The 288,358-nt window shown below is 40.1% G+C and overlaps 3 protein-coding genes across 10 annotated transcripts; 1 reads left to right on the top strand and 2 right to left on the bottom strand.

The window, feature by feature from the left end:
- Positions 1-17,609: 17,609 nt before the first annotated feature.
- Positions 17,610-43,191, bottom strand: ARL6IP6 (ARF like GTPase 6 interacting protein 6). Its single transcript, XM_083350489.1, has 5 exons — positions 43,015-43,191; positions 42,804-42,918; positions 24,532-24,582; positions 22,649-22,781; positions 17,610-18,010 (listed from the first exon to the last, which is right to left on the bottom strand). The coding sequence occupies exons 1-5, from the start codon at positions 43,039-43,041 to the stop codon at positions 17,917-17,919; spliced, it is 420 nt and encodes a 139-aa protein (XP_083206615.1). The 5' UTR covers positions 43,042-43,191; the 3' UTR covers positions 17,610-17,916.
- Positions 43,192-43,826: 635 nt separating this feature from the next.
- PRPF40A (pre-mRNA processing factor 40 homolog A) lies at positions 43,827-77,931 on the top strand. Of its 5 annotated transcripts, none has more exons than XM_083350440.1 (27): positions 43,846-44,510; positions 47,671-47,808; positions 50,609-50,689; positions 53,884-53,914; positions 55,313-55,335; positions 58,104-58,181; positions 58,266-58,376; positions 58,697-58,817; positions 60,602-60,623; positions 61,931-62,230; positions 63,173-63,281; positions 63,973-64,037; positions 64,137-64,301; positions 65,551-65,659; positions 66,327-66,477; positions 67,773-67,906; positions 68,291-68,405; positions 68,530-68,642; positions 68,793-68,909; positions 70,722-70,859; positions 71,560-71,655; positions 72,965-73,051; positions 73,147-73,243; positions 73,352-73,413; positions 74,371-74,499; positions 74,977-75,039; positions 76,596-77,931. In XM_083350440.1, exons 1-27 carry the CDS (start codon positions 44,082-44,084, stop codon positions 76,686-76,688), a joined length of 3,177 nt encoding a protein of 1,058 aa, XP_083206566.1. In that variant the 5' UTR covers positions 43,846-44,081; the 3' UTR covers positions 76,689-77,931. The 5 variants fall into 5 exon arrangements, with proteins under 5 accessions (XP_083206565.1, XP_083206566.1, XP_083206567.1 ...); XM_083350441.1 differs by having other exon boundaries at positions 43,848-44,510; positions 68,551-68,642; XM_083350439.1 differs by having other exon boundaries at positions 43,827-44,510; positions 73,147-73,413.
- A 13,005-nt stretch (positions 77,932-90,936) lies between these two features.
- On the bottom strand, positions 90,937-286,070 carry FMNL2 (formin like 2). Of its 4 annotated transcripts, none has more exons than XM_083350445.1 (27): positions 285,411-286,070; positions 169,559-169,642; positions 152,878-152,958; positions 150,220-150,296; positions 145,281-145,364; positions 142,962-143,114; positions 135,467-135,575; positions 134,143-134,219; positions 133,667-133,760; positions 127,811-127,885; positions 125,387-125,497; positions 119,749-119,898; positions 117,619-117,720; positions 116,527-116,818; positions 115,094-115,288; positions 108,343-108,467; positions 107,611-107,810; positions 106,448-106,682; positions 105,460-105,528; positions 105,263-105,343; positions 103,992-104,121; positions 102,286-102,449; positions 100,973-101,074; positions 99,652-99,750; positions 96,817-96,940; positions 93,300-93,393; positions 90,937-91,241 (listed from the first exon to the last, which is right to left on the bottom strand). In XM_083350445.1, coding segments are annotated over exons 1-27 (3,225 nt in total). In that variant the 5' UTR covers positions 285,528-286,070; the 3' UTR covers positions 90,937-91,240. The 4 variants fall into 4 exon arrangements, with proteins under 4 accessions (XP_083206571.1, XP_083206572.1, XP_083206570.1 ...); XM_083350446.1 differs by having other exon boundaries at positions 93,347-93,393; XM_083350444.1 differs by lacking the exon at positions 93,300-93,393.
- Between the last annotated feature and the right edge of the window lie 2,288 nt (positions 286,071-288,358).

Genomic DNA, 288,358 nt, shown 5'->3' with positions numbered 1-288,358 from the left:
AGGAAGATAGACTTAAGATACAGGAGGATCTGGACAGACTCGAACACTGGGCGCTATCTAACAAAATGTAATTCAATGTCAAGTGAGGGTCTTGTGATGGGTCAGGTGTGAGCAGGGCTTTTTTTCTCATAGAACGCTCAGAACAGAGTTCCGGCACCTTTTTTGGATGGAACCTTGTAGGTTTGGCAAGGCAGGTTGTATGACGTGTGTGAGTTCCGGCACCTTTTTCTTTTACAAAAAAAGCACTGGGTGTGAGTCATCAGTGAGAGGCTTGTGATGGGTCTTGTGATGGGGAGGTTACATCAGGTCAGGATCATTGGGAGGTGAACAGCTGGTGGGTGGGGGAGGGGGCTTGTGTGGGTTGGTTGCGGGTCGGTGTTGCCTCTGGCTGGCTGTGCAGTTGATTTGGATTCTGAGGGGTTTGTAGGCTGGTTGTAGGTCAATGTGTCTGTTGGTGGAATTGCTTGTGGAGTGCCAGGCTTCGATGAACTCACAAGGATGACAGGTGGTAGTGTGGCCGATGATTTTTGTATTGTTCCAATCGAATTGGTGTTGTTTGGTGTCAGTGTGGGTAGTGATTAAAGATTTGGGATCGTGGCATTTGACTGCCAGCCGGTGTTTGTGGATCCTGGTTTTTAATTGACATGATGTTTGCCCCACGTAGAATTGGCTGCTACATATAGTAGAGGAGTTCAGTCAACATCTGTCAGACAAAATCACTCGGATTCGGACCGGTTTGGACTCCGACTGGGCAGAGTCTGACGATCAGGACACGGGTGGTCTTGTCAATGTTATCTGGGAGGAGTTCGATCCTGTGGCTCTGGAGGAAGTGGACAGGATTATGGGGAGGCTGAGCTCCACCACGTGTTTATTGGACCCGTGCCCTTCCTGGCTGGTTTATGCGGCCCGGGAGGGGACACGAGGCTGGTTCCAGGCAGTTATATCTGCATCTTTGAGTGAAGGTAGTTTCCCCGCCGTCTTAAAGGAGGCGGTGGTGAGACCTCTCCTCAAGAAGCCTGCCTTGGACCCAGCTGTGTTAAATAACTTTCGTCCGGTCTCCAACCTTCGCTTTCTTGCGAAGGTTGTTGAGAGTGTGGTGGCGCACCAGCTCCCTCTGGTTCTGGATGAAGCGGATTAACTAGACCCGTACCAATCGGGCTTCAGGCCCGGATACAGCACGGAGACGGCATTGGTTGCTCTGGTGAATGATCTCTGGAGGGCTCGGGACAGGGGATATTCCTCTGTCCTAGTCCTATTAGACCTCTCAGCGGCTTTTGATACGATCGACCATGGTATCCTGCTGCGGCGTCTCAGGGGATTGGGAGTGGGAGGCACGGTTCTTCAGTGGTTCTCCTCCTACCTTCTGGGACATTCACAGTCGGTGTTGGCAGGGGGACAGAGGTCGACCTCGAGGCCTCTCGTTTGTGGAGTTCCTCAGGGGTCGGTCCTCTCGCCTCTCCTGTTCAACATCGATATGAAGCCACTGGGTGAGATCATTCGTGGTTTTGGAGTTGGGTATCATCAGTATGCTGATGACACCCAACTTTTCATTTCGACCCCAAACCACCCCAGTGATGCCCTTGAAGTGATGTCCCGTTGCCTGGAGGCGGTTTGGGTCTGGATGGGAACAGGCTTCGACTCAACCCTGACAAGACTGAGTGGCTGTGCGTACCAGCATCTCGGGATATTCAGAATATTCCATCTCTTTCTATGGGGGATGAGTTATTACCCCCCGTAGATAGGGCTCGCAACTTTGGAGTCCTCCTAGATTCACAGCTTTCTTTAGAAGACCATATAGCAAATGTGACTAGGGGGGGCCTTCGCCCAGGTTCGCCTGGTGCGCCAGTTGCGGCCCTATCTAGACCGGGAGGCCTTGTGCATGGTCACTCATGCGCTCGTGACCTCTCGTTTGGACTACTGCAACGCTCTCTACATGGGGCTGCCCTTGAGGACCACTCGGAGGCTCCAACTGGTACAGAATGCAGCCGCGAGAGTTGTGTTGGGAGTTTCCTGATACTCCCATGTTACACCCTTGCTCCGCGAGCTACATTGGCTCCCAGTTGTCTTCCGTGTGAGATTCAAGGTGCTGGTAATGACCTACAAAGGCCTTCATGGCATGGGTCCGGAATACCTCAGGGAGCACCTGTGGCCGGCATCAACTTCCCTCCGCCCAGTGCGCTCCCACAGAGAGGGCCTCCTCAGGGTGCCACCGGTCAAAGAATGTCGACTGGTGGCCCCCAGGGAGAGGGCGTTCTCTGTGGGTGCGCCGGATTTATGGAACCATCTTCCAGTTGAGCTCCGGATGGCACCCGACCTTCGCTCCTTCCGGCGCAATCTAAAGACCTACCTGTTTGAACAAGCTGGCCTGGCCTGATGGGTGTTGGGTTTGGGTTTTATTGCTTTTTATGTATTTTAACTTATTGTTATAGTTTTTGGGCATCTTGTTTAATCTCTTAATTTTTGTATTCTTGTCTTTTAACATGTATTGCCCTGTTCACCGCCCTGAGTCCTGTGGGAGAAGGGCGGTATACAAATAAAATTATTATTATTATTATTATTATATACTATATACTGCTAAAACGTTCACAAATGTATAGCTGCTGCAGCATCACCACAGTTAGCCATGTTCAAGTGATTGTGCTTCTGAATATTCTTCTCAGAAAACCATAGGTTGCATGAAGAAAGGAAAGGTAGGAGGGGTGTATCCCCACCCTCTTTCCATATTGGAGGCCTGGCACAGGGGGGGAAGGGGGGAAGAGGGGATGATTTGGGGGAAGGGGCATGCATGCATGCGTGTGCACAGTTTCATTTGTGTGAGTGTGATTCTGCACAAGTGTGGCTGAAGCACAAGCACACACACCCTGCTCGCGCAAGTCGGACTGTGTGCACAGGCCAGCCTGCCACTCAAAAAGCCCAGTTGCAAATAGGCCATGATCCAGTATGGCCTACAGGTTGGGGACCCCTGCCCTAGAGGGCAGAAATTCATAATGAAAAAGCACATGCTTTGCTGCCTGTTTAAGCTTTGGATATTGGGAAAAGATCATTTCCAAGGGCAATCCAGAACGTGCATTTATATGGGTAAAAATCACATTTCCTACAGAGTAAATTCATTGCTGTTAGTTTGTACCAGCATAGAAGCATATTTAAACCTGCATTTTCTTTCTTTGAGAAGAATAGTGAATGATTGCCTCAAAATAGTCCCAAGCTAGAATGACAGTTGGAATGAAAAAGACAACAAAAACAACACTTATTCTCATTTAATTTGCAAAATGTGCCACACAAAGCAATGGAAACTGTCAAAATATACCATTTATTCTACTTTCCAAGCTTTCCAAGACAATTAGCATGTGTTCACATGTGTGCGATTACTAAAATGCAAATTAAAAGTAGTAACACTGTTTGAAATCCAAATAAGGTTAAAGTTGCATTATCTAATTCTTATCTCAACAAAAATAATACAAAGAATAGCAATTCCTTAAAAGTTTAATCAGTGTACCACACTGCCTCCTATGTTGTTTTAATGTTTTAAATGTCTACTGACAAAATCAAATTAAAAGTTTGCATGTAAATTGATTTTCTTTGTTAACAGAACGTAATTAAATTCATCCACCACTGTAAGTTTATATCAACTTTTTTTCCAGATGTTTACATACTGTATATCAGATTTCTAGGCAAACACAACATAGTAATTATCCCAGTCCTCAGAGTATCTGCAAATCAAAGTATGAAAACAGATTTCGTTAAGATTCTAAATTATATTATATATCCCTTAAGGTGCGAACAGTCTGCATTTAATTAACATTTTCTATTTAAGGAAAGGTAATATGTTATCATAAAGAGTGATATACTTCTTAAACCTTTAAGGGATTGCTATTCTTTGTATTATTTTTGTTGAGATAAGAATTCAGTAATGCAACTTTAACCTTATTTGGATTTCAAACAGTGTTACTACTTTTTATTTGCATTTCAGTGATCGCACACATGTGAGCACATGCTAATTGTCTTGGAAAGCTTGGAAACTGTCTGAAGTGGAATAAATTGGCATCTATGAAAAGAACTGAGATGGTTTTAATTTTTCCTGAAAAAAAATAGAAGGGCAGTTTGCCCTGTCAGACATTTCTGATTTAGGGTATTTTGAAAGAGCCAGGGTGATCACAATAAGCATGGCAAACAGTCAAAAATATACATGCTGAAGTTCAAGCAAATGTAATAGTAGTAATACAGTGCCAAAGGTGCTTTTCCAAAAGGCATTGCACTTTCTTGGGTTTTTTTCCCTTGAAAACGTTTTGCTTCTCATCCAAGAAACCTCTTTAGTTCTAACTTTAGAACTTGAGAAGTGAAACGCTTTCAAGGAAAAAACCAAGAAAATCCAGTTTCCTTTTGGGAAAGCACCTTTGGGACAACCATGACTGGGGTGATTGAGAAACTCCATAGATATAGTAGTACTCAGGGCTTTTTTTTTTCATAGAATGCTCAGAATGGAGTTCCGACACCTTTTTTGGATGGAACCTTGTAGGGTAAGCAAGGCGGGTTGTATGACATGTGTGAGTTCCGGCACCTTTTTCTTTTACAAAAAAAAAGCACTGGTAGTACTAGTAATAATCAATATAATATAATTTCAATATAATTTTCTTTTGCTTTCTTTAAATTGCAGAGAGCAACACCTAGCACTACAAGATGTGTAAGAGATGAGACAGGCACAGATAAGCAATTGGGAAATAAACGCCAATCTGTATACTTGGCTAACCAATTCTTTTTCATTAGTATTTTATTTAACAGAACTGCTATGCAAACTAAAGCCACACAGCAATATTCATTTTCTGCTAGCTTTAAAGAAATCCCCAGAATATTGAAAATGTGCTAGCTTTGGCTATTTTAAACTACAGGATCATAAGAAAAGGTCTACTGTATCAGCTAAGGCTACTCAGAGTATACATCACATATTAAAAAAATACTCCTTTATCTTTCTTACATGGTAATTTTGGAATATGAAGACTCAGTTGCATGTAGTGGTTAAAGGTACCGGCTAGAAATTGCAAGACTATGAGTTCTAGTCCTACCTTAGGCACAAAGCCAGCTAGGTGATCTTGGGCCAGTCCCTCTCTGGCAACCCACTTCTTAACTGTGCAGTCAATAATGGTCAAAACTGATTTAAAGGCCCAAAGAAAAAAGCAAGAAGCCTCATTTAGAGACTATTTGCACATGAGATAATCTAATTTAGATTTTATGTGATGGTTCTTATAAACAAAGCATTCTGTAGGTGCCTTATACATAATACTTCCATAAAGTCAGTTTGTACATTCATGCATCAATTTGTATAAAACACAGGGTTTATGTGTGAAGTTGTGATGAATGAGGCCAACACCACTTTATCAATCTGTACAGAAATTTTATGTCAGTAAAAACTAAACACATGCCTGTCTTTAAAATAATATTATATTGGCAATCTTCTCCAGCTTTTGTGGGGCGGGGTGGGGTGGAGAGATAATTCTTTTTATACTGCATGATAGGTTTATTTTTTCCTCATACAATATATTATCACTCCCCACCCCTTTTAAAAGTTTATATGAGATAATCACTTAAATTGTGGCTCCACTGATAACAGTCTAGCTCAGGAGTGTCAAATTGCCGGCCCACTGGCCGGTTGCATCATAATATAATAATAATAATAAAGTTGGAAGGGACCTTGGAGGTCATCTAGTCCAACCCCTTGCTCAGGCAGGAAACCCTATACCATTTCAGACAAATGGCTGTCCAGTCTCTTCTTAAAAACTTCCAGTGTTGGAGCATTCACACCTTCTGGAGGCAGGTTGTTCCACTGGTTAATTGTTCTAAGTGTCAGGAAGTTTCTCCTTAGTTCTAGGTTGCTTTTCTCCTTGATTAGTTTCCATCTGTTGCTTCTTGTCCTGCCTTCAGGTGCTTTGGAGAATAGCTTGACTTCCTCTTCATGCAGGGGCCGTGCCCACCCCAGCTCCAGTATGAAGGTTAGCATTAGTTATGCGTCTTGAAATGTGGAAAAGAAACTAGAATGTCCAATTGTGGAAGACCAATGGCTCAAATTTTAAAAAAAAAGTCAAATATTCTTACTAGGATTTTACATGAAGTTAATTCTTTAGGATAAAGATGTTTAATGTTAATTGGATTCTACAAAAATACCTTTTTAAAAGGAATATTAGATTTTTTTTTCTGTTAGAGGTGTTAGAAATCTGAGGACTTTTTTACTCAGGATTTGATTTTGTGCAGCTGTAGTTCTATTTTGGTTTCAAGTTACAGCATATTCTATGTTAAAACAATCTTGAGAGGTATAACAGAGATATGTGATGGCAATTGTTATTTGATAAAGAACTTTGGTTTTATCAACTTTAGAGAACAGTGAAGAAGATAATTTTATATAAATTAGTTTCCCGATGTGAACGAAGAGATTCAGTATATTAGTTGGTTACTAATTTTGGATGTTTCTTTATATTCCAGAAATTAAAATATACAGAAAAATGGATCCTATTTTTTTTCATTTTTCTTTTTATGATTATTAGTTATGTGTTTTAAATCCTATAATGTAGGATTATTTTTAATTATACAAATAACTAGTACAGATTGTTGCTCTGGTTTGTTAAACTTCACCATTTTTTTAAAAAAGATGACTTATTAATTATACCTTATCAATGTGGGGTTTTTTTATAAAGTTTTAATTTTTAGTGTCTTCAGACAACATTGTTTATTGTATAGATTGGAAAAATAACAACTAGATAGCTTATGTAAACAGACATAAAATACTGATGCAAGATACAGGTAGTCCTCATCTTACAACCACAACTGAGGCCAAAATTTCTGTTGCTAAGCAGGACGGTTGACCTTCGCCCCATTTTACAAAATTTCTTGCCACAATTGTTAAATGAATCACTGCAGTTGTTAAATTAGTAATATGGTTAAGTGAATCTGGCTTTGCTTATCAGAAAGTTAAGAATGGAATGGACTAGACTAGACTAGACTAGACTAGAACAGAACAGAACAGAACAGAACAGAACAGAAGCTGGAAGCGACCTTGGAGGTCATCTAGTCCAATCCCCTGCTTAGGCAGGAAACCCTATACCATTTCAGACAAATGGCTGTCCAGTTTCTTCTTAAAAACTTCCAGTGTTGGAACATTCACACCTTCTGGAGGCAGTTTGTTCCACTGCTTAATTGTTCTATCAGGAAATTTCTTCTTACTTCTAGGTTGATTCTCTCCTTGATTAGTTTCCATCCGTTGCTTCTTGTCCTGCCTTCAGGTGCTTTGGAGAGTAGCTTGACTCCCTCTTCTTTGTGGCAACCCCTGAGATATTGGAACACTGCTGTCATGTCTCCCCTAGTCCTTCTTTTCATTAAATGAGGCATACCCAATTTCACCACCGTTCTTTATACGTTTTAGTCTCCAGTCCCGATTATCTCTGCACTCTTTCCAGTTTCAACATCTTTTTTACATCATGGTGACCGAAACTGCATGAAGTATTTTTTTTATTGAAAAAGTTTTTCAATACATTTTATCTTTAACCATCCCTCCCCCCCACCCCCCACCCAACCCTTCCTAACCCTCCCTAACCCTCCACCCTCCCCTTCCCCCCTCCCCCCTCCCCCCTCCCCGACTTCCCAGAGCTAAATACAAGGTATAAATGTAAAAACAATCATAAACAACCATATGTTAACAACAATAAGCTATTAAGTCTATCGCATTCTAGCTCATGTAAAATGACTACAAGCAATACTAATATCACATCAAAACTTATACAAATGCTAAATGAAACTTTTTAGTCCCATATTTATTCTGGATGTAATCAATCCACTTTTTCCACTCCATAATATAACGTTGTTGCGAATGGTCTTTCAAATAAGCCGATATCTTTGCCATTTCCGCCAGGTCAGAAACTTTTAAAGTCCATTCTTCTATAGTCGGCAGTTCCTCCTTCTTCCAATATTGACCTACTAAAAGTCTTGCTGCCGTAATCAAATTCAACATCAACTTAATGTCCACAACAGTAGTATCCGTGATTATGCCCAATAAAAACAATTGCGGACAAAACTTTATCCTTTGCTTAAATATCTTCTGCATATTCCACCAGATTTTAATCCAAAAAGCTTTAACCTTTTTGCAGGTCCACCATATATGAAAGTACGTTGCGTCTTCGCCACCACACCTCCAACATTTAGGTTGATAATTCGGATACATACTTGCGAGCTTTTTAGGATCTAAATGCCACCTATAAAACATTTTATAGAAGTTCTCTCTTAAGTTTTGGGCTTGCGTAAATTTTACGTTCCTCACCCAGATCTTTTCCCAAGTGTCCATTGTAATAACTTCTTGAATATTCTGAGCCCATTTTATCATACAATCTTTAACAAGTTCTGTTTCTGCATGAAGTATTCCAAGTGTGGCCTTACCAAGTCATTGTAAAATGGTATTAACACTTCACGTAATCTTGATTCTATCTCTCTGTTAATGCAGCCTAGCACTGTGTTGGCTTTTTTGGCAGCTGCAGCACACTGCTGGCTCATAACTGATTGTCCACTAGGATTCCAAGATCCCTCTCGCAGTTACTACTATTGAGTGAGGTACCACCTACTGTATACTGTACCTGTGCATTTGGTTTTTCTTGCCTAAATGTAGGTTGCAAAAGGTGATCACATGGCCCCAGGACATTACAACCATCATAAATATGACTCATTTGCCAAGCGTCTGAATTTTGATCACATGACTGTGAGGATGCTGCAATGATCATAAGTATGAAAAAGTTATAAATCCCTTTTTTCAGTGCCATTGTAAGTTCAAACACTAAATGAACTGTTGTAAGTCAAGGACTACCTGTATTCAAAGCCTTATTTCACTGATTATGTTATATCACACTTTGGCTCCAAGTCTAGTACACACCCCATCCCACTTGACTCTTGCCACTCCCCTATGAAACAGCTAAAGCTAAATGGCATGAGTTCAAGTCCCACCTTAGCCATGAAAGCTGGCTGGGTGACCTTGGGCCAGTCCCTCCCTTTCCACCCAACTTACCTCAGGTTTGTTGTGGGTATATCCAAGATGTGTTGAACACGTTCACCACCTTGAGTTATTTGTGAAAAATAATAAAGATGGGATATAAATTTTAAAATTAATAAGATTTCTAGTTTGAGGCCTTATACTACAACTGGGAAGATTCAATCTGAAATACACCTTTCCTTATGAAAGATCGCCAAGTGACTTTGGTCCAATCATCCTCTCTCAATCCTACCTTACAGGGATGTGACATTAAGCCTGGAGGGGGAAGTACTATACATGCTGATTTGGTCCCTTGGATGAAATTCAGAATATAAATTTAAGGAGAAGAGAGAAGCTGGCTTTCCTTTGTCCAAGTCTGACACTGAACACTATTACGATATCTTTCAGAGCAGGCTGTCATGGTTTTGATAGATGAGACCAGTAAAAGCAGAACTTCAAGGCAAGAGGTTTCCTTAAAGAACATGTTTATTGGCTACAAAGTATTGGCACTGTCAAAAGTGAAACCAAGTCTGGAGTTCCCTCACAAGCGTTACAATGTTAAAAAGTTGAACTTCCCACCCCAGCACTATGTAATTATCCATGTTCCCCAACAGAATACTTTGGTGGACTTTCTAACTGAAGGCTTAGCTTACCAAATGTCACGCAGCAATGACCTTGGTTCCCACAGGACAAATTATTGTTTAGTCTAACATTAAAATCACCCATCTCCCCTCCCAGTACTGTGGCAACCAGAAACGAAGCACAAATGGCTTCAGCCAAGATCGTTGCAGTGTTGACCCAGGCATTTCAAGAGCATGGATAAAAATTCTGCCTAGTTCTCCAATCGCAGAGGACTATTTTTCTCCAAGCAATGGCTCAGAACAGTGCGTCACACCAACTTTGGCAGTCTTTCTCTTTCTTTGAATATATCGCAAGCATAGATTATTGAGGAATCCATATAGGCAGCATGGGACCATATAGCTGATCCTAGTACCTGAGTACTAGGCAAAAGACTGATGTTCTACCTCGGGTCCCCTTAGGAATAAACATTTGGGTGACACAAGATTATGCTGCCATGAATGCTGCGTCAAGTATACCTCTTAGGTAAAATCTTACCGAAAGGAACAGACCCCAATAACTTTAGTGGTAATTATGTCACTTTTGCCTTTAAGCTTTTTTTTTTAGCTGCTTTTGCTTTTTCTTCCTTTTTCATAATCCAACACTTTGCCCCTTATAAGTTCTTCATCCCAGTGAAGAAACAAAAAGCACTCTGAGCACAAATGTTGTACTGCCGCAAACAAAATTGAAGGGAAGAGCAGATAAATCATAGCTTAGAATCTAATTTCTATCACAGGCTTCACTCCAGTAAAGTGGTGTGCTCTCAAGATAAGCCATTTTGCAAATCTGAGTGGGGGAAAAAACATTTTAGAAAGCAAGAACTTTAATGATTATCTTCAACCAGAATCCCAAAGCTACATTAGCCAAATGGCATATGCTACAGAAAAAAAAAATACTAAGCAATGAACCCTTCTCTCAGGTCACAAGCATTTTGCACAAGTCTTTGGTTAAACATGCTTATCACTAACATGACGGAGGAAGTGCTTGTTTTAGAAAGAGGACAATGGAATAGATGTCTTTTAATCTTTGCTTTATAAAATAAATCATATTTTTTTTAAAAAAAACATTTCCACTTCTTTTCTTCTCTAAGGAAACAGGAAGCAAACTGATGTGCTCCAAAAAATTTTTTGGCATCATCAAAATATCTACAGAATACATGCCTACCTTTGTTTTATAGTATGGATGCAGCCAGCAACTTGCAGATCTCACATACGACCCCCCAACCATTTAATGCAGCATTTAATTTGCAGACCTCTAGCACGCTAAGATTATGAAACTATTTTGGAAACAAAATGCCTAATTTTCAAGTCTGCTATAAATTACGTTAGCCATAATACTGAATATTTTTCGGCAAAAAATTATTCTGCAAAGTTAAAGTCACCTGTTCAAAACATGTAAACCCCATTGTTTAGATTCTACATGTGCCCTTGTAAATGTCCTTTGCATTAACAAAAGTAAGAGATTGAGAATGGTTAGAACTTTATGAAAGCATTGATTTTACTTTATTTATATTCCTTCCTTTCATTCAGGAGTTCCAGGTGGTGTATAAAATAATCCCTATTTTTTACTCCAACAATCCTGAGTGGTTGAGCTAAGACATTGTAACTGGCCCAAAGTCACCTACCAAGTATGCTTCTGTGGCCAAGTCTACACTAAAACCTAGGCTTCCCTGCTCCTAGTCCACGGGTCAGCAACCCGTGGCTCTGGAGCTGCATGTGGCTCTTTCAGCCTTCTACTGCAGCTCCCAGTCCTCCTCCGCCATTTGCAGAGAGACAGAGACAGACACTTGCGCTTCCCTTTTCTCTCTCTCTCCAATCTTCTGCTCAGCTGGCCTCATGCTGTTCTCCGACAAGCTGACAAGCTTATTGGGCAGGCTTCAGCTCTCTCTCTCGCTCTCTCACACACACACTTTTACTTACTTAGTGTGGGAAGAGCACTGGCAGACCAAGGGCAGGAGAGCCAGCTCAATAAGAATGTGTGTTAGCTTGTCAGAGAACAGCGTGAGGCCAGCTGAGCAGAAGACTGGAGAGAGAGAGGAAAGAGAGAGAGAGAATATGAATATATGTTGTCCCTTACTGGACTTTTAGTAAAGAACGTTTAATGAAATATTTTGATTTTTTTTAAAATTAAGAGATGAGGCATGGGGATAATCATGCTGTACTTAAAGATGGTAGATAAGCTACTAAAATTGTTTTTACCTGTTGGAATGAAGGAGAAAGGTTTTTTTCACCTTCTTTCTCCGGCATAAAAATTCGTTTTCTTTGTAGCAGTTCATTGATTTCATAAATGCAACACACTAGTTTTTCATACATAGCATAAAGGTAAAAAAGGATATATGCAGTGTTATCTTCGTTTTAGATGTCAAAAGGGTTTTGTGTCTCCCAATGTTTTCTTTTCTGTGAGAAACGGGTCCAAGTGGCTCTTTGAGTGTTTAAGGTTGCCGACCCCTGTCCTAGTCCAACACCTTAGCCACAAACACATGCTGGTTCTGAAATGGCTTGGACTCTGGATTAATGCAAAGAACAATTTTCTGCAATCTTCTTTTAAATGCAGGTTAATTTGCTTCTACCTTGTTCACCAGAGACTCCCTCCCCGGCAGCAGCAAAGGAGAAATAATATTAAGAGCAAAAATGCTGCCAAGTTCTCTTCTGCAACCTGTCAGATATTTTGAGACCTAAGGGAATGACAGCCAGGTTTAAATAGTTTGAGATCCTGAAGGCCAAAGGAAACCAGCCATCAATCTTAGAATTTATGTTTGAAGACCGATGCACAACCCAATTGGTATAATGATAAAATGCCAAATTAAGTCCTAGCATTATGCAAAACTGCTACTCAACATGTAAACATAAATTAATAATGCCATATGGTTTTATGAGGTCAGGGGATGTGGGACTGGGAGGTGAAGAGGTTTGCCTTCCAGCCGATCTTGATTCCTGTGACTACAAGGACATTTCCATGCAGTTTTCTTGAACTGAATATTTTTCAGATGTGGTTTGCTATGGACTTCTTCCTAAGACTGAGGGAGAATGATTGTCCTGGTCAATCCGTTGGCTTTGTGCCTAAGGTAGGACTAGAATTCCCAGTTGCCACATTTTTAGCCTGGTATTTTAAACTATTTAAACCAGTACAATACACCACACTGGCTCTCAAAAGCCACAGGTACTATGGTATTAATATATTGTAACATATGTTTATTATTATCATGTTTATTAAGTTATTCACTCAGACTCACTATTTAAATATAAAATAGCTTCTATATGGACAATTATTCAGTTTAATGTTTCTAGGTCAATAAAGTAACATAAAAGCCAGAACAAAGCTCAATTGTATTTCCTAGGAAAGCAATTATCTACAAGGTTGTAATTATGTTTTAGTGTATGCTTTGGTACACATCCAAAAGAATTCATGCAAGCATATAATTTGAATATTTTTTAAAAATAATTACAAATACTTTAAAATAAAAGATTTTTTCTCAAAGCAGATACATATGCCTAAAAACTGAGATATAAAGTACATCAAAAATCCTGGTAAAAAACAGTAATAAATCTATAGAAAACATTTCTAACATGTGTTTTGTTGGGAATAGGAATAATGGATTCATGAAAATTATTTTATTAAGATGTTAACTATATAGCCATAGTAGCTACTTTATACACATAGGCCACATAAATGCCTTTTCTTTTCTCATGTGCATTTATTCAAAAATAGGAATAAACTGCTCTAAACCTAGCTTATTTCAAACATTTCTTTATCACATTCACAGCCATAAAAAACACATCTGTAGTGGCGTAGATACAAATGGCTAATGTAACATAGAAAATATCAAGTAGCATATTAACACAGAGACACATTTGAGGTCCAAAGAGAAATTTGAAACATACATAAAAGCATATTAAAAATTCTCATATTTGGACTTCATATTTTTAAGGAAGTGCAGGTTAATGAGCTTTAAAACCTTTAGGATTCCTACTAATTGAGGAAGGACCAGCCTGAAAGTCTTGCATATTTGCTCTTTTATATCCATCCAAGGACAGTCCTACATCTCTTCTTCTCTATTCCCTCAGGCCACTACACAAAATTTGGGTACATTTCTTTATGTTTCTTTGGTTACTGGCAAAGTGTCCAGATAACCCTAAAAGGGTTTCAGAAGCAGATGGTATGAATTGCCCTTCATACAACATAAAATATTCTTTAACATTCTTCATGGAATCTGTTACCATTAATTATCTATCCACATCGTAATTGCTTAAATCTCCCAATTCCTGTCATTGCAATTCCCTTTTCTTCATGCAACATGGATAGGGAAAATGAAGAGCTGCACAACTAATTACCCTGGCTTTTCCAATAATTAATCACACTTGTATACCTTTCCACAATCAATTCAATGTGGTGTTCAGGGTTCCTTCTCCTCCAACAGCTGTATTATCCTCTTAAGAATTATCTACAGCTCTTCTGGGAGGTAATCCACATTCTCACTGACAACATGCAACTGTTTCTACACATATTGGATTCCACAAAAGCAGGGCCCTGCTTTGTGTGGAAGCCGAACTGCTTTCCAGCAAATAAGAAGTTCCTGCTGAATTTGCAAGTGCTGCAAGGAAGCAAACGTCATGAGAACTATGAGGATGAGAATCTGGATATGCAAGTTCTGACCACTCCAGCTTGACGGTGCTTGAACAAGGCAGCTCATCCCTGTTCCAAAACTACACAGAAAGATTCAAGGTTGTGCTGACAGACAATTTGGTGCAGGGGTTAAGGGGCCAGGCTAGAAACCAAGAGATTGAGTTCTAGTGCAGCCTTAGGCATGAAAGCCAGCTGAGTGATTTTGGACCAGTCACTGCTTTCCCTCAGAGGGATAAGGATGCATCCAAAAGAGAATGTAATTTCACAATGAGCTGTGATGAAATTTAATCAAAGAATTTAAATAAACAACTTATGTATACTTTGTAATGGAAGAAAATATTGCATAAACAAAATGAGAGAGAGAGACAGAGAAAGAGAGAGAGGTTTAATAATCCAGGAAATACAAAAGTCCAATTGTAGGTTGACTACATTCCAAGATTGCACTGCTAAGACTAAGTGGCAAAATGGTCAAATTTTGGAAGCATAATTTCTAGCTACAGAACTAGGAAATTCCTGGGATGGAAAGCACGCCCATTTTTACCTAATACCTAATCCCAAATTAGGCTACTGAAGTTTGATTCCTACAGCATAATTAGGACCATTTTGATGAGAACATTAGAGTGCTTTTGAAAGAATAGAAATGGGAAATGGCTTCATTTGCCATTCCTACATTTAACCTCCAAAGCATTAAATAACCTGGCCAAAATATTCATCCATGTCTCTTTCTGAGCCCACAACTAGTCCTGCAGCTGTAAGAGGAAAAATTGAATTAGAACAGTTTACACTAATTCAATTATTTGCTCATTGTGGACACCAGAAAATTAAAATACTTGATACATATTACAATTGTGCTTTGCTATATATCAAATGAATTATTATCCTGTCTTCTCAATACGTTTTTGCATGCTGTCTCTTACCATTTTTATAGAGAAAAACATACCAACAAACAAGTATAAGACAAAGGATTTTTTGAAATTTTTTACTGCATATTCAAAATAGAATGATATCATATGACATTGCTTAAGAACCAGAAAGAAATTAAGCTAACATTTTAGATCCAAGCTTATCTTCCACTGATGCAAGAAAAATTGATAAGTGGTGAGCCTCTCAGTTCCTGCAGCCACAGATATGTTTCTGTAGCCACTTAAATTTTATTCCTGATAGCTGATGAATCTCTAGCACAGACTTTTGGTGAGTTCAAGGTATAAGGGGAAAATACTCTTAATCACTCATTAAGTTTTCCTGTTGTTCTAATGTGCAACATGATCTTTCTCCATAGTATTTTAGAAATACAGAATCATATTTCAAAAAATACATGATTTGTTCTGTGTCAACATACAGGGAGTGCAGAATTATTAGGCAAATGAGTATTTTGACCACATCATCCTCTTTATGCATGTTGTCTTACTCCAAGCTGTATAGGCTCGAAAGCCTACTACCAATTAAGCATATTAGGTGATGTGCATCTCTGTAATGAGAAGGGGTGTGGTCTAATGACATCAACACCCTGTATCAGGTGTGCATAATTATTAGGCAACTTCCTTTCCTTTGGCAAAATGGGTCAAAAGAAGGACTTGACAGGCTCAGAAAAGTCAAAAATAGTGAGATATCTTGCAGAGGGATGCAGCACTCTTAAAATTGCAAAGCTTCTGAAGCGTGATCATCGAACAATCAAGCGTTTCATTCAAAATAGTCAACAGGGTCGCAAGAAGCGTGTGGAGAAACCAAGGCGCAAAATAACTGCCCATGAACTGAGAAAAGTCAAGCGTGCAGCTGCCAAGATGCCACTTGCCACCAGTTTGGCCATATTTCAGAGCTGCAACATCACTGGAGTGCCCAAAAGCACAAGGTGTGCAATACTCAGAGACATGGCCAAGGTACGAAAGGCTGAAAGACGACCACCACTGAACAAGACACACAAGCTGAAACGTCAAGACTGGGCCAAGAAATATCTCAAGACTGATTTTCCCTAAGGTTTTATGGACTGATGAAATGAGAGTGAGTCTTGATGGGCCAGATGGATGGGCCCGTGGCTGGATTGGTAAAGGGCAGAGAGCTCCAGTCCGACTCAGACGCCAGCAAGGTGGAGGTGGAGTACTGGTTTGGGCTGGTATCATCAAAGATGAGCTTGTGGGGCCTTTTCGGGTTGAGGATGGAGTCAAGCTCAACTCCCAGTCCTACTGCCAGTTTCTGGAAGACACCTTCTTCAAGCAGTGGTACAGGAAGAAGTCTGCATCCTTCAAGAAAAACATGATTTTCATGCAGGACAATGCTCCATCACACGCGTCCAAGTACTCCACAGCGTGGCTGGCAAGAAAGGGTATAAAAGAAGGAAATCTAATGACATGGCCTCCTTGTTCACCTGATCTGAACCCCATTGAGAACCTGTGGTCCATCATCAAATGTGAGATTTACAAGGAGGGAAAACAGTACACCTCTCTGAACAGTGTCTGGGAGGCTGTGGTTGCTGCTGCACGCAATGTTGATGGTGAAGAGATCAAAACACTGACAGAATCCATGGATGGCAGGCTTTTGAGTGTCCTTGCAAAGAAAGGTGGCTATATTGGTCACTGATTTGTTTTTGTTATGTTTTTGAATGTCAGAAATGTATATTTGTGAATGTTGAGATGTTATATTGGTTTCACTGGTAAAAATAAATAATTGAAATGGGTATATATTTGTTTTTTGTTAAGTTGCCTAATAATTATGCACAGTAATAGTCACCTGCACACACAGATATCCCCCTAAAATAGCTATAACTAAAAACAAACTAAAAACTACTTCCAAAAATATTCAGCTTTGATATTAATGAGTTTTTTGGGTTCATTGAGAACATGGTTGTTGTTCAATAATAAAATTAATCCTCAAAAATACAACTTGCCTAATAATTCTGCACTCCCTGTATTTTAATAAGAACGTGTACATTTTTACTTATTACAAATAATGTAGATTTCCATCTTTTTCATTTTGCCTAATCAACTGTAAATACCTTAATTTTTAAATAGTTGCAAATACTGTAAAATACCAATTTAGCAATATTTATCCAAGAACATCATGCTATTTAGATAATTGTTTCCAGTAATTTCTAGTCCATGGGGTTCTAGAAATGAGTCTGCTATTATACAGAGCATCTGAGGCGTAAAGACTGGGAAGGCAGAAGGGTTAATATTGCATATTTAATACATGCATGGGCAAACATCACTTTAAATCATTGGATCAATTAAAAAAACCTTTAAAAGCAATTTAAGATCGATAAATGACCCCTGTTAATCAATAACATATAAAAAAATCAAATTCCAGTAAATAAAACACTTTGAATTACTTAGTATAAAGAACAAATTCCATAAATTGTTCCTATTTATGAGACATATCAAGATAAGAACTTATTTTAAATTTATTTAATGGTATACAAAAAACGACTGTAGGAAGGTCTTCAGAATTAAACATCATTCTTAGATGAGGTTGTCAAGTGGAATCTGAAAGTGGCAATGGTTCCTTAAACGCATGGGTTGACTTTTCATGTCAAATTGCATCAGTTCATGTGTTTTAATATTTCTCCCCTCAGCAACATTATACAAAACAAACAAGAGAAGTGTGGCAAATATCATATTGTATAAAAATGGCTATCTGATTTGGTTTCAAGGGCTATATTCTGAAAAAACAGATTTAAAAGCAGATTATAAAAGATACCAGGCTATAGTGAAAGCTGCCACGATTCCATTCAATATAGCCATACTATAGCCCATGTGAAAAGAATGTCCTGTCAGTCGCCTGAAAAGAAAAGAAGATCAATTAGTGGACTAACAGATTAGAGAGGACAGATATTTCAAGCCATGAAACATTTCACATAGATAAGCTGCTCTCACTTTAAGGCTTAAGGTAAAGGTAAAGGTTCCCCTGCACATGCGTGCTAGTCATTTCCGACTCTAGGGGCCGGTGCTCATCTCCGTTTCAAAGCCGAAGAGCCAGCGCTTGTCCGAGGACGTCTCCATGGTCATGTGGCCGGCATGACTAGACACCAAAGGCGCACGGAACGCTGTTACCTTCCCACCGTAGTGGTCCCTATTTTTCTACTTGCATTTTTACGTGCTTTCAAACTGCTAGTTTGGCAGAAGCTGGGACGAGTAACAGGCGCTCACTCTGTTACGCGGCACTTGGGATTCGACCCGCCAAACTGCCAACCTTCTGATTGACAAGCTCAGCGTCCTAACCCACTGAGCCACTGCGTCCCTTTTCTTTTCTTTAAGGCTTACTATATGCTAATATCTATCTGCCTCTGAACACAGTAATAACACCTAGTGAGCTGTCCTTTTCAGTGTTCAAAAACTTTAATTCCTGCTCGGTATTTTAAATTTGTATACAAACTTTTGCATTTAGTCATCACCTAAGATTTGCAGCAATGTCCTATATGGACACCAGCCAGCCTTATAAACCATTATGGCAAAAATTGCCAATAACTTTCTTGTGTAGTCTTAAAAATGTTTGTGTTTTTATACCCATGAAACAATGTAAGAATTCTTCTTGGGTGACACATGCTACCATATCCCAATCAAACAGGATTTGGATAAAAAGGAATTGTGGAGTGCTATGCTCACAATAAATTTTAAGGCCATCCAACTGATTTTTAGGCATATGTCTGTGCCAACACAGACCAGCCACTAGCCTAAAGACGCTTTCTTCGTTATTTTAAACTATCACTACACAATATAGTCAGTGTATGAAAACACTAATGAATATTATTTAACCTGACACGTTTAGACTTACTGTATATCTGTCTATTCATATGTACCAACATATACCATAAAAACTACACATAAAAATATGCTAATCTTGGGAGAAGTACATACACTGTTTGCCAGAGCCTTCTTTTGGAATATGCAAAACACATGAAAGCCCACTTGGAGTTTGCAAAATAAAGCACTTGAAGGACTCTCAGACTGTAAGGAACAAGATTCTCTGGTCTGATGAAACGAAGATTGAACTGTTTGGCCTCAATTCTAAATTTTATGTCTAGAGGAAACCAGGCACCGCTCATCACCTGCCCAATATCATCTCAACAGTGAAGCATAGTGGTGGCAGCCTCATGCTATGGGGCTGTTTTTCACCTAGACTGGCTAGGGTTGAGGGAAAGCTAAATGGAGCAAGGTGCAGGGATATTCTCAATGAAAACCTGTTCCACAGCGCTCAGGACCTCAGACTGGGCTGAAGGTCCACTTTCCAACATGACAATGATCCTAAGCACAAGGCAACACAAGAATGGCTTGAATCCTATTGAACATCTCCAGAAGGACCTGAAAATGGCTGTCCGCTGACGGTCACCATCCAACCTGACTGAGCTTGAGCGGATTTGCAAGGAAGAATGGCAGAAAAATCCCCCAATCCAGGTGTGCAAAGCTTGTTGCGTCATACCCCAAAAGACTCAAGGCTGTAACTGCCACCGAAGGTGCTTCAACAAAATTGAAGCGAAGGGTCAGAATAGTTATGCCAATGTGATATTTCAGGGTTTTTTTCTTTTTAATAAATTTACAGAGATTTCTAAAGTCTCTTTTCACTTTGTCATTATGGGATACTGAGTGTAGATTAATGAGAAAAGAAATGAATTGTATCAACTGGAGAATCAGCCTGCAGAATAACAAAATTGACAAAAGTGCAGGGGGTCTGAATACTTTCTGAATGCACTGTATATTTTTTAATTCTTAGTCTAGCCTACAATCTGGCACACATCAAAGTGGTCTCCCATTTTGGTTGTAACCAAGCCTGGCTCTGTTTAACATCCAAGGTCAACGAAGTCTCTAGCTGTAAGTTATGTATCATATTCTGATAGTAAGAATAACATTGAACCCAAACACAACTGACTGAATTCTGATTGGCCAATCAAGACCTATTATATATGAATTTTACATCTTTTTTACAATATGCTTATATTTTCTGGAATTCTCAAGGAAAAAAATGAATTTTATACTTTGGGTTGTAAAAAATTATGCTACAACACACTCTGCTGGCCAACTCCTGAAACTGCTTAATTTGTTGCCTTAGTATACAAATGTGAACATTGCTTCTAATAGAAAAATCAACAAAAGGCAATTTCTATTAGATAAAAGCAAATTATTGAACCCATTTAAAAGTAAATTTGTGGTTCATTCATTCTTGATCCTTATTTTCTTGCTTTACCACACTGTTAAGTACTTTACCGTTCTCACAATAGCCATTTTCATTTCTTTTGACAAATACAGTTCCTCACAATATACTACACACACGTTTTTCTGCCATCATTTCCACTTAAAATTTTTCCATCCAGTTTCCCTTCTTTAAGACACACAAATTAATCTACTTATTCTGTTGTTCTTTTTTGCAATTTATGTTTAAATTACAGCCATTTTCTTATCAAATACAATTGTGTGGCCTTCAATAAATTTATTTTTAAGTAAGTATATATACTTACAAATACAGTCACGATACAGAAAAGACAAAAAAAGAACCAGGGATAAAATTAGAGCATACACAATTAGATAAAATTCTTCCAGGAACAGAAGATCAAATGATAAAAAGATATATCAATATTTATTAGAACAGGATTTGTTAGAAGAACAAGTAAAAGAAACAATGTTAACCTGGAGTAAAAATTTTGGTTATAGTACTGACCTAGATAATTGGCAATCACTATGGGATAGAAATAGGAGGTTAACTCTAGCCACCTCCTATAAAGAGAACTTGTACAAGATTTTATAGATGGCACCTTCCCCCTGCAAGGTTAGCAAAAATAGATTAAAAAATCTCACCAACGTGCTGGAAATGCAGAAGGCTTCCAGGGACTTACTATCATATGTGGTAGGAATGTTCAAAAGCGCAAAATTTTTGGCAGTGGATAAAAAATTGGTTGAAAGAAATATTACTACAAAAAATTGATTTAAAACCAGAAACCTTCTTATTAGGGATTATTAACGAGAAACTCAGCAAACCACCTTTCTACTTATTAGAGCATATTTTAACCGCAGCAAGATTGGCATATGCCCAAAAATGGAAAATAAAGGAAACACCCACTGAAGAAGAAATAATAGATAAAATTTTATCCTGCGACGAAATGGACAGGTTAACCCTAGAGATCAAACATAAGACTGAAACGGAGTAATATGAAATTTGGCAAAATTTGTATAATTGGTTAGATATAAGGAGGATCGCTGAGATGACTATTGGTTGATTGGTTGATAATGTAAGGATTTCTTATCAGCACCTATATCAGGACACAACTGAAAGATATGTAAATATAACGCTGATGACTGAAAGACAGTTTACTAAAAAATGTACAGATGTTATATGTACAGTTTGTATACTCTGTCCTGTCATAGAATGTATTTTAATTTTTTTGTTATTTCTTTCTGTAACATAAGGTAATATTAATAGTAGTGTTGTAGCTAGGGAAGTTGAATCACGTCCACTTTTGTTTTTAAATGTACATTTAATAAAATTTTCTAAAAATTTTTTAAAACAAATAAATTTATTTTTAGATTCATATTTCTTTTTTAAAAATAGTTAAGTTTCAAAGAAAAAATAAAGTATAAAATAAAAATTAGAAAAAAGGAATCAAGAAGAGGCGAGAAAAGAAAAAAAAGAAAAAAGAGTTCCAACTTTCTTCAGTACAGATATAAATAAATAACAGGTAATCATCTCTTATTCTGTTAACCATAATATAACCAATATCTAACCCTAATAGCATTTATAATATTTTTACAATATTAAACAAATGTAATTACCCAGTCATTAATTCAAATATACTTATTTATAATCAGTAATTTAAAAATAAATCTAAACAAAATCTTAAAATAACCAAATAGTTAATTTTTACGTCTACATCAAATCCAAATCCACTCTTTAGTCACAAATTCTGTTTCTTTCATCTCTGGGTATTATAGTTCCTCACTGATGTAATCCTAACAAAAAACTAAGTCCCACATTTCCTCCACTCTATTCATCCGTCATTGCAAAAAAATTTCTAATCTCAATAACACATCCGTCTCTACATTGTTACAAAAATGTCATTAAACTTCAAGATTCAGATTTCATGATGTTGCATACAATCTAAGCTACACTACAAATCATTAGCCTAGGACAGGGGTAGGCAACCTTGGCTCTTTTATGACTCGTGGACTTCAATTCCCAGAATTCCTGAGCCAGCATGGCTAAGCTTGGAAACCTCTCCCTTTCCCCTCAGCATAGCTGGCTCAGGAATTCTGGGAGTTGAAGTACACGAGTCATAAAAGAGCCAAGGTTGCCTACCCCTGGCCTAGGAAACTCCTCAGTAATACAGGTGGCCATGTGAAAACACAGTATGCATATTGTATCAATTTCTTTATGGCAAATTTCCAAGCCCAATATCTGTTCACACTGGATTCTCTCTAAAACGATACTTACTTAAATCGTGCAGGTGAGAGTGGAGTTGGAGGAAACATTCCTGGTTCAAATGAATCAAAATAGATAACTGTCCAGGAAAAACTGCAACACGACAGCCCGGTCATCATGGCTAGAATAAGAAGACTCCAAAATCCTTATGGAAGAAAAAGTCAAATGTAAATAAGGAAGGCTAGAAAGTTTTGGGTGTAAATTCATACACTGATTCAGAGAATCTTAAAGATTAATATGCAGTTGAAACAAGAAGGTCGTTCTTGAGCCTTGGTGGAGCAGTGGGCTAACGCCTCCTTAAGTAACACCAGCTGCCTGCAATTAGTGCAGGTTCGAGTCCCACCAGGCTCAAGGTTGACTCAGCCTTCCATCCTTCCGAGGTAGGTAAAATGAGGACCCAGATTGTTGGAGGCAATAAGCTGACTTTGTAATAATGCCGCTTGGGAGGGGGAAAAGCCCTAATAAGCAGCCATATACACAGAATAAAGGCTATTGCTAAGCACATTGATTTGTGCTTTAGATTGTAAGCCGCCCTGAGTCTTCGGAGAAGGGCGGGATATAAATGGGATAAAAAAAATGGACAAGCATACTGTTTTTATACAGTATAACTGAAGTGAGATTATTATGGGCACAAAGGTGGGAAGATTTGGCACCATCCTCAATGAAAGAACAGTTGGTAATGATGATGGAACTTGCAGAAATGGCTAAATTTATTTCCTTGAGTAGAGAAAAGACAGTATCTATGTTTGTTGTTGAATGGAAACCCCTGATAGTCTTTTTGCATGAAACAGAAAAAAAATGAACCGATGACTAATGTTTTTGATAAGAAAAATAGATTGCAGAAAAAAAGAGATTTTTGGTAGTTATAGCAGGTAATTTTGTATTTGTACTTATAATTGCTGTAAAGAAAATAAGAAACTACTAATTCTTTTTATTCATTCTTTTTGCATGTTTAGCTTTTTCTTTTTTTTCCCTTTTCTTCTCCCTGTTCTTTATATTAGCTCTTGTTACCATTTAACTCCTTTTTGAATTAAAAAAAATTATGTAAATAATGAAATCTCAAAATTATAACTTCAGCATTAATATACGATATGCAAAATGTTGAATTCAAAATGCCCCATTTTAAGTTAGAAACAGCTGGTCCAGTATGTCTGGAAGTGCACAACCTCACAACTTTCCTGTTTCAAAACGTGGTCATTTTGACCTTGAACACACTTCTGATACAATTAGTATACATTTCAAATTTGCATATCCCTAACAAAAATGTCCCAATTCTACCATCAAGAAATGTTAACAAGTATCTGGAATAAATCAAAAAGTTAATAGACTTACATCATGTCCAAGGAAAAAGCACAACATAACTCAAAATATATTTAGCTAGTCCCTTAATTATAAAGGACCAGCCTCCATTTAACTGTTTTCAGAATAGCAGTCATGGTTATTGTTTGCACTTTTATTTTTTCATCTTATTTATCTATCGAAAGTGATCATCCATTTAAACAGAGAAATGGAGTGGGTAGAATAGATAACAGATAAAACTCTGAAATTCTTAGCACTGGCATACTCTGTGGGTATTACACAATTTGATACAATTTGAAATTTAAATGTTTTTTGTATGAGGAACACCATAAAAATTATTACTAGATACAGACCAATAATATGTTTTGTTTTTTAAATAATTCTTATTAAAGATTACAATTAGAAAACAAAAAGTAACTACAAAAATTCAAACTTATAGGTAAGAAAACAGATCTGTTATAGGTATTTTAATGATACAGCAGCATACATTCATTTATGAATGAAATGAAAAATGTTCTATTTCTATTAAAAAGGATTCCCATCAAATATAAGGAAATTGCCACAATTCCAAAATGAACTTAGAAAATAAGCCTCACCTAAAATGCTGGTTTCTAGACTAGCCATTTTCTCTTTTTCATGTCCTGGATCTGTAAATAAAAATACTTTTATTTTTTCTTTAATAATTTTTGATTATTATAATTACAATTAGAAAACAAACACTAACTACAAAAAATTTAAAAATAAAAAATGTAGAAATAAAAAAGGTAAAAGGAAAATATATAAAAAAGTAACTTCTTGCCTCTTCTCAAGTATAAAAAAAATTAGTAACTGGTCACCATCTCTTAACATACAGCAAATAGTCTATTCATCCTGTATTTCATCTCTTAAGTATAAAGAAAACCTAAAAGTCTTATCAATCCTTATTAGCAAAAGTTCATTAAGGGATACCAGAAATAAAAACAAATCTATTTTAATCTTGATCAAATAAGCCAAATCTATATCCCTTTCCTATATTTTTACCTTATATTTAATCTCCTCAAATGGGTCTAGGACAATTTGCCGCACCCACATTGCCACTCCCACTTCATCCAGGGCCTCCCACCAAAATTTAATTTACCACAGGTGGACCTCAGTCAAGATTTAAAAACATGTCAACAACGATTTCTAGAGGTTTTTGAAGGAAAGGAAACTTGACACCTTTTCATTTGGACTTCTTTGGAGAGAACAGTATAATACATGGGAAAATCCCATTGCCAATGAAAATGAATTTAGGGTTAGGGTTAGGGTTACATCTCCTTGCTGTCATAGCTAAAAACTAATACTAGTGATGGATTTCTAGAGGTTTTTGAAGGAAAGGAAAGTTGACAACTTTTCATTTAGCTTGTTTGTGGAGAACAGTAAAATACACGGCAAAATCCAATTGCAAATGAAAATGAATTTAGGGTTATGGTTAGCGTTAGGGTTAGGTCTCCTTGGAGTCATAGCCAAAAACTAATACTAGTGATGGATTTCCAGAGGTTTTTGAAGGAAAGGAAAGTTGACAGCTTTTCATTTGGAAATGTTTGTGGATAACAGTAAAATACATGGGGAAAATCCCATTGCCAAAGAAAATTAATTTAGGGTTAGGGCATGGGTCAGCAACCCGCGGCTCCGGAGCCGCATACGGCTTTTTCAGCCGTATCCTGCAGCTCCCAGTCCTCTGCCATGTGCAGTCTAAAAAAAAAGTGGGACTAAAAAAGTTCAACCAATCAATTCAAACTTCTCATGGGAAAAAAAACTTGCGAAGCTTAAATTGATTGGTTGAAGTTCTTTGGTTTGTGGGACTTCCCACAAGCTATTTGTGGGACTGCCCACAAACCTCTTTTCTTCCTCGGATTGCACATGGCAGCAGCGGAGGAAGAGATGGGAGGACTGCTGGAAAGGTGAGTGGGTTGGTCAGATGGGGCGTGCCGGGGAGGGAGAGTTCTGTGTGTGTGTGTGTGTGTACACACGCACGCGCCTCCAAATCCGTTCATTGGCAAGGAGCTGGAGCGTCTTTGGCAGCAGGAGTGGCAACACCTGCCTGCCAGGCGGAAAAAACAGAAAGGTTGGCAGCAGCGGCAGTTGCTTTTCAGGCAGCTTAGTGCCCTTGTCGAGATATGGAGGTGCTCCAGGCCCGCGCTTTGCTCCTCTCCACTGTTGGTGACTCTGAACAGCTGGCCCCAACCTCCACCAACTGAAGCCCGTCGGCGGAGGTCGGGGCCAGTGGAACAGAGTCGTCAGCTGATCAGCGGCCCTGTGTATGCATCCTCCCGGGCCCACGGGAGCTCTGGCAACTCCGTAAGGCCAGCCCCAAACTTCACAACTGGAAATCGAGGGAGTTTGCCAAGAACACGAGATAGGTGTTTCTCAGCCCACGCTGATCTCACGCTCCTTACAGTCTCCCTTTGTTTCAGTTTGCTTTCTGCATTTGGGACGAAGACTCGAGATTCGGCATTCATGACTGACCACCCAACCAAGAAGAAAATGTGGATGACATTTTGTACAAGCAATCTGTAATTCATCCAAAGTGATATGAAATAAGAGCTCCTTACAGTCTCCCTCTCTTTGTTTCAGCTTGCTTTCTGCATTTGGGACGAAGACTCGAGATTCGGTGTTTCTCTGCGCCCGCTGATCAGCACGCATGGAGAAACGCCTATTCCCTCTGCTGAGCCGTCCCAGTTGCTTGCGTTGCAGAAGGCAGGTATTTGGGACGAAGACTCGAGATTCGGTGTTTCTCAGCCTGCACTGATCTCGCCTTCCTTACAGTCTCCCTCTCTCGAGTCTCAAGTCTTCGTCCCAAATGCACAAAGCAAGCTAAAACAAAGAGAGGGAGACTGTAAGGAGGGCGAGATCAGCGCTTTCTGCATTTGGGACGAAGACTCGAGATTCTTTGTTTCTCAGCTTTCTGCATTTGGGATGAAGACTTCAGACTCGAGAGAGTGAGACTGTAAGGAGGGCGAGATCAGTGTGGGCTGAGAAACGCCGAATCTCGAGTCTTCGTCCCAAATTCAGAAAGCTGAGAAACGCCGAATCTCGAGTCTTCATCCCAAATACCCTTCTGCAACGCAAGCAACTGGGACAACTCAGCAGAGGGAATGGGCGTTTCTCCACGCGTGCTGATCAGCGGGCGCGGAGAAACGCTGAATCTCGAGTCTTCGTCCCAAATGCAGAAAGCAAGCTGAAACAAAGAGAGGGAGACTGTAAGGAGCTCTTATTTCATATCACTTTGGATGAATTACAGATTGCTTGTACAAAATGTCATCCACATTTTCTTCTTGGTTGGGTGATCAGTCATGAACGCTGAATCTCGAGTCTTCATCCCAAATGCAGAAAGCAAACTGAAAGAGAGGGAGAGTGTAAGGAGCGCGAGATCGGCGCGGGCTGAGAAACGCTGATCTCCTGTTCCTGGCAATCTCCCTCAATTTCCACTTGTGAAGTTCGGGGCTGGCCATACGGAGTCACCAGAGCTCCCGTGGGCCCGGGAGGATGCATACACAGGGCCGCTGATCAGCTGACGACTCTGTTCCACTGGCCCTGACCTCCACCGATGGGCTCCAGTTGGCAGAGGTCGGGGCCAGCTGTTCAGAGTCACCAACAGTGGAGAGGAGTGGAGCACGGGCCTGGAGCACCTCCATATCTCAGCAAGGGCACTAAGCTGCCTGAAAAGCAACCGCTGCTGCTGCCACTGCCAACCGGTTTTTTCCACCCGGAAGGCAGGCGTTGCTACTCCTGCCGCCAAAGACACTCCAGCCCCAACAGCAGCTGCTGCTGGCGGAGCGATTGCCTGCTCCTTGGGGCTCGCTGCTGCCATGGGGGCCGGCACGGATTTGTTTCTGCGGGGGAAGCGGAGGCTGACGGAGATGCGGCAGACCTCCAGCATCGCCGCCACCTCCACCACTACTGTTGTTGACTTTCGCTACGGCCGAACCTGGGCAGCCTCCTCCACCCCCAGCAGTGGCATCCGGGGATTCTCAGGTTAAATCGGAATCAAGCAGCAAGTGAAAAAGTTAGCAGCAGTAGCAGGAGTGGTTTTAATTGCCAAGCGTCCCCATGGAAGTCAATGGAGGTGCTGCGGCTGGCTTTTTGAGTTGGTGAGTGAGTGAGAGCGAGAGAGAAACGTTTTTTGAGCAGTGTGAGTGAATGAGAGCATGAAAGAGGCTTTTTAGAGCAAAAGTGAGGGAATGAGAGAGCAAGAGAGAAGCTTTTGCAAACAAAACATGAATAAATGAGAGCCAGAGAGAAGCTTTTCCAAGCAAAGGCGAGTGAATGAGAGCTGAGGGGGCAGGGCGGCTGCATGTGTCCCCTTAGGCTCCACTGTTCTGTCAAGCCTCTTGTTTTGCACATGCACACGCGTGCACATCCTTTTTTGTGGCTCCCAGTTTTCCCTTTTGTGAGGGAACCGGTTCTGAGTGGCTCTTTCACTGTTTCAGGTTGCCGACCCCTGGGTTAGAGTTAGGGTTGGGGTTAGGGTTAGATCTCCTTGGTGTCATAGGGAAGAACTAATACAGGTGAGGATTTTCTAGAGGTTTTTGAAGGAAAGGAAAGTTGAAACCTTTTCTTTCGGAGTTCTTTGTGGAGAACAGTAAAATACATGGGAAAATCTTATTGCCAATGAAAATGAATTTAGGGTTAGCGTTAGGGTTAGATCTCCTTGGTGTCATAGCCAAACACTAATACTAGTGATGGATTTCTAGAGGTTTTTGAAGGAAAGGAAAGTTGACAGTTTTTCGTTTGGGCTTATTTGTGAAGAATAGGAAAATACATGGGAAAATCCCATTGCCAATGAAAATGAATTTAGGGTTAGGGTCAGGCCTCCTTGGTGTTATAGGGAAAAACTAATACTAGTGATGGATTTCTAAAGGTTTTTGAAAGAAAGGAAAGATGACAGCTTTTCATTTGGGCTTATTTATGGAGAACAGTAAAATAAATGGGAAAATCCCATTGCCAATGAAAATGAATTTAGGGTTAGGGTTAGGATTGGAGTTAGAGTTAGGGATCTCCAGGGTGTCATAGCCAAAAGCTAATACTAGTGATGGATTTCTACAGGTTTTATAAGGAAAGTTGACAGCTTTTCTTTCGGAGTTGTTTATGAAGAAAAAATATATGGGAAAATCCCATTGCCAATGAAAATGAATTTAGGGTTAGGGTTGGGGTTGGGGCTAGGGTTACATCTCCTTGGTGTCATAGCCAAAAACCAATACTAGTGATGGATTTGTAGAAGTTTTTGAAGGAATGGAAATTTGACAGCTTTTCACTTGGACTTCTTTGGAGAGAACAGTATAATACATGGGAAAATCCCATTGCCAATAAAAATGAATGTACAGGTGAAACTCGAAAAATTAGAATATCGTGCAAAAGTTCATTTATTTCAGTAATGTAACTTAAAAGGGGAAACTAATATATGAGATAGACTCATTACATGCAAAGCAAGATAGTTCAAGCCGTGATTTGTCATAATTGTGATGATTATGGCGTACAGCTCATGAAAACCCCAAATCCACAATCTCAGAAAATTAGAATATTGTGAAAAGGTGCAATATTCTAGGCTCAAAGTGTCCCACTCTAATCAGCTAATTAAGCCATAACACCTGCAAAGAGTTCCTGAGCCTTTAAATGGTCTCTCAGTCTGGTTCAGTAGGAATCACAATCATGGGGAAGACTGCTGACCTGACAGTTGTGCAGAAAACCATCATTGACACCCTCCATAAGGAGGGAAAGCCTCAAAAGGTAATTGCAAAAGAAGTTGGATGTTCCCAAAGTGCTGTATCAAAGCACATTAATAGAAAGTTATGTGGAAGGGAGAAGTGTGGAAGAAAAAGGTGCACAAGCAGCAGGGATGACCGCAGCCTGGAGATGATTGTTAGGAAAAGGCCATTCAAAAGTGTTGGGGACTTTCACAAGGTGTGGACTGAGGCTGGAGTCAGTGCATCAAGAGCCACCACACACAGATGGATCCTGGACATGGGCTTCAAATGTCGTATTCCTCTTGTTAAGCTGCTCCTGAACAACAAACAACGTCAGAAGCATCTTACCTGGGCTAAAGAAAAACAGACCTGGTCTGTTCCTCAGTGGTCCAAAGTCCTCTTTTCTGATGAAAGCAACTTTTGCATCTCATTTGGAAACCAAGGACCCAGTCTGGAGGAAGAATGGAGAGGCACACACTGCAAGATGCTTGAAGTCCAGTGTGAAGTTTCCACAGTCTGTTGATTTGGGAGCCATGTCATCTGCTGGTATTGGTCCACTGTGCTTCATTAAGTCCAGGGTCAACGCAGCTGTCTACCAGGAGATTTTGGAGCACTTCACGCTTCTTTCCGCAGACGAGCTTTATGGGGATGCTGACTTCATTTTCCAGCAGGACTTGGCACCTGCCCACACTGCCAAAAGCACCAGCACCTGGTTCAATGACCGTGGGATTACTGTGCTTAATTGGCCAGCAAACTCGCCTGACCTGAACCCTAGAGAATCTATGGGGCATTGCCAAGAGAAAGATGAGAGACATGAGACCGAACAATGCAGAAGAGCTGAAGGCTGCTATTGAAGCATCCTGGTCTTCCATAATACCTCAGCAGTGCCACAGGCTGATAACATCCATGCCATGCCGCATTGAGGCAGTAATTGCTGCAAAAGGGGCCCAAACCAAGTACTGAGTACATATGCATGCTTATACTTTTCAGAGGTCCGATATTGTTTTATGTACACTCCTTGTTTTATTGATTGCATGTAATATTCTAATTTTCTGAGATTGTGGATTTGGGGTTTTCATGAGCTGTACGCCATAATCATCACAATTATGACAAATCAGGGCTTGAACTATCTTGCTTTGCATGTAATGAGTCTATCTCATATACCGTATTTTCCGGCGTATAAGACGACTTTTGAACCCCTGAAAATCTTCTCAAAAGTTGGGGGGTCGTCTTATATGCCCAGTCGCCTTATATGCCGGAAAATCAGTGGGTGGCGTCTGGCGGGAGCCGGCAGGGCAGTCCTGCGCACGCGCGCACTCCCCGGCTGCTCCTTAGCAGCTGGGGAGTTCGCGCGTGTGCAGGACTGCCCTGCCGACTCCCGTCCGACGCTTTTCGCTCTTGAGGCAGCTGCTGCCTCAAGAGGGAAGAGCCGGCTCGCTCTTCCCTCTCGAGGCAGCAGCTGCCTCAAGAGCGAAGAGCGTGGAGCCGGCAGGGAAGTCCTGCGTGCGCGTCCTTTTGCAGGACTTCCCTGCCGGCTCACTCTTCCCTAAGAGCATTGGACGGGAGCCGGCAGGGAAGCCCTGCTCCCGTCCGATGCTGCGCTTCCGCCGGGTGGTGCTGGCCGAGACGAGCCAGCAGGCAGCCGCCGTGAGCGCGGCGCTGAGGGGCAGTAGCCCCATGCGCAGCAGCAGCCGCCGGCTCAGCAACAGGTCCGAGCGCAGGAGCCGTACCGCCAGGTTGCCCAGGAAAAGCAGCCACACCGAGAGGCTGCACGCCCAGTCCAGCTCCATGAGGGGCAGGGCGGGAAGCCGGGCGGGAAGAGGGACCGGGAGCCCGGGCCAAGCGCGCCTCGGCCGACGGTGAGAGGGAAGTGGCACATGAAAAAGAGCCTGCGGGCGGAGCTGCCCCGCCCTGCGCCAAATGGGAGAAGTTCAAGGTCTGGGGGGGGAAAGCAGGAGGGGTGCTGGCCGTGGCGGGTGGCGGCTGCCCTCCGGCGCTGCCTGCCGCCCGTAAACGCTGCGTCCCGGGGGCCAGCAGAAGCGCGAGAGCAGTGGGAGGGCCGGCGGGGCCAGTCGGGCCTTCGCCTCCTCAGCGACGGACAGGGAGGGCAGGACATGTAAGTATTTTCCGGCGTATAAGACAAAAAACCTTGAAAAACTTCTTAAAAGTAGGGGGTCGTCTTATACGCCGGGTCGTCTTATACGCCGGAAAATACGTTATTAGTTTCCCCTTTTAAGTTTCATTACGGAAATAAATGAACTTTTGCACGATATTCTAATTTTTCGAGTTTCACCTGTAGGGTTTAGGGTTAGTTAGGGTTAGGTCTCCTTGGTGTCATAGAAAAAAAACTAACAGTAGTGATGGATTTGTAGGGATTTTTGAAGGAAAGTTTGAAACACTGTCAACTTTCCATCAAAAATGTCTACAAATACATCCCTAATATTAGTTTTTAGCTATGACACCATGGATCAGGTGTTGTTGATTTTTGATGAAAAACTGATGAAGAAATTGTATAATGTTTTATTGAATTTGAAAATGGAGGATGAACAAAGAAAGAAAATATGAACTGACAATGGAAACTTCATATAAAGAAAACCTATATAAAATGTTTTATAGATGTAATAGTAGTAGTAGTAGTAGTAAAAGTTGGAAGGGATCTTGAAGGTCATCTATTCCACCCCCCTGCTCAGGCAGGAAACCCTATACCATTTCAGACAAATGGCTGTCCAGTCTCTTCTTAAAAACTTCCAGTGTTGGAGCATTCACCACTTCTGGAGGCAGGTTGTTCCACTGATTAATTGCTCTAACTGTCAGGAAGTTTCTCCTTAGTTCTAGGTTGCTTCTTTCCTTGATTAGTTTCCATCCGTTGCTTCTTGTCCTGCCTTCAGGAGCTTTGGAGAATAGCTTGACTCCCTCTTCTTTGTGGCAGCCCGAGATATTGGAACACTGCAATCATGTCACCCCTAGTCCTTCTCTTCATTAAACTAGACATACCCAATTCCAGCAGCCGTACTTATATGTTTTAGCCTCCAGTCCCCTAATCATCTTTGTTGCCTCTTCTCTGTACTTTCTAGAGCATGGATTTTCAACTTTTTCACCCACTGTACCACTTTTAGGATATGGCAGCATCCAAGTACCACCAGTCACCCAGCAAGGTGTCAAAAACTTGATGACCAAAAAAAAAAAAAAAGGAAAAAAGTGATGAAGTACAAGTAGTCCTTGACTTACAACAGTTCACTTAGTGACTGTTTGAAGTTACAATGGCACTGAAAAAAGTGCCCCAAGCCACAGCCGAGCAAGACACCTGCCTGCCTGCCTGGCAGTGCTCTTCCTCCTATCCGAGGTTTACACTGTTGTGAGCATCTCTGTTGAGGATTGGCAGCAGGGGTGGGGTGGGGTTTGGTTTTTATTTCCCCTGTCTGGTGGGTGGTTACAGCAGGTTTTGGTCACTTCACATGACCCTGGGACACTGTGACCATCATAAATATGAATCAGTTGCCAAGCATCTGAATGTAAATCACAAGACCCTGGAGATGCTGCAACAATCCAGCTGATCGGCGCTTCCTCTGGGCTTAGCAGAAGTGCCGGGATCAGCACTGAGCTTCAGCTGGAGCCTGGCGCTGATCCTGGCGCTTCCGCTGAGCCCTGACAGCCCTGAAGAAGCGCTGATCCTGGTGCTTCCGCTGAGCCCTGACAGCCCTGCAGCTCCAGCCGTCTCTCGCTCAGGTTGTGCGGTGCTGCCACCGGTTCAGCTCATTCCCCTCCCCCACTACTTATTTATTTAGTTACATTTATATACCGCCCTATTCCCTGAGGACTCAGGGCGGTTTACAGGGAATTAAAAAATCCACCATACAAAAGTTAAAAAACCAAATTAAAAAATATTAAATTGATCCTGTATACTTAAAACCCCAATTAAAAATTTCTCCTCAGCCTGGGCCTGAGAGCTCAAAGAGCCAGGTCTTCAGGCCCCGGCGGAATGATCGGAGGTCGGGGGCAGTCCTCAGCTCCACCGGCAGCTGGTTCCAGAGGGCAGGCGCTCCCACTGAGAAGGCCCTATCCCTGGGTGTCACCCGCCGGCAATCTCTCACCGGCGGCACCCTGAGCAGACCCTCCCTGTGGGAGCGCACTGGGCGAAGGGCGTTTGATGCCGGCAGCAGGTGTTCCCTCAAATAGCCCGGACCCAGGCCATGTAAGGCTTTATAGGTAATAACCAGCACCTTGAATTTCACCCGGAGGGCAACCGGAAGCCAATGCAGCTCGCGGAGTAGAGGTGTTACATGGGAGTATCGGGAGACCCCCATTACAACTCACGCGGCCGCATTCTGCACCAGTTGAAGCCTCCGAGTGGTCTTCAAGGGCAGCCCCATGTAGAGAGCGTTACAGTAGTCCAAACGGGAGGTAACAAGCGCATGAGTAACTGTGCGTAGGGCGTCTCGGTCCAGATAGGGACGCAACTGGCGCACCAGGCGAACCTGTGCAAAAGCCCCCCTGGTCACGGCTCCTATGTGGTCTTCTAGGATGGTCGTGTACCACCTGCCAGGTGCCAATGTACCACAGGTGGTACCCGTACCACTGGTTGAAAAGCCCTATTCTAGAGTCTCAACATCTTTTTTACATCGTGGTGACCAAAACTGGATGCTGTATTCCAAGTGTGGCCTTACCAAGGCATTGTAAAGTGGTATTAATACTCCATGTGATTTTGATTCTATCCCTCTGTTAATGAACCCTAGCACTGTGTTGGCTTTTTTGGCAGCTGCACCACACTGCTGGCTCATATTTAAGTGATTGTCCACTAAGACTCCAGGATCCCTCTCACAGTTACTACTATTGATGTCATCTTCCACCTGTCAGATTAGCAAAAATGTTTATAAATATATAGTTATAGTTATAGTTATAGTTTATTTGATTTATATACCGCCCTTCTCCTTGGTAGGGACTCAGGGCGGTTCACAGGGCATATATAAAAGAAAGACAATACAAAAATTAAAAAAAGGATTAAACCCATGCCCAATTAAAAACAGTAATACAAATTTAAAAAACAATTAAAAACCCATAATCCCCCATCAGGCCAGACCAGCTAATTCGAACATGTGGGTCTTCAGGCCCCGACGGAAAGTTCGGAGGTCTGGTGCCATCCGGAGCTCCACCGGCAGTTGATTCCATAATGCCGGAGCACCCACAGAGAAGGCCCTCCCCCTGGGGGCCACCAGTCGACATTCCCTGACTGGCGGCACCCTGAGGAGGCCCTCTCTGTGGGAACGCACAGGGCGGAGGGGAGTCGATGCCGGCAGCAGGTGGTCCCTGAGGTATCCCAGACCCATGCCATGTAGGGCCTTAAAGATCGTAACCAACACCTTGAACCTCACCCGAAAGACAACTGGTAACCAATGCAGCTCGCGGAGCAAAGGTGTAACATGGGAGTACCGGGAAAAAATATCTAGTGAATGCTGGAAATGTAACCAATATCCTGGTATATGTTTGACAAAAGCAAAAAAAAAGTTTGACAAAAATACATACTTGGTTAAAAAAGATGTTAGGAAACACGTATGTATGGAAACATTAATAAATTTTATTTAAAAAACCCATTACATGTATTAACAGCAGCGAGGATTGTATTTGCTCAGCACTAGAAAAATGAAAAAACACCATTGGATGAAGAGATAATCAAGAAAATACTAGACTGTGCTGAAATGGTTAGACTTACATTGAGAATCAAAGAAAAAAGAAGACAGAATATTTTCACACATGGAACCTATTGTATCAATGGCTGGAAAAACAGGATAGAGTGTAAGAACGTAACTTGTATTACTAAGCAAAACAAATCAACCCAGAAAACACGTTATTCATTAAGCACTAATGAATTGTAATAATAGAAAATTAATAAAAGATTATAAAAAAAACCTTTCCTTTCCTTCAAAAACCTCTAGAAATCCATCACTAGTAATAGTTTTTGGCTATGACTCCAAGAGACCTAACCCTACCCCAAGCCTAAATTCATTTTCTTTGGCAATGAGATTTTTCCATCTATTTTATCGGTGTCCACAAAGAACTCCAAATGAAAAGCTGTCATCTTTCCTTTCCTTCAAAAACCTCTGGAATCTATCTTTAGCATTTGGTTTGCACTATGACACCAAGGAGACCTAATCCGAATCCCAACCCTAACCCTAAGTTCATTTTCATTTGCAATGGGACTTTTCCATGTATTTCAATGTGGTTGACAAACAACTCCAAATTGAAAGAATCTATCCCTTGTATTAGTTTTTCGTCATGACTCCAGGTAGACATAACCCTAATCATAATCCTAGCTCTATATTCACTTTCATTGGCAATGTGATTTTCACATGAATTTTACTGTGGTCCAGCTCTGAAGGATGTCAATGTCACTTTCCTTAGAAAACCGCTAAGAATCTATTCCTATCCTTAGTTTTCAGTTATTACCCCATGTAAACCTAACCCTAATCCAACTCTAGATTGATTTTTATTGCCTTAGTATTCTTCCATGCATTTTACTGTGGTCCACAAAGAAGTTCAAACTTGGCGCTTGAAAAATTTACTTGATTAAGGAGTTTTTTAGATTTTTACTCGAAATTATATTCTAGAGAAAACATACAAGTTTTAGATATAGATAAGTATTTACAGGAAGCTCATTTTCCGAGACTTTCAAAAGAGCAACAACTTGAGTTGAATTGCTCAGTAACATCAGAAGAAATCTCTTTAGCTATTAAACAGCTGAAACTGGGCAAGGCTCCGGGAACAGATGGATTAACAGCAATTTACTATAAAAAGTTGTTGCCTGAAATGATTGAACCCTTAAAGATTTTGTTTAATGAAATTCAGACTGGAGGTGCAGTTCCTCCATCATGGAGGACAGCTTTTGTATCACTGATTCCAAAGGAGGATCAAGACCTTACTCAACCTAAAAATTATAGACCTATATCGCTTTTGAATACAGATTATAAGGTTTTTGCTAAAGTATTGGCTAATAGATTAATGCAAGTTTTGAAACAAATGATTCATAGTGATCAATTGGGATTTATATCTGGAAGGTATATGAAATATAATGTAAGACATGTGTGTGAAAGCCCTAACAAGCAGGCATATACATAGAATGAAGGCTACTGCTAAGCTTGTAAGCCGCCCTGAGTCTTTGGAGAAGGGCGGGATATAAATGGAATTTAAAAAAAAAATGTAAACTTGCTTGAATACTTGGATAAGAACAACCAAGTCCCTGCAGCATTGATATTTTTGTATGCAGAGAAAGCCTTTGACCAATTGAATTGGCAATTTTTATTGAGAGTTGTTGAGGAGATGAATTTTGGAGAAGGTTTTCTATATTCTATTAAAGCTATATATCAACAACAAACTGCACAAATTATAATTAATGGGGGGCTAACAGAGACGTTTAAAATTGAAAAAGGTACAAGACAGGGATGCCCCCTATCACCATTATTGTTTGTTTTAACATTAGAGATTTTATTAATTAAAATTCGAGAGTCCTCTATGATAAAGGGAATTAAAATAAAACAGAATGATTATAGATTGAGAGCTTTTGCTGATGACTTGGTTGTGACAGTATCTCAACCGTTACAGTCGGTTATAGATTTGATCAAAATTATAACTCAGTATGGTAAAGTTTCTGGGTTCAAGGTGAATAGTAATAAGACTAAGATATTATCTAAGAATTTATCTATGAGTGAAAGGGATATGTTAACTAAATTAACAGGTTCTGAAATAGTGAAGGTTAAATATTTAGGAGTGTATATTGCAGCCTCAAATGTAAAATTATATAAGAATAATTATGAAACACTATGGTTGAAGGTACAAAGGGATTTAAATAATTGGAAAAAAACTACAATTATCTTTATTGGGAAGAATTGCAGTTGTTAAAATGAATGTTCTGCCAAAGTTTCTTTTTTTGTTTCAAATGATACCTATATTGAAAAAGGATGCCAACCTTGATCAATGGCAGAAGGGTATTAATAAATTTATTTGGATGGAGAAAAAACCAAGAGTTAAATTTAAGATTTTACAAGATGCTAGGAAAAGAGGGGGACAAGGCGCCGAATTTGAAATTGTATTAAGATGCGGTGGCCTTGACGTGGGTTAGTGACTGGCTTAATTTAACTAATAAGAGAATACTTCATCTTGAGGGTTGGGATTTGGTATATGGATGGCATGCATATTTGCTTTATGATAAGAAGGTGGATAGGGCTTTTAAATCTCATATCCTTAGAAGTGCTTTGTTGCGTGTCTGGAAAAAGTATTATTATAAGTTAAATTATAAAATACCGATCTGGGCACGCGATAGAGGGTGAATCTATGGGAGTGAGTTTGGATATGGTTTCCTATAACGAATTACTTAGACTGGAAGGGAATGATTGGCAACTTAAATCATTAGAGGAGTTAAGACAAGAAAATATAAGTTTACTCTTGGTTTCAATATACTCAATTGAAAGCTAGGTGGAAGTCAGATGAAAAGGTTGGCATCACAATTACAGATCAAAATTTAGTAAAACAAATTAGAGATTTAAATTGTGCACATATAAAGAGGATATATAATGTTTTAATTGAATTGGACTCGGAAACGGAATTAGTTAAAGATTGTATGATAAAGTGGGCACAAGATATTCAGGAACCAATTCCGCTGGATACTTGGGAGATAATTTGGGTCAGAAATGTTAAATTTACTCAGGCTCAAAATTTAAGAGAAAATTTTTATAAAATGTTTTATAGATGGCATCTGGATCCCAAGAAGTTGTCTAACATGTATCCTAACTTACAGTCTAAATGTTGGAGATGTGGTAGTTTAGAAGCCACCTATTTTCATATGTGGTGGACTTGTAGAAATATAAAAGCTTTTTGGATTAAAATTTGGTGGAACATTCAAAAGATTTTAAAGAGAAAGATAAAGTTTTCTCCGCAATTGTTTTTATTGGGTATTGTTGTAGATTGCGATGTTAAAGAAATCAATTTGATGTTGAATATGATAACAGTAGCACGGTTACTGGTGGGACAATATTGGAAGAAGGATAGTTTGCCTACTATAGAAGAATGGGTGTTTAAAGTTTCGAATCTTGCAGAAATGTCTAAGATTTCTGCCTATTTGAAAGATCATTCACAGGAAAGATATATTTCAGTTTGGAGGAGATGGATAGATTATATTCAGAATAAATATGGGACCATTTAGCTTATGAGTAGATTTTAGAGGGATATTGTTATTGATTTTAGTCTTAGTACTTTGTATGTATCTATGTTAAAGGGGAGTTAAAGCACATTATGAACTTGGTTAATTTTATATTATGGATAATCCTTATTTAGAATATGATTATTATAACTATAACCCTGTATTTAGCTCTGGGAAGTGGGGGGGGGGAGAGTGGGGTGGTTTGGGGAGGGGGGAATTTGGGGATGTATTTTAAAATTTTGTTTCTGTAAAACTCTTTAATAAAAAAAAGAAAAATTTACTTTCCTAACACGTTTCTTTTAAAGAAAAACACACCCTGAGCAGTGTAATGCCTGATAAAATGATCGGCTCAGTCATCATCTAACGTCTGACCTGCTTAAAAAGGTGATTTTTTTTTTAAAAAAAAGGTTTAACGCTTGAAGAGATCAAGTTTGTTCTCACTTTGAAATCATAAAAGAATGTTTTAAACCATACCGGCTGAATTCACACAATTATGCTAACAAGAATGCCTTATTTCTTTGTTGTTTGTACTGGGACACACGTTTCATCTTATATTTGATTTTCCATTATGCCTAAAGAAAGCTTAACTTAAACACCCAGACATAATGAGCAATGTGATATATGCAGTACAATGCAGTGAGACATGTACATTGGAGAAACAAAAAAAACTACTTCACAAATGCATGGCACAACACAGTAGAACAAACCCATCAGGACAACATTCAGACCATCTGCATTTGAAAGACAAAGGTCACTCTTTTGAAGACAGCAAAGTCTTATTTATATTATCACAGCCACTTCTCCTGACATGATGATAATGTATTGGTGAGTTCAGGTGAAACTGGATTAATATTAATGTGTTCCAAAGTCCAGTACCAGTAATAAATATAGGTACAGGAAAAACAAATCATATGGTACTTATTTTTAAGCTCTTTTATAGTACTAATACTTGTATATGTGCATATGCATTATGGAGTTTATTATGGCCTGCACAAGGATCAATATCAAACATATTATGTTTAAGACTTTTTGCAATGGTGTGTAATGCTATGTATATATGTATAACATATGTATACATACATACGCATAATCTACAAAGCTAAAAACTTTACTCAAGAAGTTTAGGAAATGAAATGCTGTTCATCATAAAAATTACCTGTTTAGCCCCCCAGAATTTAAGGCAACAGTATTTCCACTAGAGTTGATAAACCCTAATAAAATTAGAGCCATTTTGTGATTTTGTTTCTCTGAAACATACATCGACTTCCTGTGGTCTCTAGGGTGAGCTACACATCCCTAAGCAGGACAGTGTTTAGACAGACAACAGCTGGATGTTGGATCCTGGCTAGTGCAATCTCTCCAAAGAAAGGTGAGATTGTGAGATAGCCATGCACACTCTGGACAGCTGTGTAATAGGCTATAGGAACTGAGGTTCTGAGTTCAGCTTATATGAGTAGAGCAATTGGGAATTAAAGGAAACCATATAAGCTTACAGTTGTAATTCAACCTTTGTGGACAAAAAGCTTGGCTGTGCTTAATTTCTTGATGATGGTTGAAATAGTTTTTTACTGGTTTAAAACAACTTTTTTGCATTCAGTGAGTGAGACTCTTAAAAGAATTTAAAGACTTTAAAAATCCTTCACATGGGAAGCTGTTTAGGGTTTTTTGGAAGAAAAACATAAGATAGGACTTTGAAGGTTGGATATAGACGAAACTAAAAGGAAATAAAGTGCCATTAAAGAATACTTAAATTGAAGTTGTTAATAAAGAATGAAATAAGCTACTCTCGTTACATATTTGAGGGATATTTTTGAACAATTGACTCAAAAATTAATTTTAAGAATATAAGACTCCATAAAGAGATGGTGTATTGATGTCACAGAAGAATAAACTCAATAGGATGAGATTGAAATTGATCTGAATTTGAATGTGGATTTAAATATGACAAGTTACAAGTATAGTGGGTCTTATTCAAGACGACAATGAGGGTGCTTACCACAAGTACAGGCTTTGGTGAACTGGTGTAACAAAAACAGCCTCGTTTTAAACGAAGGAAAAACTAGAGAGATCATTGTCAATTTCAGAAATGGTAGGCAAAACCACAGATCTCTGAGTATTAATGATTCTTCTGTGGAGGTGGTTAGCAGCATCAGGTTTCTGGGTGTGCAGCTAACGAGTAGACTAGTTTGGTCATTCAACAGAGAAACACTGGTTAAGTCGGCACAAGAGTGCCTGCATTTTCTGCGTCGCATGAGAAAAGCACATCTTCATTCCCCTCTGTCCTTTCTACAGAGGGACAATCAAGAGCATCCTCTCGTATTCCATTACTGTCTGGTTTGGAAGCATCACTGCTTCAGACAGGAAGGCGGTACAGAGAGCAGTAAGGATGGCAAAAAGTTCACTACCTTTTATCCAGGACATAGCACATAAGTGATAAGTGGGCAAGGTTCATAGGATTGTCTGGGGCGCTACACATCCTTTGCATGACCTGTTTTCCTTGTTACCTTTTGGAGGGGGCTTCATGGTATCCTAAGCAGAACATTCAGATTCAGTCAGTTTTGTTCCATATAGCATTACCCTTAACTCTCAAGTTTCCTTTTTCCGCTATGTATTCAAAATGGACAGTTATTCATATATGTGTCTGTGTGTATGCATATGGGTATATACTTTTTTTAAAGAGCAGACAACATAATTTCATTTTTAATGTGGGCTTGTGTGCTCATAGTAAAAAAATTGTCCTGGCAGTCAACCCAGAAGCCAAGGGATGGGACTCTACCTTCGCACTGGACAGGTGCAGAGCAGGGATAGGCAGGGCTTTTCAACCTTTTCACCCATTGTACCACTTTTAGAATATGGTAACATCTGAGTACCACTAATCACCTAGCAAGACTTGATGAACACACACACAAAAAGGAAAAAAGTGATGAAGTACAGGTAGTCCTTCAGCTGGAGCCTGGCGCTGATCCTGGCGCTTCTGCTAAGCCCTGACAGCCCCTAAGAAGCGCTGATCCTGGCACTTCCGCTGAGCCCTGACAGCCCTGCAGCACCAGCCATCTCTCCCTCAGGCTTGTGCGGTGCTGCCACCTGTTCAGCTCATTCCCCTCCCCCGCTACCACTTTTCTAGGATGGTTGCGTACCACCTGCCAGGTGCCAATGTACTACTGGTTGAAAAGCCCTGTTCTAAGGGAAACAACATTGACAGTTTCTCCTTTGAGGTTTTTTGTAAACCACAGTAAAATACATGGGAAAATCCCATTGCCAAGAAAATGAAACTAGGTTTAGGTTAAGGTTAGATCAACCTCCCATCTCCTGTTCGCTCCTACAGGGAGGGCCTCCTCAGGGTGCCGCCGGTCAGGGAGTGCCGGCGGGCGATCCACAGGGGGAGGGCATTCTCTGTGGGTGCGCCTGCCCTATGGAATCAACTGCCAACAGAACTCCGGACTGCCCCTGACCTTCGTTCGTTTCGCCAGGACCTAAAAACCTGGCTCTTTGAGCTATCTGGTCTGGACTGAGGGGTTTTAATGTTTTTAAATTGTGATTTTAATTTTTTGTGGCTAGACTTAATTTAATTTTAATTTTATATTGTATTTTTTTTTAAAAAAAAATTTGCCTTGTAAACCGCTCTGAGTCCTTTGGGAAAAGGGCGGAGAAAGAAAGAAAGAAAGAAAGAAAGAAAGAAAGAAAGAAAGAAAGAAAGAAAGAAAGAAAGAAAGAAAGAAAGAAAGAAAGAAAGAAAGAAAGAAAGAAAGACTTGGAGTCGTGGCCAAAAATTAATGTTAGGGATAGATCCTTGAGAGTTTTTTTTAAAAAAAAAAAGAAAAGCAACATGGACAGCTTCGCTTTTCAAGTAGTTTTTGGACCACCGTAAAATTCATGGGAAAATCCCATTGCCAATGAAAATGACTTTTAAGATTAAGGTTAGGTCTTCTTCGCCCAGTTTCGAGAAGGGGGACCGCTCTCTCCCTCCTTGCCTCACCTCGCAGCGCCAGGCAAGCGACGGCTATCAGGAGCGCCAGCAAGGCGACCACCGCAAGGCAACAGAGCACCGAACAGGCCCTGCTCGGCCACTTACTCCCGACGGCTTCGGGCCCCTGCAACGAAAATCAATTCACGAAAATGAAGCCTTAGTAAACTCGGCCTGACGTCCCCATCAACCAGCAGCCCCCTTCACCTCGGCCGCAACTAACCGCAACAACTGCGCGACGCGCCTCCATGGCAGCGGAACATTCGCTTTCAAGGAGGCGGGAAAGAGGGGGAGGGGAAAAAGCCCTCCAAATAGCCCTTGACAAAAAAATTCCCCACCGGGAAGAAACCTAGCGAACTAGCTAAAAATAGCAGCAGCAACCGCAGAACGGAAGTCCCGCTTGGTCTTCCGAGCGCCGCTTTTCGAATAGCCACGCCCGGCGTCCGAGGTCAAAACGCTCCCGTGCTGCCCCGGTTCCATCTGAGGAAACTCTTGCGCAGGGGGTCTTCAAACTTGGCCCTTTTATGACTTTTATGACTTCTGGCCTCTTGGCCTCATTTGAAGGTGTGGAGGGAGTCTAGTTACCCCAGGGGTCTTCAAACTTGGCCCTTTTATGACTTGTGGACTTCAACTCCCAGGATTCCTCAGCCAGCAAAGCTGGCTGAGGAATTCTGGGAGTTGAAGTCCACAAGTCATAAAAGGGCCAAGTTTGAAGACCCCCTGCGGTCTTGCGTATCCGCGTGGGTCGGCTCTACCTTCCCTTCGCCTCCACGTTCCTTTTATTTTTTTTCCCCGCCTTGGTTGTTGGTTTTTTTGTTTGTTTTTTTATACGCCCAGAAATGGTCCCTCTTGGCTTCCGTAGCTCCGCCTTTCAACCTCCGCCGCTCGGAGCGAGCTGCTTTTCCCGGCGTCCTCTGCGCTCCGCGCGTTTCTCCTTCCCCCTCCTCACCTCCATTCCGGCTCCTACCCTTTTCCCCCCCCCTCCCAACTCGCGCTCGGGTCTTGGACGCTGGCCCGCCTTTTCCCCTTCGGCGAGAGGAGAAGCGGCAGCCCCTCCCCCTACCGGCGCGAGGTTTTTGTTCTTTCCTCCTCAAAGCCGCGTGCGCCGTGATTTCCCCACCCCCCTCGCAGACTTCCGACGAGTCTTAACCCTACGGAGCTCCCACCCCCCCCGTGTCCGGTCTTCCTTCTCCTCTTCTCTCTTCGGTTTCCGGCTAACGGTCTCCCTCGGATCCCGGCGGAAGTAAGCAGGGCCGGCTCGGCGGAGCCAGGCCTGCGCCCGGGAAAGCCATGTCAGGCGGAGACTCGGCGGCCGCCGCGGCCTCTCCTCAGCCGTTGCCCTTCTCGCTGCCCAAGCCGCCTCCCCTCATGCAGCTCAACCCCGGCGAAGGCGTCCGCCCTGTGGGAGCCCCCGGCCCGGAGCAGTCGCCGAAGAGCGCCCGCATGGGAGGCCGGCCGGACTGGCCCGCCGGGAAGCCCGTCAGCCTCCTGGCACCTCTCCTTCCGCCGCGCGGGGAACCCGAACCGCTCCTTCCCTTCGGACCGTCCTCTCGCCAGCCTCTCCGGGGCAGACTCCTAGGCAGGGGTGGCGGCGGCGGCGGCGGAGGAGGAGGAGGAGGCGGCGGTGCGGGTAGCGGCAGCCTCCTCAACCCTGCGATGAGGCTGGGCGCCGGCGGGGCAGGAAGCGGCGGCGGCGGCATGGGCCGAGAGTCCGTTATGGTAGGTGGGCAGCGGACGATTTGTTTTGTGGGGGAGGGAGAGGCGCAAAAGTAAGTTGCCTTTTTCCTTCGGGTTTTCAGCTCCCGTTTCCAAATTTCGTAGCCGTGAAGTAAAAAAAGCTCTTCTGGCCTCTTGGCCTCATTTGAAGGTGTGGAGGGAGTCTAGTTACCCCAGGGGTCTTCAAACTTGGCCTTTTTATGACTTGTGGACTTCAACTCCCAGAATTCCTCAGCCAGAAGCTGGCTGAGGAATTCTGGGAGTTGAAGTCCACAAGTCATAAAAGGGCCAAGTTTGAAGACCCCTGCGCAAGAGTTTCCTCAGATGGAACAGAGGCAGCACGGGAGCGTTTTGACCTCGGACGCTGGGCGTGGCTATTCGAAAGCAAAGCTGGCTGAGGAATTCTGGGAGTTGAAGTCCACAAGTCATAAAAGGGCCAAGTTTGAAGACCCCTGAGTTACCCTGACTAGTCTTCTTCAGTGACTTTGAGTTAAGTCTGCCCGCATTTTCGCTCCGAGTCTGTGCCTGTCATGTTAACGGTGACGGTATGCTAGTGCTTTTTCGGCACGGGTGGGTTTTTTTTTTTAAGATTTATTTAGCATTCTAGCCGGTATGAGATTTTAGCTAATGCCTGAATGCTGGATGAAAATTTAACTTGTTGCTTGGCATCTGTGGAGATTCTCAGTCATCCTTGTCCCATGAAGCAACTGGACTTTCTTTGTTTTTCTTTGAAGACGTTTCGCTTCTCCTCCAAGAAGCTTCTTCAGCTCAGATCTGGAGAAGCTTCTTGAATGAGATGCAAAACGTGAAAAAGCACCTTTGGGGTTGTTGCTTGGCATTCTTTTCCCTGTACCTAGAAAGGTATATTGGAAAGGCCTGGTAAGTGCATATTTTTTTTTCCACCATTCCAAAGAATGGTGAGACTTAAATCTTTGCAGCAGTGCATGTGGTAGGGAATCAACAGAAATATGAATATTAACATTTGAAAAACGGCCCAATCAGCATTGTTGATTGTGTGCCATCACGTTGTTTTCAACTTCTAGCGATCCGCATTGATTCTTTGATCGATCCGCATTGATTCTTTGATCGTCTAACCTGGTCTTTCAGGTTTTCTAGTGCCAGTGTTATTGGGGCCCTCCACCTTGCTGCTGCTGCTGCTCTTCATCCTCTTTTTCCTTCTAACTTTCCCACCGTTACAGCCTTTTTCAGAGAAAGACACTCAGATTTGCTAGTTTTATACTAATTATAAATAGAATTTGACAAATTGAAATTATTTGGCATGATCATTTGGAACACTAAGCCAGAATTCTGGAGGACTAGCTTAGGATGAATTTATATTGATTTATAAATATTGGTTAATTTTATTCATTTATTGTGCCAAGCAATGCATTCACTTTCGTTTCACTTTTTTACTGTTCACCTGCAACTCCTGGTTTTTCCTCTGCATTGTAAATTACAAAAAACCCTGTAGTTTTTGATACTGGCTTAAAAGGGGACAGTAAGCCAAGAACCTTGATTTGAGTTGCAAAACAAACAAATCCTTTCTATTTCGTGCTGTAGTTACAAAAGGAAAAGTAAGAGCTTTCAATGACAAGTCAACATTCATTATTATTGTTCCATGTGAATGTTACTAATATATGTGAAGCATTTGAACAGTTGTAACTTGAGTTACAAGTCTTATAACTATTTTCAAACAAGTAGGTCAATGCCAATATTATTTACAGGAATATTTAATGAAATTGTACCATTAATAGTGCTTAATTCTTAAGAAAGTTTATACCACTTATACCCAAACCTGCCTAATATACATGTTATTTCTTCTTTGAAGACTTGCTGTCCAAGTCTTTACTGTTTGAAGATTTGCTAACCAAAATATTTCTTTACAAAATTAAGAATATAATGAAGGTAACCTAAACTTTTCAGAGCAGATTATGAAATATACACGTTAATGAGTTTTATTCATTTTACAATCTAAAGATAGTTGAAAACAAAAACACAATTCTACCCCCTTCCAAAATGTGATTAAAATTTTAAAATAGCAAAATAACATCTGCTTAATAAAAAGTATTTCCATTTGATTGCAGAACAAAGTTAGTGACTTGAAATACATAGTTTCCTAAATGTAGCACTTGAAAAAGCCCACTTTTGCAGATTACCCTAATAATGATTGAAGAAAATAATACAAAAAAGGTGTTTTAGGTGATCTTTAATCAGGATTATGCACAAGGAGATAGCTAAATGCTATTTTGTTTTGGGTCTAAAAGCCATAAATCACTAACAAGCTAGTTGCTAGTGTATGTGGTTTAATTTATTTTTAGTAAAACTCATGTCTGCCTCAGTATTTGCACTGAACAGTCTATGTTAGCTGATAGATAAATTCATACAGCTATTTTTTAATTTTATATAAGTAAAATCTAAGAAACATACAAGCAGGTTTCTTTTTTCAATTTCCATATTTTAACTTTTACTGGTTTAATGATTTAAACCAATAAATTTAAATTAATTAAAGGTTTAATTGCTTTAGACTGTCAGAGTGCAAATCTGAATGGCCATAAATAATTGGATGTTTTATTTAAATGGTTTAACTTTATAGCTATCCAATTCAGTGGACAGTGACCTGCTCTATGCATGTTTCAACTACCATTTTCTCAGAAAATAGGATCAGCGTTTACAGTTCTGATTTTCTCTGAATGTTTTCTGACTTTCTCATCTGGCAAACAATATATCCAAGACTGGATCATTTGAAATCTGATGTACAATGTTTCAATCACAGAAGGTCTTGTTCAAACACAAAACAATAGTGTTTGAGTGCAAAATGAGCTGTTGTAACATTCTAAAGTGCTTCAAACTCAGAACAGCCCATTACATGATGGAAATGTTTTGTACATCCCTAATACTCATTTGTTATACTTTTTTTTCTTGAGGACTACTCATATAATAGATACAAATAGTAATTGCAATAATAAAATAGCAAGTTTTTAAACTATCGTCAGTTGTAATATCCACAAAGGGAAAAGTATAAAATATTTATGTATTGACAGCATTGATAATATTGTAGCAGTTACAAAAAACTAGCTGATTGTGAGTCCTAATTAACCATATTTGGAACTTAGCTGGTTTCTGTTTTGCTTGTATTCCTAAAATCCTGAACTGTGTTTTTCAGATGGGACATCCAGGCATGCCTCACTATCCACCCATGGGAATGCATCCTATGGGCCAAAGGCCCCCCAACATGCCTCCAGTATCTCATGGGATGATGCCTCAAATGATGCCTCCAATGGGAGGACCACAAATGGGACAGGTAAATGGGCTTCTGTGATTTTGTTATGTATACTACTTTAAAATGAAACAGTGCTATAATTTCAATCTTTTAAAAACTTTCCATAGGTCGTTAGGAATTGGCACTGATTCATATCAGTACAGTCTTCCTAATCTCTTTTTCTCATTATTCCTGACTTAAATGAATCAGAAGATTTTTTTTTCTTGAAACAGGTCAGTTACTTTTCTGCATAACATTTGGGATAGGAAAGTATTTCGGCCTTACGCTGCTTACTATTTGGTTGAATCCTTACTTCTCCGCAATATATTTCTCCTGTATGTCAATAAGTACCGGTAGTTTAGTTTTTTCAGATCTGGGCTTTCATTTTCCCTTTTTGTAGTGTCCTTAGTTCTTTGTGTTCAGTGTGATATAGCAGAATTTAAAAAAAACCCTTTACTGTCCATACTTACACTAGTTCAAACCTTGAATTTTAAAGTAACTCATAGTGTTAGTCCTGCACTAATGAAAAAAAGTTTTCATCTTTTTGGTGAATAAAGGTCATTCTGTCCGCATATGGCATTAAAAATCATGTAAGTCCTTTGCATTCTGGACACTACCAAAATTTGTTAGTGCAGGTGCATGTATTTTAAACAAGGATAAATGGTGAATAGGAGACATGAAAAGTAATTTGAGCAGTTCAGCTATTTATCTTATTATCTGTTAATTGCAAAGCCTCTAATTATCAGACGATTTAACATAGCTGATCAAATTCCCTAGGCCATTGCTTTGAATTAAATTGTTGTTCTGCTCACATTACTGTGCCCTGGCATATTTTATTGCTTGGCCATCGTGGAAATCATAGAACACAAATGGGTGATCATCTTGCACATATTACTAGAAATGAATTCCAAGAAATGTAAGGCAAGCTGTATATGTGTTTGCCACTTAAAATATGGACAGTTATGTCTTGGATACGAGACTATTGTCCCATTCATTTCAACAACCCATGTTCTTTCTTCAAGGGATATTATTTTTCTGTCTAAGGAAAAAAACTAACAAATCTTTAGAAACTCTTTTTTTATTGCTTTTGGGGGCTACTGTGTTCCACTATTCCAGTTTATTTTATCATATTTCACAGTTTATTCTTATTTAAATAACATTTTTCCCTATTGATATTGGTATTTCCTTTCTCCAGGCACTGATTTATAGATAATCCTGAGTTGTGAATCAAGTGATATGTCAAAAAAGTAAGGCTGTCTCCAAGCACTTAAAGCAGGACTGCCGTTCAGAGACAGTGGGTTATAAACCCATGTGTCGAGAGCCACCGCATAGCTGTGTAGCTTTGTGGCTTTCCTAAAACCTGGATTTGTCAAGCACAAATGTTTTTATTTTTTATGGGGCTAGAATATAATTGGTGGCCTGTATTCTGAAAGTGTTTCTAAAACTATTTGGATGGAGATGTCTAGGGAGCAACTCTTGGTTGGAACACACTTATTTGGAAGCAGCAGTGGGGCAAGACTCCTTTCTTCTCCTGCTTCTACAGGATGGTGGGGAATGGGAGGGCCACTCCCGTTCTTTCTTCTCTTCCTCACGCTTCCAAGAAAACCTTGTGGATTGAGGGTGGAGCAGTAGCCCTACCAAATACCTCTCCCTCCACACAAGATGGAAGGTAAGAGGGAGCAATAACCTGATGCTCCCTGAAGATACATGGGAATGGGGTTATTTGGCCAACCCTTCAGGGATTGTCGTCACATATTTGGGGGTTGATTTCCCTAGAACTATTTGCGGGATCTGCCAACAAAATTGGCTGAATGCGGCCAATTAACTATATTATGTATTGCCATCCTCTTAGTCCCCACTGAGGACTGATGAAAATTTCACAAAACCTCTGCCTCTCTTTTCAGAAATTTTTTTTCTGGTTAACCTCCATGTGCATACACAAGCAAATTAGTTCTATATGAATAAATGCCTTGGGTCTTTGACTGAGCTGGCTTGTAGTAGACCCTTGTGTGTATTGTCTTGCGGAATCACTGTCAGAGTAGAATTATCCCTCCCTAAATTTACTCTGATTTAAGGACTAAGGAAAATGATGCGGTTTTAATTGGTTACGGTAGTTTGCATCCTTGTTGCATGCCTTTCTCCGCTTTTTAACAGTTCATGTTTTTGAACCCTGCAGTCATAATTCTTAAACTTTATAGTTCTCTTCATCTTGGAACATCTTTGCAGCATAACTCTTACTCCAGCCCTGTGAGACAAGTTCTTCAGGTATTATCCTCTGTTCATAGATGAGGTAAATAAGCCCTCAAGATTAATAGAGTTTACGTAGGTCACAGGGAATTGGTTTGGGAATTAGAATTGGAAGTTTTAGAGTTTTAAATGGATTGGGCCCCATACCTTCAATGACTTGCAAGTAGTCTAATGTTTGGGTTTTTTAAAAATAAGACACAAGCATATGGGCCCATATTCTTGTTTATCTTTCTGCTATCCCTCCATACCAGTCTGCTTCTTTCTTCACATTTTGTCTTTGGTTCCCTTTCGAAAGACAATCAAAAGTAGATGAACAATTGTGTCCTTATTTGTTGGCCCTCAGCAATTAATATCTTGCCTACTTTAATGCTTCTGGTCATTTAGCGCTTTAATACTATATATATGGAATATCATTAGACAATTGCTGGATTCCTTTGTTAAACTTAGATACCCTTTTATAACTATACTCCTTTTGTTATGCCCCAAGTTACCTATTTGGGAACAGGGTTAAACTGTATCCTCCCATCAACCAAAAATAGTTGCAGGTGTAGCGTTCTAGTTGTAAACAAATACAATAATCATATTTTGATTGTAGATGCCTGGAATGATGCAGTCAGTGATGCCCGGAATGATGGCACCTCATATGTCTCATGGCCCCATGCAGCCAACAGGACCGGTAAATACTCTGTTTACAATTTTAAAAGTATTTGCTCTCTGCTGTACTGATTTCTGTGTCTTTTTCCTAGTATACAATTCAGTATCTTTTTTATATCAGAACAAGTTCTGAACTTGAGCCACTTTATTGCTAATTATTTCAAACTTATATAATAAACAAATGCTAATAGCTCAGATTTTTTTTCTTAGAGTCACAATATGATTACCTCATGTTTCATTATAAGGTAGCCTGAGGTGTTTAATAGACTACATAACTATAAAATTCATAGATATTTGAATTGAATTGTTTTATCTTTTTTGGTCAGGAAATGACTATCACTAATAATTTCATTTTCTCCACATGCATCATCTGTTCTACAGATGCTGTAGAGAAAACCTTTATTAGCTCATAGAGTATGAGTAACTTTATTTTGGGTGAGATAGACTAAATCTGGAAGGATTTGAGAAAAAGTATCTATGTTGCAAGTAGGAGCTAGGGACCAGCAATCCCTTTGTCATGTAAATTCTATGTCCCAACCTCTGCTTTATATGTGTACATGAAAAATGCACAACTGATTATTTTGCTTTATTACAGGAGTGTCAAACTCAATTTAATTGAGGGCCGCATCAGCATTGCGGTTGCCCTCAGGGGGCCGGGTGGGCGTGGCCTGGGGTGGGCGTGGCTAGAGTGTGTATGGCCTACTGGGTGGGCGTGGCCAGCTCTACATCGTTCACATCAAGGGTGCCTATGGGGGCCTGGGCAGGAGTGGGACAGATCTGAGGGTCTCTGGCAGGAGGAGGGTCTCTGGGCCAGGGCCAAGGCAGTGGGGGCCGTTCCCTCACTGTTTCCAGGATGGCTTCGCGGGCCACATGAAACCACTTCGCGGGCCGGATCCGGCCCCCGGGCCTTGTGTTTGACATGTCTGCTTTATTAGAATGACTGGTTTAGCTTTAATAATTATCTGTTGTTTATCAGTAACTTGCTTCAGTTCATGATGATTTAATAGTAGATGTACATTTCCCTAATGGTCTCTCATCCAAGTATTAACCCAAGCAAACTCTACTTAACTTGAGAAGGTCAAATCTGTTACAGTCTCAAAACCAAAATGATGCCAAGTTCATGGTTTGGACAGAGGCTGAAATTGGGTGTGGAGTTTGTGTGGCAAATAACTAAAAAAAGAATTACAGATAATATTTGTAGAATATACTTCCTGATTATGCTGCATTACAATTTCACTTAATGTTTTAGATTGTTCTATGTTGTCTGATAGCTCACACAATATTCCTGTTGCAAGATGTTTCTCTTCAGCTTTCTTTCTCTCAAATCTTTTAGGGTTCAGGGTGGTTGTTTTTTTTAACCTATTCTCTATATATTGCCACTTTTCATTGTGTTATTCACTTATTTTTGCTATTTGCCTGATCATTAATAATCTTGATTTCACATGGCGAAATAAGTAGACTACATTATATTAATTTCTGTACTAGCTAGTGAGAAAAGGAAATTTCCGCTTTTACAGACAGTAAAAAATACAGTGAACCAATGAAGGATGAATCAAAGCATTTTCTGTAGAATCTTTTTTTTCTTTGTCTAGTTTCCATCATCTTATCCAATTTAAATATCATCCTAGAAAAGAATCAAAATTGAATTGCTTGCATTTTCTTCCTATATGCTTCCTCACTTGTTTTTCACTTTTATTGACAGTAGCCTGTGATTCTTTAAGATATGCAAGCATTTCTTTTCTTTCTCTTGGTCTCCATTTTCAGTTAATTATGAAATAATGCTAATTCTCCACGAACAGCATTACAAAACTCTATGCATTCTTTTTTGTTCTATATAGTGAAATGTACATTAATATCCTGTAATTTTCATACTTTTTTGTTATAATTTTCTGATCTTTAATATCTTAACTGTACTTTTCAAAAGCTGGATTTTTACCTGAGAGGTCTCATTCAAAAATTCAAAAAAAGAGAAGCAGATAGTAGATGATTGCTAAGAGAAAGTAGTAATTTATTAAATTTACAGTATATGCTGCCCAACTCTGGATTGATCACAAGTTGTTTGAAACTTTAAAACAAGAAAAAAAAACCAAGATTTTTTTTAAAAAAGGATGACAAAACCAGATGAGAACAAAGGAAAACAACCCACGTAGTCTGAAGAAAGCTTCCCTAAAGCAACTAAGCCCCATGCCATGCAGGGCTTTATAGGTAATAACTATATCTTGAATCGAATAATGCATTCTGGACCAGTGTAAACTTTCAGGGTGGTCTTCAATGCTCTCCATGTAGAACACATTGCAGTAGTCAAGCCATGAGGTGACCAGGACATGGATGAATAGAAGTTGCTGACCAAACTTTCATCCTGTTCCATTATGTAACTATTTGTAATCTTGTATGATTGCACACAAAACACATTCCTAAGATCCAAATATGAGGAGTCTGCATGAAGTGGTAGCAACTGTTTACTGCCCCAAAATAAATTAATACTTAACATGGTGTTTTTTTCTTAAAAAAAAATACTCTCCTTTGAGTTGAACTCCACCGCTGGTGACTATAGATGTATCAGTGTAGTTTTTTTTCACAGTACAAATAGTCCTCACTTAAAGACCATTCGTTTGGCAAACATTCGACATTAACAATGGCTCTGGGAAAACGGGCTTACAACCCATCCTTGGACTTAAGAACCCGCCCCACAGTCATGTGATCATAATTTGAGAGCTTGGCAATTGCTGCACTCTTATGACAATCACATTTTCCTGTAGTCCTGTGTGATTGCCAGCTTCTGCAAAAGCAAAGTCAGCAGAGAAGCTGGAAATGAGTTGCAAATCACAGAAAAGGTTGTAAAATTGGGTTCAGTCACACTACGCCTTTCTTAATGATCACCCCGCTTAACAAAAAAACATTCTAGTCTCATTGTTGTAAATTGAGGTCTATCAGTAGTTTTCTTTCTTCCTAGCCAGTAATGTCTGATTTTGAAAAGCTAAGCAAGATTGGGTCTGGTCAGTACTTGGCCAGGAAATAATCAGAAAATACAAGCACAAAAGACTGGAAGGGGGAGTTAAAAGAAGAAGCAAGGATAAACCACTTCCATGTTATTAACTCAAAAAAAAATATATATAAACAAGTCTGTGTTGTTATCTCAAGCTTTTATGAGATCGCTTTTATCTACAGCATGAAATATAGGTGTATTTTTTGTTTGTTTGTTTGTTTGTTTTACAGCCAGGAGTGAACAGCATGGACTCACAAATTGGTATGTATAAATAATCAGCTCTTTGTTAAGTAATTTTAAGATGTTATAAGAAATATTATTTTTTTCTAATTAAAAATAAGTTAAATTTTGCCATTAATTTAACTATCAAAGGAAAATTTGAAAATTCCAGTTTTTATAGTGAAACAAACAGACTTTATGGTCTTTAGAAATAATATTTTTCAGATTAAAAGTGCAGCCAGAAAAATACTCCATTGCAAGAGCAAATACTAAGCATCGTTAGGGGGAAAAATTCTAACAGTGGTCAGGATTCTGTCAGCTCACCAGCTATATTTTTTATTTATTTATATTTTCATTCATCACATTTCTATACTACCCATCTCACCTAAGTGACTGAGTGGTTGTATTAAAAACACGTCACAAAATATCAAAGCATAAGTAAGAATTTATTTGTACCCTCCCTGGCCTCTGTGGAGCCTCTTGCACATCCCTGTGCACCTTCCCCAGCCAGCACCTCTCACGTACCTCCTTGCATCTTTGCCATGCTGCATACCTGACCCAATTAGTATCTTTTACACACCCTTTCATACCCTCCCTGACCCTCTTGCATGCCTGCATCATCCTCTCATGCATTCTCCCCTGTGCACTCTCTTGCTCCTTCCCCCACCAAGCAGCAGCCACTTACCTGCCTGTGGGCCATGGCATCCACAATTTTCTGCTGGCCTTCCCGTGGGCTTTGGTTGTGGGAAACTGATAGGTTATTACTTGCTTAATAACTATGGAATTCTGTTTCAACATCAACTGGGGCTGCAGGAATTACCTTCCTTAAGCAATATGTCCACATTTTATGGCCATATTGCTTAGCAATGGAAATTCCAGTCTCAGTTGCTGTCATAAGTCAAGGACTCCCTGTATTATCTTTTGAATAAACCACAATTTTTGCTAAAAAAATACAAAGGTATTTGTAGAGCCCTTTGGGTAAATTCACACAACATGCTAAAGTGAATCCAGCCCATTATGACTTTGTATCGTACATGATATCGTACATGATCGCTGCTCTGGCAGAGAAGTACTTGGAATATTGGCATGAATAATGCTTTCTACGAAATTAGGTAGTTAAAATGTCATGTGGCTGATTGCATGTAATACATAGCTAATATCCGAACACCTGTGATCTGCCTTTTTATTTTTTATTATTTCTGACTCTCTTTTTAAGTGTAAGCTGCCCAGAGTCTAAATTGTATTAGTCAAATTTTGGCTCTGCTAAAATGCACATCCATGACATTCTGCCTGAAATAGTTACTGACAGGTAAGCTGTTCAATATAGGACTTGTGGGCCAAATTTATTTTAATAAACTTGAACGCTTTTTGAATCACATTAAGTAAATCGGGAAAGGTTTATTATAGTATTTACATAAAATTATTTTTTTTTCTGCATAGGTTTAGCTCCTCCTGGGACTCAGGTAAGAAAGGACATTTTGTAATTCAGTCATTTCTAGCCAATTTCCCTGTTACTCCCTGTCTTTCTCCCTCTTATGTTAAAGCAAGTATTTTGTTGAGTGCTTAACTTTGCCAAAGTCTTAGATTACATTCATACCTTGATATAAACTGTGAATAGGATAAATAATGCAGGTAAAGTACAATAACTTGGCTTCAGAACCAAGTTATAAAGTTATCCGTTGTGCAATTTTGAACTAGATGTGATCTTTGTGAGCATTCATTTTATTCAAAAGTTTGCATTAAATTACATTTAAAATATAAACATTTTCTCTTGATGGGATTCATTCAGAAGTGCTTAATTATGGCAGGATCATGACTGATGTTTCAGCTAGTTCTGTTTTGTTATATCCATTAATCCATTAATAATTTAGACTATTAAAGTCTACATGTTGTGTTAAAATGCAAGCCTTGCACGTACATGTTACACAAATTGGGCAGGGCTTGGATCCCAATGCTGTGCCTGCAATTTTGTAGATTTTTGAGCCTCTCCCCTGATATGTAGATACCTCTCTTCTCAACTAATGGTACTTTGTTGTTGATTTTATTAATAGTTTTATGCCACACGTCTTCCAGAGACTCTTGTCATAAAAAGAGAATGAAATGCTTCTTAATCTGTTGTAGCTATTCTGGAACAAGAATGAGAAGCAAGTCTCGTAAACTTGAGGCTTGGTCAGAACTTGATTAAATTAAGCTACATTTCCTCAGTTTGCAAGTTCCTAATAGCTAATATAGTAATGATCAGGAATTTACTTGCCAGAGCATGTAAGAACATAGTATATTTAGCTCCAGACAGGGTGTTATGAATATATTGGAAAATATTTTTATAATCCAAATATGCACAGAAACAGATTTTTCAGTTATAAAATATTTTTGCTACTTATTGAACCCTCAAGAATTTTCATGGATATGAATATACAGTAATCCTCGACTTATGACCAAAGTTGGGACTGGAATTTTGGTTGCTAAGCAGTGCAATCCTTAATGGGTCATCATGTGGCTGGACCCCATTTTATAACCAGTTTACTGTAGTCATTAAGTGAATCGTCCACTTCCGCGAATCCAGCTTCCCCAATTAACTTTGCTTGACAAAGCAAGCTGGGAAGGCCGCTAATCATGATTACATGAGCACAGGATATTTGCAAGCATTGGACTGCAGGGATGGTACAGCAGTTGTGACTTTGAGGACAGGTTGTAAGTCACTCGTTCCAAGGCCATCATAACCTGGAACTGCCATTAAACAAATGGTCATAAGTCGAGAACTACCTGTAACCATTTTCATTACCAATTTTCCTTACAAGGAAAGTATATACCAGTTAAGGAAAATAATAGTGTCCCTACAGTGAGCTTGATTTCTTGTAATCATATTGACATATTGATGGATTATTTTGGCTTTATTGTGGAAGCGATTTCTTCTTGGATGTATTTTTCAACTTCATTTCCTGTGGCCCACAGATCTAACTCTGATAAGGTTTCTGACATTAGAATTGGTTAGGTGCTGCCCTCTGCTGTAGAGGTGTGTGGCTCACATCTGAAAAGTATCCACCTTTAGTATAAATTTATTTTCCCATGTCTCCTTTACTTTTTTTGAGGATTTTTTTTTAATTTCAAACAGACTATTTGCATATAGCTATGCAACCACCTGTTACAAAATAATTAAGATCGTATTCTGTTCACTTCTCCACTATTAGCACATTTGAGACTAGGTTTGATCACTGCAATCGGTGATTTCATTTCTATATAATGCAGATTTACTTAAAAACAGATTAAACTAGTTACTTAAGCTAGGCTATTCTGGTAAGCATCATTACATTTAATGGAAGCAGGAGTTTCCTATTCACCATCGTTGTAACCTAAGTAGTTTTCATTTCTGAATAACTGCCATTTTGTAGATTGGGTTATATTTCATTATGCATAGATATAGCTTCACACTTACAATCTCGTCTATAGGTTTGGATCAGAAACAAGATAGCTCATTAAAACATGATTAGCAGTAGGGTTGGCAATACCCTCTTATGATCTTAAAATGACAGGTTCCTTCATTTATATCGAACATGTCAAAGAATGTTCAGTAAGGCTTGGTTCCAATTGCTTTGCTTTTTGAAATCCAACTGAGAAGTTGGACCATTAACTTACAAGGTTTGGTCTTGTCCAATTGGCACAAACTGCCATCATCAATGTATTAATACAACTGGGTAAATAACTTTGTAATAAACAAACATGCATCCCTCTTGATTATATCCCTAGCATTTAGAATCTGTCAAGACAACCAGATTGTGAACTTCTCAGCCATTGGGACTATCTAAAGCAGAGGTCCCCAACCTTTTGGGCATCAGGGACCGGTTACATGGAGAGAGGTTTTTTTCTGTGGACCAGAGGGGGCGTGGTTTATGTGCTCCCTGCATCCCGCAGATGGCGCTTTGCTTCTTTGTGCGGCCCGGTTGCTGGCATACCGCAGCCCAGTACTGGTCCACAGTCCAGATTTGGGGAGCCCTGATCTAAAGGCATATATAACACTGAAAGCAATACATTGGCTTATAGTGACATATTGTTTTGGGGTTTTTTTGTTAACAATAAAGGCTTAAAAAAGGCTTAAAAAGCAATACGATCAAAATCTTTGCTTTCTAAAGTACAGAAATAAAATTAAGGAACAATGTTATCCCTTTTATCTCTTGAATAAAAACATAGTTGCGTTTCACTGGATTAAAATTTAATTAATATTTTCTTTATTTAGCCTACACCTCCAGTTGTTTGCGCAGTGCAACAAGCCACTCCAACCAATAACTCTACTAATGAAGAGCCCTCAAAACAGGTATTTTTCTCCCAAGGTTTTGTCATGCTCTTATCTTAAAATCTCAAGATAGAAGTTTTCTATAGAATGTTCTATTTTCCATAGAAATCTACGTGGTCGGAGCATAAGTCACCAGATGGAAGAACATACTATTACAATACTGAGACCAAACAGTCTACCTGGGAAAAGCCAGATGATCTTAAAACCCCTGCAGAGGTAAAAGAAGCAATTGAGAGTATAATTATTTAGCTACCCATGCCTCACTAAATTAAAAAGAAATATTTACTATTAAGAAAAATGTTCCTTTCGAGGTGCAGTGCTGCATGCTATTTTTAATCTCACTGTAAAACTCTAGTCATATAAACGCTGCAGTAGGCAGAGACTATCCAAAGAGTTTTATTTCATGAAAGGAATTATGTGTAATTTGTATATTTGCAATTTTGCATCTTAATCAGAAGATTTTTGAAAGCATTTTACTACATTCATTTCTGTATTATAGAATGGTTTTGGATGTTGTGTTTTTTCTTCTTCCTTAGCAATTGTTGTCAAAATGTCCATGGAAAGAATACAAATCTGATTCTGGAAAGCCTTATTACTACAACTCTCAAACAAAAGAGTCACGTTGGGCAAAACCCAAAGAACTTGAAGATCTTGAAGGTAATTATCATAAGGTTTTATCTTCAACATAAGCTGCTTCATAGATAGCAGTGACAATTCCAGTTAGTGAAGGAAATTCAGACCGTATACTAAAATCTATGCTATTTTAAATGTTTTGGTTAGAGAAACAATTGGATAAATTATCGTTGACAAGACATAATAGGATATAGTCATCCTTTTAGCATTTGGGACTGGACTTGGCAGGAAGTTCCAAAATTGTACCAAAATTAGTACTGATTTAGAGTCTGGCTCATACATCATTGTTAAGATGAAAAGATCCAAGAAGTACATTCTTTAACTATAATCTTCATTAAGAATTTTAATTACAAGAGTAAAAACTAATACAAACTAAACTTAGAGAAAAGAAAAAGAATGAAAAGTGCTGGGGGGAAAAAGAAGGAAAAGAAAGAATATAATGAAACAGAAAAGAAATCTATAAAGAAGTGACTTCCAACATTCCTCACAACAGTATAAACAACTTTACTAATTATTCACCCCTGTGAGGTTACAAATATCTCTATCCATCCCATCCTTTATGTGTGCAGATTCATAAAACATCCATTTTTCAATGCTGGTCTCAACAGCAACTAAGGATTGCTTAGATCTTTGCAAAACTAAGTCTTATTTTAACCTTAATCAGATGATAAACCATTTTGAGTGGCATGGTGGCCTAGAGGTGGAGCTCTCACCTCACTCTCGGGAGGTGGTGAGTTCAGTTCGAGGTAGCAGCAGATATTTCTCTGGGTGGAAAGAGAAAATGTCTGCTCTGAGCTCCATGTAGGCATCGGGAAGGGCATCCGGCCACTCAGCTCCATTCAGTCACCCCGACTCCACCCCGATGCAAGGGATTGCAGGGTCCTTAAAAGAAGAAAACAAATCAGACCATTTTACATTCCTTCCTTCTACTTCCAACGGTCTTCATCTTTAATCCGATCAAATGTGGTAGGGCTTGATTTGTCTTAATCTTTGCTATGAATTACAACAGCCAAGATAGCCAAAATAAGTCTGTTTCTGATCAGCTGTTTTTATAGTTAATTCCAAAATCTGATGGTGAAAGTCAGTATTCCAAATTCGTTAAATTCCTTAATTTGCACTAACTTTAATATATCAAAATCTTTCTTAGCTTTTTGCTGTTTATTTCAAATTATTTAATTCCTTAAATTTTTATTTCTTTTTTTTTATTCAGAACTAAAGATAAATTCACCCAATGACTTTTAAATGTTGTTCCAAAAGAGCTTTTAAGATACTAGATAATTTTCAAAAGTGATTAGACAGCCAGGCTTTCAAACATAGGGTCTCATTATACTGCTTGGCTTTAGTTGTGAACAAAATGGTTGATCCCTTTGTCCCCTGGCATTCAGACCTGTTGGAAATCAATCTCCTGTGGTCTCCTTGCGAGGAGCAGCTGTCCAGAACACATGTGAGCGATCTCTCATCTTCTCCTTATCTGATGAGGTTCCAGGATACTGGTTTACTCACTGGTTCTTTGCTTTTTGCCAGGATCATTGGCTTTGTGTTTTTGCAGAGATGTCTTCAGTTCGCCAAAGCTCCCCCAGAAGTCTGAAGTCCCTGTATTTTTTAAACTATATTTTGTGTTCTGTGGTCTGAAAAAGTTATTCGTTTGTTCACAAAACACTTTGGAAATATAGGCTATGCCATTTTCACTTAAGCTAAATTCTCATGTGATTTTTCACATGTAAAATGTCTATCTGTAAAATGATATACAATATCTTAAATATATATATATATATATATATGTATATAGTCTTTTCTCTTTTTTACAGCAATGATTAAAGCAGAAGAAAGGTATGTTTACAAACTTTTCTTAAAGGTATTGTGTTTCTGTGTAAACAAATGCAGACAAAACTGATGAAAAGATTTATTTCATTTTTGAAATCCTTTTGGGAAGTAGAAAAAGTAGAGATTAAATATAATATTTTAGAAAGTACTTTGTAGTTATGTATAGCATCAAGATTGAAACCAGCATTTTGAATTACATTCAGAAAACAACTCACAATCTTAACAGGGTTTGAAACAATGCTAGTACCATATCATTCATCATCCATTCAGCCCTGCTGCTGAATTTTACACAGTTTTAGCTTCTCAACATGCTGAATTAAGTGCATCGGTGTTACTGGATATCCATTTCTAAGGAACTAATTGTTATTTCCCTAGGAAACGATTCAGCCTTTTTGTAAAATTAGCTAAAATGAATATATGTTGACAGCAAATTACAGTATTGTGATCTCTTAATTTGGGGGAAGGGAGCAGTCACAATCTGAGGTTTTCCTACTGTTGTTTTCCTTAAAGCTTTAAACAAAAAAGTAGAATGTTTCTGAAATTTGAGTTGTGAGATTTACCTCCTGCCAAAAACACCTTTGCATGAGGCTGCAAGGAAAACCATGATTGATAATGGAATGTCAGCTATATAAATTTTAATTTAGAAATCATTTAAATATGCACAAATAATGTATGTTAGCAACTAATTTTTGTGATTTGGAAGGAAGATGCTTGCCTCTCAGTCTTATATATAAAACCATTTTTTTAAAAACAACTGTGGAAAGTTGTAAGCTTGAATGTATAGGAAGACTTTGCCCTGTCTTAACGAGTAACTTTAAGTATATCCAGTGAAATTGATGAGCAGGTTAGGAATAATAAAAGCACATTTTATTTCAGGTGTAATTATTAGTCATGATTTGCACAGAATGTGATTCTCATATCTTTTGAAGTGTTAAGTATGTTAAGTGGCAGCTCTATTAATAATAACCATGTTTACTAAATTGAGTGTCCAGTGTTGATATTTTATTTATAACTGCAGATACCTGAAATTATATACAGTATAATAGAACTGCTGCTTGCTAAGAAGAATTCTGTATTGGCCTGTATTTCATTAGACTTTTAGTAGAACTTTTTGAGGCATTAATGCTGTCAAGCACTCTGGCTTTCCTATTCCGAAAGCGATGCAGAAAGGTAGAGGCTTTCTGCCATCCCTGTTTTTGTAAATCAAGCCTTTTCCTGGGGGAAAGTTATTTACAGATGAGCAGTGGAAAATAGGATCTTCGTGACATTGGCAGGTTTTTTTAAAAAACGAAAAATGATTTCTATTTCTATAGCGGCAAATCGGAAGAATCTGCTCCAGTTTCCTCTGCTCCGGTTGCGCCAGGGGTTCCAGCTGCTGCCGCCAGCATCCCTGAAGCACCAGTACCTGCCCCATCAGCCCCTGTTGCCCCTGCTGTGGCCTCGGCTCTGGAAACAGAGCCTTCTGCCCTGGCTCCAGTTACAGAAAATGATACTGGAGTAGCCCCTTCAGCACACGAGCAGGTAGAGCCAGTGGCTCCTCCCGTGGTACAAGATCAGAGCATGGAAGTTATCACAAATTCTGTGGAAGAAACTCCAAAGCAAGAATCCTCGGAGTAAGTAATAGTTCTTAGTGACCTCTTCTGCTGTTAAAGCTCAAGAGAATCTTTCATAGCTTGGGAGAAAAATTGGGTATAAAAAAAATGGGAGAAGGAAAGACAAGAAAAGTACTAGTATTCTTTCAGTTGTTATTAATGTCTAGTACCTTTAAGGCCTTGTCATCTTAAATTGCGCAGTAGGAAAAGACGGCCACAATGGAGGCTTGGTTAAATGGGATATCTTTAAAAAAAAAATCCCATTTCCCCTAGCAAAGATAAGATGGGGAAAGTTTCCAGAATATCTTTCACTTATTTTTCCTGTTAGAGAACTTTCTTGTGAAACCGGGAATCTGTTTCCTATAGGTTTATTTTTCCAACTCTGGGTGTTGTACATGGTATTTCTTTATATTGCAATTTCTGTCGCAAACTTCATCTCATTTCTGATAAGATTGCATGATAGGTATATCCAATGAGCAGAGAGTAATGTGCTGGGCATGTTCCATTTTGCAGTAGTCTGAAAAATTGGTCAGACTTTGTTTATAATGAATTAAAGGATTAAATCTTGAATAATGAATTGTTATGACCAGAATAGGTGTAACTTGGGTTGCCTTGGGGGCCACTTTGAGCTTTGCATAAGATTGAGAATTGCATTCCAAAGGTGGGAGGAGCCAAAATTCAAAGGGGGCTGATTTTGGAGGATAGACTTAAGGGACACTCTAACTTTCTTAAGAGTGTCCATTTTAAGGGGTATTTAGTGTATCACTTGTCTAAGTGAATGATGCGCATGGAATGTATTAACATATTTGGAAATCAGCCTAAGATGGTTAGCTAGGGCCCTGCTTATCCTGTTACTTTTGAACAGGCATCAGCCTAATATTTATGATTACTCCCTCAGTAGGTATTCCATTTAATTAATGCTGCTATTGGTCAAAGTAACCAACTTTTTTTTTAAATTGATAGTGTTGTACCCAAAAAGGAAGAAGAGGAAGCCCAACCAGTTAAAAAAACTTACACTTGGAATACGAAAGAAGAAGCCAAACAAGCGTTTAAAGAACTATTGAGAGAAAAGGTTTTTATACTCAGCCAATTATTCTTTTAAATTTCAAGAATCACAAATATAATTGTTAGAAAAGTTACTGCTTTTGTAAGAACCTGAGTAACATTTATGCAAAAGTAAATACCAAATACTTTTATCTAAATGAATGGATTTTATGAGGTATCCTATAAAAATCCATGGGAAAAGGGTTTTTTAATATGGATTTTTCAGTTTATAGCCAAGACACTTATGTTTTGAAAGTTTTAAGCAGATAAGTTGGGTTAGGGAAGAGGGTTAGGTGTGGTTAAAATTTTGAATATTATCTTAATAATTGTGACTTTATTCTTGGTGATTGCTGAAACATAACTGCTGAATCAAAATATTTTTTCTAAGTGATAGTTTAATACCTTTAAAAAACAGGAATTGGGAAATCAGTATTTTTGGACTTTTTCTAGAAATAAGAAGGATGCTGTGACATCACAGTGATAGAAGTATGTTATACATGAAACTTTTCATTACTATTATAGAGCTTTTTCTGGGAAAATGTATTAACTATATTGGGTAAAAATGTATTATCCTGATTGTAAAATATCAAGCCAGACAACTTAATTTCCTTCAGATACCAGAAAATTACATAAGATGAAGCAGTTCTTTTTCAGCTCCTCACTTGTGAAAATAAAATTCCAGTTCCAGAACTTATGTGATTTATCTTATATCTTCACAGCGTGTGCCATCCACTGCCTCTTGGGAACAAGCTATGAAAATGATAATTAATGATCCAAGATACAGGTATCACTAGATTATTTTAAAAGATTCATTACAAAAATGACTGTTTTTTCAATAACCAATAAAAGGGCTAATTTTAGTTGATGTTTCTTCAATTTGTAGTGCTTTAGCAAAATTAAATGACAAGAAGCAAGCCTTTAATGTTTACAAAGTTCAGACAGAGAAAGAAGAAAAAGAAGAAGCAAGATTAAAATACAAAGAAGCAAAAGAGTCTTTTCAGCGTTTCCTTGAAAATCATGAAAAAATGACATCCACAACCAGATACAAGTAAGATTACCTAATATGCACCCCAGTGCTAAAATCTTAGTATCATGGCTGAGGTCTTTCGTTGGAAACTCTTATGTCTGCACACAGATTGCAATAAATATGTAAGATAGGCTGGTGGAAATGACAGTACAGGTAGTCCTTGGATTACTATGGCAACGGGGACCAAGGTTTGCATCACTTGTGAATCAGGTCATCACATGTCTCCATTGCTTAGCAGTTGAAATTCTGGTATGCCTAGTTGCTCTCTGGGACCGCATGATTTATTAAATGAAGACCTCTTGTGATCATGAGAGGCAGGAGGCGCAGGCAGGCTGTCGGACGAGGGCTACAGGGGACGGGGGGAGGGCGCAGATGCCATGGATGGGTGCTAGGGAGCATGGGGCTTGCTGTTGCATACAACTAGAGATGGCAGACCTTAGCAATCGCAGCCTTCAGCAGTCTTAGCCCACTGCTGCTGCCCCCAGACCTTGATTTCAGGCCAAGCAATGGGCAGATTGCTATCTCAAGTCCTGCACAGGGACAGCGCCCACACCAGCAAGCCCCAGCAGCGCTGGCCTGTGTCAGCCCCCAAGCAGTGGCCTCCGGTCACAGGGCCGTCGCGCCTTAAAACCCCAGCATTGCCAGGCAGCCTCAAGCCCAAGTGCCGCGATAAATCCTGCAATCTGTAGCGCCCACCCGTTATACTTGCTACCGTGGCCTGAGCTCTGGCCCACTGGCCTCCTTTCCTGGGATTCCCACCTGTTCCCAGGCAAAAAAACCAACAGTAGGCAGCAGTTAAGACGGATAGTGGCAGTAGAAGTAGTTGTGAATGAGGGCTGGACTGAATTTTGATCATGCAACCACAGGGATGCTGCAGTGGTGAAAATTTTTCAGTGCCATTGCAATTTTGATATAACTCGAGGACTATCTGTATGCCCTTTGGATTGCTTTCCTATTGGTGACTAAAATATTTTCAGTATTAGTTGCCAAGGAAATTGAAGGAAGAATCTTGGGTTGAATTAGAAGTAGAGAAATTTGGGAGGAACATTAATATAGATATTAGTGGTTGATGTTCAGAATACTTTTCAGATCTGTGTTCACCGCACATTGGTTCCTTTTTCTGTTCTTATCAAGAAGGGGGAAAATAACTAGTTTAGATACTACAGGTAATAGAACGAATAAGATGCCAGTAGTTATCAAGGGAGAAGGAAGTCAAAAGAAGATAAATTTTAATAGGTTAATTTTATAACTTCTGTATTCCTGTATGTAGAAAAGCTGAACAAATGTTTGGAGAGCTGGAAGTCTGGAATGCAATTTCTGAACGTGATCATCTTGAGATTTATGAAGATGTTCTATTCTTTCTGTCAAAAAAAGAAAAGGTAATTCATTTTCTTTTAATCAAAAAAAATATCTGTGTTGTACTCCAGGATAATAATGTCTACTGTTTAACACAATATATTTGAGCTTTGGAATGTAAATTTTTGTCATGGTTGCCATAAAAATGTGTAATGTGTCAAGTAATTGTTAACTGATAGAATTTGTTTCTTAAATTATTAACAAAAGAATAAGTAGAAAAATTATGAGCTAGTGTTGGATTTTTCTAGAAAGCAGTCAGATTAAAAAGTCTGATAGTTGTTTGCTAAGATTAACACCTATTATCTTTCCCTACAAAGAGTGGTTTTTATTAAATTGAAAGTTCAGGCCAGAAAACATGGTTGCCATAAAAATGTGTAATGTGTCAAGTAATTGTTAACTGATAGAATTTGTTTCTTAAATTATTAACAAAAGAATAAGTAGAAAAATTATGAGCTACAGTAGTGTTGGATTTTTCTAGAAAGCAGTCAGATTAAAAAGTCTGATACTTTTTTGCTAAGATTTACACCTATTATCTTTCCCTACAAAGAGTGGTTTTTATTAAATTGAAAGTTCAGGCCAGAAAACTGAAATTGGTGCAGTTCAATATTTGTGCATTTCTGTCATATCAGTTATGGGCAGTACTGCATTTTAGGAAAGCATCAATGCACTTTATATGTCTGTCTTTTTCAGGAACAAGCCAAACAGCTAAGAAAGAGGAACTGGGAGGCATTAAAAAATATTCTGGACAATATGGCTAATGTTACTTATTCTACAACATGGTCAGAGGCTCAGCAGTATCTGATGGACAATCCTACATTTGCAGAAGATGAAGAACTTCAGAGTAAGGATAAATGTGTTTTACCTTTCTGTAAAAAAAATCTACTTTTGAGTGTAATTGATAATAGCGACTCATCTATTAAAACTGTTAAATCAGAGAGATGATTGAAGGCTTCTGCCATTCCAGAATAAGTTTACTTTTCCATTACAACCACCCTCTCCAGTCACACACTCAAAATCCTTTCCAAAGAGTTGGGATCTATCCACCATGCATTTGAGCATTGTGGTAGGATTTTGTACAGAACTGCATAAATATTTCCCCAAAGCTGCCTCTTTCAGCAAAGAGGTGATGGAGTTATATATTTGAAATCCACCTATAGAGATACAGTTTTAAACTTACATCATGAATAAACACATTTATTTGTACTAAAAATTATTTTGCTCTGAATTTAAAAAAAATAGCATCGGGTGAGCATAGAAATAAATATTTGTGTTCACTTTCAAAAAGGAATCATGAATAAATCTTACCAGTACGTATGAATTAAGACAACTAGGTAGGCATTTTCAGTACATTGTCATTTAGTTTTTAGAACCTTTGTGTCATATCATTTTTGCCTTCATAATTGTATAAAATAAAAGGATTTGTTTTTTTTTTCATTACCATCCTAAAAAAAGATCCCTAAGTTGAGAACATAGGATTTGGGTTATAAATGAGGTTATAGAATAAATTGCATGTTTATAATTTTGGAATGTCACTTTTAATCCTGAAGCCAGTTGTTAAAGGATCCAAGTCCTCAAGTTTAAGGCTGAAAGCTATTTTTTTTTATGCCTCTTAACTGTGCTTTCCAACTAAAATTGCTTCTGGTGTGTTTTTTTGCTAAAATTATTATATTCTGAAATCAGCTTGTAAAGTAGTGACCACCTGTTTGTTTGTTTGTTTGCATAAGACATTTCTTTTAAGGTGGCTGTTCTGGACAAATTGGTTTACTTCAGATACAGAGACACAATAAACATGAACTATGCCACTTTGATACAGATCCTTCTGTATTTATCTGCCTTTGCAAGTCCATGAATCAAAACTTAAAAGACTATTTTATATTATATCAGATGGTCTGGCTGTTGTACATGTGCCATTTTAAAATTAGGCCACTTTGGGGGCACCTGGAATTATCAATGTCGGGGTTTCAGCACCCTATTTAGTGTGACATGATATTAACTAGCTGAATATTTACAAGCATGAACAGGAAGAAAAACTGCTTACGCCTATGCTTGGGGAAGGATCTCAAACCAAAAGGACGTGTATTTTTAAGTGGCATATTATTTAATTCCATAAAAATATATTCCTGTTATTTTTTTTAGATATGGATAAGGAGGATGCCTTGATCTGTTTTGAAGAACACATAAGAGCCCTAGAAAAAGAAGAGGAGGAGGAGAAACAGAAAGGCTTACTCAGAGAAAGGCGACGACAGCGAAAAAACAGAGAATCTTTTCAGGTTACCGAGAAAATCTTAACTTCTACTTAGTACCAGCTGGAGAGCTTTCAGCTATTTTAAGTTATTGGCTGGATTTTAAAAAAAATCAGCAACTGTTCTAGTTCTGAGTGCAGAAACTAATCTCCCCGAGTCTTGTGCGATGTCTAAACATTATGAACATTTCAGTGATCTCCCTTCTTTGTGTGGAAAATTTCTTCCAAGATTAAAAGCTGGAGGAAGAAGGTTGGGCAAGAGAAATTTTAGTAGATTGGAAGAGCTGTCTTGATTTGCCTTTCACGTTAAGAAGTTCTTTATGCTTCTTTGGGATTGTAAAAAAAGGGACATTGTCTGGCTTTTTTAAAAAAATTTAATTACAAGATTCCCCATTTTCCACTTTTCCCCCAGATATTTTTGGATGAGTTGCATGAACATGGCCAGCTGCACTCAATGTCATCGTGGATGGAATTATATCCAACTATTAGTTCTGATATTAGGTTTACTAACATGCTTGGTCAGCCTGGTAAGTATACCCTCTCTTGCTTGGACTAAGTAATGTTTGGATAACGTGTGTGAATATTTTTGGTCACTACTTATATTGCTAAGAAAAGGAGCTCTTTGAATAAAGAGCTCTTGACCCATATAAGGTTTTTTTTTCCCCGTTGTAGGTTCAACAGCACTGGATCTTTTCAAGTTTTATGTTGAAGATTTAAAAGCCCGCTACCATGATGAAAAGAAGATAATAAAAGACATCTTAAAGGTGAGGTAACATAAATTATTGAATTAGGGGGACATCAGAGTTTCTAATTCAGATTTATTGCAGTTTTTTTTTTAAATAGTAGGATTGCATAAAAAAAAATTCTGTGGGATGCCTATATTTTCCAGTATTATCAAAGCCATTGTGTTGCAGGATAAAGGATTTGTAGTTGAAGTGACAACTCCTTTTGAAGACTTTGTAACGGTCATCAGCTCAACGAAGAGAGCTACCACATTAGATGCTGGAAATATCAAACTGGCTTTCAATAGCGTAAGTTTAATTTAAAAAGTCAATAATTGTTAGCACCGTTTGATATGAAGTATGTCCAATGTTATAAATTGTTACTAGTTTCCAGTTGTTATTGTTGAATCCAAAGTATAACTTGTTCCTCAGTGATGAAATATGTGCTCAGTATAGTCTAGGCCAGGGGTCAGGAACCTGAAACAGTGAAAGAGCCACTCGGAACCGGTTCCCTCACAAAAGGAAAAACTGGGAGCCGCAAAAAAATGTGTGCACATGCACGTACATGCGCACATGCGCAGAACAGGGTTTGACTGAAGAGTAGAGCCAAGGCGAGATATGCACCTACCCTGCATATTTGAATTGATTGGTTGAACTTTTTTAGTCCCACTTTTTTTTTTTTTTTTTTTTTTTGGACTGCACATGGCAAAGGACTGGGAGCCGCAGGAGATGGCTGAAAGAGCCGCATGCGGCTCCGGAGCCGCGGGTTGCAGACCTGTGGTCTAGGCAATGCCAGATCTTGGTGTAACATTGAAATTCTAATTCCAATGCATTTCAGATACAGGTAGTCCTCGACTTACGGCAACAATTGAGCCCATCATTTCTGTTGCTAAGTGAGACATTTGTTAAGTGACTTTTGGCCCATTTTATGACTTTTCTAACCACAGTTGTTAATGAATCACCTCAGTTGTTAAGTTAGTAGCACGGTTGTTAAGTGAATCTGGCTTTTCCCCCCATTGACTTTGCTTGTCCGAAGGTCACAAAAGTGGATCCCACGACCCTGGGACAGTGCAACGGTTATAAATATAAGTCAGTTGCCGTGACAGAATTTTGATCACGTGACCTTGGAGATGCATTGGTTATAAGTGTGGGAAACGGTCACGATTTACTTTTTTCAGAGCCTTTGTAACTTCAGTCACCAAATGAACTGTTGTAAGTCGAGGACCGCCTGTACTAGTCTAGCAGAAGAACAAGCCAGCGGCCCCTGTTTTGTCTGAACAGCTAAATGAAAGTTTGCACAGACCTCTCAGGCCAGAATTTAATCTGAGACTTATTCTTACAATGTCAGTCCATTGTTTTGTAGATACAGTAGTGGCCAAAATTGTGGACACCTTTCGGGAAAAGTATTTTTGAGTTTGATGGCTAATAACACAACTTTTTTTTAGTAGTACCATAAAATTATATATCAGTGGAAAGATAATTTAATCAAGAATGTAATGCAACATAGTTTGTTCAATTATCAGTTATAGCCAAATAACCAGAAAAAGGAAGCACAACTTGCTTAGGTTGATATCAGGTAGCTTTCCTTTATCTGATTGTAGCCAATGAGCGTGAGTGTTTAGAGAGCCAATCAGGTGTCATCTTGTTTTGGCAATGAGACAATCAGATCACAGTAGGCTTCAGTTATTGTTGTGGTGTGTTGAAGCTGAGGAGGACATTTGTCGGTGTGTTATGTGATGGGTATCAAGTTGGTTGGGGCTTTTTTTCCTTTCATTTAGTGAGCTTGTAAACCGTAATAAAATTAAAGTAATGGTGCAAAAGAATTGGCTAGTTGCCCAGAAAGCGATGTAAAATAGTATTATTAGGTGAACAAGGCTACAGTTATAAAGAAATTAGAAGAAAAATTGGTGGAAACTTAACCAAAGGTGGCATATGTATTGTACACTTTTCCCAATTTCCACAATTTTGGCCATTACAGTATATGTGAACAACGTCTACGTATGGCAAATGGTAAGAAAAGTGCTTTGCAGTGACGTTGCATTACGGCTCTCTTCCCCCCCTCCCCTTTTTCTCCTGCAATGTTCCCTTTCATTTAATGCCTCCCTTGAATCCATGATGCAGCTGTTAGAAAAAGCAGAAGCCCGGGAACGCGAGAGAGAGAAAGAAGAAGCTCGCAAAATGAAACGAAAAGAGTCTGCTTTTAAAAGCATGTTAAAACAAGCAACACCTCCCATTGAATTAGATGCAGTCTGGGAAGATGTAAGTAAGCTCTTTTTTTTCTTTTATTTAAAAAATTAAAACTTTTTTTGCAACTATTTTAACAATTAAACCTATTACTGGAAGACGACCTTCAAGAAATGTGTTGCGATCAGTATCAGATCTTTTCCAAAGTAATAGAGGAATGATAATCGAAATAGTGTCAAGGAATGTACCGTAAGTGTTTTAAAGAATAATACAGAGAAACAATAATGAAATGGATAAATTCTCAGTGCAGCTCATATAAAAGGCTGACAGATGTGTTTATGAAGTACAGATTTTTTTTATGGTCATAGGTTTAATATTCATAGAATAATATTGTTACTGCTATTATTGCTGGAAACAAAAATTTTTTTGCTGATGGAATAGTTAATGCCACTTTATGAATTGCTATCCAAATTCTTAACCTGAATTAATGTCATACAAATGAATTCATGCTTCCATTTTCACCAAGGAATCCTTGTGTAAGACGCACATACAGTAATAAAAAAAATCACTAGCTGCAGGAAGATTTATGATTACCTTATAATGTTCCAATAAAAAAATGAAAGACAAGCTCTGGATGTATGTAAACAAATTCCTGTGAAATGTGGATTAATTAACAATTTCTTTGGTGACATGTTTTAAAAAACAAAGCGTTTTCTTTTTAGGAATACATTGCTTCATAGATTTGAGTTACTGATATCATTCCTTTTTGATACAGATTCGGGAGAGGTTTGTAAAAGAGCTAGCATTTGAAGACATCACTTTAGAATCAGAGAGAAAACGGATATTTAAGGATTTCATTTATTTACTGGAGGTAACATCTGGCATATCAGTTAAACACAATATTTTCTAATAGATTTTTACAAATTCTCAAAAGAATGGGTTACTTTAATGTTCACCGAAGAGTATTGTAGCTATGTTGATACAGCTGAAACTGGTGGGCGTGAGAAAGATCTTCAAAGGGCAGCTGTGGGTATGTGCCCAGAAAAATGGGGGGATAAAGGGAAGGAAAAGATGGGCCTGCCAACTTCAGCCAAGGTGTTGCTCAATGGTGGCAGGAAACCATAGAACATGTTCTAGGACGGGCAGGGAACCTTGGCCTTTTTATGACTTGTAGACTTCAATACCCAGAATTCCTGAACCAGCCATGCTGACTCAGGAATTCTGGGAATTGAAGTCCACAAGTCATAAAAGAACCAAGGTTCCCTGCTGCCCCTGTTCTAGGAATACACCAATCCTTTAGTCTCGTGCACAATTTTTTCCTTACACATTAGTGATACTTTATATTTTTTACAATAACATTGCCACATGCCAAATAATGACTGGGGTCATTTTAAACCTTAGGAATATATGTCACTTTGAGCATACTACTGATGATAGATACTTGTCTTCATGAGCTGTAGGGGTTGTGCAAATTCTTTATATATAAAAAAAGGTGTTTCAGAATTCACTTGGGGCACCTGTTCTTCAGTCATTAAAACAACTGTATCTTTTTCTGCACTGGCACAACTATCTCAGAAACCGCTCTTGGGAATTCTTGGTCGTGCACAATCACTTCCCCACCATCAACCTCCCCCGCCCCAAAATAAAGAAAGATTGTAAGAGGATATCAGCTAGATTTATTCCTCATCCTCCAGAGATTGCTGAGGAAAGGGACTTGGGAAAGGTTTCTGGCAGGCTGTGGCAATATAATAGTGCGGAAATTTCTTCCAGCAGAATAGCTGTTGTCCTGTCTCTCTCCTAGTAGATTTGCTGAGACTTCGTGTGCGCATGTGTATATATGTATAAGATTGGAATAAGGTCTGTGTAGACCAGGGGTAGGCAACCTGGGCTCTTTTATGACTCGTGGACTTCAACTCCCAGAATTCCTGAGCCAGCATGGCCCAGCATGGAAACCTCTCCCTTTCCCCTCAACATAGCTGACTCAGGAATTCTGGGAGTTGAAGTCCACGAGTCATAAAAGAGCCGAGGTTGCCTACCCCTGGTGTAGACCAAGGGATGTTTTCGATAGCCTCTGTTACTGCCTCTGTGTGACTGAGGCGTGTACTATAAGAAAGCAGCACTTTTGATTAACAGATGTTTGCTGTTTCAGAGTAACAATTCTGATTCTTTCGATGTTGCAGCATGAGTGTCAGCATCATCATTCAAAGAACAAGAAGCATTCTAAAAAATCAAAAAAGCACCACAGAAAGAGGTCTCGCTCTCGTTCGGTAAGGTCTTTGATAACATGCTGCTGGGAACGTATCTCAAAAGTTATCTTTAAAAGCTTCCGTGTGTTAAGCATACTTTCTTTATTCCTTTGAAGGGCTCAGAATCCGAAGACGACGATAGCCATTCGAAGAAAAAGAGACAACGCTCAGACTCACGCTCAGTTTCTGAACGCTCTTCCAGTGCAGAATCTGGTATTTTTTTTTTTTTCTTTATATCTTCCCCAGGGGGAAAAAAAAGTAGTGCTAAATTTCAGCCGCCTGATTTCCATTTCATTTCCTTCATTTGTTTTGTATTAATAGAGAGGAGCTACAAGAAGTCCAAGAAACACAAAAAGAAAAGCAAAAAGAGGAGACACAAGTCTGTGAGTATTTCTGCTTTGCATCTTTCAGTATGGTAAGGATTTCCAGCATCTTCAGTCTTTTTGAGTTGTAAATAGCAGTTGTTAATGCATCTGTCTCAGAGCTTGTTAGTGTGATCAGCAAATGTATGTATTTGTTTATACATTTGCAATTTATATAACTGCCTGTGCCGCTGAGGTAGTGCTAAGCAGCGTGCAAAGATGAAAAGCAAAAAAAATCATGACATTAATAGTAAAATCAATATTTTAAAAACATGCATGCATCACGTGCCTGAGTTGGAAGAACCACCGGGCCATCCCACAAGGGCAGCCACAGCAACAGTTGAAGGGATGACAGGGTCTGGAATATGCCAACTCTGCTCCTTCTGGTGGGGGAACAGAGATAGGCGGCCTGATGCTCTAATGGTTTATACTGCACCAAGGATTAGTTGTTGTTGTTTTCTTTAAAAAAAACGAGAACTTGGATTCAATTCAGTCTTGTAGACCTATTATTGCATATTTAGGTTGGTTGTCACCTATTTCAGCTTACACATTAGTGACATAGAGGACTAAGCAGTATCATTTTTATAATGGTGGGCCAACGTCAGCCTTGCATTTTTTTTTCCTCCTCCTCTTGTGAATTAGAATTTCAGTGAGCCAGTGCTTAATAGGCCAAGTTACTGAGCAAAGAGGAAAAGCCAAAATTCATACTCTGGTTGGCTTGACTTGGTATCTACTGTGAAGATAAACTTCAGGATTTTGATGTAATTTTGAAGAATTAGTGGAAGGTTTAATCCAACACAGTTTTACATTATTAGTTTGGAGCACATGAAAATTGTTTAGACAGATGGATTCAGAGTACATTGCTAGAGAGTTCACATTTTAGAAGAATCTTGGGGTAATGCGCTGGAACCTGCAGTAGATTGCAAATTGTAATTTATTGTTTTTTAAAATTTATATTCTTTGTTTTACTTTCCACAGGATTCTCCGGAATCGGATGCAGATCGAGAAAGAGACAAGAAAGAGAGAGAAAATGAAAAAGAAAGAAGTAGACAAAGATCTGAATCTAAGCATAAATCACCACCTAAGAAGCGACCTAACAAAGATTCTGTAAGTTTATTTTATCTTACCAAGTTCAGTATATTAATGGTTGCAACATTTCTGAATTATACATGGTTTATGGAATTCCGTCTATTTCCATTCCACAACCACAGTTTACTTTGATCATATATAAGCATCCCATACAACCTTTGAACACTCCTTGGTATGGCTTGCTGCATGTGCCCTGCTTAGAGGATGTGGGTGCACGCACAAACACATAGAGTTTATTTCCAGCAAATTGAAGAAAATATATGAATGATGTTAGGGAGGAAGCTTGCAGGAATTGGCCTGCTTGCTGCTCTCTGCAGGCAAATCCCTCTCAACTACCAGATAACTGTTTAGAAGACTCTGATAATGCAGTTGGTAACACGGCACACGCCCTCTGCAAAATCCCTTTTCCACAAAACACATCATCACCCTGTTTGATGGGCTGGATAAAGTGCAATTTGCATGAAAAAGGGTCATTCTGGCATGTTTTCTTCCCAGCACAATCCTGCACCAAACAGCGTTCGAGTACAAGAGACATCAGAAGAAGCGGATCAGATTCGGGTAAGTCCAGATACGTTGCATCTGGGGTGTGGTGTGGATGGGGGCAGGACACGAGAACAAGAAGAAGTGAAGTTCGCACATCCTTTTTTTAGAATGCAATTTTTGAAAAAAAAAATCTCAGAATGTTTAGTTCAGTAGGTTTGAACTGTCCCTATTTGGAGACTCAACGAACTCTGTTCAAATCAGAGATTTAATCAAGAAGAGGAGCAGATTAGATCCTCAGTTTACACAGGCATTTGCCAAAAATGAAATTACTGTAATATTTTTATGACAACATGTATTAAAGGAGATTCATCTGAATAATGGTTGAGATGTTTGTTACAACCTTTTAATTAATATATTTTTGACATTCAGAAGGGCACCTGAAAATAGCAAATAATAATAATAGTCAGGTTACAAATGACCTAGATGAATCATGACCTAGCTGAAAACCTGACACGAAAGTTTTGCATAGCCTGTTGTATATCTAATTATCAGAAACAGTGTTTGCTTGAACAGAGGAATACCTTTCTGAGGTTAACTTAGATTAATAGTTTGGGATGTGGGAAGGAGTTTGCAGTGAAAGTTATTTGTGAGAGATTCATTTAAAAAAAAAGCTGTCAGAACCTGGATAAGTAACAGCCCCCAGCTGATCTTAAGTTGATTTTGATAGGCTCAGTCTTAATTCGTGCATAAATAGGAGTTCATCTGAAGACTCTTAAGTTTAAATTGAAAATTCTAATTCTCAGTTTTTCCAATTGATCGTTTTAATTTTCCTTACCTCTTGGGTTAAGGATTCAAAGATCACCTGATCTGTTTCATCTGGCTGTGAAGTGTTGAAAAACTTGATAAACTTTGATTTAAATGACTGATTGAGAATTAAGCGGGTTGTATTTTTAATATTTAAAATTGACATTTAATAATAAAAGATCATGAATCTTCATCTGAGACAACATAATGATTTAGCGTTATGCCAGCAACCATTCCTGATGGAGTATTTGTATGACCTGCCTTGGGGAACACACAAGGAATATCATTATTATTATTATTTTAAAAAACGAGTATTGGGTTGGATGTCTGACAGTGTCAGTCTGCTTAATGGAATGGATTCTTCTGTTACTGTATCACAGACTGATTTTGAGTGCCAATTTGGGGTAGGTGCATTTGAAGGTGAGTAGGAAAATAGCATCAGACTGCTCACAGTGTTAGATGCAGCCTTCAAACTGCTTCATAAGTTCTGTGTGTAGCCAGATCACCCCTCGATATTCTCCATTCACATAGCAGGAAAATATATTTAGTTTTATCACAGGATTTTATAGAAATAATTTTGCAGTGGATCTGTTGTTGTTTTTTTACTGTCAGGTATGAAATCTGCATTGCCTGTTGGTAACCAAATTTCATTTCTTAATAAGGAATTTAGCCCAATGAAATCAACCCCAGGAGATGAGAGTTACGGGCTGGGCTGGGCTGGGCTGGGCTGGGCTGGGCAAGAAAGGCTGCTGGTTCCTGGTGTGAAGGAATTGAATTCCTGACTGTATTCAAAGGTGAACCAAACATTTGTGATTATCTGTTTGCAGGGTAATTGGGACACCTCTGGTAGTGAATTAAGTGAAGGTGAACTTGAAAAGCAAAGGAGGACCCTCTTGGAACAACTGGATGAAGATCAATAAATATTTATACCAAATATGTTTACAAATTTGATTGAATAAAGATACAGATGACTAATTTCAGGAAGTGGATTCCAATGTTCTGACTTACAGTGGCATAATGGTGGCTCTTCGATTCTCTTGCATAACTAAATAGCTGAAATAATTGACACAGGTAGCCGTTTGGCAAAAGACGGTGAACATTCAGGATTCAACCTGAAGTCCTATTTCTTACCATCTAGATAACCTGTATATATTCCCTCTCTCTCCCCCCCCCCCCGCCCACCCATGTACCTTTTCATTCTTCAGACAGCACATTAGGATGAGCAGAAAAGCTTTTTTTTTTTAACCCTTTAAAATAGCGGCTTGGGAAAAGTATTTTAAGCCTTTCGGCCCTCTCATCTCTAAAATGGCTCACGCTTGAAAGTCGTTAACTTCTTTTCCTGGACAAAGAAGGTCTAAGCGCAGGGAGCTGGTGGGCACCTGCTCCTCCTGGAAAGAAGCTTGGCAATTTTCTTGCGGTTCCACTTTTGTTGAGTTGTTACTACTTTTTCAAAGGAGAGGAAAGGAAGAGGGAAGGTGAGGTTTGTTTTTGTTTCTTTCTTTCTTTCTTGTTTTGGTTTACGGTAATCGAGGAACCAGTGTTGGGTTTTTGAGAGTTATCCTTCTGGCCACATTGATGATGGTGATTTCTACTGAAGACTGACTAGGTTGCAATGTATACAAGAGTTTTTACTCAGAGCTTAATTTTTAGCGTTAAGTTTTAAAACTGTGAAAGCTAGATGATTGATGGAAATCCCATTAGGCCCTTAATTACAAATCCGCTAAAATATGCTTACAGAATATCATAGCTATCGCTTTTATTAGGGGAGAAAAATCTGGAATATTTAAAAATAAAATTGGCAGAGGGCATCGTTTCAGCAAATCACAAAATCAGACTGTAAATTAATTGCAACATGTTGCCTTAAGGACTTTCCGAAGAATGTACCACCAAATTTTGAAAAGCAGTTGCAATACTCTTGTTTAGAAAATCAATGTTGATGTAATATTTTTCTTTTAAGATATGTTGATCTGATGTTTAAAACTTTTCCTTTCATCCTGTTCTCTTCCTTTGTACTAAATAACTTCTATCTGACGACGATTTGATTAAGTACTATCTACCTATTCATTCAGGAGTATTGACTACTGTGGTACAGACTAAAATCTTTCTGATTTGAATATTTTTGTACATTTTTATCACTTATTAAACCTTGTCTTCTAGTGTGTACTAGTATTTTTCTGTTTTATAAAAACTTATGTAAAGTTGACACATACCAATTTTACATTCTCTCACTTGTTACTTTGAAGATTGCATGTTAGAAATACAGTTCTCTAGTATAATTGTTCTAACGTATGTTTAATCATAGCAACAGAAAAGGCCCTCTTCGGGATCTATCATAGCATTAACATGGAATATTTTATGTGATTATTTAATATAATGGATGTTACTTCAAAGTTGATTTTTCACTAGAGTAATTATAAGTCGTGATATTTCTTCAACTTCCTAAGAAATAAGATTTTTCAAATAAGTTACATAAAGTCAGTCATTCTGATTACATATATTAAGTAAAAGTATGGTATTTTGAACCAGTGGTCACATGAAAGGTAAAAAAAAAATGTCAACCAGGCACTTCTGTAACAGCCTCCTTCAAGACAATGTGAGATGTGAATGAAAACAAAATCTTCCCCTTTTCAGCAGATGTATCTCCTGCAGTTCAGTTGCTTCAATAACTGTTCATGATATACTCCAAACTCATCTTTGCTGATCATTTAGTGACAAATTATATATTTTTTTTTCTCATCCATTGCTTCAGATAAAATCATAATATCATATTCAGAAAGGGACAGAGGACTGGGAAATATATTGTTGCATAATGATGCTATCTTGATTCTAGTGATAAGTTGTAATTATTCTCCAGGTTCTGGATCGTTGATGTAGAACATAATGGAATTATAATATATATTTTGCTAAACTTGTTAAAAACTATTTTGAAAAACTGTTAAGTGTTGTTAGCTAGTTTAAAATTCCATAGTAGTAGCAAACGAGACAAAGAAAACCCCCCCATTATACTAGATGGTGCATTGTGATTAATACTCAGGTTTATATAGAGATTAGAATTCTATCCCAGGAAAACAGGTCAGAGTTTCTCCCTCCCCCACCCCCATGCAGTAGTATTTATGTAAAATACTTTTATTACTTTGCATAATTTACATGGAAGGAACATGTTTCTAAGTAAATATTAATTTTTAAAGCATTGTCTTTATTTTTCCATTAAAAATAAAATGCTATAAATATAATACTGTTTCCTAATATTTCTCCATATCTATGCAGATTACATGATAACTCAAATTTCCAGTTTACGGAGACATGTAGAAACGTTTTTTTGGGGTTTCCATTTGTAAAATGTCTTCTAATCTTTCAAAAGAGATGAGCCGAATTTTCCCTTTCTCACATGGAAGTTCTCCTGTTGCGGCTCAAGGATATTCTTAACGGATTATTCCTCCCACTGCCTGCCAGGCAGGATCACTTATGGCAAAATCAGCTTGCCGGTATTTTGCTATCCTGCTTCTACCCACAAATTCCTAGAAAAAACATTTGATATTATTATTATTATTTTTTTTTTTTTACTTTTCTCGCAACTTTCTTCTCTCTGTGATGCCTGTAATCAGGAAGTTCTATACTCTCCCTGGACACGTCAAGGAAAGTTGGTGACTGGGTTTGCCATTCCTGGACATGGTTCTTTAAGAGAAGCAAAGACTTGCTGGAGCAGATTGCTCTCCTACTTGCCCAAAAGGCCATATTTCACAACTGCACAATAGATAAGAGGTTAGGTTTCTTGCATCAATAGGATTCCCAGGAGTCAGTCTCTGGGAATCAAGGAACTCAAAAGATTGAAGGAAACCGAAACATTCCTTACAGCACCACAACAGGGCCTGGCATCCAGGTTTCTATAATAGTTTAGGCAAAGAGCCATTCCTGTGCTGTCCCCTTGGATCCCAGTGCGCCCTCAATGTTCTGAGGCCCTACAAGATGACTAGCCATTCAAGGAACCTGGCTGCATGGTCAAGGCCATGGTGGCCACCATCTTGAAGATATCGGAGAGAGGGAATGGCTTTTTGCTCTTCAGCACTTGGCAACAAGCTAATTTGATAAGAGAAAAACAATTGACTCCTAGAATGCTGAGCATAGATCCTTGAGTATAAAGTCAGGCTTTTATAATCCAGAAGGGAAAGCTATTGCAGGAGATATGGAGGTATGTAAGAAACTCAAGTCTCAAAAGAGCCCAATCTATTGTTCATTGGCCCACTTTCAGATTCTGGGTAGCCCCAGTATTTCTTGGAGTACTACATACAGCACTTTGATCCCAGAAATATTGAGCCAGCAAAGTAAAAAAATATATTCTGCTGCATGTTGAAGTCTGGTAGATGCCCCAATAGCCTTGTGATGTCACTGATTGCAAGAGAACATCCATGCAGTGGGTGTAATAGCATTCTTTGAGAAAGCTCATGAGACCAATATTTTGACAATCGAAGTGAAGGTCACATTGTATCTAGCCAAAAAAAATTTTTGAAGATGCCTTCCAAAGAACTAGTGACATGCTGCCAAGGCAAATTGCCCAAGATTGGAATCTCCATCACTATCCTAGTGCAGTGCCAGTTCTACAAAGTTCTCCATGCCAGGAGACGTATATTTTAAAATCTGGAACAAGGCTGAATCCCACTCAATTTGCCTCTAAGGGCACCAATGTCAAAAAGAATATGTTTGTCCTTCTGTCTCAAATGGAAAGGTGGGCAACATATTAGCTCCTTTTCCCATTCTCATCACCCCCTTTTTATCCCCTGTTTAAAATCAGCTGCAAAGTCATCTGGCCCCTACCTTAGTAACCTACCAGCTGTTTTCTTAATTACAGGTATCCATGTGACTGAGCAAGAATAAGGTGCATCACCACCATTCAAATAAAGTGGTGATGTTCTAGTACACAGGTGTCAAACTTGTGTCACGTGAGTTGTCGCGATGTATTGTGACTGCATTGCCGGAGCTGGGGTGGGTGTGGCCTCCATATGATGCAACCGCCCGTGGGCAGACGGTATATTACCCATGTTCTAGTGGGTTTCTGTGCTCTAACACCGTGGTGGGGATCCTATGACATTTGTCACAGACAACGCCACATTTTCAGTGATATCAGCATTCACCAACATCAGACTATTCTTGAAAACATCTTGTGGTTTTTTTTAGAAGCTGTGCAAGAATTGGATGTGCTCTCACATGGCCTCTGGCCCCTACAGAAGGTACATGAGAGGGCCTTTGAAAATTATGTGAGAATGGTGTGCGCTTTTGGATTGTTTCTGGAGGCTGCACAGAAGAGCATTCTCCAAAGCTCCTTCTAGAAAGAAGAGCTGATGCAGCCTTGGATAGGCTGCAGGGGCCTATCAACAAAAAGAATACCACATGAAGGTAAGCAGTGTGTGGCAAATCATGGGGTGTATGTGTGTAGGGGGGGGGCAATTGCACAATTCCCCAAGACACACACAACTTGAGAAATAGCGAAGGTTGTTGAGAGTGTGGTGGTGCATCAGCTGGATGAAGTGGACTATTTGGACCCGTACCAGTCCAGTTTCAGACCCGGCTACAGCATGGAAACGGCACTGGTCACACTGGTGGATGATCTCTGGTGGGCCCAGGACAGGGGCTGTTCCTCTGTCCTGGTTCTACTTGACCTCTCAGCGGCTTTTGATACCATCGACCATGGTATCCTGCGACGGTTCGAGGGGTTGGGAGTGGGAGGCACTGTTTTACGGTGGTTCTCCTCCTACCTCTCGGGTCGCTTGCAGTTTGTATTGGCAGGGGGACAGAGATCTACCCTGAGGCCCCTCACTTGTGGGGTGCCTCAGGAGTCGGTTCTCTCCCCCCTCCTGTTTAACATCTATATGAAGCTGCTGGGTGAGATCATCCGTGGCTTTGGGGTGAGGTATCACCAATATGTGGATGATACCCAGTTGTTTATCTCCACCCTGAGCCAACCCAGTGATGCCCTTGACGTGATGTCCCGGTGCCTGAAGGCGGTGCGGGTCTGGATGGGAAGGAACAGGCTCAGGCTTAACCCCTCCAAGACTGAGTGGCTGTGGATACTGGCATCTCGTATTGTCCAACAAGTTCCATCTCTTTTGATGGGGGGAGGTATTGCCCCCCTCAGAAAGGGCTCGCAACTTGGGTGCCCCCCTGGATTCACGGTTTAATTTGGAAGATCATCTAATGGCTGTGACCAGGGGGCCCTTTGCATAGGTTCGCCTAGTGCGCCAGTTGCGCCCCTTTTGGGACCGAGATGCCCTATGCACGGTTATCCACGCCCTCGTCACTTCTCGCCTGGATTACTGCAATGCTCTTTACATGGGGCTGCCCTTGAAGAGCACCCGGAGGCTTCAACTGGTGCAAAATGCAGCCACGCGGGTGCTTATGGGAGTATCTCGGTACTCCCATGTTACACCACTCCTGCGCGAGCTGCATTGGCTTCCGGTTACCCTCTGGGTGCGATTCAAGGTGCTGGTAATAACCTTTAAAGCCCTACATGGCTTAGGCCCGGGGTACTTGTGAGAACACCTGCTGCCATTGTCAACCTCCCATCGCCCGGTTCACTCCCATAGAGTCGGCCTCCTCAGGATGCCATCGGCCAAGCAATGCTGGCTGGCGATCCCCAGGGGGAGAGCCTTCTCTGTGGGCATGCCGACCCTCTGGAATGAACTACCCCCAGAGCTGCAGATGGCCCCTGACCTTCAGTCCTTCCGCCATGACCTGAAGACCTGGTTGTTCCAACAAGCGGGCCTGGACTGACTACATTTTTTAATTAGGCTTTTTACTGGGTTAAATTGTCTTGTATTTATTGCATCTATTGTTAAATTCTTTTTTAAATTTTTTACTTTATGTTTTTTAATTTTTATGGTTGTGAGCCACCCTGAGTCCTCAGGGAGAAGGGCGGCATATAAATTTAATCAAATCAAATCAAATCAAATAGTACAAAGTGGACTTTGTGAGTGGCAGTGGGGACACAAGGGTTGAAGCTGAGACCTAAACTGCTACTTCAGGCATAGCCTCAGTGATGCTACTGTTGAAAGAAAAGTCTTCATCAGGGTCCAGTCTAAGCCGGGAATAAACAAAATGGAGACTGCTTTAGAAAGGTTATAGTTTATTGAAGAGCAGAGCCAGACAGAAATGTGGCTCTGTGAAAGCTGACTACATGTTACTGGGAGTGGTGAGTTTTTATACCTTCTTGGGCTTTTGTGTTTGGAGTTGTTCTTGTTCCTGTGCCATGAACTTTGACCTGAGGTTCTGTGTGCCCTTTTTGTATTCTGATAACGGTGGTTTAATCCTATTATGTCCTAAAGGTCATGTTCTGCTTCTCTGTGGCTGTGGCTGATGGCTTACTTCCTGTGTTGGATTTCTTGTGCGAGGGGTTGCTGGTTCTAAGGATTTTTGTCTTTCTAATCCCATCAGCTCCAACCTTTCTGAATAGGATTATCAAATCTGCATTTCTAAAAGCTGGCTTGGTTGGTTTCTGCTTGGGGGAGGGAAAATTCGGGCTGTTTTTGCCTAAGACTTTTCATTATTCCTTTTCGGAAATATAATATTCTGTTCCATTTAATATCCCCCCAAAATATTTCCTTTTCTAGGAGGGTGGGTGGGTGCTGACTTCCAACACTACCAAATGCCACTATTCTATGTGGGCTAGACTGGGGGATGGAAGAGAGAATTGTTTCTCTTTGGGGGCACGTGGATGACACTTCAAGAGAGTCAAGTTAGATAGACATAGTCCCAATTTTTGACATGCCAAGCCAAAAGATTTGCAATCCATGTTCTAGCACAGGGGTCCCCAACCTATGTCCGAGGCCCGGTACCGGAATAGCTGGCAAGCCCTGCCCCACTCACGATAGCACTGTGCAGGCACTATCGGCCCCATTTGCACATGAGTGCACAGGGCCACGCGCTTGCACATTTCCATTCTGCTCCCTTTCCTTCCAGGCCACCAAGCCGGAAATGTGGGGAACTGTGTTCTAGCTGCACATCATGCCTATAGAAATGACTAACATTAACAAACATAACTGGGAGATTGCTGGAAGAGTCCAGAAGAAGGCAAGACAGAGACCAGCTGACAGAGACACAACCACAAGAGGAACAACAGTCTACTACTGCTTATACTGCTAAGAAATGTTATTCTTGTGGGGCTAAAGGGCATATTGCTAGATTTTGTAAGAAGGGCAAGAAACAGAATGCAGGAGAATAAGAAAAGATGTTGGTTTAGCTGTTTTTGGTTCTCCAACACCCTCAAACCATGATTTGTGGGTGGTTGATAGTGGAGCTTCTCAGTGTATAACCAAGACTAAAGAGAGGTTTGCCAACATGATTAAGAGTAAAGAATATGTGTCTTTAGCAAATGGCTGGAGGATGAAAGCCTCTGGTGAAGGTAGTGCATACTGTCCACATATTAATGAACATTTATCAATGTTATATGTGCCTAAACTAAAGTTTAATTTGTTATCTGTGAAGGCATTGGTACAGGCTGGGTTTGTGGTGACTTTTAGGGGAGATAAATGCATTATCGAAAAGAACAGTACCAGAGCTACCGCTACCCTGAAGAACGATTTATTTGTTCTCACTGACAACCCAGGAATCATGGCTAATGCTAGTTCTGTCTATGAGAACCAAAAACCACATGATAACTGTATCCATCTTCTTCATAGACGTTTAGGGCATGTGAATTTCAATACACTACGGAAGACTGTTGAATTGGCTAAAGCAGGGGTAGGCAAACCCAGCTCTTTTATGACTCATGGACTTCAACTCCCAGAATTCCTGAGTCAGCATAGCTGACTCAGGAATTCTGGGAGTTGAAGTCCATGAGTCATAAAAGAGCCGAGGTTGCCTACCCCTGGGCTAAAGGGATAAAACTGAAACCGTGTCAGATGTATTTAAACTGTAACGCGTGTAGTCAGGAGAAAAGCAAGGTAACCCCTGCAATCAGGGCTAATGGTTTTAAGACCACAGTACCTTTAGAGGTAGTATTTGCTGATATCATTGGCTCTATGAAACCAAGTATTGGTGGAGCATGCTATATCCTGAGTATCATGGACCATTATTCACGTTATGGTTTCTGTTTCCTAATGAAAACAAAAGCAGACACGTTTCAGCATTTCTCAAACTGGCTTACCGTATTTACCAGCGTATAAGGCGACCCGGCGTATAAGACGACCCCCTACTTTTCATGTTAAATTATAGGGTTTGGGCTAATAACTCAATATTTCACTTCCTGGCACACAATCTGCATATTAACAACTCGTTTAGCGTTAGTACCCTTTTTTATAAGTGCCACGATGTTGCTAAAATAAAAGAGGTAAACTTCGTGACCCTCCCAGCCCGTGCATAAAACAGAAATGAAAAGGCTTAAGCCTTTCCGTTCGCAAATACCAAGGTTTCCCCCGAGTTTTGCGCGGTTAAACAAACGGCATTTGCGTATTAATGTTTCTCCACGGAGCACAAAATTCGCCTGAATTAAGGAAAGTGGGGAGCTAAAGAATCTGGGGCTACAGGGAATACCTCTGGCACGACAGGCAACCCTGGGAAACATGAGGACTGTAGCGGCACGCTCAGTTTGCACAATCCGATCCAGAAAGCACCCGGAGGCTCCTTCGTTACTTCTAACTGCAGAACGTCTCCACGTCCTGCCCGCCTTGCCTTTTAAACCCCGCCCCCTTTCCCCCTGTAACGTTTCTCTGCTCCGCCTGCTCTGTGATTTGCTCAGCTTTGCTCCTTCCCCGCCAAATGGGCACCTCGCCTTCTTTTCTCTGAGCTCTCTCGCCTGGTGCGCTGCTGCTCTCAGTTCCACACTCCGTGACCGGGCAAGCAATTCTTCTGGTCGGCGCGAGTCAGGCGGTGCCTCGGTGGGAGCAAAGGTGCTCCCTTCCTATGGTCGAGCGGGGCGCCTCTGGGGACTGCCTGCCCCTCCTCTCATCGGGGACCTGACAGCCAGCATTGGAGGAACTAGCATGGCCAGTCCTAGAGAGAGCAACGGCGGCAGCTGCAGTAGCCGCCCCAGAAGCTAACGAGAGTTTGCCCTCCATCACCCATTCGCCGTTCGCCGTCAGCCGCTTTACCATGGGTCGCCATGCCTACCTCCATTCACCCAGCAATCCCGCCGCCCAGCAGAAAAGAGAAAAGATCCGAGAGGTATTTTTCCGGCGTATAAGACGACTCGGCGTATAAGACGACCCCCCAACTTTTGAGGTGATTTTCATGGGTTAAAAAGTCATCTTATACGCCGGAAAATATGGTAAGTTTGTAGAGAGGAAAGCAAAATGAAAGGTTCAGTGCGTCGTAACAGATAATGACACTGAGTTCACTAATAAGCAGTTTGTAGCCAAGTTGCAATCAGCCGGTATTGAACTCTCGCTGTTTTTTCACTGTTAGTTACTCTGTTACTGCTATTGTTGGTTTGCTACTGTGTTAAACCTGAACAATTGTGTTTTGACCTTTGGACCGGTAAGATTTTGTATTTGGAATACTCCTTGGACTGTTACTATCGTTTATCTGTTCTTTACACGTGTATGACCTGGACTGTTTATTTTTGACTATGCTTTGTATTACACCACAAAGTAAAGTATTCTGTTTTTCACACCTCAGTGTATCTATGTGGTTACTGTGTGAACTTTGCTGCTCTCAGTACCTTGTTTATCTGTGCAACTTCTTGTTAGCTCAAGGAGATCTCTGCACAATTCCTGACATTACATTTTTTTTTTCTTCTAGTCATGTCCAATTCTTGGAGACTACCAGGACTGCAGTTTTCTTGGCAAGGTGTTTCAGAAATGGCTTGCTATTGTCTCCTTCTTAGAGAAAGTGACTGGCCCAAGATCACCCAACTAACTTCATGTCCAAGGTGGGACTAGAACTCAAGGCCTCCCGGTTAGTAGTCTGATGCCTTAACCACTGCACCAAACTGATATTTGGTGCCACCAATGATATTAGGCACTGCACCTAATATCCCACAGTAGCACCCATCTCTTTGTTCTTTTTGTCAGTGCCCCATTCCTCTGGCAAAATCAGTTTTGACAAGCAATATTTGGACTTCTGAGCAGCCAACAGAGGCTGTATCCTGTAAATTAGGTCATCCGTCGTTTCTTACTACTCAAGACTACACCAATAGATGATTTCTAGTCATTAGCCTCTTGTTCACACAGTTCTAAAATGGCTTCTCGTGTCACCTAGTCTAGAAATCCCTTTCAAGGAATATCTAATTTCATGTCTGTGTGTATGCAAATGTATCAGATGAGGTGTCACTTGGCTATCTTAGCCTAATGGACAGAGAAAAGTGGTTCCTACTTATGCCTTCAGACTTAATTGTAATGAAAAGGGTCCAACCTCATTTAAAAAGTAACTTCTGCCCTCTGCTGAGATGGACATTTCTCAGGCTTTTTGGTGTTTCTTACTAGTGGAACCTGGAAGAGATAGCCCTAGTCATCAGAACTAAAGCTTTGGAGGGAATTAAAAATCACTGACCTTTCTTTTTCTCTGGCAGCAGGGAGGTTTATCTATCTTGTGTTCAAATCATTTGCTTTGTAGATTCTTTACAAATTTGTGAAACAATGCAGTCCCCCCCCTGTTGTAATCCCTAAATTGAATTCCACCACTTCTCATTTATCTAATTGATTTACACAATTGAGAAATCTGGGCACACACAGAGGGATGCAGACCATTGCTGGTTGCAACTGATGTTTGTGTGCATGTTATCTGGATCTAGTTTCCATTCTTCACGTTGCAAGGTTTCTGATGCAATGTAGGTGTAAGTTGGTTGCGACTTTATTAAGTGAAGATACTTTGAACTTGAAGGTAGAGGTTCTTTAGTTTTTCCTATATAGAGAACTGCTAAGACCACCAGAAAGCAATGCTTTAACAAATGAACAAAGTGCTCAGTTTCAACAGTCCTCCAGTTCACCATCGCATTAGGATTTATACTTGAAGATTATCACTGGGTATCTTGCATCTTTGATCTAAATTCAAGTACTCTAAAGGAAGAAATGATACACATTTCAGAAGTTCAGTTCTTTGTGGGGTATATTACGGGATGTTTAACTCACTGCTTCTGAAACTATTTAAATATAGTAGGTTGGCTTACTGCTTATCGCTCTTCAATGAAGCTCCATCCCTGCCTGGAGAATGCTACAGTTCATTCTACACAGATGATCCTCCTCTTTTATTTTATATTTTTAAATCCCGCCTTTATTATTTTTATAAATAACTCAAGGTAGAGAATATTGCAAGGGACGCGGTGGCTCAGTGGGTTAGGACGCTGAGCTTATCAATCAGGTGGTTGGCAGTTTGGCGGGTCGAATCCCGAGTGCCGCGTAACAGAGTGAGCGCCTGTTACTCGTCCCAGCTTCTGCCAACCCAGCAGTTTGAAAGCACGTAAAAAATGCAAGTAGAAAAATAGGGACCACTACGGTGGGAAGGTAACAGCGTTCCGTGCGCCTTTGGCGTCTAGTCATGCCAGCCACATGACCACAGAGACGTCCTCGGACAAGCACTGGCTCTTCGGCTTTGAAACGGAGATGAGCACTGGCCCCTAGAGTTGGAAACGACTAGCACGCATGTGCGGGGAAACCTAGAGAACATACCTGATACTTCCTCCTCCTCCTATTTTCTCCATAACCATTCTGTCAAGTGAGTTGGGCTGAGAGTGACTGGCCCAAAGTCACCTAGTTGGCTTTCATGTCTAAGGCCAGGACTAGAACTCACCATCTCCTGGTTTCTAGCCCAGATGATGCACTAAGCTTTCTAGTGCGATCCATAAATGTAACTGTATCTATCTCAGTTCATCTATCTGTTCTCACGGCTTACTGCATTAGAAGTACAATTGTCTTTTGCTCTTATTGGGTTTTCAACTGCCAGCAAGAGGGAAACTCTCTACTATACTTGTTGGGTCATATTGTGGAAGTTGAACCACCTACGAAAAGGCAATGTAGTTGTGTAAATAGTTTATTCAGTCATATGCCATGAACAGATCAGAAAAGTAACATGAATTGCTTTTATAAAACACCTATAATATTGCTAAGAAGCAGATCTATCTACTAGATAAACGATCCAAGAGAACATGCCAACATTACAGCCTATTTCGTCATACTGAAGTACTGCAGTATGTTATGAATTCTCTCGCAGCTGTTTATGGGACCTCAAATAATATTGCTGAGCTGGATATTACTTAAATCAAACATATTAATCTTTCATAATGGAAAAGGTGTAATCATGGCATGTTCTCTTTTGCATGTCAAATATACATTGCTGGATTCTGTCAGCTTGTTGGCAATGGTTTAAAATAAATTTTCTGTAAAGAGACAAGCAAAGGTTAATGAAACAACTTTTGAGCCCCAAACTGTCCATTTAGTTAAATATAAAAACAAAAAAACCTATAAGTTAAGAACATTCAGATTGTATAGCACAGGTTGATGCATTTTAAACAATATTTACAGTATTACCCGAGACTAGAGTGGGAATTAAAGAGAAGTGTAAAAACCATAAAAAAGCACCAATTTTGTAGCAAAATATCTGTACATTTAAAAACATTATCATATAACTACACATTATCAAAGGAATATGGGACCTTGACCAGTCGTTCACAGAAGCACAATATAAAAAAAAAGAATTAAGTGGTTAAATACTATACAATAAATTTTACAATTAACATAATGATGCAGTGCTACCAGCAATGGGAAGGATGTAGGTAAGATGATTATCTTATCTTCCAGTTTTTTCACTTTGGAGAGAAAAAAATTCAAGGGTCCTACTTTGAAGCAATATTGATAAATAAGACGGTAAAATTAGCTTAAAGCTTAACGTATGAGCATCCCAATCCAAAAGGAGGATATCTAAGCATTAATAGTCTGAACTTTCCAAGTATATCTAGGAGAAGGCGTGGTAGAACCTAGGGTGGAGTTAAAAGAGGAACCAGTCTAGAATCCATACGTAAGCCACAAGTGAACTAAGTCCAACTTCTTGAATTCTGTTGATCCTTATCTAACTCCAAGCAGGTGCTAACCATTAGCTAAGCATATTCCTGTGCATGGGCATTAGTAGTAATGAATCAATTGAACTGGACCTGATCTTTTGTGCCTGACAGTATCCAGCTGCACTGCATTGCATTCAACACTTTGTATAACCTGAATGTTAACTGAAGGCAATCCAGTGCAGAAACATTGAAAATGGATTGGTGCAAAGAATAAATGGAAGTGAACTACGCAATTTCCTTTGTACAGAATCCCACAGCATTCCTGCAGTGTTACCCTAACCTTGTTAGTAGGGCACTGCCTTTTCACCATGTTGAGAATTGAGCAGTTTGTGATCCTTATGAATTCTAATACTGATTATTGAGAAGTTAATACCTTAGTGCTAATTAATAAATAACATTGTTACCCCAGGTTTAGGGTTAAGGTTATGTTTGCCACTATTGAAAAAAACCCACAATAACTGTGTGCAGTGTGCCCATCTTCTGCAGCTATATCCCCTAGTTTTACCTTTACCATCCACTGGTGTGTACTAGGTAGAAGTTAAAAACAGGCAAGTGTGTATTTAATCTAAATCCCATATTATTCCCACATTGTATTTACAGCAGAAATCCCTCTAGCTAAACCAATTAGCTTTAAATCTTGTCAACTGTATTCATATCTCCCTTAACATTTGCTTTATGGATATTTTCCCCCCAGCCTTAGAGTGAACCTAAAGGGTCCAAGTTATTTTAATATCTTTTGCTCCTTTATATATGATAAAGTCCTTCTCCATGCATACAGGTACACGTATGTGTGTGCATATATACACCCACATGTATATAAACACACACATACACATCTATATAATGCTAGTAAGTGCAGCTGAAGCTCAAAGTTAACTCTTCAAAAGTGTTCAGGAATGTACTGAAAAATATTAAAAAAAAATCTACAGCAGCTCTTATCAGAATATTCCCTATTTACAACCTGTTTATGAAATTAAAAAAGTCCACTGAAGGCTACTTACTAAACTGTATGTAACAATAACAAAAAAAATACAGTATGTATTTTACATTTTGGTTAAGAACACTGAAGAAATTTTATTGGTGTAAAAAGTTACCCAATCAAAAAAAAAGAGTCCTATTGCTTTCAATAATTTGAGTAGGTCCTTGAAATTTAGGCACTTGGTAGCTACAGTTGTATGGCCAGCCCATTTTTTTTTTGCTTTAAATTTTTTATTTTTCATTCCTATGCATTTTCAGTCCTGACTTGAGCCCTTCAGAAGACTAGTTAAAGGGATTCCGAACAAGGCCATAATTAAAATGGCAAGATAAACAGAGTCCGCGTGGTGAGGAAGCGATCAAGGGCACTTTCTACTGGTTGACTGGCGCGGTTTCTCCTGTTCGGCTCACATAGCCAGTTCAGCACCATTGAGAGCACGTAGGTTCTGATCGTCCACACGCCGCCGGGTGCTTCTCCTCACCGCATCGGCTCGTCGGTAGGGTTGGTTTCTAAGATCTGTGGGAAAACAGTGGAGGAGTCAGAAGCCGACCACCCCCTGCTTTTGGATCCAGAGAGGGAGGGTCCTGCTGGCAGCCCATCAAAGCAGCTTGAAGCCAAGGAGAAAAGGGACCACTTAGATTCACAGAGAACTGAGCAAAGAGCATAGAGGGGCCTAACTTCACCTTTTGCTAAAAGAAAGGCAAAGATAAATTTTCTTTCTTTCTTTCTTTCTTTCTTTCTTTCTTTCTTTCTTTCTTTCTTTCTTTCTTTCCTTTTCTTTCTCTCTCTCTTTCTTTCTTTTTTTTCTTTCTCTTCCTTCCTTCCTTCCTTCCTTCCTTCCTTCCTTTTCTTTCTCTCTCTCTCTCTCTCTCCTTCCTCCCATCCTTTTTTGCAAGCCTATGCTGGGGACCGAAGCTTCTGATCCCCTGATGGCTGTTTATGAAGCAGCTGTAGGAACTGTTTCTCCTTCCACCCTTGCCTCTCCTTCCTGAATATCTCCACCACTTGAAGGCTTTCCTCAGCTCTTTCCTTACAGAGTCAATCACTCTCTGGAAGAAAGATCTTCCATCACAGGCTCAGCCATGGGACATCAACCCGAATCTTCACTCCATGATCTTGCTTAGAAAGAAGGAAGACAAGGGAGGATTTATCCCACAATCCCAGAAGGGAGAGGAGAAAGGAAAGATGCTAGTAGGGACAGCTGTGACTCAGTGTTAACCTCCACTGAAATCTGGGAGTCTGCTGAGTTCTTCAAAAAATTCCTCCTCCTCCTCTTCCTCCTCCTCCCATTTTCTATTTCTCAAAGGAGGGCATCTCCCATGCTGTTCCGTCTAAAGCTATATAGATATACCACAACAGAAATAAAGAGTGACAAACGCACTACCCTTTCTCTTTCTCTCTTTCCACAACTTATCCCAAAGATCCTTTCGTCCGTATGTCCTAACTTCCCAAGCTACACTGAATTTCCCAGCTAAATTGGCTCTGCCAATCCCAATCTCAGCTCTTGAGAATCCCCACTGTAACTGAACCTCCAGACTGAAACAGCAAGAATGTAATAATGCCTCAGTCTTGGACCAGGGGATTCAGAAGGAGTGGCCAAGTTCTATGGGAGAGGAATTCAATTGGTGACAATCACAAAGTCTCCCCAAAATTCACATAGGCTAACAACTTCCCTAAGACCAAAATAAATAGTTTATTGCCAGGAAGCAGTTCCAGCCCATTTGACTTGCTGGCCCAAGTAGAGGAGGATCACAAATCAATGATAATTGATCACAAATCAATGCAGGTGAATCTCTGTCTCAAAAATATTTCACAGGGTTTGGGTTCACCATTTTCTCTGGCCTTGGTGGTTGTGCATGTGAAACAGCCACAACCTGACTTGTCAATATTTTAAAGGGGCATGTGCTTCCCCCCTCCCCCACTTAATGCTTATCCCAGAAAAGATTTCATGAGTTCAATCTCTATGCACTGGGATTCCCTTGGAGAGGGATGGGCATGCAGTTCCCCTCCCCCCCTCCCCCTTATGCTGGTCCCAATATCTTCTTGAGCTCCCAAACATCTATAGACCTCCAGATCAGATTCTGGGGCGGGGGTGGAGGGAAAGAGTTTACTTTGGAGTGCATTTAAGCCATTAACATATTCTTGAAACGTCCTTCACCCACTCCGGTGACGTCACAACTATCCCTGTGGAACATTTTGTAAAGCAAGAGTTCTGCACATAAAAATAAGTGGTCCGCTTCTATAAGAGAAATTCGGCTGCTGGAATCTGGGAGAAAGTTGTCAGCCTTCTTTTATGCCCCTCTTCCCTTCCTCTGCCCCTAATATAGGCCAAGACATAAAGCACAGGCAAAGCACCCCTCCTTTTAGAAGGCAATGCAGAGAGGAAGGAGAGAGCAGTGATCACTGATCAGTGCTACAAGTAAAGGAATCCCACATATATGACACAGACAAAGGGTAGAAGAGCTGAATGGCCCAGCAATGCTCCTAGGCCTTAAGTGTTCCTAGGCTCTATCTTGCAGCAATTTTGTGTGGCATTCAGAGAGAGGAGGAAGCTAAATAAAAAGTGATGCTTGCCAGCTCTGTGTATCCTCCACCACCGGTGTGCTAGAAGAAATCCTTACCCTCGAGTGAACATTTGGAAATTTAGTGATATTATTCTTCTTTAAGGCTAAACAAGAAGGGGGAAAAAAACAGAATGAAGGTTAAGTTTAAAATGGGATGGAACATGACGAGCAACTCAATTCAGTGCCCCAAAGCAAAGCAAAACAAAACACAGCAAAGCCAAAACCCACACTCTATTTTAAAGGTCCAGCAGGTTAGCAAAAAAAAAAAAAAAGCAAGAATGAGTGAAGCCAAAAAGTAAAGAAGTTTAAACAGAGAAAAATACAGCCCACCCTAACCATTAGCCAAATAAACTCCAAGCTGCTTTGAACATTGGCTCCAGAACAACCAGGCAACATTTTCATTGGAAAGAGCAAGCAGGATTTGGACAGATCATATCGCTTTCTTTTATACCTTCTGTTGTTATATCAAAGGCAACAATATTAACAGATATTCAACCTCCACTTTATAACAGTTTACATCAAAAGATTTCAATGCATCCAGTTCCATGGCAATCAGCTTGGGATATTTGTTATCCAGAGACAATTTGTGACATGTTGTGGCCAGCTTTGCTTTTTCAAGCAGAATGGCCTTTGACCTTCTCCCCCACCATTGTTAATCCTTGGTCAGGTAGCCTGAGATTGGTTTAACATTCAAGTAGATCTTCTCACTTCTTAGCTCAAAACTCAAGGCTGCTTGTGATTGGGATTAATCTGGTTCCTGATTTTTACTTCGAAATTTTGACTTTAAATTTCCCAAATTATTAAACCACGAACAGCTCCTATGTTTTCTTAAAGGTAGCATTCGTACAGAGGCTTCGGAGGTTTTCAACTACATTGGCATGGAACTGAAGCTAACATAGCTATGGGTCTGGCAGGATAAAAATGGAGGGAGGAAAGAGATTTTGACATGCAAACACCAACATGCAAGCAGTGAGTAGAGTGACAAATATGAAAAAATGCTTTTGCAGATGACAAACCAAGTTCCCCCCACCTCCCAAAATTTAACTTTTCTTTAGAGGTGAACAGCATTTCTCTCCAAAGTGGGCTACAGTGATTCCGATCTAGCCTGGGCAACTTCTTGTAACTAACTTTTCTTGAGCTTCCAAGAAAGCCATCAAGGGTTAGGAAAATACCGAGAAACAGGTATCCCATGAATGACCCCTTAACTTCCTATTTTCCTAGCCCTTATAGCAGGTACCATGTGAGCCCCAGAAAAGACACAGACACAGCGAGGGAACTCATATACTAGATCTGAAGCATCTCTGCCCACTTCAGATCCAAATACTGCATACCTCTATTTCTCATACAAACGTGGCTTACTTCCAGATAAAGGCTTAACACCAGGACTTATGCAACAGTGATCAATCTACTAAGATCAAGAAGAACCCAAAGTAGAAGAGCATACAAAAAATAAAAGGAATTGTCTGTCATGATTATCATTACAACCCTCAACAGTTGCTTGTAAATTGAGTGGAGTGGCTGGCAGCACAAATTTCCCATATTGGCTGTTCTATGGCATTTAGCAACTAGACTGGGGGGTGTCCGACGTTGGCAAGTCCACAACTTTAAGACTTGTGGACTTCAACTCCCAGCCACGATGGGTAATTCTGGGAGCTGAAGTCCACAAGTTTTAAAGTTGCCAACGTTGGACACCTCCGGTCTAGAGCCTGAAATGAATGGGGTGGAATAAGCTTTCACATGGCGGGCGGAAGGGAGCAAACCATTACTGGCAGACAGGAACGTGCAAGGAGATGATGGTCAAGGAGATGGTCATGTAAAAACAAGATTCCACAGGGATGCCAGACGTTACAGACCCCATTCAACACCCCCATTGCCGTAAAGTGGAGAAATGTCAAAAAAAAATCTACAGCAACCTTTTATTTTTTTAAGAGGATCAGCTGTGAAAGAGGAATAGTTTAGTAATGGAATTCCTCTGTGAGAACAGGTTCGCAGAAAAACCGAGAGCCACGCTTGGCCGTTCGGGCAGTAAAGGGCACCGTCTTCAGCACTGCATAAAAATAACAGCCAGACAAGACAGAAGACAGTAAGAAGCAAAGATCTCTTGCATTAGTATACGGTTAGTGTTTTATTAAAGACACCCTGCAGCAGATCATCTCTCAATTAACCACAATAAGGGTTGTGTGACTGGGTTACTATCCAAACAACTTTCCACCTTGATGGCAGCCACTGGGTTTTTTAATATACTGCTTCGTCTCAGCTTCCCTTTGCAGGTTGATGTTTCCTCTCCCTGCTCCCCATAAATTGGGCTGGATCAATTCCCGGGGCACTTTCACGCTTAAAGCCAGTTTGACTTTAAAGACTCCACAGAGAGGTTCTTGCCATTCTAGTGGAGTCTTTGCAGAACATCTGTGTACCTAGCATCTGTACACCTAGTAGTGTATACTTATTATTGTGGTGGCTACTGTAATATAGTAATAAATATTTCTTGCGCTTCTCTATTATACTCATAAGCGTAGTGCCAAATACAACATTCAGAAAAAGTGCATGGATGACTGCCAATGTAATAAAAAAAAGGTAAGCTTAAGATACAAAAAGCTTCACCCATTCTGCTAGGACAGTAGAAAGTTTGCAAATCAAACTGCAGCAAGTAATGGGTCTGTTTCAGGAATCTTATGTTGTCTGTCCAAGCTGTCTTTCCCTTATCTATTACAAATTAGACCCAGCCACTGTGTCCCTATTGTGTTCAGTTATGAACTGCAAACAAGAGGGTGCATAAAGTTTTTTGCAAGAAGAATACGCAATTCCAAAGTTTCATGCCATTCAGCATTTCACATGAAACCATGCCTCCCAGTACTCCTTTACAGATAGTTCTCACCAACTATCTCATTCAACAACTGTTCAAAGTTAAGGTGGTGTTAAAAAAAAAGTAGTGACCAATCCTTAGATTTGTAGTCACGTGATTGCCATTTCTGTGCTTTGCAATTGGCTTGTGGCAAGCAGTTAATAGAGAAGGCAGAAGTAAAATCAGTCATGGTCACGTGACGTTTCGCTTAGCAACTGTGGTGTTTAGCAATGGAGTTGTCAGTCCTAAATGTGGTTGTTAAGCAAGAACTACCTGTAATGCTGTGACTATTAAGGTTAGTAGCAATTTTACAGTAATGTGAACTTTTAAGGACAAAGTTAAAACACTAACAGATTTGCAAACAAATGAAACCAATCCCAAGATTTCTCTAGCATGCCTCTGACGAATACAGCAAGACTGTACGATCTATGGCTTTAATTATGACAACATGAATAAATGCACAGTGATGCTTCAGTGAGATACTACTGCCACTAAACAGGCCTAAAGGCCTGAAATTTGACCAACTTAAATTAATGGTGCATCAATTAACGTTCCTACTTGTTATCGTTTACAAAGCCCTAACCAAGCAATTAAAAGAGAACATTAGAAATAAATTTTGTGTGTACTGTGTTTTTGAAACAGGCTCTTTGGAGTATTGGAGGGGGGGCGCCCGCGGGGGCTTTACCTGTGATGATATCTTCAATAGCGCCATCTTTTCCTTCATAAACATGTCTGTTGTCCTTGACTTGTCGTCGTCTTAGCTCTGCAATTAGTTCTTGTTGCTGTCGTTTAGTTTTATGAGATGGAGACTGAAAGACAGTAGAAGAGGGTTACACAGCTGAGTAAAGATCAGCGCTCAAAGAGACAGTAGCACTCCTTTCCCTACTAATAGAAACGCTACATACTGGAAGGTAAGACAGCTAATCCTTATGACTTATGACCACAATGGAGCCCAACATATCCATTGCTATGACAATTGTTAAGTGAGCTCTGTCCCTTTTTACAACCTTTCCTGTCACAGTTGTTAAATCACCACAGTTGTTAAGTCAGTAACACCAATACTCGGTGAATCCGGCTTCCCCATTGGCTTTGCTTGTCAGAAGGTCACAAAAGGACTCCCTGGACACAGCAGCTGTCATAAGTACATGCCAGTTGCCCAGCATCCAAATTTTGATCATGTGACTATGCTCCAGTGGTCTTAAGTGTGAAAAATGGTCATAAGTACCCTTTTTAAGGGCCATTTAATGTCAAACTGCCACTAAACAAATGGATGTAAGTCGAGGGCTACCTACACAGGAAGCTGTTCTATACCGAAGCAACCCATCATCGACTCCTGCAATAAGCTAACTGAAGTCTTCCTGATACCTCAGATTTAAATTTGCCAACCAACCAACAGGAGCAACGACAAAAGTGTTGACCAGCAGTCTTTCCCAGGTTCCCAAAAGGCAGATACTGAATCCTGAATACTCTGCATGCAAAGCGTGTATTTCCCCCAATTGTGAAATTTTAGTATCTTCAGCCTGATCTGTAACTTAACAGTCTTCTTTACTAAACTCTTGCAAATTATTTCCTAACTCTGCCTCCTAATTTCTAGATTACTTGGCAGCAAACAAAATAACAAATGTATTGAGTTGATCCTGAAAAATGAAATACTATTGTTCAAAAATGCCAAAAAAGCCCATTATTTCAACGGGGGGGGGGGGAGAGAATTTCTGGTCATTTTATGTTCAATGCACACACACACACACACACACTTTAATTATATAGTTCATAATATTTTTTAATCCCATAAACAGAAAAGCAATCTTGCCACAGTCACAAATGCTTTATGCATTAAAATGTTTTTTTTTTCTTTAAAGGTAAAGGTTCCCCCACACATGCGTGCTAGTCATTTCTGACTCTAGGGGCCAGTGCTCATCTCCGTTTCAAAGCTGAAGTGCCAGCACTTGTCCGAGGACGTCTCCATGGTCATGTGGCTGGCATGACTAGATGCCAAAGGCGCACGGAACGCTGTTACCTTCCCACCGTAGTGGTCCCTATTTTTCTACTTGCATTTTTTACATGCTTTCGAACTGCTAGGTTGGCAGAAGCTGGGACGAGTAACAGGCGTTCACTCTGTTACGTGACACTCGGGATTCGACCTGCCAAACTGCCGACCTTCTGATCGACAAGCTCAGTGTCCTAACCCACTGAGCCACCGCGTCCTCCCCTTTTTTTTCTTTAGGTTACGGTATATATAACATACTGTATAGAGATAATTCCATATAAATGCTATAGAAATAAATTGTGTTTACACACCATTCAAAAGGGACAATTAAAAAGAAGGAAATGAGAACACCATTCTCTCAAGCAGTCAACATCCAACTAAGCAAGAGTTAATTCCAGACAACAATCAAGCAGAAAACAATACCCTAATTATGGAGAAATCCACCCTGCTACAGAGATTGGCAGGGCAAGCTACTGCATAGAAACTGGGAGCAAATCCCACGCTCACTTGCAACGATGATATTACCCGTTGGATAATGAAATGGCTGCAGGCAAACAACCAGGCTCAGAGACCATGAAGGCCTCTATATAATTGTTAACTAGGTCCTTTGGGTATCAGACACAGGAAGCAATGTACTTGTAGTCCAGGTGATCTAGCCTGATCTTGTAGGACTTGCAGATATACATTATGATAAGTTTTGAGAGAGAATTCTGGAAAATGCTCGTCTTTGTTGACATTTAAAGAAGTTAATTTACCTTTTTCTTGGGAGTTTTTCTTTCAATGTTTCCTGCCTATGTGATTAACTGCACATTTACATCTGTACACTAAGTGGTGTTGTTTAAAAATGCCAAAAAGCCAATTATTTTGGGATAAACTTTGGTGATGGACTGGAGAGCACTGCCCCTAGGCCCTGAGGTCTGAAACACCTTTTTAAGATTTAGGAGTAATCAGAATGGAATAGGATAGGAATGTGAAACTCTTGTAACTTCCATAAAAGCATCTTTGGTTTCAATATTCTGGAGGCAGCGGGGCAGGGGACTTTGGGTACAGAATAAGCCAACCTTCCCAAAATTCTGATTTACTATGATTGAACAAGCCTTAGAGCACATGTAAATTAAAATCACAGCTGTTTGGCATTATTTGCCAGTGAGAACAGCTAACTAGGCAGCAAAGGTTTTTCACACGGCTCATTTGACATAGAAAGGGGGATCTCTGGTTTCTTCCAAGCAAGCCCAAAATTGAAAGCTAAGAGCAAACCTGGCCTTTAGAACCAAGAACAGACATCAGAGCTCCTGATTTGTACATTATAAGAAAGCATAGACAGACCTTCTAATTTTTTAGTAGTAATGATAAGCTTCTAAATAATAAAATGCTTCTACTAGCAAGAAGAACCTAGCAGGAGCAATAAACAAGGTCCATCTAAGATCATTACAGAACTTGGGGATTCTGGTTTATTGTAATGTGCAAATGTTCTCAGGAATCATGACTTTGACAATTCCATCAACAGTTGTCAAATGGTTGCTTGTTTGTTACCTTTTGGTCTTGTTGTTCCAGCAACGCTTCCTGCTCCAGCAATTTTTCCATTAATGCCTGTTCTTGCTTTTTTCTCAGTTCATTCTCCTCTTCTGCCTGCTGTTAATGTTAAGAAAGACAAATGCAGACTGGTAAGAGCTACTGAAATTTCAAATATACAAGGGACTGATTCATCCAGCAAAAGACATATCTATTAGTACAAATTTAATTCAGACACGCTGCCTATCCAGTGAGACAAAACCCAATTTCCTGGATCTATTGTTGCACTAGCTATAAACTCTTTTAAAAGCCCTTAAACTATAAATCTCAAACCAGATCCCATACGTGCTGAATGCAGAGGAAAGCACATGTCATAAGGATGCTGTTGTTAGTTGCGAAGTCATGTCCGACCCATCGCGTCCCCATGGACAACGTTCCTCCAGGCCTTCCTGTCCTCTACCATCTTCTGGAGTCCATTTAGGCTCATGCCTACTGCTTCAGTGACTCCATCCAGCCACCTCATTCTCTGTCGTCCCTTTCTTCTCTTGCCCTCAATTTTTCCCAGCTCTTTAGGCTCTTCTCCAGTGAGTCATAGGGATGACGGAGGTTCTTTTTTTGGTTCTTCTTCTCTTATAGGTGAGAATCCCTGGTTACTCAGGTTCTTCTCTGGCTCCACCATGGATGCTCAAATTGGCAGCTCCCTTCAACAGCCCAATACAGAAGGGCTGCACATTTGCACATAAGGAAGTATACATTAAGGTAGACCACAGATAGTGAAGACAAAAGGAACAGCATGTATGCTACAATTCTATCAAAGTTTTCCCCAACCAAGACCCAACTCAGGAAAATTAACAGTTTGGGGATGACTACAGAATCACCCACAAATGAGTAAAAGACGGCTCATACTGGGTCTTACTGTTTCCATATCATTGCTGCTATCTTATCTTGGCTAATCAAATGCTTCTAAAGAACTGGAAGCTAAAAGACAGATCAAATGAAACAGCACCGAACTCATTACTAGATTCACTGTGACAGTTTTGAGAATTCGTAGAATTGCCGTCTTCAGCACAATCCCCTTAGAGTAGACTATTTGCCTACAAGTCCCATTAACTCTAGACAATTGGAAATTGTCGGATAAGTGGTCAGAAACCTATCCAGAGGCTTCTAGACCAGAGCTGTATTTATTTCAGAATATATTCATAATTGAAGGAATACAGAAACAAGTTTATTCATTTGTATTCTAGTCACTGTGTTTTCAAAAACTCTCCATTTTTTGAGCCTACTTTGCAGAAAGAAATTTCAGAACTGGAAGCTGTGATCAGTGGTGGCAGCTTTGGTTTACCTTGTAAGCTTTCACAAATCGTACAAAGACTGGGAAGAAGACCGATGGAGGAGTTGTCTTGGGATTTTCTCCAAAATATTTCACAGCATCATCAAAGGCATCCTGTAAGAGAGACACTTTTTAAAAAAAAAAATTCCACAGAAGCAACTATTTTTGTCTTTTGCACTAAAATAACAAAGAGCCAAGGCTTAACTGATGATCAATTCATTATGGCATATTTATCTCATTTTGTTACACAAAATACACCTTTGTTACAATAAATACTGATTGGAGAAATGGACCCAACCCTCAAATATTTTTATACATTCTAACAGAGAATTGTATCTTTCCAGGTAGTGTATATAACCTTTTAGTCAACCTCTCTATCCTTTGAGATATTCCCTCTGCTATCACTACAAAATAAGTACCTTCCTGTGATGTTACAGCCTGCTTCAGGAAGTTGTAATTCTCCTTTCTAAACCAGGGCTTAACAATTATCCATCAGGCACGTTGTAATGGAGCAGAGAATTGGATTAGATTTACAAAGGGCCTTCCAACTCTATGAATCTACTTGTTACAGTTGGCTGCTTTTTCTATTATTACTTGATCTCCATGCCTTGGAGAATCATTGTAGCGTGAGGTGACTTTCATCAAGAGATGCATTTTCAATTGGCATACATTACAACTGCATACATGTAGGATTTCAATCTACATTTAAAGTTCTTTTGCTTAGTATGAAACACCCTAGTTATTGCTACCCTAGTTATTTCCTCTAGGACAGAGTTCCCCAAGCTTTTCGGCTTTGCACACAGGATTGGGGCGGGGGTGGTGGTGAATGGGATGGTTCCTCATGTGCAGGGGCCCACTGCGTGTGCAAATGAAGAGTGTGTGCATGCACTTGCTCGCCCGCTGCTCACGAGGATACGCATGCACACTCACCTGCTACTTCTGCAGCCCGGTTCCGAAAAGCTCAAGGCCCGGTAGTAGGCCGCATTTCAAATACTCCCTTTCAAGTTCTGAGGAATTAAGGGAAACCTCCGCTGTTTTCTCTGATCCATTGTTTTCTCCTCCAGACCCTCATATAAACTGGTAATAATTAGTATCAGCTAACTATGAGGCTTAGGCCGAGTCAAAAAGACTACTCCTTAGTTACTTGGCAAGAGGGAACTTCTCTGTCAGGCACCGTAATTACTAGGCCACACCTGCACTTAGGAAATGACTTGTGCTTCTGTCTGCACTGAAGAGATAATTTTCAGATTCAAAAGGTGAAAAGATGCTTTTGCTCTCCAGTCTAGATAGCTAGAACTGAACAAGAGGTGAGCTCTATGGAATACCTGAGCTATTTTTGCATCGTCCTGCAACTTCTTCAGCTTCCCTTCATTGCTCTGGATGAATTCCTTCAGCATGGTGTTGTGATCGTGCATAGTATACTCTCGCTTTGTTAAGTCCAGACCTCTTTGGAGTTCCTTTACATCTAGTAGAACATTTTCAAGGGATACTGAAAGAGAGGAAAAATACCAATAGGTTACATTAGGGAGTACCCGACTTTAATTTACACAAAACCAAAATCCAGTGAGGAATTGTATACAGTAAGGCAGTGGTTCTCAACCTGTGGTCTGAGGACCCCCTGGGGAGGGCATAATGTCATCACAGCGGGTGTGTGAAGGCTTGAAAAAATGTTATGATTTAAATCTTGAGCTAAGTCTTGGGGGTCTGTAGCCACAATTGGTATTTGAAGAGGATCCATGGTGAAGGTTAAGAACCCACTGCAGTAGTGCATAATTTATCTGCTTAAGATAAGTAAATTTCATGAGAGATGCGCTATTCATATACGTTATACTACATTATTACTACTAAAATAATGATGGATCAGCTGCATTCAAAGTAATATACAAATTACAAACAGAAAACCGAAAGAGCAAAAAAAAAGGCAGTGGGAATGACATATAAAGCAGAAACCGCTTATACAAAGTATATTTCACCCCCTTTAACAGCAATAGGCTACTTTTCCTTAGTTTCTGCCCTAGTATTTTTTTTTGTTGTTGTTCATGCATTGTGACAGCAAATATGTTCACCTAGCATTGATGAAACAAGCTCTTATAGAGGCAGACTTTTCTAGGTGTTGGAGTGACATACATTTAGAAATAAGAGAAAGCACAGCCAATTTACCAGGAAAAGTATTTGTAAATCAGGAATGTACAAATCTTGTTGATCTGCATTGGCTTTTGGAACTGCACTGCACGGCCCAGTTTTAAAGATATGGATGCAGGTTAAAATATATGATATGAAGATAAAATGTTATATTTCTTATAAATGACATCATTAGGGGTCCTTGGTGTTCTCTGGAGCTTGGCTGTTTTCTTGCAAACATTTCATTACCCAAACTAGGTAAATTAGTCTAGCACTGCTGATGTTACCTAGTTTGGGTAATGAAACACCTTCAAGAAAACAACCAAGCTCCAGAGAGCACCAAGAACCCCTCATTTTAACCTTGAGTTACAAATATTCTCCTCTATCGGAATGACATTATTACTTTTGATGATTAATTTCTGAGAGAATGCTACATTTTAACATATACAGGGCGACTCAATTGATTTTCCAGATTTAAAACAAATCTAGATGAACATGAATAAAAGGCAACCAAAAACAATCCATTCTGTTACACATATACCAGGATGACATGAAGACCAGGGGGTGGGGGGATTAATTGCTGGTAAATCACAGAGCCTGGTTAACGCAGAGGGCTGCATCTGCTGAAAGTGCGTGTATGTTGTAAAGAAATGGATCTTGCGGTGAAACTAGGAAGGTGGTCTGATTGCTAAGAAAAGGAGTCAGTTTTAAAATCAGGATGACTCTGTGATCTCCCACGCTCAAACCTTCTTCTTAAGAGTCCATTTTGCCTTTTACAAGCTTGTATAGCTGCCAAGCTGATAGCTTCCCCAGAGGCTCCCTTCTCGTGAGTTATCATTGCATTAAGAGAGGCATGCAATAAATCTAAAAGTATTTTTCACACTTAATAAGTAACGTATGGCCAGATTACCTGCAGCCGCTTTCTCTACATAGTGAAGTTCATTGTAAAAAAGAGAAACCTGCTGATATTTCTCCTTTACGACATTGGATATATAGTGCAATAGAGTTTGTTTTCTGTCTGTTGATTTTGTATCTAACAACTGCAAAGAAAGGAAAGAGAGGAATGTTAGGAACACAATAACCATTGCACTTTAACTGGCTTCTAAGATAAAACCACAGATTTCTGGGAAAGAAAGTTCTCTACCCCCATTTTCTCTCCAGCAGCAAATTATCATTTTTTCAAAGCCAGTCGAAGAAAATCAAGGAAGTGAGGACTTTCCTGACAACTATAGATTCCCACTAGGATGATGATATAAGTGAGAACCTTTCTCCCATGAACTTATCTCATTTAAAAACCAAAGTTGATTGGAAGTAATTACTCCTCTTTGCGGATTCTTCTGTACCTCATCCTACAACTGCTTTTGAAACTATTGAAAGTTTTCAATATGAGCTTTTCAGCTACCTTAACGTATTTTGAAAGCCAGAAAAGTCTACCGAGTAGTCTGGCTGCCAGCAATTGTACTGCTAATATATATTGCTAGTCCATGTGTGACATGCTATACGCTAAATAAATAAATAAATAAAACTTAACATTGGTTAAGTCATTGTCTACCTGTTCTAGGCAGAACAGAATACTAAGGAAAGCAGGCTCTGACAATTTTTTTGTTCAATTAATCAGTCCAATTAAACATGTTATATTGGAAAGATTTTCAAAACAAGAAATTGAGTTTAAATGGAAGCTAGCATGCAGACAGAGTAACCAAAAATTAGCTTATTGCAGTCTGTTCCTTTATATTATAACCATCATTCAAATTTCTTGGAAATTAAAATCAGAACAAATTCAAACAATGAGTAAAATGAACAATGAATACCAAAGATAAAAGGATGTTCTTATTTTTGGCTCTCTTTTAACAAATGGCCCAACCAACCTGATAGGGATGATTTGCTTATTAGTTATAGTCTTCTTAGAATATGGTTATTTTTTGGTTTTTAATTGAAAAGTAACTGTAATATGTCCAGAAGATGAAGATAAATTTTTAAATTCTACCATTCCTTTCCATAGAATTTTTATACAGAAAAGTATATCCAACCTCCATATCAGGCACATTTACTTGCAAGTAAATGACTTTAGCCTGATAGCATTCCTGATGGCTTTTAGACAAATGTCAGTTTTCCCCTCCTATGATATAAGCTGGATGAGTGAATGGGGATTTTTGAAGGTAAATAAAGGCCACTACTTACCAGATCTAAACTTTGAAGTTTAAATCCATAGACAGCCCCTCGTTTACTACTGTTCATATAGTTGCCCAGAGCCAAGATTATCTATAGGTATTGTAAGAGATTGGAAAAAAAATTTATCAGCTAAAGTCAATTGAAACAAAAGGGGGGTTTACACACAACTATAAAGCACAAAAGACAGCAGCAAGAATCAGACTTACCTCTAAGATTTTTTTGAGCTTCTGAGAAGACTTTATGGAGACAGATGCTGCAATGATTGCATGTAATTGCTAAAGGCAAAAACAGGAAACGGGGTGAACATCTTTAAAAACTCAGCAAGTGCAAATTAAAATAGAACACTTCTACATTTCTGCAAGATGGAATGAATTTCAAGTAAGCCACTTTTCAAGGTAGATTTAAGCAGAATGTTCAAGATCCCTTACATTTCTTTTTTTCCTTCCTTATGTTTCTTCTTGTCCATTCTTACTCCAACTTTCAAGACTTTAGCAAGAAAGAAGGGGGCAGGAAACACACAACACAAATAGTGTAGAACCACTCACAAAAGAAACCGTATCCAACCAAGCAACCATTAGTTAGGTGCAATTAAGTTGGACTGCATAAAACCTTCACTGAAAAATGTCTGCCGTATCAACATATTGCTAGTAATGACTGTAGCTCTTCCAAGCACAGTCTCTGTAGACTTTTTCAAACCATCCCAGGTTTCTTAGCTGTTGTTTCCCCCTTCTATTTCTCTCAACCTTTGCAAGCATAGCTGGTTTTCCCTGCTCATCATGTACACATGTCCCAGGATCCGTCATACCCAATGTAAGCAATGATACCTTACACAATTGTCTCATCACAGCTATACTTGTGGCTAAGACCATCAAAGACCCGACCATCTCCAATAGGATATTCTAATCTAAATTACCTGCTCAAAAATGAATGTTAACAAATGCTTCATTGTATAAGCAGTTCTCATTTAGCAACTGCATCACACAGTTATTAAAAAATGCAATTGTGTGAGGAGTCCTTGCCACTTCCAAACTTCGCAGGTCTGTAAAGCCAAGAGAAGCACCTGTCCATTTCTCTTCATGACTGATGCTGGTCCCAGTTGTCACTAAATGTGGATTACCTCTAAGCCTAACTCTCAGAATTAAGCAGTAGTCCTTTCCCTTTGTAAAACAGAGCTCTGATCCACATCTCACTCACCGGTGTGAGCATCTGTATGCTTTCGGTAAAGTTGCCAACGAATGCCATGATGGTCATTTTCTGCATCAGCCTTTCTATTTTGCTGAACTGCATCATAAACCGATCCTCATCTGACAGATTCTCAAAAGGCTTCCTTTCCCGCTCATAAAGCCGCAACACTTTCACTTCGTTTTCCGTTGGCAGGAATCTCATCAGGCATTCAACAAAATCTACCGGCAGAGTCTTCAAATCAAATCTGACAATACAAATGCAATGCAATACACTAAGTTCTAGGAAATGAACAATAGAAGTAAGTGCATATTTAAATATTTTTGTCTGAGGGGACTTGACCACACAGTTTTTATAAACTTTTCAAATTATTGAAGTTATTGTGGGGGGGACCACATTTCCCAAATATTTCCCTTTGAAATATTTATAAAACTTGAATGTGGTAAGCTTGACTATAGAAGTGTTTTTTGGAAAGGATCTGGCTAAATTCCACATTCCTGGAAATAATGAAAAGTAATTCTGTAAGCTAACCTCATAAATGGCTCTTAAGATAAACATTGTGCTGAACTATGATTTGCAAGTGACATTCAGATACAATAATAGCCCATTTAATCACTAATTGGTAGCCAGCTGAGCCAGCAGAACATTTGAAGATGCAACCTAGGCACAGTAATAATGAATTACATATGCATAAAGCCATTGTGCATTTGTTCAAGATACTTGGACTACATTCAAATAATATGCAAAGAACTACACTCTTTTCATTTCCTTAATAGCTACCATATTTCTTTCAAGACGGTATTTAACTTGCTGCTAAGAATGAAAATTTTGCATGACAACTATTATAGATGAATCCATAGGACGTTCTTCAAAACAAAACGAAAAATACCAATTGAATATTATAGTAGAACAGGTCAGTTTTCTTCATGCTTTTGTGACATGTATATATTAGCTCTGTGTAGCTTAACACTTAAGTGCATCCCAAGGAATTTAAGGTGCTGAATCCAAAAACAATGTGCGCAGACTTAGAGCTTTAGTGTAAAAAAATCCGAGTGACAGCCACTAACCTATGGAATATAAAACAAGCCAACCTTCTTTTTGGATCTATTCTAGTTGCACAAATACTGCTTGGCAGTTCATATATTTAAAATTGTGTATAAAATCTTTTCACTTACGCTTGAATAGCTTTACATATTTCATCGGCAGTCTTTCCAGCTTTTCTTAAGGTGATAGCAAGATTTTTAGCTCTATTTGCCTCCAGAAGCGTGACTTTGTTTGATCCTTTTTGAGTTATTTGCTTGCTTGAAGAAAGGTCGATGGCTGGCCCCTGGGCTTTTGTCTTGAATATTTCTTCAAATTCATCCACATTTAAATCCTAAAAGAGACTTTTTTTTTAGAAAGGACAACCTGGAAAAACAAATCTTATAAAATTCATCCATAAAGAGCAAAAGGGGTTGAATTACACTAACATCTGTACAACTCAAAGTAAAAACACTGACTCTCAAATCCTCATCATATACACTTATCACCAGTCATGTGAATTTAGGTCACACTTCTGCATCGCAGAAGACAAAGATGACTTTTGAAGCAAAAGACGAAAGCTGGCTCCAAGTGTTTTCTTTAGTTAGAAACAAACCTAACTCTAACTAGACAAAAAGGAACACATCCAAGTATCTGAACAAAAAGATGCAGATGTGGCCAGAAGAACCTAAATTTAAAGTCAGTCCATCAAATTTGAGTATTTTATTTAGATAACAATGAAACATTTAAAATCTGCTAAATGCATATGACAAAATGTACAACAGCAAATCAAATTCTATTTCAACAGGATGCAATAATTGTGCCCCCAACCCTCCTGGAGCCCATCTTCTTTAGATATTCAAAATCACAATGTTCAAGGCTCCTACCTCCAAGATCCTTTCATCGTCAATTTCATTGAAGACAGTCCCATTAATCTGGTTGGGTTTCAGAGCTACCCAGTTAAATACAGGCATGCGGAACTTGGTCTTAATTGGCTTCTTGATTTTCACAGCTTAAAAGAAGATTAACAGTGCAATTACACATTGCAGAAGTCCTAATCAAAAACCTCTTTTAACCATTACAGCTACTACTAGGGAGTGGGGAATGGCATTTTAACACTGAAAAATACCTAGCCAATATTAAAAAAATGAAATAAATTAAGTATCCATAATGACTAGACATGCTTGAAAAAAATTTTTTAAAAAGGCAGGGAGAAAAATTTCAAGTCAGTAACTCTGTCTTCTGATGTGGTAATTCATATCAAAATTTGGCAACAAACATTTTTTTTAAAAAAATAATTGCATACTTTTTCCCCACTAGTAGCTGTCATGAACCACAATCCAATGCCCACTTTTACCTAAAAATAAATCCAGATAAATTCAAGAGAACTCACTTCTAATTAGTTATGCACAGGATTGCATATTGGAATGCACAAATAGCTTAATCACTGCATTGTATATATAACACTTCATGACTTCCTGTCCATGTGATTTTAGCCTGCTCACATTCTGACCTCCTTAAAATTAAAACTCCAAACACACAATACCTTTTTTTTTGGGGGGGGGAGATTACATTAATCTCACTGTCTGAGGAAGAATTATAATCCATTTATTTAAAAGTGAGAGACATTGCATCTAAAGCTTTTAATCCTGGCTAAATTAAGATTGATAGGAAGAGTTAAGGGGCTGCTTGAAAGCGTTTAGAAGCTGTAAACTGTGATTGCTCCGGTGTTTTAAGAATAAGCCCCACATAAAACATTACTTGTTTTCTAGGGAACAATCTAAGGATTGACATTTTCAGACTGATTAGGGACTCAGACATGTAATTACCATGATTGAGCAGCACATTATGCAAATGTGACATATAAGGAGTTAAGCCTATTATGACACTAATTGTGTTAAAGACACACATTTGCAAAGATAGAAATGTAATTGTAGGATTCCTCCCATCTCTATAAACAGGAAGGAATTTACATGTCCAGTCCAGATATTTTCAGATGAACCTTGAAATGGGGACCTTCAGAATTACATACATTATCCTACCCATGTAAATGGTATCTGAAATTTGACACATCTATTAGGGAAAAAGTATCGCTGCCAAATTTAAACAAGCCAGGATTTTGTACTCTAAATGGTAAAAGAACATGCATCAGTCTCAGCACTTCTAACCACCCTTTATACTGATTTATCACACAAATACACACACAAACACACAAATCTAAACTCAGGTAGGGCCAATTTGATACTCAGGCACACCTTTACCATTTCTGGGGATGATACAGAGATAGCAAGAATCGCAAAATGGACCGAGCCACTTCAAGCTCAGGCAGTTAGGGGTTTCTGCTTTTTCTGCCTTTTTTTTTGAGGATGCTGGAACACAGCTATGTAATCTTTCTTACATTCTGGGGATGTGTGTAAGACCTGAAACAACTAAAGGCAGCTCTTTCCTCACCTATCTGCTAAGATGAACTCAACCCCCCTCTTGAAGGTATCTTTGCCTGAAGGAGAATGAGTCTGTACTCTATGGCTTAACGCATCAAGAATCCTCTTTTATATGGGGGGAGGGGGGGAGAAACATTGATATTTTATTCCAAGAAAGAACTAACATTTCTCAGGATTTGCAGTAGTCTTAAATAGCAAGTTGAGTTCTGGTGTTAGGAAAATAACAATGCTTTCTAAGCACTTGTGGGATGGAAAATCTATGAGGGCAGCATTCTTAATTTCCAATTTCTCATGGAGATGGCTCTTGAAACCTCTCGTTTCTACAATCTTGCAAATATTGTAAAGCTAAGAGTCCCAGCCAATGCCCCTTTAATGGGAGAAATAAAACTTGGGCAACTCATGGTTTCAAGGCCTCCATATTGAATAAAAAGAAAATATCCTTATCCCAGATAAGATAGATTGCCTCATATCAATAGCTCCTTAACAAAACTACTTATTTGAAGTGGAGATGCCAAGGACTCATTCTGGGATCTTCAAACACCAAGATAATTATATTATGAGCGTATGCAAAATAATGTAGAAAAATCCTTGATATTAGTACATAATATGTTAACATTGTATAAACATGTTATTAATATTTCTATTTATAATAGAAAAGTAAATGCATACATAATTCTAGTATGTATTATTACACCATAGACCTCTGACATAAATAACAGTTGTACTGTATAATATTAAATTTTATGTGTAGATTAGATCCGGGGTCCCCAACCTGTGGGTCGTGACCCACTAGTGGGCCGTGAAGGGATTGCAACCGGGCCACGGAAACGGGCGAGCGCATGTGCACTCACACACATCCCCAGTTGCCATTGGGGAACTCTGGATTAGATGCAAGACCAATCATGTCAATAGAGGGCAGACAACGAAATAAATTAAAGAAGCCAGTAAAACAAACAACCTGCAGGAATGGTTTGTTTCACTAAGAAAATATACATATGTTTTGCTTACAAGACAGCATGAAGAATAATGACTTTATAAAGTTTACAATACGGATAATATGTTACATAATGTGAACCACCTCATGCTTTTAGATAAGACAAAAAAAACCCCAACCACATTAAAAAAAATAGCAAAACCACACACATACCCACAAAGGATGCTGCATTTCAGACCTGAAGCTAAAAAATTACTTCAAAGAAACAGTGTGTTTTCCCGGGCTCCCTCTCTAGCTATATGTAAATGCACATTAGACCTAAGGAGGCACCTTAAGGGTGTGACAAGAAGGTGCTTTAAAGTGAGTGTGCTAATGCACCACTGAGTGACTCTTAACTCAGATATGGGGTGGGTTTTTTTCAGAACTGTACGGCTACAGTGTAAGCCCAGCGGGAAAACCCTGCTTTTATAAGGAGATGCTGACAGGAACAATACAACATGCCCCGAACAAACTGCCTTTTCAGCTTTTTAATCTGAAACGGAGCACACCCATAATGCCAACATATGTGCGTGCCTGTACACTACACACACGCGCACGTGCAAAGCACAACAGGACAGAAAAGAGAAATATTAGAAAACAAGGTAAAGTACTTAACAAGTAGGAACCTACAGAAAAGCTTGATTGGCCCATCTTAAAGCGAAGCAAAGGGAATAAAGAAGAAGAAAAAAAGGTTAGCGGTGATTAAAATTATAGGACATTTTTTTTTATTTAAACAAAACAATGAATGGACTTTCCATGTATTAATATTTTTCTACAACTTTACTCATTGTTATTTAACTTTTCCCTGTCTTGTAATCTGGCTAACAGGACTGCAAGCAAATCAAACAACAAGAAATAAAAAATTAAAAAAAAACATAAATTGAAGTATGTATCACACCCAATTAAAAATTACAAACCTGGCAAAAGAGCTGCACCTGTATGGATTTTCGTAATACCACAGAAGTGGCTCAGAAATGGCTGCTAAAGGTGTGTAGGTGTGTGCGTGCGTAGATCTGTGTACGTGTGTGTTTATTTAATCTACCTTCACTTGTAAGGCAAAGAGGGAATCGGCTCCTGATACTGGTATACCAGGTCCATCATTTTTGACTAACAGCCATCTGGCCAGAGTTTAATGGGAGTTAAAGTAACTTTTGGAGGGCCCCGGCACCTTACCCATCCACTCACGTTTAGGGTAAGGTGTATTTTCTTACATCACGGTATCTTAATATGTTACCCCGACACTCAATGATGCATGGGGCCTCTCAAGAATCTTCTTCTGATGTCACCTAAGCAGGCATCAAGCCACACAAGACATCCATCCACTTTTTTTTCCCCTTTTGGCAATTTAGCTGTTAAAAACATTTAGGTTAAATAATATAACAGCAATTAAGCTCTATCAGATGAACCGGTCTTTCTACCAATATCTAAACAACTCTCTTTTGTGCAAGGGGCCTTGGAAAACAGAAGACTCAAATATTTTGAATAAAGTTCTTAATGGGTGCCATTTTCAAAAGTACAAAATACAAGCATTCCATCTATACCAAAAAGATGCAGCGGCATTTATTAATTTCTTGCACCTCTTTTCGTATCAATGAGCTTCTGCCCCGGGGACTGAATAGATTTCAATGGGCCAATCTGAGTAACGCTTCGGTCTCTTCCAAGTCACATGAGACACAAAGAAACGGTATTAATAATGGCAAGACAATAAAGCTTTGGCAGGATGACTGGTCATCAGATTTAAAGGGGGGACTGTGACTAATGATTAAACCAAGTCAATGGCTGAAAGTTTGGGGGTGGGGGGGGAGAGAGAGACTGGAATAGGGTGAATAGAATTGCCCAGACAGTAAGATGTTTTTTTTCAGAACTTGGAACTGAATGTCTATTGCCAAATGCACATATGCTGTCAGAAGCTGAACAAGTATAGATGTTGTATAAAATTCAAGAGAAAGCACTTTATTTTAAAAAAAAGAACATATATTTGGCTAGCTGAATTTCCAGTGGTGCCAAATTAATTTCCCATTGGAGGAGAGGCACCCAAATGTTTTCAAGTAAGAATATCACAAAATTCTAAAAACTAAAACATGTGGGTTGCATGTCTAAAAAAAGAAAAGAAAAGAAAAGAACTGGGTCCAACTGTGACCTTTAATTTTCCTTAAGAGGAAAATTAGACAAATAAGGTTCTTACCCTTTAATAGTTCTGTCAGATCAGAGGAGGGAAATGGCACCGACAGAACTATTAAAAGGTAAGAACCATTTGTCTATTTTCAAAATGTATTAGGAAAGGATACCAAAGTTTTCTCAATGTAATTCTTTCATGGCACCAATCTATACACTACAATCTATATTTACTCATTTGATTATCTCCATTCACAAACAGCATCATTTTCGAGGTGCATAGCTTAGGAGCATTTGGTATAAGTTAGTAACCTTTAAATGTAAATATTATCGGGCTGATTCTAACAATGCCGGCACAATTTTCTTTTAGAGGACTAATTAGCATATCCTTCATCCATTGCATCATCAATATGTAAGTAGTTGTATTGTATCATCATATAGTAAGCATCCATTACATTTTTGTAGTAATACTGAAGAGAAAATGGAAAATGGATAGATCGCCTTCTCAAAGCAAACATGCACTCCCACAGGGAGGGCCTCCTTAGGGTACCGCCGGTCAGTGAGTGCCGGCGGGTGATCCCCAGGGGAAGGGCGTTCTCTGTGGGTGCGCCTGCCCTGTGGAACGATCTGCCTGTGGAACTCCGGACCGCCCCCAACCTTCTTTCGTTTTGCCGGGACCTAAAAACTTGGTTATTTGATTTATCTGGCCTGGAGTGAGGGGTTTTAATTTTTAAACTTTTAAATTTTTAAACTTTGGGCTATTAATTGTTATTTAATCTTATTTTAATTTTATTTTAATTCTATTTCTCGGTAATAGATTTTGTTGTTGAAATAAATAATAGAAGCAGCAATGGGGGGGGGAAATGAGAGGTTTGCAAGTTCACTACAACACTGTCCCCACCCCTCTTCTCCCCCTCCCTCTCTTAACATTCCTAAAGAAGAGAAAGTGAGAAAAGACAAGGGAAACACCCACATTTATCTATCCTGAATCAGGTAGGACAATTCAACAATATAACTTGTTTGCTTTATCACAAACACCAGAAAAGTCTCTGAAACGTTAATAAAGTTCAGAAATATTTATGTACTCTGAAACTGAGCATGGGATGCCGATTGGGCAATGTTTCTGATATAGTCATCAGGAAAAATAGCCTTTGTAGATAAGTTTTGAAATTTTGTAAAATGGAACTGTATTAGGGCATTCAAAAAAAAAAAAAAACCAAACAGTCCTGCTTAAGCTTAATAATAGCATATGTGAACATATTTTTCCAGTTTGGGCAGACAAAAATACAACAAGACTTTCTTTCTTCTGGTGCATTAAAGTTTTTGAGAACTATGCTACATGTGAGAGTTCACATGTAGTTTTTCTCCATTTCCTCCTCACTTCAAATGCAGCCATTTGCATGACGACGTGGCAACGGAAGACTGGCTTGTGATACACAGGAGAGAAAGGGAGATTCATAATTTCTTTGGAGCAGAGTTTGGTTTGGTTTAATTTGGTTTAGAGCATGCGTGTTTGACTTCTTGGCTTGCCTGGGCCTCACTGAGTGAAGATGAATTGTCTTGGGTCACAAATAAAATATACAATATAGTTAATGAATACAAATGCAGAAAATCATGTTAAAACATCGAGATATTGTTGGATCACATTAGTAGCTGTCAAGGGCCACTGGTTACACACACCTAGTTTAGACTCTATATCAGACATGTCAAACACAAGGCCCGGGGGCCAGATCCGGCCCGTGAAGTGGTTTTATGCGGCCCAAGAAGCCATCCTGGAAACAGTGAGGAAACGGCCCCCACTGCCTTGGCCCTGGCCCAGAGACCCTCCTTCTGCCAGAGACCCTCAGATCTGTCCCATTCCTCCCCAGGCCCCCATAGGCACCCTTGATGCGAACGATGTAGAGCTGGCCATACGCACTTTAGCCATGCCCACCTAGCAGGCCACGCCCACCCAGGCCACACCCACCCGGCCCCCTGAGGGCAACTGCAATGCTGATGCGGCCCTCAATGAAATTGAGTTTGACACCCCTGCTCTATATCTTTCCCTACGAGATTGCATCGTCAGCCTCAAAACCTTGCTCACATGTCATGGTTTCTGCTGCTTCTTACCTGCTAATCCTGAGTTGAAAACAACGGTAGGAGAGGCCATTCCTGGAAGTGGGGGTGCTAATGGTGGAGGTGGGATAGGAGGAGCTGGGACTGGTTCTGCAGCTGGCCCAGGAAGAGGAGGTGGGGGCGGAGGAGGAGGCGGAGGAGGCGGTGGGGGCGGAGGAGGCATTGGTGCTGCCATGGGACCATTTTGCACTGTGAAATGAAAAATATACACAGCATTTGTAAATGTTTCATTACATATTTCACTGAATGGGAAGCAATGGTTCACCTCCACCTCAAGAGACTTTGCTGAATCCCACCATGCTGGAAATTTCCACAAAGCATCTAACTTCCCCTTTCGGGCAAAAGTGTTTGAGAAGATGGCCACGCAGGAGCTTCGGAGTCCTCTGGATGAAGTAAATTATCTGGACCCCTTTTGGTCAAGATTCAGGCTTGGTGTATGGAATGGAAACATCATTTGTCTTGTTTTCAGATGGTTTCTGGCATGGGCAGGAATTTGTGCACATCCATTCCTACTCTTTTTGATCAATCAGTGGCTTTCGATACCATTGATCGCAGTATCTTTCTAAGCTAAACCTCCTCAGATCTAATGTTACCAGTCTTGACTAACCCATTCAGATTGACACCACTTATAAATTTGGCTTACAGTTTATCTTCAGAAAGAAGAACTACATGAAAGTAGCCCCTATGGATTTGACCTGTACTATCTGTACAAAGAAACCCTAATACAGATCATCTAAAGAATATAGCAATCATTTCAGGTCAAGTACACCTCTTCTCTTCTCTTTAATACTATTTCTAGATAATGCATTACCTATATAAGTGGCAAGAAAGAAGTATAGTTCAGTGATGGCAAACCTTTTAGAGACCGAGTGCCCCAAAACCACCCTGGCTTGCCCCCGGCCTGCCCGCAGGGCCCCCAACCACCTCCATGGCCTGCCACAGATTGCCCAGGCAGCCCTGCAGCGCCATGGCAGCCCTGCCTCGCAGCATCATCTGGGGCACGAGAGCGGAGTCTTGTCCCTGCTGCCCGGCTGCCATGTCCTTGGCTGTGCTGTTCTGCACGGGCCATGCCTGGGGGCGACTCTTCTCCGGGGGGGGGCTGCTCATGAGGAGGGGGCTACAGGGGAAGGCCGGGCTGGGGCGATGGCGCGTGTGCCCACAGAGAGGGCTCAGAGTGCCGGCTCTGGCACACGTGCCATAGGTTCGCCACCAGTGCCATAGCTGCTGCTGTACAATAAGCTGTGAATGCAGTCCAGGGCGGACTAAACTCAGTCAGAGCTCCTCCTTAAGGATAGTTGTTTTTACTCTTTGTATATTGGGTTTTTTTATTTTTTGTAAGCCACCCGGGAGTCACTGAAATTGAGTGGGTGGCCATATAGATTCTCTAAATAAAGAAACAAATTCAATTCTGAGTCAGCCCATTTTACCTGTTTCTGATTCTGCTGCTATCAATGCCGGAGGTGGAAGGGGCCCGGAAGACCCTGTGTTGGCTGGAGGCCCCCCACCAATGCCAACGGGACCTTCTGATCCTGCTGGTGACACCCCGACAGGAAGGATGTTGATATCACCATCTCCTTTCTTCTGGATTTTAATGGACCCTTGCTTTTCCAGTTCATGAATCTTCTTCTCCAGCGTTGACTGCCGCTGGATGGCTTCCTCCTTTTCCTTGACCATTTTTCTTAGAGTGTGAACTTGTGTATTTGCATCTTTGTATATTTCCTGTGAAGGAACCCCCAGGAAAAAAAGAATTCATTTCATTTGAAAGACAGAGCAGTGACAAAAGAAAACATGGGATTTCCAATAAACTCATTTACCTGGGGAACCTATTGTAATGATGGCTTTCTTTCTATGTAAGTTAATGAAGGCCATATTCATCTGAAGTAAATGCAGGTAATTCCCCTGACAAACTAGTTTGGCTAAGTGAATCAAAGGAAACTGCCCTTACTTCTGCTGGTTCTATGATTTTCCCCTCTTCTCCCATTTTTTTTTTGGATATGGCTACACACAAATGAGAAGCATTTGAATATGTTCTGTATTTAATTAAATGTATCCATCTAGAATCTGGAAAACAAGCAAATGCAGTGGACAATATCCCAGAGCTGAGACCCAAAGGGAACTATGTGAACTCTAAATTTAATGCTTCCTGTTTTGAAAATAGAACCTCATATTGAGTCAAAGTGGCTGGATCAAAGGGGAACATGTTGCTAAGAAGCTGAGAGACATGAAAAAAGACCTTTATATATTCCTTGGAATTACAAGTTACCATCATGCAGCAAGGCACAGATGTATGCATACTTTCCTCATATCAGCAATTGCAAAAAGGTAGATAGATGTGCTTAGATAAAGGAATAAAGAAATTTAGATTTTAATGGCGCAATACGCACGTGACTTGGAAATACACAGCTCCTATAGAATGCAAGTAATGTTCAACTATAAGCAACTGGAGATGTAAAAATGCATGTAGAAGCAAAGTTGGAGAACCAATCAAACGTTAACATCTGAACTTTTAGAAAACTTACTCGAACAACATCCAGTTCTTTATTTCTTTGCATAAGTTGCTTTTCCAGTTCCACAATTTTTGCCATAGCTTCATTTTCTGTGTCTTGAAGTTTTTCTGATAACTAGGTATTATTTAAACAAGTGATTAGTTGGTAAGACTTAACAATGAACCCAGCTTGATTCAAGTAGTAAGAAATCACAGACAGCCTTTTCCTGCCTGAAAGTCACTGGAAGGCTGGATGACTCGTAGTTTGATCTGATACAACATATCTTCCTATGTTCTTATAATAATTCCTGCTTATCTTTTGTGGGCAGCACATTTGAGACTAAGTATTTTGATCAAATTTAAAAAACAAAAGATCCAAAACTGTACCAGGTCCTATAGGTATATTATGCATGAGGATGCAGATACATTTATTAGGAAAATAGATCTCCTGTTTGTGGAAAGTTTCCATTTGTTTTGGAAGAATAACTAATTCCCTTCTTGGTCTGCAGAGATCCTTTCTTTACCCTGTCTATTCTATACATATATAGAATAAAGCTATCTGAAAGCTATCGTGAGGTTTTCTGCTCTGAAAGATATAAATGGCTAAAATTACTCAAAGTAATTGTGGGCTACATTTTAGTTACATTTATTCTGTAATAAGGGTAACACTATGAATGGAGCAAAATATGTAACTTTACTACAGAAATTGATTTTCTTTTATTATACTACAGACTATAGGGACTCCATTTAATTTTCCATGGATTCATTCTGGGATGTCAGTGCAGTCCCTTTATTGCCATTTTTTCTCACTCTTTGGACAACTGCAGACACAAACTGAAGAAGACCCGGCCATAATTTAATTCTATACTTAAATAAATAATGTATAGCCAATTGTTTGGAACTAAGCCAGGATAGGAGGCTGTGGTTTGAAGCTGGCTTCTGCATCCTGCCTTGTTTGGAAACAGTAACAGCTTCAAGGCAAGGAGAAGCAAATGGTTACTGTGGCTTCTTGGTGTGTATCACTGCATGCATAGTGATTTGATTCATTTTGCTGGAATAGAATTAGATTTAGATTAGAATTAGATTTACATAACTGTTACGCTTCAGCAAAGTGCTGAGCACACACACAAACATGTGTGTGTGTGTGCGCATGCGCATGTGCACACGCACACAGATGCTTTGCCCTTCAACTTTAGTCTCCACAAGACCAAATAATAAAGTTCAAATCCATCCATTCTATTCCAATGTAATCTCTATCAGTGAACAAAGTCACATGTGAAAACCATGCTGTTACTTGTGTGCATACTCTTAAACTATGAAATAGTTGAGTACGTTCTGTACAACCATGGATTTATATTCAATTAGTGGGGAGTGGAAGCAAGTCACATGATAACAGCTTTGATGGTTCAATTATTCTTCCAAGTGATTGCACCTGAGATTGCAAAACTCAATTCACCAGAGCTATTTGAATCATTGTCCTAGTAAGAAAAGAAGAATTTATATAATATATGAAACAGATTTTAATGGGTAATATTAAAATTTAATGGGTAATATTGAAGTATTAAAATCTGTAAAATTGCAGGATGGGAAAATAAGGAATGTCCAAATATTTCCCCTTCTCCATTCCACCATTGTAAGAACATAAAAGACAAACTGAATCAAAGATCTATCTAGTCCTGCTTTCACACTGGCCACAAAGACCCAGGGTCCATCCATCTCTATCATATATATACATATACATATACATATACATACATATATACATATACATATACATGAAAACTTGGCTCTTTGAGCTGTCTGGCCCAGACTGAGGGGTTTAATTTTAATTGGGTTTTAGTTTTAAATTTCGGGAACTTGAATTAATTAATTGTTTTAACTGATTTTAATTTTTGTATGTTATGCTTTTAATTTTCCCTGTAAACCGCCCTGAGTCCTACGGGAATAGGGCGGTATATAAATTTAATAAAATAAAATAAATAAATGGATATACATATACATATGCATAAGCACACACACACACACACACACACACCTATATCTATCTATACACACACACACACACACACACACACCTAAACGTTTTCCCAAATGAAAATAATCTACATCATTTTTCATGCATCCCCATAATAAATATTTTCAAAGGATTAAGACTGATACTAACATGAGATATATTTTCTTCCAATTCTTCAACTCTTTCTAAGGCAGCATTCTTGGTCTCAGCATCTTCAAGCAAAGCTCCCACATCAAAGACATTGTCCAGGTAAGCCTGTATTTGCACTTGCAGCTTATCACTTTCTGTGTGTTTCAGCTTCTAGAAGGTCAACAGCAAATTAATCAATGAATTAAAAAAACTACCAAATGAACCTGGCACCATCCAGCTTTTCAACTTTGCCATATGCTGATAGAATTAATCAAACGTATTTATTTACTTACTATGGAATTTCTATCCCATGCTATCCTAATAACCCTAGGCTGCAAACTGAATATTGACTAGCATTTGTATATTAAATTGAGAGACATCTCCCAAGGTCCATTTAAAAAGGGGTGGGCATTGAAAGTTGAGTTTTTTTTTTCTTCTAGCAATAATTCAGATATATGGATTCCTGCCCAGAGGTATAGAAACACATCAAGTTTCTAGAATTCAAGGCACTATATTTCCAGAGAACATCAAGGTTTTGGAAGATGTGAATTTTGGAGAATTTTATAAAATGTATGAAATTGACCTATACTTCAGAGAAAGCACCAATAATCGTTACTGGAGATTTAACAACATCCTATGAAATACAAAAAGGAAGACAGGGATGCCCACTTCTCCCCAGTAGTTTATTTTTGTTCTTCATATGCTAAATAGAGACACAATAACAAGATGAAAGAAAGGATTGTGAGAGAAAAGGTCTAAAATGAAACTTCTGAGTTAAGGGCTTTTGCAGATGATTTGGTGTTGGTTCTGCAAGATCCCTTAAAGCGGGGGTGTCAAACTCAATTTCATTGAGGGCCGCATCAGCATTGCGGTTGCCCTCGGGGCTGGGTGGGTGTGGCCAGGGTGGGCGTAGCCTACTGGGTGGGTGTGGCTAGAGCGCATATGGCCTACTGGGTGGGCGTGGCCAGCTCTACATCGTTCACATCAAGGGTGCCTATGGGGGCCTGGGCAGGGGTGGGACAGATCTGAGGGTCGCTGGCAGAAGGAGGGTCTCTGGGCCAGGGCCAAGGCAGTGTGGGCTGTTTCCTCACTGTTTCCAGGATGGCTTCGCGGGCCACATGAAACCACTTCGCGGGCCGGATCCGGCCCCCAGGCTTTGTGTTTGACATGTCTGCCTTAAAGGGAACTGAAATATTAATGGCCAAATTAAAATAAGTTGGTATGTTAGCAGGTTTCAAGATGAATAAATAGAAGATGAAAATATTAACAAAAACATGAAAACAGAAGATCAAATAGAACTGACGAATAGAATGGCTTTTAAGATTGAGAAGAAGGTAAAATAACTGCGTATAACAATGAAAATACAAACTGTATTTTATTTCAAAGCAATTATAATAAGGCATGGAATGGAGTTTTAAAAAGGCATGGCGAGAGAAACTATTGTCATTGCTGGGAAAATTTCTATGATAAAAATAAATGTCTTACCTAGAATAACTTCAGACAATACCTGTTTTGAAACTAAAACACCATTTAAACAGAAGGCTATTATCTAAATTTGTGTAGCAAGAGAAAAACCATGAGTTTTTTGTGGATGGGTGGATGGATGGATGGATGGATGGACGGACACCCCTTTATCTTGGGGGGAGGGGGAACATCAGGGCCCACCCCCCTTTCCCTCAGTGGAGTTCCGTGTCCACCTGGGGCGCCTTGAATGTGTGGAGAGGCTTTGGCACCGGCCTTGCTGCGTGAACCCCGTGCAACCGGGAGGCTGCATCCAGTGGAGTGCAGGCGTCTTTGCCTCTCTGCTTTATTCTGCTGGAGAAATCCCTGTCTTTCAAGAGAGGCAGAAGTGATCACCCTTTTGCAAGTGGGGCAAGCCAGGGACAGTGTGTGTGTGGGGGGGAAGGAGAAATCCTTGGCTGCAATTCCCGTGCAAGATTTCCTGCTTGCAAAAGGGTGATCACTTCTGCCTCTCTTGTAAAGATGGATTTCTCCATCGGAGGATGCCAGCAATCCTAATCTGCTTTGTTCCACTGGAGAAATCCCTGTCTTTCAAGAGAAGCAGAAGTGATCGCCCTTTTGCAAGCAGGAAATCCTGTGGGTCTTCTCACGAGGAAGGAAAACCCCGATGCAGAGGCAAGCCAGGGAGAGAGTGTGTTTGTGGGGGGAGGAGAAATCCCCGGCTGCAAAGATTTCCTGCTTGCCAAAGGAAGGGACAAAGAGGGAGGGAAGGAAGGAAGGAAGAAAGGAAGGAAGAAATGTAGGGACAATGGGAGAAAGAGAGGGAAATAAGGTACCCACCCAAGTCCCACCTCCCTTCACCAGAGACCCACGGATTTCTCCTCCCCACAGGCATCCTGCAACCGGAGTGATGAGCTGGCCACGCCCCCCCAAGCCATTGACTTTGCTTGTCAAAAAGTTGCAAAAGTTGATACAGAACGTCATAAGTATGAATCAGTTGCCAAGCATCCGAATGTAAATCACATGACCTTGGGGATGCTGCAACAGTCATAAATGTGAAAAATGGTCATAAGTCACTTTTTTCAGTGCCGTTGTAACTTTAAACAGTCACTAAGCGAATTGTTGTAAGTCGAGGACTACCTGTACTTTATCGTTTTTTTCCTTTTTGGGTGTATGTGTGTGTGCAAGTTTTTGACACCTTGCTGGGTGACTGGTGGTACTCGGATATTGCCTAAAAGTGGTACAATGGGTGAAAAGGTTGAAAAGCCCCGGTTTATAGAACTGTCAAAGCTCCTACCAACAGAACTGGTCTCCATAGGTGAGCAGGGCGTAAATAAGACTGTACTATCACTCTATGGAATTACTGCAGCCAAATAAAATTCTTGAAATTCCAAAGATGTATATATAGGAGCAGCTCATTTTAATGAAATGCATAACAAAAGGAAGAACAGCAAACAATACTACTTCACGAGAAACAGGTTGACTGAACAAATATCCAGGAGGGGGGAAAAAGAGGTAGGAACATTCTTTCAGCCACTTTTCCTTCCTTTCTTTCAGAAGAAAGAAAGAAAGAAAAAAAATAGGAGTGCTTCAATATTTGGGGGAGAAGTTCACAATGTATAGTTCAGCTACAGATTGTCTCAAAGAGAACTACAGAAGTGTAGAGAAACATCTCATGTATGGGGCACAGAGACCAACATGTTTATGTTTATGTTTATTATATTTGTATACCGCCCTTCTCCCGAAGGACTCAGGGCGGTGAACAGGGCACATATAAAAATACAGAGTACAAAAATTAAAAGAGAATTAAATAGGAGCCCGAACTAAAACAATAGATAATAGTATAAAAATCCACAGTAAAAACCCCAACACATCCCCCATCAGGCAAGGCCAGCTTGTTCAAATAGATAGGTCTTCAGACCGCGTTGGAAGGAGTGAAGGTCAGGCGCTGTCCGGAGCTCAACCGGCAGTTGATTCCACAGAGCCGGGGCGCCCACAGAGAAGGCCCTCCCCCTGGGGGCCACCAGCCGACATTCTCTGACCGGTGGCACCCTGAGGAGGCCCTCTCTGTGGGAACGCACAGGGCGGAGGAAAGTTGACGCCGGCAGCAGGTAATCCCCAAGGTACTCCAGACCCATGCCATGTAGGGCCTTGAAAGCCATTACCAAAACCTTGAATCTCACCCGGAACACAGATTACCATGGAGTCTTCTAGATAGGCTTCTATTCTGCCAAAGGTTTACATCAGCTTAAATTTCTTGCACAACAATTTTATATATATATTATTTATATATATATATATATATATATATATATATATATATATATATATATATATATATATATATATATATATATATATATATATATATATATATATATATAATTTATATTTATATATCTCCTGCTGTTTCTCCAAGATGTGAAGGCAGCGTATGTGGCTATTTCTCTATAATACTGTTCCCCTGAACCCAGTTTCTCAAATCCTGTTCCTGGCAAGATGAAAAAAGAAATAACTAATAGTATGAATCACATAATATTACATGATGGAATAATTTTCCCCTTTGGACTGTGCACTTTACATTGTGAATGGTCTATCTTAATCATTCACAAGCCATGCCTGAAAATCAAAGGTCAGCTTCTCCTGCTTTACTGTGCCAAAATAATTCTCCAAATGAAATGTTTAGATTAAACTATGCAAACATTCTGTTATGAATCATTCACTTAAAACCACGTAGGTATAAATGGGAGATCCAAATCAAAATCCACATTCTTTAAAGAAACAAAAAGAAGGACTTGCCAATCACTCTCTAGGCTGCAGTTCAGAAGTACAACATGTACTTTTTCTAGAGAGGGTCCCAGATATTGATTAGCAGCATGTACTAGGATGGCAGAATAACCTCATTTGAAACCCTGGTTAGTCGTTATCAGTTGATGCTCCCTACACATGCAGGGCTTCCAACTCTGAAATTCCCAACCGGAATGCCAAAGTATGTACTGTCAGAAGATTTCACTTTAGAAGTTAGGGCCAGCAAATCTGGACAGCACCAGGTTGCAAAAGACTGTAATAAAAAATATAATGTGAGGGAAGTGATGTGGGGAGAGGAATGATGATGGACATAATGAGAAAGATCAATATATTCTACTAATGTTCTATTAGGGGGCTTTCAAATGAATGAATGAACTTCTGAAGTTATGTGTACATCTTGACTGTAGTTTCTCAGTGACAGCCATATTGTATTTGCCTATACTACTGCTATTATGATTGCCTCTAAATTACAGCTGCTAAGAAGGCAGTTATCAGATGTCAACGACAGGGATAACAATGAGTAAAATGCTCAGAGGACAATGACTGAGCATGTTCTAACACTTCCTTCTGGAAAAAAGGATCAGCAGAAGAAGCATGGGGAACTACTACTACTCTTGAAACGTAGCCAACTGTATGAGCAGCAATCAGTGAAGAGGAGATGCATGTAATAGGAAGTTCCCTACAACACAAGTGTGCACAACATATGGTTTCATTCACTTTTCTTGGCACCGTAAACGGGTGGCGACTCACTTCCTTATAAAATGCACAGACCCACTTGCAAGTTCATAGATTGAATAAAAACACTGATCATTCAACACATGAAAAAAGCACCAGTTACCCAGACGAGTGATCAATAGGACATGAAGAGGTATCACGGCATCAATGAGCAAGGAGCAGCAAAAAATAATGATGATGATTTTTGCAGAAGGAGAAATCATGTAGCTTGTCCACATTGTAACTGCTTTTTAACAGCAATATTTCTTGAAAAAAGCTTGCTAAAACAAGCATCTGACAAAATATAAGGTATAATTCTGCACAAAGGTTCATCCTGTAGAGGAAAACTAATGCAAAAACTTAAAACAACTATTTAAAGCTCCATCTTCCACCATTTGTAAGAACAGGAAAGTGGGGTATTTGATTTTAGATTTGTCTATTTATTGGATTATTTCTGTAATAATATTGCCTTTAAGAATGGTCAATACTTGGCAACTGCTGATAATAATAATAATGTAAAAACCAAAAGGTCCCTGTGGTTCTTTTAAATAAGGGAAAAGGCAATTCTTTTTCTTTATGATCAGATCCTAGTGCAACACTTAAATAGATAGCCTCACATTTCATAACAGACCCCATTTCTAGAAGACACTGATAATCCAAAGCAGAGTGTACTTACATCCAGATATTCATCAAGGCCTAGCTTTGTAAATTCATACTGAAGGTGAACTCTGAAATTCATATCTTCTACTGAGTGTACTACTATGTTGATGAACTGCATGCACGCCACCTGCAAGAGAAAAAAAAATGGTTATGCAAGGCTGTCCTATATATTTCTTGGATCTTACCACAGTTCCAAGATTACATCTAAGAGTTAGGCAAAGGCAAAGAGAAGCAAAATTATACGAATACAGTTAAAGAATCTTTGCAGAAATTATATTTATCTAGGCTGTGCCAGGATGCAGATTCCAAGCTACTTGATCCATAAAAAGACTTGTTTGGTTTAAGGGCTTCTTGAAAATTGCTATGCACAATTCATAGGCTTTCCAAATGGTATTGTGCTCTTGCAGTTGGAATTACCATACAGCTCTAATTCCAAGTGGGAAAGTGGATTCCTGAGCAAAAGCTAACCAAACCAATTCAAGATGTCCCATGGAGATGTATTCAACAGGATCTTCTCCCAGTAAGTGAGTACAGAACTGCAACAACCTTCTTGATGTCCATTAATCATTGCATTTTACCAAGTACAAGTGAAACACTGTGTGTGTTTTATAATTCTGCAGTAACAATGAACAAATGATAACTATAATACTCACAGGAATAATTCAAAGTTTTAAACCTCAGGAGCTTCGACCTAAATATATTCACTTAAGCAGTGCCCAAAACAAAATCAAGAAGCACAGCCCTGAGGTAAAAAAAAATCACTGAAGAAGCTTTTTTCTATTTCTCTTAACTGTAGTATAACTGTAGAGAAGAATGGGAATAGGGTATGACAGAATAATTTAAAAATTTCTATAAGTCAGGATATTACTTTTCTTGATGCAGCTGGCTCAGGAATTCTGGGAGTTGAAGTCCATGAGTCATAAAAGAGCCGAGGTTGCCTACCCCTGCACTAGGCAATGACAGATCTTTAAATTTCCTATCAACAAAGCTCCCATTTCATTTTGCAAGCTCTGGCTGCAAATCTGAAACCTGACTTGATACAAACCAGTGTAGCAAGAAAGAACGATCAAGTAAGTAGCTACTTACTCTGTGGGCCTGAAATCCAGATTTCCACACTAACCATACACCTCAGTAAGGAGTAGGAGCTGTTGCCTACTGAAGCAAAGTATCTGGAATGTTTTAAAAGCACTCCCAGATCACTGGCTTGACAAGAACAGCTGGGTCTCTTCAAAACCTCCTTCTGTTCTTGTACCATGAAAAGATCTGTCCAGGTTTTATGTCTGGCTAAAAACAGTTTAAAGAGATCATTTCCCTGACATATCACCCTAATTGCTCATGTTTCTGTAATATGAAAGAACACCCAGCAAAAATTCGAAACCAAAATGGTTACATAATGAAAGTGGACGCAGGAGATCATCATAAAAAGTTCCCTAGCCTTCTGAGATACAGTATGTTTGTCTCATACCTACACATGAATTTAGTATAGAAGGCAACTGTCATAAAATCTATCCAAGCAGGTGCCATCAATTCTCAACTACGCCTTCCACAAAACCATTGCATTTAATCACAGCAAGAAAGGGAAATGAACTTGATAAATCAGTCAAAAAGATGCAAATGCCAACTTAAACCCAAGATACCAATTTCCTTATTCTTCTAGATGTTGTAAAAATATATCTCAACAGTAGTTTAAGGCATGTCTTTACTTTGTAAATAACATCATAATGTGCTGCTCTAAAGAATGCAGGGTTGGTTTTTTTTCTTCTTCTCCTATTTTAGGCACTGTACTGTTGGGAGCAGTGTAACTACTTAGATTTCTTTGTTCCCGATTTTCCACCAACTATTACAAAAGAAGGCAAGGGAACATCCCAGCAGACCACTGAATAAGTTCTGGAGTTTAATCCAGCACTAAGATTATCTCAAGTTTCCTTCAAGTTGATTTTTACTCCTGGTGACTTCATGGACTTGTTTATGTAATTTTTCCTTGCAGCAATATTCTTCTAGGATGTTTTTTTTTTGTTTTGTTTTGTTTTCCAATCTAGCTTACAATCCTGCTGTTCCCTTGAGGTCTCCTCTCCAAGTATTAGCACTATGATACTGCTTAGCTTCTTTGTTTACAAAAGGTTGGCTGGATACTTGGTTGAAGAAAGACAAATATTCACATGCTTAATACTTCTTTGAAGTGTGACAGAGCATTCATTTTCATTCTTCTACTCCAAATGTTCTCCTCCTCCTCCAAATCCTAATAGGCCTATTTTGTCATGGCTCCATTGTTAGCAGAGTTCATAAGTTGCATTAAAGTCCAATTGCACATTAGAATTGTGTCCCTCTCACTCCAAAAGTGAACCTGATAACCTGGGGATGGGGTGGGAATATGGCCCCAGAATATGAAAGCTGAGGGAGAAGTTACACATTTGTAACTGAAATATATGCACACACCTACCATGAAATCTATATTATTATCTTCATTTCGAAAGTGTTCCATCAACTTCTCAAACCGCTGCTTTTCCCCACAAACCTGGGAAGAAATTGCAGAGTGGTTGTATTATGTACGTGTCTACCAGGAAACATTCTATATAACATTTATCAATCCATTTTAACATAGAAATATACAGAATTAGAAGGAATGCTGTCCTGACCTGGACAAATAGATATTGGCAATTGGTTCATTCATTAAGGCTAGGAAAAGGTAGTGGTAAAAGGAAACCAGGCCACCAAAGAACATGCTGGCTGAGGAATTCTGGGAGTTGAAGTCCACAAGTCATAAAAGGGCCATGTTTGAAGACCCCTGACTTACAATAAAGAGCATTTGGCGGGGGGGGGGGCAGTAGCAGCCAATGCTGTCAAAATGGTGGCTGTGACCAGACAACTGAATCTCATGCCATTTTATGTCTCTTGTATGTCTCATCCATTACCTCTTTTGAGGTTTTTGGATTGCCCAGTTGGACCTTTCTATTCTGATGTTGTTGACTTCCCCTGATTAATTTTTAGAGGTTTTTTTTTTTAGAGATTTAGAGATTAGATTTTTATTTTAGAGTTTATTTTAACTGTAGGTACTTAAGAAGACATTCTCAACCCTGGCTTTAGCAAATATATTATTTCATCAGTTGCTAAATGAAATAGAAGAAACAAGAAAATTGCCCATTTTTTCAATAAAATCAAGTTTCCAGGCATAGGTTACCTGCTGTTCTTATTAGACTCCAGAATTAAGCATGAAATAATTTATTTGTCCCGAAATAAATTTGATTATCATATGTATTACAACTCCTAGAAATTATTATATATATAATTAATGATCAGACTGAACTGCAACCTAAAACACGACATTTCCCTTCCTTCAGTTTGTTTGTTTATTTAGTTTTTTATATTTTGACATGAATTTAAACACATCTAAATTGGGAGCTGGGGAAGAAATGGAGGTAGTGACAGATTTTATTTTCCTGGGCTCCAAGATCACTGCAGATGGGGACTGCAGCCAAGAAATTAAAAGACGCTTGCTCCTGGGGAGGAAAGCGATGGCAAATCTAGACAGCACACTAAAAAGCAGAGACATCACCCTGTCAACAAAAGTGCGGATAGTCAAGGCTATGGTCTTCCCAGTTGCAATATATGACTGTGAAAGTTGGACCATAAGAAAGGCTGAGCGCCAAAGAATTGAGGCCTTTGAACTATGGTGCTGGAGAAGACTCCTGCAAGTCCCTTGGACTGCAAGGCGATCAAACCGATCAGTCCTAGAGGAGATCAACCCTGACTGCTCTTTAGAAGGCCAGATCCTGAAGTTGAAACTCAAATACTTTGGCCACCTAATGAGAAGGAAGGACTCACTGGAGAAGAGCCTAATGCTGGGAAAGGTTGAGGGCAAGAGAAGAAGGGGACGACAGAGAATGAGGTGGCTGGATGGAGTCACTGAAGCAGTAGGCGTGAGCCTAAATGGACTCCAGAAGATGGTAGAGGACAGGAAGGCCTGGAAGATCATTGTCTATGGGGTCGTGATGGGTCAGACACGACTACGCAACTAACAACAACAACAAATTGGGAGCAAAACACATCTATTTCAATAAAAGTTCATTTTTAGAAGTATGTTTGGAACTGGAATGTTAATGAAAACAGAATTATAATTCTCTATTTAAATATGGCACATAATATTTTCAATAAATTCTTTTTCACAAGAGATATAGGCAAACATGCAGCTGTCAAAAATAACAAAGGGAGTAATAATATCTGGTATAAATTGCTTTTATACTTGAGAAAAACAATTGCGATTGTTAAGTGTGCTGAATGATATGAAATGAGATTTTGTGTGAATGTGGCAATCTGATCCTACAGTTTGAAATACTTTGAACATGTGCATCACATAAAAGAAATGAGACCAGTGCACAGTTTCAACTAAATGGGTAGCCATGCTCAAATCTGCTTCTCTAGCTATTACTAACCTGAGGGTGGTGAAGAAATCCTGAGAAAAATCAACATATGAAAAAGTTGCAAAACAACTGTGAAAATAATCCATAGTTAAATTGCTTATTTAAACATTAATATAGCACTGTCCTAAATATTTTCTTTCTTTCTTTCTTTGCTCTTCTGTATGGTGATGCCACAATGATCCCTTTTTAATTTGTAAAATAATGGTTTGGTGTAATCTGCCAATTCCACTCCAGGGGAAGGCTGTTTCAAGAGAATGTTTCTTACAGACTGCCATGAACTCCTGACATGAGGCAACAAAAGTCCAATTTTCTTGACATTTCTGCTTAAGCAAAGAGTACTAGGCTGAAAATATTTGCTGTTTTAATTGGATTTTTTAAAAATAAATTGGCCATATCATTTACAGATTACAGCTTCAGGGATCAGCTCATGTCTTATGTATTGGTTCTAAATCCTAAAATTAAATAGCTAAACTTAATGATCAACAAAGATAAAAGTTGCTGGCAGTAGATTCTTCTCCTGAGTTACACTACATAATTTGAATCTCTATTCATCTCTGTATCAATCCCAGATTCAGGAATATCCTCTTATGTGCTTAAGGAGAAGCAAGAAGGAAAAACTAAGAGCCAGAATCCATCTGTCAAGGGACTGATCATCAGAAGCTTCTAATCACTGACTCAACATTCTGGTGCTCCATAAGGTTAATGATATCTGGGTAACTTCTTGACAATTTCAGGGTAATTTTCTTCCAAGCAGGTACACTGAAAATGGCAACCTCTTATATTTATCTTATCTGAAGATAAATAAAATGGGTTGGTGGGCACCACAATGTCATGAAAGACAGAAAAAGTCCACTACATGTGAAACAATCTTATCTAATTTATATCTTTGAACGTTTTTACTTTTATGTCAGACATAATGGCCCAAATTTTCAAAAATCAAAAGTTGATAATGAAGCTAAACAGAGCTGTTTATACGAAATAATATGCTAAAATGCTCCTAACAGATAGCTAACTCAATGACCGTCTTCATACATTATACTTATCTACAGAGGCTGATTAGTTGGCTTATGCTTGGTCACAGATTCTTCAATCATGAAGCTAGGAATCATCAGTTATAATTATGTTAAGCAAATATAGAAAAAACAATATTTTAGTCTGGAGTTAACTAGAAGATACAGGCGTACCATAGCTTATTTTACATCAACTTTAGTAAGTAATCAATCTTTATTCCTTGTGTTCAGGACCGGAAACAACTCAAGGAACAAAAATCCAAGAGTTCTGATTAACAGGATTTATCAGGAAGAAAGTGCAAGTTGTAACACAAAAAATTCCAGGAAATGTTTTTATATATAATAACTCCTGGCCGCAGCAAAACTGTTCTCCATTCTTTATTTTGCATCTGCTGAGGAGTGGAAAAATACTTGCCTGTTTTGTGAAGGACAGGCAGTTTTAATCGGTTGCCAACTGTTTTATAACTCTCAACCTGCCTTTCTGATTAGCTTAAATATACTTTGGTCTTTTATTTAGAATTTTTTAAATAAATAAATAAATAAATAAAAACACGTTTATTATTTGTTTATAAAACCACCATGGGATAGATTACTGATGGTCCCAATTTGAAAAAAAAAATGGGGGGAAACCACTGGCTACTCACAGGTGTATTTGTGCTAATCAGTGATGGCAGAATTGTACCCAACGTATTACAGCACCTTTGAGTAGAGGTCATAAAGGTGGGGGGGGGTTGGGGGGGAGGTTTCTATCAGGGAGAAATAATTTTATTAATGATAATTTATTTAAAAAATAATTAAGTTTAAATTTCTGAATTAAATAGTGTTGCAGTTAGCAATATTACATGGGATTGGATATCATATTCACTAAAGAGTTTTACCACTGGAATAAGAGTAGTTTTATAATTTAAAAAAAAATTCAAAATTGAACTCATATAAAGCTAGAGCTTCGGAAAAGGAAAAAAAAAGTATTGTGAAGTTTCAGCAGGGTTGATTATGATGATATAAAACAAAAGTGAACTCATGTCACAATATTTAAGATAACTGCAATCTTTTTGTAATTTATTTATCCCAGGATGTTTTAAAGGGAGGATTAAACTAGATTAAACTATTGGAACCAGTTCCAAATGTCTGCTTGACTTCCTGCCTATTCAGCTGTTCATAAATAAAAGTGAATAGGTCTTCATTTATCTTTCTAATAAAGGCCTTCCCTTTTCTTTTGACCATCTATGGACAACAATATTGGTGGGTAATAAATACAGTATATTAAATCGGTGACTGGGGAGAAAAATTATCAATAGACACAAAATAGCAAACTTTTTTTCAGTGGCAGTGTATTTAGATGCTTTTTCTGAGCCAGCTTTTTTTCTACACCAAATGTAAAGTTCTTCTTAATCATTTGTAGGACGGCCAGATGTCTTCTTTTTGAGAAACTCCTTTTTCTTCTGTTTCATCAATATGATAATTTTCCAGCACTTAAACTGAAAAAATACTGGGGAAATTATCCTCCAGCATTCTATTCCTACCCTGCAATTGGGACAGTGCAATTATTGAATATTGCCCAGTATAATAAGAAAGAAGAAATAATAGCATTTGCATGAATTTTATTCATTGCTGCTTACAGGCAGCCCTTGATATAGGACCACAATGAAGTCTGCCTATTACAGTTGGATGTGGTAGTCATTAAAACCCCAAATGATAGTTTGGGGCAAAAATGTTGTAGAATGTGGTCACATGACCACAGGATGCTGCAGACAGCTATAAACGCAGCCCTGTTACTAAGTGCCCGAAGTTTGGTCATGTGACTATGGAGGGGCCCCAACCATCAGGATTTCAGAATAGGGCTCCTGTTTCAGGTTGGCCATAATTCCAAATGGTCACTAAATGACCTATCATAATTTGAGGACTACCTGCGTTCTCTCAAGAAACAGTGAGATTCCCCAGTTTGAGAGCCTTTCAGAGGGTCAGTCACACAGCTGGCTAGGAACTCTGACAGCTGTAAGTTGAACATATTGGCTGGCCAAAAGTACTTCTTTAGTATTTTATGAATATGGAGGCCATCATTTCATTGTTGAGCAACCATCGATCTGCTGTTTAATTTCATTTTTAAAGATCTGTCTGATTTTGTTTTCCTTAGCATCATTTGTTCTGCCACTTAGTTCCCCATAAACAGTACAGTGAAGTTGTAGAATAATAAACCCTTAATTTGGAATTTCTATATAAGATGATTCAAAAACAAAATCATGATTTGGGTACACACTGTGGTTATCTACCTAAGTTTTTCCATGGTTTTTGCACCAATCATCTATATTATCTTAAAAGTAAACAAGTGTAGAAGCAGGAGATTAGGATTCTAGCCCTGAACAGAAATTAGGCAATATTCATAATAATGATGTGTTCATCTGTTTCTACTCAGGAATCATGAATAATTTAATCTCAGCATTTAAAATGAATGGTGGGGGGAAAGCCAAATACTGGAAAATACATTTCCCTTCTGAAATGGTCTTTTCATGTTGGTTGGAATAAGCATAGTGTGTCAAAAGAGGGAGGAAAGAAGATTGATCAAGAGCTGGTGTATGGAGGAAAGATCAGTTGATGTGAGTGACTTCGGCTTTGATTCATGTGGTGGAATATGAACATTTCTATAAACAAATGTGCATTATGAAGCATAGTAGCCTCACTTTAATCAGGGTGATTTTTTCTGGACTGTGCTTAAACTGAGGGTTGCAAACAGGAGTAAGATATCCGTATGTTCAACGTGAACAATCAGCTGTTTCAGAGGCAGAAGTCAACCACGAAGTTTCCACAGACCTTTATCTAGAGAACTTGGGCAAAGCAGGCAGCTCCTCATGTCACAACTGAATGATTTACCTCTTTAAAATTGTCAAAGGCGGACAAAATGATTTCGTGCCCTCCTCGTACGAGGCAAACAGCTGCCAGCAGTTCTAAGACCAACGCCTTTGTTCTGTGCAGAAAAGGGAGAGAAACGCATTAGAACAACATGATGACTCAGCTTTTGAAAGAGAGACGCACTGACATCTGAAAACAATATTCTGAATGTTGCTGTTTCAAAGGCTGATCCTGCCAACAGCTTCAAAAAAGATTTACAAATTATTCAGTACTTTCTTAAGCCCTGCATTTAAAGTCTCCTGAAGATTTTACACAAGTGCAAATAGAATTTACAAAACCATTCCTATTAATATCTAGAAAGTACAAGATTTAGAAAGCACAGCTATCACAGACCATACAGTATGTCAATAAAGTTCTTGCAGAATTGATTTTTTATATATATTAAAAAAACCCAATAGCCATATCAAAAAAAAAAAAAACACAAGAGAGACATTTACCTGGGATTCTTGTTGTTCAGACTAAGTGCAATTTCATTAACAGCATGGGGGTGCGACATGACCATATTGAAGCCATACTAAAATAAAAACAAATTTCAGCTGTTGCAATGTTTCAAAAAATGTAAAAAAAGAAATAGAAAGCAACTTTGGGCAATTTAGCATACATTTATAGTGGCACCTCTGCACCAATAAAGACTGGAATTTGTGATCTGTTGCCATCTTTAGTATATTTACTTAGCTTTCTTCTCTCTATACAGAACAAGCAAACTCAATTATTGCTATGGTCAATAAGTAAATATTAAATGACTTATTTTTAAAATGCTGTAGTGCACAGACCACAGTAGTCATCACATGTCCCCTTCTTTCCTAAAAAAACAAGCAGCTTTCCCCACTGTTGCCCTCGTGATTGTGATAGAGATGGACAGTTGCTTCCTTCTTAACACCAAAAATAGCACTCTATTGAGCACTTCTAGTCTGCTTCAGTTGCAATAGAAGTGGGTCTTATTCCTCAGAACATTTTTGGTCTGAAATGATGTATACAGGTGGTCCTCATTTAACAACACTTGTCCAGCAACTGTTTGAACTTAGGACACTGCCTTGTCCCACAGTCTTTGATTATCATTTGCGGCCATGTTTGCTGGCTTTCCACAAGTAAAGTTAATGGGGAAGCTGGCAGGAGACTGCAAATGGTGACCCCGTAACCCCGTGGGTAATGACGGCACCGGATTCACTTAACAACCGTAACTGGATGTGCCAGAATTTCCAGCACTAAGCAAACCAATCATGTGAAATTGCCACTTTAAGGCCACATTGCATAGCTATGGAATTAACTGAGAATTACCTGTATACAGGTAGTCCTCGATTTACAACAGTTCATTTAGTGACTGTTCAAAGTTACAGCGGCACTGAAAAAAGTGACTTATGACCGTTTTTCACACTTACGATCACTGCAGCATCCCCAGGGGTCATGTAATCAAAATTCAGCCCCTTGGCGACTGACACAGGTTTATGATGGCTGCAGTGTCTCGGAGTCACGGGATGCCCTTTTGACACCTTCTGACAAGCAAAGTCAAGGGGGAAGCCAGATTCCCTTAACAACTATGGCAAGAAAGGTTGTGAAATGGGGGGAAACTCACTTCCCAGATGTCTCACTTAGCTCAGTCATGGTTGTTAGTCAAGGACTACCTGTATATATTTTTTCATACGTCATAGAAGTTCCTATTTTAAAGAGATGATTTTTTTCCCCTTGACTGAGAGAAGAAAATCTCATTATGGCCGTGTTTCAGAATCTTCACCCACCAAAGATTTTCTAAAATTCAGCTACCTGATAATTCATGATGGCACGCAAACACATGATGCAGACATGAACATCATCCTTTTTACTCACTAATCTTGAATTTTTAAGAGTTCTTCTGCTGGGTAAGGTGTTATACCTATCAACAAAAAATAATTAGGTCAGCTACTGGGTTTTAATCAATTTTTTTAAAAAAACATCCAGAATTTTTAAGCTCTATAATCATCTGGGAACCTTTGCAAATAACCTCCTAATTAAGGACAATGCTGATAATCAGTTTTCATAATAACCAATAGTGTTAATTACATTGTTCTTTTATTCACTTTCAATTGCTGAAAAATGCATTCCTCAGCAAAGTAAGTTTTCTATGAGAGGACTCTGCAGTGGAAGATCTTTTACAATAATCATAACTGCAATATATTATTTTATTATAGATGAAGAATTGAAAGGGCTTTGAGATCAGCACTGAGATGCTAGAACAGACATGTCAAACACAAGGCCTGGGGGCCAGATCCGGCCCGCAAAGTGGTTTCATGTGGCCCACAAAGCCATCCTGGAAACAGTGAGGGAATGGCCCCCACTGCCTTGGCCCTGGTCCAGAGACCCTCCTTCTGCCAGAGACCCTCAGATCTGTCCCACTCCTGCCCAGGCCCCCATAGGCACCCTTGATGCGAACAATGTAGAGCTGGCCATGCCCACCCAGTAGGCCATACGTACTTTAGCCACGCCCACCCAGGCCACACCCACCCGGCCCCCTGAGGGCAACCGCAATGCTGATGCGGCCCTCAATGAAATTGAGTTTGACACCCCTGTGCTAGAATATAATAATTCCCACTTTTCCATTTCCTTGAAAGTTTTGCCCACCACTACCTTTTTTGAGATGAAAGAAGATTTCTTTGCAAAAGGAAATTGAGTTCAGAAAGGCATGAACTTATTTACTTTTTACTTTATTTTTAACATGGTGTCTGTCAGATCTTCTGTCAGTGTGCACTGTCTACATAATTAATCACTGTTGTGCTGCTTAATATCCATCAAAACCACGGTGTTTGTTCAGAGAAAACTTTATCTGTCAGCAGTGCTTTTTTTGTAAAAGAAAAAGGTGCCGGAACTCACACGTCATACAACCCGCCTTGCCTACCCTACAAGGTTCCATCCAAAAAAGGTGCCGGAACTCCGTTCTGAGCGTTCTATGAGAAAAAAAGCCCTGTCTGTCAGGCTCTAAGAATCACTCATCCTTCAACTATATACAACTGAACAAGCCAGAATTGTTTTATTACTTGCTATTTTTAATTGGTTATTAGCCTTCTGGAGCCACATGGGTGGCCATATAAACTGAAATAAATAAGCAAATAAAACACTTCCTTATTGTGAATATTTTACATCCATCTATTCTGTGACACTGCCAACCCTATTTGATTATCAAAAAAGATAAGCAGGGGGAAGGGAGATCACTAGGAAATAGACAAGGAAGTTGGAAAAAAAAGTTCTGGAAGAAGACAGTATCTATCCACATTTGTGTGGTCCACTAAGACATTAGTAGCTGAAATGACAAAAATAGCTTTCTGCATTAAAAAATGAACCTGATGGAGAATTTAACTCTAATTGGAAACTATTCTTATAGTTATATATAGATTTATGACCCAAATGTTATATATAGATTTATGACCCAAACCAAACTTTGAGTTTCTTATCTACAGAATTACTGTATCTATACCTATTGATCTAATTTACTACTTACTGATGTTTGTTAGTAATTTATACTGTGCTAACCAAATTAGTTCAGCTTAAAATTTAACAGGGGTAGTTATTGTTATCTTTTTTATGTTCTGTATTTTTTTAGTATCTTTGGTATCTTTTTATTTTATTTATACTTCTGACATATTAAATAAAAAATAATTTTAAAACGGGGAAGATCAGGAATTGAGCGAAACCTTTTCTACTGCTGTGTCCATGACTCATCCAGGATTGATTCTGGTTTTTTTTTGTTTTTGTTTTTGTTTTTTTGTTTTTATCTTCTCCATATCATCCACGTTCCCATAATAACAGACATAAGGCCGTGTCCCTCATGATGAGACTATTACAGCAGACATTTCAGTCTCTTTAAAATACTCCTTCGTAAGTTATATTTTAAATGCATAATCCCAAGCAAGTTTCAGAAAATGTTTCAAAGCATTCTTTTTATTCTGCTGTCTTCCAAATGCGGTTTCTTGGGCAGGAATTCATCCCCAGAGGTTCCAAAGTAGTGCTAGCTGGGGAATTCTGGGAGTTGAAGTCCACACATTTTGAAGTGGCCAAATCTGGGAAACATTGGGTTAGATTAGAAGCTCAACTGCATGCACGGGCTGCACTGCCCTCTCCTTCAGACACTCCTTTGGGTCAGCGCCTAATTCTCCAATGGGTTCCATCTGCTAATTGATTTCCCATTCATGCAAAACACGCTTTGTGTGGGAGAAAGTCATGGCAAACGTTTTTTCCAAGCCAACCTCTGACCTAATTCCAGCACAATGGAGCTCATTACATCCCAAGCCATTAGTGAAATATACTTCTATTAGCAGGTTTATCATCAGTGTCAAACAATGTGGTACTATTCGACCTTGCCAAACAAAAGCTAATTATTCTAAAATGGGTTTAGCTTTCATATTTCACACTAAAGATAAATATTAGCTATTACATTAACTGATCTAATGTAGTTCAGATGACCAGGAAGCAAGTCTTATGAAAAACTGCAAAGCCAAGGTGTACTGGCATGGGTAGAATGAGCAACGTCTCAACCTCTAGACTGAAATCTTTAAGTATAAGGAGAATATTAATGAATAGACAAAATTAGTCCAATCCTGCAAATTTCCATTGGCAGCCAGTATCATGCAACCTCAAAAATCAGCCCAAATATCAGAGCCTTTGGGCTCAAAGGATCTGCTTGTAAGCACTTTATTCTAGCCTTTCCAACTCAGCGGTTGCCATAATCCAGCAGATGACAAAGCAGTTCATGTCCTTTACACTTGGTTGAACACCGAATTAAAAAAAAATGCAGAAAACTAATTCCAAAGCCCATTTCCAGAACTGTTTGGAGAACAGCAATTGACACGGGCATTGGAATTACTCTGGCAGTTTTACAGCAAGAGAGTCACTGTTTCCTTCGAGTGACATCTCTGCCTGCAATGCTACTAAAAAAAAAGAAAAAGAAATCAGGGCACTGTGTGTTAGCTGTGACTTAAATTTGCAGTAAACAGAAACTGCAAGCAATTGGGATCTCCTTTTGGCCTAAAATAAAGGGGACTGTATTCTCTTCACTGAACATCCATTAAAGTGAGAAAAACAGATCCTGGAGAATATATCTTATATCTGGGATACACAAATATGCTGTGCATCTTAGAACAATACAACCCTGCACTATGGAAAAATAAACCAATTCCAACTCCAATATGGATCATCTAAATCGGGTTATATTTTACTTCGCAAAAACATGCATGCGTGTATTTGAAATGTTCAACGTTTTTCATGAGTTGCCCTATCTACATGCTGCTTTAAATGGAACCAGGAGCAATTAAAAATAGGAACAATGATGGATAAGGCCGGATGAAAACCAGATTGATAGCTAGATAGCTAGATGGATGGAAGGATAGGCACACAGGCAGACAAAATAATAAAATATTAAAATAAAATAATATAAAATAAAAATTTGAAAGTAAAAATAAAAATTAGAACTGTGTGGACTGTAAGCTGAAGCAATGCCAGAGGCAGCTAGTTGAAGAGTGACTCTGGAGGCATTTGAAGTTGTACAGGACAATGAATTGTTTGGATGGCATGTGGCTGGATCAGTGTTATGGAGAAAGGGATCAATAGATAAATAGATATGACATGAGAAAAGAAAAGAAAAGAGAAGAAAAAAGAGTGAACCTGAGAAAGAATGAGAAAGTAATAGGAACTGAAGCTAATATTTAAGACAATGTTTTCAGAAAGAAGATACAGGAAAACCAAGACCAAAAAGAATGAATTTAGATACTATGAAGCCTGCATCTGAATTTTGCATTTCAGCAACAAATACAGACTCACAAATATTAAAAACATGTGTTGGCCATACAACAATGGATTTATTGCTTTTCAAAAATGTTTCCTAAAAAGGCAGCATTCCAAAACCATCAAATAGATTTCCTAAGAATTATAATAATAGGTAGTTTAACCCCACAGAGCAAACTGTTCAAATGATTTAGTCCAAAAGCCCCCAACCTTTTGGGCACCAGGGACATGGTTCCATGGAGAAAGGTTTCTCCACGGACCGGAAGGGGCGTGGTTTTCTGTAGTGCCTGCATCCCACAGATGGGGCTTCGCTAGTTTGCATGGCCCAGTTGCTGGTATGCCACGGACCAGTGCCAATCCATGGACCAGGAGTTGGGGACCCAATTTATTCAATCAGAAATGTTAAGCTATTCTTTCAATAATGCCGCCTTCTTTTCCAAATTCTTCACTCCAATCTATAGCTAGTAACTTAACCTTTATCTTTTACACCTTCATTTTAAATGAACACACTTCTATAGACATCTGCTTTAAGCCCACTGATATATCCTGACCATCTGTAATTTACATATAAAGAAAAATAACAGAATCACTTTATTTTTATACTGCTATTACACATTCTCATTTACTCTTGGAAGTTTGTAAAATACAGGGTGGGGACAGTGAACTTGAAATAATGTGACGTTTGATATCTGTGTGTGCGTATGTGTGTAAGTCTGCATGTGCACATACACCAAGGGTCTTCAAACTTGGCCTTTTTGTGACTCGTGGACTTCAACTCCCAGAATTCCTCAGCCAGTGTGGCACGCTGGCTGAGGAATTCTGGGAGTTCAAGTTCACAAGTCATGTGGCCGGCATGACTGTCTGAAGACCCCTGACATATATCCACATGCACACATCTTTATGTCAATGTTGATTTCTGGTACCTGCCTGGACAAATCCCTTCAGCTAACTTGGCAAGATTTTTGGGAAGTGGCTTCCATGGCCTGCTTCCTACGGCTGAGAGAAAGGGGGTCACCCAAGGTTACCTAGATGGCTTTGTGCCTATGATTGGACTGGACTCTCACAGTCTCCTGGTTTCTAACCAGATGCCTTAACCACTATACCTACCTGGGTCTGACCTACACCTATACTTATCTGAAAAGCAATGCCTCTACCGAATTAAAACATTGCTAAGCTTGGTACGCGGTGGCTCAGTGGGTTAAGATGCTGAGCTTGTCAATCAGAAGCTCGGCAGTTTGGCGGGTCGAATCCCGAGTGCCGCGTAGCAGAGTGAGTGCCTGTTACTCATCCCAGCTTCTGCCAACCTAGCAGTTCGAAAGCACGTAAAAATGCAAGTAGAAAAATAGGGACCACTACAGTGGGAAGGTAACAGCGTTCCATGCACCTTTGGCGTCTAGTCATGCCGGCCACATGACCACGGAGACGTCCTCAGACAAACGCTGTCTCTTCGGCTTTGAAACGGAGATGAGCACCGGCCCCTAGAGTTGGAAACAACTAGCACGCACGTGCAGGGGAACCTTCACCTTTACCTAAGCTTGGGCATCAAGTTCCAAATCAACCCTGAAAAGCTGCAACCACTATTAAAAATCCAACTAATCAGAAGCAGCTGTTTATGCAGACCAGCATCTTCACACTGTTTTGACTGCATGTAAATATCCGCACAATGTCAGGAAGTGCTTCCAAGCAAACATGCACATATTGATAAACAGGATAGGCCACAATTAGCTCAAGGACCTTTCACATGAGTCAAGCAAAGCTCAGGTTAGCTGCAGGACCACATTTATCAGAATTTGATCAATGTATTTCCAGAAGAAATAAATACAACTGGGGCAAAATATAGCAGCAAACCGGTTGGCGGGAAACAGCCACTTCTTACATATGGTGCTTTTATATAGTAATTTACCAAGAATCCATGGGGGCTGAAGGCAAAAATGTTAAATAATAAATAAATGAGCTTTTTTTAATGGTCTAATAGGAACTCGAAGTGGTGTGACTGATGACATCATGAATCACTGAAAGAGCGGGTGAAGCCAAAACCTAATAGCCAGGTCCTGGCTATTGAGAGAGGATTGTGGGAGCCACAAAAGGATCATTGCGGAAGTCACATGCAGTTGACAGGCTAAGAGTAGTCTACCCCCACTTTGAGGAACAATAATGACGGGACCCGCATAGGAGGCATGTTGTGAGTCCCAATTATTATGGCTGGAGGGGTCCAGGAGGACGGCCTTTTCTGTTGTTGCTCCTGGCCTCTGGAAAAATTTGCCCCCCAATGTGAGGATGGCCTCAACCCTTCTATCTTTTCATAAGGGCCTAAAGACGTGGGCCTTTTGTCTTTAGATGGGGGAACAGTGCAATGGTGATGGTTGATTGAGTAATAATAGATCCCCCCTCCCCCCTCCCACTCTGCCCCTGCCGTTCCCATGTGTCTTTGGTTTCTAATGTTTGGTTTTAACTTATTTGTTTTAATTTAGATTAACTGTAAGCCCCCCCCCCCCAAATTACTCTACGGTAAAATGGGCAGCCAATAAATTTCATAAATAAGTAATAAATCAATCAAATGCTGCTACAATCAAGTACTGATCAAGAATTACTACCTTACATGATAGCTACAGGACTATGAGTAGCAATGAACCCTTTAAGATGAACTAAATTCTAGTGAATTTCCTATATGTAAAATTACTGAATAGGATGTCCCTTCTCTAGTACTGAAGCTGCAATCCCGTAAGGACTCGTATCAGACTAAATTTTAATGGGTTTGTGAACACATGCATGGGTTTGCGCTCAGAACTGCAGACTTACAATGTATTTATACAGAATCATGGACCAGGCCTCCCTCCCCCCCCAAAAATTGAAGCCAATGTCTATGAGGAGCCAGTTTGGTGCGCTAGTTAAAACACCTGTTTTTAAAGTTCTCGTTTGAATGAGAACTTTAAAAACAGGACCCGTGACAAGGTGATTAAGATGATTATTTAGAAAGGAAGATTTATATTGATGTGGTTGTTACCTGTAGAAATACTAGAAAAAATGTTTACATTCAATCGTTATCTACCAAAATTACTAAGAAATGCACCAATTTAAGGTTGATAAAAGAGAATGCTAGCTCAGGAATTCTGGGAGTTGAAGTCCATGAGTCATAAAAGAGCCAAAGGTTGCCTAACCCTGGTCTAAGGAATTCTGGGAGTTGAAGTCCATGAGTCATAAAAGAGCCAAGGGTTGCCTACCCCTGGTCTAAGGAATTCTGGGAGTTGAAGTCCATGACTCATAAAAGAGCCAAGGTTGCCTACCCCTGGTGTAGTGTAAAGGCAAACAACTTTCTTGCCAGGTGGAGAGCATTTTGATCAGTTTGGCAACAGGTTGTACTGACCAGTGATATCAAGACATCATCCAAATGGGAAGCGCTAAAGTCGGCCAATTAAGGGAAGAAATGTAAAGGTTTGAAAAACCTGTTTTGCCTTTTAAATTCCAGCCCAAAATCAGTTCCTTCCTCAATTTTATATCTTTGACTTACCTTAGAGTAGAATGCCTGCTGGAACAGGAAATGCTATTGCCAATTGGAGAAGGTAAGTTACTTCCTCGATGGAGATCTTCAATAGACCGACTCCATGGTTTAGATTTGTCCACTGAATTTTCCATATTATTTTCCAAGCTTTCGAAGTCAAATCTGGAAAGAAATAAACACTTCATATGCCAATGAGAAGGAGGAGACTGCATTTTTCCCCCTGCTGCAGAACTCAGAAATGTCCCAATAGATTATTACAACAATAGAGAACTGTGTAAATACATTTTCCTTTGGGCTGAAACATAGTGCTGGTTTCTTATACATTTCACAATAAATTTGGATCTTGAAATGGGGGGAAGCAAAAGGCTGTCACAAAGCAAGGAGGAATAAGTCAGATAACTTTGCAAAGGCTTTCCCTAATTTCCATTTTGCTTAATTTCCTGGAAGACAAAACAACCTTTCTGTACAATAGTAGAGATGAAATGTCAAGAATGCATTTTGTTTAAGGATAAATAAATAAAATATGTATTCTAATTACTTTCAACTGCCAATATGCAATGGAAATATTTCCAATATGTTGGCCAAGGCCAAATTCCAAACATATGTAACACGTTACTCTAATCACGACAAATCTTCTTTTGTTTGGTTTATTTCTCAAACCTTGTCTAATGTATTGCTGGTTGAAAGGAGAACCGTGCCATCCTCTCCCACAGACTTTGAGGCTATTTGTCAAACTTAGTATGGGAGGAAGAATGGATGGTAAGAAAAGCTACTTGCTTTTATCTATGTGGCCAGTTCACACGGAGCCTTACATCATAATATGATTTGTTGGTTTTTCATTTGATATGATGTGCAAAACTCCTCTGCATGATTTGTAAACCATGGCTTCCTTTTGCAGACAGATTCACACATCACATCAAAGTATCCCAAACAAACCTTGGTGGAGCAGTGGGCTGATGCCTCCTTAAGTAACACCAGCTGCCTGCAATTAGTGCAGGTTCCCGTCCCACCAGGCTCAAGGTTGACTCAGCCTTCCATCCTTCAGAGGTAGGTAAAATGAGGACCCAGACTGTTGGGGGCAATTAAGCTGACTTTCTAATAATGCCGCTTGGGTGTGTGTGTGTGTGTGAAAGCCCTAATAAGCAGGCATATACATAGAATGAAGGTTACTGCAAGCTTGTAAGCCGCCCTGAGTCTTCGGAGAAGGGCGGGATATAAATGGAATTAAAAAAACACACCACATTATTGTTTAGCTTTATGTGAGAACGCAGCTGTTGTTTTTAAAGCCAATTGTTTTTCTGCCATGTTCCATTCTTCCTACTCGGTTTACTCCTTTAGCACAGATTAGGTCCTTTTTTAATCCAGCAATAGAACAACTTTTTTTTTTTAGGTTTCCACCCTAAAAATAACTTTATACTTTTTTGTATCTCAGAACAGTTTGATCAGGGTTGAGAAGACATGCAAGTGAAGCAGAAGCTTCTCGTTCTCCATGTGCTCCTTCCCCTCACTGCTCTGAAGCCACCTTCTATCACTAGGGCTTCGTTCTGAAGTCCAAGTCACGTTCCATCAGAGGGATGGCAAAGCAGAGGGACTTCTTATGGGGAGCTTCCTCTCACTGGTGGCTCTAAGGACTAATTCAAGTATTAAGAAGAAGCAGGGAAAGGGGAAAAAAGCATGTCCATGGTGGGCTTCTCTTTCTGTCGCGGCATGCAGTGTGGAAATTACCAGTTTTGTCCACATTAACCCCTGGACCTCAAACACAGCAAGATATGAAATCTCCTTCTGCAAATTGGAGCAGACGAACATCAGCTCAGCTGTAGATCATACACTTTTAAAGCAGAAAGTCCTACGTTTTATTCTTGGCGTCTTCAGTTAAAGGGGAATTCAGAAAGGAGAAGATGGACTTCAGGAAACGTACAGTAATAGAAGCCACTTGGAATAAGGCAACTACCCATATGCCTCACCAGCAATCCTCTATGCTTTTGTTGTTGTTTTTTATTGCTGCATGTACATTTGAGTTGACTTTCATTGCACATCTAAAGACTTGGCTATGGGCACAGTAGATCTCAGCACATAATAGCTATTTATTATGGCTTCCCAATGTTTCCAGAACTGACACTACCATTTATTGTTCCTGAACTAAGCAATGCAATTGGCATAACAGAGAACAGAGACTTTATGACAGCCATCTTAGAAAGAGAGACATATAATTATTTGAATAACAGGGTTTTTCTCCAACTGTGTTCACAGTTTACTGCAACAGGATGCACTAATAATATCTTTCTCCTTCTGCCCAGATTGTGAATGTGTGGATCGTATTATACTTACGTGACTGCATACTGTGCAAAAGACAAATACTCCACCAAAACATCCAGGCCTTTGTTGTCTTCATTCAAAAATTCCCTGACCCATCTGGAAAAACAATCATCAAAAGAGAGCATCATATTTATATCTGTATGTAAACCAAATATTACAGAATCCAAAAAGGTATTCATTTCTTACTCAGAAACTTGAGAAAGATAAAAGACTGAGAACCATATTTTCAGAGCAAACTTCAGGGTTACCTTCAGTGTGACTGTTTTATGCAGAGTTTAGAAATATTATTAGAGGTCAGCATACTGGTTAATTATTATGATGAGCAACCTGCAGTTAGATGCATTGCTTAAGACTGGTGAAAACTTAATAACACTCAAGTTCTAACCAAGGACCTAAGAATTATTAAGATAGCATCTAAGGATATATATGGGCAGTTCCAAGGTGGCATTTTATAAAATTAGGATGTTCATTATTACGGTTCATCACACAGTCAGTCAGATGTTCAGAGTGGATTTGGCATTGTTATCTCCCTATTAAGTCCTTCCTAAAGACCTGGGATAGGCAGATGTCGGTGTTTGATAGTGTTAAAGATCATCACAAGATGTAAGATGTTCTTAGTAAAGGTGCCTTTTGCAATTGACTGATGGTGATTTTGTCAATCCCAGTGGTGTTCAAGTGGTGCTCCAGTTATTTTGGGATTGCACCCAAGGTGCCTATGACTATTGGCACTTTGCTTCCTTTTGCCACAGAAATTTCTATTTTGCAAGGCTTTGTATTTTATTATCTTCTCCAGTTCTCTCTCTTCTACTCTGCTGTCTCCAAGTACTGCCACAACCACTATCCAGACTTTTTTGTCACTCTTATCAACGGTATCTCATGTATTATGTGGCAGGTGCCTGTCTGTTGAATTCTGAAGTCCCGGAACACTTTAGCTTCATTTTTTTTCAATTTTTCATGCACCAAAGCAGCACATATAGATGGAACAAATTCAAGATAATGTACTCAATCAATTGAACTATGCCAAAATAAAACCATACAGATTTTGTATTTTCAGAAACATTTTTGCAGGGGGAATGGGACCCAAACAAATAAAACATCACTGTAGTCCATTCTATCCTTCAACTATTTAACAGAATCAAATTCTTAGTATTCTCTATAGATTCCAACTGAATTATGCCAACTGGCTTTCAACTTGATGGCCAACCTTTTGAGGATGACCAGATCAGAAAACAGACTACACCAGAAGATTAGCGCTATACTTTATTGAGCAAGGCCAGGGCTTTTTTTCTCATAGAACGCTCAGAATGGCATTCCGGCACCTTTTTTTTTTACACACACACAAAAAAAGCTCCCTCTATTGGCTTTAGGAGTAGGCAATCTTGGCTCTTTTTTATGACTCGTGGACTTCAACTCCCAGAAATCCTGAGCCAGCCACGCTGAGGGGAAAGAGAGAGGTTTCCAAGCTGAGCCATGCTGGCTCAGGAATTCTGGGAGTTGAAGTCCTTGAGTCATAAAAGAGCCAAGGCTGCCTACCCTGCACTAGACGAGGACATTAAAATTATTTACAAGGTTACTTCTTTAGGAACTAAACTTTTAAAATCTAAAACAGCAAATTCAAAAAAGTCAACAGGAAAGAACCTCACATTTTTCATCTGCTTCTGTCTTTTGGAAGGTAAAATTAGATAACAAAATAATCTATTTCCTACGTTAACATCTCTACAATGAAATCAATAAAGGTAATAGGAAAGAAATGAGAAACATTTTCCTCAATGTAATATGTCTAATTTAGCTGATGCTAGAAAAAAAAATAGTATATTTTGTACACTCTTGAAAACTATTTTGAATCTATAACCATCTATTACAACTAAACCACTTTAAATTAAACAATTCTTAAGAATGAAATATTCTTAATTTGGACTTTACTTTTACTGTTTGGACTGTTGTGTGTTTTGAAAAATAGATTATTTAGAATCTAGTTATGTTGCACTTCAGTCTTTAAATAATTAACCTAGTATATACATAACAATATATGATGTTTTCTGTGGTGAGCTTAACATCAATAACAACATGTATTAAAAAGGCAAAAATAATTTCTGGTGGTATTATCTATACATTAAAATTTTGTTTAGTCACAATCTTTCAAAAGATGTTACATATGTGCATAAGTGTAGTCAGTAGCATATGCCTTTTGAAAAATATCAAACATGCAAAGAAACAAAAATAAGTCCAAAATATCTGTATTACATCCAGAAATGCCAACTTTGCAACCAATATTTCTCATCCATAACTATGGCACCCTAAGGATACCTGCATACATGCAAATGCTTCTCTGGGATCAGTAACGCAGCAGGGATTGCTTTTTCCTTCCAGTAAAAGATTGCTGGGAAATACCAAACTTGGCCTTGAGAATTCCAATGTTTGTTACAAATTTTTCTGGATGTGGTTGGAAAGAGGTTGTTTGGCACTGGAGACCACTGCCACGAGGAACACAGCTCTGGGTCGGGGTTCGGAGCAGCTCCGGGTGGGGGCTCAGCATGGGCCGCGGTGTGGCAACTGTGGGGAGGGGAATCCCCACGGCGGCTGTGGGGAGGGGAATCCCCATGGCATGTGGCTCTGAGCCGCAGGGGCGGGGGTGCAAAGGACGGGCGGCGATGCCGTAGCAAGACACCGGCATCGCTCCCAGTAACAGCACCTCTGAGTTCCGGCACCTTTTTTTTTTTTTAGAAAAAAAGCACTGAGTAAGGCTATAACAGAAGATGGAGGCACAATGGCTCAGTGATTAAAGATGCTGAACCTATCAGCTGTGGAAGCTGACAGCCCGAGTTCGAGCTACGAGCACCATGCGATAGGGTGAGTTCCTGGTGTTTTTTTTAATCCCATTTATATCCCACCCTTCTCCGAAGACTCAGGGCGGCTTACAATTTAAAGCACAAATCAATGTGCTTAGCAATAGCCTTCATTCTATGTATATGCCTATGTATATGCCTTCATTCTATGTATATGCCTGCTTATTAGGGCTTTCACACAACCCCCCCAAGCGGCATTATTACAAAGTCAGCTTATTGCCCCCATCAATCTGGGTCCTCATTTTACCTACCTCGGAAGGATGGAAGGCTGAGTCAACCTTGAGCCTGGTGGGATGCGAACCTGCACTAATTGCAGGCAGCTGGTGTTACTTAAGGAGGCATTAGCCCACTGCTCCACCAAGTTCCTGTTCCTGCCTCCTCCCCATCTAACAGTTCAAAAGCATGCAAATGCAAATAGATTAATAGGTACCACTTTGGTGGGAAGGTAACAGCATTCCTTGCACCTTTGGCATACAGCCATGCTGGCCACATGACCACAGAAATTGCCTTCAAACAATGCTGGCTCCATTGACCAAAGAAACAGAGATGAGCACCACCCCCAGAGTAAGACATGCCTGGACAGGGGAAACCTTTACCTTTATCTTTATAACAGAATACTGCCAATCGGTTTTTATTCTCCCCTTCTTCTTATAGTTAGGGAGGAGCAAGACTGAGGCTCTTCCTATTTTTTTCCCCATTACCCGAGGCTCAAAACATGTTTTTGTGCAATTTGGTTGCTTTCTCAAAGTCATTTCCATGGCTCACTATACCAACATAACTAAATACCTACTTAAGATCTCCAAATAGTATTTGTTTTACCAATAAAACAATCTGTCCTGCAACAGCTCACCTGCCTTGAAAAGAAATCTTCCATACAGGATCAGAAAAAACAGCATTAATCTTGAAGAAGACACATATCTTGGCCTACTAACAGTGAACTACAAAGTCCTTGATTAAGGGAATGGTTCACATCATTTAGATTTTTTTTTATTATACAAGTCATACAGCCATTTCTCATCTGCTGGCATACTATGGTTTATGCAATGCCAATGAAAGAACTGGAACTCAAACATACAAAAACTGTTCAGCTAATCTTGCTCATCATTCAAAGTATCAATTAAGTGCAAAAACAAAAGGAAATGGAATGCTCTTCTACCTTATTTTTAAAGAAAATCATGAAGAACATCATGAGATAAATAAAATGTGAGAAAGATTTCACCATGTATAGGAAGTCACAATATTTTCTCTCCACTAAGTTATGTGCAAAAGCACTATAAGTAACATGCAATTACTTTGCTCAGCTAGCAGTTATATTTAAACCTTTTCCTAAGCAGACACGTATGATCCTAATGAATCTGGCAGGTGTAATCTCTAATAAGAAGTCACCGCTAATAATTGCCATCACATTACAATGCCTGGTGTTTTGAAAGAGTCAGCAGTTTAGAAAAAAATAAATAAAAGGAAAGGAGAAAGATTGACTGCTGTAAAGTATTTGGCTTAGCAAATACTGCTGAAATCTGGAATTTAATTGATGGCAAAACTGTTGCAATTGCTTACAGATTTCCCGGCTTCTTATCTCCAAAATAATATCTAAATCTTCACTTACTGCCAATTATCTCTTGGAAGTGTTGGCCTAGCATTGGTATTTCTTGTTCAATTTAACTTCATTGAAAAGGTGGAAGGGGAGGAAGGAGGCAGAACCAGAACATTTAAACAAAAGCAGTTTCGGAGATTTACTTAGGAGATGGTAAAGTACAATTTGTTTTGAAGCCACCCTGCATTTGTTGAAATTGCTTTTTTCCCCTTAATCTTCCTTCTCCGTCTTCCTTCTCCACAATGCTTCTGTAAAACCAAGGTAAATCCCTAAAACACAGTGCCTTGGGGATAAACCTATTCTATTCAATGGATGTCACTTTTCCAGCTGAACTCAAAGGAAATGTAGAGCTTCTTAGAAGTCGGTACCAGGATTCTTATGCAGTCCCATGATCGGCTTTGAAGAATTTCCAGAGTTCCTTTGAATAATAATGGTGACAATAGCTTAAATTTGTGTAGGTTATGCCCCAAATCATTTCCTCCAAATACCATTACTTTAAAAAAAAACTTACCCAATGTGATTAGTCCTTAAAGAAATTTCTAGTTCCCGTAAAACTTGTGTAGATTCTTGAACTCTTCTCCTAAATTTCTAGAATTTACAAGAAAGAAAGAAAAATTATTTATACACTGTATAAATTAACAAGGAATGAAATCATATAGCCCAGGGGTAGGCAACCTCGGCTCTTTTATGACTCATGGACTTCAACTCCCAGAATTCCTGAGTCAGGTGACTCAGGAATTCTGGGAATTGAAGTCCATGAGTCATAAAAGAGCCGAGGTTGCCTACCTCTGATATAGCCTAACCCTTAGGTAACCTGACCCTTTTTTCTTTTTCTTATGAAATAAATCTGGTGCCCTTCAAGATATCCTGGAAGAAACTGCTGGCCGTGTCTTAATTCCATGGGGCAGAATATAGTGTTTGTTTATGATGGGACCTTGTCCATCAAAAGCTTCCTCTTGAAATCAAACTTCCAGAAGGCAGGAACCAAACTCTTCTGGAAGGGCCTGGGGGAATTATTGTTTGCCACTGGCTGTTTGTCCCACTATTATATAGGTAGCCCGCAACCTATGACCACTAGGCCTTTCCACTGCTAAGCCCGGCAGTTGTTAAGTGAGTTTTGCCCCATTTATGAACTTTTTTGCCACATTTGTTAAGCAAATTACTGTAGTTGTTAAGCGAATCATGCAATCCTTACACAAATCTGGCTTCCCCCCCTTGATTTTGCTTTGAGAAAAGGAAGCCAGAAGGCAGCTGAGAAGGTGATCACATGATCCCAGGACAGCTAGCTGCCAGGGACCCAAATTTTGATCAGGTGACCGTGGAGATGTTGCAGTGATCGTAAATGTGAGAAACGGTCAAAAGTCACCTTTTTCAGAGCCGTCGTAACTTCAAACGGTCACCAAACGAGTGGTTGTACAGACCACCTGTGTTGTCATGGATACTGTAATTATTTGATGTTGTTGCTGTTTATTTTTGAATATTTGGCATTTACTAAAGAATTGTGCCCAGAACTGCAGATTTTATTGCATTGTGGGGTGTGGGTCTATATATATATATATGTTGTATATAGTATGGTTAGGTGTGTGTCATGTATGTGTTTCATTTTGAGAACGGGCAACTAAATTTCATTTTTGATGTGTGCCATTGTGCCCGCAGTAAAAAAATATTACAACAAAGGTTATCTTAATCTTGATCTTGTACATTTTGTTGTAAGAGATCATGTGTCCTACGAGAGACCGTTGCATGCACATTTAATGTGTGCATGTAATAAATAATTAAATAAATGTAATAAAATGAATTATTATTACTAATAAGTAACAAATAGCAATTTGTTGGCTGGGAATTCTGAAACTGCAGCCCTAAACAGCTAGTAATGTGCCCCATGAGATAATAAAAAAATGTTTTTAAAAAAGGAAGTTTGTTATTTACATACATTAACTATATTATATATTTTATATGCAGCCCAAGGCAATTCCTCTTCACTCAATGCAACATAGGCAAACCAAAAGTTTGGACAATCATGATCTATCTAGACCATCTGGGGGGAAAAAAGAGGTATTAAATTTTATGCCACCATCTCCCCTAAAAGACAATTCTGGGTGGTTTACAGAGTATAATCTGGGTAGTTTACAGACTGGAGAAAGATGAAATCCATGTTAAAGCAATAATCCTAAAAATTTTTTTAAAAATCAGTCTAAGAACAAGACAGGACAGTACTTTTTTAAAAAGTGATAAATAGGTCAACTCTTATGAGTCTTTTTTTAGGGCACACATAAATGTACTTCCCCTATCATATACACAAATATTTTGTTCAATCGAATCTAAGATTCCAACCTGAGAATCACACAAAATGTCATTTATAGGTAAGCATTTTCCCCATGATTTATACACGTACAGTATAGTAATATTTCCCAGGATGGTACAAATGATCAAGATCTCGGGGGGTGGGGTGGGGTGGGGAGAGATTCCCATAAAGGAACCTAGAAATCTGGACAGGATGAGGGACAGCAAACTAAACCTGGATGAAAACTCTTCCCTCAGAATACTTCAACAGTCTGCACCAGGATAGGCAACCTGCCCCTTCACATTTCACTTCTTGCAACACCCAGAGCTTCCACTGAATTTTAGTGACCCGGTTTCTGAAAACTGACAGCATGGTTCCCTGTCCGTTGTGAAGCAGGAAACACATGGAAAATGTATAATATAATTTCCAAACAAAATATTGGTGTTTTTTTAAAAAAAAAATAATGTAAATCCAGCTTCTCAAAAACTCGAGAGGAAAAAATTAAAATCCTCTGTAGACTTCTTCACTCTCCCCATCTTAAAAATTTTGAAGGTGGTTTATGGTCACCAAAAGACTGCCCAGCTTTCATTTATATGGCCGCATTGGAGCTGTGGACTTCTTGATAAAAAAAAATATATCTTAGAATTATCATCCATATGACACCATCCCTGACAAGCCTTGAAAAAGAAGGTCTTCATACTAAACTCAAAAGACGGATGATGACACTCTCAACAAAGTATCTGGAAAACAACCATAGCTTTCCAAATGTGCAAGAGCTTTCTTTTCCTCCTCATTTCTGGCAAACAGACAAAGCTTTTCTGCTTGATGTGGCCAAAAAGACTGTCCTTACACAAGAGAAAGAGACAAAAACACACCATCTCTTACCTTCCTAGTTACAGCTGGATCAAGGTAGCCTTTTAATTTCTGTATGTACGTATGAGGTGGATTCTTGACTTGAAATCTTTCCTGTAAGTGAAACAGTGATTAGCCATTAGTTAACCAAATATAGTAACTAGTCTCTCTATAAAGAAGCATGTAAAAATGCTTCACTGCTTTTGTTATTTCTTCATTTAATTCAGGGGTCCCCAACCTCCAGTCCATGGACTGGTACCGTGCCACAGCATGCCAGCGACCGGTCCGGACAAACAAAAGAAGTCCCATCTGTGAGATGCAGGCAGCACACAAAACCATGTAGTCTCTGGTCCGCGGAAAAACCTTTCTCCACGGAACCGGTCCCCGGTGCCCAAAAGGTTAGGGACCTCTGATTTAATTGATATTTTCTTTATTTGTGTACTAGAAACAAGAAAAGCCAAATGCTTTGAAATCATCCTGTAATAAAAAAATAGAAAGAAAAAGAGAGAGAAAGAGCTGTACAAATTCACCACACTACCAGCTCCTGTGCTCATTAGTGAATAGAGTAAGTTATGTATTCTGTTAAAAGAGAAAAGATGATGAATATTATTGAGGCTATCGGATTGAACTTATGAACATGTTATTACAGTTTTGAATTTTATTGTCTTAGAAATTGAAATCGGAAAGGAACAATTTTTCATCAGCTCCTCTGAGCACATGCTGACCAAGAATTTGGGGGTAAGAAATATAGGTATTCCTCAACTTACAACCACAACAGAGCCCCAAATCCCCATTGCTAAACAAGACAGTTGTTAAATGAGTTTTGTCCCATTTTCCCACTTTTCCCCCCACAGTTTTAAAGTGGATCACTTGATTGTTAAGCGAATCTGGCTTCCCCCATAGACTTTGCTTGCTGGAAGCCAGATGGGAAGGTTACAAATGGTGATCTCATGACTCCGGGATAGCGCAACTGTCATAAATACATGTCAGTTGCCAAGCGCCCGAATTCTGTTCACGTGACCATGGGGATGTTGCAATGGTCCTAAGTGTGAAAACTGGTCGTAAGTCACTTTTTTCTAGTGCCATTGTAACTTTGAATGGTCACTAAACATATGGTTGTAACTCAAGGACTACATGTAGCCCAACACATCTGCAGAGAACCATGTTTGAGAAGACTGTATTACAGCAAACCTGAATTTTTATTCATTTGCTGTAAAAGTTTTTGGTTTCAAAGAGAATCTACCCATCTAGCATATACAACCAAGAAGAAAGTAGAAGAGGTTCCTCCTCTAACTGAGATTCAGGAAAGGGGAAAAAAATGAGAACTTTTTAGATAACCCCCCCAATCCCTCTGGAGCATTTCCCTCTTGGAGAGCCAAATAAATCCTCTTCTTCTAGATGAAATAGGACACGTTGCTGTTGCCAAGTCGGCTGGCTGACTCACCCCGGCCATCTTGCCCCAGCCAATTCATCCCAGCCAACTTGCTGTGGCCAACTCACTGTGACCAATTTGCCATGGGACAACTCACCGTGAGACAATTCAACTTGGCATAACTCAAGAGAGGGACAAGTGGAATTGCAGCTCAGCCCAGCCTCGGGGACTTCTAACTTGAGGAGGTTCAAACCTAAAGCAAGATAAGGACCTGCTGCATTTCACCTGTCGTCCCTCTCTTGAGTTATCCCGTGTTGAATTGTCCTGTGGCAAGTTAGTTGCAATGGGTTCTCCCATGACGAATTGGGTGGGCAAGTTGTCCTAGGCCACCCCCTCCCAGAAGGCTGTTGAAACAGAACTCAGAAGAATCTTTAAGGGTAACAGTATTGTCTCCAGAGGGCCTAAAAACAACAGCGATAACAAATTTTACATTATTTCTTTCTTTGCGTTTGTATTGGTTTTTTTCGCGTCTATTGTCATTTTAAATTGTAAACTGGAGAGAGTCCTCAGAAGTGTGGCAATGTAGAAATGTGATAAACTAACTGTGGTCTACTGACTGTAATTTTAAAACTGATGGATTTCTAATATTTTTCCTAGGACGGTTAATTTGAAAACATTAATTTTAAAAACATGAGAAATGCATTCTCATTTCTTAGAAACTGGAGCCCCTTGCTCCTTGAATTTTAATACAACCTTAATTTTAATAAATGTACAATGCGATAACAAGGGAATCCTGATTCTTTGTCAATGTATGTCTCTTTCCAATATTGTTTGGTAGTTAAATACCTGGTAACTACAACATAGATAGTTGGGTGTTTCAATAAACCAGGGGTCCCCAATGCTGGTCCGTGGATCAACACTAGACTGTGGCATGCTAGAAACCAGTCTGCACAAACAAGCAAAGCCCCATCCGTGGGATGCAGGCAGCATTCAGTACCATGCCCCCCCCCAGGTCCACAGAAAAATCTCCCTCCACCAAACCGGTTCCTGGTGCCCAAAAGGTTGGGGGCCGCTGCAATAAGCTACATGAAAAGAGAAGATTGTAAGAAGAAAGTAGCATTAAAGTGAAATAAGGAAGTTGGAAAAATCATCGATGATAGAACTATTCAAAGTTCTAATGGTTAATCCTTTGTTTTTAGGTATACGGTTTCATTGTGAACACACAACTTGCAGCTACTCTACCTCAAATGCTACAAATGTGAGAATGCACACAGCACTGTAATAACTCCTTTTTCTTTTCTGTCTTTAAAATCTATTCTGGGAAAACAGAAGAGGTGCTTAATAGTTTCCTTCCTGACAATAATCCAAGCAGTGTATTTTTTTTGTTCTCAGGGGAAAAACATACATTTATCCTTCAAATGTGGATCCTAAAGTGAATGTGCGGATACTGGATTGGGAAAAGAGGAAACCTTCACCGACTTCTTTTCCATTCCAAATTGTTCACTTCTGAAATACAGCTTGACTGTTAACAGTGTCATTTCTGTTTTGCTATCACAGTGCGGATGTATGTACCGTATCTGAGATGACAATTCAGAAGAAGGAGTTGTTCTGTACCAGCCTGCTACTGGCCCTGCAGAAAAGGCAGGGACAACCCCTTTACAAACGGCAAGAGGCTGGAATTAAGCCTGCCAAATTTATTAACATAAAACAGAGCAAAACAAGACACCAACCATGAAACAGGAGCTATGAAACAGGAACTATTCAAGCGGTTGCCTTCAGCAAACCAACCCTCCCACGCATTCCCCTTTTATACAGTTCAGGGCGTGGCTTCTCTCTGCCTCCTTCCGAGGTGCCCCATTGCCTTCCTCTGTTTACTCCTGATTGACTGCCTCCTGCGTCGGGCGTCCTTGAACAGAGCCAGCTGTGGGTCATCTTCATCCACGCTGTCAGGCTCACACAGCTGGGTCTCTGTCGTGACCAGGTGGGAGGGGCCTGGCTGAGGGCTCTCATCAGCAAGTTCTTCAACACCCCCCTCCTCCTCTGAGTCATCCGACCCAACTGCCGAACCTGAATCACAACAAGAGTTCTCATTCACAGGCAGCCTATTTCTGCAGGAGAAGCAAGATTTACCTTAACTGTAAAAGGAGGAAGAGCAACCCCAATTATTTCACAAAACTATCTCTCTTTCTTCCATAATTGTAAACGTTTCTCAAAATGCCTATCTGAGGTAGTTCCAAGTCTACAGAGGCCTTGAAATTTTGGCAAATACTCTTGGGGTGGCCTTGCAGTTTCCAATTCTCTCACAATTTTTGGAGGTTTCAGAGGCCCTGTGAGAGCAAGGCTTTCTTATACAAGTTTCAGAGGGTCCAGAGGCCTGGTGTATCACCTGTGACACACACGTGTCATGGATTCTCCATCATAAATTCTACCCATTCTATTCTGTGACAGGATTCAAAATGTTGAATCGGTAGCTGCTGCTCACACAACAGAGCTGTAAGTCGTATTAGACTGTTAAGAGCAACATTTTACATTTTACATTTTACAATCACCCTCAATGTCATACAGACCCAAAAAGTATTGTGGTGCTTCATTGGCATAACCTATCGTAAATACCTACAAACTGATGTTTGTGGTACTGAGGCATAATTTTTGGGAATATAAAGCTCACTAAACTCCAGAACTTGCTTCTAAACAAATCTACATAGGATTTATTTTACCTACTTTGCTCCTACTCAGCAAACATGTTCATGATGACACTCATGAAAGCTTTAGAAAGGCCATAAATCTGAACTAAATCCTACGTTGCAATTTGCTTTCTTACCCCCAATGGATAAAGATTTCTAAAAGCACATTTTCCTTGTTTTATCTTAATGCCATATTTATAAATTATTATAAATTATAACCTCATTCCCAGCATCGTATGTTGGTTCATATATTGGATTTTCTTCTGTACAATTTTTCAATGCCTGATTAATTTCTGTAGATTTGCATTATATCACAATACTGCACTAGATTTAATAGGGCCTGTTTTCTACGTCAGTGAAGAATATGGCATATTAATATGCTTATTTCTATTTAACTTAAAATTAACACTACAGGTTCAGAATATGAATATGAATAAGAAGGAAACAGAATGCTCAATTACTTCCTTAAAGAAATGAATCACAAATTACACAACTGTTAATACCTATTTCTGTTTGTTTCTCTTAGCTTAGAATTATGTTATCTTTGTTTTTAATGTGAAAATGTTTATGCAAATGTTTTGATGCAAATAATTTGCAGAATGTGGGCTGTACGAATCAAGATTGTATCTTAGCATTAAGGCATGTGAACTAGTTTGTGAGATATGTCAATTTGCATCAAAATGTGACTATGTGAACCACTTACTGATTAATATTTATACCATCATGAAGACAATTCTGGTTTCTTTTTATTTCCCACAAGACGTAGATAACAGTTTTCAAATTATTTCCAACATGTGTAACTTTCTTGTTTCTTAGAAATAAAGCTAACTAGAAAGAGATGCCACTGATTTCTCTCTAAAGGTAAAGGTAAAGGTTCCCCCGCACATGCGTGCTAGTCGTTTCCGACTCTAGGGGCCGGTGCTCATCTCCGTTTCAAAGCCGAAGAGCCAGTGCTTGTCCGAGGACGTCTCCGTGGTCATGTGGCCGGCATGACTAGACACCAAAGGCGCACGGAACGCTGTTACCTTCCCACCGGAGTGGTCCCTATTTTTCTACTTGCATTTTTACGTGCTTTCGAACTGCTAGGTGGGCAGAAGCTGGGACGAGTAACAGGCGCTCACTCTGCTACACGGCACTCGGGATTCGACCCACCAAACTGCCGACCTTCTGATCGACAAGCTCAGCGTCCTAACCCACTGAGCCAAAAAAATGGCATTTACTGTGTATTTCAGGAATGTTCTTTCATCTCAGGGGCTACGTGAGACGAAGAACGCTTTCCTGATTAATAGTAACCAGGATTTTAATCCACAACTTTACAAGGGATAGATTTTTAAAAACTCCTCATCAGAGAATAGGGGTATACTATTAATAAAGGTCATATTAAAATCAGTGCTCAGAATGACTGCTCAGAATAACTTAAGAGTCATGGATAAAGGCAGTAGATAAAATCTGTATGCAAGAAAGAAGAGACAGCATATCTGAGCAGATGGAAGTGTTAAATGGTTTGAAAATCATGTTTATTTTAACTATTTCCTTTACATTTTTTTCAAGCACTGTTTCCCAGTCTTCAGTTCAAAGCAAAAGTCTCACAAAAGAAACCATCCAACTGCATTGCACTGAAACATGAAAACACTATGTTTATTATTCCTAAAATCAACTGGAGGGGAGGGGGGGAAACAGGCAAGGTCTCTTAATCATTGTCGATCCATTTGCCTGTATGCTATAGATGTGAGTAGAAGGGCAGTCTCTTAGATGCATCACACAACAGATCTCCTTTCCAAAGAAACTGAAGAGTTCTGACCTCCCATGGTGACATCTGTGCATGAAGGTCCCCAAAAGGCTATTCCTAAGCACATTGATTTGTGCTTTAGATTGTAAGCCGCCCTGAGTCTTCGGAGAAGGGCGGGATATAAATGGGATTTTTTTTAAAAAAGTGCTTTTTCAAAAGGCAACTGGGTTTTCTTTGTTTTGCTTGAAGGTGTTTCACTTCTCATCCAAGAAGCTTTTTCAGTTCTGAAGAATGAACTGTACAACCTTCTTGGATGAGAAGAGACATGTCTTCAAGCAAAAAAAAAAGAAAAAGAAAGTCCAGTTGCCTTTTGAAAAAGCGCTTTTGGGACAACAGTGACCTGGATGATTGAGCTTCTCAGTAGACACTGTCTCAACGCTGCTAACATCGGGCGTTCTTGCTTTGACGACAGATGGAAATGCAGCCATTTTCTCTACTGCTTTTAGAATTAGTTGCTGCTGGGAGGGGGAATAGGGATGAGAGTCCAGCTAGTCATAACAATAATAACTCAATCGTGGGAACCCAAGGACATCGGGCCCAGAGCTGTTATTGTTTTGGCGGGCTGGAGAGCTGGGTAGGAAGCCCGCGCTTCAAGCTAATTGGGGAATGTGATTTATAACTGTTTATTGGAGGAGGAAATTGCACTTTGTTACTTTGCATCCAGGGGAGGGGAACTTAGTTTCTGGTTTCAACTATGTAGTGCCGATACTTTGTTTCTCGAATAAAAGATTCTTTAAGGTAAATAATGCCTCGAAGTTCTTTTGAAGAGTTTCATCTGTGGGAACCATGACACACTGTGCACGAATGGCATAGTCATGAGTACTCTCAAAAGAAATGCTGCTGGCCATAACTATCCATCTGCTCTTCTATTTGCCCACTAAGGTGAGCATCAATGAAGATAAAGGACCCTTCACCTGAATCAGAATAATTTCTGAATGAAAGATGCCTCTTTGAAGCCAATTGTGGGAAAAAAATTTGAGAGCTTCGTATTGCATTCTCTGATGCATACATTTCTAACTAGCTACGTGGGAAACCATTCACTGAATCATAAACCAGGCAAGTGTGAGTTGTAAAATGTAATAGTCGGTTATAAAACCATATAACGCAGAATTATTCTCCTACCAACATCCTGAGTGCACACAGATAAAAAATTAATGACTGCAGAGAATCCATTACTCTGCTGAGAATATAATTTCCTCCTATTTATTCACAACAGTCAGCAAGCCATTTCCTCGATTTTTACTTCACAACTCAGCTTCTTTTCTTTCTTTTCTACAAACAAATGAAGAATTTTTGGAAGTCCTGGCTTTGGGAAGAATATTTTAATTGCAGATAATATGTTCTTACAAATTAGAATTGTTTTCAGATAAAGATTTGCTCTGCCATAAAAACCACCCAACTTGCTTGTCGGAGCTAACCCACTTTGAAAATGGTTCTATAACTTGCAGAAGAGTAGTTTAAGGACTTTCCATCTGGTGAAATTGGAAGACAACCTCTGGACTAAGCAAGTAAAGGGATAGCAGGAATTTATAACAATAGAAACCTAGTTTATTAAATTCATGAAGGCATTCCCAAGAGCATGGCACCTATTAACTTCTGAATTTCCTGTGCTTGAAATTCAGGCATGAATAAAATAGGACAAATGTATATTGGAAAGAGATGTATCGTCGTATTGCTGGTTTTTAAATTTCCAAGGATTACAAGCAAACCTCCATTGTTAGTGCAGGCACTCATCAATTGTTCAAAGGAAAAACATTTTTAATAAATGCACACACAGTGTTTCTACTCAACCTTTTTCCACCAATAAATCAGTCTAATGTCCATAGAATTTCCTTAGTCACAGTTTATAAATAGCTTCTATCCAATACATTAAACAACTAATTTCAATATACTGTGCTATACAGGTAGTACTTGATTAGCAACTGCCTTGGTCAATGACTGCTCACAGTTACGAACTTGATGAATAAGTAGCTTTGTAACCAATGTCTGCATTTATCACCTTCATAGCAATTCAGTCACATGTTCTCCATTACAGTCAATCAGTCTGCATTGTCATAAGCACCATTGATTTTTTTCACTTAATGACCACTTTGATTAACAATAGAGTTACCAGTCCCAACTGTGACAAGTTAAGTGAGGACTACTTGTTTGTGCTTTTGATAATCCAGAATGTAAACTGCCTAGTTTGGGTTTGCATAATGTGCGAATTCTACCATAACAGCTTGGTGTTTTTCGTATGCCAGACCTATGACTTATTCAAGAAGCTACAACTGAAACAAACCAAGTAACATTAAAAACATCACTGTGATTAAAAAGCCTATTTGTTTAAATCAGGGTGCGTTTATCTGCTCAATCTGCTGGAAGACAACTGAGCACAAGAAAGTGCTTGGAAATGTCAAACCACTTTGAATTGACATCTTTGCACAAGAGATAATTTTTATTTTAATTCCATTTATATCCCGCCCTTCTCCGAAGACTCAGGGTGGCTTACAAGCTTAGCAGTATAATAAATGCTACCTTTCCCAATTTGATGTTTTTGGATGTACTGGACTACAACACGCGTCATCCCTAGACAAGAAAGTTGAGAAAGTTGAAATAAGAGATTCTTTGCAATATTGGACAGCAAAAACTGGAATCATTATAGTTTGTGAACAAATGAGATAGATTATTAGTTCATCTGTGTCCGGAGATTATGCTCCTTATTAACAAAGGTTCTACACATTCAAGAAAAGCTTATTCTACAGAACCTTGAATTGAGTATAGTCAAGTTTGATTTTTAACATCATAGCCACATCCAGATAAGTCTCTTGGATAATAGTGAAGAAATGGTTTGCCACTGTTTTTGTCTAGAATTTTTTTAAAAAAAATATTTCTTGCTCTAGCATACTGCTTTTGAGATTGCCTTTATTTTTTTCAAATACTAAGCAGGGCCAATGCTGGTTACATAACTCAATGTGATTCAATGCTGCCATTTACTTTGGTTTAGGACACTGAAGAAGGTCATAGAAAAGTACAGAGGCAAGCATACCCATTTAGTTATCTTTAAGGCCTTTTTTTCAGTTGCCCTTCTTCTCTAGTTCTCCTTTTTCTGTCTTTTCATATTATCTATTTTCTTCAGGACAATCATGATTTAAGGGGAAGATCTAATTCAGGGGTGTCAAACTCAATTTCATTGAGGGCCGCATCAGCATTGCGGTTGCCCTCAGGGGGCCGGGTCGGTATGGCCTGGGTGGGCGTGGCCTACTGGGTGGGCGTGGCTAGAGTGCGTATGGCCTACTGGGTGGGCGTGGCCAGCTCTACATCGTTCGCATCAAGGGTGCCTATGGGGTCCTGGGCAGGAGTGGGACAGATCTGAGGGTCTCTGGCAGAAGGAGGGTCTCTGGGCCAGGGCCAAGGCAGCGGGGGCCGTTCCCTCACTGTTTCCAGGATGGCTTCACGGGCCACATGAAACCACTTCGTGGGCTGGATCTGGCCCCCGGGCCTTGTGTTTGACATGTCTGATTTAATTTCTCCATTTATGTTTCTCCTGATAGTTTTGAGGTCCTTAGAAAACATTAACCCTCTGTCCAGTTTTTCCCACAAGCACCACAGCTACGTATCTGTTGTGTCAGACTCACTTTTTGATTTATCATCCTTGATTGCTTCTGAACAACATGGTGCCTAAGTCTAAGCAGCTTGAGGCTTTCATTATGGTGTGAATTTTAATTAAAAGCTGGGAGACTAAGAGTGGCTGAGTTCCTACAATAATTTTTCCAATTGCTTATGACTAACTACAAATGACACTGCTTTTCTCTAGACTAGAGCAAGATAATTATTCCATTTATGTTTTCTTTCCTCTCCTCTTCCAACTCAATCAGTTTCCACGCCCATAGTTTACTACTCTTTCCAGGGCATCTATTTCCACCTGTTATTTGACAAACTTCATTCACTTTTATTTTTGTCTTTAACCATATTTTAGAACTTGACTATTACTCTATGCCAGTTGATGAATAAAGTAAATCTCTTCTGTAAATGTAGCATATGTTATATTATACAGTGGTACCTTGGTACTCAACTGCTTGTAAACTCATCAACTTTGGTACTCAACACATTCTGATGTGAAAATTTTATCCTGGTACTCATCATTTGTTTGGTACTCAGAGCACAAGCTAGAATGTGTCAGTGTCGGCTGCCTTGTGACTCACTACATTATTCCTTAAGGGAAAATTTTGTTTGGTATTCATTGTTTTGAGTACTCATCATGCCTCCCGGAACCAATTAAGGATGTTACTTTAATTGGTAACTGTACCATTGTAATGTCTGGTCTTTTTGACCTGGATATTGTCTGAGTTAGTTTGGAAGAGATTTCTCCCCTGGTTAGTTTGGAAGAGAGATTCCACCCACCCACCCCCATTGAATCATGGTAAGAACATCCTCTCTGGAACCCATTATTAGAAACCAGGTAGCATTCTCACGCATGAGAATGAAGAAGTTGTGTCCTGGCACAGCACCTGATACATTTTTAGCAGCACGTTATTTGTACAGTTATTTATCCAATGCATTTTAAACAGAGAAATTAACAAACTGGCAAAAACAGGGAGAAAAATCCCTAGGTTTTTTTCCCCACAAGTGAAGAATCTGCTTCCCCACCCCCATCGACCAAGTGTTGATCCATTACTTGCAACATGAATTGACCAATTGGCTTGTCGCCTGAGCTTGATGTCGTGAGCTGAGAGAGAATGACTGTCCCAAAGTCACCCAGCTGGCTTTCATGCCTAAAGTGGGACTAAAACTCAGTTTCCTGGCTTTGCAGGATGCAATGAATGCATCTGCTCTCTAAGAACAATGGTTAAATAATTTAACTAGGGAATTGAGGACTTTCTTTATAATGGAAAAACAAAAAAAGAAACACCAATTTCTCCTATCTGAGTGAATGCAACTTGGCTTACGTTAGTCTGATTTTTATTCTGGCAGTAATTCACTTAGCATCTGAGTCTGCTGGACTAAACAAAACTTAAGTGACATGAAAGCTTGTGGAGTTGATACAAAGAATCTCACTGCAGATGCGTAAGCAATTGCTGCTCAGCAAGAACTGGGAGAGCTTAAGAGGCTGTGAAACAAATAATAAAAAAGGCAGAACAAAACAAGATAGAATATCAGCTATATTTTTCTAGTACAACAGAAAATAGTCTGGAGTCAGGATTTTCTTTGTAAATCCCTTCCTCCCTCCCTCCCTCCAACATTAAAAATTTTGAGTGAACTTTTCTAAAAAGGCAGTTCATTTAAAAAGCTCTAAATAATTCAGACAGAAAGTGGAAAATAATGTTCAAATATTTTTCATTATATGTTAATTTGGGCTGAAATGCTTTTCTATAAGGGGTTTAAAGCAAGCTTACAAATCTTGACTTGTTTTGAAATCCATAAACATGGTATAAGAGAGAGTTACATTTTAAAACAGAATTGTTATCCCATGCCACTGAATGAAGAGCAAAGATGCTGCATGTATATTTCGGCTGATTTAAGGATTGTAGGCTTTATCTAATGTGTAAATGGGCCAGAGTATTAGTATTTTTTGACTCCCATCATTATTTTTCTTTCCCTTTGATAAGAGTCTACGCTGAAGACTAAGATGTTTGCAGAAAGAACCATCTTTATGATTTTGGTTGACCCCAATGATCCTCAAGTGGGAAAATGCACACCATGGATTGGACCCAGAAGTATTCTAACAAAGTACACATGGCAACCTTAATGGAGTCTTAAAACTAACATAAACAATAGAATATAATTACACAATGCCCACATGCATATAAATATTCTTCTAGGAAAATGAGGGTATTTTCTTTGTATCGTGTTTTTGGATAGAGTGACTGAAAGGTCCAGAACGAATGCTGTACATTACAGAAACTCTTGTATCCATTTCCCCAATATGATATCCTCTTTAAATGTCCTGGGATTGTTTCCATTTAGTAGATATCTGGATTTTTGCACCTGTCAGACAATTCTCCTATTTACTCACATTTTTATGTATCTTTCGAACCAGTCAGTCCATAAGTCTCAATAGGATCACCAGCAATGTCTGTTCTCTTTCTGTTTAAAATTGCCTTTCAGTGCTTCAGTCTTCCGTTAGAGGGCATGAAAGAGCTGTGCGACGGGTTCCAAAGCTTTTCCCTCTTCCCCCCCCTCCCCCTTAGCAAGCTACTGGCTGAATAACCAAGAGGATGGACCAGCCAATCTCAAAGTCCCTAAGGGAAAGATCACATGAGTCCTGAAAACAAGAACACCCCTTAATCACATGATTATATGCTCTCTCATCCATTTCTGTTTTAGCTGCTAAAGGTCCTCTTAGCAGATTGCTATTAAGAAGAAGGAACAGGCAAGATCAATCCTTTGCTTATTTTAGTACCGTTGTGGTCTGTGGCCCTGCCTAACTATCACCTTCATTCATATAACCTGGCCTGTTATTCAGGTTTCACTTTATGAATCTGTAATGCTCCAAACAGAAAGAGTTTTCTTTGGGAAAACATCAGGGTCCTCGCAAAGGAAAGAAAAAGAAAACATTGTATCTTCTGAAGCAGCACCAAGCATAGCTTGCTTCCGCCCTGCCAATCCAGGATATATGTATGGACAAGGCATTTGAAGAATGCGGACACTTGCTTTGATGTTAGTTTTAAAAAGGGGGGGAGGGGGTGTCCTCATGTCATTCCAGAATCATTAGAAGATATATGGTTTTCTACTCCTCTTCTATAATGTCTGCATTTTCTAACAAAAAACCTGTAAAGTTTCCTTCAAGTCAAGCTTAACTCTGCAATTTCACGGACACATCCATATTAGTTTTCTTGGAATCCAGGTTGCAATGGGTTCCCTTTGCCTTCTTCTTTCACCTCCCAGTCCTAAGGCTTAATGGAGGTTTCCCATCTGTACATTAACCAGAGCTGACGCTGCTTAACTTTCCAGATCAGTAGGATATTGCTCTAGTAATCTCTAATAATATTTTTTTTTTGAATTGGACTACTTGTTCCCATTTCTTTTGTTTTTAATAGGAGTAACAATCATATGGGGCTATGAGATTTTGGAATGAAAAATACTAACTGTGTTGAAATGGAGATTTTCGTTTTCATTCTTCAGGTCTTAAAAATAGCACTGAGTCACAGTCACAGAATCCAACTTCGTTTGCACAATGGGTTGTTCTCGTCATCATCTCTCCTAACTTGCACATCCTACTTCTATGGACTGAGGATCCTTGTCATTTTAGAAACTAGATTTTCCACACTTATTTCCAAAGAGGCTTTATAAGATCCCTGTTTCTTTTGATCAGTCATTTTTTTTTAAAAAGCCCAGAACTAATTTCTTTACCAAATCCAGCCTTTTTGACCTCCTTTCCTGATTTCACAGAGATTCCAGGCCACAATCCAAAAGCCATTTGAAAAACACGCTGCCTGTCAAAGTCCAACAGGATCGTGTCAGAACGGGGTGCAAACTGTACACCAATTTTTGGGAGAACAGCTTGAGCCGTGGGCTGCAGCTGCACTGCTGGACCTATAAAAACATCACACACCAAATGCTTCATCTAAATCTCTTTATGAAGTTTCTGTTTCATGGCTGCTCTTTATTCCCACTGGTAATCACTCAAAAATGAGTCAATAGGTCAGCCATAAACAGGCTTCAGGAGAAGAGGAACATTCCAACATGTAGAAGCCTTAAAACAGAAGAAGCTGACAACAAGGAGGCTTTAATTTCTGCCTCACCAAACTGATGAGGAAACGGGAAAGCAAGAATGGGACTTTCTGTCTATCCGATCAAGAAGATTCGCTGGACCAAGGTGCTTCAGGACCCTACCATGCCAATGTATTTCTCCTATTTTCCCATTCCCATTAGTCTTCTCAATCCTGCTATCGGTGTACCTGCGGACTCTGAAACTGCTGAATTTTAATCTGAAACGTACTGCGAATAAGTGCAATTAAATTTAAATTTACCGACAAAGAATTAAAGGGAGACTAGTATAGCTATTTCGAGCTGTACTAGTCTCCCTTTAATGCTTTGTCTGTGAAGGCTCCTAGAATGGGGCTGAAAGGTGGAAGCGGAAGCAGTATGCTCCGTCCCATATTTGGGGTAGACCAGGTTGCCCTGATAGGCCGGTCTCATTGGAAAACACTTAAGTGCAATTAAACGTAGCTGCATGGGTGACACTGTTGGGGCCCCAATTGTATACAGGTAGTCCTTGACTTACAACCAGGACTGAGCCCAAAATTTCCATTGCGAAGCAAGACGGTTGTTAAGTGAGTTTTGCCCAATTTTATGCCTTTTCTTGCCACAGTTGTTAAATGAATCACTGCAGTTAATAACACGGTGGTTAAGTGAATCTGGCTTCCCCATTGACTCTGCTTGTCAGAAGATCACAAAAGGTGATCACATCACCCTAGGACACGGGCGACCGTCAATAAACACATGTCAGTTGTCAAGCATCCAAGTGTTGATCACAAAACCATGGGGATGCTATAATGGTTGTGTGAAAAACAGTCCTAAAGCACTTTTATTCAGGCTGTTGCAACTTCAAACGGTCACTAAACAAATGGCTGAAGTCAGGGACTACCTGTAGTTTATTTGTTTCTTGTATTTTTCATATAATTCTTGCATTCTACCTGAATCCTGCCAGCTGGTGGTGTAAGGTGTAAGGAAAAAATGCAACTTGTGTGGGTTTTTAATTCTAAAGAGGCTGGCTATTGATAAACATGTCCAAGGAAATGAGTTGCATACAGCAGGTTAAACAATTTGCCGCTGCGTCTCAGTAAACTATGGTATATTTCTAAAACATACAATGGTTTAAATGTTCTGCGTAGAATTATTAATAAATGTTCTGTGTAGAATAATTAATAAATGTTCAAGCTGATAGTTCTGCAATTCCAAAATTATTTGACAATTGCCTCTACAGCATATATAGGCAGTGGTGGGATTCAGATATGTGAACAACCGGTCCTCTGTGAGGATGCCACTTGCAGAAGTCCATTCTGGGACTGGGCAACAAAAAATTAGCTACCAGCTCTGCCGAAGTGGTGTGAACTGACTGAATCCCACCACTCTATATAGGGCATACCCCACACAGCCGCAATTTTAAGTTATTAAATTTTGGTTGTATCCTTGTTAACTTCTGACAAACTTTCTGGCTCAGTTTCAAAACTGCTAAACCTGGAAGCAAACTTGCCCAGTCTAGTCCTCTTTTTTAAAGTCTTCAACAACAGTCAACACGAGATTAATGATTTCTTATTTTTAGATAATATTTTTTTAAAAAAATATTTGCTTCACCTCTCCACAGCTGGATATAAGAATTGAGGTATTCTCTTCTGACTAAGAACTTCTTTAATTAATGGACAGTGAACAAAAAAATAAACCCATTTCCCACCAAAATTCTGATTTCATTTTTTTTAATCTACCCCTAGATTGAATATATCTCATCTAGGATCAGTTCTGTTAAGCCCTAGTAAATCAAAACATGATTACAAGTAGTCTTTAATGCTACTAATGATACTGGGGCTGGGAACTTATTGAGTAAGAACTCGCAAAGTGAAACATCACAATTTTGCAATTTTACTTTAACTTTAGGGGGTTTTTTAACAGAATTGCGAAGGTCATAAATGAGAGAACCGTTGCAAAGTTGATCACCGCTGTAACTGTGAACAGTCACTAAACAAGGCAGTTGTTAAATGAGGACTACCTATGTTAAGTCATACCACTTTCTCAGGGGTAAGCAACCTCGGCTCTTTTATGACTCATGGACTTCAACTCCCAGAAGTCAGCATAGCTGACTCAGGAATTCTGGGAGTTGAAGTCCATGAGTCATAAAAGAGCCGAGGTTGCTTACCTCTGACCTAAATTAAGCATGGTGGCTTCACCTGTGCAAAAACCAGGTAGAGAAGAGCTCCAGGCACGGGAAATCACAGCCAACAACCTCACAAAGTAACTGAATGAACTAAAGTTTGTGGTGATCATATCATTTTCACTGGTCAAGAAAGAAGAAGAAGTGAAACCCTGTGCTGTATGTTTGGAATGTCAATCCGTTTCTTTCCTATGTCGCACAGAAATAATGCCAGGAGGACAAAAAAAGACCCCCAAACCCAAATCCAGAATGAAAAAAAAACCCTAAAAGCTATTCAAGTACACAGATCGGAAGGATGCTTTGAATTAGGGCTTCCGCTCTGAGCTGCTCTGAAGAAGTGATGCAATTCAGGTGGATTTTAGAAAATGTTATTTCAACTATTTTCTCCCCTGCTGTTTTGTGTCTGCTGCTAACCAGTCAGCATCGGCATCTTGAGCATTACATATTCTGCAGCTTCTAAGCCTCTTCTCCAAATGGACAGCTACTTCTTTTTTGCCTAGGACCAAAATGGTCTTCAGGCATAATCATCATGATGGGAACTATGATCATTACAGAGTAAGCCTACATGTGATGTTTGCTTTAGAGTGGGAAAAACTGAACACGAAACACAACTGGCTCATCTTTGGCAAATGGCTAAAGTAAAGGCATATTTCCCACACAGCTGCTGTACACCCCAAAGCACTGTGTGTGTGTGTGTGTGTGTGTGTGTGTGTGTGTGTGTGTAGAGAGGGAGAGGGAGGGAGGGAGAAAGAGAGAGCTTAGGGGAGAGACTTTTCAGTCAAGCAAAAATCAAAGATAATTCTATTTTTGTGTCTCTGGAATCACCAATTATTGGCAATAGGAAAAACGCTCCTTGCTTTCTAGTCAACAATAAACAATTATGTGCGTTAAGAGACAGATCATTGGTGCTGGTACAAGGCAGCTTCCTACGTTCCTATTATCACAACCTTGGAACAGTGTTTGTAAAATCAGCTTAGGAGACTCTGTACCTTAAAGTGCCTTTCGGCTGCTACACTTACCTGATCACAGATCAGCTCCCACTTCTTCTCATTGTCGTATTGTCTGAGTAGCCTTGCTTTGTCAGGAGGCAAGTTCATGGCATTCTGTCAAGAAAGAGAAAGCAAATATGGGTGACCACAACAGGCTGATAGTTTAGAGAGGTTGCATATGAATAAGCGTAAATGAGCAGAACAACATGGTTGCAGTTATGTGCTTTTTTTTTTCAAATTCATGGTTAACGGAGTATATCCAAAGCTTTCCAGGAAAAAGAAATTGCAAAAAAAGCAATGAAAGATTCCTTCTCTTCCCCAGCCTCTAATCTAAGGTGACTCATGTTAAACAATGTCAAGGTTGAGAGGTTTTTTTCACGTCAGCTGAAACTAAGAATGAAGTTGTGGGTAATTCAATGAGAGTTGCTTTTTCTTCTATCCTATTACTACTACATAAAATGCTCAATAACAAATGCCTGCTTTTATCTACTTAGAGGTGCAAGACTGAAATCCATGCACAATTCATAGTTAAAGTAGTATAAGATCTGATTCGCCACCAATGTATACAACATTTAAAAAGAGAGCCACATAAATATGTTGCAGCAAGAGAGGAAACAGGCTTGTAGTACAGGCAGAAGTAAACAGATTTATTGCGATGTACATTTGTGGATGAGATTCCATTTTAACCAAAGTAAATTAGTGCTCCAAATGGGATTCACTTAAATAGCTCCTTATATATAGTATCACAGTTATCAAAGTTGCAAGTTTAATGAAAATACACAGTGATGTGTATATTTGCTTAAGATAACATGCAAAGAACATTATAGAGCAGGGGTGTCAAACTCGCTGCGTAACGTGACGTGTCGCAACTTTTTTCCCCTTGCCAGAGCTGGGGTGGGCACGGCTTCCACGTAACGCATCCGGACTGTGGGCCAGCAATTTGACACCCCTGTTATAGAGCATATGGAAGAACAAGTGTTGTTAAGAGGAACTGTATCCCATAGAGTTCCAAAATAAAACCGCATCTACTTAAAACAAAAAACAAAAAACCTAGTGTAGTAAAGAAAAGAGAAACAATACAGAAACAAGAAATTTCACAAAAATTTCAATTGCATATATCAGGTCAGACATTCCCTTTTATATACAGTTATGCCTGTATTTAATTTACTGGGAGGGGTGAGAATTGGAGAGACTATAATCAGATAGGGTTATATAAAATTTTGCATGGTTTCTCCCTGCTTTACTACTATTACATTGGTTTTCATCAACCTGGGGCTCTAAAAACAACTGCCAGAATTTGTAATAAAACACACATGAATGAAATAGGATGGCAGGTTAGGAAAGGAAATACAAAGCTCTCTCTCTCCCCCTCCCCCCTTTCAATCTAATCTAATCCAATCCAATCCAATCATCTATCAGGAACTCCAGGTTCTGAAGAATCTTCTGTTTAAATACTTTTTCCTGGGAAGACAAAGCAGGAAAGGGCTGTTCTATTTTTTTTCCAAATCTGCTCATGAATTCTGTAAAACCTTTAATTGGTTCCTGCTATGTTTTTATACTAAACCAACAAATTAAGTTGTAGCTCTGGAACCTGTTTCTTCAAGGATGAAAGCTGATGATCTCCAGATGTTTTACATACATGTGACGTAATCCCTGACTATTAGCCAAATATAGAAAATGTATAGTCCAAATTATATTGAGGGTACCAAATTACACTATTCCTAATCTAGCGATGTGATGTACGCTATATACAGCACTGCATAGAATTAATTCCTTTACATTTTTGGACCTCACTAAATGTACACTTTTTCCTTCCTATATAGCTCAGGCTACTGTTGTTAAAAGTACATAAAAATCTAGCCAGGTAAAATTAGGACAATTTTTTTCTTCCAAAGATAGGTCTTATTACTATATATATATATATATATATATATATATATATATATATATATATATATATATATATATATATATATATATATATATATATATATATATTGCGGATAAGCTGACCCTCAAATTTTTAACCGAAATGCCAGAGAAATGCATCATCTGCCAATAAACCGACCCTTACAATTTTTCTGTATGTTTATCAGTGGGTGGCACATTTTCCATGGTATTTTGGTTTAAAAAAAATCAAGGGTTGACTTATCTGCAGATGAGCTTATCCATGAGATATAGGTAAAGGTAAAGGTTCCCACACACATGCGTGTTAGTTGTTTCCGACTCTAGGGGCCAGTGCTCATCTCCGTTTCAAAGCTGAAGAGCCAGGCACTTGTCTGAGGACGTCTCCGTGGTCATGTGGCCGGCATGACTAGACGCCAAAGGCGCACGGAATGCTGTTACCTTCCCACCGGAGTGGTCCCTATTTTTCTACTTGCATTTTTACGTGCTTTCGAACTGCTAGTTTGGCAGAAGCTGGGACGAGTAACAGGCGCTCACTCTGCAATGCGGCGCTCGGGATTCAACCTGCCAAACTGCCGACCATCTGATCGACAAGCTCAGCTTCCTAACCCACTGAGCCACCGCGTCCCTATCTATGAGATATACATATGTATAAAATATACAGGCACTTTTTAAAAGCCAAGAGAAAATAAAAACCTACATAGGGATCGTGCAAACTTTACTTCTCTGTTGTGTTAATTCTTCTGCTGCAGTGCTGGCAAAGGAATAACTGTGGGCCTACATTTAAAATCTCACCAAAGAAATATCAGCATTAAAATGAGAACATATTAGTCTATTGCAAAGAAGAAGATTATGTTCTGATTTTGGCAGGTTCCTATATACAAACTGAGGTTAACAATTTAGTTCCTTGGCTTCTAATCTTTTGTCCATAATGATATGGCTCTTCTCATGTGAAAGCAACACAATGAAAGTAAATATTGACCAAAAAGCATCACTAATAAAATATTTAAAAGGAAATGATGGCAGGAAAACTTGTCCATTATTAATCAGCTCCCAATTCTGAATTTCATACAGTACATACAACTCCTTGTATCACTTCTGCCCTCTCTAGTAATGCTGGACTTTTGGCAGAAATATAGTCACTTCAGATCAGATCCAAAGTTTTCTCTGTGGGTATGCTGCCTTCTTTCCCCCAATTAATCTGAAAACAGATGGCTTCCTACCCATATTCTACTAGTACTGAAGGAAGCTTGCAGGACTACATCACCACGTGTCAAGAGTCACCGAAGCTTTGCTCTGATATGCCTGTAGTGGGGAATTCCTAGTCCTGAATTGCAATCCCAGCTGGCAGAGCCAATGGTCAGCTATGTTGGAGCTGTAGTCCTTCACATCCGTTTTTCCATTCAAACACGATGCCCTCACCTTTACAACCTGCTACTTTCCAAGATGTAAAAAGCAACAAACAGCATCTACCCTCAACCAGCAACAGCGCTAAGAATCTTCTCATGTGGAAATTACAATGAGCACATTAGTGTAGATAAGATTTCAAGGGGCCACAGCTGCACAAACATTGCCACCCGTATTACATAAGAACACTAGAATAAGAGCCCCTGATATCATGACAAATAGCTGTTCATTTAAAGCTAGAAATGCCAAAGGCAACATTTGGAAATAAACCTCTTGCCCTATGCAATGTGAAAGTCAGGGAATGCACGGCTCATAGTCAGAAATTCTAGGCAGATATAAGAAGCAGAATGAAAGCAGAATAATCCGCGTATTCTGCTTAATGCAAGATATTATCTCAGTTCTGAGAAACTGACTTCTCATCTGTGGTTTTCTGGTGTAAAATATTAGCCTAAAATGCTAATGCTTGTGGTTGAGATGCTAACATGTCAACCACAAGCTAACTAGAAGCTAACACTACAGGTGCCCCATAAAATGACAGAGCCAACCTTAATAGCATTTATTTATGCAATTTAATTTCAAAACAAACCGTATATATATTGACATGATTGTGTTCAAGTGAGTACTAGTGTCTTTTTATCTGCCTTTCGTCCAAGATAAACTCCAAAACTGACTGAAGTCCAAAGCTGACTGAAATAAAGTATATATAATCAAGCCACAAAACAACATTATGCTAATAACAATAGAGACCAGAAAGCCAGATCACTACAGCAACTGTCCCATCTTTCAGATTAAACTTTTATGCAAAGTTTGCACCCTTCTAAGGTAGTTTACTGCCTGGGGTGGGTGGGAGTGGGAAATTTCCTTGGTTGGATATTGGAGTACAACTCTATGATAACATTTCAGGAATTGCCAGAATAGTGAAATTCCACAGCAACAGAATTAAAGCGATGCAAGATGAATTACGACCAATGAGCCTCCAAATTTTTGTTAGCGATTTAAGCCAATACAGGCAGAAAATCGTCTTTGCATAATATACTTTTTGCAAAACGTCTCCTTAGGTTAAAAGTTGAGGAGAAAAGATCCATTGGCAGTTCTTATAAATCACAAAGGATCTTTCAAAACTGGTTCTACCCATTCGCCTACCTGGCTGGGAATTAGCAGTATTTTTTCAGGGAATCGCTTGTCTCAGATTTTCCAGTTAGAAAAGGAAGGGTTCCTTTTAGTGATTATAAAACCATCAGCTAATTTGGGGCTTTCCCCCCCCACCTTTTACTTTCTACTTTTCCAGAACTGCTTTCTTAACTTCTTTCCCACAAGTTTATTCCTTTGAATTTTACCAAGAAAGTTTTGCACCTCTTCCTGTACAGTGCTAAATGATTAATATTTTAGCCTGAAGATGTCTATGACTTATCCTCCTTCCTGTAATTCTACTGCCTGGAATTGAGTAACACTAGGAGTCATACTGTACTAAGCTGTAATCATCTTGATCTAAAAGATAAATGGGCAGCATCTACAAAGGCCTTCTCTTTGCCACACTAAAAAGAAGAAAAGTGACTAGACTTCATTTGATGGTACTGCATGCTACTTTCTCAGGTTCAAGAAATGTTCATCCTGACCCTGAGACTCACTAAGACCACCCAGGCAACCACATCACAAGTTTTATTTATTTTAAAAAGTAAGAGAGATCAGGAGTATGCATACACAGGAAGTAGACAGGATGATGGTCACTCCGTCCTGATTTGAAGCTGGCCCTTTTCAATATGTTGATGTCTCACCCATATACAAAGTTGTGGGGGGGTGGAGATTCAGTTGTGATTCCATGACACCATCTTCCCTGTTTTGATCCTTCCCCCCCCCCATGAACATAGTCAAGATAAATACACTAGATTCTTTCAATGTGTACCTATAAATCTGGAATATGAATATGAGCCCAACAAACTGAACAGTAACTAATCCTGATTTATTTCAACAAAATAGAAAAATGTTCCTAAAGCAGAAATTGTAAATGCACCAATTAGAAGAGTGCTCTAACAAGGTCACATAGACTGATATTCTTGAGCAGGGGTCAAAAAGAAAATACTTCTTTATGCTAGGCTGTTGAAGCAAAGTTTCAGCTAGAACGGTGCTTTCTGATAACCTGATATGATTCACATATCAACCACTATAAGATGTTTTGCTTTGAGTTTAGCACAGGGGTCTTCAAACTTGGCCTTGGCAAGGGGTCTTCAAACTTGGCAAACTTGTGGACTTCAACTCCCAGAATTCCTCAGTCAGCGTGCCTGGCTGAAGAATTCTGGGAGTTGAAGTCCACAAGTCATAAAAGGGCCATGTTTGAAGACCCCTGTTCTTGAGGATCAAGCATCCAATCTCACACTTACTCATTTTGCCTGTTTTACATGGGAACAAGGGGCCTCTTGATCAACTATGACTTTGGAAGACAATGCCGTGCTTCTTAAGTTATATATTTATTATTTTATTTATTTAATTTTATTGGCTGCCCAACTCCCATGGGTTCTTCTTAGGTTTCTCAATTCTATCCTGCGACAGCCAAAAGAGCCCAGCCCTCACAAAGCAGAAGAAGAAATGGCAGCTTACGGGAAACAAAAGATCTTGACTTTTATGAATTCTGGGAGCACAATATGGAATGAGGTTATAGTAGTTACTGCTAACGTGAAACTTGACACAGAGGATTACATTGGGGGAAAAGGAATATGCAATTTGTTAAACATTCCTGTCCTCCTAACAAGGAGATAAGCAATCCTCAGATAAATAACACTGCCTGTACAAAGTTATGGGGCAAAGCAATGGGGGAAGGCACCTGCTCACTTCATAAGCTCAAACAGCCTTCATAGTTCTGTATTTGAATTTTCGCCCTTTGAAAACAGAAATTCAGCCCCACATCTGTAATCCTGTCTTGTCTGTGAAATTGCTAGGTTCTTTTCCTCCCCTTTGATCTACTTAGATTTTAGATAAAAGGACCGGAAACTATTGCATTCCTAATGATCACCTGATTGTCTGGAGAATTGCTCACTCTATCAGTCCTATGTGTGTGACTCATATATTCTTTCTGGTGTTTCCCACTTTCCTATCTGAGCTTTTTCGGTTGAAAATATCTTCCCTCCAGGCCACTCACTCTTCTTGTTGGACTCTTGTTTTGTTATTTACAAACTTCCTCTTTTTCCCATTCCAATTGCTAAGTGATCGGGTAGAATGGAAGTATATATATATATATATATATATATATATATATACACATACATACATACATACACACACACACACACACTTTCTCGCCCATGGCTGAGAGACCTTGCTTTTAATCTTTCGTTGGATTGCATTCCAGGGATACACAAAGCTTCAAGGATAGGCAGAGGTATTGCTATTGACAACCAAATCACTAACACACCTTGAACTATGGCCTCCGAAGCTATGTCAGGCTATTAAAGAGACTCCCCTCACTGTATTGTCAGATCTCACTCAGATGTCGGGTTTTAAGGAAAAGGAACCGAGAATCACTCATATATCTCTCAATCAGTATTCAATAGGAGGCTCTGCTGAATAGCTCCTTGTTGGAGCTTGTAAATTAATCTCTTAAAAAAAATATGAAACTAGCTTCTGTGTTTATGATTGTGTTTTTTTTATTAAAGAGTTTTACAAAAATATTTTTTTACAATACATATCCCCAAAACTCACTCGCCCCAAACCACCCCTCTTCCCCCCCCACTTCCCAGAGCTCAATACAGGGTTATAGATATAATAATCATATTCTAACTAAGATTATCCATTATAAAATTAACCAAATTCATAATGTGCTTTAACTCCCCTTTAATATACATTCAAATTATTAAAAACATAATAATAATAACTTAAACAAAAATATAATCAATACTAATACTAAAATTAATAACCATCTAAAATCTACTCATAAGCTAAATGGAACTTTTTAGTCCCATATTTATTCTGAATATAATCTATCCATCTCCTCCAAACTGAAATATATCTTTCTTGCGAGTGATCCTTCAAATAAGCAGAAATCTTAGACATTTCTGCAAGATTCGATACCTTAAGTACCCATTCTTCTATAGTAGGCAAACTATCCTTCTTATGATTGTGTTTGTTTTGTTTTACCTCTTAAGCCAAAGATTATGAATTTATGTAATATTAGCCAGCTTTATTTTTGCTGTTTTGAGTTGAAATACTACACTTCCAAACTATAGCTTATGCCTGAATAGATGGATCCTATTACTTAGTAATATTATTAACTGGCACAAAACCACCTTCAGTTTGTTACGTGAGGAAAAAAAAGAGCACTAGGTTTCCTTATAAATATATAAAGTTTAGATCCATTACTCTGTAACATTATTCTAATTATATTGTTATGCAAGCATTATATGAACCTTAATTTAAAATCCAGGTGAAGATAAATTTCTTTTAGGATTAAATGAAATGTCACAGAAAGGTTTGCAACAATCAAATTCTCCTATCCAACTTTAGTCTGTGGGTTTTCTGCCTCCTTTTGTTTCAAGTATTTTTGAAAAACATAATTATCTAGCCATTTAAAAGAACTGCATCATGTCACTGAACATCTATGGAGATTCTCAGTCATCCAGGTCATGGTCGTCACAAAAGTGCTTTTTTCAAGACAACTGGACTCCCCCCCCCCCCTTGAAGAAATTTTGCTTCTCATCAAAGAAGCTTCTTACTCTTCAGGGCTGAAGAAGCTTCTTGGATGAGAAGCGAAACGTCTTCATGGAAAAAAAATGAAGTCCACTTGACTTTTGAAAAAAGCACTTTGGGGACACGTCTTTGAACATTACAACTGTATTCATAATACACCATAAGCAGTGATGTCATTCATTAAAACACCAAGGAAGCATTAAAATCTAAAATTAAAGGGAATAATTTTACACCTATTCTAGAAAAACAGAGAGTTTCTGAGGAACTGGAAAGTATTTCACAGTTGTATTTCTATGGTTTCGGAATATACACAGTGTGGATGTGGTCTCGAGAGATACACAATTGTGTATGTGGTCTGGGAAAACACATCAATTAATCAATCTTTATTCAGTCATAGAATGGTAGATAAAACTCAAAAGCCACTGCTAAATTAGAATAAAAAGGAAATATATATAACTGTTCAAACAAAATCTAAAAAGGTTTAGAGCAGGGGTGTCAAACTCAATTTCATTGAGGGCCGCATCAGCATTGCGGTTGCCCTCAGGGGGCTGGGTGGGTTTGGCCTGGGTGGGCGTGGCCTGCTGGGTGGGCGTGGCTAGAGTGTGTATGGCCTACTGGGTGGGCGTGGCCAGCTCTACATGGTTCGCATCAAGAGTGCCTATGGGGGCCTGGGCAGGAGTGGGACAGATCTGAGGGTCTCTGGCAGAAGGAGGGTCTCTGGGCCAGGGCCAAGGCAGTGGGGGCCGTTCCTTCACTGTTTCCAGGATGGCTTTGCGGGCCACATGAAACCACTTTGCGGGGCGGATCCGGCCCCCGGGCCTTGTGTTTGACATGTCTGGTTTAGAGGAAATACTATAGCTGATTGTACATACTATAGAATAGTACTTGGCTGAGATCAAGGAAATAAAATCAGATTGATCCGGTAATAACAACTTAAGATAAAACAAGTGACCAGGATATTTAGTAAAGACCGGAAATAATAATTCCTGGTGAGCACCTGTGTAGAAGGGGCAATGCAGAACATGTTCCATGGTTTCAATTATTCCTCCACCGCACGGACACAGTCTCTGTTCAAAGGGGACCTTGTGGCATCTCCCTTCAGGAAAGGCTGCTGAGAGAGCATTGAATTTGACTATGGATAAAGCCCTTCTGAATTTGGGGATCATTCTGTGCTAAGCTACCTAGATGATTGAAGAAGGTGTACAAACAAAGTAGTGTTTCTGGGTAAAACTGGAACATCCACTTGCAGCTCTAAATCAATGGTCTGCTCTTTAAGATCAGCCAGTGAGCATTAATAGCGAAAGCCCAGCAAAATAGTACTCCAGCATATATCCTGTGAGATCAACCAGCCTGGACAAAATCCAAGATACACAACATTAAACCAAGGCAAGAACAGCAGCACCAACTGCCACAGTAAGTCCACTCTGCTTGAAACTAATCAAAGCAATAACATCAGTCAGGGCTTACCTGGAAAAAAGATAAGCCCTAAAGTAAAGAGTATATAATTGCCCTAAAGAAAAAAAATTCACCCTGCCCCTCTTCTATAGAAAGAGTAAAATTCACACCCACAACTTAAACTATTCCTAAGGATCCTTGCAGAGGACTTTTTCTTGAAAAGGTCATAAGAAGGGCTTCACTTTTGTAAACAAACCTGACTGAAGGGCAAACATCTGGGGTGGATGGCGGGAAGTCCATTCGTTTCAAACTTTCCTGCCAGAGATTGCTAACAGCGATGAATGAACAGACTGGGTGTATTTTCCCACGCTGAAATCGTTCCATGAAGGACTTTCTGTTTTTTTCAAGTAGTACCTTGATTATGGATAAAAAGGCAAAGGCAGCTGCCCAGGGTCATTTCCTCATTCTTTGTTTTGGTACACATAGACAACCACAGAAAACTCACAGAGTGACATCACACCCTATTGTACCTGTGTAGCCTGGGCACATCCATGTTCAATATAGACGAAAATAAGATAGCCAAAAGTTGAATTACCTTAGGGACATCAGAATAACAGCCTGCATGTGACATTTACAATCACATCCTAAATTTATGTTATATACTGTAAGTTCCTCAAACTATGCCTTGGACTTTTACCTCTTTGCAATCAGTCTCTGGAGCCATTTGTAGCAGTCAGGCTGCTCTACAATTCTTTGACGTATTGAATATATCTGAAGTATAAACTGCTCTGGTCATCCCTACTTATATAAGCTATGGCAGGGGTAGACAACCTTGCTCTTTTATGACTTGAGGACTTCAACTCCCAGAATTCCTGAGCCAGCATGGCTGGCTCAGGAATTCTGGGAATTGAGGTCCACAAGTCATAAAAGAGCCAAGGTTGCCTACCCCGAACTATGGGTTATATTTAGAACAATTCAATTCCAGAAGGCTCTCCTCCCCCCCCCCCCGCATTTTTAAAACTCAGGGGGAGGCGAATATTCCAGAGGTGTAGGGATTTTTTCCTCATCTCAAAACAGAAATGTATTGGTATGAGTTGGAAGCCTCTGAAAAGTCCAAGGTTTTTGCCCAAATGACAAAAACAGTGACCCATCATCACAATGCAAGTCCTTTTATACACATGTGCAACTTCACAACACATGTTCAAAAAAGGGATGGAGGTTACACTTATGCTATGATGGTGCAATGCTGTTTTCTTCATTTGCTCCTACTTGCCTTCCCCCCTCCCCTCAAATATCTATGCCCGAGTTGCCTTTATTGAGAACATCATTAAAAAAACTACAGAGAAGCCCTTTAGGAATGTGGGCATCCTAATTATAATCTCTATCAAACCAAAAGCAGTGTCATATCACAGGTAGTCCTCGACTTAACAACCAATTGTTTAACAGTCGTTCAAAGTTACAACGGCACTGGAAAAAATAACTTACAACTGGCTCTCACATTTCAAAGCATCACAGCAACCTCTTCGGTCATAGTATCAAAATTTGGGCACCGGCAACCACCATGTATTTAGGATGGTGGAAGCTTCCTTGGTTCATGTGATCACAATGGACAACCCTCCCAGCCAGCTTCCAAGTCAATGGGGGAAGCCAGATTTGCTTAACAACCATGTGATTCGCTTAACTGCCGCGATTCACTTAATAATCATGGCAAAAAAAGTTGTAAAATTGAATGTGACTCACTTAACTGTCTTGCTTAGCGACAGGAATTCTGGTCTCAATTGTAGTCATAAAGTAGAGAATTGCCTTTACGTAATATTCCATCAAAATGAGCATTTTGCCTCTGCTCTCAAGTGACAGAGTTACCGTAACTATTCAAAACAGCAAAGAATCAGAGCATCAAGCCTTGCCAAGTCCACAAATACAGCTTATTTCTGCTTTCACCTTTCGATCGTGGACAATGACGCACTGCATTTATACACTGATAAGAGAACAATAAAATGCTTGTTCGCTCTTCGGTAGTATAGGATGTGGCTTGGCTAAGAGTAAGAGTACTTGGTCTGTCTTTGAAATGGACCTATTATCTACTCATTGCTTACTAGATTGTCCCTTTGCTTCTCATATTCCTGAAGAAAGAAAGAAAGGAGAGAGAGAGAGAGAGAGAGAGAGAGAGAGAGAGAGAGAGAGAGAGAGAGAGAGAGAGAGAGAGAGAGAGAGAGAGGAAGGAAGGAAGGAAGGAAGGAAGGAAGGAAGGAAGGAAGGAAGGAAGGAAGGAAGGAAGGAAGGAAGGAAAGAAAGACTACTTAAACTGGATCTATATCAATTGGATCAAATATCTGGAAAAGTAGGTAATTCCTTCAAAAACAATCATTGAAAAGTTATTCAACAAAAGGAGCACTCACCAATAATACGTACAATATTAATGTCAACATAAAATGTTAATTGAAAACCTACTACATTTTGCATTTGGTCCTGCGAAGGAACTTACTCCCTATTTCACTCATAAATGCACACGTTTGTACAAACACACACAAAGCCTTCTTCAACTGAGTCGTATCAATGTGCTTGTGGTGGAGAAAACAGCACGTGAAGATCTTAGAAGATTTCTTCTTCCCCACCGTCCATTCTTTCATTTCTCTATTGCTCAGCAGGAAGATGTGATGCCCTAACAGGTGCACTAAAATTTAAAAATAAAGTTAATAACAAGCCTGAATCAAATCATGAGATTAGATTAACTTTACTTCTAATTATAAATTAGACAACAGTTTCTTAAGTGTCAGCGTGGAATTTTCGGTGCCTCCTTCTGATTTATAAGAGGAAGCGCAGATAGGAGGAAATATGTAAGCTCATCACATATGATTTATGCAACTGAAAATAATAATTTCCAATTACATCTATTTCTGGCAATTGTATCACTTTAGCCATAGCAAAATAGTTCCCTTTTCCTTTATTCCAGATTATGTGTTTAAACTGGGGTTAGATTCTCCATCTTTCACGGATCGATTTTATTTCAGCAGCAAGAGAACAGAACAAGTTCTTTCTTTCAACTTCTGTTTTCTCCAGACACGTGTCCAACATTGGTCTTCATTAAAAGGTAAAGGTAAAGGTTCCACCGCACGTGCGTGCTAGTCGTTTCCAACTCTAGGGGCCGGTGCTCATCTCCGTTTCAAAGCCGAAGAGCCAGCGCTTGTCCGAGGACGTCTCCGTGGTCATGTGGCCGGCATGACTGGACACCAAAGGCGCACGGAACGCTGTTACCTTCCCACCGTAGTGGTTCCTATTTTTCTACTTGCATTTTTACGTGCTTTCGAACTGCTAGGTTGGCAGAAGCTGGGACGAGTAACAGGCGCTCACTCTGTTACGCGGCACTCGGGATTCATTAGACACCTATAAATTAATTATCTAAACAGTCCTATTATTTTTTATTGATTATATGCCATCAAATCTTTGTCAATTTTTAGCAACCACAAAGGACTTCATGTCCCATACATCCCAGTCAATTTGGATGAACGCTAAACATTCTGAGAATTGAAATCCAACATGTGGGGAAGGCTCCAGGTTAGCAAAGGATGACCACCCATTCAGAAAAGGAGTTCAAACTCATTGTAACTCATCTACTCCAACTAGTCTTTTAATTAGGATGAGGCACCACCTGATCATGCCTCCAACTGTTAGTTATTCGGATCTAATACTAGCAAATATTGCAGGCCTATCTAAACACATTCATCTAATCAGTCATATAAAGATATGCAAGAGTTATTTAACAATGAAATCATCCACTCACATTCTGGTAAACTGATATGAATGATTGTTCAAAGCCAATGAGTAAGCCTGTGATTCTGTTTGAAAAATGTTAGAGTTAACTGGCCCTAACCAGTTTTAACTTCCTGAAATTAAATTATAAAATGCTCTAAGGACCATCACAAACACAACTTCTTCCACCTTTTTTTTTCAAGGATAGTTATATTTTCCTTAAACTTGGACCAGTTACTAAAAGGTGCCAGTAGTGAGACAGTGTTTCTTCCAGCCAAACTAAGTAGACATTTTATAAGACTGATAAAATCTGGCTCAACTTTTAATTTTTCAATAGGTAGCAACAGGACCACCTTAATCTGAGTCATCAAACACTTCACTTCAATTACCACCCTCCCATTTTCTTTGATTTTCCAATCTCTATTTTTCAATTGTTGAAAGACAGTAATCTGTTGTGTTTAGCTAACATATCGTACCTTACAGCAGCCCCTACAAAATTGATTATAGTTAGACCTGATGGGTACTTGATCAGAAATTGCAGAGATTTACATACCGTAAAACTGAGACGTTAAAAAGAAATATATATATTCTGGAAGAAGAGAATGCAAGGCATTTATATATTGTTACTAATAACATCAAATTCAGTTCCAAATAATTCTCTTTTCATTATTTTATTTATTTTTTTATTTATTTAATTTAATTTGTATACCGCCCTTCTCTTCTTTCTGCCCCAGCAGAAAGAAACAAGGTCAAATGTCAAAGCGATGGTCCAAATTATGCAAGGCTTGCAGAATAAACTGCAACTGGCTACATTTGCCTAACAAGCCAAAGCAAAGTAATTCAAATTTCTCCTTAGCACAAATCAAGCCAATATATCTGTGATTCGCTAGTTTTGCTCAGCTACCACAGAATTTCTTTCCACATCCCCTCTTAATGCATTTCTTTTGTTGTATCTTAAGCTACATGCTGGCCAGTACATGTGAAAGCTTACTCTCATTGACCACCAACAAAAGTCAGAACATAAACTATGTTCCTAATATAAAGGGGGAAAAATAAAATGAAGATAATAAACTGTTTGAAGAAGTCAATAGTTTTTAACTGATTGCAAGAATTATAGGGCAAAGTCTTAAGTTGCCACAAAGAACTCTGTCTCAAATGAGGCTACATTCCTGAAAATTGTCACATCCAGCCATTTATCAGTGGGTTATTGCATACCAACAGTAGGTGGGTTTGAAGCAAACTGTGAGTGGATCTAACCAATCTCCTTTCCCACACTTCCACCCCACCACCCAGATTTCCTCGATTCCATTCCTCCGCCTCATAAATAAGTTACCAGAAAAGAAAGTGAAGTAGTGAATTGCCTGCTTGCCTTGGGTTTTTGCAACTGGGCTAAAAATCATACTGAATTCATCTGTGCACCACAAATGGCCACAGTTCTCCCCCCATGTGTATCAGTTCATTTGTTTCCATGAAAAGCAAGCTATTAAGCTAGAACAAGAGGACAAGACAACCAAAAGAATAGAACGGGACATCTCAGGCAGAATCATGGGTGGTTGTTTTTTGTTTGTGTTTTTTTTTTAATCCCATTTATATCCCGCCCTTCTCCGAAGACTCAGGGCGGCTTACAATCTAAGAAGCACAAATCAATGTGCTTAGCAATAGCCTTCATTCTATGTATATGCCTGCTTATTAGGGCTTTCGGGGGGCCCCAAGCGGCATTTTTTACAAAGTCAGCTTATTGCCCCCAATAATCTGGGTCCTCATTTTACCTACCTCGGAAGGATGGAAGGCTGAGTCAATCTTGAGCCTGGTGGGACTCGAACCTGCACTAATTGCAGGCAGCTGGTGTTACTTAGGGAGGCATTAGCCCACTGCTCCACCAAGGCTCTTTTGTTTGTTTTTTTGCAAACTGTAAAACTGTTTCCAAACTACCAAAATCAAAATAAAGTTGTTATACCCACACAAGACCAGCATGTAACCATACTACTACCTTGGAACTGTATTTAAGCAGGTTTGAAAAGTTTTGAAAGATCTATCTATTCTAAACTATCCACAGAGACTTCAATGCACGAACCCACAAATATTATGCCCCACCCAGTTGCATCTAATGTGCTAGACAGAGCTTTCCCTTCTTTCTGTACTAAGTTAACCTCAATGAGAGTAAAAATCTAAGCCAGAGGAACATGACCTCATGTTAACCGAACTTGAACACCCACTCAGTATTTTGTGAATGTAAACACTTTGTTTCCTACAAAGATATGCTGTGTCTGCCTTGCAAGTGGGAAAAAGTTACAAACATGCTGATAAAGGCCAAATCATTCATATACCCATCTAAACTCAGCATTTTAAAGTCCCCCTCCACAATTAGATAAGAGCTTATCGACAGCGGAAAGTACAATGCTGAAATCTGATCATGTAAACTGACATCATGAACAGTCTGCTTAGCTTCTGGTTTCTTTTCTCCCTTCTCGCCTTCTCAAAAATAAGGATGTTAGCCAAGATCTGAAGAAACAGGTTCAACCGCTGTAACTTAAAGCTTTATACGTGTCATCTGATGCCAGCTCAAGTATACACTAAAATGCGCACCTTTAAATTTGCCTCAAATTTGTGTATCCCGGTAAATTTATCATCCTGGCCACAGTAGCAGTCTCGCAGTGAGTTCTGCCGTCAATTTATGAGTCCCATCAACATCTGTCAGAAATGCAGATGAAGGACATGGAGCTTCTCCTTCATGAAGGTTTTTGTTTGTTTTTAAATGTTTTTGCCTGTTTTAATTGTTGAAGGACAGTAATCTATTAGGTTTTGGCTAACCTATTACAAGTTATGGCAGCACCCAGCGAAATTTGACTAAGGTTGGACCTTAGGATGGAAAACTGCAAGAATTTAGGTAAAACCGACAAGTAAAAGAAAAATATATATATTCTGGTAGAGGAGAACTGCAAGCTTTTTAATATGCTATTAATAACATCAAGGTAAAAGGTAAAGGTAAAGGTTCCCCCACACATGCGTGCTAGTTGTTTCCGACTCTAGGGGCCGGTGCTCATCTCCGTTTCAAAGCCGAAGAGCCAGCGCTTGTCCGAGGACGTCTCCGTGGTCATGTGGCCTGCATGACTAGACGCCAAAGGCGCACGGAGCGCTGTTACCTTCCCACTGGAGTGGTCCCTATTTTTCTACTTGCATTTTTTACGTGCTTTCGAACTGCTAGGTTGGCAGAAGCTGGGACGAGTAACAGGCGCTCACTCTGCTACGCGGCACTCGGGATTCGACCTTCTGATCGACAAGCTCAGCGTCCTAACCCACTGAGCCACCGCGTCCCTCACTTCTAAATAAATCTCTTTTCATTAGGCTCTAGTGGCAGCTGACACAGCCAGAATCACATGTCCAAAGTCAGGGCTGTTTATCCAAGGCTTAGAAAATAAACTACAACTGGCTATATGTAATACATGTGTCTGACAACATGTTTAGAGTGGGAATCAGAAGAGGCCAGTTGGTTAGGAATTGTATGAGTTGGCAGGGTCGTACAAAAAACAGGTTGTGATTATTCACTGGACAAGGAAATAAAACTCTATTCTTTCTCAGAGGTGTTTTATTTCATACTCAGATTGCATTACTAATAAAAATGTTGTGGATATCCTGAAGGCCACAAGCAAGGAACCCAAACAAGAAACCTGGCGGATAGGTTTTTTTATGGCATTAAGAGTTCAGTTATTACAGAATACTGATGAAAAAAAAGATAAATATAAGCAATGAGGCACGTTGGCAAGTTGGAAGGAAGGAAGGAAGGAAGGAAGGAAGGAAGGAAGGAAGGAAGGAAGGAAGGAAGGAAGGAAGGGACCAAAAATGATCCTTTCATCAAAATGACAAAAGCAGCATTGCACACTATATCCCTTTCATTATTCTGACTATCCTTGCCCTACCGATCCACTCCACTGAAGGAAAGTCTGAATGACTTCAGTGACAAAGAATATTAAGAACTTTTCCCAGATAGTTTTGAAGTAGAAGACAAGAAATAGTACCTCGGCTAAACAATCACATATACATTATCTTTGTGACATCATGGAGAATGAATGGAATGATACCAGAACTCAACGAAAGCAAACACCTATATGTTAAAAAAACAAAACAAGTCATTATGTTCAAGGAAAGTGCAGACTAGACTACTCTAATAAATTTCAGGAAAAAGAGAGAACAGCATGAGTTTGTCAAGAATACGTTCTGTTGCTCTGCTTTTTCATTTACATAATATATTGTGGGAACGTTCTGGAGATAATGTATTCTGCTTAGCATCCTGAAGCCCCTCTCCTGATTTTTTTTTAATTTTAATTATTTTCTTCTTGTTTTAAATTGCTTTCTATTATAATGTTTATATGTAGTTTTTATGTTTTTAGGTCTACTTGTACACTGCCCGGAGTCACTCTATGAGGAAGATGGGTTGCTTTTAAATGTGCTATATAAATAAAATAGATAGATATAAAAATGATATAATTACAGCCCAGTACTTAGAAAAGACTATACCATATCAGATGTTCTCAATTTTCAGCAGAAACTCTTCACTTCCCCTAAAAATGTTCCTAAAAAGTAGTTCAGTGGCACGAATGATTTTTCCAAATCAAAGTGTAAAAAAAAGTGGCTAATTTACATATTCACACTTTTTTATCAGCTAAATTTTAGGCTTGCAAGTTTTCACAGTTAACCCGTCACTCTGCCGCTTTGAAAGAAGGAAGAAACTGCAAAATGATTTTCTTATTTGCAGAGACCCAAATAAATTTCCATTTATGCCTTAACACTAGTCAAGGTTATTATGGTAACCAAAGTAGCTCAAACTTGGTATAGTCTCATATACTTTAAAAATACACAGATAGTCCTCAGCTTACAACCGTTCATTTAATGACTGTTCAAAGTTACAGCGGCACTGAAAAAAGTGACTTATGACCAGTTCTCACACTTATGATCACTGCAGCATCCCTTCAGGCACCTGACCAAACTTCAGGTGCTTGGCAACTGGCATCTAATTCACAATGGTTGCAGGACCCCAGGGTCCTGAGATTATCATTTACAACCTTCTTAGGGAGCTTCTGATATGCAATGGGGGAAGCCAGATTCATTTAACAACCACATGATTCACTTAGCCATTTAGGGCTTTATAAGTCATTACCAGCACCTTGAATCTCACCCGGAGGGCAACTGGAAGCCAATGTAGCTCACAGAGAAGAGGTGTTATACGGGAGTATCGGGAAGCTCCCATCAAAACTCGCGCGGCTGAATTCTGCACCAGTTGAAGCCTTCAGGTGGTTCTCAAGGGCAGCCCCATGTAGAGGGCATTGAAGTAGTCTAACCGGGAGGTCACGAGTGCATGAGTGACTGTACGTAGAGCATCTCGGTCCAGATAGGGACGCAACTGGTGCACCAGGCAAATCTGGGCAAAAGCCCCCCTGGTCACGGCTCCTATATGATCTTCCAAACTGAGCCGTGAATCCAGGAGGACGCCCAAGTTGCGAGCCCTATCAACAGGGGGTAATACCTCATCCCCTATTGTTAATGATGGAGAAGGCTGGTCAGCCCGAGTTGCCGGTATGAACAGCCACTCAGTCTTGTCAGGATTGAGACGAAGCCTGTTTCTCCCCATCCAAACCCGGACCGCCTCCAGGCAACGGGACATCACAGTGAGGGCATCACTGGGTTGGTTCGGGGTGGAAAGAAAAAGTTGGGTATCATCAGTGTACTGGTGATACCCCACCCCAAAACCACGGATGAGCTCACCCAGCGGCTTCATGTAGATGTTGAACAGGAGGGGAGAGAGGACCGATCCCTGAGGGACTCCACAAACGAGAGATCTCGGGGTGGACCTCTGTCCTCCCATCAACACCGACTGCGAGCGGCCCACATTTACAATGGTTGCAGCATTTTGTGGTCACCTGTGCAGTGATTTGCAACCTTCCCAATTGGCTGCCAATAAGCAAAGTCAATTGCAGAAGCCAGAGTTGCCTAATGACTGCATGATTTGCTTAATAAGCACATGATTCAATTAAGAACCAGAGTAAAAATGGTTGTAAAATCAGGTCAGTGTGATGACTCACTTAATCAACTGATTTATCACAAATCAGTGGGATGACTCACTCACTTAATGATTGCATCGCTCAGTGACTGAACTTCCAGTCCCAATTGTGGTCATACATTAAAGACTACCTCTATAAGTCAGTACAATAATTGTGTGAATTAAATATTAGCTTTCCACTCACTCTCATGCAATGATGATGAAAACAAACCTACCATTTGTTAATTCAATTATAAATCAATATGTGTATTGATTATTGCTGGAAAGTCAAGATCTTTCTGACAAATTCTCCCTTCCAAGGGTTCTTGCATTAAAATGTCTGAATGCTTCTAACAGTGAAAGGCAAACATTCTTAACCCTATAGACTTTTGTGCTTTTCAAACTTGGTATCAGGCTTAAGTTTGCATTTTAGAAATGTCAAAAGCTTCATTAATTCACTTTACTCATTAATTACATATTTATGTATTTAGAAAAAAGGGCTCATGCATAAAAGATTTGAAGCTCTTTTCAGAACAGCACGATGATGGAGGTGAAGAGGAGGATGTTAAATCACTCAAGATGGACAGTAACGCTTGATAAATATGCTTTCTGTTAAAAGAAAAATACATAAAATGTAAAAAGGAAAAAAAGTATATTACTGAAGCTCTGAAAACAAGGTAGTTATATGAGAATATTTATAGTAGCCACATAAATGGCTACTCATATGATCTTATATTCCCTTTCAGTTGTTGTGTGTGACTCACAGGTCACCTAAGGCTCTACATCCATCCAATTAAAGGCTGTCACATACAAGAAGATCTTCGTTATCAAAGGCTGATCAGGACAAACCAATTTTATTTAAAAGACAGAACTTTCTCTCGGAATCAGACAGCTGATCCATGCAGCAACTTTCTCAGTATATATAAAATTACCAAAACTTTTACTATCACTTTTATTTTCTACTGCATTTGAAACAACCCAGAATGAAATGCCTCAAAATTCCTAACCTGATGGTGATTTTCAAATGTGCTGTATCACAACCCCTGTGAACTTCTATAATTCTTCCCCAATACTGTGGTGTTGCTATTTTCATTTGCAAGTTTTGCAATATATATATATATATAACTCAAGGCAAAGTAAAAGGCAGGGCTTTTTTTCTCATAGAACGCTCAGAACGGAGTTCCGGCACCTTTTTTGGATGGAACCTTGTAGGGTAGGCAAGGCGGGTTGTATGACATGTGTGAGTTCCGGCACCTTTTTCTTTTACAAAAAAAGCACTGGTAAAAGGTAAAGGTAAAGGTTCCCCTGCACATGTGTGCTAGTTGTTTCTGACTCTAGGGGCCGGTGCTCATCTCTGTTTCAAAGCCGAAGAGTCAGAGCTTGTCCGAGGATGTCTCCATGGTCATGTGGCTGGCATGACTAGACGCCAAAGGCGCATGGAACGCTGTTACCTTCCCACCGTAGTGGTCCCTATTTTTCTACTTGCATTTTTTACATGCTTTCGAACTGCTAGGTTGGCAGAAGCTGGGACGAGTAACAGGCGCTCACTCTGTTACATGGCACTCAGGATTCGACCCACCAAACTGCCGACCTTCTGATCGACAAGCTCAGCGTCCTAACCCACTGAGCCACCGCGTCCCTTAACTCAAGGCAAAGGACTTACCTAATACTCCTTCTTTCTTCTATCTTCTCTACAATAACAACTTTGTGAGGTGGGTTGAGCTGGCAGAGTAACTGGCCAGAAGTCACCCAGCTGGCTTTCATAGCTAAGGTGGAATTTGCATTCTCTGGCTTTCTAGCCTGGTGCCTGAATTAAAAGTTTAATATCACTTAGTTAGAACGATATAGAATTTCCAAAAAAAAAAGAGATGCTGTCCACAGGAAGATGAAGCAAAATGAAAATTGACAACAGTGGTGTTTTTGAGATTGCTTATTTTTGACACAATTCTTCATTGTTTGATGGCTCATTTACTGTAGAGCTTGTTTGTCCAATTCAGACATTTGTAAAGGTTGTCACACATTGTTACAAAATAGATGGCAGATTCATTGTTTGGAAAGAATTAATTAAGACTTAGTTAATTCTTCCAGCAGCACAATAACTGACATTTCTTAATCTGTGCCTTATCTAAATACTGTATTAAACAGTTTACTATCTAAAACTAGTTTTAAAAATTAGCTGTGGATTTATTAGACGGAATACTTAAAAGATTAAATATTGGTTTGAATATACTTAAAAAGAACAGAATTTTTTTTGGACATAAATGTATTTTAGCTTAAGAGGGACATGTTTTTCAAGTAGTATATTATTTCCTTCTTTTTTCTTCCCTTTTTTTTCTTTGTTTTTGTTTTAAGATATGAGAAATGTAAAACTGTTGGGATGGCTTGTATGAGGAAAAAGACTTAAATATTTAAATGTAATTAACTCTAAGAAAATATTAACAGGTAAAAAAATGTTTTTGAACATTGTGGGGAAAATAAATTTAAATAAGAATTTTAATAACGGGTGATTAAGATGATTAATTAGAAAAGAAGCTTCATATTGATGTGGTTGTTACTTGTAGAAATACTAGAAAAATGTTTAGATTCAATTGTTATCTACTAAAATACTACAAAATATACTAATTTAAAGTTGATAGAAGAGAATATTACTGGAAGAAGAGAAAATCAAGGAAAGCTACTATGTGGAATATGGAATTATAGAAACTAATTATTATTGTTTGTAAATATAAACCAGGACAACACGCTGTTTACCAAATATTAATGGTGATTATGTTAAAAAAATAATAAATTATATTTTTAAAAATAAACAAATAGTTTATCAGTTTACTTAAAAAGTGAAGAATTAAGGGCAAAATTAAGTGCTAAATCTTTGCATAAGGATTAAGCACTGAGGCTATAAAATGGAGAACACTTTGTCCAAAGTCAGACTCTTCCATTAGGATGTACTTTTAGCATATACAAACAATTAACTCATCTGATAACCAGCCCAGACATCCTAAGGGAAAAATTAATTTCCTGTAAATAGCTAAATCTAATTGAACTTGAAAATTCAATTGAAAGCCATATGTCCAGAGGTTTGTTTTTTTTAGCCCTTAAAAAAACCTGTATTTCCCGTTTTCTGACAGACATAATACTCATAGACTAATTAGTCTTCAGGTATCAATACATCTGTTTCTCTAACTATATTTCAACAGTTTTATATTCATCAATCCAAATTATTGTTACGGTCAGAAGAATTTCCTTTGGCCCTGGAGATGACATTTACTTTGAACAACTGTTTCACACCATAGTCAACACCAATGACATACAATTGCTATCCACTTGCCCATAAGGAAGAGAGAAATATGCTGCAAGGAAGAAAGTACATATTTCTAAATATTTTAACCATGTTTAACAAGAAAACAATATGGCCTTTCTGTTGAGCATCCATGCCAAATATCGCTAGGCAGATTCTTTGCACTATTGTCAGCTATTTAAGTACTGTTCTGTCCCTGCCCTACCACCATCTTTGCTAATAAGGGAGTATGATAAGAGACAGAACAGGGCATTACAAGCAGTCTGAAGGACAAAGACAATTCCCATACAACACAGCTATCTAAGTTGCCCTGCCTAGTCAAACATCTTAAAAGCAACACCTTGAATAAGAGGCCAAAGATCAAGGACAGTGGGGTTCAGCTCATAAAAGCATCAGTAGACCAAACGAGAAAGCTCTTTATGAATTGAAAGTCCCACTCTAACAATCAGGACCAAACAACACCCAGCATTCCAGCCTGAAGGCATGGAAGTTTCTGTACCTAACTAGGGTACCAATGGGACTTTCCTCTAATCAGACCATCAGCAAATGTTCTCTCTTGCATTTAACCTGAAAACCAAATGAGAAAAATTTGGTGTTTCCCCCCCCCCCCCCACAGTCTTCTGCACAAGAGATAAATGAATCACAGGGACTCTGTATACTTGCTTTGAAAGATGGCATTGCTAATTGCCAAAAAAAAAATAAAAGCTAGGTCCATGAAATTCTAGACCAGATGAGATATTAACAGAAATTGAATCTGTTCCTTTTGACCCTGAAGATCAGCTTTGCTTGTCCTCTCATATCCCTAAAAAACGAACATATTTTGCAAGCCACGCTAGGTGATTCATTTCTGACAATTCATCCTTTATGTATCTAATAACAGTAAAATAAAGTGTATTGTAAGATACAGAACTGCCAGGTCATTCTCTGAATCTGAAAGTCTGAGTAAGTCATATAGGAACATTGTGTATGATGAAACATAAGATTAATTAGTTTAGATTGGAAGGAACCAATCAAGAGAATGCTTCACAATGTTGTTACCATAAATTCAGGTATATGAATTTTCCAAATCCTATCTATCTACCCCTGACCAAGTGCAACAATATATAAAATATATTAAATCATAATGATATTACCACAGAACTAAAGCACAACAAATGGACTAGGGAAACACATATATATGATCCCAGAAGCCAGGGTGTATCATAGTCTAGATCAGGGCTTTTCAACCTTTTCACCCATTGTACCACTTTTAGGATATGGCAAAATCCGAGTACCACCAGTCCCCTAGCAAGGTGTCAAAAACTTGATGACCAAAAAAAAAAAAGGAAAAAAGTGATGAAGTACAGATAATCCTCGACTTACAACAGTTCGCTTAGTGACTGTTCGAAGTTACAATGGCACTGAAAAAAGTGCCCCCCAAGCCACAGCCGAGCAATACACCTGCCTGCCCGGCCAGTGGCGCTCTTCCTCCTGTCCGAGGTTTTCATTGTTGTGAGCATTTCTGTTGAGGATTGGCAGCGGGGGTGGGGTGGGGTGTTTGGTTTTTATTGCTCCCGTCTGCTGGGTGGTTGCAGCAGGTTTTGGTCACTTCACATGACCCAGGGACACTGTGACCGTCATAAATATGAATCAGTTGCCAAGCATCTGAATGTAAATCACAAGACCCTGGAGATGCTGCAACATTCCAGCTGATTGGTGCTTCTTCAGGGCTCAGCAGAAGCACCAGGATCAGTGCCGAGCTCCAGCTGGGGCTGGCGCTGATCCTGGCACTTCCGCTGAGCCCTGACAGCCCCAAAGAAGCACCAGTCAGCTGGAAAGTGGAGCTGATCCTGGCGCTTCCACTGAGCCCTGACAGCCCTGCAGCTCCAGCCATCTCTTGCTCAGGCTTGTGCGGTGCTGCCACAGGTTCACCTCATTCCCCTCCCCCACTACCACTTTTCTAGGATGGTCGGGTATCACCTGCCAGGAGCCAATGTACCACAGGTGGTACCCATACCACATGTTGAAAAGCCCTGGACTAGATACTCCCACAAAGAATGCCTCCTGACAGGCACCCTTTGGCTGTTACGGATGTCATTATAAATTTTAACACACTAGAGAAAGCTATAAAAAAGAGAAGCAGTAGTAGAATCCTTAATACTTGCCACAAAAAGTAAGGTGGATGATGAAGTAAATATTTAACTTATTGACCACAAAAACAGGTACAATGAAAATCAGATCAATCAATACTTAATTATGAAAGAGTTCTTTTAGAACCATAAAAATCTTAAAGATAAATCACTAATTCTATTTGATCAACAACCAATCACCAATCTAAACTGTTCACATACTGCTGACACTAGCATTAATCTGCTCAGTATCAAATATGCATTTAAATTAACCACAACCTGCGAGTCATACTTAATTAAAATGCAAGAACAACAGAATCAATTTAATTCCAAATCACAGTAGAAGATATAACCCTATAATTACTAAAAGATTTAATTGCTAACTGGAATAATTTCATACTACCGTTTTCTCCTATAATTGCAAACAACTCGAAGTGCTGCAAATATGGAGCTCCAATAGTGGTGATCATCTTTCCTTTACCAACCCAAACAAAAAAAAATAGAGAACAACTAATATTCATCATGGTGCATTAAACTAGTATCATAGGAGTATTACTGTTAGTGTTCTTAAGGATGGCCAAAGCCCAAGCAGAAAAGATATAATGTAGTGTTGGGAGGACCCATGAGCTTGGGATAAATGGGAATTGCGATTCAACTCCTGGATACAAATTTAATCTACAGCAGGAACGTCATAGGTTTTACCTTCATTAGGTGGGTTGGTGCAAAACATGAAAAGTCACAGCAACTCAGACGATTCAGTATCATCTCTAGAACCCAAAACCAATCATAAATCCCAAGAAAATAAGTCAAACAATGAGGTAGGCAGTGATGAGAAAAGATCAGGAGGAAACAAAACCAGAATGGCTGCACAAAGATCTGTCTGACAAACTGAAAGACAGAAAAGACAAATACAAAAAATGGAAAGAGGGGCACATAACTAAGGCCAATTATCAGCAGACAGCCAGAACATGGAAAGATGAAGTCAGGAAAACAAAGGCTCAGAACGAACAAAGACTTGCAACAGAAATCATGGATAATAAAAAAAATGTTTCTTCCAACATATTAACAAGAAAAAAGTCAAGGAAACTATAGATCCACTAAAGAGAGAAGATGCCAAGGAAATAACAGGCAACAAGGAGAAAGCAGAGCTGTTTAACTCATACTTTGCATCAGTCTTCACACAAAAAGAAACTACAGCCCAACATACCAAAAAAACCACTGCAAAAGACAGATTAGAAACAAAAATTAAAATAAGCAAGAAAATGGTAAGAGAACACCTATCCGACCTTGATGAATATATATCATTGGGGCCTACAAGATTATACCCCAGAGTTCTGAAGGAGCTGGCAGATGTTATCTCAGAACCATTGTACCACATCTTTCAAAAATCCTGGAGCACCAGGGAAGTACCTGAGGATTGGAAAAGAGTTGATGTGGTTCCCATCTTCAAGAAATGGGGGGGGGGAGAGAAACAGACCCAGGAAACTACAGACCAATCAGTTTAACATCAATACTTTGGAAGATCCTAGAAAAGTTAATCAAAAACAGATCTGTGAACAACTAGAAGCAAACGAAGTTATAACTAGCAGCCAGTACGGGTTTGTTAAAAACAGATCATGCCAAACCAATCTTATTTCATTCTTCAACAAAGTGACTAAACTAATAGACCAGTGAAATACTGAGAACATAATATACTTAGACTTCAGTAAGGCATTTGATAAAGTAGACTACAAATTACTCCTGGGTAAGCTAGAAAAAGATGGAATAGACAACATCACCACCAGATGGATCTGTAGCTGGCTGGCAAACCGTACTCAACGAGTAGTCCTCAACGGCACTACATCCACATGGGGAGAAGTAAGCAGTGGGGTACCACAAGGTTCCATCTTAGGCTCGGTACTCTTCAATATCTTCATCAATGACTTAGATGAGGGAATTGAAGGGGAACTCATCAAATTTGTAGATGACACCAAACTGGCAGGAGTAGCCAACACCCCAGAAGACAAACTCAGGATCCGAAAAGATCTTGAGAAACTTGAACAATGGGCCCTATCCAACAAAATGAGTTTCAATGTGGAGAAAAGCAAAGTTTTACATTTAGGCAGGAAAAATCAAAGGTACAAGTACAGACTGGGCAAGACCTGGCTTAAAAACAGTAACTGTGAGAGGGACCTTGGAGTCCTAGTGGACGATCACTTAACCATGAGCCAGCAGTGTGCAGCAGCAGCCAAAAAAGCTAATACAGTCCTGGGTTGTATATACAGAGGCATAGAATCAAGATCATGTGAGGTATTAGTACCACTTTATAAAACCCTAGTAAGACCAAACCTGAAATACTGCAGCCAATTTTGGTCACTATATCACAAAAAGATGTTGAGAGTTTGGAAAAAATTCAGACAAGAGCAACTAAGATGATCAAAGGCCTGGAGATTAAAACATACGAAGAACAGCTGCAGGACTTGGGTTTGGCTAGTCTAAAGAAAAGAAAAAATAGGGGAGACATGATAGCAGTGGTCCAGTATTTGAGGGGCTGCCACAAAAAGAGGGGGTTATGTTATTCTCCAAAGCACTGGAGGGCAGGATAAGAAACAGTGGTTGGAAACTGATCAAGGAGAGAAACAACCTGGCATTAAAGAGAAACTTCCTAACAGTGAGAACAATTAACCAGTGGAATAGCTTGCCCCCCAGAAATCGTGGGTACTCCATCCCTAGAGATTTTTAAAAAGAGGCTAGACAGTCACTAGTCTGAGATGGTATATGTTCTCCTGCTTGAACAGGGGGCTGGACTAGAAGACCTCCAAGGTCCCTTCCAGCTCTATCCTATCCTATCCTATCCTATCCTATCCTATCCTATCCTATCCTATCCTATCCTATCCTATCCTATCCTAAGAAGATGCAATGAGAAGTATGCCTAGACTGCCAAGAGAAATCAACTTAAGCAGGAGTAACAAGCTACAGATCCAAGAAAAGATTTTAAAAAAATCTAGTCATGAAAACTTACACTTAATATTGAAGAGTTAAACCAATTGTTTCTATACTAGCAAACCTTTACACACCAGCATCATTTGCTTTACTACAAACCTAAAATCAGCATGATGTAACCGCTCAGTGCTACAATTATGAATGTGTCAGAACATAGGATGACATTGGGGTGGATTACATTGTCGTGCTTGTATCATCCACCCCACACACAAGGTCTCCTGTAACATCCATGCCAGCAACCTTATTTGACAAACTGCTTATATGACTTTCACAAGTTCCACACACAATGCTGAATTCTGTGAATACAAGGAATAGTAACAACAGTAGCAACACATTGCAAAATAACAGCAATCTCCACTGCCCCATAACCTAATAAGTAGAAGAAAAGTCTGAATCCCATTTACTCTGCAGAATAAGAGTTTAAATCTCTAGATAAGAAAGTTTTGGATTCCAGTCTCCATATTAAATTGCTGGCAGTTAAGAGTTCCATCACTGCTGCACCATTAAGCCAAACTATTCAGAACTGAATGGGCATAAAATAAAATAATATACCATATTTATGCATTCAAAAGAAGAAGAAATGCAGCCACATTTAACTTTACCAAACTCAACAACAGATATGGAATTATAATATTGTAATGACCTGGCCCACCACACTGTGACACACCATCTCTCTGAATTTTGATCGCATCTAGCTAATCTTTTCAGTAGCCAATTTGTTAGGCTGAGTTGAAAATGATTTTCATGCCACCTTTCTGGGAATCACTAATACGGTACACAGAAAATTAGTAAAAATAAAATACATAATAAAAGCAATAAAGTCACACAAGGATGCAAAACATTTTGAAGTTCTGCTTTAAAGTTACTAATTACGAAGTTCTGGCCTTCTATTCAGAACAGCCCACTTATTTATTTAGCGTATGGCTGGTCACACACAGAATTAAAAGCACTTCATATTTACAAGTTAGAACAGTTAAAACAATTTTTTTTTAAAAAATAAGCAATTATAAAACCTAAGAGGAAAACAGAAATAACATTTCAGAGTTTAATGTCGAGTTTGGAGATCCAGTCAGTAGCTGCCGTTGTTACGCAGAGGAAGTCCTTAAAATCTCCTGGGTATCTTCTATTAGTGCATTCCCTCACTATATGTTGGATAGTCTGTCGGGGAGCCCCGCAATCACATTGTGCTGAAGGTGTCTTTCCCCATTCATACAGAGAATCGGCACACACCCCATGAGTCGTTCTAATTCTATTGTATGTCACCCATATGTGTCGGGGTAGAACAGCCCACTTAGAGATCAGATCAGTTCTTTCATGTCAGACTGGCTAATTTCCACCATTGTGAGGTCACAACAGAACATTTAGGGGGCCAGAAAATTACAGCCTTGCAAAATTTGCAAAAAAGCAAAATCATGTAAAAGCAATAGAAAGGTCTAGACCTCTGCTCCTGATTTATACTTTGGGATATAGTTTGTAGATCCCCGTCTGCTTAAATGTAGATGGCTCAATCTTCTTCTAGGACAGCAAAGAACATTGGAATATAAAGTGTGCAAAAACAAGGCATTAAGATATTTCTTGCCAGACTTCAAAGTTTATGAATGTTTTTGCGGGCAGAGTTTTATAATATGAAGGTTTACGACAGAAGTATTGATTTGTCCAATGGATAGAAATGGAATAAGTAAATATACTTCTAACACTACACAGACAAGCATACATGCTCCATGCATCAATCCATATGTACTTATGCATATCTGAAAGGCCTCAAAATATGCTCCTGATAGGTTGCTGCAAGTTGGTTGACCATTTAAAAAAAAAGAAAACTATTAACAATTGCACTGAGAAGTCTTCTATTCTCTGTGACACCAGATTTGTACCATAAGCAAAAGTGGTGAATATGGCAGTCTAACGATATATCACATGAATGCAGAAAACAGTGCAATTCCATGCCAGCAAAATCTTCCATGAAAGTTTCTTCTTAAAAGCAAGGATCACAGTGACATGCTACTATTGGGCTTCATAAAATGTTAATTGGGAGATGAAGAGTGACAGTCCCAACAGGAAAAGAGGCATCCAGAAGCAGAGGATGAATTTGCTGGCTTGCAAGTTTCCTTCATTTTGAAGGAAGGGAGGAACAATTCAAGAAGAACTTCCACATTAGGAGGAATCCAGAGCTTTCACATCAGCATTTGTTCACAACTAACATTGACCAACAGTGGCATTCACGTGCCACCGAAAGATCAGAGAGAGAGGAAAAAAATCACCCATCTGAACTATTCAGTAGCTGTGTTGATTAACAGCTCTAATTTGCCAGCTCTAATTTGGTTTTGAGATAAAACCATAGTCTAGTACATTCAGTTCTCTAACAAAGATTCAGGTCTTCTTATCATTGCAGTTCACCGGAAAATGAATCAGTGAGGGGGAAAAAATAAACCCAAGCACAAAACCTTTATTCAGAGTCATTATAGTTATCACTCTAGGCTATGATCAACGTATGTGAGCTTAGGCAATATATTTTAACTGCAGAAATCTGGGTTGGAGAAGGGAATTAGCATGACAATACCTACGGTACTGTGTAGAAATTCTGTGTTACAGCTTGATTCATTTTGTCTATTTGCTCTATTCTCAAAGCTCTTATTAAAACAGAAAGCAATGACTGGATGCCTTATATTCAGAGGGCCACTCTTATGCTGATTTCATTGAATGAGAAATGGAAAAAGGCACCAGGATTTACAGTTCTGAATTATGCTGCCAACTTTCTTTTGCTATGGTAACCAGTTATGAATGTCCTTGATTTAGTCATAAAAAAATCAAAATCCCAGAATTTCACTAGGCATTCTGGATTAATAGCTTTTCAAACTTTTGAAATTTAAATCACATCAATTGGTTGATCAAAGAACTACCAAGATAGAAACATTTAATTTTACCAAAAATATTTATATATTTACATCCAGGATGTTATTTTATAACTTATAGGTTATGATAAATTTTAACTATATAAATATTGCAAAACTAATTTACACTTATATATGTAAAATCTGAAGAGAAGCAACAATTTCATCACCAGGAAAGAAATGATATAAATTTTATTAAATTGTAAACTTGCCTATTGCCATGCTCAGACTTAACTGTGAAAGTATACAGTAAAATAAAATTAAAATATTTACAGTAAATAAACAATGAAAGCATCCACAGTAAATCAAATCAATATAATTAAAGAATCTAACATAAAAAGATAAAATCACACAAAACACAGACATCATCTTCCTATTCTCCAAACTCCTATTCTCCGAAAAAACTTTGTAACATTTCTAGAAAGCAACCAAGTATGGATACCTCTAATCACCATAAGGAAGTTGTTCCAGAAGACAGATGCCCACTAATGATAGGCCTCAACATTTCAAGGAAACAGATGTCAAGAAGTACCGTAGTAGTAGTGGCTTCTCCTAGTGTTGCCATAATTGTAGCTGGAGAAGGCCTCCTGCAAGTACTGTGGTGTTAAATCTCATATGGTTTCATAAATCAAAGTCTGCATTGTGAACTGCAACCATAAATGTAATGGAAGCAATGCAGGCTTTCAGCACCAGTTGATGTGCTCATGGTGAAGCACGAATTGCATCTATCTATCTATCTATCTATCTATCTATCTATCTATCTATCTATCTATCTATTTAGACAGACAGACAGACAAGACAGACTGACTGACTGACTGACTGACTTATATACCGCCCTATTCCCATAGGACTCAGGGCGGTTTACAGGGCAATTAAAACCATGCAATACAAAAGTTAAAATAAATTTAAAACAATTAATTAAATTTAAAGCCCAAAAGTTAAAACTTTAAAACCCAATTAAAAACCCTTCAGTCTAGGCCAGACAGCTCAAAGAGCCAAGTTTTTAGGTCCCGGCGAAATGAACGGAGGTCGGAGGCAGTCCTAAGTTCCATAGGAAGTTGGTTCCAAAGGGCAGGTGCACCCACAGAGAAGGCCCTCCCTCTGGGAGTCACCCGCCGGCAATCCTTGGTCTTCAAAATACAACACATTGTAATAATCCAAACAAGCACCAATGAAAACTTGTTACTATATCAAGGTTGTCTTGCTGGTGCATTAGCCACAGCTGAATTTAGTCTCCTCTTGCCCATTCGGCAATAGCTCTAAGACCAGGAAGACCACAGGTAAATTGACTGCTCCTTTGGGCTGTCCCTCTTTATCAGAAGACAACGCTAAAGTCTGCTGCAGACTCAATTTGCAAAGAAATTGCTTCTGCTTAGGCTTCACTTTACACTTCACAATTTCATCCCATCCAAATTCCAACAACCTCCGGGTACTGGGACAAGATATCATCTCTAGTATGATCTAAGGAAGATTTACCGCACAGACAATTGCTGTGAAGATGACATTCTAATAAGTCTGTTAAATTAGCAGCAAACCCTATTATGATTAGCAGGCCAGAAAAACTGCTTTGGAAATCTTTTCCTCCACAGCAAGGATGACAATGAAACACTACTAAAGTGGGCCTTATGAATTTTAATTAGGGAACTGAAAGGTACAGGTGTGGCAGACACTCCCTCTAATAGAAAAACAGACAACCACAAATGTGAAATTAATTTGCTAGTTTGTGGGTTTCCTGCCAAACATAGCACACTCCAAACATATGGGTGAGCTTCCCCAGCAATTTCAAGTAAACCTGAAGAAGCAGAGGACTGCACCTTGCAATGCCCCATAGGGAAAAAAAATGGCTCATTTCCTCTTTCACAACCACCAACCGAAACTACTTGCTAAAAAAGTGGAACCCTAATAAAATAGTAAAAGTTCTAAAAGGAAAATGGAGGTGCAGTATCTGATCTAAGACTCTAGAAAGCCATCTACTAACTAGAACATAGTGGTATGTGGGAAAGATCTTGGGAGTCTGAGCCAAGAGACATGTCAAGGGAACAGCCTGATAAGAGATAGCATAGGACAGTGGTGGTGAACCTATGGCACGCGTGCCAGGGGCAGCACTTTGTGGGCACGTGCGCCGTCGGCCCAGCCCCACCTCACCAGCAGCCCCCTGGAGGAGAGTTGCCCCCGAGCGCGGCCCACCTGGAGCAGCGCAGCCAAGAACATGGCAGCCGAGCAGTGGGGACAAGACTCCACCCTCGTGCCCCGTCGCACCTTTGATTCTGCGGGGCGCAGGTAGAGGACAGGGCTGCCATGGTGCTGCTGGGCTGCCTGGGCGATCTGTGGCAGGCTGTGGAGACAGTGGGTGGCCCTGTGGGCAGGCGAGGCAGGGGGCGGGGAGCGTGACGGGCAGGTGGTGAGGTGGGGGTGGGGTGGGGGCGGGGCCTGTTTTGGGGCACTCAGTCTCTAAAAGGTTCGCCATCACTGGCATAGCAGCTGGATAGCAGTAAGGCAAGAAGCTCAAAAGAAGCTTTACCTAGTTTCTCTGGCTGTAAGGAAACTGGGAGGATTGTATCTTCAGACTTGCACAATTCTCTTAATGTAGTTTTACAATGAAAATAGAATTATAAAATAAAGCAAACAACGGCCAACGACGTAGTAGACGGCCATCAAAACCCCAGTCAACATCTAAAAAGCCACACACAACAGGCACCATATAAATACCACACAGAGAACAGTCCAAAGCACACATTCCAGTAGATAGAGAAGGTCCCTTGGGGGGGGGGGCTCCAGCAGGCATCCAAAAGCTCAGAAAACAAAACCTCGTTCCTGCTGACTGACCCAGATTGGATCCTGCAACATTATCCTGGGAGTCACGTGCATTCCCATTCATTCTTGAAAGTAAAATTAGTTCATGTGGTTGTGATTTCTATCTGGTTCACCCAGTGAGGCAGATGGCTTAGCGCTGTCTGGTTCTGATGTAGCAACCTGCACTGGAAACGGTTAATACAGAAGTACACATTTTTCTGAGCTCTGATTAGTATATTGATTAGAAAGGAGATTAAAGACACTGTATTAGAATACCAGTACTTTACTTTCAAATGAGAAACCTGTAGACAGGCAATTTAAGGCAGCAATTTTGTTCTTTCTCTTGTACTTTTTCAAGATAAGGGCTTGTGAAGCTTGATGTTTTGGGCAGAAATAGTAACAACAACAACAACAACAACAACAACAACAACAATAATAATAATAATAATAATAATAATAATAATAATAGTAGTAGTAGTAGTAGTAGTAGTAGTAGTAGTAAAAAGTTGGAAGGGACCTTGGAGGTCATCTAGTCCAACCACCTGCTCAGGCAGGAAACCCTATACCATTTCAGACAAACGGCTGTCCAGTCTCTTCTTAAAAACTTCCAGTGTTGGAGCATTCACCGCTTCTGGAGGCAGGTTGTTCCACTGACTAATTGTTCTAACTGTCAAGAAGTTTCCCCTTAGTTCAAGGTTGCTTCTCTCCTTGGTTAGTTTCCATCCGTTGCTTCTTGTCCTGCCTTCAGGCGCTTTGGAGAATAGCTTTTAACCTTTTACTCACAAGCAGTATGTGTAAGCCCAACCAATTACAGCTTATTCAATAAATCATAATCAAACCATGGCTTACATCAGGGGTGTCAAACTGCCAGCCCGCGGGCCGGACACGTCATGAGGAAACCACGCTCTCCCCATTGCCGGCAATGGGAAATAAGTTCCGATAAGTCTCACAATGTCATGTGATGTCATGAGTTTGACATGTCTGGCTTACATGAAAGCAGTTCTGTATTCATTTATTAATACAATTTATAGGCTGCAGACTATCAACAACTCTAACACCAGCTGCCTTCAATTAGTGCAGGTTCGCATCCCACCAGGCTCAAGGTTGACTCAGCCTTCCATCCTTCCGAGGTAGGTAAAATGAGGACCCAGATTGTTGGGGGCAATTAAGCTGACTTTGTAATAATGCCGCTTGGGGTGTGTGTGTGAAAGCCCTAATAAGCAGGCATATACATAGAATGAAGGCTACTGCTAAGCTTGTAAGCCGCCCTGAGTCTTCGGAGAAGGTAGGGATATAAATGGAATTAAAATAAATAAAAAAATAAAAAAATAATGAAGAATAAAAAAAATACAAAAGACAAAGATGGAATCATGAACAGGCCCAGAATGTAGAGAGTAAGGAAGATGACCTTAATGAAGATATGCAAGCTTTATCAACGCTAAAATAAGAGAAACATATCTTAAGTCCATAACAAACAGACAATATCTGGAAGAGGTTCAAACACATGCTTCTCTAATTCATGGGAGTATAAGAAGGGGAAAGAGATACAACACAATTAAATTTGCAAAGGTCTATTAATGTGGCCCACTCTCAATATAAGCATTGCAGCCTTTCTGTGCAGTTGAATTCCTGGTGTGATCTACCCGATAGAAAAATACAAAATAATAGGGAGAATAGCCAGGTCTACTTTAATAGCTTCCTGAACATTATCAGGATGGGAGATAATCCAGGATTATTAAAGAGCTTCCTATATTCACTTGAAAGGTATTGCTTCTTGATTCAGGCCCAATGTCACTTCATACTTGTTGGTACTGTTATCATATTTGTATTTAAGTGCAATATATTTTTTTCCTACTTTTAAGATGGAATATTAACAGGCAGATGCAGGGGACTTGTTATAGCACCCCCACACTGCAAATAAATAAAAGTTGGAGCAGCGCAGAAACTCTTCGCTTTATTTCTAGTTCAAAAGTCACTCTCCAACATCAGTAATTGGTGTGCGTGCCGTTTCCCACCTTGTCCTTCATCATTACACCAGCTTTGCCCCTAAGGACTTTACTCACAATAGAAATTAAAAAAAAAGAAGCAGCACAAGTTACTAAATTGTGCCCCAAGGATTTCAAGCCTTGTCACGTCTCTTCTGAATAAGCTCCATTAATAAGAGAATCCCACTTGCAGAGTTGTGAAATCTGACCACAAGACAAGAATTAGCCAGTGTCTTAAGACAGCATACAACAAACACAGTCAGTCACTTTGCTGCAGTGTTATTCACCACAACTAAAACATCCTTTACTAAGACAGAAGAAGTCTTTATTAAGGGTCATGTGTCCTTTGTTGAAAAGAAAAAAAAAGGTTTTGCTTTTTAACTTCTCCAAAACTTATTCATTTCCTAAATGATACGAAGCAGCTCTTGATATCTTTTTGTCTTCATCCTGAAATTTGATTATACGATTCCTCCTTTTCTCTTTGCTTTAAACAGAAAAGCAGAATATACCTATCACTCTGCTTTTTCCACTGTCATAGAACCTTTGAGAATCTATAGTGCAGCCTCAATGTGTGAAGGACTAATTGCCACTTTTTAAAAGAGATGTAGAACTGGGGGGGGGGGGGGGAAACCCAGTAATAACCAAAATGAACAAACAACCAGAATAAAGGCCAACTGACGTGTGTATTTATTTTGCATTATTTTTCTGGAAACAGGGTTATAGTGGTAGTCCTAAGTTCCTCAATTTCTTTGGAGACAGAACCTTTGAAAATTAAAACCTCACATTCTGTAAATATTTCTTTATGAATTCCATGAATTACTTTATTTTAGTCAGTTCATCATATACAGTTTGAGGGATAATTGCCCTTGAAGCATTTTATTAAAAATAAAAACATATCCAGCAGCAAAGATAGCAGTAAAATATATACATATTTAAACATTTTACAAAGCCAGACTAAAATAAAACAAAAGACATTAAAACCTAATGTCTGTTGGAAGTGGAAGATTTTACTCTAGTCTAAATATAGACAAAGAGGATGTGTTAAAAAGGCTCTTGGTTAGTTTAAAAACTGAATGTTGGAATGTTTGACTATGAAAAAGGGGAAACCTGGAAACTATTTTAAGAAATTGAATTTAGTAAGAACAACACGTCTTAACCTATATCAACCTTGTTCAGAAGAAATGTTCATTCGGGGAGAAAAAACACATTTGTTGTTAAACTATGTCCCAAGCTAGGAAACCAGGCAAGAGTTTCATTCGCTGTGTGAGAGTGTTTCTTTCCCCCTAATGAGAAAGTCCCTTGGGAAGTACTGAAATCAGCATTCTTCAGAGCTGCTAAAGAAAAGACATCTCTGTTAAATCAAGTTTCCTAGCTTCTCCAATTGAGAATTAAATCCCTCAGATGGAAATTAGGTTAAGCAGTTCATCACCTCCTCACTGAAGAGCAAAGTATGACCCAGAATGAAAATAGCTACACAAGCTACCAAAAGCTCTGAGGCAAAGTCACAAAGGGAAACACAGTTGTCTGTCACTAAACTTGCCTTTACAAAAGCCAGTTTGATGTAGTGGTTAAGGCCCCAGTCTAGAAACTGGGAGACAGTTCTAGTCCCGCCTGAGGAACAAGGCCAATTGGGTGACCTTGGGCAAGTGTCAGGTGCAAAACATCCACACATGAAGTTCCAATTAAACTGATTACTCCTAAAAGGCCTAAGCATAGGACTCTAACATGTGTGGGGTGGGGGGTGGGGGGTTATTATTTTTTATTTTTATTGGGTAATCTTGGAGTGAGTAATCTTGGAGAAGACAGCTGTAAATTAGCTTTTCAAACAGACTGAAACTACAACATCCACAATTTCCAATGCTGCAGTTCAGTCCTTTTGGGGTGACTTCATCTCCAAAATGATGTTTTTCTCAATCTTCTCCAGCCCCATTTCGCCAACCCATCTTTGAGAGATGCTATGTCTTCTCCAGACCTCTATTTGAAATGGTCAGAATGGGATCCAGAGCAAAAAGAAAAAAACACTAAAGATTTTTCTGCGATGAATACCTGAATGGATATTATCAGCCAGGAGTGACAAAAAGAAAATAAAATAAGAAATCAGGTGAACTAGAAATTCAGCAATTCAGTTTTCCAATTTGTTTGCCCTCAGTATGTTATTGAGCTGGAATGGATGAAGAGTAATGTACAGTATTCTCTGAAAAGAAACATACAGCAGGGGCATCAATTTCCAAGTATTTTCAAGCTTATTTTTTTTAAAAAAAGATCCCAAAATAGGGCGTTATTATGTATAGCCCTTTAAATTAAAACAGCAATTTCCCTAATAGCAAAGGAAACAAGGTGTAGATGCCAGGAAGCTTATATAGAAAATGAATAAGAATTACAATAATTAGGCACGCCAAATTTATTCTAGGCTATCTGATTAACCATGTTAATCGTATTCTACAATTACCTGGTTCACACAGTCCAAATCAAACTGTTATTCGTTAACATGTTAATCAGTGAAGTTTTCCTTAGACCCTTTTGTGACTAAGAGATGTGCAATAAAACTGGTCATTCCAAATTAATTTTGTCAGCTTCTTTTTTTAATCTCTTGCCGTGGCATTGTTGCTCATTACAATATTCCAACTGACTATATGAAATGTAAAAGTCACAAAGCAGTGAGAAGAAGCCAAGCACAGAGAGGAAAAGCACCGACTAAAACTGCTCTGAAAAGCAATGGTCTAGCTCAGGGGTAGGCAACCTTGGCTCTTTTATGACTCGTGGACTTCAACTCCCAGAATTCCTGAGCCAGCCATGCTGAGGGGAAAGGGAGAGGTTTCCATGCTGAGCCATGCTTGCTCAGGAATTCTGGGAGTTGAAGTCCACGAGTCATAAAAGAGCCAAGGTTGCCTACTCCTGTTCTAGAACTATTCCATATTTGAACACCTCCAACTGGGTGTTTTGATAGCTGCTGGTGCTGGAATTCATAGATAAACACCTCTGGAAGTGTCTGTCATTTGGGAAAAGCTGCACCACAGTAACTATATAGCACTCCCTCCCCCTAATTTACTGTAAAATATTTGACCTCTCACTATGTCTGTGGCTAGCGCAAATCTCCCTGTGTTAATAATACAGAGGGAAGGTAAAAAAGAAGAACAGCCGTGCAACAATGCTTCGTGCTACTGAAAAAAATTGAGGAAGGTCAGCCTATGCTATAAGGCTCTTTTGAACAGACAGCAAGTAGCAGCCGCCTCTGCGGCACTAGCCCAAATCCAGTGGCCGACTAATCAGCACCATTCAGCAACATAAGCACATTTCCAGATGGCATGACTTCCTAAATTTTTAAATTTCAAACCTTGGTAAAAGCAAAGAGAAAAAAGGAGAGTTTTCCTTACATCATTACTAGGAATGCCAATGTTACAGATTAGCAACTACGGTACACATGTAAATGTTTGAGCGTGCCCAAATGAGCAATTGTAATTCCTGGAGACCTCCTCCATCCAATTTTGAGAAGCAATGAATGCTATTTTTAGATTCACAGAACCAAAAAAAATCAGCAAGGAGATAAAAAAACAAGGAGATGTTCAACCAATGCAGAGCAATGGATGCCAGGTGATTGAAAGATTATTCCCATTACCTGCTCCAGCAGTGGTTAGACTGATGGAAGAAGGAGGGGAAACTACAGGAAAGGGAGGTTATAAAACTTGAGTGCGGCACAGAGGGACCTACGTTTATTCAATCTTAATTTAAGCAACTTCCGCTTACACACGGGGGCAGCATAAAAAACTCCAAAAGTGATCTATATTTCTCAGGTTGGAGATTGTGCTTTGCATTCCATTAAGTTAAATGAATTGAATGGACTGTTTGAAAACTACAGGATGGTGCTGACAAATCAGAAACTATCATGTTTCCCAGAAAGTAAGCCCTCCCCCAAAAGTAAGCCCCAGGTTGATTTTAGGGGGTGGGCCTAATATAAGCCCTTCCTCAAAAGTAAGCCCTACTTAAGACCCTGTGCACAGGCTGCCAGTGCCTGAGCGATGAGGCAAAACCGGGGTGGGTGGGTGGGTGAGGGATCTGACCCATGTGCCCCACTAACCTACGGTATACCTTATTGTTGCCTCTCATGCCGCCTGGCTTGTTCCACGGCCGGTTTTGGCCGGCCACGGCCGTTTGCTGCATTGTGTTTTACACCCACCAATGCCGCTGCCATGAGACTTGGTGGATTCCCCCCATCTGACCCACATGCCCTGCTAACCAATGGCATACCGGTCCCTTACTGCCGCCCTGCTTGTTCTGCAAAAAAATTAAAAAAAATAAAAAATCTCGCGAAGTTGGAATTGATTGATTGATTGACCTTTTTTTCCCCCACAAACTTTTTTTGTTTTCCTGTACACAATAGCGGAGAAGCGTGATGGGGCTGGAAGTCAGGTAAGCAAAGACATGCAATTCCTGGGGGAAGCGGAGGCATCTGGGTGGTGGCGTGGCAAGCTCTCCGGCTCCACAGCGGCAGAGAAGTGCGATGGAACTGCAAAGCAGGTGGCAAGATGATGAAACGGGCCCGCCTCTGTCCCACAGCTGCCCAGATCTGCCGCAGGGAAGGCTGACATCTACCGGCACTTACGGTAAATGCGGTGGCATTCTGCTTCTGGCGGGTAAGGGACAGTCGGCATGGGTGCTGACAGCAGGACACCCGCTCTCTCCCCAAGCCTCTAGCACTCCACCTGTCACTTTGGTACTGGGCTGCCACCTCCTCACTCACCTCTCAGGTGGGCCTGGCCAGGCCGGGAAGGCGGCTTCCCTGGGAGCTGCCCATTCTGGTAGGAAGGGCATCGGCCTGGCCACCCTCACTTTGGTGCCCTTCCCACTGCCACCCAACACGGCCATCCCGGGGCTGCAGAGGCTGCCCTGGCATGAGAAAGGCACATGACCCACCCTGCCCACCCGCACTTGTACTTGCTCCACCACCACGCTCTCGCCGCCGCATTATGTCTCCATCCCATGCACAGGCCCCTAGGACCTGCTGGTACCGCTAAAAGTAAGCCCTACCTTGAAAGTAAGGCCTAGCGCTTATTTCAAGAGCCCAAAAGAAAGTAAGACCGGGTCTTACGTTCGGAGAAACATGGTAGTGAACTGGCATATAGGATTATTAATACCCCATCGAAAGCTGCATGCATAAACATTGTTATAATGTTTATTATAATTTATACAAAGTATAATTTATATAATTATACTTAACCCTGGGCTCCAAGTTATCTGTAACTCTTTTTAGTGCTTGTTTCTCTCTTTGGTCACATTCACAATACAGGTAGTTCTCAATTTACGATCCCAATTGAGCCTGAATTTTGATCATGTGACCATGGGAATTCTGCAATAGTCATAATGTGAAAAATAGTCACCTCACTGTTTCCAGTGCCTTTGTAACTTTGAAGAGTCACTAAATACTGTAAATAGCTGAAAGTCGAGGTTTACCTGTACAGTAGTTGCTAGAGTTGTGGGAATAGGCAGCAGAATGGTTGCAAGTGACTAAATTAAATGAATAAGCCAATAGCTAAAATGTAGCTCAGCACATTTGCAAACGTCTTCACCCTGGAACCTACCGTACCTCCTTATTTGCAAATCAGGCAACTATTGATTTTTCCTTTCCTTCCACTAAGTCCTCGTCATGGACTGGAGAACAATTTTCAACCATCCTGCAATATTTTCATTGTACAGTATAATCACTATCCAGACTGGGCAGTCCAGCATACAATAATGAAGCAAGTTCCTATTAATGAGAACAATGGGCCAGACATTATTCTTAGGTAGCCCCATTCTTTGCAGCCCAACTGAGCCCCATTCTTGACTTTCTTCACAGAGATTTTGGCCTCATGTTCCTTAGTCACGCAGGAGCCTTTGCAGTAAATTTCTCCATCCAGGCACTGCATTCAACTCAGCCTCTCTGGAGCCTACAGGCTAAGACACTTCCTCTTCCATTTTCTGCAGCAAATCTTATTGACACTGATTAGCGCCTACTTACATAAAGTTGTCCAATTGCTTGTGAAAGAGAAGTCATTAGCACACATAATCCTTTTCACAACTCGGGCATTTCATTAGCAACAGCTGAGCTTTTCAAACATATTCACACACCATCAGGAAACTACTATGGATAGTCAGTTAGGACTTGGAAAACCCCACTGTAGAAAAATGAAATGAGTAGCAAGCAAGACAGGGATGGCAGCAATGGGAGATTTTGTTGAGAGAGAGGCAGACAGACCCAAGATTAGAGATTAGAGCTCCAGGTGGATATGACTACAAATACCAATAATCCAAACCACAGGGTGGGTGGTAGGGTATTTTAGCAGTCTTAAACAACCTGAGATCCATTGGATCATCACTTTAGTAGAGATATTTCCTTACCTAAACACGGGGGGGGGGGGAGCAGTGGGAGCGGCAGCAACTTCCAACTTCCTGCTGTCTTTCCCACTGACTTTCCTTCCTGTTACGGAGGATTGGAACTGATGGCCACAGAGCTTAGAGCAGCAGCACAGCAGCAATAAAGTGGCCAAACTTTGCCAAATTTCAATCCCACGGGAGTCATAAGTTCCGGATTTTGAGCAAGTTAGCCCTTTTGGGGTATGTTGATTCAAAAATGCCAGCTGCACCACTGCGCCCAGTTGAAGGTTACAAACAACCAAGCAATTACAAGAGGTTTAGGAATATATAGTTAGCCTAGACCAGGTGTAGGCAACCTTGGCTCTTTTATGACTTGTGGACTTCAACTCCCAGAATTCCTGAGCCAGCACAGCTCAGAATAGGGTCAGCACAGCTGGCTCAGGAATTCTGGGAGTTGAAGTCCACAAGTCATAAAAGAGCCAAGGTTGCCTACCCCTGGCCTAGAATCAAGTTGCCTAGTCCTGCCTTAAGATTTTCTAAGCAATTATTTATATAGCCAGTTAAAAGTGAGCGCACATTAAACTATCAGATAATAAATAATTCTACAGAAGATCCAGATTCCACTGATCACTTGTGAAATTTTGGAAAGGTGGGTCGAGGAGAATGGAAAAAGTTAGAAATAAACCATACCATTTTCTTGGCAGAATTATGGAAGTGGTCTGCATTTGCCATTAGTAATCAGTATTTGTTGCTGCTGTTGTTCTTTATAGTCCAAATCGTTGGAATGTTTCCTGATATTAATATTCTGAAAATGATATCCCAATCTTTTCTTGGATTAGATTTTATTTCCTGTAAGTTTTGGCAATGCAAAAATTTGGTGCAAAATACAATATGTAAATGTAACGACACTGATTCAACAAGCAACTTGTGCAATTCAAGAGGCAAGAGAAACTGCCATTAAAAAAAAAATAAAAATCAACATGGAACTTTTTGTAGCTTTTCAATTTACACAGAACTGATCTGCAAATAAACAAGGAATGCACTCAAACACATACAAGGGCTTTAACTATTATTATTTAACTTTAGCTATCACAGCTGTGCCATTTCATTTTTATCACTGAACAGTAATGTAATTTGGTGGTAATGTTTTCTCTACTTCTGCTCTAACCACACAAACATAAAAACTGAAACTGCCAAATTATTGACTCCTAATGGTACTCCTGTTAATCAAACCAGAGCTTCCCACTATTTCAAGGAAACATCCCTTTATTGCTAAAAGAGGTCGCCAGACAGGCAGGCAACAAAACTGTCCCCTCAAGTGTCATGTGGCAAAGCATCTGTTGCCTTCATTGTACACTTGTCAAATATTCCTCCCAAGTGGTTATTTTACCAGTGCTACAGGGCAACCACCAGCTGCTTGGGAATAGTGTAAAGTGCTGATAAGGATTCTTCAGCACACAGTTAAAATTTAGTACAGTAGCTGATATTAAACTATATAAGTGGGTTTTTTTGCGTTGTATCACAAATGAACCCCAGTTTGCGAAGTCATGAAGTAAAATGACCCTGTTATGTGAAGAGAAACATCCTCTTCCTTTTTAAACTGAAGATCAGAAGGCAGCAATTGTGAATTGTAAGAACCGTCGGCCTTACGAGTGTTGATGCTCTCCTACAAAACCACTCTTAGATTCCACAAACAGGCACCATCAGCCCACAAAATACAGGTAGTTCTCGGCTTATGGCCACGATGGAGGCCAAAATTTCTCTTGTCAAGTAGGAGATTTGCTAAGTGAGTTTTACGTCCTTTCTTGCCACAGTTGTTAAGTGAATCGTGACAGTTGATAAGTTAGTAACCTGGTTGTTAAGTGAATCTGGCTTCCCCTTTGACTTTGCTTGTCAGAAGGTTGCTAAAGGGGATCACATGACCCCCCTAGGACACAGCAACAGTCATAAGTATGAACCAGTTCCCAAGCATCTGAATTATGACCACATGACCATGGGGATGCTGCAAAGGTTGTAACTGTGAAAAACGGTCATAAGTCACCTTTTTCAGTGCCGTTGTAATTTTGAATGGTCACAAAACGAACTGTTGTAACTGTACCAGTTTCTCTTCACAGTTGCACTGTGAGCTGATTCTTCTGGGGAGGGAGAAAGGGCATTTGATATGCTGTGATGCTAATGAAGTTATACTTCTAGAGTATGATCTGTGACAGCTCTTTCACACTTTCAAGTCATCCCTTGAGAACTGGCAATTACTCAAGTGACAAGTCACCAATGTGTGTGAAATAGTCACAACCTCATATGGAAAGATGTAGAGTCCACCCTAGATGACATAGAGGTGAGTCATGATTGCCAATTTTACTTCCCCCCAAAATATGATAACGTGTACGCATATAACAATAAATAATAAATAAAATAAAATTCAACAATGCCAGATTAAAATAGAAAAGAAGATGTAACTCCAGAATCATCATTCTGTTTTCAGGGACATACCTAAATTAAAATTCTCACTTAGGCAAGAAAAATATGAATTGTATTGATAACCATAAAATTATGCATATATTTAATTGTTTTGAAAATAAAGTACAATATATACCTATTGTAATGTTACACCTCCATAATAATTTTAATAAGTAATGGTAAACCTTTTCCATGTATGACTGTATGGGAAAATGTATAGTAATATATTTAATAAGTAAGCCAACACATTATTTTTCTCGTATGTTCACACATGGTATTAATTTGCAAATTAGCATTCATTCCTTTAAACAGATGTAAGGCAGATATATAAAGTGCTCTCAGACTATTTGATTCTCTAGAGTCTAGACATTAGAAAAAGGTTGACATTATTTCACTAAAATCTTAATATTCAGGAAATTTATGGTTATGTTATACGTTTGGGGTCCCATCCCTGGAATTCAAGGCACAAGAGGGTGCCGCACAACACCACCGTGTTTTAAAGATATTGAGAAATATGAGATGTATGAACATTACTTTCATTTCATACATTACTTTCAAAAAGAGATTAGCTGTTCGCAGAACACACAAGCGCACAGATAAATAACAGGGCCACAGTAAAATATTTGGTTTATCCAGCTTAAGCTGGTTACTATCCCTCATTGTAAGACTGCCTCACATGACTGTGCCAGGATAAATGAATGGAACAGGAATTAGATATATCATGCTAAACAACTAAGAGGAAGAACAAATTAAATAAATGAACAGGATTAATAACAAAAGAAATGATGGCAACAGCTGCACTTTTGAGTTATTGTAGGACATTTATCCGTCCCCCCACCACACACACACACACACACACACACACACACACACATGTGGCACCTCAAAGATTAACTAAGATTTTGTGGAATAAACTTTATAGAGATTGTTTCATGTAATGCAAGTCTACTTCACTTCACTCCAGACTTCTACAACAACGACATGCACAAAATGCTTGTTGGCCAAGTACTGCAAACTGCGGCTAGCCACAAACCTTTTAGCTCTCTGGGTACTTTGGGGATGAAACACTGCCTTTGACCATTGTTGTATAATTTGATTGGGATCCAGATGAAAATACAATGAAAATACTTTACATTGTTTCGCGGCTAGTCGCGTTCAGCAAATATTAAGAAGTTGCAATTGAATATATTTAAAAAGGGTTCTATTCAATGACAGCACCACTTGTGCTTGGAACTGGTTTTGATACCGTGGAGCATTGTGTCATGGGCTGTGGAGCAATCTTCTCTGGGAACTGTGCTAAAGCTCTTTTCTTATCAGTGTTAAAGATCAAGCAGAGAGGTTTTTGGCAGGCACAATTCAGGCACAGGAAATCCCTTCTCAGTACAGTGGGCTGAGCTAAGTTATCTTTTTTTTTTAATGGGCTGTCCAATTTTGTGACTACTTATTCAGGGTTTAAAATAAACAGCCACAGGGATGACCCTGGAGATAGGAAGTCCAAATTCAAAGTCCCTATGAGCCAGTAAGCATGCGGGGTGGTCTCTGGCAAGGATACGTTTCAACAGAGGGTCTTGTTCTCCTTTGAGAGAGAAGAAGAGAACTAAGGGAAGAGCGGTACGGATGTCCCCCTTGCTGCTATCCCTGCCCAAAAGTACACCTTTCACTATACAGCCTAACCTTGCAGAGATATAGGCCCTTCCTTAACGGCAGCTTCTCACTTCTCTTTCTCATCATTTCCAAGAAAACAGCACTGACAAAATAAAATAAGATATAAAGTTGCCATAAAGAAAGGAGGACACACACAGACAACCATTTTCTTATACACCAGATATCATAGAACAGGGGTCTCCAAACTTGGCAGCTTTGAGACTTGTGAGGGTAAACTCCCAGAATTTCGGAGTTGAAGTCCACAAGTCTTAAAAGTTGCCAAGTTTGGAGACCCCTGCCGCAGAAGAACAATTATCTGTTTTCCCCACCAGAGATAAGGGAATGGTAGTTGAGACCAGCAGAAGAGAGGTGAAGGTAAGAAGAATGTCAGGGAGGGAGGGAGAGAGGGAGGGAGAGAGGGAGAGAGAGAGAGAGAGAGAGAGAGAGAGAGAGAGAGAGAGAGAGAGAGAGAGAGAGAGAGAGAGAGAGAGAGATTTTAAACTCTTGTTTTAACCCCAGAATAGAATATACTTGGGAAATTGCGATTCTCATTTAAAAAAAAGGATGCTAAATCATATACAATCTTCCACATCAGAGATTATCTTCTAAATAATCATGTTGTGCCCTGCCTAGCAACTTTATTCACAATTAATGACTGCAAGGAAGATGCCAAGTCCTCATTCATAAACATAAAACTCCACCCAGACACCCAGACATATCAGCAACCACTACTGAAATACGACATAGGATTTTGGTCTGGCTCCTACAGAGGCCCATCGTTTCCATGACTTTCTTTCCAAACCAAAAGAGGTTTAGTAATACTAGCTGTGGTGCGATGTCTCAAGTCTTGACTGAATCATCCCACAGCAGCAGATCAGAAAGGGAGGAGAAGATAGAGAGACTTTCCTGGGCAAGGCCTGACTGCAGAATGAACATACAGATTTCAGAAAGCGGAAGGTACATCAGCTCACGGCACCCTTGGTTTGTACTCCATGATGAAAGGCGCCGCCTGGTATGACTCTTCTTTTGCAGCTTCTGGGCATTCCTGGAATGGTACCTCCAACTTTATCAATGATTACTCAGCAGCAGAGTAGTCAACCAGTCTAGCCCATAAGCATCCAAAACACACCACTAGAGAAAGCTTGAATGTACTCAAGTATTCTTACAACACACATTTCCCTATTTCAAAGTCCTCAATGCAAATTAGTGGGGGTTGCTCTAATTTACTTTTCAAAAGCGGGTGCAAGTAGTCCTCGACTTAACAACCATTCATTTAGCAACTGTGCGAAGTTATAAGAGTGCCGGAAAAAGCGACTTACGACTGTTTTTCACACTTACAACCGTTGCAGCATCCCTCCCCCGCCCCCGCCCCCGTGGTTACATGATCAGAATTCGGACGCTTGGCAACTGGCATGTATTTATGACGACTGCAGTGTCCCAGGGTCGTGTGGTCCCCTTTTGCGACCTTCTGACAAGCAAATTCAATGGGTTAGCCAGATGTACTTGACAAACATGTTACTCACTTTACAGCTGCAATAATTCACTTAACAAATGTCACAAGAAAGGTCATCAAAGGGGGCAAAATTGACCTAACAACTGTCTCGCTTAGTAATGGAAATTTGGGGCTCAATTGGGGCTGTAAGCTGAGGACGACCTGTATGCTATACATTTCCTGTGCTATGCAGCCCAAGACGATTCCTCTTCGCTCGATGCGGTCTAGGCAAGACAAAAGATTGGGTGACCACGATATAAATCTTATTTTAAAATGACAAATATGTGGCATTTAAATGAGGAAACTATGAATTTTTGTCTGCTAAATTATACAGAGTTAACAATTAAATAAATTAACTCTATTCTCAATTTCTCATCACAATAGTCAGTACCAGGCTCTTCTACCGGAACCTGTACTATACCCCTACCAATCAGAACCAAGCCCTATCAGTCCGTTCCAGTTCCCAGTTTTGTGTCCAATTATATATGTGCAGATCTGATTCTGATTATAGCCACACTCTGTCTAAATCACTTTGGATGAATCCAAACGTCTATATTCTTCTATTTATCCAACTATTGTTAACCAAAGCAACATGCAAATATAGCATGTAATATAGAAGATGGAGGTTCAGATTCTGGTACTAGAAATACAGAATATAGCCTGTCACTATATGAATGAATCAGGCAAAAAAAACCAGAGAAAGAGGGGAAATATAAAGTAGAAAAGAAAAGCACGCAGAAGCTTATGAACATTAGTCAATAGTCCCATGATCATTGCCTGGCATGGTTCATTATGCTTATAGGAGCAACTTCTCTGAATCTGGTACATTGCATTTTCTAGGATTTTCTAATCTAGCATTAGCAATTTCTAGACAGAGAAATAATTAATAACCTCTGAATGAAGAAAACAGCTATGCCTCCTAAAATAAACTTCGATTCATGTTACTTGCTGGGCTTTACTTCGAAAGCTCCGTGACCATCTGACCTTGCATATAAAATCTGGGCGCTGGACTAGATGAATGTGACCTCCAAGGAGAAAAAGTGAACTTTTGTAGAAGGAACTTTTAATTATTATTTTATAGCCCTCGTTTCTTATTAGCTTTCCTTTCCGTGAAAATGAGGTCATTTTATTATTTGGATCTTCAATAAATACTAATGAAAATTATGAGATCCCTGCTTTTTAAAATGGGGCAGAAATAGAATATTTTAGTACCAATGGGAACTCTTCCACTTAGCTAATTTCCCTCTGCTGGGGTATATTGAGAAGCTAGCTATAAAATGCCTGTCTTTACAATCTGACAAAAAAAGGGGGGGAGGAGCCAAATATTTCCACAGGCTAAACTGGCTGAGAGAGAGGGGAGAGAAAAGGCTGAAAGTGAAGTGATTTTTGTGGAAATAGGACCTGATCCCAATTGTATGTATCCCCAATTAAACTATTCCTCAGTTAAAATAGCATCTGTGTTAGAAGATCCAGTTTAATGCTTTAGAAAATGCCCAAATTACACTGATTGGTGAAAGGAAACTTTCCCCATCTCTCACCTGCAGACTCCTTGGATTGGTCTTTAATTATTAAATTTATCTCCCATCTTTATGTTGTACACTTCGAGGCACTTTGCATAATGCTCCCTCCTCCAATGTTCCCCTCATCAAGATTCTTGTGGGATTCTTGAGCTAAGAAAAATTATCTGCCCCAAAGTTACCCTACCAAATTCCATGTCTAAGAATGGACTAGAACTCGCAGTCTTCTGGTTTTTAATCTAACACCTTAACCACAATCTTGCAAAAGATTGCAAGGTAGTTATGCAAACACAGCCATCCAGCAACTACTTCCAGACTCTGAGGAGTGATCAGGCCCACCCTGCAACAATTGAGAAATTTCCTATTTTTTTAAAAAAAATATCACATGAGCAAAAGATGAGGGGATAATATGCCTGTTTTTAAAAAGAGAACTTAGAATTTACAGTCTAAATGTTGGAGATGTGGTAGTTTAGAAGCCACTTATTTTCATATGTGGTGGACTTGTAGAAATATAAAAGCTTTTTGGATTAAAATTTGGTGGAACATTCAAAAGATTTTTAAGAGAAAGATAAAGTTTTCTCCGCAATTGTTTTTATTGGGTATTGTTGTAGATTGTGATGTTAAAGAAACCAATTTGATGTTGAATATGATAACAGCAGCATGGTTACTGGTGGGACAATATTGGAAGAAGGATAGTTTGCCTACTATAGAAGAATGGGTGTTTAAAGTTTCGAATCTTGCAGAAATGTCTAAGATTTCTGCTTACTTGAAAGATCATTCACAGGAAAGATATATTTCAGTTTGGAGGAGATGGATAGATTATATTCAGAATAAATATGGGACTAAAAAGTTCCATTTAGCTTATGAGTAAATTTTAGTGGGATATTGTTATTGGTACTTTGTTTGTAGTTATGTTAAAGGGGAGTTAAAGCACATTATGAATTTGATTAATTGTATATTATGCATAATTTTTATTTAGAATATGATTATTATAACCATAATCCTCTATTTAGCTCTGGGAAGTGGGGGGGGGAAGTGGGCGGGTTTGGGGTGGGGGGGATTTGGGGATATATTGTAAAATCTTGTTTTTGTAAAACTCTTTAATAAAAAAAAGAGAACTTAGAATGTTTTCACTAAGGTTTCTTGATTCTGGTGTATGTTTGAGAATATACAAAGTCATTTTCCCTCCTGGTTGAAGATAACAGAACTTGCCATCCAATAAATCTAGAAAGTACTAAATGGGAAAGATTGCATACTCCCAATTTGTCACCTGCCATTTTTTTCACATGTATTGGATGACAGTGAGTCTACGGTCCAACACATCTGGAGGACATCAGATTAGAGAAGCCTAAATAGAAGCACCCTCAATTGTGGTTTTAATGCTAAGATTGTCAACAGGAAGAATCTGGAAATGATTAGGCAGTGTCCTTCATAGAAAAGAACAGATATGGTCCTTTTCTTTTCCAGTTTCTGTTATTTCCTATCCCAAATCCTTTTTCATTTTGTTGTGATTCACTTTTTAAAAAAAAATCAAATGGCGTTCGTTCTCTACATTTTGGCAAAGACAGCATACTGTGCTGCAAAACAATTTCCCCAACATACACATTTATTGTCATACTGAAAGACAAAATGGAAAGAAAAAAATGTACTGAATGTAAAATGTTCTGTTTAACAGGAATAATAATTGTACAAATTAAGTGTGGTGTAATAAAAACCATAAATACATTTTTTTTAAAAAAAACAGTTTAGTTTGCCAGTGTAATGTGACAGCATGTGCGATGGATGAGAAGAAGGCAGATCTAGGGTTTAACATCTAGGAGACATTCGTGAATCACCCATTGTGTGCTGAGTATCAGTGAGCTTTCACAATACGGAGCCAGTTTGCCCTAGTACAGGGGTCTTCAAACTTGCCCCTTTTATGACTTGTGGACTTCAACTCCCAGAATTCCTCAGCCAGTGGACCCCTGGCCTAGTAACTAAGGCACCAGGCTAGAAACCATGAGTTTTAATCCAACAGTTTTAATCCAACAGTAACCATGAAAGGCAGCTGGGTGACCTTGGGCATGTCAATATTAGCCCAAATCACAGGGTTGTTGTTGTTGTGGGGAAAATAGAGGAAGGAATATTAGTTATGTTCACCACCTTGGGCTGTTTATGAACACAATAAGGGCAATATAATTAAATAAATTTAATTAATATAAACAATGCACAGAATAATTCTGCCCTGTGTGGACATGCATCTTGGAAACCATGCTGATTTGACAGGAGGGAGGGAGGGAGGGAGGGAGGGAGGGAGGGAGGGAGGGAGGGAGGGAGAGAGAGAGAGAGAGAGAGAGAGAGAGAGAGAGAGAGAGAGAGAGAGAGAGAGAGAGAGAGAGAGAAAGAAATTAAGACAAAGTACAACCAGGAAGAAAATAATTGCTACAAAGTTAAAGTCAGAGAAATAAAAGGCATTTTGAAAGTGCACCGTTAATAGAAACGGCTCAGAGGTATAATTGAAGGGTTCACAGAAAGAAGCAGAATGTTGTTGTTTTTTTGGTAAATCCCATTTATATCCCGCCCTTCTCTGAAGACTCAGGGCGGCTTACAATCTAAGCACAAATCAATGTGCTTCAGGCATTTTACATTTGCCTCAGTATAGGAGGTACAATAGAAGCTATCTTAATCTGTATAGCTCCAGTGTCAGAACAAGGGAGAAATAATTTCCAATGATCTATGAAGTCAGGATTTGGCACCACTCCCAAGGGTGTGGAAAATGTTAGGCTATGGGGGGAAAACTAAAGCAAATGACCATGACAAGATGATTCTCAATACCACTCCAGAAAGGAGTTTGACTCCATATTCACAAAACAACAGTCCATAAAGCCTCTGATATATTATCTTTGCACACAGAATAAAAACCAAATAGATCTTGATAATCTATACAGGCTGCTGCTGAGGCCTCAGGCATTCTGGAAGTTACTTGATGCAGCTATCAAAGAAACTTTAAAACGGGCAGTCCACAACTTGTAGGCTGCCTGTGGCTCATAAAACTTTTTTCTTTTCCTTTTTTTTCGGGGGGGGGGGAGCTCAGGAGCTTTTTGAGTTAAGTATCAAAGGCAGAAGAAAAAAGTTGCATCAAGCCTCAAAAGGATTTAAAATACTTGGGAAAGTTCAAATGCTGCCCCCAACTGCACAAAACAGAGGGGAAAAAAACCCAAACCCCACCAGGTCACCTACAGCCAGCTACCAAACAGTTGGCCTGTCCTGGTTTAAATCGATGCAGACAAGCCTTCAACACACCTTGAAGGCAACAGACTTATTTAACTAAAGAGCAGAGATTCTAAGCAACCAGTCTCAGATTAGAGTCCTTGTGGGTCATGATGTGCCCTTAAGCTTTCTACTGATAAGTATCAGCAAGAAGTAGCGGAAGGGGAGAAATTAGCACCTCCATAGCTCACATCATCCCTTTCTTACATGCCTGACAATCCCATTTAGCACCTTAGCCATATACATTTTCAACACCAGATAAGGAGACTTGCTGTCAACAAGTGGTATCTCCTAAACCTCACCATCCATCTGTAAAGGGGAAGCATGTTAATTATGTAAGAGCAAGAGTGTGCCGGAGTAAAGCAGGCATGCAGGAACAAAGTTGGAGACGGCAGAGAGCCCTCCTCAAATACTACAAAAAGTCTTGCCTTTACACAAAGTCTGAGTGTAGCACTCAGCAGGGCTGGCCACTTCTGTTCAACTACACAATCAACGAGGCTAATCGCTGCTCTGGCAAAGGCAACACCTGAGACCAAGCGTTAAATGGATTAACTATAAGGGGAAACTGTGACTTGAGGATAGCCAGGAGAACTTGACAAACTTTCCATACTTCGCTGTGATCCATCACTATAGACTTCTTTGAACCATTTTCTATCCAGGTTCAGGGTGACTTCCAAAGTAAAGAGATTACTGTACTGTTAATCATTCAAGAATGGGGTTGACTACATCATTCAACTTAATACAAGCAACCCCAATATAATAGCCTTTGTTTGTAAGGTTGTTTGAATATACTTTTTCCAGACGCTGCTCTTTAATTAATATGATGTAGACGCTGTAGAACAGATGAAGATCTCATGTATTCTTCATTGCTGTTCATTGCACCTCAACCGGATTTCCATTCATCCAACTTTCTCTGCTATTTATAACCACTATTTGCTTTTCAGCCTCTCAGGGATTTCCCACCTTTAATCTGAAGGCCTATTTATACACTTTGGGCATTTCCTCCTGCTTTAGAGAAGAGCAGTAGTAGAGCATACGGCAAAAAAAAAATTCCCTAGGTTTAGTCTTCAGTTTCTCCCGACATAACAGGGAAAAGACTGAAGCACTGGAAAGCTTCCATCAGACATTATGCATTGCATTTATTTAAATCTAGTTTGTTAAAACAAACTATGTAATACTGTACTAAACAAACCATTATTGCCTGAGTTTGCCCAATGCTATAAGCTATAAACCATGGACAATGCTGAAACAAATTAAGCAAAGATCTTGATTTAGTGTAAGATAATAAAAAAACTCTCATCTTCTTACAAAGTAAATACTCTCGTAACATAAATTAAACTACTGATGACTACTAATACCTTTGCAATTTACCAAACTAACCTACAATCCTGCAATTTCCTGGTTTCCTATCTGAATACTAACCAGATCCCCTCTTGGAAATCGGCTACAGTTAGCTACAGTATGTGGTTGCCATCTGCTAAGATCTCTCCTCTTTTACTACCCACTTTTTTCAAGGGCAGAAAATTATGTACTGAGATAGCACTGAAATTCTTGATGGCAGAAACATACATATGAGATCCCAGTTGCTTCTCCCAAATGTCAAAAGTGGCTTAAATATATTTCTATTTAAGTTCAAGTACAGTTAGTCCTTGACTTATGACCACAGTGGGGACCAGAATTTACATAGGTAAGCAAGACAGCTATTCAATAAGCTGCACTTCATTTTACACCCTTTTTAAAATCACAGTTTTTAAGCAAATCACACCAGCTGTTAAGTGAAACACAACATCATTAAACGATGTTGACTTCCCCATTGACTTTGCTTGTCAAAGCCAGCTGGGAAGGTCCCAAACAGTGATCGTGTGACCCTGGGATGATGCAACCATTGTAAATACATGATGCTTGCCAAGTGCACTGAATTTTAAACATATGACTGTGGAGATGCTGCAACCATCATAAATGTGAGGACCAGTTGTAAGTCACTTTTTTCAATGCTGCTGTAACTTTGAACAATCGTTAATGGTTGTAACTTGAGATCTACCTGTGCTGGAATTGTATGATCACTGAAATTGTGTTACTGATGTGCTGGGCATACTGTACAACTTTATAGAAAAGTACAGAATTACTCTATTCTGTCCAGAAATTAGCTCTGTGAATTTTTTCAGACTCCAGAGAAGCTTACTATAACCAAATCAATGATCCAAGGAACATTTATTCCGTCTCACAAAGACACCGGGAATGAGAAACAAAAACACGATGAGCTGTTCCACCCATACAGATCTGAAATTTGGGTGTAGCTAAGTATGAAGCCAATAATTATTACATTACTCCTACTGCGCCTCCATATCCCTGGGGATGGCATTTCCTTTACTAAACAGTCTACCCAACAGAAGGAACAGCAGAAACCTATAAGAAACACAATAGTATTTTAAACTAGTTCAGACATCTTGAAGAAAGCATACTGAGCAAACCCTCATCTCGTTGAGAATCTAATCAATGTTTTTAATTTCAGACAAAGAACTAATATTTCAGATAGTAAACATACAGAAAGATCAAAGTAAGATCATAGTAAAGGAAAATTCACAGCAAGGAATCAGAACTCCTACAACTTAACTAAACGATTTTCAAAAGTTGTGTGCATGTTCTCTCTTTCCTCCAACAGCCTACATTTTATCCTCATCCATCCATCCTTCCTTTCAATCTATTTTTAATGATCTATTGCTCCTGTGGGTTTCCATGTCCATGTGAGTTAGTCTGTAGTTCTTTAACTCTATTATTCTCCTCTTTCCTCCCACCATTTTTTTTTAAAATGCTCAATATTAAATGATTGAAGGGACGCGGTGGCTCAGTGGGTTAGGACGCTGAGCTTGTCGATCAGAAGGTCGGCAGTTTGGCGGGTCGAATCCCGAGTGCCGCATAACAGACTGAGTGCCTGTTACTTGTCCCAGCTTTTGCCAACCTAGCAGTTCGAAAGCACGTAAAAATGCAAGTAGAAAAATAGGGACCACTCCGGTGGGAACGTAACAGCGTTCCGTGTGCCTTTGGCGTCTAGTCATGCTGGCCACATGACCACAGAGATGTCCTCGGACAAGCGCTGGCTCTTCGGCTTGGAAACGGAGATGAGCACCGGCCCCTAGAGTCGGAAACGACTAGCACGCATGTGCGGGGGAACCTTTAGCTTTTATTAAATGATTATTGCCTGATCAATATACTTGCTACAATTTGTCACAGAAGGGAGAAAAACTATTCCTGCAGCAAGAAACCTTGCATTTTCCTATGTAACTTTAGTAAAGATCAGGCTGAATAAGCATTTCATAACCAAAAATGAGTGAATTTAAAAAAAGGGGGGGGGGAAAGCTGGTCCTCCAGTATTTCTTATCTTCCTTTTGACTCTCGGTCAAGCAATAGAAAAAGATGCAATTCAAAGAAGAGGTTGGCAACTGTATGCCTCCACAACCCCAAAACTGCTCTGTTGTTATAAACTCTCAAAATCTTAAGGAATGTGGCAGTCTTCTGCGATTTATGACTGGGGTAAAGCCACATTACATCAGAAGAGGATGCCAAGTTGCTCCAGCAGCAACAGGTCAGCTAGAACTGATTAAGAATGTTATATTAGAAATAGATATCGAACTGCTTTGCGGGGAAAAGTAACACTGTTTTCAGGATTCCCCAGCCCCAACTGCAAGGCCATCCATCGTGCTGAGTCTCCATGGCACATTCCAGACCTGTCAACCTAATTAGCTCATGTATGAAAAGACTTTAAAAGGTGAAGGGGGAAAAAAAGCCACTACACAAATGCTAAAGTGTTATGTGTGTTCCTTGAAGTCAGTGTTGACTCCTGGCAACTGCTGGGACAATAAAACTAGTTTTCTTGGCAAGATTTTCAGAAGGGGTTTTTGCCCTTGCCAGCTTCCTCGGGCTGTGAGAGAGTGACTGGCCCTTGGTCGCCCTACAGATTTTGTGCCTAAGGCAGGACTAGTTTTTCCCATCTCCCAGTTCTAGTTCAGTGCCTTAACTGCTACAAATTCATTGTCGCAAAGTGTTTCCCTGTGGCTTGAAAGTGTTTCTCTCTTTCATATCATATTAGTCTTCTGGTAAGCAGCATCCTTTAAAAGAAGCGTGACTCTTGGCTTCCTAGCTGAGTTAATTTAGGTCAGGATTAGAAGGATTTTGGTGGAGATTTACTCTTCTGCCTCCCAATATTTGACATTCTTATTATAAATTCAGTGTGTCCCAAATATCTACCTAAAATTGCATGCCAGTCTACTACAGAGCTTAGGATATAGGTATCTGCCACTGTGCCTTTTCCTTGGGTACCAACTGAGCAACAAAAATCCCACTTGATGGCATAACATGTGCTAGAAGTTCAATAGCTGGCATCTCAAGAGAGGCCTGGTGAATCCTCCTCCCCCCCCCCCCACACACACACACACACAGAGCCCTCTTAGAATTCAGCATCAGGCTCAGCTGAAGAATTATATACAGTATTCACTAAGACTTTTAGCTGAACTAATGTTGCTACCTGATTTAATGGGTTGCTGTTGCTGTCCTTACAAAGCTGCTGTATGGTTTATTCATTTATAGGCAGAATTTATAGGCTGCTCCAATCAGCCAAATTTGAAGTAACTGTAATTTCTTCAATGACCCTTGGTGATATTGACTTGTACTGCTACACTGGGATTGCTTTTTCAAAAAAAAAACCTGACTAAATCCCATCTGGATGAAGCAGGCAGCCTGAACGAATTAGTGAAATTATCATGTTCCCACCCATGGAGTTTTTTACAATATTATTATAACCTATGGAAAAGAAGATATATTAAAGGATGTATTTAATGAGATCCATTCCCTGGTTGGTTTTTTGTAAGTTTACCAGTTGGTGCTCTCGTACTGTTGATGCAAACCAGCCAGCGAATGGTAGTTTTCCACTTTTTAGTCAGAACAATATACACAGTAAGTTACAGATGACTAATTCACTTCTATTCAGAGATAATATGTACATTTTTTTAACTTAGAGTGGGTCTCCTGGTTTTCTAAAAAAGATCCATAAGGTCCTATGATCGTAAGCCACCTAGAATTACAAAAGCCCACATATTAATATATGTAAACAAATGAGTGGTAAGATTTTTTTCCCCAAGGAAAGCCTTTTCAGATGAAATAAAAACACAAAGCATTGGGGACAACAAGTTGACAACATCCACTATTTACATTACATTAAGTCACTTCTTCAAACACCAGCTATTTGAAAAGGACACTGCACAAATATAAGCAGAAAAGAATTCCCTACATATATCCAAAGAGTGTACCAGCACTCAGTCTACACAACTGCGACTAAAGAACATGGAGGCGTAAGAGCACTGGCATCCAAGTTACAGGAATGGATAAATAGATCTGACTGATAGATAAAATCTTACTGATCCAATGAGAGTTGCAATCAGATGACTTTTGAATACTATTTAATACAGAATAAGGGTAGGGTCCAGCCAGTTTAAAAGCAAGCATGGGTTGCTGTCTCTGATTAAAAGCATACAGAGAAAATCAACTCCCCGAAAGTTAAAAGGATGTTGGATTCCTTTTTTTTCAGCTATCCAGCCTCTAATTATCCTCCCGAGGAGAAAAGCATGTCTCTAAAATTTTGCAAGATTTCCATCTCTTAACAATTTAAATGCTTGATGTCATGCAATACAGCTTGCTCGTTAAAGCAGAGGACAGCTACTCTTAATCTGATGAGTTTGCCACAAACACCTACCAAATCAGTTCTTCAGTGATAGTCCAAAAGGCTTTTTCACCAGCTCAATTTACACTCTTCAACAGCAAAGGTCAATTTAGGTACTGTTTTATCACTTGTTTTATGTGCTTGGAACAGCAAAACAGGAGACAGGAAAAGCTGGAGTCTAAAATGACCCTGAAAATATTTTTGTTATTTCTGTTTTGTTTTTACTGCACATCCCTAACATAATGCGGTCAGTTTGGCTAGAGGTACTCTTCCGTGATTAGCGTAACAGACAGTTGATGATCCTGATGAGTACACTTGGGCCTAAATTACAACAAAACTAGGAAACCATGGAATCATGGTGTCAAGTGTTATGACACCAAGGACATAATAATCAAGCGGCGTGGGTGTCCAGGAATGCAGCATCCAGGCTCAGACATCAAATTCAACAAGAAGTCTTCAAAACTTTGTGCATCAAGATGCCCAGGAAATTAAGCCTAGATGCACAGGGTATCTTGCTACTGCATTGACATCTTTTTACATCATGGTGACCAAAACTGGATGCAGTATTCCAATTATGGCCTTACCAAGGCATTGTAAAGTGGTATTAACACTTTATGGGATCTTGATTCTATCCCTCTGTTAATGCAGCCTAGCACTGTGTTGGCTTTTTTGGCAGCTGCAGCACACTGCTGGCTCATATTTAAGTGATTGTCCACTAGGACTCCGAGATCCCTCTCACAGTTACTACTATTACATCCTCACATGCAGTTGTTATGCAGCCCACATGAATAAGATACTACATAATCTCTTTGAAATACATTAGCTCATACTGCTCCAAAAATTCTGCATCAAAACAAACTGTGTGAATAAGTCATACACCTTACAACATAACTATTAAATACTCCTCTTACAAGTACAGTTTGTAAATCTAAAAGTATTTGAGAGGTGTTCAGTATATTGAAATTTTATTTAAGCATTACTGACTAAAATATCTAATCTAACTTACTTAAAATTCCATGTTGCATACAAGTATTTGGATCACAACACCCACCTACATAATCGTATGGTTGGCAGAGAGTAAACTAAGGAAGCTGTTTTTCATTTTTAGGTTGATAATGTCAGCACAGTTTCAATATGGACACTCTCCAGATTCTCTTCCTTTTTCAACTCTGCACAAAATCTATTGTAGGTGTTATTAACAAAAATCAGACACTGCTTTTATCCTTATGCATACTTTCCTGACAGATTTGTATCCACTGCACGGTGACTGGAAGACCAGTTTTAAATCAGCTTAGACTTTCCAAAGGCTAAGTTGCAAAGCTGACTGTGAAAGCATCTGCCAGTCATTCATGGTGACTGATTAGGAAAGCATCACAAAGCATTAAAGGTCCGTGATTTCAGGAAAATGAAACAAAAGGTGGTGATTAGACAGTGTACGGTTCGTTAAAGTATTATCACAATAAAAGGAGAATCAGCTATTCACCTGCAACTAAATCATCCTCCTATTCTATTGTTAAAGACAGTTACAGTTAATACTGGCTACAGGGCCCTTTGCCCAGGTTCGCCTGGTGCGCCAGTTGCAGCCCTATCTAGACCGGGATGCATTGCACACAGTCACTCATGCGCTCGTGACCTCTCGTCTAGACTACTGTAATGCTCTCTACATGGGGCTGCCCTTGCGGTCCACCCAGAGACTCCAGCTGGTGCAGAATGCAGCCGCGCGAGTTGTCTTGGGAGTTTCCCGATACTCCCATGTTACACCTTTGCTCCGCGAGTTGCATTGGCTACCGGTTGCTCTCCGGGCGAGGTTCAAGGTGTTAGTGATGACTTACAAAGCCCTTCATGGCATGGGGCCGGGTTACCTACGGCAACACCTGCAGCCGGCGTCAACTTCCCTCCGTCCAGTGCGCTCCCACAGAGAGGGCCTCCTCAGGGTGCCGCCGATCAAAGAATGCCGATTGGTGACCCCCAGGGGGAGAGCGTTCTCTGTGGGCGTGCCAGACCTTTGGAACCGCTTACCGGTTGAGCTCCGGATGGCCCCCGACCTTCGCTCCTTCCGGCGCGATCTCAAAACCTTTTTCGAACAAGCTGGCCTGGTCTGATGGGATGGGGTTGGGTTTTTATAAATAGTTTTAATTTTAATATGTATTAATTTTATGGGCATAATTGTTTAATCGGCTTTTTAATTTTTGTATTCTATTTTTATTGTGTATTGCCCTGTTCACCGCCCTGAGTCCTTCGGGAGAAGGGCGGTATACAAATTAAATTATTATTATTATTATTACTTCCAGACCACAGGTTTCCAAAGCTGCGGATCCTTAGACTTATTCTATCTTGTCCTTCAAAACAGATTTCTATAGTCTGTTAAAAATGGGGAAGAAACCATGTGGAAAAGATGAGAGAAAGGGCTCCAAAATCAGAAAGAAAAAAACCCCCACATGTTCTGCCACTCCTCAGTCATGGAAACTCACAGGGTGATTATGGGCCAATTGTTCTCAGTCTACTTCACATGTTTTTTGATAGGGAGGGTATACAAGGAGCGAGTGCTCTGAGATTGCTCTGAGTTCCTCAACAAAAAAGGTTGCTATAAATCTAAGAAATAAACATAGTCTCAGGATGCTGAACAAATTCTGCAGATGAAGTGAGATTTTTCTGGGAAACCTCTGATCAATTTGAAGGATTCTGAACTAATTTTATAAAGTTGGTTAAAAGCAAATTGTCTCCAAATCTTAATGATTTTAGCCCTATTGAATTCAGGACAACTCTGCTGAGTCACCACAAGCAAGAAGCAGAAAATATGATGAAGGTTTAATGCATACTTACGGTAGCTATGGAGAAACTCTAGAGTCTGTGCCAACCAACCTTTTTCTAAGCCAGGACATTTTTAAACCACAGGTTGCTGCATGTCATAGAGACTTGCTTACATGCAGCAGCAGCAACAACAACAACAACCAGGGAATAGGTAAACCCATCATGCTTAACAGGTGTCTTCAAACTTGGCCCTTTTATGACTTGAGGACTTCAATTGCCAGAATTCCTCAGCCAGGCATGCTGGCTGAAGAATTCTGGGAGTTGAAGTCCACAAGTCATAAAAGGGCCAAGTCTGAAGACCCCTGTGCTACACTCAAAGCAAAACATGTTATAGTGGTTGATATGTGAATCATATCAGGTTATCAGAAAGCACAGTTCTAGCTGAAACTTTGCTTCAACAGCCTAGCACAAAGAAGCATTTTCATTTCTAAGAGAATTAATCATTTCAATAACTTGAATTACAGGTAGTCCTTGACTTACAACCTCAACTCAGCCCAAATTTTCCACTGCCAAGCAAGACAGTTGTTAAGTGAGCTTCGACTCATTTTATGGCCTTTCTTGCCATAGCTGTTAAGTGAATCACTGCAGTTGTTAAAGTTAGTTGCACGGGTTGTTAAGTGAATTCGGATTCCCCATTGACTTCGCTTGTCAGAAGCTCACAAAAGCTGATCGCCTGACCCCAGGGACACTGCAACCGTCATAAATACATGCCAGTTGCCAAGCATCCGAATTCTGATCACATGACTATGGGGATGCTGCAACGGTCATAAGTGTGAAAAATGGTTAAAAGTCACTTCTTTTCAGTGCCACTGTAACATCGAACAGTCATTAAATGAATGGTTGAAAGTTGAGGACTAATTCAACACAGGCACAGATGGAAGTAGACACAAACTCCAGGGCCACTGGACAAACATTCTGCACTCTAGACTGAGTATCTGCACTCAGGGATATATCATGCCAAACCCCAATCTAAGTATTTACTCTGTGGCTAAAGATTTCCAAAGTCAAGGACAAGCTCCAGTATTTGTTTCAGGACTCAGAATACCATGGCAGTAACTTGGCACACCAGTGCAATCCATTAGATATCCAATGAAGGAGAGTAGACACATCTTTTAGAAGCTCATTTTGGCACCGAAACCAAACCTTTGAAATATGTTTGCTTTTCTTAAAAATCTCAACAAAGGCTTCCAGTCAATAATTGTGCTTACAGTGAGGAATGTAACTCGCCAAAAGCAGGAAGGTGTCATTGATGCATGTTCTAATTTACACAATGCTCACAATAAGAATGAAGAGTTCAAGAAAACCTTGAGTTGTGTAAAAATGCATTTTAAAAAGGGAGATACAAGACAATTTGTTCATCCAAACAAAAAGAGCCTGTTTTGCCAAATTTGAACAGCTTATGATCAAAGGCAATACAAATGAAAAATGTGAGTATATCACACGTTATGTTAAGCTAAAGTGTGTTTAACACTGGTTGAATGAAAGAATGCTAACTGGCTGGTTTCACCCAACATGCTAAAGTATAAACCATAGTTTAGAAAATACACTGGCTGGGTTTTCAATCATGCTAAACCAAAATCTATTATGACTAGTTATAATGAATGAACCCATGACACACTGAATACCAGTGATTTTGGGGCAGTACTGTTAGCTCAACAACCAGCCAAAGGGGTTCAACACAAGTTGTGCAGAAACCAGGACATAAACTATTCAATCCAAATAAAAAAACTTATATAGAGTTACTTTCCCATCATACCTTAGGAAATAGAATTTGAATGCCTTAGTTAGGATAAGGGTAAGTATTCTTGAAAGAAGATTTAAGAACTTCTATTACTGCATATATATTATTAATCACTCTAAACCTAAGATACTAAATAACACATATTTAATTGTCCAAAAGCACTTCAGTTGTGATACACTGTACACTTCCTAAAGTTTGTATCTGCAACCTCCTCTAAAAATAAATGAATGACATATTTGCACTTTTGTTAGGAATCAGCTGTTATTATGGCCACATCTAGGACCTTGAGAGAAGAGGAAAAAGGAGCAGAGTAAATGTAGTCCTTGTTTAGCAAGCACAAGTGGGATTGGCAACTGAGTCATTAAGTGAAACTGTCCCTAAGTGAAATCACAACTATGTTTACAATCTTACTTCAGCTTTCCTATCTTTACAGATCTCTGAAGGTTGTAAATGTCAGGACTGGCTGTAAAGTTACTTTTGTATCACCACCAAAGAGTCACTAAATGAGGCAATCACTAAACAAAGACTACCTGTAGCCCCATGAGTAACCACTCTTCCATTCATCAAGTTTCTCAAGAGGCACCTTTTGAGTTTTCCTTCTCAAGAAAAACTGCCCAAGAAATTCTTATTTCTTCTTTAGTCTGGTAACATCAAACTTTGTTAGCCAGTGGACAATCCATGATCCATTGGCTCATCCTTTCAGAAAGATTTCCTTAATCGGAAAAAGAGATTGACCGGTGAGGGGGCCAAAAAGCAGTGGGAGTCCCCCCAACCCCCCAATTCATGTCACAGGTAACATTTAAGATGCTTCCGGCTTAAAAGCAGTGACATCCCCATTGCCTGGGGGACGCCCATAGTAGCTCCTTTTGTGTCCCCATCGAGGAACTGGAGCGAATGATGGGAGCTCACCCCGCCACCAGCAGCACTTAGGTCTCAAACACAGGCTCGCTAATCCAACTCAGCATCCTAACTACATGAGCCACCGTGCTCCTACCAACTTCCTGCTGGCTTCTCCAATGATATTGCTTATGAGAAGCCTGCAGGGAGCATCAGAAATCACTCTTCCTCTTCTCTGGTTGACTTGCAGAGCTGCATGTCACTTTGCTGAGGGAAGGGGAACAAAGGAAACAATGGACTACAAGGATAACTCTACCTCCATTTCCCATCCTGGCATGTCCCAAAGGGTCCCCTCCCTCCAGGATGGAAAAGAGCTCACCTGTTAGCTGATACTGGACTCAGCCAACCCTACCAAGTCAGCAGGCATCCAGGTCTCTCTCTCATTCTTCCCTTACCATCCACCAACATTAAAAGAATTCAAATTTCAGGCTGGGTTCCAATGCAGCCAATTGCCACTGACTTCATTCCTATGGGAATAATAAGTCCCAGCATTCTGGAAGCCCATTTGAGTTACCTTGCTTCAATAATTGTTGCCCTATGCCAGGGGTAGGCAACCTTGGCTCTTTTATGACTCGTGGACTTCAGTCCACGAGTCATAAAAGAGCCAAGGTTGCCTATCCCTGCCCTATATACTGCTAAGCTTGTACACCGCCCTGAGTCTTCGGAGAAGGGCGGGATATAAATGGAATTAAAATAAAAAATAAAAATAAAAATATACCTTCTAATGTTGTCCAATTTTACAAACAAACAGTTTTAATAAAATATAAATGTTGTGTTCAGTCTGTCTTTTCTCTCCTTTTCTTTATTATTAATCTGCAATTCGAAAAACATTTTGTGACCTTGCTAATTACCAGATGGGCCTCTAAGCTTTCAAAGCAGAAATAATGTCTTCCCCTTCTTTGGAACATAAATAAAAACCTCCCAACTTCAAAATAGATTGTAACGAAAACACACGGGTCATATCCAGTAGCACATTTATTACTTAGTCTTAGCTGTTAAATATAAGAATACCATCCCCTATTCATAACACTTTTTGAGCCTTCTCTTATTTGTTATATGCCTCAAGCTCTTATGTAAAAATGCATCTTCTCTATTCAATTTGATCACATATAGTAGTGGCCAAAATTGTGGAAACCTTTTGGGAAAAGTGTACATTTGAGTTTTGATGGCTAATAACACCACTTTTCTTTTTTTAGAGTAGCACCAAAAACCTGTTGTCCATCTTCTTGACTTTTTAGTCTTTAATCTTTCTTAACTTTTAACTGTTTTTATTATATTTTTATTTTTATTTATTAGATTTTTATGCCGTCCATCTCCCCTACAAGGTTATTATAATGTAAACCTGCGGTCCCCAATCTTTCCGGTTCTTTCCGCTGATGGCAGCGGGGGGGGGCAGAAGAGAGGAGGGTTTTGCTTGTGCGCCCAACACTTATGCAAATGGGGCTTTGCGCACTCGCAGTCAGGTTCCCAATGGCCTGCAGACCCGGGGGGGGGACCTCTGCTTAAGTCACCCAGACTTGCTGTAACAATGAGGTGGCAGACTAAATTTAATAAATAAATAAATTCAGTCTAGATTAATACTGCTTATTTCAAATTGACACACCCATAAAATCAGTGTACTTAGTTTCTGGAGGCAGCCAAGAAGGTTTAATTGCAAACATATGGCAGCTGTTGTAAAAGGTTTACCTAGGCTTATTTGGTCCCAAAATTGGCTGTTTCCCTTCCATTTCTGGCATTGTGGAAGAGTCTAAAACTAAAGATTTCATTCAGAATTATATTATGGAAATTTTCCACAAGCAGAGCCAAATTCTGCTTTCAGATGCTTATGCTTGAACACCTAAGATAGTTCACAATGGTTGTACAGCAGGAATTTAAATCCTAATCTCTTGTAGGACGTAAGAATAAATCTACATTTTTGTCTACTCTGCTGCATCTATGTAAAACAGGGGTGGGTAACTATGGCCCTTTTACGACCTGTGGACTTCGACTCCCAGAATTCCTGAGCCTCGGAAATTCTGGGAGTTGAAGTCCACAGGTCATAAAGGAGCCGTAGCTGCCCACCCCGGCTACAAAAGTTTAACACTGTTAAACTGCAGTAAGTGACTTCAATTAAGACTTCTCTGGAATAGTGGTTTGCAAGTGCTATCTGCAATAAAGCCATTTAATTTACTGAATCCAAAACTAAGAAACCTTTAAAAAAAATCTTATAATAAATTAAAATTCAAGGTGACTAGCAAATTAAAAAAAAACCAAAAGAACAATGACTTAGCTCTATGAGAGACTTTTTTGTTTGGAGATGAAGAAGAAACTCAGTCCTCCCAATGATCTCTATATCCTTTCTCTCCTCTACTCCTTTGTCTGACTGAGTCACAAGAAGAGTTTTATCCAACCAGCATCCAACCCATTCAATGAGAACTACAACCAATTCTTCCTATCTATTATTCCTAAACTGCCTAGATTTGATTAGTGCATGCTGAAGTTAATTACTGTTATGACTGCATAAGTATTGTATGATTCAGGCTCTAAATTTCTGAATGTTTCTGGGTTTAAAAAATATTCCTACAAATAAAATACAGTCATGAACATTATTGCCAGTTCATTCCTCTATATAAGTTTCCTTCATGCAGTTAATCATTTTTGCACAGGAGGACAAAAAAAACAACAACCCCAACCCAGAAACATATTGCATGTACAGTAAGAGTGATAGAAACATTTTTCTTCTCACATCAAAATATTATCACCTTCATGTGTAAAAAGGATCAAAAGCAGGTTGTGACAGCTGGGTAAACATACTGTATATTACATTACAGCTGGGCAAATAAAAATTAGTTTTATAATATTGGACTAGTTCGGACACAATGTAATGTTAAATTACAGACTACCATTAAAAGTAGTATACGAAATATAAGAAGGCTTATTTTTCTAGTTTCATTTCTAATTAATCAAAGATCGGTTTGTGTTTTGAACCAGGATAGATTAAGATTATTTGTAATTGCTTTTAGAGGAAACATATCCATTTCAGACCATAGCTTATTAAAATGATTTGTTTCAATTAACTGCAATTAAATATAATCTCTTTGTACTCTATCAACATCGGAGGAAGAACGGGAAGGGATAATGTTAACAATGGTTTACTGTTCCTTCCAAACACATTATAAAACAACTTTTTGAGAAGTCATCAGTCACATAGCACGTCCCATGCAAAGCCATTTGATGTGTCACATATTTTTTTTAAAAATTACAAACTTACTACAGATGCATTGTTTTATAACTGTTGCACCATAATTCTCTAGGCACTAGATGGTAACTTTTCCTAACCCAATTTCTCATTTTCCATCATTCTATTGTCATTCTGTCTCACAAGCATAAATTAGAAGAATTTATGACATCTCAAAGGTCCACACAAAGACCATCCTGTGACTTCGTAAGGATTGTTTGGAATGATTACAATTATTAAATCATCCCAGAGTGACTTCTAAAGACAGATTTAAATAATAAAACCAAATTAATTTTGATTTTAGTCCCAGAAAGAATCATTCCTCATAATTATTTCAATACAAAAAGAAACAAATTCAGATGGGTTCTTCACTACTCTGGTGGCTGAAAAATCAGAACCCAATTGGAATACAAGCATTTGTAATCCTGATCATGTCTTATCACAGGGGTCTTCAAACCTGGCCCTTTTATGACTTGTGGACTTTAACTCCCAGAATTCCTCAGCCAGGCAGGCAGGCTGAGGAATTCTGGGAGTTGAAGTCCACAAGTCATAAAAGGGCCAAGTTTGAAGACCCCTGTCTTATCAGAAGCAAGTCTCACATAGTCTAATGGGATTTATTCCCATGTATTAGATCAGAGGTCCCCAACCTTTTGGGCACCAGGGACCAGTTCCGTGGAGAGAAGTGTGGTTTTGTGTGCTGCCTGCATCCCATGGATGGGGCTTTGCTTGTTTGTGTGGACTGATTGCTGGCATGCCATGGCCCGGTACCCTGTATTAGATTACAAAGAAATTGTAAAGATGTATTTTACTTCCACATAGCAGAGTACAATGCAGCCCTAAGCACATCAGTGTGGGAACATTGCTTAGACATGTCTAGAATGTGTAAATCAGCAAATGAGCAACGAAACATCTGTGAAAAGGCCGGTCTCGACATGTTGTTTCTATGTCCACTACAGCATCATATAGTAATCAAATTCACTTTAGCAAAAGCAATAATTTTCTTTTCTTAATATAATCCTATCTTTTGTTTAGAAAGGAGACACTTTCAAATTCTAATAGTATAACTATCATATAATTGTATAGTTAGATTAATATATGCAGATGCCTCACGTCAGTCTTCTATACTCATTTGTGTGAACTGCATATGTTTCATGTTTCAACCACAAATGGCCCTACACGTTATCTCTCAGGTTATCTCTTTTTTTCTTCTGAATTTGCCCCTATTGCCCAAAATTCAGACATTCCCTCACCTCTCAAGATCTGAAAGGTACACCAGAAAGCAAACACTAAATCAGGAAAAGACCTCACGTGAACTGTACTAAAAATCAGTGCTCTGGCAAAGAAATACAGAAAGTATAGAACAAAATGCAATTATGAAGTATACCAGGGCAACTTTATAGCTGACAATGAAATATTTCCCAAGCATGACACATGCTTGAAAAGCCAAGTTTTAACAGAATTAAGTGGCTCTTTCCTCCCTGCACAAATTCAAGGTTGTTCCAGACAGAAGCAGCTGTATGAATGAAGACTTATCTAAAAGCACATAAAAAAAACAATGCTTTCCTATAAAAATGAAATAAAGACTCCTGTGAATACTTATTGAGTTCTTTTACAGGCATTCTTTTTACCTTCTATTTATAATTATTTTATCCAGCACATTCATGTGTCTGTATAGATATCCCATGTTTCCTTAATCCTTAATCATTTCTTCTTTTTCCTCTACTGCAGATTATAGGTTGATTCTGTAAATTAGGCCTTTGACTTCAAGTACTAAGCTCCATTAGAAAGAAAAGGAGTGAAGTAGAAATTACAGTGATAAATTGCAAGGAATTCTAGTCCATGAAGTATTCCAAAACTATGAATTACAATTAAACACCGTGCTAAGGAATAGTTCACTTTAACTATGGTTTGGTAAAAAAAAAAAGTCAGAAAAACTCTTTCCAATGCAACTTGGCATATGAGTTAACTGTTAAAGGCTTGGCTGGGGCACACAACTTACCAGAAATAAGCCATGACAAAACATGGCTTTACCTTCAGGCACCTGCCAAAAACAGATAAAAGCTTGTTTTATTTACTAATCGCAATCATGTATGATAAGCAAAAAAGTAAACACCCCACTTTCAAATTTAGCAGATCACATTAACAATTTTTCCTTGACAACAGACAAAATTTCACAACTTTTCAAAGAATTCTGAGATTAAGTAGCACAATAAAGGATCATACCAACTACACATAAAACCAAGCAGCCTACCTTCCATCTCTCTCTCTCTCTCTCTCTCTCTCTCTCTCTCTCTCTCTCTCTCTCTCTCTCTCACACACACACACACACACACACACACACACACACAATTTTCTTCTAACCAAAATGTGTCTAATTATTTTGAGACATTTTCAGACCAACAACAATCTCAAGACAGGGTGCCTGTGTTTTTAATCAGCCCAAGAAGGCGGCCTTTCCAAATCTTCTTTCTAAATGGTTGCTGGCCTTAACAACAGACCCACTTTTAAAACTTGTATTTTTCTAATGGCCGAAGATTGGGAGACTGTTTTAAAGGAATGTGAGACCACAACATGCACAAACAGAGGTTTCTTTAAAAAAATACACAGAAAAAGACGCCAAATGTCTAGTGCTAGTTATTCCGACTCCATCCAGTTGTTCACTTTTCAAGGACGCACTACTGGGATGGGCAAACTTCAAGATAAACATATCTAACCACAGCTTTGTGCAAAACTAAAACAATCAAATGACTCTTTATTGCAGGAATTTGAGTATCAGAAGTATATATACTATCACAGTAGAGCAGTGGTGTCAAACTCAATTTCATTGAGGGCCGCATCAGCATTGCGGTTGCCCTCAGGGGCCGAGTGGTTATGGCCAGGGTGGGCGTGGCCTACTGGGTGGGCGTGGCTAGAGTGCGTATGGCCTACTGGGTGGGCATGGCCAGCTCCACATCGTTCGCATCAAGGGTGCCTATGGGGGCCTGGGCAGGAGTGGGACAGATCTGAGGGTCTCTGGCAGAAGGAGGGTCTCTGGGACAGGGCCAAGGCAGTGGGGGCCGTTCCCTCACTGTTTCCAGGATGGCTTCGCGGGCCACATGAAACCACTTTGCGGGCCGGATCCGGCCCCCGGGCCTTGTGTTTGACATGTCTGCAGTAGAGATAAAGTCTGCCTTAGATCCAACCTACTGCCTTTAGGAACACAACCGTGCAAATTTTTTGGTCAGACTATGGAAGTGGCCTGAAACTGCACTTTTCTGGCACTTTTTCTTTTAATTTCCTGGTCTAGCTTTAGTCTAGTGTTTTCCTGGATGTTTCCTCTCCAACTACTAATCAAAATCAGCTTCAGACTCAATTATATGCAACAGCACAGCAGGTCTGCTTCTTTATTAATGTTTGTTATTTGCCTTTTTCCAGGAAATGGTCACATCAATGCAATAAACCACTTCTGTTCACCTTCATCTTTCTTTCTTCCTTCTAGCAATTTTATTTATATTTAAAACGCATTAGCTACCGAGTGACAATTTTTATTTTTTTAAAAAAACACACAAATAATTTAAGAAAAGTGGGGATCCTTTTGTTACTGCCGCAATTCAAACTTTGGCACTTTACTGAATGAAGCTCATGCAGAAGTCTTCAAGAAGATTCTGCATAAACTCAGTTAATGGACGTGTCTGTTAAATCCAGCTTTTCTGTCAAAAAATGGCACATGCCCTGTAATGTCATAGCATACGTACAAAATGGGCAGTGTTTGCATCATGGTGCACATTATGTTGTTTGTTCCGCCTCGGCAGACACCCTTTTTTTTTAACAGCCATGTGCTCCTTATATTCAATGAGACAGCAAAATGATAGTGAGATGGGCAGCCTATAAATTTTATCAATAAAACAGAGAACTGTTTCTGATTTCCCTAGTGTGCCTCTTCACCAAAATTCTTGGTTCTGCATTCTGCACACAACTAATATTATCACCATATTCTATGGAGGAATCATCAACGTGGCTCATATACCCCTGCTTCTCTCAACTTCGGAGCATAGCACAACACAATCTTGTGTCTAAGGAAACATGTAGCTGGTTTCTTCCTCCCACATTTTACAAATGATGGTGAACTAGGCAAGGGACAGGTGGAGGCAAATATCTAAAATAGGCGAAATGAATCGACTGCTGCATCTTTCAATCTTCACCCAGCTTCTTAACTATTTTAAGAGAAAGGGAGAGAAGAAAATCAAGTCGTAGGCTAAATCCTCAGCTCGTATTTTAAGAAACAAGTTTAACTGCTGCCAACTGCTTCTTTTATATCTGCCCAACAGATGGTAATTTAGGAAATCCTCTGAGCACTTTAGCTACACACCAAAAAAGAGATGTTAGCGCTCATCACCATGCACGGGTTCTTTTTTATTTCTTTCCTGAGCTCTTAACATTTTTCTTTATTTTAGGCCATAAATCAGGGGTCTTCAAACTTCGCCCTTCTATGACTTGTGGACTTGCAACTCCCAGAATTCCTCAGCCAGTCACTGGGACAACGGAAATAAGTTATCATTATTTATTAGATTTTTATCCTGCCTTTATTATTTTTATAAATAACTCAAGGCAATTTACATACATAATACTCCTTCCTCCTCCTATTTTCCCCACAACAACAACCCTGTGAGGTGGGTTGAGCTGAGAGAGAGTGACTGGCCCAAGGTCACAAAACTGGTTTTCATGCCTAGGGAGGGACTAGAATTCACAATCTTCTGGTTTCTAGGGCAGCACCTTCACCACTACAAATAAAAATAAAAGAAGGCAGGAAAATCAATGAGGATAACAGTACAGAAGGCAAAATAGTGGTGGTTCAGACATGGAGCAGCCCACCCTGCAGCCATGATAGCTCCCATATGTCACTTTGAATGCCACAAAAGCTCCCAGTGCTTGGAGCTGCCATTTCTCTAAATCACAGGTTGAAGTAGACTCTGGCCTATCTGAGGGCCATACCTGTAACAAAGGTTCAATTTGTGGATTTGGGGCGTGAACTAGTTGGACTCAGTGGGAAAGGAAGATGCAAACCAAGGGAAGCTTTATATAGAGGGCTGGAATGTAATCAGAGCCCCAGAGCTTTCGTTTTTCATTATTAACTGTTCTATAAAGCTGCTGGAGGAAAGAATAAAAGTAATGTTCATTAAGGGGCTGGAGTTGAGAGAAGCAAGGCAATATGCCTATAATCAAAAATTGTAACAAAATATGTTACCTACTTCCCAATCAAGGTAACGTGTCTCTGGGATATGCTCCTGGAATTAGTTTTAAAAAGTAATCAGAATAACCAGGAATGCCTTTTACACTGGTCTACTGATTCTATGTCCCCTCTTTCCCTGATAAACTGGATCCTATGCCGTACAGGTAATCCTCAATTTAGGTCCCCAAAGTTTTGCTATTCTGATACAAAGTTTTGAATAACACTTCCAGCAGTTATCTACATGTAATACTTTATCTATGAGGATAGTACCCACTTATTTATCTCTCAATGATGACAATAGATATTATTTATTTAATGTCTTATTGGGGTGTTTCCTAGCTGCTGCTGCTATATTAATAGGTTTGCTTATTGTTGTGTGTGGTAAAGCAGGAGTGTCAAACTGGCAGAGGCCACACTCACCGCAGCTCTGCAAAGGCAAAAAAATGTCATGAGACGTCACGTGACGCAATCAAGTTTGACACCCGCGTGGTAAAGGGAGCTATAGTTCAGGAAAGTCAATGCCTTTTAACAAAATTTGCTAATGTAAAAGAGTGCTCCCCGACTCCTATTTGTAAGACCTAGGTGGCTAGGTAAAAAAGAAAGAAAGAAAGAAAGAAAGAAAGAAAGAAAGAAAGAAAGAAAGAAAGAAAGAAAGAAAGAAAGAAAGAAAGAAAGAAAGGAAGGAAGGAAGGAAGGAAGGAAGGAAGGAAGGAAGGAAGGAAGGAAGGAAGGAAGGGTCTGAAATGTGTACTTAGGTATAGCAAGAAACACAGAAAAATAAAAGCCAGCCTTGAGGATTAAAACTTCTTCCTTGTATTTTTTTTAAAAACCCTTCCTCCCATTACTAAAGAACCTTCTTCCTCAAGTTATTAGGTCTTTCACAGGATTACAATTACAGAAAATAGCGCAGAAGGAGAAAGGCAGCCCTTCTGCTTATGTTAAAAAGGACATGAAGCATGGCTGAAAAGAATCTCTCTATTCAACCGCACTATTCCTCTTAGCCAGCCTTCTACCAATACTGACTGTTGTTCCCCTTCCCCACCCCTCCCCACTCTGATCACAGCATGACACAATTGTTCTTTGTCTTCAGGACAATGTAATCAACCATGTATTTGTTGGATCACTCTGTGTGTGTGTGTGTGCGCACACACACACACACACACACACACGGGCGCACATGATTAATAAGGGATGTATTTCTATCCCTTGCCGTGGCCACTTTGGGGATTTCACCAGGTAGGGCAAGAAAGCAATCACTGTCCTTATTATCTATATTCTGATTTGAAACGTTTGACATCAAACATAGAAACTCCATGAATAATGGCTGCTCAAAGGCATTTCCCACATGAATTGCCAACAATCAAAGTGTTGAATGATACTGGCTAGCTGTATTTTACAAAAACATTGTGTTAGAGCGAAAATATTGCCGTTGGCCTCAAAGAGATCCAGCACCTGCTGAAATAAGGAACATTATAATCCACTGGAATGATTCCACTGCTTCTTCTTCCAACCACTTTCCATGGTTCTGCTGGTGTCTGCTAAATCAATAGTTCCTCAAGGAAAATAAACAACACATAGGAAAGAGAATCTAGTTCATGGTAGCTTGATTTAACATACATCTGACCAGGAATTCATTCATTCCAGGAGGGCTTCATGGTTTTGCCACCACACTTACTCAATGATATAAAAACCAAGTCAGGATTACATCACCTGCTTCCATTTTATGCACACTTACTTGACATAAAGCATCACTGAGCTGACCAATAAACATGTAAAGGAGTGAAACATACCTAACAAAGTAAACACAAAGGACTTAAGGAGGTTTAATCACAAGGGTTGTACTTACAGGTACTCAGCTAGCAAAAATTGTCTTTTAAATTACCGTATATACTTGAGTATAAGCCGACTCGAGTATAAGCCGAGACCCCCAATTTCACCCCCCAAAACTGGGAAAAGTTGTTGACTCGAGTATAAGCCGATCCGCCGTTCTGCAAGCCTCCGCCGCCGGTGGAGGCTGGATCCACGCTCTGCAAGCCTCCGCCGCCGGCGGAGGCTGGATCCGCGCTCTGCAAGCCTCTGCCGCCAGCAGAGGCTCGATCCGCCATTTTGCAAGCCTGAATACACAGGAATACCCTGTGTGGCCGCGGCTCTCGGGGAAGCCCTGGCTGTCCACTTCCTCACTCCATGCTGCCATTCGGGGCCCAGCAGGCGAGGAAACACGCCCGCTCCAGTCGCCCCCCCTTCCCTCAGGAGACGCGAAGCAAGTGACCGCCCGGAGATTACCGAGGACTTGCGCGCGGCCGAGGCTTCGGTGCTTCCAGGATCGCGCGCACCTCTCCCAAGCCGTCGCCGTCCGGAGACCTGCCGAAGTTTGGGGAGGTTTGGGGAGGTGCGCGCGCACCTCCCCAAACCTCCCCAAACGTCGGCAGGTCTCCGGACCTCCGCGCCCTGCCTGCCTGCTTCTTTCCGCAGGCAGGCTGCTTCGTTCCGCAGCGGAAAGAAGCAGGCAGGCTGCTTCGTTCCGCAGCGGAAAGAAGCAGGCAGGCTGCTTCGTTCCGCAGCGGAAAGAAGCAGGCAGGCTGCTTCGTTCCGCAGCGGAAAGAAGCAGGCAGGCCTCTGTCGCCGGCGGCTGGATCCACGCTCCGCAAGCCTCTGCCGCTGGCTGGATCCGCGCCCTGCCACCGGCAGAGGCTTGCGGAGCGCAGATCCAGTGGGGGGGGAAAGCCCTTTAGCAGGATTTGCTTGCATGCCGGCGGAGGCTGGATCCGTGCTCCACAAGCCTCTGCCGCCGGCTGGATCCGCGCCCTGCCGCTGCAGAGCGCGGATCCAGCCTCCGCCGGTGGCGGAGGTCTAGGGGTAGTGGGGGGGGGCTCGCGGACATAGATGGGCTCAAGTGGAAGCCAAGCAGCCCTCCCGAATCTGGGCTTCTGGACGGAGCAGCCGGTGGTGCGTTTCAAAAAGCCAGATAAGGCAGACAGGGAGATGAAGAGTTCAACCGAGTTTCCTCTTTTGTTCAGGCTCCCCGATCAGACAAAGAACTAGCCAGCGGCAGGTTTCTCCCCTTTTCCCTCCCATCTCTCTTCCCCCAACCCTTGGGTCCCACAGCAACTCACGAACTCCAGCCGCCCCTTCTCCTTCGAAAGGTCTAGATCCCGAGATAAGATATATACAGAAATATACATAAAGAGAGACGGACGCAGGCTGTTGGTTTCTCGCCTCATCCCACGCACGCACGAGGGGGAGAAACAACGCTCTGGGCGGCAGAGTCCTGGAGAAGGAAAAATCGGCCGCAGCCTCGGGGTAGGCTTCTCCGGGGGCGCCGCCGCGATTCTGCAGGGGCCAGGTAGGGAAAACTCGCCGGGGAAAACGGGTGCCATTGCAGCGCCCGGCGAGTTTAAAAGCAGCGGGTGCAGATGCCTGAACAAAAGAGGAAACTCGGTTGAACTCTTCATCTCCCTGCCTGCCTTATCTGGTCTTTCAAGAGGAGGGTATTCCTTTCACTTCTTGAACTTTCCCAAAGACTTGCAAACTTTTCCAACCATTACTTCCAAGGATCTTTGATTTTTATTTTTCCCCTTGCAACCTAGAGGAAATGAAGGTGAGCTGTTGATCTAAGTTTCTCTCTTCTTCCTTTGTAATTAAACTGGAAGTTTTACGTGTGGAAGGGGTAATCTGATTTTTCCTTCTCCAGGCCACTGCCGCCCAGAACGTTGTTTCTCCCCCTCATGCGTGCGTGTGTGTGTGTCAGACAGAAACGGGCGGCAGAGGCCTGGAGAAGGAAAAATTGGCTGCAGCCTCGGGGTAGGCTTCTCCAGGGGCGCCGCCGCGATTCTGCAGGGGCCAGGTAGGGAAAACTCGCTGGGGAAAACGGGTGCCGTTGCAGCGCCCGGGGAAGCGTAGCCTGCTTGACCCACGGCCTCTGAAATGTTCAAAATCCAACTTTTCTGCTTTTTGAAACGCACCACCGGCTGCTCCGTCCAGAAGCCCAGATTCGGGAGGGCTGCTTGGCTTCCACTTGAGCCCATCTATGTCTGTGAGCCCCCCCCCACTACCCCTAGACCTCAGCCTCAGTCCCCTGTCCGACCCGGAGGAGTATTTTTTTAAAAAAAACTTCCATCGGGATTTGTTCCTGGAGTTTAAATCCTTGCAGTCCGAAGCAAGAGAGAAAGCCGCGACCTCCTCCTGCGGGAGATTCTCTGCCGGCTCCGAAGAGCTCGACCACCAACGCCGGGGTGGCAGAGGCTTGCAGGGCTGGCAGAGGTGGCGGCAGTCCAGCATTGTTTCTCCCCCTCGTGTCCCCCTCGTGCGTGTGTGTGTGTGTGTGTGTGTGTGTGTGTGTGTGTGTGTGTCAGACCCGCAGGAATGGCTAGTAAAGGTGGTGGCAGTCCGGCATTTGCGTTTCTCTGTGTGTCAAGCCCTGTGGGCTCGACACACAGGAAGGGGGGGGAATGCCGGAATGCCGCTTCCCTACCAGCCATTCCCATGGGTCTGACACACACACGCACGCACGAGGGGGAGAAACAACGCTGGACTGCCGCCAGCTCTGCAAGGCTCTGCCGCTCCCTTCTCTCAGCAGCCTGTTCCGAACGAAGGGACAGTTCTTTTTTTTTTGTTGACTGGAGTATAAGCCGAAGTGGGGTTTTTCAGCCCGAAAAGTGGGCTGAAAAATTCGGCTTATACTCAAGTATATACGGTATGTATCCTTGTTTGGTATACTTTGTAAAGCCGGATGCATCACGACGAAACCACGCCCTCCCCATTGCCGGCAATGGGGAAAAAGTCACGATACGTCGCGCGACGTCACGTGACGTTGCAAGTTTGACATGCCTGTTCTACAGCCTATGGCTGTTTTTTTCAACTTTGATGTCATCCAGATAAATGGATTTCAACTTCCAATAATCATACTAGCGGTGGAATACTGGGAGTTGAAGTCCAAAACTTGGGAGGGCACCCAGTTAAGGGAGGAAGAAATACAGCAACGGGGTATGTGCAAGTAAAATTTTTAATCATACTTTTTTCCATAAATAAAAGCAACAAAAAACCCAGAAAGTTAAGAATAAGATGAATGAAAACATGCAGAAAAGAAAAAAAAATACTAGAGAAAAAGTAGTTATTGATCTTCTTTACAGCAGTCAAAAACTTATTTTCTCCCCTCCCCCTTTAAAATCTCATACATATTTCCCTTCTCCCTGCATTCAACCTTTAATTAATGAAAACAAAAATCACCCAGGTAATTTGTCACAAAAAACTCATCAAGATTTTCAATCTTTTTATGAAAGTACTTATTATTTTACCCCAATTAAGCAAATCTATTTTGCATTCTTTCTTCATAGGCAATCTTCTAATAGATGTTTCTTTGGGCAAAATTAACTTGATGTTAAAGTACTGTTGTATAACTTGATCTCTTATCATGTTCCTACTAAAGTGCACAAGTCTATCTCTTAAAACATGTTTTATCTTTACGTATTTTTGCTACTATTGTGCACGCTGTCCACTTCTGTACCCTCATTTTCCTCTTCCCATTCCATAAAGTTTAAAACTTCAACAGGTCTCTCCTTAATGCTTTCCAAAATTACTCTCAATTTTGGACAAATTTCTTTCTTTATTCCAATAATGCTACATCCAGATCTTAATTCATTTCTTTGGTTGTAATTTCCATCTTATTTTTCTGGGATCCCCATTTTCCTCAATTTATTTAACTCCTCCAATCATTGCAGATTCTTCCAATTTTTTTAATTCAATTTCTTTTCCATATTTGCTAATCTTTCAGCCAATAAATTTGTCACTGGCTTTATAACATTCTTTTCCCATTCCTCAAACATTCTTTGTAACACCCCGATACTTTTTCCTGGTTTTGTTGTCTTAGTGATTCTCTTCCTTTTTCTTGCTGCTTCCCTGATAATAGCTGTATCTCTTGCTATAATCCTTGTACTTATTTCTTTCTGTTTCCCCTTATTCATGTTCCAGGTCTTAGGAACACTCACCAGAAGGTCCAATTACTCTACTGTTCTGAAGATCTCTATAGCTTTGAAATAATTATAATGCAAATGGAGTTAGATCAGACCCAGTGACCATTACAGAGGTCACTGGCTGAGGTTACAAGCATGATCTTTCTTCCTCAGTTTCTGGTGCTCTTACCTGCGAATCACCTGTAGCGACTCTGCAGGCTTCTTCACAAGGAACTGCCTTCCAAAGCACAAGTGAACAATCTCTTCAGGTTCTCCTTGTCTGGAGAAGCTCCAACTGTGTGAGCTCACCACATGGTTATAGTTCTCATCCACAGTGTTATCCCTGCTCTTCATTTTTTCCAACTGAAAGCCAGCTATATCAATGTTACTAAAGCCGCAAATTATGTGCACTTCTTCCTTGAATTAATGATTAAGTTTCATTGAATTAATTGGTACTTTCTTCTAAGAAAACACAGAAGAGTTCTACTTACACAAGTTTGAACAGCTATCCTCTTAGTAAAGAGATGTGAGCCTTCGGCATACAGGTGTACCTATTAGATGATGCTGGCAATTATTAATTATAGCCGAACCACTGCTCAAATTTGAGACCTAATCAGATATCAGCCTAATCCTGAGAAATAACTATTAAAAAAGGAATCAAGAAAAAAGGGAAATATTTATGTAATTGTAACTGATTTTCTTTAAAAAAACAACTTTATATCTTCTTTGGATTATGGCCATAGATTCATAGATATGGATACTAAAAGTAAAGAGAAAAACTCATAAAAATCTGCATTCTCAAGAAGAGAAGGGTTGCTTCTTTATGTAGAAAACCTCACGAAAGGGCATGGCTGAAATAAAGAATTCCGCCAAGAAAAATACAATTTTCAGCATGTCATAGTCGTACGGTTCAAAATGTCAAAAGAATTTTTTATCCATTACCTGCATAAGACTAGCTGCCAGAGAAACCATTATAAAATATTACATAACCTTCAGAAGAGGTCTCTTCTTACACATGGTTTGTCTAGCAGCTAGTGTTATGCAGGTAATGGAATTATGAGAATTTCTTCCTTGACCGACCCACCTAGTGCAAAGTAGACACCAATTTTCAGTGAAAATGTTGTAAATTGCCATCATGTAGCTGTGGGATGCTGCAACAGACTGTAATTGTGGGCCGGTTGTTGAGCAAATGCGGTCATATGACCGTGGGCAGGTAGTTGGAACTCCAGAACCCAATTATATGCCTACGCCTGAGATCCTGAGTGTGTGAAAGGCCCTGTTTCCTGGGTTATGCTATAAATTGTGAATTGTAATACTCTGCTGTCACGTATATTTAATTTTTATTTTTGTATTGTGATTGTAATTGCTTTTTAATTGGTTATATGATTTTTGCCTCCCAGAGTTTACTTGTTTGAGATGAGCAGCCATAAAGATTGAATAAACAAACAAATAAATAAATCAAATAAAACATTGTTAGATTTGTAAATATCAGTTGTGTTATTATACATTTTTATTTTTCTGTCTGTAAGTTTCTTGCACATATTTCTTAAACTGCCTAATATAATATAGGAGATCTCTGAAAACTGGTGTCTACTTTGCATTCGGTGGGTAAGTCAAAGAAGAAATACTGAGTTACTTTACAACTGTCCCAACTTATAACTATAATGGACAACTTCTATTATGGTCATAAGTTGAGTATGAAAAAAGGCTTATATTTCTTTTCTTTTTCCCCCCCTCTCTGACTATGTTATGCATCTGTGCCTGAAAAGTACAATATACTTTACTTAAGTCTTCCATTGTTAGATTTCATATTTTTCCATTTGTATGTATGGGTTGGCTATCCATAGATACTTCATTTTGGGTGGATGCCTATGCAGTGCCACTCCAAAGTCAATTAAAGAGGACAATGTTTTGTGAGACCTAGGTTTAGTAGGAGAGAGAACAAATTTTCATTTTCCCTTCCAAATTGTCCCTGTGGATCAGTCTCCCTGAGAAGGTGTGTGGTAGCTCACAAGTTTAGGATGTCAGGCTGATGATCGGCAGGCTCACATTTGAGACACAGTTGCTGCCTGGGATGGGATGAGCTCTCATCACACGTTCCAGCTCCTGCCAACCCAGCAGTTTGAAAGCGGGTGAGTATATAAATGGGTACCACTTTGGTGGGCAACTTAACTTAATGGGCAACCCCCAGGCAACAGTGATGTCCCCATTTAATCCTTTCAACCCGGAAGTGCTTCAGTGCTCCTGACATGACTGGTGCAATAGCTTTCCCCAAAGAGATGCTAGACAACTCCCATCATCTCCTGCCCATTAGGAAAGAAGGAAGAGAAGAGTTTAAGTCCCATGCCTCTGCAGGACACCGTATTAGGAAAGTCAGATCTGGACCAAGAACTAACCCTCTCAGGGTTGGCGGTGGAGTTCCCCAGGCTTATAGTCCTGGGTGACTTCAACCTGCCATCACTGGGGGGGTCGTCGGAGTTAGCTCGGGAGTTCATGGCTTCCATGACAGCCATGGACCTGACCCAGGTTATTGAGGGCCCTACTCACGAGGGGGATCATACTCTCGACCTGGTGTTCCTGTCTGGACAATGGTTGGATGATCTGGGAGGGGGTTCTCCGTCCATCACCCCTCTGTCATGGTCAGATCATCACCTCCTGAGGCTGGTTTTCCGTCATGCCATCCCCCGCCGCTGGGCGGCGGAACCGACCAGGTGGTTCCGCCCCAGGCGCCTAATGGACCCGGACCGGTTCCAGAGGGCGCTTGGGCCGATACCTATCACCCTTACCCACAGCCCAGTCGATGCTCTGGTGGAGGCCTGGGAAACGGCTGCCACCAGGGCACTCGACTGTGTTGTACCCATGCGACCTCTGACTCGGCGCAGATCCCGTTGGGCTCCATGGTTTTCTGTGGAGCTCCGGGAGATGAAGCATCGGAGACGAGGTCTAGAGAGCGGTTGGAGATCCAGCCGATCCGAATCCGACCGATTGCAGTTAAGAACCTTCATAAGGTCTTATCTTGCGGCGATAAGGATGGCGAAGTCTAACTACTTTGCCGCCCTTATCGCGTCCGCAGATAATCGCCCGGCCGCCCTGTTTAGGGTGACTCGCTCCCTCCTTAACCAGGAGGTGAGGGAGGATCCCTTGCAGGGACGAGCCGAGGAGTTTAGTCATCATCTGACGGACAAAATCGCTCGGATCCGGACCGGCTTGGACTCTGACTGGGCAGAGTCTGATGTGGAGGAATCAGGCGGTCTTGAGCACGTTATCTGGACTGAGTTCGACCCTGTTTCCCCTGATGATGTGGACAGGATCATGGGGAGACTGAGCTCCACCACCTGTTTGTTGGATCCGTGCCCCTCCTGGCTAGCTTATGCGGCTCGGGAGGGAACACGAGGCTGGTTCCATGCAGTAATAACTGCTTCTTTGAAGGAGGGTGTCTTCCCTGCCGCCTTGAAGGAGGCGGTGGTGAGACCCCTCCTCAAGAAGCCTGCTTTGGACCCGGCTGTTTTAAACAACTATCGTCCAGTCTCCAACCTTCGCTTCCTGGCGAAGGTTGTTGAGAGTGTGGTGGCGCATCAGCTCCCTCTGTTCCTGGAGGAAACTGATTATCTGGACCCGTACCAATCGGGCTTCAGGCCTGGACACAGCACGGAGACGGCATTGGTCGCGCTGGTGAATGATCTCTGGAGGGCTAGGGACAGGGGTTGCTCCTCTGTCCTGGTCCTATTAGATCTCTCAGCGGCTTTCGATACCATCGACCATGGTATCCTGCTGCGGCGTCTCAGGGGGCTGGGAGTGGGAGGCACCGTTTTACGGTGGTTCTCCTCCTACCTCCAGGGCCGCTCGCAGTCGGTGTTGACAGGAGGGCAGAGATCCGCCCCGAGGTCTCTCATTTGTGGAGTCCCTCAGGGGTCGGTTCTCTCGCCCCTCCTGTTCAACATCTACATGAAGCCGCTGGGCGAGATCATTCGTGGTTTTGGGGTGGGGTATCACCAGTACGCTGATGATACCCAACTTTTTCTTTCCACCCCGAACCAACCCAGTGATGCCCTCTCCGTGATGTCCCGGTGCCTGGAGGCGGTTCAGGTCTGGATGGGGAGAAACATGCTTCGTCTCAATCCCGCCAAGACTGAGTGGCTGTGCATATCGGCGTCTCGGGTTAACCAAGTTATTCCACCTCTAACGATGGGGGGTGAGGTGTTACCCCCCGTTGATAGGGCTCGCAACTTGGGCGTCCTCCTGGATTCACGGCTCAATTTTGAAGATCACATAGGAGCCGTGACCAGGGGGGCTTTTGCACAGGTTCGCCTGGTGCGCCAGTTGCGTCCCTATCTGGACCGAGACGCCCTACGCACGGTCACTCATGCGCTTGTGACCTCCCGTTTGGACTACTGCAACGCTCTCTACATGGGGCTGCCCTTGAAGACCACTCGGAGGCTTCAACTGGTGCAGAATGCGGCCGCGCGAGTTGTAATGGGGGTTTCCCGATACTCCCATGTAACACCTCTACTCCGCGAGCTGCATTGGCTTCCGGTTGCCCTCCGGGTGAAATTCAAGGTGCTGGTTATCACCTATAAAGCCCTACATGGCCTGGGTCCGGGTTATTTGAGGGAACACCTGCTGCCGGCATCAAACGCCCTTCGCCCAGTGCGCTCCCACAGGGAGGGTCTGCTCAGGGTTCCGCCGGTGAGAGATTGCCGGCGGGTGACACCCAGGGATAGGGCCTCCTCAGTGGGAGCGCCTGCCCTCTGGAACCAGCTGCCGGTAGAGCTGAGGACTGCTCCCGACCTACGATCATTCCGCCGGGGCCTGAAGACCTGGCTCTTTGAGCTCTCGGGCCCAGGCTGAGGAGAAAATTTTAACTGGGGTTTTAATCTACAGGGTGAATTTAATGCTTTTTTAATTGGTTTTAACTTTTGTATGTTTCGATTTTAATTCCCTGTAAACCGCCCTGAGTCCTCAGGGAAAGGGCGGTATACAAATGCAAATATTAAATTAAATTAATTGGTGAATGATTTACTTGGGAGAGGCTAAACAAAAGGAGGAAGGGAAGGAGACATACCCATTCCTACAACAGCAGAGACAGCAGACAATGGCTGCAAGAAATGACTGTCACCCTCCTAATGAGGGTCCTACTTTCCAACAGGGACAAGATGCAGAAGCCAACACAGTGTTGCCCTGTGAAAAAGTAACAATACTCCAGTGTTTTCTTCCCCTTTGAGAATTAGCATAAGATGTTCAGTTGCAAGCCCTTGTTTGCCAAAGGGAAGAAAGGGTTTCAGTTCTTCCTTGTGCTTTTCTTTCAATGGCTCACAACTGTCACTGCAAATCTTTCCCCTTGTCTTGGATCCAGTGATTAAGAACCTATTGTGTCAGGCAAGGAGCCAGCATCCTACTTCTGTCTAGCGCCTTCTGCCAAGACAGCAACCAGTGCCAGGTAGTCTATAAAATCTCTTGGGCAAACAACATTCCCACATGGCTGAAAGAGCAGAGAAGATGCTAGCTGTCACTCCTGGCTCCCAGGAACCCCTAACTAGCCCAGCTCCCCTTTCTGATGGAGAAAAGAAACATGCCCAAGTCAGACCTTAGTGAACCTTTTCCACTAATGAAAAGTATTTACTGCAACAGACTCTTCCATCCGATTGTTAACAAATTAGTACTCTATAAAGCATGGCAAAGAATTACTTAAAAGTATGTCAGCCCATACAAAGCATCTCTCCTCCAAGTGTGAAAGCAGTGCATCCTCTAGAACAGACATGTCAAACACAAGGCCCGGGGGCCAGATCCGGCCCGCGAAGTGGTTTCATGCGGCCCACGAAGCCATCCTGGAAACAGTGAGGGAACGGCCCCCACTGCCTTGGCCCTGGCCCAGAGACCCTCCTTCTGCCAGAGACCCTCAGATATGTCCCTCTCCTGCCCAGGCCCCCATAGGCACCCTTGATGCAAACGATGTAGAGCTGGCCATGCCCACCCAGTAGGCCATATGCACTCTAGCCACGCCCACTCAGTAGGCCACACCCACCCAGGCCACACCCACCCGGCCCCTTGAGGGCAACCGCAATGCTGATGCGGCCCTCAATGAAATTGAGTTTGACACCCCTGCTCTAGAAGGCTTTTACAACTATTTTGTTGAGTAAAATTGGAATAATCTGAGAACTTCGGATTGGACAAAGACAATAATGCAATTCTTTTTCGTAATGTTTTTCATAAAGTTCTGCGAAGAGTATCTTTGTTGCACCTGTTTCTAGCAAGAGAAATGCAACTCTACACATGAGCATTGCTGGATGCATAGCATCAGAATCAAATAAATTGTATAATACGACAGGTACAATCCAGTCAGCCTAGAAATGCTAGGTTGTTCTTTCAAACAAAAGAAGATCTACATGGATTTTAGGACATGCTGTCGTGATAGTAAAAGAAAGAGGATGTATGCTTGAAAAGTAACAAAATGAATGAAGAAGGCAATGCTAGAAAAACAGACAAATTCATAAAAGAAAGGAATATTATTATACCCAACCCCCCAAAAACACAAAACTTAAAGCAATTTTCCTTCCAGAAGTTGTAATATATGGCTGTAAAAACTGGACACTGAGAAAGAGAGAAAGGAGATACATCCTTTGAATTATGGATTTTGCTGTGGTCTGCAAAGAGGCAATTAATCGGTTCTACACCACAAGTGGCCGATTTCCTTGAGGCAGTGATGAGGAAGCAAAATAACTTACACAGCTGGGTATATGATATAGGGATTTGATGAATTTAAAATGATTATATTTTTAAAAACGGTGATAGGAGAAGGGTAAGACATTACTTAAGATGGAGGGTTAAATCAAGACGGTTACCAGAATGTTTTTGAGAGACTTACAAATTAGTATCAATAGGTAGAACTGAGAGCTGGTGGGGTGACTCCCAAGACTGAAATATAGCAATTAAAGTATGAAATGTGTTCATGAGCAAAAGAATTGGAAGAAGAATTGTACTGAATGAATGCCCTGTTCAGAAATAAAAAATAAAAGAATTTTGCAACCCTGTTTTCTTTTCAATGAACAAATGAACTTTACACCATTTTAAGGGAAAGTAAAACTGAGCATTGTCAATGTGTATCTTGGCTTCTAACAAAGGAATTATTATTATATGCTCAGGATAATGAAAGTAGATCACATGGCAGTAGAAGCTAATGGGGAAAAAGGACATCTAGACTGATAGGAATCCCTAAGATTTCAAATGTACAATTGCAAATCAGGCCTTGGTGGAGCAGTGGGCTAATTACCTCCTTAAGTAACACCAGCTGCCTGCAATCAGTGCAGGTTCGCATCCCACCAGGCTCAAGGTTGACTCAGCCTTCCATCCTTCCCAGGTAGGTAAAATGAGGACCCAGATTGTTGGGGGCAATTAAGCTGACTTTGTAATAATACCGCTTGGGGGTGTGTGTGAAAGCCCTAACAAGCAGGCATATACATAGAATGAAGGCTACTGCTAAGCTTGTAAGCCGCCCTGAGTCTTCGGAGAAGGGCGGGATATAAATGGAATTTAAAAAAAATTGAAATGAGGTAGAAAACAGAGGAAAGTAGAAGAAGCTTAAGTAGTTAAACAGCTTACTAAACAGCTGAAAAGTCACTAAATTGATCCTCTTTGTAGTACTGTAGAGCTGGAGTTAGGCAAGTGAAAGTTCAGAAGGAGTTGAGGTTAAAGAAGGATGCTAAGACCTAAAAGAGCTTCTTTAGATACAGGTAGTCATTATTTTATGACCATTTGATGTTACAGCAGCCTCAAAATGGATACTTTACGGCTCACAAAGCACTTCTCGCTATTGTAAAATATCAACCTTCCCTTCACATGACCATATTTTAGGCAACTCTCATGATCAGTTGCAGTGTCCCACAGTCATGCGATCATAATTTGGGGTGGGTTTTTTGCCAGTTTCCTGCATTTTTTTTTTTCTGGTTTCTGAATTCTTTAAAAAAAAATTGTTGGCTTATGCCAAAAGCTACCATTTTGAAAGCATGGGCTTACTTAACGACCACAGTGTTCATTTAATGACTGCATGATCCGCTTAAGAACTGCCATGAAAAATGTAAAAAAAATGCATCTGGTCATATGTGTACCGTAAATTTACAACTGTAAATTTCAACTGTTCTATGACTTACAATAGATTTTGATGTATTAAGCTCTCACTCTGCATCCCCCTGCCCTATAATGTATACATTTTGAAGACAAAATTTGAGGAATGAAGTAGGAGTTGCAATACTTACTTGTACTCCATTTGTCTTTCAATAAGTGAGCAAAATTATGAATCCATAAATTGCTATTTAATCTCCACTGTTATTCTGAATATCTTTCATGGTTTATTCCAAAGTATCTAAGGGAGTAAAGAAGCATCTGCAAACCGTTTTGAGCTGGTACTACCAGTGGCTATACATTTAATGGCTTCACTCAGAAGGTTTAACTCAATTACATTTGAAAATTTGCAGTTGTCAGTTCTGAAAACCAGGGAATTTGCATTTTGCAATGAAACATTTCACCAGAGAACTGGAAAAGTGCCTGCAATACAAATCCATTTATTCCAAAAAGCCTCACTGTCCTCTTTCCTCCTTTCTTTTTTCCATTTTTTTTGTTGTTCCAATGGCTCTATTATTGGTTTTAGGACTGCAGCCATGTGTATATTTTACATTTAAATTGAGACATACGTATCAGAGATATCTTCACTGTACAGTACTTGGCAAAAAAAAAATTATGCTGCTAATCTGCCCATTCCACCCCCCCATCCCTTTTTCGCATTTACCACCACTTGGAGATGCTTGATTCTTCATCTGTGTATCTTGCCAAGTCATGTCAGAATGCCATGGCAACCCAGTTTGAACATGTAACTATGTCGCATCTGAAAAAGCAGGCCAACTGCAAACACTGACATAACATTTCCAGTGTTCACTTGATCCCAGCTATGAGACCACAAAAAAAAGCAGCAGCTGATGAAATCAGGTGGGTAAGTTTAAACATCCCATCTATGAAAAGTAAATATCTATCTAATCAACATTCTCTAAATTAAAGGAAATATTTCAGATCTATTTAGACTGTGATCTGGAAGAAGACATGCACAATTTAATTGTTTTATTTGGAAATGGGGAAAAAAACCTTTTATTTTTCCCAAGCAAAACTACAACTAACCTTTTGTTAAAAAAAATTCTGTTATCCCTAAATGGCAGTTTGGGACTTATTCTGCCTGTGAAACAGGACTGATAATTTCTGAAGCAATTCAAAATAAAATCTGTAATCTTCTATTTACTCTTTTTCTAGGCCTATTAAATAAAGAATTATGATTAACGTCACTGCAGGCACCCATTTTGAAGTTAAAATAAATAATTAGAAAGGCAGTCTCACCACTGCTATCATTTGATCCTAAGCAGCTCTTAAAAGAAGGTCAATTAAACCTCAAATGAACAACACATGACATATTATGCCATTGTCATCATTTACGGTATTCACATGACTGTACTGCTGCTACTTAAGATGTGATAAGTGCAAACGTGAAGAAACTCTGGGACATGAGGTCTTATAATGATCTGCAAGACCCTCCTGCAGGTCACGCGGGAAAACACAAAGCTACAACCACTTGCATGCTTTGAGTCTCTTCTCTATATCATCTCAGGACTCTTCCTTCAAATCTCATGCCCCACAAAATGTCTCACGTCTAGCCCAGAGGTTCCAAGCTGCTATAACAGGCAGGAGGATAAGGCCGAATTCATAGAGTATCAGTGACAAGCACTTGATCTACTCAATTGTCTGCTGCAGATGTGGACTTTTTTTTTTTCTTCCTGGGCTAACAGCAAGAAATTGATCAGGCCAGAGTGGAAAGTGATTTCTAATAACCATTCCCCTGCTGACGGTTTTGTTTCCATAATTTTGATATTCCATCTTATTCTTCCAAGCATGAGGCATCTCTCATAAATAATTTGAACTTCAATACAGGTAGTTCTGGACTTACAACAGTTCATTACAGCGGCATTGAAAAATGTGACTCATGAGTGTTTTTCACAGTTATGACCTTTCCATGGCTAGGCGATCAAAATTCAGATGCTTGGTAACTGTTTCATATTTATGACTGTTGCTGTATCCCAAGGTCATGGGATTACCTTTTGCAACCTTCTGATAAGCAAAGTCAACTGGGAAGCCAGATTCATTTAACAACTAGCTACTAAATTATCAATTGCAGAGATTGACTTAACTACTGTGGCGAGTAAGGTCGTAACATGAGGCAAAACTCACTTAACAAATGTCTCACTTAACCACAGAAATTTTGGGCTCAATTGTGCTCGTAAGTCGAAGATTACCTGTACTGATTTTCAAAGTAGGTGAAAGGTTCCATGAAAGTAGTCTAAGGGCCATCAGCTATCCAATTCTCACGTAGCATTATGCTGTTTTATCACCGTTATGAGGAAATTCCTATAGATGCACTATCAAAATCACAGTTTTTCAAATTCCACCATGTTTATTACATCCTATAACTATTACAAGCAATCCACGTTATCAGATCTTTTGTATGTTACATGTAGAATTAGCAAAGCAAGGAAGGAATACTTTTGGCAAAAGACATGGTGTTTCAGCAGCATTATGAAGCAGGCCTAAATTCCACAGTAAAAATGAGGAACCAGCTCACTATAGTATACAGCTGTGGACACCTCTGTGGAAGTGCTCTGATTTGTTACTTTGGATTTGGTTTGAAATTAAAAAATTGTTCTGTGAATAATAAATAAATCATCCAAAAAATGGAAGCTGTCCACGGTATCTCCAAAGTGAAAGAAGCAGAAATATCTGAAACCTTAAGAAAAGTTTTATTTGCACTTTCTGACATTAAAAACATATCTGTTTCCTGCTACACTACATTTCATCCAAATTCTCTTCTGGCCATCCACTCTGCCCCTCATCCATCTCATAGCCCCTGATCCTATTCAGTCAATGTGTTCATTTAAAGATATCTCCCTGCTCAAGATAGGTCTATATCTCAATCACAAGCAATCAAACTCAATACTGTTTTTCTTTATGTTAGTTTTCTAAAAATATATCCACAGTTGACTGGCTTGAGGGCTTAGTAGCTCTGATTCTATCACCTCATCTTCACGGGCCGCCAACAACATGCCGGATCCCACTTCAAGTTCTCTCTAAAGACAGCTTTTTGAGCTACAACATTAATCACCAAGCATCCATGGCATTAACCCAACTTGTGTAGTCTCTGAGGTAATAAAAACACCATTTTCACTTTGAGCACTTTCAAGGCTCAACGCAGTTCAAAAAGAGACAAGCAGCACAAATCAATTTAAATATCTGCGAAGCAAACCTGTGCTTCTTTACATTACGCAACATTGAACTGGGTTTGAGTTGAATCCCCTATAAGCAATGGGATGAATGCAGGCAGTCTTCGGCTTACCACCATAATTGAGGCCGGAATTACACTCCTAAATTATTGTTGCCGTACATCGAGGCGTGACATGACATTGAAATTTGAAATTACAACCCGTTTTTTCTTACAATGGTCTTTAAGTGAACGTTGTGATCTCCCCCTCATCCAGGCATACCCTGAACAGTGGCTGTAATGTATTGGTCCTGTTTTCCTTGAACTGTACCACATGTCTTTGAATGTTGTTCGAGATTGCTTAATCAGGGAGTTGGGTAACGGTCGCTGGCTCTCAGACAGGCAGTCTCCAGTACGACCATTGGTTGGCTCTAGGGCGGTAATAGGCTCCTTCAAACCTATTGGCCGCCGCCTAGTGGTCAGCAGCATAAATAGCTGCGTAGAAGCCTTGGTTACTAGTTCAGTTCCTACATTCAATAAAGCATGTTCCTGCCTGAATTCTCTTGCCTCGTCTCCTGCTTGCAGCAAAGAACCCCCCAGTACACAACAGTGGCATTATGCAGAAGCACCAAGGCTAGGCTTGAAATAACCCTGGGCCTTAACTTCACCTGTAGTACCATGTCTGTCACTCAAAAAAACTGCCATTCCCATAACGCAACACTCCCCTGGACAAGGGTGGGCAATTATAGCTAGCATAGGAATTCTGGCACTTGAAGTCCACAGGTCATAAAATTGCCACAGCTGGCCACCCCTGGCCCAGGATCTGTCGCATGTATTTTACTTCCAGGCAGTGTTCTCTTTCTGTTTTGAGAGTGTCCTCTCTCTTTCAAACAAACCACTGAGGCTACTCTAGGTCACACTACTAGGCCTTCATTCTTAAAGTGATTTTGGAGAATGTTCTTTTGCAGCATCTGCAGTCTCCAAAAAGTGTACAAAAGCATATCCTGTTCTTATGCAACTCACATGAGAACAGGGCATGCTTTCCAGAATAGTTGTTATCAGGTGTTGGTAAACACAGGCATGTCACCCAAAACATCGTGGATTGTCATCTTCGAAACACATGTCATAGGTTCACCATCGCTGGTGTAGCACCTTCACTGTACACCTGGCTGCCATGGGCAGAAACAGCCATTCTGCAACATGTAACAAGGACTACTGAAATTTGCTCATACAAAAATGGAAATGCAATTAAACTCAGACTTCACATATGTAGCATGAGTGAAACATACAAGGCTACCAAGTTTCCTCGCTCACAGACCTGATTATTTGAATGTGCTAGCCATGTACAGAATTATGCCTTCTAAGTAACCTTAACATCACTCACCCATGAGTAATGCTTGTCCCACAATGATTCCTGTCACCTCCGGTCATTTTGTTATAACATATCTCTTTTCTGTTTTCCCCGCTGACTTCCTGATTGTAGAAATGTTAGTTGCAGGCTGCAGTTTTGTTAATTGTGAAACAAAATATAAAATAAAATGGAGACCAATGATCTCATAAACATTTATGGGGGGGAGAGATTCCCTACTATAACGAGGTTACTATTTTAATCATGCTTAAATTAAACAATAAGTATGACAACATCACTAACTTAAAGCTACCCTGAAGACAAAGTAAACTTGCAAAGATATTTAGAGGTGCCCATTTATTGTTTTTCGTGAATGAAAGGAGTGTAACATGGCAGGTAGAAAAGAGGCAGTGGAAATGAAAGAGGGGTTTTATTGTAATTCTTTGAACTAAAGTTGAAACACACATTTTCCACTGTGAAGAGACAACAGACCTGGCCAGAAAGCAGCACACGAACTGTGACAACTGTGACAATTTAACTGCTGTGACTACTGGGCATCCGTGCATCAGGCAGACAAATAAGAACAAGATTTGTGCAAAGCTTAGAATGAAAACTCAATGAGCATTGTGTATGTATCTATGTGTGCAAAATTAAATCCTGTAAGGCAGTGCTATTGATTTGCAACTGATCTTTTTTGTTGGGGAGGGGAAAAAAACATGGTTGGTTGACTTGGAAGTCTTTTCATGAGATAAGTAGAGTAGTTGTTTTCCGAAGACAAACAGACTGAGGATGGCCTTTGTCAATCTGGCCTGCTAGCTGGGGATTACAGAAGATATAACACCAGCTGCCTGCAATTAGTGCAGGTTCAAGTCCCACCAGGCTCAAGGTTGACTCAGCCTTCCATCCTTCCAAGGTAGGTAAAATGAGGACCCAGATTGTTGGGGGCAATTAAGCTGACTTTGTAATAATGCCGCTTGGGAGGGGGTGTGAAAGCCCTAATAAGCAGGCATATACATAGAATGAAGGCTACTGCTAAGCTTGTAAGCCGCCCTGAGTCTTCGGAGAAGGGCGGGATATAAATGGAATTAAAATAAAAAAAATATAATCTATTTGGGTCCTTGGTGCTCCCAGAGCTTGGTTGTTTTCTTGCACACACTTCATTACCCAAACTAGGTAACATCTTCAGTGTTAGTACGGAGTGAGGTTTACTCTCAGTTTATATACTGCAGATATCGAGATGATATTATAACCGATCATCTGGAAGGGACTTAAATTGGGAAAGATAGATCTACAAAAATGTTAGCTTGTTAGTCCCTTCAACATAGTAAAGGTTTTGATTAAAGCTAAAAACGTTGCTAATCCAGCACTCTGTTATTTAAAATGGTCAAACAAATATCACTGCTTGTGTCCTCCACCATTCAGAAGTCTTGATACAAGATTGGTATAATTGAGAGCCAGTTTGGTCTAGTAGTTAAGGCACCAGAAAGCAGATGACCGTGAGTTCTAGTCCTGCTTTAGCCCTGAAAGCCAGTCCCTTTCTTTCAGCCCAACTCAACCTCACAGGTTTGGCGGAAAATAGGAGGAAAAAGATGTGTTAGATATGTTCGCCTTCTCGAGTTATTTGTAAAGATAATGAAGATGGGATATAAATATAGTAAATAAATCTACGCTCATATTATCTTTAATAACCTATAAACGCCTATCCTCTCTACCGCATACACTCACGTGCATTGAAAGCACAGACCAGTTAGTCTGGACATCCTGTTTATAAAAATCCCTTTGGCTCTGCTCATCTCAATAAAACTCTTACAAAGTAAACAATAAGATGACTGCATTTAACTCCCCGGATCTTAGAGATGGGGGCCTAACAGAAATTGAATCTCAACACCACTGAGGGATATCAAGAGCAAATCAGCTCAGTGACTATCAGACAGGCATTGCAGAATAAATGTTATAACTTTCCACCCAAAAAAGACAGAACTATATATTTTGAATTAATGCTTTTGTTATTATCAATTGCCTAAGCTGTATTTTGCAGAGCAAAGTCCTGTGTTATTGGTTATAAAATTATAGGTGTTGTAATATATGGCTCTGCGGTATGTTTCGAAATCACCAAAATAATTTCAATCCTGGTAAAATGTTTCAAACATTTTAATCTGCTTAATAAAACTCAATAGGAGATTTATTGGGAAAGTCAGTTCTTACCCTTTGACTTTTTGAAGGAATTCAGTGTTCAGTTTGGCAGGCAGAAAATCCATCAGTTAAAAGGAGCTTTTATTATTATCTGGGAATTATGATGTATAGGTTGAAAAACAAATAAGCTGACATTAGTAAATTGAACATTGCAGCTTTCTTTCCCCTTCCATTTGATGTGCATGCTTAAGTACTCTTTTTTTTTTTAGGTGATACCCATCATTAACCTAACACACTAATTTCTGGTCACAGCATCTAGTTAACTTTGACTGGTCCCAACAAAGTTCTGCTAGTTAATATTTGGATGGAAAACCACTAGGAAATCTCCAGGCCATGGGATATACTGGGAAGCTGAAAAAATATTCCATAACAGCAATGGAGTTGCTGAATTCTATTCCATTCCAATGAAAGATTTGAGAAAAACAAGGACATAGGCTGTCTCCTGCAATTACCAGGAGCTGAAGTCAAAGAATAACAATTCCTTCAGTAAGCAGAGCAAAAGGGGGCAAGAAATCGTTCAGTGACTGGTGAGATTGAAATTTGGAACCCTTTTTTTTCCATTTGTCTTTTGGGATAGGATATTGTCACAAAAATGGATATACTAAATTTATCGAAAGTTTAAATATTTATATTCCAATTCAGAGCTGCAGAAACAAAACTGCAAAATCAATCTCATGGCATCTAAAATCATTATAGCTCAAGATGACTTATCCTGTCCCATATACTGTAACAAAAGATGCACCAAAGTCCAGCTATACAAGTTCCGGACAACTGTGAAGGAAGCAAGATTTCTAAAGTTGCAGATCTTCATTTTAGTTGAGGCTAGGCATGAACACTGCTTATTTATTTAGAAATAAATACAATCTGGAAAATCCATGCAACTTGGAGATCTGTTGTTCATTTTTAGCAATTCAACCTCTAGGACTGAAAGGTAATGTCTGGGCCAAAATCCCTCAGTGAACTTCCATGGCTAAAGGAAAGGTAGAACTAGTGCCAAGTCGGCATCTTACTACGAAACCATATTAGCCTTTATAATTAAGGATATCCAATCATCATTTCATTTATTGACACTTTATTGGGTCCTTAAGATAACAGCTCTAGCTCTTTGCTACTAGCCAGGCAAATACAGCTGCCCAGCCTGGTATAACTCAACACATGCTGGGAAAGTAGATGTTGCTCTGAATGAAACTAGCAGAATTATTATCGGGTGCCTTAAACTTTCCCCTCTAGATAAGATCTACCATTTAGCCAGCATTGGCCCATCTGCTGTTCACAGAGAAACAGCAGTATACAGAGAGAGACTCAAATCATTCATATCTAGACAACACTCTCTCTAAGGCCTATGACAGGGGTAGGCAACCTTGGCTCGTTTATGACTCGTGGACTTCAACTCTCAGAATTCCTGAGCCAGCGTTTGCTGGCTCAGGAATTCTGGGAGTTGAAGTCCACGAGTCATAAACGAGCCAAGGTTGCCTACCCCTAGCCTACGACTAGCTCATCAGAGACTAAAATCCAGGAAAAGCTGGGGGATGGAAGATTTTGAAGAATCTGAAAGCAGAGTGGATCTATGGAAAGATACAAAGAACCAACACTGGATGGAACCAATGGAGAAACTGACACCAGGGTTTGATGAAAGCTGCTAAGTATGGAAGTCATTAAATAGACTATGCAGGGTTACAAGAAGATCCAGAGACATTCTGAACAAATGGGGCTATCTGGTGGCTTCTGCTTTTTGCAGTTGTGATGATAAGGAGACAATACATATGTATACCTGTCCTTTGTGTCCTGATCAGTTTACACTTGAGAATCTCTTGGCAGTGCAACAGACCACAGTGTTGCTAGTTTCTGGGCAAGATTTGTTTAATTTGTATTTATTTTAATCTTGTACTTCAAATTTTAAACTTTATGTCATTATAGCATGCTTTATTTTGTGATGCTTGTAACATGAATAAACAAACCTGACTTTTATTCCTTGCTTTTTCCTTCAAATTAATTCCAAGAGTTTACTAGTAGTAATTGCCACATTAACAGTTGAAAAGTCAATTTCTGCTCTGGAAGTAGACCTTTTAGCACAACATGTATAAACAACTTAATAAAAAAAACCCCGAACTACCCTCCACTTTAAGTGAAAATGCTATCCATCCACTCAGTCCCCTTAACTCAGAACTGAGAATAATACCTATAAACAAACAAAACACAAAATAAATATTCAGGTAACATATAGCACTACTGTCAACGAATAATAGTTAGTTCAGATGGGCAAAGACTAATATTATATTGATGTCAGGCTCCAAAAACCAAGAAAGGCGTGAAGCAATTTCATTTATTGCTATTTTGCCCATAGACAGAAATCTTGCCAAACTAAAGCAAGCTAGTTATATCATTAAACATGTACTCTCATCACTCCCAGGACGGAGCTATTCTGACTCCTTTCCACCCACACAAAATGTCTTTCACTCCTCTTGAATGCACTTCCCTCCCTCCTGGGAATGCAGACTAAATTCCATCACAATTGGATGTTTTTGAGGACTCTGAAGTGTTTTCCTTTGTTTTTATTAACTCTTTTTTTAAAAAAAATAAAGATGGTGACTGTGTGTAACTGCTGGATGTGGGCTCAGAAGATACCGGTGAATGGCTTTTAGATGGATGGACTTAGAAGACTGTGGTTGGGTTGATGATTAGCATCATTTTGTGGTTCAGGTATCAGAATGAGTTCTTGGGAGGGGGATCTATGGACTTCTGGAGGATCAGAATAGGAAGACTTTTCAATGTCTACATGAAGCCGCTAGAACAGGGGTAGGCAACCTCAGCTCTTTTATGACTCATGGACTTCAACTCCCAGAATTCCTGGGTCAGGATGACCCTGCGCTAGAAGGTCAACCATCAACATAGGGCCAGGTATCATCACTACACAGATGATATTCAGCTTTGTATCAAAATCCCTGGCTATGATGTTGTTAAGATTTTGTCCCAGTCCAGGTGGCTGTTGGAATCCGAATCTGAATAGGATGTGGGAACAGACTTAAACTGAATCCCAGCAAATCCAAGTGGGTATGTCCATAGAGCATCTGATTCTGGCAATTTTCCATCCTTAATTCTGAATGGGGTTGTATTTCCTCAGACATAGCTGCTGTGCCATTTGCAGATTTTCCTGGATTCACAGCTCAAAAAACAGATGGGCAGCTGTGACCAGGATGGCTTTTGTGCAGATACATCTTGTGTATTAATCATGCTGTTTCCTCAAAATCGTGTCCTGGTTACTTCACATGCGGACTATTACAATGTACTCTGCACAAGACTTCAATATGTAGGACAGGCATGTCAAACGTGCGATGTCACATGACGTCGCGTGACGTATTGTGACTTTTTCCCCATTGCCGGCAATGGGGTGGGCGCAGTTTCAGTATGATGCATCCGGCCTGTGGGCCGGCAGTTTGACATGCCTGATGTAGAACATTCAGAAGCTACAGGAAACAGCAACACAAATGTTTACAAGTGTACCTTGATACATCCATATAAGACCTCTTCTATGTGGAAGATGAAGTAGGCTTCCAGGTGCAATTCAAGGTGCTGATTATTATCCACAAAGCCCTACATCAGGGGTGTCAAACTCAATTTCATTGAGGGCCGCATCAGCATTGCGGTTGCCCTCAAGGGACCGGGTGGGCATGGCCAGGGTGGGCGTGGCCTACTGGGTAGGCATGGCTAGAGTGCGTATGGCCTACTGGGTGGGCATGGCCAGCTCTACATCGTTCGCATCAAGGGTGCCTATGGGGGCCTGGGCAGGAGTGGGACAGATCTGAGGGTCTCTGGCAGAAGGAGGGTCTCTGGGCCAGGGCCAAGGCAGCGGGGACCGTTCCCTCACTGTTTCCAAGATGGCTTCGCAGGCCACATGAAACCACTTTGCGGGCCGGATCCGGCCCCCGGGCCTTGTGTTTGACATGTCTGCCCTACATAGCATAGGAAATAGCACTTGTTCTCTATTGTTTCTATTCTGTAAGGTCTAATAGATTTGGCCTGCTTCAGGTCCCATTTATAAAAATACCGTCTTATGGGACCTAGTAGGCATGTTGCCTTCTGTGTCATGGCATCTACCCCCTGCAATAGCTTCCTTGAACAGCATCCTTGGAGATTCAAACAGCCTCAACCACGTTTTCCTTAAAAATGAGTATTATTCTCTGTTTAAGCGAAGACTAGTGAAAATGAGATGTATGAATGATAGGAAAAAATAGAAGTGAGGTTGTTTTTTTTTACTACTGTCAAATTTAGGCTCACATATGTGTGGGAGGTGACTCTTCATATGTAGTGTCATTTCTTGGTAGATTATGGAACTAACAAATATAAATCAAAACCTATTCTGCAGATTTGGGGAGGAGGGTATTAAACCTACAAGGCCTAGAGGGATTAGGCCACAGAAATGAGTTGTAAAAAAAACCAGGCAAGTCTAGACTTCACATTTTCAAATATTCATAATTACAAGAAATAATTAGGAAAGGAAGATTGGAATTTTTGTACAGTTTTCAAGAAAAACTGGATTACTTGACTGCCAATGTTTCTTTCTTATTTAGCATACTGTGGTTAAGAAGTAGCACAGTATCTGATAGTCGATTAAATCCTTTTATAGATAATCCTTAATTATCTATGAAGTTTTCCATAGATAATCTAGTCTACGATCAGCAAAAAACTTGAAGTTTGGGGTTGTTCAACCCATAAAACATCGGCATTACTCCAGGTTTCTAATAGAGTGCTAAACCATGGCTTTCAGATCAAACCAGTTATTCACACTTGGTCATTTTTTGAGTTGCTTTAATTCAAAGTATATATATATACTTTGCAATAGGCTCTGGCAAATGACATTTTAATCCGAAGCCACTGCATTTTTTCACAGTATATAGCTTGCTGATTTGATATCAAAGTGAAAGCAGTTTGACATTGTTCTATCATAGAATATGATGACCCTATTGTAATTTTTTTCTATTGGAGTGTAATTGCAGCAGACAGAATGAAACCACCAAGCAGTTTTATTGTTGAGATTGTTGATCTTAAATTCAGGAAATAAAGATTAAAATACCCACACAGCCTAGAAGCTCATTAGATAGTCATGAATATGTACTACAGTGTGATAATCTATCTCTCAGAGGCTGGGAAACTTCAGACTAGTCTCTTCATGTTTGTTTCAAAAATGCCATTATTTTATAGGATAGTCTCTAAAACTTTGCTACCATTCATTCAGTTAAGCCTGGCATATATGAGATATGGAACCAGCATACTTCTCCAAACAATTCAAGTCTTTCTATTCATTGAAGAAGACTATCTACATCTTCCCAAGTTTCTGCTGAATCTTTATCCACACCAGATGAGGCCAAGAACCACAGATAAGAAAGTTGACCATCGGGACATGATAGTTTCTGGTGGCGTCTCCAAACATGATCAGCAGTGTTAAACTTTACGGACCCCACTGCTGGATGGCTTATGATAGCCACTATGTGGCTTAAATTAACCTGGCTTATTTTTACATAACTTGTGAAAGAGATTATCACTTGCACCAGCAAATATCCAAGGAACATAGTAACTTAAGGAACACATAATATTTCACATTGGAAAGACATCTGGAACAAATCGGCTTCTTTGATTTCTTCCTCCAAAGATCAGCATTTATCACACATGCTCCTAGACAAGCATCTGCCAAAAAACCAACCAGATGGATAAGATAAAAGGAAATAGACTTATTTGCAAATATTAAGAGAAAGGCAAAATGGGATCTTCTAAAACACGGGTGTCAAACTCGCTGCGTCACGCGACATGTCACGACATATCATGACTTTTTTCGCATTGCCGGAGCTGGGGTGGGCACAGCCTCGGTATGATGCAACCGGCCTGCGGGCCAGCAGTTTGACACCCCTGTTCTAAAACAAGGGCCAATTGCCAGCAAAACCTATTGAGAAAAGCAATCAACAAAACAAGTAGAAGTTATTTTCTTAGGTCATTCTCTGCAGCCTAAAGAGAAATGGCGGGTACTTACATGAAAATGATAGCAACCAAGTAACAAGACCAGAGGAGGTGAGCAAAGCTTACGGTAAGTTGTTGACAAGAGGAAAGGGGGAAACAAAGACTTAATCAACCCAGTACTTTAAGACTCAAGGTCTTAATCAAGGTTAAGAAAAAGGGGGGAAAACCTACACCTAAATCTTTCATCCTATTTCTACAGCATTGTAGAAATTGTAATTGCACACAGCGCTTCCACCCCTGAAAGGAACCAAGGTACATCACTTTCATGAAAAACAACATCTGCCCAGATTAAAGCAAGAGAACAATGAAGGGAATAATAAATATGAAAAGGGGGGAGGTAGGAACAGGATAAAGGTCACTAGGAAAATATTTCATAAAGAATGAAGTTTTTTTTTACAAAATTGGATCTAAAACACATCTTGGCCTTACTTTTTAAGGCAGACTTGCAAATACTAGGCTTTCATTTTATACTCAGTAGAAGAACCATGCTAATAAAGAGTAGCCAGCAATCAGGAGCCCGATAACACTTTTTCCACTAACACATTAACAAGTCAGTGCTTTCGTCAGCTGCAGCTCTCTCAGCTGCAGCTCTCTATCAGTTACACAGAGTGGCCTGACTGATGTTGGATTAAATTGGGGTCAGGCAGGGGAAGAAAATTGGGCATGACCGGTTGGTTATGCAGATGCACAGTTGTATGTGAAGACAGATTACAAGTGCCTCATCAATTAACAATTGTAATGGCTTAAAGACCCATTACAAAACTTCATTATAGACCTTCTTCCAAAAAAGAAACAAAGGAAAAAAAACCCACCTGAAACTACAACAGCCTTACTGATCAAGAAAAGGCAGACCTCATTCGTGTGTGTGTGTGTGTGTGTGTGTGTGTGTGTGTATCTCAAAAAAATAAAGGGAACACTTAAACAACACAATGTACTGTATTTAATAGTAGGATGTCTTATTTTCTGTTCCCTTTATTTTTTTTTGAGGTGTGTGTGTGTGTGTGTGTGTGTGTGTGTGTGTGTATAAACACATCTCTTCTGGGAGAAGAACGAAGCTGAAGCCACCATCCTTCTTGCGTGTAATTTGCAACTGCATAACTACCCTTTGTCCCCCCCCACACACACCCTTCCCTTGCTTCACCTCAATTTAAATCCCGCATCAGTTTAACCACTATATGATGAAATGAGCTACAGTTCAATAAAGCTTACACTTTTTAAGGCTTATTCGTTGGAAAACATGCTACCAGATTTCTCCTGATTTTCGAGCTTCCATTTATATAATTTAAATGTTAAACCTTACCAGGTATTTTTGTTTGTTCGTAAAGCTGGTGTCTATAAATTAATCCTTAGAGGAACAGCAAGACAGAAGGCAAAACTGTCAATGACGAGATCCACGAAGAAGGAATCCCCCGCTTGGCACTTCAGATTATCTTCGCCCATAATTGCAGGCAACTGACCCATTCTGTTTTCTACCAAGAAGATTGTGAAAGAAGAATGAAGAGCGGCTTATTTTGATGGTTTTACCATCAGTGGCATCAGCAGGGGATTCGGGGGAATTCAAAAAAGTAAAGCTGACGGCTATGTCCGTGTCCCCAAAACCCTAACCCCCTTTTTCTCTGTTTCATGTATTTGACACACATAAAAAGGGGGAAAGTTTCACTCGAAGTCATGGCTGCCATCTTTATTTTATTTTATTTTGAACCCTTGGTGCGATTCTCCCAGCAATATCTGAAAGTACAACAATGATCAAAGCGGCGCTGCATCCACATTAAGGAATAGAACATCTATCTGAGGAGAGAGGGGAATACAGTATAAAATAAAGGGGCTGAAACCTGCCAGGGCTTCCTTCTTCCAGCCCTATAATGCAAAAAAAGGGGGAAAAATACAACAACAAAAAAACACCTCCAACCAAGAAATAAGGTTCCTCTTAAATGCCTATAAAAGGCAGGATACCTTCAAGGAGGGAGAGAGGGGGAAGAGGCACATGGTGCTTCTAAACAGATATATCCTCTTCTCATTTACAGTATATGAACAATTAATTGCCTCCACTAAAGGTCACCTTTATCACCGTTTAAAACTCTTTGTCGGCATCTTGTCAGCTTTTAATTATCTCACCCATGTCATGATTGCAAATTTGCAATCCTCAACTCTGCTCCATAGCAGAGGCCCTTGCAGGGTAATTAACTTCTGTATTATTAACCTGCAGAAATCAATGCTGTTCACCTTTACTCAGCAGGCCCGCCAAGGTGCGCAGCAATAGCCCAAGACTGACGCTCGGATGCAGGAAAGCATGAGGAAGCCCTGCTGTCGCTGCTCCTAATCCTACATTTCACGCAGCTTGTTTTCAAGCCTTCCGGAGAGACCAGGAAAAACATTTCCTCTCCCACTGAAATCGGACCATGTGAACCCTTACACATATTCTCCAGCTGAAAAACACCCCCACCCCAAAAGGGCTTGCATTTCAGTTTATGGCAGGAATCCCATGCTTGAGTACTGACGAGGCCCACCCAGATTCTGTCCTGTAAGTGACTCCTTCTGGATTTCTACACAGATAATACACCCAGCAGTTAGCTAACACCCTAGTCATGAAGTCAGGAGGAATTACATTTGGAATGTATGCGAAGTGAAAGCTAATTAAGGAATACATTGCCTCTTTGGATTCAGAGTAAAGCAGAACCTGCAAAGCACTCAGCTGCTATGATAACCTCGGCAAGGGCCAATACAGGTAGGCCTTGACTTCCAACCATTGTCAACTGGCTCATGTTTATGATGGTCGCAGTGTCCCTGGGATCAAGCAAATCACATTTTGCGACCTTCTGACGAGCAAAGTCAGTGGGAAAGCCAGATTCACTTAACAACCGTGTTACTAACTTAACTACAGGGATTTGCTAACAACTGTGGAAAGAAAGATCTTAAAATGCGGCAAAACTCACTTAACAACTCTCTCACTTAGCCACGGCAATTTTGGATTCATTTGTGTTCATAAATCAAGGGCTCACATAGTAAATGTTTTAATACACTCACATCTTGCCTTTTCCCTATTGTGCAATTCAGTGGCCTTTAGGGCTCTGAAACCAGACCTTATAGGTTCAACCATCAAAACCTTGAAGGTTATGCCCAGGAACTTCCAAAACTACATTATAAACGAAGGATGGGAAGCCTATGGGACTTCCTGATGTTGCGGACTCTTCCCAACAGCCCTCGTCGCTGGCTATACCGTCTTGGCTGTTGGGAACCACAATTTAGCAAGATCTGGAGGAACATCATTTCTTCAGTCTGGTCACAGACTAACTTCCAGAGTAGAGCAAGGTTAGACTTCCATAGGATCCAGGTCCTTGATTTTGCTTAGTATCCCAGAAAACAGTGAGCCCTGACCTAACCTACTTGGCTCTGCGTGGGTCAGTAGAATAAATCAGACTCCACTTTCCTCCCCCACCCACTTCCAAAACCTTCGAGTTCCAAGAGCCATGCCTCACTTCTGGTGGCCATAGCCACAGTCTCTCACAGCTCTGCCTCATCAATGAAACCTCAGTCTTCCCCGCCATGCAAAATCCTGGACTTCAGTTTTTCTATTGCCAAGCAGCTTTGTTTCCGCTGCTTCTTCCATTCCTTTGAAAGAGAAGGCCAGTTCTCTTCACAGTCCTTCAGCAAGGCAGTTCCCCGTGCCCCAAAGGATGGGAAAGCATCTGTCCATCAAGAGTCCTTTGCCCTACTAAGCTGAATGCCATGGAAACAGCCTTTTCCTTCCCTCCCCCCCCCCAAAGTGAGATTAAGGGTGTCCTCTTCCCTTCTCCAGGCCTCAAGAGGCAATCTGCAGAACTCTCATTCAAAACACATTTCTTTCTTGACATTTGTGGTTTCGGAAGACAGCTTCCACCCTACAAAAACAGCAGAGAAAGAAGAAGCTGACAGAACACACAGAGCGCATTTCACAGAACAGTTAACGTAGCATAGGAAAAGGAAAAAAGTTAGGAGTCCTAACTATCTCCAACATTTTGAACAGCTTTAGCCAATACATTGTTTTGTTTCTAAGTATCTACACTGCACGTCTTTCTTTTTTTAAAAAAGACACAGCAGAATCCAAAGATTATTTGACCACTCAAAGTCGCCTCAAACTGGCAGATGGGGGGAGCGTATAAATTTAATTAATAAATAAATAAATTTCAAAACGATAGCTTATCAGTTCACCAATTACTGGGGAAAAAAATCCAACACAATAAGAGTTATTGTGCAGGTGGTCCTCAACTTACAAATGAGCCCAAAATTTATGTCGTTAAGTGAGACCTTTGCTAAGTCAATTTTGCCCCAATTTACGACCTTCCTTGCCACATCAGTTAAACAAATCACTGCACTTTTTAAATTAGTAACAGGGTTGTTAAGTGAATCTGGCTTTCCCCATTGACTTTGCTTGTCAGAAGGTTGCAAGAGGGGAATCACGTGACCCCGTCATAAGTATGAGTCAGTTGCCAAGCATCCAAATTTTTATCACATGACTATGGGGATGCTGCAACAGTTGTAAGTGAAAAATGGTCATAAGTCACTTTTTCAATGCCGCTGTAACTTTGAACGGTCACTAAATGAAATGTTGTTATGTTGAGAACTAAACCCTATACAACTGTGAAGGGTCTGGGCTTTTCCTTCATTTTTTAAAAAAATTCTATTTCACACATGGAAAATCCTCCTCTCTGTTTTTTGGGCTGAAAGCCTCCACGTGATTTCCGCTAGATCAGGGGTGTCAAACTAAATTTCATTGAGGGCCGCATCAGCATTGCGGTTGCCCTCAAGGGACCGAGTGGGTATGGCCAGGGTGGACGTGGTCTACTGGGTGGGCATGGCTAGAGTGCATATGGCCTACTGGGTGGGCATGGCCAGCTCTACATCGTTTGCATCAAGGGTGCCTATGGGGGCCTGGGCAGGAGTGGGACAGATCTGAGGGTCTCTGGCAGAAGGAGGGCCTCTGGGCCAGGGCCAAGGCAGTGGGGGCCGTTCCATCACTGTTTCCAGGATGGCTTCGTGGGCCACATGAAACCACTTTGCAGGCCGGATCCGGGCCCCGGGCCTTGTGTTTGACATGTCTGTGCTAGATTCAGGTGAAGGAATTGCAAAAGCTATTAATATTGTTCTGATGAGTCAACTCTTGCAGGGCTATTATCACCTTTCTTCCCTCCCCTTCACACAGTTCTCTAGATCAAGATCCAAAGGCTGAGGATACTTTGATCTTGTTATTATAATATTCTAATGGTGTATGTATAAAAAGAATGTACACCAGGGCGCATATATGTGTGAGAGAAAGAGACGAGACAGTCTGTATCAAGGATGTAGTAATAATTGCTATGTCAAGGGTACTTTACTTGATTGGGCAAGAAAATGTCATATCCTTGAGATAACTTGAACACTTTACATAAACACGGCGATATAGTTATCAAATATATACCAAAACAGATTATACTCATCAGAAGGAAACTCCAGCACTACTTTCATCAGGGAACCCTATTCTGATTTCCAATTGCTGTGCAATTCCAAGTGTCATGTTTGTAAAAGTGACTTTACACTCTTTTGCTGTTCGTTTCCACCCCCTTACCGCCAACCAAAAATCTGCAGCTGGTTCTGTTGGATGAAGCTGGAAACATCTGTAAGATCTTTTTGCTGCTCAAAACTAATCCCAACCCTAAACCTCCTATTATACATAATTCTCCAAAGCTTTAAGAGACAAGAAGGAATCTACAGTGTGTTTATAATTTAACACTTCCCAAGTAGCCATTTTCATTGATAGGTGAGGTCAGATACATCCAGAAAATCACGGACAAATCAAACAGAAACCACTCTCCCCCCAGGCTTTCTTCCAAAATGACTAATTTCTCAATACCCAATTCCATTATGAAAGAAAAAGAAGAACTTTGCAGATGAATTAAAAATCTTTCTATAAAGCAAGAAACAAGCATGTTTGTGTATTGCCAAAATGCTTCCCTGTGCAGCAAAGTGACCATTTCCCCAAGATATACATGAATTATTTTATGCCTTCAGCACATATAATATGCCATAACATTAAACAATGTAACTGTTGAACATTTAATTTTTTTATCACCATCTACTCAGTGGGTTAGGACGCTGAGCTTGTCGATCAGAAGGTCGGCAGTTTGGCGGGTCGAATCCCGAGTGCCGCATAACAGAGTGAGCACCTGTTACTCGTCCCAGCTTCTGCCAACCTAGCAGTTTGAAAGCACGTAAAAATGCAAGTAGAAAAATAGGGACCACTACGGTGGGAAGGTAACAGCGTTCCATGCACCTTTAGTGTCTAGTCATGCCGGCCACATGACCACAGAGACGTCCTCGGACAAGCGCTGGCTCTTTGGCTTTGAAACGGAGATGAGCACCGGCTCCTAGAGTTGGAAACGACTAGCACGCGTGTGCGGGGGAACCTTTACCTTTACCTTTACTTTTAGTATGGCAAAAAGCTAAAAGATATGTCTTGAATCAATATTCCCCCAGAGAGATAATTTCACTCCTTGGTGGGAGGAGAAACGCAGATATTACTAATTTTCAGTGGGGCAGGATAGGAGAACCTTTGGATATCTGGATCTTGGAGAGCCCAACTGCCGTGGAAGACTAACCTGCCCTCAAAAGGGTATAAAGGAGAACCACACGACTCTCAGGATGCCTTCTAGGATCTCCTTGGCACTTCTATGGCACCCAAAATATTATCTGAAAGATGCTAGTGACAGCTGCTTTGTTTTGCAACTTGCCAACTTTCCGTTTATCTTTTTAATTAAAAGAATTTTTTTCTTTTTCAGCAAGAAATTCCAAAGCAACCGCAACCACACACACACACACACACACACACACACACACACACACACACACGTATATATATATATATATACACCTCAACTTTCAACCAGTCATTTAGTGATCGTTCGAAGTGGCAACGGCACTGAAAAAAGTGACTTAGGACTGTTTTTCACGCTTATGACCACTGCACCATCCCTATGGTCAGGTGATCAAAATCTAGATGCTTGGCAACTGGTTCATATTTATGACAGTGGCAAAGTCCTGGAGTAAGATAATCCGCTTTTGCGACCTTCTGACAAGCAAAGTCAATGAGGAACCCGAATTCATTAACAACCGTATTACTAACTTAACAAATGCAATGATTCACTTAACAACTGTGGCAAGAAAAGTTGTAAAATGGGGCGAAACTCACTTAACAAATGTTTCACTTAGCAACATTTTGGGTCAATTGTGGTCATAACCTGAGGACTACCACCTATATCAGAGGTCCCCAACCTTTTGGGCACCAAGGACTGGTTCCATGGAGAGAGGTTTTTCTGTGGAGCAGAGGGGGCATGGTTTTGTGTGCTGCCTGCATCCTGCGGATGGGGCTTCACTTGTTTGTTCAGACCGGCTGCTGGCATGCTGCGGCCCAGTACTGGTCCACGGTACTGGACCTATATGACAAAGGAAAATCAGTGTGGCAATGTGAGATTCAGTTCTTAATCAGAATTCAAATCAGGCCCCCATACTGCACACTGTAGTTTATTTTGCACAACCTGTCCGATGAAATAAAATGATAACTAGAGAGGCAGTTTGGTTGGGGTTTCAGTTTAAAATTACTATCCACACTGCATGGACAATGACAATGTAAATGATATAGCTTGAAAGATGGTCCAAACCAGGCATAACAATAGCAGATTCATCCCTAGGTTAAAGTCTGTCCTCAAATTCTACACCTGGTTCACTCATTTTTGTGAGCTAATGACTTTTTGACAAAAGTATGGTTTAGCATGACACATAGGCTCAACTTACGTTTACAAAGACATTTTATATCTTCCCACAGAAACATCTAATGCTTTTCTGTTGTCTCTGAACCTACCTCAGGAAAATTATAAGAAATTAGTGCTGTCAAGAAATAAATTGTTAATTAAAAAACAAGACTGTTTTAAATGAAGACTGCAGACTAGTAAAAGTAATTTCAACTTCCACTCCCAAACTCATTTTGTAGGAAAATCAGCAGAGCTATCTCCTCTAATCGTGCTAAGATTTCATGATGTACTGAACAATTATTCTCTTCACAGGACAATTCACACTCAAGAAGGCCTCAAGACATAGTTATTGACCACCCTCATTGTGTTAAATGACTGTAAATCTTACCAAATGACATTATTAACTCTTCTTATGTCAATTTCTGCAAAAACACTAGACTAAATTGTGGCCTCCTCATAAATGGAACATAATTTTCTTGACACGCTTTCCCAAGAACACCTGCTTATATAGCTCACTCCAAGAATTATCACCGGCATCACAGTGCAGAGTCAGCATAAAAATAAAACTTAAGTCACATATAATAATAATAATATAATCGTCAGCATAATTACTAAATACAGTATATGTTATTTTACTTGCGGTAAAAAGAAAGATAAAGGTCTGATAATTAACCTCTGAAAGTAAAAAAACCAAAAAGTTCTTGGGCAAAAAATATGCAAAACGATACAAAAATATAACCCTTCCCCCCAAAAAATCCTAAAAGGGGGAACATTCACACAAAATCTAAACATATCACACACACATTTCAGCTACTCAGATTTTTAACATTAAATTAAACATTGTCCGTACAGAGTGATACTGATTACTTTTTCCGTTCCATTGATAAATAGCAAATCCAAAAGCCAACAGCAAAATGCATCAAGACTTCAAGAACAGCTTCCAACAAAGCTAAATCAACTTTTTGGCAGTGCTCCAAGCTCAATAAATTTAAACTTCTTCATATAAATTAATAAACTCTGGATTTTCAATATATAAATCAACATTATATGAACACTTTTACTTGATGATTCTATATGTTGCAAAACGTCAGCAAACTGTTTTGAGTAAATCACTTAGTAAAGTTCATGGTTAGTACGCCATGTGATCAAAGTCTATGACTAAACAATATTTATGAATCCAGCCATGGACTAATCAATTAAGACAAGCCATCACAAGTAAAGTAGTGGGGATATTTGCCAAATCCTACAGCAGCTAAAATATCCTCTCAGAGAGACATGTCTTCTCAAACCCTCTCTGGGTAGAGTAGATAAACTAATTAGATAGTAGCCTATCTTTAATTAGTTGACTAACTATTCCAACTGCACAACCCTCCTGTAGAAATTATACAAATTGTGGTTAGGCTCAGAAGGCTTCTCTCCACAAGTTACAAAAACAAGAGAGAAGAAAGTATCCCTGAAGCTACAGTGTCAATACATCACATCACAGCCACTTCAGGATTATTTGATAACCAACCTCAAAGGAATTAGGGTCCATTATGTTCATCCCTTAATTTAAACTAAGGGGTCAAAGACTTGCCAAGTAAGAGGTAGGTGTCTATTCCATAGGACTCTTAGCTGTGGTGCTATAGTGCTATATACCCTGCACACCCCATGCTGCAGCTCATCTTCTGCCTCCAATGAACTCCAGGAGAAAACTGCTGGTGTATCATCTCATACACTTCCTCCAAGCCAAGAAGGAATCACTGAATTCAGGCACATGTCACCCATCATACAATGCAGACATACGAAGTATACTCTGAGACTTTTGCTGGCTAGGCCTGGGCATTTGTTCACATTATGTCAGAACTTTAAACCAAAACCAAAACATCACCAAGCTAGAGAGGGTTGAGTTTGTAGATTTATTTGTAGATTTAGACTTTTAAAAGGGTGCGTATGAGAACTAATCACCTTAATCTGATCTCTGCTTGAAAAGCTCATTCTGGATCTTTTCCTAACGTCAACTCTACATTCAATAGCATAATGCATCATTCCTGCCAAAGAAGAAATGGGATGCTTCATGTGAAACACCCCTAACGTGTGAGACAATGATCACTTAATATCAGCAGCACCTCCTTAGACTACACAATCCTTTCCACAACCTCAGCCCTGGCTTCCTCCTTCTCCTCTCGCCACGTGTCTTCCTTCAGAAACATTAGGTTTTATTACAATTTGGGGGGGGGGGGGGAAGAGGGACACCCATTTGGAAACTTAACCGCATCTGCTATATTCTCTGGAGTCCCAGCCCCAAAGATTTTGTGCACAAGCCAGAAGAGCAAGAGCAATTCAGATACCCCCCCTTCTCTTGGCTCCCTTCTTAAATACGCAAATAGAAGAACAGAAAACATAAAGAGGAAATATTCAGAATAAGGAATGATGTAAGATCCAATGATGTGTTTCTGGCTGCACAAGGCCATTCTGAATAAGGCTGGCAAGAGCTATACAAGCCTCATTCACAGATGCGAACCGACATCACTTTTTTTATAAGCATACAAGGTATTTGGACAAAAGCATCCCCCCTCCGCTTAGTCTTCTTTTTATGTTTGTGAGAGGGGGTAGTAACTTGGAAATCATAAATGAAGGTGCCATTTCTTCAGAGATTAGTTTCCAGAATTAAATTAGTTTGGGGGGGAGTCATGTTCTGCACATTCTACCTCGTAAGATTTTGAGGTCATTTCACAATGATAGAAATGGCAGTCTGCACATATTCAAATTATCTTTCAACATAGTTTAACATGAATGTGATCTCCAAAGTCCCTTTCCACCCTTACATTTTTAGGCAGGTAATGAGAAATAAACCTGGAAGAAAATGCTAGCAAATCATCACTCACAATGTTCAATCAGTCAACAGATTGCACAATGCATCCTGAGAATGACAAATTGTCTTCTACTCCTTACTTGGTTTGCAAAAAGCAAAAGGACTTGGCTGTAATTAGTACTCAGACTGGAAACCATCAGGAGTTTATTTTTTTATTTTTATTTTAATCCCATTTATATCCCGCCCTTCTCCGAAGACTCAGGGCGGCTTACAATCTAAAGCACAAACCAATGTGCTTAGCAGTAGCCTTCATTCTATGTATATGCCTGCTTATTAGGGCTTTCACACACACACACCCAAGCGGCATTATTACAAAGTCAGCTTAATTGCCCCCAACAATCTGGGTCCTCATTTTACCTACCTCGGAAGGATGGAAGGCTGAGTCAACCTTGAGCCTGGTGGGACTCGAACCTGCACTAATTGCAGGCAGCTGGTGTTACTTAAGGAGGCATTAGCCCACTGCTCCACCAAGGCCTATAGTTACCAGAACTATAGGCCGTGTGGAAAAGTGAAAAGTAATTGCAAACCACTTTGATACTTTTCCCCCCAAAAAGAAAAAAGAAAAGAAAAACCCTGAACGTGCCATTGAGTCACAAAGAGACAAACTCAACTAAGAGATGATTTACTTTAACCAGTGATACAAAAACTTGCTTTGAAAAAGGGTTTTGACATGCATAAAGGAAGAGATACCGGTAACAAGACCCCAAAGGTCTAGCAAAACTTATATGTATAGTAAAAAAAAATGAATCCCTGTGAAATACAGCTAAATTTAATCATTTGACCTTATGGATCTTTTTTTCTCTCTCACTCTGAGATAGACCCAGCTCAGCTTCTTTGTTTCTCACTCTTTTTCCACAGGCAACACAAATTTTGGAGCAGCTAGCATCTTCTCCTGGCTGATTAGAAATTCTGTCATGATAACAAGAAGAAAGCAGAGTCTGCTGCTGCTGCTACTACTTTCTCGTTTCAAACACAGCTTAAATTAGGCAGAAACAAAGCAACCTTCTGCAGGCTTTGTTAATTGGAAAAGATACACCAGAATTGGTTGGGAAAAGATACATCACCATTCATTTTCAGATACAAGTATGAAAAATAAAAGGTCAGGCCATGCAGGTCAATGAAACTGGGGAAGCACTAGCAGGATTTTTTCCCCCCAATTTAGGTTGCTCAACCTTTTTCATTATCAAAAATGAGAGCTTTGACATTTCAGTCCTAAGTAGTATTGGAAAAACACAAATTACTTTGACTGCTGGATGCCTTCACGGTTATTCAACATGCTAATATTCTTCCACAAAGCATAGATTGTCAAAGGAAAGTGGTGCCAGGAAAATCTCTATCAATTCCACCAGCTCAGATTTTGTAAAAAGCAAGGCATCCAACCCCCACTATGCGGATCTGTTCCTTTATGACATTGCCTGGGAGTAAAGAAAGGGGTGGAGGGAAAATATAGAAAAGCATCTGTAGTTTCTACAATACTGCACATTGTAGTAAGCCTTGGTTCAATCCAAAGCTGGACCGATTATATGGTGGCTTAGGATAATGCAAAAACTTTGTCACTTATTCCATCACTCCTGTTCAACAATTTCTAATACTTCCTTTCAAAAGTTCTTTGAAATGCCAAGGGAATTTCTTAAATGGGTCAGTTTCCATCGTGTACTCAAAGCAATTAATGCTTGTAATTAGATCCAACAACCAGCTGCTTTGTGCACAGAATTCGGAATATAGTTTTGGGTATCACAAAAGTTATCAAGAAGAAATCCATGTTACACAGGGAACAAGGACAGGTGCCTACTCTGACAGGAAACATGTTAATTGACTCAGATGAACTCTGGTAATAAATAAGCCATCACTAGATTATTGGTTAGGCTTTAGTTTCCATATAGTGCAAAACCCTATTGGTTTTAAAACCAGAAGACAAAATCATGGTTTTAAAACCAATAAGGTTTTGCATGAACACACTGCAGCTTAGCCACTGATTTAAAGAAAAAATATCTTTTAAAAATATCTTCAAAAAAGGGGAAAATGGATCCAGAAAACTATAAACTTATCAACCTGACCTCAATACCTGGGAAGATTCTGGAAAAGATAATCAAACAACGAATCAGCAAACACCTAGAGCAGACATGTCAAACTCGCGATGTGACATGATGTTGCGCAACATATCGGGACTGTTTTGCTATTGCTGGCAATGGGGTGGGTGCAGCTTCCACGTGATGCATCCAACCCATGGGCCAGCAGTTTGACACCCCTGACCTAGAGGCAAACAAAGTCATAACCAAAACATAGGTTTGTCAAAAACAGATCATGCCAGACAAATCTTATTGCATTCTTTGACCAGGTGACAAAATTAGTGGACCAGAGAATGCTGTGGATATAATTTTCTTGGATTTCAGTAAGGTATTTGATAAAGTAGATCACAACCTACTACTTGATAAGATAGAAAAATGTGGGTTAGATAGCATCACCATCAGATGGATTCGTACCTGGCTGACCGGCTGTACTCAGCAGGTGGTCCTCGATGGAACTGCATCTACATGGAGGGAAGTGTCTAGTGGGGTGCCCCAGGCCTCTATTCTGGGCCAATGCTCTTCAACATCTTCATCAATGACTTGGATGAGGGGATAGATGGGGAACTTATCAAATTTGCAGATGATCCTAAGCTGGCAGGAATGGCCAACATTCCAGAAGATAGGGTTAAGATACATTGGGCGCTATTTAACAAAATGAAATTCAGTGGTGAAAAAGTAAGGTTCTACATTTAGGTAAGAAAAAACAAATGCACAGGTACAGTGTAGGTGGTACCTTGCTCAATAGCAGTAACTGTGAAAGGGATCTCGGAATCTTAGTGGACAATCACTTAAATATGAGCCAGCAGTGTGCTGCACCTGAGGGATAGAATCAAGATCACATGAAGTGTTAATACTACTTTACAATGCCTTGGTAAGGCCACACTTGAAATACTACATCCAGTTTTGGTCACCATGATGTAAAAAAGAAGTTGAGATGCTAGAAAGAGTACAGAGAAGAGCAACAAAGATGATTAGGGGACTGGAGGCTAAAACATATAAGGAACAGTTGCTGGAATTGGGTATGTTTAGTTTAAGGAAGAGAAGGATGATAGCAGTGTTCTAATATCTCAGGGGCTGCCACAAAGAAGAGGGAGTCAAGCTATTCTCCAAGGCACCTGAACACAGGACAAGAAGCAACGGATGGAAACTAATCAAGGAGAGAAGCAACCTAGAACTAAGGAGAAATTTCCTGGCAGTTAGAACAATTAATCAGTGGAACAACCTACCACCAGAAGTTGTAAATGCTCCAACACTGGAAGTTTTTAAGAAGAGACTGGACAGCTATTTGGCTGAAATGGTATAGGAATTCCTGCCAGAGCAGGAGGTTGGACTAGAAGACTTCCTACGTCCCTTACAACAACAACAACAACAACAACAACAACAACAACAACAACAACATCTCTAAGTGAAGCCTTTCTGAATTTTAATGACTTGCCATGAACTTACTTGTCAGCAGTTATCCAGAGTTCAGTTTTCTTTTACCCAGCTTTATGTGGACATCATGAAGCTCAAACTAGGCCCTCTAGCATGAAAAGCAACTCAATCTGTTCTTCTTCCTGCCCCTTTTAATGATTTTGGCAACAATGCCAGAATTTTTATTTTCATATAGCTTCTCTTATAGAAGAGTTCTTCTTTGGCTGATATTCTACATTTCTTAGCATGTTGTATAACAAATGCTTTTAGCATTTTTTCCTTGGCCAGCTACCCAGTAATATCTAGAAATGCCTTTCAGATGCATTAGCTGCCTTTTTCAAGACAAAAATGTCACCCACCTGTTACAGTAAACAGAAACCATCTTGACATTTTTATTTTCAGATTTACTTCACTTTACAAATTTAGTTTACTTTTTTACTTTCGGAGTTACTTTACAAAATTACTTTATATTTTACTCATTACATTTTTACTCTTTACTTCTACTTTCTGAGTGTAGAGTTTGTAATCTGTGAATATTTGTTTATACTCGTCTGAGATTTATTCAACAAAGCCATACATAGTTTTAAGCGACAGGTGAAGCTCTTCCTAAGTTATTGTCTCTAGAATAGCATGATGTTTAACTACCGGTAACTATTGTGGTTTGTAAATCACTATTACTTTTTGACTTAACATATGTGATTCTAGCCAACTCTGTCTTATTCAACAGGTGATGTTTAAGCAAATCAGATCTAACAATTTTATGCATGATGTCATGCAAACTTTATCTCCAAATACAGTTCAAAGGTCTACCCACTCTCTGTCATAAATATTATTAAAAGTTTCAGAACTGGTTCAAACCTCACAATAAGTCATAATTTGTTTGATAACAGATCACCCAATATCACAATGAGCTATGTTCATACAGTACACTGTCATAAGTCATGGATCCAAATCATAATGGCTGGGTTCATATAACATGCCAGGTCAAAATAATTAGTAGCCCAGATGTATGAATCAGATTTATAACACTTTTTTGTAAGACATAATGAGCACCAAGTAACCAATCATACCTTAACCTGGCACCTTACGCAAACCAGGCCCATGCAATTATTTAATGGCTCAATGTTTATGTTAACTGAGTAAACTGTAGTTTACGAGTGTGTCATAGAAATCTTGCTCTAATTCCTCAAGATCCTTTCTGTCTCAAAGTTCAATAACTATACAGATTACACACATCCTGGAAGTTTGCAGGTTCTTGTCAAGGCCTTTGGATTTTCCATATATTTAAAGAGCATGTTGAAAACGCCAATTTATTTTGAGGTGGCAGATCCCCATAAAGGAGAGACAAACAAAGCTACATGAGCAGGAGCCATGCAGCAATGAACAAAAAATAGTCAGATGCAGACATGCATGAGTAATGAAAGGCTTTGATAACAATACATCATATATCACTATATGTTTTATCACTGTTACATCATAATACATAATACAATCCTCTAGAACAGGAACAGATACAGGGTCTCACAGACGTCAGGATGAAAGTAGGCAGGGAAAATACTACCTTTATCTCTCAATCTACCTCCAAGAGTGCCCACCTACTTTAACATATTACAAAGTAGGTTAGGACTGAGAAGCTGGGGTCCCAAAATCACCCAGAGAGTTTCATGAACAAGTGTGGATTTCAACCTGGGTTTTCCCTGTGCTAGTTCATTACAGTATACTTCCCTGGCTCTTCTGCCTCATCAAACGCATGACATTACAGACATTAGCTCACTATTGTTTCCATTTAAAGAATAATTCCTTCTGTTGCATAGTTAATTGTTCCTCTTTTTTTTGCTTAATTTTACAAGACAGCGTCTAGCTAGATAAAGCTCCAAAACCAAGAGTGTTGCAAGTACAGACCAGAAGTAAAGGCAATTTTGTCAGCTTCCTTCAAGGCACTTTTTTTTCCTTTCTTGCTGGATATGCCTCCCTACTCCAATAGTATTTGTGCTTTGACAAAACTAGCATGCTAAAGGTTTTAAAAAGGAACTATTGTAACTCTACTGAGGACAAAATCCCCACCTCAAAGTTTTTGAGAATTGATACATCCTTCTTCTAAAACTAAGAATACAGACTAACCTCAGAAGCCACTTAAAAAAAACCCTTGGAAGCATAATGTTGCTTGCACATTCTACACAAATAAATGCCAAAGGATATAATCTCTATAGAGTTTTCATACTGTATTACAAAGTTGAATTCACAAAAAGGTGTCAAGAATAATAACAAATTAACTTCTTCAACATTTAAAGAAATACTGAGATTCCTTAGCATACATGGATTTGCAAAATACATAAAAGCTTGTGCCAAATGCCATGAAGGATTGACACTCAAAAGGGGGAAGCAATCTGTGGACTAAACATCACATCAATCTTTTACCCTGCTTCAATTGAAAATGTGGATCTAATGAGAAAAAAAACATTAGTTTCTTATATATACCATGTTACAGGGCGACACAGTTTTAAGATCCTTAATTTTTTCTGAAGCAAAAGTGACCACAACTCTTGTCTGTCTCAGGGCCACTGAGATGTGAATGCTGTCATCAATACGCAGTTTCTCTTAATCATTCAAGAAATAACAAGGAAAGCCCCAAGCCTCACTGCTTCCAGTGCACTAAAAATATATTCCCTATGAAGTACAATCCTTTTGTGCACTTTTACTTGAAATCAGTGCCACAAAGATCAGCCATGCTTGCTTGGGAGTAAAGGTGCATATAGAATAGGATCTCTTCCCTTGACTAGATTTAATAACCAACAAGGCGTGCAGGTTTCCCACCCAGATTCAAAGGGGAAATTATTTTCCCGGCTGTTCCAGGTTTTCCCCGACCGATTTTCCTCTTTCCAGCCCTGCTTGCAAACGAGACGCAGATCTTTGCTCGGAACAAACCAGCAGTTGGAAGTGAACGGCCGCCTGGAAGGCAATAACTTTAAGCGGAGCCCGGATCACAACCGGATTGTACACTTTTCAAACCCCGCAGGGGGGCTACACACCGTCCGTTTTGACGAAAGGCTGTGCCGGAGAAAGCCAGGCACTTATTTGCAGGTTCCCCCTGGTCCTTTCGCACATCCCCTCGCAAGGGGACAGCGACTCTCTCTCGCGAAGCTCGCCAATGGCCCCACTCCGCTTCAAACAATGGATCAGCTGCTGCAGAGACAGGGCGATTTCCGACGAACCATTCCGAGCCTTCCCCCCCCCCCCTTTGGGCTTACAAAATAAAAGCCCATCTAAAAATCGAGACGGAATGGGGACCCCCACCGCTCCCCCCCCCCTCGCTCTCCGCTGAGCCTGCCTGGCGCGTGCTGGAAAAAGGAGGTTAGGGGGGGGTGTGAAAAAAGAGAAGGGCCGACGGAAACCCCCCGTTTTCCGCCTCCATTGGGCTGTCTGCGCCGCGCTGGACCGGGATGGGGAGGGGAGGGGAATCGAAGCCCACTCGGTCCTCACTCACCAGCACCACGGCGAATCTCTCCTCCAGCTCTCCCGGCTCGGGCATCGGGAGCTTGAGGGGTAGGTTGTGCGCCCTGAAGTCCGTCTGTTGAGAGTCCATGCTCCCCGCATTGCCCATGGCGACGGCCCTTCCTCGAGGAAGGGGAGCAGGGGAGAACGGTCCACCTCTCCGGCCGGGTTTCTCCCGCCGGCTTTCAGCTCCAAACCGCCGTTCTTCCGCCAAGCTCCGCGCGCTGCAGCCGAGTCTTCCTCTGGCTGCTCCGGTCCTCCTTCCCCGCCCAGTCAGTCGCGCTCTCCTCTCCTCTCCTCCCCAGCGCCTCACGCGCGCAACCCCCCAAAATTTCAGAATTAGAGCCGCGGGGAGGCAAGGCGCACAGATCTCTGTCTCCCTCTAGGACCGGCCTTGGAAATGCCCGCCCTCCGCCTCCTCCCCAGCACAATCGGACTCCCCTTTCTTCCAGCCCTGGTGCGGGGAAGCCGGGATCTTAGCGGCAGCATGTTGCATGCTTTTCACTCCAAGCAGCCCGGGCTGGAAGACGCATGGCTGGGGCGGAGCGGTCCTCCTTAACAAGCCCGCTGATGGTCTCCGGACGGTCGGCTGCAGCCAGAGCCGGGCTCGCCTCCTCCCCTACCCCACGCAGCGCCTACCAAGCGCAACCCGTACAAGAGAACCAGCCGCCACACTCTACTACAGACACGGCGCACCGCAGCACAAAGCCCCCTCTGCTTCAGACACCTCCTCCGGAGCTTCTCCACGCCCCTGCCCCGAGGAGAGCTGGGAAGCGTAGTCCTCCTAGTAGTCCTTTAGCAGTAGTCCGCATCTGTCGACCTACCAGACTTTTTACCTTCTCCCTCCTAACATAAATATAATGAAATGCTTTCGTTTTTGTTTTGTTTTGAAGCGGCAGACTCGACTTCTGCCCTTTGCAAGCAGAAATATGATGTGCGTTACACTGATGAAAATGAGCTTTGGGATTTAGACTTGAACAACATCTTTTCCACAAAAGATTTGAGGTGTCCTGTTTTGAGATGCTGGCTGAAGACAGCAGAGCTTTTATCCAAGGCTTGTGTCCCCAAAAGCAAATTCCTGGATTCACCCAATAAACAAAGTCATGGGGTCTTGGTTTACAAATAAACTACCTTTTGGTTTAGCATACTGTGTGAATTGGCCATGGCATGTCATGAAAGGACAGCCAATTTATTCTTATGTATTTGTTCAAATTCTGCCAGCAGTTTACAAGATCATCAAACTGCATTAAAAGGTACAAAATAATAAAAATGAATAGCTGTAATCGTAATGCCTGAAAAAAGGTACCATTTGTAAGATTTTTGCTACGTAGTTGTCAAAAAGCCTTGACTGGCCTTGAAATCAAGAGTAGTAGGGATACACTCGATTGATCACCGAACTTTCACTATTATTTCTCTCCTGTCCCCGCCCCAGGAAATATTTTTCATGGTATAATATCTCCTTCTTTTCATATCCTACAACAAGTATTAAAAAAGAAAATACAAAGAAAAATTCCTAGCCAGCTCATGAGAGACTTCTTAAAAAACCAAGGATGTGTGGTGTTATGTATTGGGCTTGTGGTGTTATACCACGTGCGTTGCTGGAGCAGCTAATGGCTCTCCAGCAACCCAGACAAGCCGTCTCCGGTCCTGCAATTGGTTAGCCCCAGGCAGCAAGAGTGGGTTCAAACCTGTTGGCTTCCGCCTAGGGGCTAGACTATATATTATGGCTGGTTGCGGCCCAAGTTCCAGTACAGTTCCAGCAAGAATAAAAGTATGAGTTATCCTGTACTCAGCCTCGTGTCATCATTCCTGCTCCCAAGAGCCCACGACTTAACAGTGGCGATGAGGATGGAATCCTGCTTCGCCAATTAAGGGCTGAAGTCAACGAGGGGTCTGCAGTACACGCCGGAGGGAAGAGGCATTTTCCCCCCCTCTTGGCCAGCTAGTAAGCCACGCGAGCAGCTGTGTGCTCAGAGGACGCATTCCCTGAGCTTAGAAGCAGGATCTGAAGAACGCAGGATTCGAAGGAAGATGCCGAAGGTTGGCAAATTAAGAGAGTTTGATGTGAAGCATCCTGAAGAATGGCCGTCTTACCTCTCGCAAGTAGAGAACTATCTAAGAGCAAATCAAATTGCAGATGAAGGCCTAAAGGCCACCACGTTGCTTTGCGTGTGCAGCCCAGCAACTTTCAACCTAGCAGAGAACCTTTTTGCGCCTACGCCCATCGAAGCAGTATCATATGCAGACCTTAAGAAGAAGCTGACCGTGGACTTCCAGCCCAAGATGTCGGAGATGGCGTGGCTATTCAAATTCAACCAGAGAGGGCAGCTACCCAGGGAGACAGCCTCGGAATTTATCGTGGGCCTAAGACAGGCCGCATGCCTTTGCAAGTTCTCAAACTTAGAAGAACGACTAAGAGACAGGCTCGTCTGTGGCCTTCAGGACAGAACGCTTCAGCAGAGACTGTTTGCTGGACCCAATCTCACATTCTCCAAGGCACAAGACAAGGTCATGGCCGACGAAGCCGCCGGGGGTGCAGTGCAGACAGTTCAGCCCACCAAACCTTCAAAAGTCGAAGATTCCATCCATCTTGAGGTCGCCAAATGCGCCAGAGAATCGTCAGAAGATGAAGAACCCAAAATCATCAAGCTCCAAAGGCAACCAAACACACAAAACCGCAGCAACCACCAGCAAGAGAACGATTACAAGGCAGTTCTCCTACCTAGATGTAAGGGGTGCAGAGGCAACCATCTTCGCGCCAATTGCAGATTTCGCTCGGCCACGTGTAGCGCTTGCGGAAGAACAGGCCACATCACGGTGGTTTGCAGAGCCCGTCAGAGAGACAGGCCACCCAAACACCAGTCGGAGGAACTGACTAGGAGAGGTACTGGGGCCCGGGGTCCAGTTAGTGTGGGGTTCTTCAGAAGCCGGAGAAGCATT

This window comes from Vipera ursinii, assembly GCF_947247035.1.
Source record: "Vipera ursinii genome assembly, chromosome: 1".
NCBI classification, from domain to species: domain Eukaryota; kingdom Metazoa; phylum Chordata; class Lepidosauria; order Squamata; family Viperidae; genus Vipera; species Vipera ursinii.
The sequence above is the reverse complement of the archived record's forward strand: the minus strand, read 5'-3'. Positions and strand labels throughout refer to the sequence as shown.

Excerpts from the sequence above, each read along its gene's own strand:
- ARL6IP6 (XM_083350489.1), bottom strand. The coding sequence starts at position 43,041 with ATGGAGGCGCGTCGCGCAGTTGTTGCG. Across the intron at positions 24,583-42,803 it reads CGCTTGCCTGGCGCTGCGAG|ATCCAGGACATGAAAAAGAG; the intron begins GTGAGGCAAGGA and ends TTTTATTTACAG. Across the intron at positions 18,011-22,648 it reads CTCTCACCTGCACGATTTAA|GCGACTGACAGGACATTCTT; the intron begins GTAAGTATCGTT and ends TTTTCTTTTCAG.
- FMNL2 (XM_083350444.1), bottom strand. The coding sequence starts at position 285,527 with ATGGGCAATGCGGGGAGCATGGACTCTCAACAGACGGACTTCAGGGCG. Across the intron at positions 150,297-152,877 it reads ATCCAGCTGTAACTAGGAAG|AAATTTAGGAGAAGAGTTCA; the intron begins GTAAGAGATGGT and ends TGTAAATTCTAG. Across the intron at positions 125,498-127,810 it reads ATAATAATATAGATTTCATG|GTGGCGTGCATGCAGTTCAT; the intron begins GTAGGTGTGTGC and ends TTTCTCTTGCAG.
- PRPF40A (XM_083350439.1), top strand. The coding sequence starts at position 44,082 with ATGTCAGGCGGAGACTCGGCGGCCGCCGCGGCCTCTCCTCAGCCGTTG. Across the intron at positions 64,038-64,136 it reads ATTAATGATCCAAGATACAG|TGCTTTAGCAAAATTAAATG; the intron begins GTATCACTAGAT and ends TTCAATTTGTAG. Across the intron at positions 68,910-70,721 it reads TCAAACTGGCTTTCAATAGC|CTGTTAGAAAAAGCAGAAGC; the intron begins GTAAGTTTAATT and ends TCCATGATGCAG.